Source organism: Centruroides vittatus, unplaced genomic scaffold (genome assembly GCF_030686945.1).
Source record: "Centruroides vittatus isolate TY-2023 unplaced genomic scaffold, ASM3068694v2 contig_2634, whole genome shotgun sequence".
In the NCBI taxonomy this organism is placed as follows: domain Eukaryota; kingdom Metazoa; phylum Arthropoda; class Arachnida; order Scorpiones; family Buthidae; genus Centruroides; species Centruroides vittatus.
Genome location: NW_027121678.1, coordinates 121,042 through 345,113, shown reverse-complemented (window position 1 = coordinate 345,113; position 224,072 = coordinate 121,042). Strand labels below are relative to the sequence as shown.

Here is a 224,072-nt window from a genome sequence, read left to right as displayed (position 1 = left end):
ATTAAAAAATTGGGGTATTATTCTCTAAAAATCGACAGGAGAAGTGCCTCTATCCCTCCTGAGCCTGACAATCAATTTACACATAAGCTAATTAAGCCGCTATTTAGGGCCTCGCATTATGAGTCTATAGTTTAGGGCCTTACATTTTTACAGGTAAAGGAGAAGGGCCCGTTAGATCTTATATCTTAGGGATACAACGAGCATTTGCGTATAGGCTATACTTTGTAGCTAAATATACCATTAAAAATCACTAAATTATACAAAATTTAAACATTCTATATGCTTAAAATTACTCTTTTATAAACTCTAATTAATTAAACAATAAATTTTATTTTATTTTTTTTTAAAAAAGAAGCATTTGTCCATCAAATTTATACAAGAAAAATGATTATAAATTCAAATTAAAAGGTTGATGATTCATACCAGGAAAACACATTTAATATTTGGCAAATTCGAAAGGAAATTTTAAAACTTTGATGTCATAAATATGTATTAAATGAAACTATAAACAGTTGATAGCAATTATTTTTATAGAAAATATTGTTTTTATAATGTTTAATGACAATATTTACAGGTATAATAATAACGTAAAAGGTGTTGGGAAATAAAAAAGACTTCTATAAATAAATATCATATGTGAATTTTTAAATGCAATACTCAAAATTAAATTTCCTGGTTTTTTTTCTAGAGTTGTTTTTATAAAATTACTTGAGAAATGAGGAAATCCCATTAAATTTATACAATGTTAACCGGATATAAATATTAAAGTATCGCTTTATACACATATACTATACATAAAATAACAATTTACACCATAAATATTTATATTTGAGGGCTACATCTAGCGAAAAATACCGTATATTCGTATTATTTATTATAATTAAAGTATTCGAAACCTAAAATATATGAAATTTTTATGTTTAAAATTTAAGTTAAATTGATTTAAATTGGATTATTTAAATTACAGATACTCTTAAATTTCAATCACTGTTTATAACTGATGGAAGTATCATCATTATCAAATAAAAATGGGTCAATTCCCTATTAAGTATTCGATTAGAGTCTATATTCCATTAATGGTTAATAGACTAATAAACTTTTATTATTGCTCAGTGAGAATTACTGGACACAAATTCAAGGATACCAATTTCTGCTTTTAATACTTTCCAATAGAGCCATAACAGTAACACCACTCATCATAGCAGCCATCTTAGTTAAATCTAAGGCCTACCGATAGAAAATATTAAAATATTTTAATGTATTCTATACTATATTGAAGTATTTTCTCTATATTTATTATAAATTTAATAAAAATTTATCAGGCCTACGCTTAATTAATTAAATCTTCTTCTCTAGTTAAGTGTATAATATATATTTTTCAAGTGAGAAATGCAAGCTTTTTCCTCTCAAATTCTTTATAATATATTGATAAATTGTGATTATTTTCTGTCGTAAATCTTCAATAACAAGATAAAAATCCATAATTTTTAATAATTATGCCTTAATTTAAGGAAATAAAATGGTATCACACGTAACGAATTCGTCGAAATTACGTATTAATTAGCGTAAAATAAATGAAATCATTTATACATAGATTTAAAAATTAATTTAAAACTTAAAAAGAAAAATGTTCGAGTGGTGAACAGATCTTGGAGTAAAATAATGTTTGGAAGTGGACCAAGTGAAAAAAAGAACATATTTATGATGGTACAGGGCGAGGTACTTTAAGATATACCCCAACAGGGGATGTTATTCTGTTAATAATTGATACTCGTATCATCATTCATTCGTAATTGTTCTGTTCCACCGCTGACCACTGATTACAGCAACTGAGTCTCTTGAGTTTTCCAACTCAGGTGTGTGTGGACAGTGGACAGCAATAAAATGAAGTAATGTAGGTGAGAAAATGCATTTAGGTATCATCATTATAACACGAGATGGATTAAAAATATATGTATTTTTCTATAAATCTAAATTAAAAAATTGATTTTAAAATGAATAAAAATTAAAGAGGAAGAGGAAGATTTGTATGTATATATATATTTAATCGTTTTCTTGATATAAAAGGCTGTTGGGATAAACTTGGTAACAGAAAATAGAAGAAGCAACACACAGATACATACACACACATGGAGAAGAGATAAGAAGCATAGAAATAGAGGGGAATGGAGAAGTATCAATCTTTGAAGATGAATGAAATATTCTTCGCATTTAAAAATATAATTCTGAAGATATTATATTGATTGAATGGACATTTATGAAAAATAATAATAGAAATAATCTTTAATATGTTCCTTTTTGTATAGTTTATAAAAGAAAAGATGTACTATGTTACCATTTTAAAGAAAGTGGGTACTTTTTCCTCTCTCTTCAATTTCAGACCTTATAGTCTGGATTTTTATGACTGGACGAGTCCACTACAGGAGATCTGGCCACTGTAACCGTTAGAAGGGAGGGACACAGACCGTGGGATAAAAAAGAGCGAATAGAGGGATGTGGGGGAGAGGAGGACACGCTGGACCAAGTCTACTCTACCAACACCACATCATGAGTCAACTAGTTTCCCCACATCCAGCTCTGAACTAGGCTTGTCTCCAGGGACATGTCGATTGCTTCAGTTAGCAAGACAGCTTTTTCATATGGACTATTTCTTTACTGTGATTGCAATTTTTAGTAGGAATTGCATAAATAATAACAGGACATTAGTACAGGTAAGATATATTAATGTCGAACATCTCTTTATTGATCTAGAGTATTGATTGTATCGATTGCCGGTGATATAACATTATACTATTTTTTGAAACTACTGCAGTAGACTATTTTTAATTACGTTTTACAATATTAAAAAAATTGAACATTTAAGTATTAGTAGATAAAGGAATCTAATTTGAAAAATGTGTTTTTAAATGAATTGTTTTTTTTTTCCTTTTTTCCTTTGTATTTTCTTTATTTTATGTTCCATTGTTCAAGCAGAGAACAAAACAGCTCCTGTAAATGTCGCTTTCCTGTCAGTTAGCAACCTACTCGGGTAGTTTTTTCATTTAATCTCTCCTTTGCAATAAATTTTGAAATGACAAATAAAGGTATTCCGTTTGAATGACAGAGCGTAGGTCATAAGTCAAATTTCTATACACAGTGCATAGATAACAACACCATTCAACCCGTCCGCTCCTGCCTGCGGTGAAGCAACATGAAGTTAATGACAATCACCCCACTACTTTACCCCGTGTTGAAAGGATTGAAATCCCTTCTGTATGTCATTAAACACGCCGTGTAATCCGAGGGGTTGGGTTGTTCTGAAGAGGGTGATAAAGGGTTGCGAGCATTCAATAAATTGCTGCTCAGTCGGTGTAAAGTTGACACAATTTATACAACGGCATTAGGGGGAGCAAAGGGTAACAAGCTATCAACGACAGTTTTTTTTTCCTCCCTCTTGTCAGCTAAATCAATTGCCTGTGAAATGGGCCTCCCCGCAAAAGGGTTAACAGGGAAACCCCCCTCGTCGGTTGTGAATGGGGTGTATTTGATAAGCTTGGAAGTCAGACCTTTAGCATCATCTATTTTGGTCGACGTAGAGCCATTATTCGGAATTAAAAAATTGAATAATTTCCGGTAGAAGTCTGATCTACAACTGGAATAATTTTTAATACTTCAATATTTACGAATAGGAATATCGAAAAATATAAATTATTAAGGCGAATAAATTTGAAGGGATCGAGTCATAAACATGCAAACAACATTTTAAAATGGGTTCGCACGCAAAATTTCCAATCATCGGCACAAACGTTCCCTTCCTTCATATTAGATCTTTATTATTTTCATAAATCGACCAATGGAACGAATTAAATCATAAAATATTTTCCGTACTTCGTCAGGGACCAATAACAGGAATATTATTAAAGGAAAACTCCCAGCAAACAGCAACGTTTCATTTGCATGAAAATAGAATAGTAGACAAAACCAATCAGTAGGTACCAAGAGGTACCTAAATTCAATACATAAATTAAATGGCCAACCGACATTAAGGAAAAATAGACTATCGCGTGCAAATTTACAGAATAGAGTTGATTGTACTTTCTTTCTATTGTGTGAGGCGAACTAGAAAAATAAAATAGTCGTTTTTGGTTGACGGTGTCTATTGTCATAGAGACATTTAGATTATGCTTCCACCTCCATTATAATAAGCAGTTTAATTTTCGGCAAATGACTGTAATTTAACCGAAAATGTCCCTTTAAATTGTACCTCTTTTTATCATTATCACTTACGGGCCGAGCCAGTTGTAAATACTTTTAATATTTGTTCTTAATCTTCAAATATAAATACATAGATTAGCCACTAAGTCTCTTTAGCCGCTGATTGTGAAAGAACGCTTTTCGATAGATAAACAACAACATTCAAAAGAAAATTATGATGATACACATCAACTGCGACAGTTTCCAACTCTTCTATGTACAGTGAAGCGAGAACTATCCAATCCTATAGCCTAGAACGGAATGGTAATGATGCAGAACTTAAGGAAGGAAGACCTAATCCAAGTTGTATGTTTACATCACAAGTATCTTCATGTTTGAAACGGGACTACAAATAACTTTCTGCAACATTATTCATGTCCTATCACGTGACACTGTCCTAGAGTAGTATGCACATTATAAGCATTCTTAGTCAAAAAGATGCGATGTAAAGAAAGACAGGATGTTCGATTCGGTCATCCATCATAGTGGCCAGCTAGTCTCACAGAGGGTGTCTCCTGACTTTTTCTGATATATCACTGAACCGTCTAAATAGCAACACAATAGCGAGCCCGACAGTAGATGAAATTGTACACCTTCTTATACATAGATTTTTAGTCGACAGACCAAATTTCTTTCCGCACAAACAACGCAACAGAATATATAAATAGATTCTCCCATCGCTGATAACTACAATTGGATCATTAATGTTGTCTTCCGATAACAATCACTTTACTAAAGGTACAGTGTTTCAAATCGTAGATTGAGTTGTAATCCAGTGATTTAGTGAAAGACTTGGTGTTTGACAGTTTTAATCACATTTGTCACCATAGGGGGATGTCATTGTTTGATCCGGAAGAGCACCATTATTTCTTGTATTATTTTCCAACCTTTTATAGATATTACTTTCTTTTCTAATTTTAAATATATTCTATACAACGGCAGAGGATAAGAAAGAAAAACATCGAATAAATCGTTATTATTTCTAGGCCCTATTCTCTCCGCTGTCTAAAACTTATTTTAAATCGATAATATCGGTGATTAATTGAATAAAAAACTGTACATTAATATAAATTAAAGTAGAAAATCTACTAATAGAAAATAATAATAGTAATAATGACATATTTTCCTCCTGTGATAAAGTAAAATTCTCTTAACCACTTTTTACACTATTTCTAAGCCAACTGGTGATTATCATTAATAAGTAAGATTATACTTGGTTGTGTATGAGTCATACGTAGAGAACAAATCGAGGGAAGGTTTGGATGAGAGTGAAATCCCCACAGGTGCCTACTAGAGCGGCAGCTTGCGTTTGCCTCAACTACTGTATACAGTGGAGGCCTTGCAAGGGTGCTCCAAAGCATCACATCACCAAAAAGGATGCATTTTAAACTTAAAAATTTCACTTAAATATTCAATTTTTCTAATTTTAAAAGCGAATTTTAACATTTAAATTCAATATACAATTATTAAACATTTCAATTATTCAAATACAAAACGATTTTTTTTTCTTTTCTTTATTCGGAATTGAAAAAAAATGTATAATTATAATTATTATCGTTATAAATATTACATTTTTTATTTAAAGAACTCTCCGAATAAGATTTATAAACTAATTTATTTATATAAAGTACATTTTGAATGCGTTACTTGTATAAAAAGATTGAAAGGTTATCTTTAAAAATGTTTAATTAAAAAGGAAAAAGAGCATTTAGCATCCGAAACAAAGATAGTTTGCTTGATGAGCTCTGTGGATAAAGTACATTGTCCACTTTCCATGGCTCATTGACGAAAGAAGCTATCAACATGAACATAATATTTGTACAACGACCTTACTCTAACTATCCACTGACGACTCTGTGTCTATTTGTCTTGTACTTTAATGTTTTATATTTAGCGACTCAACTTCACGAAATATGATCAAACAACTCGGCAAAGAAATTATTTTTAATTTAGAAATTTAATTTGTAAACACTCCGATAAAAATATAAAATTTATTAAGTGCGAAATTTATTATTCATAAGCTAGAAAATTAGAAAAGAAATAGGAGTTTTACTATTCAATTAATACTTTTACAACGTAAGAGTTGTTAAGATTTTAATTTTAATGAGTTAGATATTATTTTAGAAGTGTTTAGAATAATTTAAACCTAAGAAAAATAGTGGAATTTTACTACGGCGTATGGAAAATGCCAATATTTAAGAAGAGTAGAAAGTGCATTCACTGCATAGTCGATGTGCTATGAGGGAAAGACAGCGTGCCCCTACCGATGTTGGAAGGAAACCATGTTCGGAAAAAAGACGTAAGTGATACCCATTTTTAAGGCGATATTCTTTAAACAAATTAATTTATTTTTCTTTTTTTTAAAAGTATCGGCAATCAATTTTATTTAAATTGAACCGAAACGAATTAAATTTTTCGAGAATTTAATGTTTTTTTAATCAGTTTATATAACGAATACTTTCTAAGTATACACCGTATTAATTAACCGAGCTCTTTATGGTATAATATATAAGATATAAATTTATCTTATGCACGTAAAATATATCCAAAAATATCATCTAATGCATTATTATTAAGGTTTAACATTCTACAAATAAATTTCGATACGTTAAGAGCAATTACGTAAGCAACGTTTACACATCTTCGCAATGCAGATACACGGAACAGTTTGGAAAATAGGCGGGACTTACGGTAACTGATTAAAACTTTGTTAACAGCCTACGTGCATGAGAAATTAACCTGTCCAGCCAGCAAATTGCAAGGAGAGTGTTTTTTGTGACGACTATCTCCCTTATCCAATAGGCTGCTCGGCGCAAACCGTATCGACATAAAATATGAAGCTGTGTTCTCTCATTAGCAACGACTCAGTCAATACCTCGTACAGCAAGGGGTGAGACTATTGTCTGACTACCGTTACTCCCATTTCAACCATATATCTATTAAGTTTTAGTAGACATACCTCTCTAGATTCCGACAATTTTCGAACATGGCGTCTTAGAAACTAAAAGAACATTGGTACTCCGCTCGCTTACCTGTTTAAAATATGGCCGCCTCCGCTCGGAAAACGTATTTTAGATAGACTTTGGGATTCGTAAAATCGTCACGACTCGATTGTCGTGTTTTAAGTTGTTGGGTCAGTTCCACCGTTCCGAAAACTATAACGTTCTGGTAGGCAAAGAACAAAATTTACATCGCGCGCATAAAAAAAATTCAATCAATATCGATTGGAAAGAGGGAGAGGGAGCGAGACACACACACACTCACACACACACACACACACACACACACAGCTCTTTTTTTCCCATCTATTCTAACAGCATCTCTGGCATTCCTGAACAGGGGATAGTTCAAATGGGCGCCATGTTTTTACTGAATTTTCCTTTACATCTTTTTATTTACGTAAAGTAAATCCGCTTCCAAATATGCATCTAAAATCCTACGCAGTTAATTGTATCTTATGATAATAGATAGAAAAATGTAAGAATTTATTTTATTTTCTTAATAAAAAATAATATATTTAAAAACTCTTTTCTTTTTAAATTACTAAGGCATTTATTATATATTCTAACACACGTACACACCAGTACATATATAAAGAGGAATGTAATAATTTCTATTCGGATTTAAATTTATAAATATTATTAAAATTTTATTGATTTTTTAAAAATATATATAAAAATAAATTATCGGTAACTAAACACTCGAAACTTCTATATATATATATATAGAATTATTGTAGACAGACAGGTGTACAAGTTTCATAACTCTGTTATAGTCAATCTAGACCGCAGCTGGAAACATACAGAACTGATAATTTCGTGTTGTAACAATTATATAGAATATTAACATACAAATATAAACATAGGAAATATCTATAGAAACATCGGTAACCGAGAGCAATTTATTTAATAATAAAATTGAAACGTTCTCGGAATTAAAACGATTTAATAATTTCGAATTGTTCGAGAAAGAAGAGAACGAAATTAAGCACAACAGCTTTAATAAAGGCACCTGTTATAATGCAATCTCGTAAAAACCAAGACCAAATGTAATTAGACAAAAATATTATTATATTAAATGTGGCCAGAAAAATAGATAATTATATTTTATCTGGTTTGGATTATAAAAATGGGTTAACAGACTCACGTAATTACTCTTCTATACTTTAATTGTCATGTCGAATAATTAGTAACAGACGTGGTTTACTCTTTAATATATTTATAAATGCTCCCTCTCTTGTAATCATCTTCTGTTCTAATGGAATATTTTCTTTTGTTGATTGTTTTTAATGATAGATTATAAAATTAATTAAATTTTATATATAAAAATTCCAGTTTCCTCCAGGTTTTTACGGATTTAAAACCGGTTTATTTATCGTTATTATTATTATTATTATTATTATTTTATTTAAATATTAACCTATTAATGAGATTTATACCCGTGATTTATTGTTGTATAAACACGTGATAGTTACGTAAAATAGAAAAGGGAATACGTCGATCAAATTGCCATGATTGCTGATATTTATCATATCCATTTTTAGATTGTCATTGATGGAAGGACTAATTTCATTGACTCTTACGTAAAAACCATAACTCTAATTGATCTAATGGTACTTTTAAATAGCTCTTCTATAATAAAAACACGTTGAATAATATATATAAATATAAACTTTTATCGTTAGAAAAGATTTTAAAAATTTTATAAAATCTCAACTCACATCTTTTATCCATAACGTTTAATAGAGTTATTGTTAATTTACGTAATATGTCGATGAAATATTATAGAGACAATATAAGTTTTTAAAACTTTAATTCTTCAAACGGTTATCGTTATTTACATTCTTAGATTCTTCTTTTTTTTCATTTTATTTTATTTTTTTTATTTTTATTTAAGTTGTTTAATAAATGATTAAGCTTTGTTAACGTTTTTCTAAAAGTGCTTATACAACTTAACGTCGTATTTATTATTTATTTCTTTTATTTGAAGAAAAGTAGAAAAACTTTTATCTATTATGTATCATATCTATTAAATTCGCTAAAATTTTTAAAACCGTCACTTACTAATGCCCTGGAAACAGTACTTGACTGCCTTATGATTCACTCTTAATTTTTAACCTAAACTCCTTTTTTTTTTAATTGAGTGACGGGGGAAAAAATAAATAAAAAATTCTTATTAAGAATTACAAGTAAAAATTAAATTTTTACATAAATTTCTATCAACTTATTAAAATTTTATTACCTTACTTGTTTATTGTCAAGATATTTAATTATGTTTTTTAAAACTTTTATCAATTTTTTAACGTGTATTAACGCATTAGTCTCATAAATTTATAAATTTTAAGTATTATTTAACGATTTTTATACTTATCTCTCTCTTCCTTCTCTTCTCCCTCCCTCTTCTCCATCTTCCACTTTAAAAATATAATTACAGATTTATTTATTAAAACCTATTTACTCTTTCTTATTTAAACATTAAAATTATAAATGAATTATTGTTTTAAATTATAAATATTCCGAACTTTATAAGTTTCTGACTTTATTATTATTATTATATTTTTTAGAAGCTTATATATTATTTTTCCAATCGATTCTATAAAATATTCAATTTTATTACCATATTTTTTTGATTATTTTTAAAATTTATAAATTAATTATACACTATTTTAATATAATTTTTAAATAAATATTTTCAGGTAATTTTGTATTTTAATATTTAAAATTATCATCACTTTTCTCCCTCATAAAACCTTAATTTTATATACTTATATTTAAGTAGAAATTATTTATAAATTAGTAACTTAAACACATTTATTATAATATATATATATATATATATAATTAAATGCAAAAATATAAGGAATTTTGTTTATATTAAATTATAATTAAGCTAAAATTATAATTAGGATTAAAATATTAAATAAAAATTGTATAAAGAATTAAATATATTTAAATGTAAGCAAAAATAGAATTATTTTTTATTAATTCTAAAACATTTAATTACAATAAAATTGTTTTATAATTAATAAAAAGTAAATAAATAAATACGAAACCTGTCGAAAGATTTTTTCATTTTAAAATTAAATAATACATTTTTTTTTTAATTTATAAAAAAAACAACTGCATTTTTAGCGATAATAATCTACTAACATTATCATAATCAAAGCATTTTTGCGAATAATAAAATACATTTAAGCAGAAATTAATTAATGTAGATAAGGCTAATCAGTGACTAGATTAATATCTGTTCATACAAAAATTATTTTAATTATAATTAAATTAAATATCTTACTTATAAAATCGTCCGAGCTCTTTGTAAAAACGTTTATTTAATTAATTAAATTCATTAAAAAAACAAAAAAAAATTGATAAGGCTTTCCTTTAAGCAAAATTTAGATTATAGAAAGCAAAATAGTAAATAAATATAAGCTATTTTAAAATTAATTTTTGAATATTTTACTTATAAAACTGCGCTCTTTTTCCTTTTTTTTTTAAAGAAAAAATAAATGTTTTTATTAATTCAAAAACTTATATAAATAACCATTGGTTTCTATTAAGCGCCGAAGATTAGGAAAGTTGTTTTTTTAATATATTTTTTAAAAATAATTTAATAAAGCAATTATTATTGTAATATATTTTTAAATTGTTTTCGAGCGTGGATGGCTGCGGGCCAGGCAAATGGACATCGCAAATCAATCACTCGGCCGTTGGCTACTAGCCAGTGCCCTCTATCGGATAAAACTTCCTGATTTTAAAATTCTATTGGGAAAGAACTCCCACACATCTAATTTTCGTTTTTATAAAAATGTTATAAATGAATTCGGACGGATAAAATGTAAATTAAAATAATCAATCGGCGTTTTATCGTCACAGGGGTAAAAAAAAAAAAAATCGTAACGTTCGTCGAATTACAAATAATTGCAAGAAAAGTTCTCAAATAGTAAAAATATTACATAATTTACGATACCGATTATTAATTTAGATTAATTTCTTTAAAATATTATAAGATTAACAACCATTAACATCGATTATACTTAAATATAACAATTTTAAAAACAAAAAACATTTGTAATTACAGTATATTAAATTTAAATTTTTTTATGACACGCATAAAAACGTTATAAATATATTATTTAATTTTATAAATTTCGAAAAAATAAATAATAATAATAATCCATAATTTATATTTAAAAAAAAAAACAGAAAAATAAACGAGAATCGACAGCCGAAACAAAACAGTAGGAGGCGCTCGACTTTTGAATATTTAAATATTTAAAAATTATTTGTCAGTTCGAATCTTATCGCCTGTGACGTCACTTCCTGTTTTCAGAACGAGACGAACCTTGGTCAGTGTCTTGTACGATCGACCACACCATACAACGTCCTTGAGCTGGCTGACCTTGAAGCTCTTGACCGACTGACCAAGAGCCTCTGTTGTGACCGACAGTCCAATGACCTGAAGGAGATTTTCTAGCTCAGGATTTGAACTGGATAAAGAAAGACAATAATACTATTTTCCTCCGTCGACATTTTTGGCGGGAAGGGTTCGAAATGAGCGCGATTCTTAAAGCGCATCCCAAATGCACTTATAATAATAATAATAATAATTCAAAATATTCAATTTAAAAATACATTATGATAATATCCTCATTAAAATATTAAACTTTAATCAGTTTTTTTTTCCGCTGATTTAAATACATTTTTAAATTTTAAACTTTAAAAAAAAGTAATTTTTAACTTTTTTACTCGAATTTAAAAGTTTTCTTCCATTTAATTATTAATCCGAGCTTAGTTTTTAGAAACTAATTTTAAATTTTAAATTAAAACAAAATTTCTGAGAATATTATTATTATTATTATTATTATTATTATTATTATTTTAAACTGGGAATTTCTGTATACACCGCTTGGTTAATGCCGTTTCGGGAAGATTATTCGATTGAGGAGCCATTACGGAACAACTAAATAAATTTAAATTGTGAGAATCATAAAGAAAAAAAAATAAATAGTAGTCGATAGTCGTACAAGCGAACCACAAGGGATACCACGCGACTGGGTGCTTTGTATATAGAAATCAGACTTACCGATCTGAATGTGGAGGGGAAAAAACTAACAAAGGGTTAGCGAGTCAGAATACCTGATGGGAAGGAGCGATTGTATCCAAGTCAAAGGATTATTCTGCGCGAGGAAGGGGTAAAGTTGAACATAAGGTCATTGTGTTGTTAGAATGTAATGGCACACGACAGACTGTCAACACTACCATTGTGAAACAGTTACGTAATATTCAACGGGGAATTTTTTTTCCTACCTCCATAAAAAACATACGACTTTAGATTCCTCCCCGATTGGATAACTTCTGTCCGAACTTTATCTTTTCCTATTTAGTTTGTGAAAAACTTTCTTCTCCGTGTGTGTCTATCGCTTTGCATTTTCAATAGGTAGTGTACTGTACAGTACGTACTGGTATTATTAGGTAGGAAGAATTACGAATCTTTGATGACAATTAAATGGAATTTCTTTGAAAATGTGGTTTAATCTGCGATAAACTTTTGAAATTTTACAGTCGGGTATACAATGTATAGCTCAACAATTACTATTAATCACTGAAGGATTAACGTTTCGAAATCCCAACTTGTATAGGAAATTGCCAGTAGCGCAAAGTTCGAAATAGAATAAGGAAGAGAACGAGTTATTAAAACAGACCGATATATTAATTTTCAGCTTGTTCTATTCAAAACTGTATCACTTTGTTTTTTTGCTGTTTTCAATCCGAGTATGGACTTAACGCTTTAGTCGCCGCTTGTGCCGGAATAACAAAAGATGGTGTTTGCTTGAAGCTAGGTACAGTTATTAAAACATGTTTAATTGTGACGTTCAGATTTAATCGGAAATTGTGAATGGTTTTAATGAAAGTCGTCTGAATGAAGTAGAGACTTAGAACAACGTCTTCGCTCTTGTTGACTCCAAATATCGCATTATTAAGTTTGGAAGGAGGTAACAAAAGAACTGGCTTTGAATTCTCAACAAAGCGGCTTTGCTCTTATCCCCATCGCTTGATTGTTAATTGTTTCTTTAAAAACAAGCATTACACGAACTAAATAAGCTTCTATTATGCGTATTTCTCATTAAATAAGTTTTATCTCTGCATTATCGAGGATTTACATCTAAATGTTTCCAAATAATCGCTTTCTATAGAAAACTGTTGGTTTTTAACGTTCCTCGCGAATTTATTCCGGTTAAAAAAGTAATAATAAGTAAATAAATGCATAAAAACATTCGATGGGAAGGTAAATTATTTTTAAAAAAACACACACACACACACACATTTAAATTAATATTACTCTTTATTGTAATTTAAATAAGAGAAATATGAATAGAAAAGATTGTGTCGAGTTGATACGCCTAATTGTAGTTTTGTTATTCATTACGATACAAAGTTGACTTCCTGTCTTTCATTCCAGAGTAACCTTTTGTCACAGTTCCACGCTGAAACATTCAGGACAGCTAGCGGGCGGTATCAATTTTCTTCATCCTACAGAAACTGTTAATGAACCTACCTACTCATACACTATCATTTTCATTTCGTTCCACTTTATGGAGATTCGCAGAGTAGACATAAGAACCGGCCTTACGGATACTAAGTCATGTTTGGACACTAATTATCTCTTAAGCTACTTCGATAACCGAAAAGATAAACTAGTTGAAAATAGTCAGGATGACCGCCATGATTCCTTATTCCTAACGGTAAAAAATATATATATATATATTTTTAAAGTAAACTCGATTTTTTAAAAGGAGAATTAAAAGCGCATAAACCTATGAGAAAATAGCTTCTTTTATAATCGAATGAATATTTTTTTAAAAATGTTGAAAATTTATTATTATTTTTTTCTTTTTTTTTTAAAAAAAAGGAAGTAAACTCGCTGCTTAAATTGAAAATTTTCTTGAAAATTTATTTATTATATTATATTATTTTTAAAGAACTTAGGAATTTGTGTTGAATTTTTCTCAGTTTATTTATTTTTTAATTGCCACATTCGACGAATCGCCGACTAATTTCTATATTAAATAAATTATTATTAATTTAAAGAAGAATTTCCTACACTTTTCTCTTCGTATTCTACAATAACTTTGTTCCAGTTTAAATAGCTTAAAAATTAATAATATTCAATTTGAAAAAAAAAAGAAATTCGCTGTTTATTTACGTTTCTTTCAGTTTGAAATGACGTCGAATTTTCGTTTCATTTTAAATTTTCTTTTGATTGCCCTATTTATATTTCGTCCAATTTTAAATAAAATAAAATTTTATTCCGAATTTTTATTCTTTTTTTATTTATTTATTTATTTATTTTCCCTTCCTCTCCCCCTCTTGTCGCGATCGAAATATCTTGTGATGAAATTATCATACGTGGATATTTAACTTTAAATTTTCTCTTTTGTTATTTGAATATACCCTTTTGATATTCATTCACCTTTAATTGTAATTTCATTGTAACCTTTGTCTTCCTTTATTTTTTTTTACGTAAAAAAAGAAGAAAATATGCACGTAAATCCTTCTTCGTTTCGTGTTTATACCTTCAATTTCAACTTTAATCTTCTATTTTCTTCCAGAATGATCCCTTTAATTATCTTTCAGATTTGTTTACTTACGATTACAGTTTTAACTATTCATTACTTATAAAAGCCACTATCCTGTAGGTAAACATTTCATTTCATTCTCGTACATTCATTCGGCCTATCTAACCAAATCGAAAACGAAAAGATTTTAAATTTACGTGTGTAAGTTACATTATAAACGGTTTCGGGTATAAACTAATTGTAAAATTTATTTAAATTACATCTTTATGAAATTTCATTATTTCGAAACGTAAATCTCGTGTACGGTTCTATATTTTTTGCTTCTAAATCACTCATTTTAAACTTAGAAAATACCGTTTTATATATATATTTAAATGAATAAACATTAAATTAATTCCCCCCCCCCCATTCGATAAGCGATGATCTTAAAGCGAAATTTTTAATAATAAAAATCGAAGGCAAGAACGTGTCACTCAATTGTTTAAATTACTAGGAAAACAGTTTCGATTTTGTACTATATTTTTGGACAGATTAATAATATTAAATATAAGGCCAGTCTATGAGAAGTTATGGGTCATAAATGTGGAAATTATATCTGCCCGTACGTTTACAGAAATTCAAAAATCTATCATGTCTTTGCCGCAAAGTCTGGTCTATTATATAAAGAGAATTAAATATATATTTTAAAATAAAACACAGCAACACATCAGTTAAAGAATGAGAATGTAAGCAAATTTCTAACAGAAGAAAGACAATAGCCTACTGTTTCGGATTTTTTTTTTTTTTTTACATTATTTTAATTTTAATCATATTTATCTACATTATTCCTTTAGTTTCAATTTCTCATTTAATTTAGAATTTAATATGATTTATTTATATATATATATATAGTCTATATGCATCTTATTTTTTTTATAATAATAAAAATAAAAATAAAATAATTGTATTTATAAAATTTAAAATTACAAAAACTTAAATTTTTTAAAAATAAAACAATGATTATTTTTAGAAAAGGGAAGAGAAAAGCTATTGTTATTACATTCTCCATCATGTTTTTCCAATCTCAAATTGTTACCGATATGATTTTCTTTATTGTATGTATAGAAAGGGGGGAAGTCAGTAGTTATCCACTTCTGTTTTGTATCAACAGTTTAATAGATAGATAGCGGCATTCAAATATTCCCTTAGAAGTTTGTTCGAAAGATATTTATATTGCTTAGAAAACTTTATAAATGCTTCTTTCCGCAATCCGCATCGGTAGCAGCCAATTTACAGTGACCCGGCAGCAGACACGAGAGAATGTGGACAGTCCAGCAGAATTCTGAGTGACCAAGCCAGCAGTAATGATTTATGGACTGAGTTTTCCCGGCCAGTTGATTTGACTGGACACCATCGATCATGGTCGAGTCTAACGTTCAATGTTTCCTTGTACTTGATTACTTTGTTCATTCCTCTGCCGATCCGTAATCTCGGTGCCCGGCAAGATACTAATAATACATTTACTGGATCGCTAGACTGATGATATTGGCTCTTTATCCACATACTGAAGGTATAAATATCTATATAAAAAAAAAAAAAGAAAAAAATTTATATATATATATATATATATGTAGTGTATGAATCTTCTATGTCGCTCACTTTTCTCCTTAGTTTACAATTTAACTTTTATAATTATTTAATCCTCCAAGCTGACCTACAAAACTAACTCCTACTAGTTGTAGATGGAACAGATTAGAACTTGTTGAATATCATCACACAGTTCTATTATTTATACACAATTTATAAAGAATTATTCCATGTAAATAACACATTCAGTCTGTAAGCATCACAGAATACATTTTAAATTTTATAATATTATTCTACTATCTTAATTAATAAATTATAGTTTATTAAATAAGCAGGCCTACTACACACATCTTATTATTTTGTAGGAATGCTTCCAACAGAGCTATTTTAAACATTGTTTTTTCCTTTATCTTTTTCTTTATTTTCTTCAGATCTCAATGAGTAATATTTTTCATTTAGCCTACCTGAAAATTTAATGATGCTCCTTCATATCCATAATATCTTCTGAGTTTGACTTACTCTATTTATAATTCAAGATTTAATATATTCTAAATTTTATATAATTATATCAAATTTTCCCTTTTTAAAAATTAAAATAAAAAACCATTTCCTTCATTTAAAAATATATATAAAAAAAAAGAAGGAAACAAACAATGCCTTAAATTATTTCAATTTAATTTAACACTATAGATTTATTTAGTTATTTTAAATCATAAAAATAACTTTTGACAGGAAATGTTCATTTTATTCTGTAAAACTTAATGTTATTTAATATAAATCATTTATAAAAAGATTATTTAAAGATTTTATTTAAGAAATTAATCATTTTATTTTACAAATTTAAATATAATTATCTGTAAATCAATAATTTATTGTCTACATTTATGACTTTTGTTGTTGTTGTTGTTGTTGTTGTTGTTGTTTTATAACAATAACAAAAGAGTCATAAATTGTTATTATTTAGAGGAAGAAAGTCTTTAGAAAAGTAAAAGTTATTTTAATATTTTACAAGAGTTATTTACTTTTAATTTTTTTAAATAAATTATAAGAAAAATAACTACATTAATATGTTTTCTTTAAGTTTCGTGTAACTCTAAGCCATTTCTCACTTAAAAAAAACTCTATTTTTAGATATTTTCATAATAAATTCAAGCTTAAAAACACAATATCAACTTGTATGGGCCTATATTTAAAAATAAATGTAAAATTAATTAATTTAATAGATTTTCCTAACTAATATAGAATATCCACTTACATCATTCATGAGAAATTAAATAAATAAATAAAAAAAAATGATGATTGTATTCAATAAAAAATATAATTTACTTCTTAATATTCTTTAGAATATTTAGAATGAATTATATTTATGTAAAATATAAGAAAATATTTAAAAGATAATAATTAAACATTTTCTATTGATCCATGTGATAAATTACATATTTAAATATTATAATTTCTATATTAATTATATTAATATTGTAAGTATATACATAAGTAAAATGTAATTATATTCGTGTACATATATTTAAATCAAAGATTTAAACGAATTTAATAATTTTCTAAAGGAATTGAAGCGTTTTAAAGTAACTGTATTGTAGTATTACGTACAGTTCTTTCACGTAGGCGATCAATACTTTACACAGACCTTTGCAATAGGTTGAAATTTTCTTCCTCTTTGGAGAGAAGGCGGAGACCACTTCTTCCTATTGGTGAAAGGAAAGTAGAAAATTTGCATATGTAACCAGGACTTCTCGAGTCAGAATGCATAAGAAGCTGGACAGACACTGCAGCCGCTTTAAAATTTCTTTAAACTTTCACGTCCTTTATTTACTATCGTAAGTTAGGAAATGTCTTTATATTTTTCTCTTAATCATCATTAATTAAAGTCAGCAAATTTCTTTTTTAAAAATCAAATTATATAATTAAATTATTAAATAAAAAAAGAAAAGGAGGAGGAACCTCGAGGGAAAATTTATCTATTTATTTATTATTTTCTCAGGGAAAAAACACAGAGTGGGGGGTGGGTTATAATTCCCTTTTAAATGATTTAATTTTGTAAGCTACTAAATTTATTATTTATTTCAAAATTACCATAGATTTTTCCATAAACTTACCGTAATTAATGTTTTCTAAATTTAGAATAGGTTAAAGGGGGAGAAAAGGGGGTTTATCCCTTTTTTTTTCGTTATTAGAAGACAAAAGAGACGTTTCTTAAGCATAAAATTCTGTAAATAATCTTTATAAATATTTTGTGGTTCTCTCAATTGTTTACTTAAAATTGGCTGTGTGACTAAAGATAAACAGTAATAAGACTTGGTGTTAGATAAATTTAAATAATATTACGACGTTTAGACGTATAATTCTTTTTCTCTTCTGTCGAGAAAGAATTATAGAAAAATTTAAACAAGACAAAAAAGAAAAGAATATATATTTAAGAGGAGAAAGTATTTTTATTCGAGGAAAGGTAACATAAGGTGGTTTTCCTTGGGACAGACTATTCCCGAAGCTAAGCACCACCTGTGTATACCAGCGGTGAGTGGGGCAGAATTCATTCATTTAAGTCTTAGGGGAGAGAATATAACAAAAGTTGGACACAATAAGGGATAACAAAACGACCAAAATAATTCATTGGTTGACTACTGTAGGTGAGGTTTATGTGTCTGTAACAAGCTGTTGAATCTTTCTTCACAACTCGAATCTTTTTAGACAAATCCCCAAATTTTTCGCCTTTATATTGATGTGTTTTCGTGTTAAACTTTAAGAAAAATTTCTCTTATTTTTAATATTATTCCAATGAAAAATACACTTTTACGAGTTATTATTATTATTTTTTTCGAAGCATTTAATGAAGTTATAAGGGATATAAAGTGATCAATTCTGCCATCTGGTGTCCTTTGTCATTATTTCGTGTTCTGTCAAACAACTGGAAAACTAAGTTCACTCCTTGATTTCTTAATATAATAAATAACTTAATGACGATATTAATGGCAAAAATGAAATTTATCCAATTTCTCGGCACGTATCCTATAGGACCCAACGTTTTAGAACCGAGCCGAGATAATTGTTGTACACATATTTTAAATTATTCGTTTGTTATACATATGTATTTTTAACAATTCCAGTTTTTAATTTTATGAATGAATAATTTTATCTTTTGGTGATACGTTCTTGCAGAAGTGTTTAATAATTCATCTCAATGCTTATTTAATGAGACTATGAAGTATTCATTTTAAAAATGTTATATATTTATTAATGCAAGACGCTTTAAATTATTTTATGACCGTTTTCTTATTACGTAGCTAGATATGCAGCATTTAATAAGGATAAATAAACCATAGGCCATGTGTAGAAATAAATTCAGAATTTATCTACGAAATTTAAACAGTGTACATGCTAATTTCCTCGCTTAATTATAATACTTACCAATTATTATTATTAAGAGATGTCGATACTTCGATGGGCTTTATGAGTATATATATATTTTCATTCTAGACTCTAATCTAGAATTAGATTTTCTAGATTAAACTTATTTTTTTTTTGGAGGGGGAACACAATGGCATTATTTCTCTATAACCATTGGAGCGGATACAATATAGTTTAGAGAGAGAAATAAATGTTTAGTGTTTGAAAGCAGCTTTAAACAGAATTTTCTAAAATAAGTAAAGAGTGAAATTGCGATTTCTATTCTAGTAAATACTCGGTTTTAAAGGAAAAAATCTTCCTCTTTATCTGGCAGAAAATATCCCAAGTTTTAGACAAGTCGGTGGAACAGGTCATTATACTTCGCATGCTCCAACTTGGTCTTGTTAGCGTTTTGGTGTCAGAACTACACAGAACTCCATAGAAGCTGATTTTTAGTACTCTAATGATCTGTGGACGCCATCATTAACATCAGCTTCGTCCAACCGAACACATAAGCTAACTGCCACCGCACCTTTTTTTCCCCGACAATAAAAGCCCCGTTTTACACTAAGAATAATTTCTGACACATTTAATATATTTTGTCTGACAGTCTAACTAATTGTAGTCACCCCCGGGTCGTCGGGGGTCGAGTTGTCAGCACGAAAACAGATGACCGCCGTGCAATCCCGTCTGTGAAACTGGCTGCCACAAACAGGTAAGTCTGTGCCACAAATAGCTACGTATTCAACAGTCAGATGCAGGTGTGCCCGACTTCTGTTTGTCTCCCGGTTCCCCCTCCGAACCTTTTGACTTTCAGTAGAAGGAATTGTCCTAAAGACGACCATTCTAACCTGTGAAAGTCTCATAATATCTACTGATTCATAACACATTTTGTCACTTAGACACGGTAGGGTCAGCTAGGTGATAGATCTACTTAGAAAACACACTGTGAATACCAAACTGACTGAGATAAACAATCGTCCTCTAAACAATAGGCCAAACTTACTGGAAGCTTTCACAATCGAAATGTTAGATATTTAGTCAAAAAATAATAATAATCCACGTTTTCTTTTTTAGACCACCAACATAGTAAGTTAGCTTAATTATGGCTCGATATGAATTATGTAACACAGTAATGTATTATGGTTTGAAAACATCATTCTTTGTACCGAACATTTTAATTGTTCTTAAATTAAAATTTCCAAATTTCTACCCGGGTGTATTAACTTAATAATATTTTTAATCCTCCAATTATGTAATTTCGTAAACACGAAAAATTACGGCCGAATTTTCGGGCTTTAAATTTGTTGGATTAGGGCGAAGGGGATTACGATTTAATTCCTGAAAGATTCGGGGGAGGGGGAGGATATTTTCGATAAATTAAAAGTAAATTTGCGAAGAATCAATTAACGCAAACCAATCTCCATTCTTTTCCGTTTAGTCCGGCTTTAAAAGTATTTCTTTTTAGAAAAGAGTTCCGATTGAAGTCACAGTCGCGAGTCTTCAGTAAAATTGCTGTTTGAAAATCGATTGTTTCAAGATAGGTTTTGATGTGATTTTTCGATCAGTCTAGAAGATGGGGAAAAGAGCCCAAATGTTCGTGTTGTCCGGGGTCGTTTGCAAGACTGAGCAATCACGTGATATCTCCTAGCTCATTACAGTTCTAAAGGGGAATAAGATAGGTCACTGACCTAAAACTACGTATCCAATTTCGGCGGATTTAAAAAGAAATAAATATATATAAAAAAATAGGAACCGTGGGAAAATTCACATCACAATTTTGGATACTCGTAATCAACCAAACGTTACTTAAACCGAGTTAGATGATGCGATAGACGAAATCTATCTACATCTATAGGGCTTACAAATTGAGATTCACTGAAGTTTGCAAACTCGTTTTCTAACCCCTAAGACACGTACATTTTTTAAAACACCGTGTTATATTTCTTTATAAACATTTTAGTTTACGTCTAAGCGAGAATTATTGCTATTATTATTATTATTTTTTTTTCTTTCATTAATTCGGGCGTTAACCATTTAGCACGTCATTAGAGGGTCTAGTTACACCCGGCGGCGTAACGCAATAGTTACAGACTTTATTATCTATATTACTACAATAAAAGCGAGTATGGCTCCGAGTACAACGCATTGACACTCTTAACTAATGCTATTTTGTTCTTGGGAATTGAATATTGTCAGACTCGTCCCTCGAGTCGGTCGGGCGAGCAGTCATCTTTCACAGTTTGCCTCATTTTTCTTCGCAATGTGTCGTACTGACATCCATACATTTTGACCATTCCTGAGCAATATTTATAACGTATTTCACTCGTCCAGACAGCAGCCAGTATTCTGCCTAACGTTATCATTTCTCTCCCAGCCATTAACGTGTGTTAGCGAGATACTGCTCGCATTAGTGGCGCCATCTATTATCCAATTAGGGTAACATTACTTATTATATCATTTTTCAAAATTACGTCCTTTAAACTCGAAGAGGGGGGAATCAAAGGGAAAAAAATCTATTATTATTATTCTTTTATTAAAAATTTTGTAGAAGAGAGTTAATTCCACGCATGCTCAAAAAAAATTTAAATTTTATATTTTAATTAATTGATATTTTAAGTAAAAAAAGATTATATTTGTGTTCCTCTTTTCCTTTCTTTTTGCTATTTATTAATAAAATATATATATATTAATATATTTGCTAAATATTTTTAAGGATGATTGATGATTAACGCATCGTTTAATAAATTTCAAATATATTTATTTTATGATCACAACACGATTTCGAAGCTAAAAAAGCCATCTTTTTAAGCAAAAAAAAAATATCCTTCGATTTTTCCCCCTTTTTTTTAAATAAAGAAAAAAAAATATTTTAATTATTATTTAGGAAGTCGAAAAATGTTTAATCGAAAAATTCGTATATAAAAATTAGTTTTGGGGTGGTGTTTTTCTCTTGGAAAGTCTGTAATAAATAATCGGTTAATATTCAATTATTATTAATTTATCTCGCCATGTTTTGGATAATTTTTTTTTTTGTTTTTAGAGGAAGGAAAAGGGGAGAAAAAAAGAATATTATTATTATTATTTTTTTTTAATACGATGCTCAACAAATTTCTTAATTTTTCTAAGTTAATTTCGTTCAAGAAACCATAAATCTTCGAACCAATAACGAAATCCGTCATCCTTCATCTTTACTGGACTCGACTAGGAAGAGAGAGAAGAGAAAAAATATTATATATATATATATATATATATATTCATTCATTCTTTACAATAATTAAAAATATCAAGCAGCAAGAACCTTACTGAAACAAGTGGGGGGGGAAAAAAATCCTCTCCTAAGTTCCCCAGAATGTGAATGACCCTCTCCGTTACTATAGTAACTTCTGCTGCTCCCTGTCAAGCCGGAGGGGTGATGCCGGTCACGTGACTTTAAAAAAAGCAGTCACGTGAACCCAGAAAAATCGGGATCCCGAGATGGACTCTCTTCTTTTTTTTGGGAGTATTTTTTTTTATACGTATATATATATATTCGGTTGTTTTCTTGCTTCAAAAATTGACCCGAACGAATTATTTAGATAATAATATTTTATCCAAAATATCGATTTTAGATTTTTTTAAAATAGATTTTTTTTCCCTCTCCTGTTCTTCTTCTCTTCTTCTTCCTTCCCTCTTCCCAAAAAAAAAAACAATTAAATTTAATCACTCTTCTGATTACAAAAGCGAAATGCTTATGTATATATTAACTATATATATATACACACATAACACAGGGCACCTGTTTTAATCCATCAACATGTGGTTCATTAAATACGTAATAATATTTAATTATCTCGTTATAGGGAGGACAAATAATTGAAAGCAGTTAAGAGAGCGAACTAAAATTATTTTATTTAAAAATATCTCGAAAAATATATATAATGATATGACTGTTATACAGTGGAGTGAAGTGGATTATCGCTCTTTATCGATTAAGATTTATAATTTGTGCACTCTTCTACATAATTTCCTTCCTTATATATATAATATAGAAAAGCAATTAGAGTAAACCTTATTTTAGAATTAAATAATTAATGATGTGATTAACTCGAAATGTTCTAAATTTAAGGAGAGAAATTTTTTGAAAGTGGGCTTATTAAATATAAGATAAAATAGTGTGTATATATATAGGGAGAGTATATATATATATATATATATAAAGATAGTGGAGAAGTGTCCAGGACACATAACACCATCTCTAGAATTCCCTGGCTAGCAATATAATGGGTATTTTATTTTGAAAACTAAATGATACGTCTCCTATCACAGTCATAGTTTGTCGCTCTTTTTTCTTCTTTATCGATCGACTTTTCAGGAGATTATTAGAAGTCCTGGCAAACTATTTTTCAAGACAAAGTGAAAAATTGGCTAAAAGCACTTGTACTTTCAAGAACAATCCAACAATATCCCCTTTTTCTCTCTCAAATAGACGACTGAAGGGTAGTTATCCGAATATCAAGCTTCTTTTCGTCAACTTGTTTATGGAATTGATATTCTTTGTAGTAAAAACAATGAATTTCAACTTAGAATTTTTTAATTCTGTAATTGTTTTTTTTTTTCGCCCGTTGCGACTACAAAAATGAGTATTTGAGTTAGTTTTAAATGAATATCGGACGTTATAAAAGAGGCTAAAATGTTTAACACGACGTAGTGCAACTGGTTCAATAATACTTTATTCGTTCAGTACTAATTACAAGAGGTGCGATGGTACAAAAAATTATTCAGAGGAGATTCCCTTAACTCAATACTTGACGTTGTTATGCACTAGTTTACTAATTAAGGAAGAAAATCATTATGGTTCCTGTAATCTGCCTACCAACAGAAAAAGTATTACATGCCGGCGTTTTATAATTGCAAGTTTTTTTTATTCTATCCTCTCCGACGGAACAGGATAGAAGAGGGGGAAAAACTTGCTTCCTGTAGTTTTAATTATCTCTGCTTGCGATTTAATCAGAGGATGTGGCTGCATATTTTTCACCAACAAACTCTCTTTGATTGCTAACAAGAGAAGCTTTACCCCCCGTTCTTTTTTCGCCCCCATTCATATTAAATTGAACGCTTGAAAGAACCTGTCGATTTGTCCAATAATCAAATGTTTTTGAAAATTTTCTACTAACTTAAGAATTCGTGTTCTTTATCAAAAGGTAGGATTAAACGTTATTTAAATTTTCTTAATGTTTTTCTAACCAGCTTTTATCTTTACCGTCTGAAAAGAGGGCGACATTTTTTTCTTCCCCGGGTACTAATTCCTGCAGAAAAATTAATGAAATGATGGAGTCGTAATTAAAAAATTTATAAGGGTAAAAATTTAAATTATAAAAGAACCAGTAAAGATGTTAGACAACTAATTTTATAACACGCTACGAGCTTTTATTTCCAGATCTTATCAAATATTTCCGAAAGGTAGAAAAACGTCATCCGCTTTCTTAGAAAGAGGACAGTTTGTTCTTGTTGGATGTATTATTTTAATAAAATGTCAACTCTTCTGGAAGCATTTGGGTTAGACTAACTTATGCATGTTTTATGGCTCCATTTTCTTCATTGGGGCAATTTTGTGCGTTGCCCTGTATTACTAGCCATACATTTCACCAATCAATTGGTCCCCGGTTATTGGAATTCTTCCCCCGGTTATTGGAATTACTCCCTTCTGTTTTTCAGCGTCATTTTGCCAAGCTGAGATGCACTAACTTCCGAATGCTGTCGTATTTAGTGTTGTGAGCAGCTGGCCAACAACCACTCTTAATTCCTAACATCCAAAGGCAATAAACGCAGTGGAAGAAAAATCGTAACAGAAACACCAAGATTCCAAAATACTATATACATATATCACTTTCTTTCCAATCTCTTTTCTGCCCGTTTTACTAGCATTTTCGCATGTACTTTGCCGACAACTTAAATATTAATGATATAAATTCTCCTCCTATGTCCATCTGTAATAATAATAATGACGATAATAATAATAATAATAAAAAGAAAATAAAAATCGAAAAATTAATCCATTAATCTTACTTTAAATTTAGTTTAAAATAAAAACATTTACTGAAAATTTCAAGTAATTTCTATGGTTATCTTTACCGGGAAGATGGATAAAAGATCGGTTACCATGACAACAACATCCAGACCAAATTGCATTTTCTTCTTCCAAAGACGAAAAAGAACGGAAATAGCCACTCAGCTGAAACCAACCGAATTTTAAATTCTCGCCACATGATTAAGAACTTTGATTGGGTTAGGCCCGATGACGTCACCGGATTTTTGGTAACCTTCGATTTCTCGATCTAATAGTTCGAATGATGGGAAAGCAATTTAATTTCACCATGAAGCTAATTGGTAAATTACGTATAATAAAATACAGGATAGCATTTATTATTATTGTTTTTTTTTTCCTTCTAAGTAAATCGAGATAAAATTCGGGGGGGGGAAGAAATACTTTTCTTCCAAAATAAGATAATTTATTATTCTCGACTTTTTCCCTATTCAATGTCAGACTCCCGCCGTTCTTCTCTCTCTGTCGTATATCTCTCTTCGTTATCGGTCGCACCCAGACTCATACCTGAAGGACCAGTCCTACATGACATCCGAATGTAGGAATTTTGTCGGAAACAAATGTCGGTAGTATCTTACGCATCCCAACTGATTGTATTGAGAAAATGCGAGCCCAGTCTTGACAAGGAACGAGGTACCCGCAGCAGAGAGGATGCGGCATACAGACAACATCAAAGTCGTTGTAAAGTAGCGACATTAATTCTCATTTTAGAGTCCTGTAGGAAAACTCCAAGCCTAATGTCGTTCCATTAAGGAGCAGGGTGACAGCGAGTCACCGAGATGGCGACAGTATAGAAGGTTAGAAGTTCTCCTCCACCGTAATGGGAATCAAGTTGGTGAGCATTTATAGTAACGGCCCCTCTCTAGCCATTCATCCACCTTTGAGTACGGGGTAAGGTTTATGCAGGTCACAAGTCGCGACACACCACGAGGTGCATTAAATCGTAATTCTGTCGTTGAAGCTTTCAGCGCTATTCTGTAAACATAACTTTGTTTTTTTTTTTTTTTTCTCTTCCCTTATTCCCCCCTTTTTAAAATATGGCCAAGTATCTTCTCTTGGAAATGTTCAGTCGATAACTAATATAACGAAGTATGGAGAAAAGAATAGACCACCTTTTCTCGTTATTATATTCACTTGGGACATTTCATCTTCGGTTATCTATATAAGAGTATTGGAATTTTTCTTTTTATTTTACTGCTTTAACTCCAAGTTTGTCTCGTATATCTTACGTTGTTTCCATATTTAACAATTTCCAATATGTTCATCTCCTTTATCTATAAAGAACTAACCGGGTTTTAAGAGTTTATAATCACTAAATTCTCCTCCATATTAAGCTGTTAAATACTTCTACACAATACCTATTTACTAAATTAATAAATAAAACAATAAAATAAGGACATTTTTACTGTCTTTTTACTTAAAACACGTATCAAAAGAATGATTTCTTTTTTACAGCTCAAATTTTTCTTTACGGATCGGCGAGAAATTTTAATTATTTAAATTAAAAAATACTATATATAAATCTTTATTTATATTAAGAAAATCAAAAATTAATTTTAAAAAAGCAAATATAAAAAATGAAAACAACAATGAAGATTCTTGTTTAATCGTTTCATTACAAGTTTACTTATCCTAATTGTTTATTTATTTTATCACAAAGTAAAAGGAAAAGGCCATCAGGCTATCGTTCGCTCACACCCGCCATATAACAATATAATTACAATAAATTTTTTATGTGTTTAACTACCGAAAATCTAGATGAAAAAGAAAAAAAAATTACATTTTGATTTGTTTGAATTATTGTGTTTACTCTCGTAGTTATTGCTATTGTGTAATTATCTCACCCCACTTCTATACTTCAATATATATTTTATTTTCTTTCTTACAGACATTTTTCGCCATTTTCTTCAACAATTCTTTTTTTTTTTTATATCCGCTTTTAATTTTTAATTCGTAAAATGTCATTAATACGTTACGTGACTTTTTGTTTACATTTTTATAGTGATAATAACTTATTTGTTTTAATCGTATTAAGCAATTATACTCCATGTTTAAGAATTTTTCTCGATATTTTAAGATTTTAATAACGATTTGGCATTTTAAAAACCTTACTTCAATAAAAAAAAAGAGTGCAATTACGTGAATAAACTCCATCTTTTCTAATAAAGGATGCGCTGGAGAAACTCATCCAATCGAAGAAAGGAGGAGAAATCAGGTTCCTCTTCTATAGGACTAAACTTTATTATTATTATTATTATATTATTATTTCTCTCTCTCTCTCTCCTTTTTTTCCCCTGTCCGGAGATACCCGAATAGTTCCGATAACGAAAAACTAAAAGAATTCGTATCTTAAAAAATTCCACCATTTTAATAATCTCGGGTCAAGATCTTTATAATTATAAATAGAAGGCGAATGACATTCCTAGAAAGTCGTTGATAGAAATATTCTCATAGAGAGAAGAAAAGACTTTTCAAAAAGGTGTTTTCCGTACCCAAACTAAGCGAAGAGAGAATAAATTAACGTCGGCGAGTCCCTGCAGATCAAAGACTCGTTGGTATTTGTCGTGAAGCTGGGCCTCTATCTTTGAAATCCCATTTGCTGAACATCCCTTAGCGAGACGACAGCGACATACTTTGTCATTATACCTGCAGCAGATCGGAATGTCTAGTGCTTTATTAAATTACCTCTTTTACTTCCAGCAACGTGTAAAATAGGAGAAAGGGGCTCGACTTCCGACGACTCGACTCTCGTTTGACAATCTCGATCTTTCTCCGCTTGATATACGTCATAATGAAGCAGCGACTACTGTCTAATATCTATTAACCCTCAACCATTTACAGATCCATTTTCCACTGTTTATGTCTTCCCTTAATTGAAATGTAGGAGAATTTCTTATTACACCTTAACTATTCGCCTCCTAATAATGTAAGTTATGAAAACTTGATTAATTGTCAAATACAGTAATTAACACCGCCTTTTACTTAAAGCCGGCCTTAACTCGTGACGTCATCGATTTTAACTATTACCAAACTTAATTATACGATTTAAAAAGTTATTAATAATGTTTTATTAATTAAATTTTAAACAGGATAAATTTTTTTTTTCTTCCGTCGCTCCCGTCTGCCGCCGACTCTAACGTTTTTAAATGTCTATGCAATTAAAATATCAAATAATGCGCTTGCGCACTGCTAATTACTGACGTCAATGGTATCGTAGCAACAGGCTGCATTTAACAAAAGTTCTTAATCTCGAAACAAAATGATTAATTTTATAATTATTTTATGCAGAAAAATTTTAAAGTTAAAATTCATATATTAGTAATTTTTTTTTTATTAGTTTATTACAATTATTTTCTTTTAGCGATTAAAATGGAAAAGTATCATTATTATTATTTTAATTGGGTGGCGCTTTTAATATAACTTATTAAAAATATTTTTCAAATATCTCATTTTTTTATTATTATAAAAATTTTATATATATATTAGTTTTAAAATATTTTAATTATTTTTTTTTTAACTTATGATTAATTTTAATTTTAAAACTTGAAATTTAATAAGATTTAATTTGAAAATTTGATGCAATCATAGATATCATTACTAGATTTCGAATTATATAAAGAAAAATAATATATATATATATAAATGGATTCTTTAATATTTATTCTCAATTAAATTTAATGTTAACAAAACAAAAAAATTATTCCGTAGAAAAATACGTTAAGAAAATTAAACGTGTGAAATTTTTATAAATTTATTCTTCACCGTTAGATGTCGGTAGTAGACAGAATGGACTTCTCCATGTTGTGTGGAGGGAAACGTCAATTTATTAGATGTTTTGACAAAATATTTCATTATCCGAGGTAAGCTGTGGTGTATAAAGAAGTGTTTTTAATTATATAATAACGAGGCGCGTGAAAATTTAACCTTGTAAAGCTTGTTACGCTGCAAAACATGACGTTGCTCTGCAGTGAATGATACACACACGTTTCAATGTGCTTCAAAAACGTCATTTGATCTTTCTTCCAGGCTTAATTATTTCATTATAATGGATCATGTTTAATTAAAAAATGTGTATTTTTAACATCAATAATTTTCAAGTAAATTAATAAAATTTTTTTTTTCTTTTTTAATAACTACTTCAAATACATTTCAGCAATTAAAACAGTTGCAAATTTAAAATAATTTAATTAATTTATCATTTAAGTAAATCCAAGATTTACATACTGTTTGACCTTTAATGAATGATTTTTCGGTGGCGTGTTATCCTATGGTCAAAAAGGGCAATTTCCTGGGACCCCTACTGAATGGGCTCCAAACCAATCTTTTATAAACTCATTACTGTAGTAAGAATGTTGAAATTTCAATTTGGGTCATATCTGGACACCCTAGATTGTTGCTGCATGGCACACTGCACAGTGCAGAACTTTAACTGCCAGAGATCACATTAAAAATCAAATGAAGTTACCAGTGGATTCCCCAAAAATTCCTGCGAAGAAAAATAGGTTAATGTTACCTATGGTAGCGAATGTGGCGGCTCGTCTCTGAAACAGTTGGGACGCACATCCTAACCTAACCTAACCTATTCTAATAAATTACCTCTATTCTAATAATTATGGTAATTTATTAGAATAGGTTAGGTTAGAACTTGCGTCCCCACTGTTTCAGAGACGAGCCGCCATGTTTGCTACCATAGGTAACGTTAACCGAAAAATATTTGAAGTCAATGCTTTATGTGGGGGCCCCCTAATTCGAATTTGCCCGGGCACTCGTGAAGAAATAATGCACTGCTGTGTTTAATCTTGGTTTAATATGTGTAATAATATCTTTGGAATGTAAAATTAATTCGTTTTTTAATGTAAAAGATAAAATTTTGAAGGAAAAAAATTTATTAAACAACAAAATCTGTATAATAGTATAGCAATCTTCATAAGAAGTAAATTATATGTTTTGGTTTAACAGATTTGTAGTGTTTCCATCTTTTTAGATTTGCAAATCCTTTACTTAAAATCTTAAATTAATATTATTAAAAATATTTGTGATTCAAATAGCTGGAAAAAGTATATGCTTCTCTATTACGTTTCTTAGTATTATACATTTTAAATATGCAAGTAAATAACCTCGTATTAAATTTGTACATGTACAAAAATCAATGGAGAAATCTTTATGTTAATGCGAATATTAATAGTTAATTTGAAGTTTGATTCAATTAATGGAAAAATGGGAAAATTATTTAACACATTTTAAAATTTTATACAGTATTGACTTAATTTATGTCTATTTCAAAACAAAAACATATTTTTTTTTAATTGGAAATTTACTTTTCAACTATAGTGACTTATCTTCCATTTTAATAAACACATTTTGTCAAACTTATTCTAAGTTTATTAATTTAACTAAAACATTTGAGCTTAACAATGTATTCCATTTTATAAATATATATTACATTTTATTTTACATGAGTACATAAATTTACTTATTATGTGTAATAATTTGTATTTTAAATATTTTCCATCATATAGGATATACAGTATTTGATGATTATAAAGAAGAATGGATCTATCCTGATTGCAGCTATTATTAACAATGTAATGTTTTTAAAACTCATCTGAAAGTTCAAGCATTTATGTAATATTTGTAATAAATCAATGGATCTCGTGTTCTTATAAATTAGATCTATGAGATATATTTGTTAAATGAACAAAATATGAGTCTTCACTCGTTTTTTCAGATCTTATGTTTTAAAATATTACAGATCTTTTTAGATGATGATAAAAATTATTTAAAAATTTTAAAAATTCAATATTTTCTATATTATTATTTTAATTGATGCATTTTTCATTAAATTTTGTTAGTTTTTTATTTTTCTATCTTATCAATAATATAGAATATGTTTAGAAATCTTTGCCTTATTTGATCAAATATATAAACTTTAAAAATTTAATATTTTTTATGAATAAAAAATATTCAAATATTCTCATTGTATTTATTTGTTTTTAATAAGTAAGTAAGTTACGGACGATATTGACACAGAAACTGCATAACAACTTTCAGTCGTTCTCAAAGTGCAAAAAGTTTGATCAAATTAGGTCAATTCTAATCTGTTTACTTTAAGATTTAATACAGTTTTAAAATATAGAATATACAATGATCATAAATTGAATATAATACTTGATAATTATACTTTAAAAGACAGTTATTGAATATGATAATTCCGGTTTAGCAAACAAACCGTAATTGCTGCTTTAAAAGAAATCAATTATTTTCTATATTGAGCGTAAATTTCAATGACTCTATATTTACTTAAAAGAAGAATCATTAATTTATTCTTTAATACATGTTTTTAGAATATTTTATTAGTTTATTTTTATTATCATGAATTTATTTTCTCCTTTAAAATCATAATAGACCTATATCCTACTATTATTTTATAGTATTATATATATACCAATATTATAAATATGTTATGTTGGGTTTGTTTACTTACTTTTTAATTAAAAAATTTCAAAAAAATACATAAAAAATTATTATGCAAATTTGTATTCAGATTCAATTTTATATATTTATAAATTCTAATTTATCAGCTAAATTAATATAAAGCATTTAAATATATTTTAGTAAAAAGATTAAAGTGATCCGCTGGATTTCGGTAATGTAAATTGTTTCTTATTCGTTTGTTTTTTAAATAAAGACAGTTAGGCTAACATATACGAATACTGTTTTAAGTGTCAAATTCATTTAAAAAATATCTTTTCCTTCCTGGATATTTACATTAATACAGAATTAATAATTTAAGGAAGTAAGGTGCCATCTGTTGTCAAAACGAGATATTATTAATTTAAAGAATTAAATATAATAAGCAATTTTGTTAATATAAAATAGTATCTAAATAAATATTTATAGTTTATTATTAAAAATTTTGCGATATTGAAGTTTAAATTTCTAATCATTTATAAACACTCGAATGCTAAAATATATAAATTCCAAGAAATTTTCATCGCTTTAATTGTAAATTTATAAAATTAATTTTAATTAAATCGTTTAATATAACTGTTTCTCCTCCATTCTAATACATTAACAACTTTTAACCTTTTATAATTTTAATTTGATACAGAATAAATTTAAAATAAGAAATAAAATATCAATTTTATATTTAATTTTGTTGTTTTGTTGAATTTTTACTTTGCAAATTGATTTTAAAATATTTAAATGAAATTCGTACTTCATTTTTTCCGGTTAAATTTTGATATTTCAGTTAATATAAAAATCAAAATAATAATAATAATAATGAACTTGCACGAAATAACAAAATTTTATTAAAGATATTTTAAAGTTATTATTTAATTTCCAATATAAATAAAATTTTTAAGTTAAAAATTAATAAGATGAAACCATTACAATGGTTGTCAAATTAAATATATTATACTGTAACAAATAAACATTGTTTTTAATAATTAATAAAGTATATTTATATGTATCATATTTTAAATTGAAATTTTAATCAACAAATTTAATGTTGTATCAAATTTTTTAGATGTTTTAAATGTTAAAAAGAGCATGAAATATGATAAAAGTTTCGCAAATTAATTATAAAAAAGCGTGTTGTCAATTTATGCTAAATATTTTATTTCCTTAACTTAAAATGATACACTTTAAAATTTTATTTCGATATAAGTTTCCGTCTTCCTTTAGTATATTATTGATTTTAAAAATATTAAATTATTAAAATATTAATTTAAAATATTCCATTAATTTATTATAGAATAAAATCTGCCTTACAAAATATATAAATAATAATAAAATAAGAAATAAAATATTGAAAAATACCTGACATATTCTAATAATTCAAATAATCGTAGCGAGGTTGAGGCCGAAGTTTTAAAACGCGAAAAACGTGTACGTCGGACGTTCGTGCGGCGCTTTCCCGTAAGCCTAGAAGTTTGACAGTGGCGTTTGGAAAGTCGGCGGAATCATGCTTCGACATTCCAAACGCCACTGTGAAACTTCTAGGCTTACGGGAAAGCGCCACCGAACGTCCGACGTACACATTTTCGCATTTAAAACTTCAACCCCAACCTCGCTAGTAATTAATAAAGTTTTGAGACTTAGTAAAGATTGTTTAGAAGTTTTTTTTTTGTGTCGAAAATGTATCGGATATTATAAATGTAAATACTGTGTCTTTTCGTAGTTTTATCATATCTAATTAATTTTAATTAACTAAAACCTAATGAAATTTATAGAAAACAATTTATCGAGGTTTTTTAAACTTCTATATCACAACTTCTGAAATGATGGATGAATTTGTGCTGTTCAATGAATAAAACATGATTTCTTTGAAATTACAATGGGGATAAGACATAAATATACCACTTACTTTTAATAATTAAATTTTTATATCAAACAGAACAATATAATCTGACTTCATATAATAGAGGAGTTTTATTGATTAGTACCAGAATATCAAAAATCCAGAAAAATTTGAGAGGAGGGAGAAATGAGTTTTAATGCTAATAATTACAGTAGTATCTCTTGATTTAAATCAACCTTGTACGAATTTTTTAATAACTTCCATAATTTATAAAAATGACATTATACATATTTATAATGTTAATTTAAGTTAATAAATTGCTTTATTGTTTGTCTAATTATAAAATATTTTATTACTTAGTCACAAAGTATTCGCAGATATTAACAATCTATTTGTGCTGTTTTCTATAAAAATGTGAATTATATTGATTTATGGAATTCAATTATCTAATGTTAAAACAATTAGAACATGACGTGCAGTAATTAAAATAATGTAAAAGGCAAAAATTGTTATTTATAGCTTTATGATGATTTTCAATAAAAATCATATATAAAGAAAAATGCTCTTACAAAAATTGGCTACTTACTGTTGTATAATTACATTTCATTCACAGATTATTCTAATAATACTCGTTTAACTATTCGAATAGTCTTTTAATGAACACGAAGTAGTTTTTTTTAAATTTAAATATCTGTAATATTTTATTAATGTTCTTCAAAATTAATGTATGCAAGTTATATAATGTTAAAAATTTTTCATATATATAATTCCATATTTATTAATTAATGTTTATTTTTATATCTTATTTGTATATACATAATTTTAAATTTAGATATAAGAATAATATAATATATACAGGAAAATTTTTCACTTTCTATAGAAATCCTTACATGTAAAGCTTTTATCCCATGAAATAAGATAGTATTTTTCATTTCTAAAATTAAAATAAATGATTTCAGTCAGTGGCATAGCTAGGATTCACCGGGCCTGGTGCGGAACCAGATTTGTGGGCCCCCGAAAAAATTTTTCGGGTCTTTTTTTCGTGATTTTGGGGCCACGTGGACCTATTGTTTTCTGGGAGCCCGGTGCGGACAGCACCTACTGCACTCCCTAGCTACGCCACCGATTTCAGTTGATAACAACTCAAAGATTATTTATACAGATGAATTTATTTAGTCTTAAAATATTGTAATATTTTGCAGTTCAAACTGCGATTGAATTTATTAGTTTCCCAAATCAAATGAATCTATTGTGTAATTTTCTTGTAATGAATTTACAAGCAATCACGAACACTATATGATATTACAGTAATTATAAACTTTTTAGTTAAACTGATTCTTTATTGAATTAGTATATTAGCACAAGCAATAATTCATTTTATTCTTTTAATAATATACAGTGATATGTTTTTTAAATATTTTCTCAAATGGTTTATAAATAACAAAGTTTTGCGAAAGATTTTTTTTTCCTATAATTATCATTCTAAGAATGAAAGTCACATTCTTTTATTTTAATTTTATATAATGATTTATATAAGACATTTAACAATAAATCAGTCTGTGATGATTCAATTTATCATTTTCTAAGACTTTTAAATCTAAAAGTAAAGCATAAATAGTAGTAACAATTTCAGCATTATGTTGACAATCAATATTTGAATTATTTATAATCCTGTAGCAAATTTTTTCTTTTAATTTAATTTTATGATTACTCGTATGTCTTCTAACTTCCAAAAACAGATATTTATTCAATAATTTTTGTGGCTAGGTCTCATCATACTAAACTTTGAAAACTAATATAATCAAATATTCATTTTCTTTTCTTATTTATTTAATAAAAAATAAAACAATTTTATTTTAGAATTGAAATGACTAGCCGTATTAAACCAAATAAATTGTTAAGTTCTAATAGTACTAATAGGTTCTTGCTAATTTGAAAATATTTGGAACTGTATTCTAAAATTTTGTACGTACTCCGAATAGGACATTTTCAAGTAGTTAATCCTGGAATCGAGTTGAGACACTTAATTTAGGAAGTTCCTGTAAGAACTAAATAGTTATAGGAAACTCAGTAAATTACATGTCAATGCGGTTTCAGGATTGAGTATTTGAAATTTGAATAGTCAATCCCTGACTCATTTATGAAATAAAGATGTTCGACAAGGCAAGTATTGTTTTGGACTAATTAATTTGTGTAGGAAACTCAGCAGGCTATTTTCATTTAAATTTATGAATGACAATTTTTTCAAAAAAATTAAAGTATGATCTTTTAACATGTAAATTGACTGTATGAAAATTTCTAATTTTTATTCTTTCTTATTTGAAGTATATATTTTTACCAAGAAATAACACCAACCATCAAGCTACCTAAATACCATAAGAACTAATATTAAGATGCTGTAAGATGCAGTTTTTGAGTTAATGACATAAGCAATAATGAATAGAATAAGTTTCCTAGAAGAAATGATTTTGATATGGTTTTCTGTAAATCTATTAAATAAATATATTAAGCGACTTCTTCTAGTAACTCTGTAGTGCGTAACACAGAGACACAGACTAAAACCTTTCACAGTGTTGTATACGATAGAGAACCAACTAACGTTTTCGGCCCCCACGAGCCGTTCTGGGGGATGACTTTTATTCCACCTGAAAGAGGCCTCGGGTGCGATGGCCGAAAAACGTTAGTTGCGTTCTCTATCGCAACAACAATCGCTGTGAAAAGAATGTCTTCACGTAGCATTGAATGCTCCTCACACTACATTATATCTCGTAGTGTGTTAATATATCGCGAATTGAGGATTATACTAATTAATCAAACCCATCGATTCTTATATATATTTTTAATAGTTAAATAAAGTTAAAATAATGATTTTATTTTTTGTTTTTTCTAAATATTATTATAAAGTGACAGTTTTTAACATAGTATATGCGAAGAACCCACATATAGAATGTTAAATTAAACAAATCACACTAATGCAAATATGAGTCGATACCACAGTATATCACCGCGTGTGTTATGGCGATGAATAAACCACAAAATACACACTCCGAGATTCACATTTCCATACAAATGAGCTAACATATATACTAAAAGTATAAATGAAATGAGCTTATCACTATATCGACCACATCTATGGATGATATAGTGGTTAATATAAGCTTCATCGTATAATTTTAAGTTTCTTAATAAGAATGTCAGAAATGAAATATTTTTAGTACCAGTTTTCCTCTATCTCAATTAGTGTTGCCACCCTTACAAAATCACTGACCCGGACAGCAGGTCAGGTTTGTTCTAACAGAAGTTCCTGATGCATACGCAATGCCATTTTACAATGCAAAGAATAACGTGCATGCTGGTTCTAAATCAGTTACAGTTAGGGACTAGGGATTTGCATAGAAGTAACATACAAGCAAAAAAAACAAAACGTTGAGAGGCAGGTTGTGTCAGCATAAACAGAGTAACATGGTGGAATGACAGATGAGTTTCAGTGAGCGTGAGGTCTTTTGTTGTTCAAATGGTGTAAATTTAGAAAAATATTTGCAAGAGCTTTGTTTCATCGTAATTTCACAATTTCTACAAAATTCCCAGACAAAATTAATAGTTCACTCGGACAGTGAGCCAATTCCTGGACTGTCCGGGTGAAAACCGGACGTGTGGTAACACTAATCCCAATCATAAAATAACTAATACTATTCAGCAACAAAAATTGCAATAAAGCATTTACTGTTATATAGGGTTAATTTTCTAGTTAAAAAGATTAATATATTATAGTGTGATGTTCGTTGCAAAATGTACGTAGGTCGACAAATGAAAGACAACAATAACTAAGCAACAGTATAGTCAAACCAAGTGTTTTATTTCGCGTATATGAACAGGTTCTTTTAGATTCCAACTCTGCAGTAATTTCATATAACAAGGCATCAAACAATAATCCAGTGTACAACGACAAATGTATCGTTTGCAACAAATATACAGTGATCGAAAAACGTATAACTACATTACTATATGATGCTAACTTAAAACAAAAAGAAAAAAGGTGGTAGAGAAAAGAAAGATAAAATAGAATAAGGAAATGAAAATACCCAAGGGATTCTGCTGGACTTCACGATTCTTTGGGTGGGGATACCACGTTGAACTTTTTTCTGAAAAAGTCTGTCATCATTGTCTTTGCTGAGTTCCTCCTGGCACCTCGTTACTACAGCTTCTTTTTTTTTATTGTAACCACGATAAAATTCCAGTTCTCAAACTCTCGAATTCTCCAGTCGTTGCCATTCATGATCTGCAACACTGCATTTGATGTCTGTCCTCCACAAGGTCTGGACCCAAGAATGTCTTTCCTTTTGTCTAACCAGCCTCAGGGCCTCCTTTCTTTCATTGTTTTCCATGATTCCAAGAATCTGTCATCTCACCCAAGGGAAAAGAGTTTAGAAAGGAAAGTTCTGGAAGGAAGAAGAAACAAAGAACAAAGGAGGACTAAAACTATACCTAAATTAATATATACATTAATATGGCATACAGTCACAACAGTACAGTCCAGATGAAATAAAATCCTTTGTAAATACCAATTAAGAATATAGGTTATTTAGTAAATTTTTTAATTACCAATAACACCCAACTTTCCAAAATATGGAACAATGTATCTTTATTGTCTACTGGATATTTAATGTGAAATTTTGATAAACAAGAAAGTTCCCGTTTCTTTTCTAGCACAGGTTGCAGGATAAAAGGTTCAATAACCCCTTTTTTTAGTAAGTTGTAAGCTTCATATTATTATAAATTACTATAATAATAATTTTTCTTTTTGATTAATTCTGGTATATTATTCTTCTATTTAATTGTCTAAATGTAAGTCTTATTTGTATTTAGGAAAATATATTTTTATATTTCATAATTTTTATAACCTATTTTTAAATTCAAAATTTTAATTGTAAGGAATTCTTGCTTTAGCTTTAAAACATTAAAGGAAAAAAAAACTAGACTTTGAGTTTAAGTTATATAAAAAAATCAGTTAAAAGAAGATGCTACTTAATTGATGATTGATTTCTTTTATAAACTTCTGATTAAAAGACTTTAAAAGTGAACATTCTGAAACATGGAATATTTAAGTTTAGAAATTATTATTCATAATTATACAGGATGATTGAAAAAGTCATGCATGTATGTTAGGAATCAATATTATTTTGTGAGGTTAATGTATGAAAATACAGAAGGTAATAAAAAAAGTTTATAATCTGATCTTTAAGTAAAGCAAAATCAAATCACGTTATTGCAATATATGTTTGAAATGGCCTCCTTGTCATGAGTGCAGGCACAAGCTCTTTTTACTATGTTTGATGCTACCTTGTGAAGCATCTGAAAACATGCCGGCATTTGCTATTATAATGTTCCTCTATCTCATCTATTGTGTCTGGATTATATTCATACACAGTTCTTTTGAGACATCCCCAGAGGAAAAAATCTGGGGTGACAAATCTGGCAATCATGGGGCCATAATCCTTCAGAAATAAGGTGATCACTAAAGTTCTCACAAAAACTGCAGAATCTGGGTATTTCCGATAAAACTTGTCTGCAACATATTTGTAAGAGTGACTGGTAAAATAATGCTCAACAATGAAATGTATTGTTCCTGGGCTTTGTTTATTGCAGTATAGCTTTGTTTTGTGGGAAAGTTTATTTTATAACTTTTACACAAAACAACACATTGACGAACTCTTCAATGAACAAATCTAAACTGCAGCCAATTTTATAACTTTCACACAAAAATCAGAGTTTCTATTAATAGTCAGCAGTCACCAGTTTCATCTTATGGCAAGAGACATAATGAAAAGAATTTACATGAACTAATGTTTTGATGTGCATGATTTTTTTGATCACCCTGTACAATATATTGCTACACAAAATTTGAAAACAAAATTATATCATTAAGGACTGAGTAAGTTGTAAAGAAAACCCTTTTTTTTTTTTTTTTTTGTTCAGAATTTTGTTATTAAGTTATATGTTGAATTAATAAAAAATAAAACAAAACAGATGATATCTCAGTATTACCATAAATAATTCTTTTGAATTGACTTTTATCTTTATATATATATTACAAAAACTAGTTTTCAGATACAGCATTATGAATTTACTGATTGTGTAAGTTGGTATTCATTTGATGTTTTTGACAATTTTAAGTTTTTATTTAGGTTTAGTTGTCATTTGTGATTGTTGTGTAATATTTTCTTAGAATAAATTACAAATTAAAAACAAACAAATTATTCAAATTTTATAAATTTTCAAATATTTTGTTCGACAATATAAAAGTCATTTAAAAAATTAGAAAGAATGAATATTAAAAGATTGACAATATTAGAAAATACGGAAATTTTCCTCTTACTGAGACAGTTATTATTAGATTTTTTCATTATTTTCATTTGAATTATCAAATTACATTTTCGAGATTGAGGAAGATGGATGGATAATGGTGGGAATTTATAGGTCTACAATTTTTTCAAATTGCAGCCCAATTATTATGTTCTACAAATTACATCATTTCTTTGACGGTGTGCCAAGAAAGCAAATAAACAAAGAGGTGAATTCAAGTGAACTCAAATTATATTACAATAAATTTTTTCATCAATGATTAAATTGCCAAAAATTTATCCCTATGAATTATAAACAGGAAATTATAGTATATTTTAAAGTTTCTGCTATTTTCAATAGGCTGGAACGAATTATTACGTGACTGTTACAATTGCTTTAAATAGTATGAATTTGAATACTATGGCATTTTCACAGAATGCATTAGGTTGAGGAGGGCACAGATCCACACCTCCTTGAGAAGAAAATCGGTTGAGTCAGTCACCGATTACATCCATGAGTAGAGTCGTCGTCGTCATGCCGGAGAATTGATACTGGACAGCAAAGGAGTCCAATGGTCGTCACGAGTTCCTTTTACTTAAGTATATACAAGGGAATATAATTACATCAACCGTGGAATGAATGTTTGGAGTGCGCAGTGAGGTGAAAGTCCGAACAGGAGTATGTCAAACCGCCACAAAGTACTTGTACTAATTGCAATCTGCTTTTATATTAGAACTGAAAACAGCATTTAAAGGTTGTTTCTTTGAAAATGAGAAATCTTTTATAACTAAAGTAACAGAACAGTTATTATTGACTTGCTAGCAACAACTCAATTCTTTGTTTGTGTGGAGGAAGTGTTATTGGTGGGAAAATCTTACAAAGTTCCTTTACTGTATTTGTGAAATGAAGTAATTTGAACGAAAACTAAAAATGATTAAAATTGTCGAATTTACACTAGCTCAGGTTCTTACAATGATTACTTGCCACTAGTGTAAAAAAGAATTAAAAAGTACATGTGCTTGTGCTAGCAACATTGTATCTCAAAATGAAATTGTGTACTCCTAATTTTTATTACATTTTTAATTTCTCATCTCATACTCTGTAAAATGATAAGGTTTAATCAAAATTTTCCAATTCAAATTTTGAGAATGAACTGAATTCAATAAGCCACATAGAAGAAGCTTTACTAGTGTTCTGTCTCAATAAATATGTTAAATGATGACCTCAGAGCGAGAATGATTCACATCAGTAAATTGTAGTTTTCAGATAATTAACAAAAACTTTTACCCAATATTTGTCATATTTTCTTCTTTTTGCACCTGGGATATAACAACAAATTTGACTTGGATCTGTATTGCATTAGTTAAAGCAATTGCTTTTAAGCAAACTCCACATGCTAAGGCTATAACACCAGAAATTGGACTCTTGTTCTGAGGTTGCCAAATATGATAAACATCTGGATAATTTTAATGGTAAACATTTTGAGGCGAGAAAGCATTCATCTGTAACTTTTAATCTAGCATTTAAAATTAAGACAAAATAGTAATTTATAAGTTAATTGATAAAATTCCTAAAATTTAATTTACAGAGGGAACAACAGATTTTTGTAGAACATTCCCTCTGTCTGTCTATCCTTTGTCAATCTTGAGAACAGAGTTAGATACATGAAAATCATGACTGTGTTTTAAGTGGTTTGTTTATGTTTATAAACTATTTATAAAGTACTTAAATCCTTTCGAGACACAGAAGCATAGACACACTTACTTTAAGTATTTTATTTCAGAATTTATTGGCCCATGCGATCTCCGCTCTTACACGAGTCATGGACGTCTGTTCCTGCCTGCCCTCTGGTGGTGCCAGCTCTGTAACATGTTTTTTTTTCTTTTTGAAATAATAAAACACATAAACTTAAAACTTAAGTACATACATATTTAGAAATTAAGTCAAACAGGCGCTTTAATGATTCTTCCTGATCTAGTTCTTCGTGTTGTAGTTTGAAATTCCTTTTCTTTTGAGATTCCTACTTCTTTCTTTTCCTCAGTTTGTTCCTTTTCATTTTCTTGTTTTTTTTTCACCTTTCTCTTGAGGTGCTTTTCTGGGGCTGTGATTCGGTTTCAGATGCACTCTGTTTCTTTGGTACTGTTGTCAATGTGGGTCTTCTATTAAGCATGATCTGGGTTCATTTAGAGGTTTTACAACAGTTGCCGGGGACCATTCTTTTCCTGTATGTACTAAAACACGCGCCGACGGTCTCAACGGATTGAGGGGAACGCTACCTCTGTCGTAATACATTGACATCCTGGCCTGGTTCTGCTCCAGTTGTTGTTGGATATCCTCTCTAGAAAATAGGCATTGGCGATAATGGGATGATTTGCATGGAAGTGTTGAGCTTATGTTCTTTCCAATGTATAGCTGGCCTGGAGGTGGCAATGAGTTCCTAGGAGTGTTTCTTCAATTTTGCAAAGCCAAATACTGGTCTGCTTCTGCTGTCTTTTTAAGTATGTTTTTTATCATTTGCACATGCCATTCTATGTGGCCATTAATCTGGGGGTATTGAGGACTAGATGTATACAATGCCTGATACTCCATATGTCACAGAAGTGATTAAAAGCTACTGACAAGAATGGAGGACCACCATTATCAGTCATCAATACCTCTGGACTTCCAAATTGCAAAAAGATTTCTTTGAATTTGCGAATAACTTTGGAAGCATCAGTTGATGGCATTTTATAAACTTCTGGATAGGCACTGTATCTATCCACAATTAGCAAATATGGACTGTTGGCCAAATAGAAAATATCCACTGTTGAGTCTTGCTATGGGTATGTAGGAATTCTGTGGGGTATCAGAGGGTCTTTGGTCTGAGCTGACCTTTGACATTGTCTACAAGATTTTACTACGTCTATGTCACGATTTATTCCTGGCCAGTATAACTTATTCCTTGCTCTACTAAGTGAAGCATTGATTCCTTAAATGTGCAGCATGAATTTGCTGTAGAACCCTGGTTCTTTATTTCTCCGAAATTATTATTGCAGGTTCTTTACATATAATATCCTTCCATAGATATAGGTCTTCTTTAAAATCGTAGTAGCGTTTGATGTTTGATGGTATAGACTTTTTATATACTGGCCATCCTTCTGATATGTGTTTCTTTAGAGTCTGCAGACTTTTATCTTGTCTTGTGTTTTCAGCTAATTCTATGAGTTTGGTATCCCACAACTGGCTTACAATCTGTATATATAGTAAAATTTCGGGCAGCTAGGTAATTATGAAATTTTGTAATGCCAAAGATTATAGCTAATACTTCTCTCTCGAATTGTGAGTAATTTCTTTCTGCTGGGTGAAGTGTCCTCGATGCAAAGTATATAGGAGCTTCGGATCCATCTGGTAATATGTGTGAAAGGACTGCTCCCACTCCATATGGTGAAGCATCACAGGATAATACTACTGGTTTATTTAAATTATAATGGATTAATAATGTTTCTGGTGTTAACATCTTTTTTATTTTCACGAATGCTTTGCTGTGTTCTTTTTTCCAGATCCATTGCTTGTTTTTATCAAGGAGTCTATATAAGGGTTCAGCTTTGGTTGCTTTATCTTTCAAAAATCTATCATAGAAGTTTACAAATCCCAAAAATGCTTGTAATTCTTGTTTGTTTTTCGGTTCCGGAACCTGTTGGATCGCCGCAATTTTCTCCGGTGTGGGCCGAACGCCCTGAGCATCTATCAAATATCCTAAAAATTTAAGTTGGTTAGTCTTGAATAGGCATTTGTTTTCGTTTAGTTTTAGTCCAGCTTCTGAAATCCGGTTAAGAATTTTCCTCAACTTTTGATGTAGGTCTTCTTCATTGAGTCCCATGACAAGTATATCATCTATCATCACAATTGTCCCTGGAATACCTCCTACGATCTTTTCCATCTCTCTCTGGCAAATAGCTGGACAACTACTCACTCCAAATGGTAACCTTTTCATTCTGTATAACCCCTTGCATGTGTTGATAGTCAGAATCTCAGACGACTCCTGGTCCACAGGAAATTGGAAGTACGCTTCCTTGAAATCAAGCTTGGCAAATACCTTTCCACCAGATAGTGAAGCAAGTATATCGTTAATGGCCGGCAATGGGTATACATCTACTTTTATTGCCTCTCTGTTTACAGTGCAGCGGTAATCTCCACATAAACGTACACTTCCATCTGGTTTTGCAACGGGTACCACAGGAGTGGCCCACTTAGAAGTTCTAACTGGTTCTATAACTCCTAACTGATGAAGTCGATTCAACTCCTGTTCTACCTTTGTTCTCAATGCAAAAGGAACCTGTCTTGCCCGCATAAAAATAGGCTTAGCTTCTTTATTTATCGCTAAACTGACTGCCTCGCCTCTAAATAGACCCATTTCTGAATTATTGAATAAATGCTGGAATTCTTGTATCAGATCTTCTGCATCATGTTGGTGATAAAGTCCCTCTATTCTGATTCCTAATGGTTCAAACCAATTTCTTCCAATAAGTCCTGGTCCATTTCCTTTAATTACTAACAATGGCAGATTCCTAATTTTTCCTTTAAATTGTACCCTCACCATTGTAGTCCCCACTACCTCCAGATTCTGATCAGTCCATGTCTGTAATTTGACTTCTTCTGGCTCTAACTTGTCTCGCTGGATTTTGATTTCTTTTAAGGTCCGTTCGCTCACTACAGTGTACCCAGACCCTGAATCAATTTCCATCAGGATTGGTATATTTTCAATCTTGAGTAAGATTTTTAAGGGTGGTATCTTACTTCCCTGTATTTTGAATAGAGATGTATATTCCTCGACCTGGTTAGACATCAAATTTTTATGTTCCTCAATTCGGTGTACTTTGGCTCTCTGGCTGGATATCTCTTTCCGTGGTGCCCCAATTTGGTTTCTTCCCTGGTTTGCAAATTTTCTTTGTCCACTCTTTTGTTTCGTGATACACGCCTTTTCTATGTGTCCCTTGTTTCTGCAGAAGTTACAGATTACCTGAGCAAATCGGCAATTATTCGGGTTATGACTTCCGGTGCATCGAAAACAGCGTAATATGGCCGGCTGATTCTTTCTCTTGTAGTCCGCCTTTAAGTTATACACTTGGGTGTTGTTTCCGTCTGACCCAAGCTGGCTAACATCGTTAGACGCTGCCTCTGCTGCCAATGCTGCATCCAAAATGGCCTTATAAGTAGTGTCCGTTTTCGCCAATAACACGTGTTGTATTCCTTTATCCCTTAAACCTGCCACTAGCCTATCTCTTAACATACGCTCTAGTGAGGCGCCGAAGTTGCAATTCATTGCAATTTTCCGTAGTTCCGCGACATAGTCGTTGATACTCTCTCCCGGTTTTTGCGACCTCTGGTTAAATTTGAACGATTCGACGATTTCACTAGGTTTCGGGTTAAAATGGCTATCAAGAGCAGTAAGTACTTCATTGAAGTTAACTTGTGTCGTTTCTTTCGGCGCTATGAGTGTGACTACAAGTTCATATAAAGTTTCACCGCATACAGTAAAAAATAAAGCACACTTATCTTGGTCATTTTCAATCTGGTTTGCCTTCAAGCAAAAATTAAAGCGGTCCTTGTAAGTTTTCCACTGGCTGTCCATCTTGAATGGTTCGAAACGAACTCCACTGGTTGATGTTCCTGGGAACGACATTTCTGGCTTTTTATATCGAATTGTAATTTCTGCTGGCAAGTCTGTATATTATTCCTCGTCGCCAATTTTATATCGAGTTTGTTTTCAACACTGTTTCACATAAAACACATAGTTAATTAACAATTAACTTTATTCACTCTCGGATACAACTGACTGGGGTGACGACTGCACAAGAACTCAGCTCCCCGACCATGAAAGTATGTAGGAATTTTCACCCCTGACCTGACACTCAGATCAAGTTACACCCGACCGTTACAACACTGACGATAGGTATTCTTTCTCGTGTGAAGGTATAGGCTTTGACCTTAGTCCATTTTATCTTTGGAGAATTGGTCCACTGCTTCAAATACGTCCAAGAGATAACATTAGTGTCCGCTCCAGTATCTAATTTGATTTTAGTGAGATTCCCATTTATTTCAATGACTTCCTCCCAGTGTTCATGCGTGACTTCATTTAGCACAACAATTCTATCCAATAGATAATCTTCCTCATCTGAGATGACGGTGGAATTAGGATTATCAATTTCATTTATTTTCTTCGCCTTACAATGCTGAAGAAAAATGGTTTTTCTTTTTGCATTTAGAACAAAATTTGCCAAAAGCTGGACAGTTTCCATACTCGTGTATAGTTACGCATTTGTGGCATTTTTTATTCTTGACACTATTTTTATTCGTCATATACATATTCGATTTGCAGCCAGGAGGATGCTGTGGAAGACAGAAAGTCTCCTTAGTATATTAATATAACGATTATTTTAAACTAGAAGCAATATATCTATAATTTATTTAAAAAGCGAGATGAATACCTTAACTCCTCTGGAACCTTTTTCCATGGATACGTCAAATCCAGAAAATTGGAGTTTATGGAAGCAGGAATTTGATATTTATACAATGGCTATAGATTTACCTGCAAAAAGTATTCCGCAGCAGAGAGCTATCCTGCTCCGTATTATCGGAGAGAAAGGCTTAGAAATATACAATAATTTCCATTTAGAGGAAAATGCCACAAATCTGACAGTGGATGAAAACTTACTTGTTAGCTAAATTCATGGACCATTTCCAGCCATATAAGAACACTATCTATAGTAGATATGTATTTTTCTCGCTTGTACAGAAGCCAGCACAGTAACAGCCATAACAGACTGGATATGGAAAGCTTAAGAACTGGATGTCATTGTTAACTATATATGAACTTCTGGTTTAGACCAGAAGTCATGCATATTTCACTTCAAAATTTTCTCAAGTATAGAGTTATATGGATGACTGGCATTACTTGGTTGTCAGGAGAAGTATGATGTATACAGGGTAAGACACCACTAAAATTCAGACTGTGTGAAAAGCTTAGAGGCCAGAGACCCCAATTAACTATATACAAACTTTTGGTCTAGACTGGAAGTCACAAGATAATTTTTAAATTAAAAGATGATTAAAAATTGCAGCCCAGCATTGCCACAATAAATAATTGCTCATTTTATTTATTTTTACCAATTTTAACTTTTATTGTATTTTGCATGAATTTATTACATATGACCTGCTGCCAATGCATTGTTACTTTTGGTGTCTTACAATTCATTTATGGGAATTTTATATGTACTAAGATTTTAGAGAAGTTTTTAATATAAGAAACATTCATTGTGAGTACCATTTATGAGTAATTACTTGAAATACTATAATAATTATGAATTAATTATTAAAAAATGATATTACAGTACTAGTATTTAATTACATAATGCTCAATTCAGCTGTAGCTAAATAATCACAGCGTGGATGGCCAAGCTGGATAACACAGAGATTGAAGATAAAGCATTTACTGTATAGTTAAGCACATCAGTGTGTCCCATATTTTTCAGTTGTAATTTTTGTGGTACTGTACATGTGATAATGTTTTAATACAAAATTTTCAGAAAAGCTAAGCCAGTAAAATGGCTGCAATTACCACGATGTATTATTATATTTTATGAAAATGTTTGCAATTGCATTTTTATGATTAGTAATATGGTACTGAAATAAAAAGTACAAAATAATTATAATTATTTTGTACTTAACACAAAAATACACACCTTCCACTTTCCTTATGTTATACAAAAGTTCCAGCTTACAGATTTGATGGCACTGTTTTGCTCTAACACAGTTCAAGAATTGGGGATATCCCCCATACAACATGGTTTTGCTCTAACATGGTTCTAGAATTGGAAACAACATTCCCATACAAAATGCCATAATTTTTAAATTCAAACACTGTCGGCACTGTTGTCTCATATTTGCCTATGAATTTTAGAATATTGAAATTTTCGATGATGTTTTATGCCTTTTGCCTGGTTTTCTTTAATGAGAACTGATTGTATAATTTTTCTTCTTCCTTGTCTTAGCTTCCTGTTCTAGCTTTTCTGTAAACCAGATGTTGTCATTGGTGATAGTGTACTAAATGAACCTGAAAGATTATTGCTGTGTTTTATTTTTATAGATTAAATTAAAAGTTACTACAATGTACAGTACATAAAAATACTAAATTTCAAAGATTTCTTGGGCAAATGCAAGTGAATGAAAATATCAGATTTTATGAAAAAAGTAGAAAAAAGTCAAGATGTTGCTGATACTTCAGATTAAGGTCTACGGGAAAGCTCAGATAATAACGATATTTTGTAAAAAGAAAACGTTCTTGTTTAATAGTGTTTAGCAGTGAAGAAAAAATGAATATTATAATTGCAATGCTTTTGATTGTGATTGTTAGTTAATTATTGATTGCTTTAATAAACATATTTCTCTTAATTACAAAAAATAATAGTATTGTTTTGCTAAATTTTGGAACCTAACACTATGTTTTGTACTAGTCCTTTGTTTCATATAGCTTGGATTTGCATAACACAGTACTTTTTTGGAACTAACTACTGTGTTATTTATATAGGGGATATCTGTATATAAAAAGAAAACCATGACATGGCTGATTGGATTGGATAATACAGAGGGCCAGATAATTGTGAATTACTGTATTGATAAATTATTTAAATTAATCAAACTGCTATAGAATTTGTTTGTTGTACATATTGTATTTTATACTGAACTATAATATCGTCTAAAATAAAATTACACGAAAAAGCTTCAAAATAAATAAAATAAACTTACAAAAATGTTTTCATTTAGCTGAGAATTTGTTTTTAATATCACATTATTATATTATGTACTAGATATTCCTCATAATTACCTTATCTCAATTGCCATAAAATTTTTTAATTACATATTTTTAAATGAGAGATTCAATTAATTTTTACAATTATTTTTAATTTTATAAGTTTTAAATATATAATTATATATGTAAAAAATGCTGTAGTGTGTCTTTTTTCTTCATCTTCAATTAGCTTGTGTAAGTGAAATTTTTTATTATTACATTTTGGCAGATGTCATTTCTACTCTTAAAAGCTCATATTGATGTTTGGATTATCTAAATATTGAGGATTTTCTTAAACCCTGGCTTGGAAGCATTGCAGAGAGTATGAGACATCATTCACCTTTAGTAGTTTAGAAATGTGCTTATATCATTTTTGTTTTCTCTCTTCTTGTCCTTGATACATCACTCACCACACAAACCATGGTTAGGATGGTAAGGCACCATTGACCAGCTAGTGATATCATTTGCTTAGTTTAGGTACAATTTCTCAAGAATTGGTGGAGCAATGTTGAGTTTAGGAAAATTCTCGTTGTATTTCTCTTTCTAAGATTAATTAGTTTATTAATTAATTGTAAAATAAATGGCTAAATAGAATTAATTTTAGAGAAATGCAATTATTTTCAGTTATTATTATTTAACTGATTTCATGTTTTTAAAAATTTTAGGTTTTGTGAGTGAAATTTCTTATATAGTAGAGTCCTGGAAACTCAACTTTCAATAACTTGACATTCTGTAAAACTCATCATGTTGTCCAAATATATTATATATATATATATATATATATATATATATATATAAATAATTTAATTTTTATCTCTATAAACTTAACTCTAGGATCAAATAAGTTATCAGTCTTCACTGAAACAGCTTCTTAATAGCATCGATTTCATCTGTTAAGCAGCCATCATCAAGAAATAAGTATGAAAGTACATAAAAAAAATACTAAATTTTCTGTTTAAGCAATAATAACTAAAATTTTGCTGATAAAAGTCCAGCAAATTCAGTTTTATATGGACTGAGCAGGTGATGAGTTATTGAAAATGTTGAGTTTTACAGTACAGTCACAATGCTAGTTTAATTAGAGAAAATTTTCGTAAATGTATTATATATGCAGCAAGTTCATATACATATATCAATTATGTACCAATAGTAACTATTTCTATTTGTCATTAAATTTTAATGAAAAAAAAATATTGTCTATTCAGTGGCTGCTTTTGAGTTAGTGACATTAGCATGATGGCATTTTGCAATGGCACCTTGAAAAAAGGTTTATATTCTTTGTTAACTGCTTGTTATGAGTTTGTAATTTCATATGAAGCAAACATTTATAGAACAAATAAAATATAAATTTAAAATGAAATAAAATAAAAAATGTATATGAAAAAATAATAGAAACTATAATATTAATTGTATATTTGGATTAACATTACTAAAAATAAATTTATTACAAGGTTTGAAGAGTTTGTTTGTATTCTCTGGTGTTGAGCTAACGATGTATAATAATTAATATGGTTTATGATTATTTGATTATTTGTGGCCAGTTTATTAATAGTTCTAGAGTAAAAAATACTCAGCATGATAGATTGTGAATAGCTATGTTAATACTTAGGGCTTGTAGCCTATTAGTTTTGTCTACATTTTAAGGGGTTGCAAATGTATGTCATTGCTTACAATGGCAAGGGAGAGGGTTTGAGGCATTGTCTGTGAAGCCTAGCCAACTGAAATTGTTCTTTGAGCTGCAATTACAGATAAAGAGAGAAATCTCTCAATCTACCAGATTTCGTAGAAAAATCTACTAACTTGACAACACTGGATATGTTGTGCTCTATATTTACCATTTTTTGTCAGAAACCATGTGCACTGGCAACCTTAAGATACTGTGCAGAAAAGTTGGTTCCTACAAGTAACATTCCTCTGGTGTAGTGTTACCACCCGTCCGGTTTTCGCCTGGACAGTCCGGAATTGACTCACTGTCCTGGTAAACTGTTAATTTTGTCTGGGAATTTTGTAGAAATTGTGAAATTATGATGAAACAAAGTTCTTGCAAATATTGTTATAAATTTACACCATTTGAACAACGAAAGACCTCACACTCACTGAAACTCATCTGCCATTTTGCCATGTTACTCTGTTTATGATGACGTGTGACGCGCAACCTGCCTCTCAACACTTTTTTAATTTTTTTATTTGCTTGTATGTTACTCTTACGCAAGACCCTAGTTCCTAACTGTAACTGATTTAGAACTTGCATGCATGTTACTCTTCACATTGTAAAATGACATTGTGCATGCGTCAGGAACTTCTGTTCGAACAAACCTGACCTGCTGTCCGGGTCAGTGATTTTGTAAAGGTGGCAACACTACTCTGGTGCAATAATTATATTTAAACCAGGAGGTTCAATATGGAGGGTCCAAAATTGGCAAAAAATTAATTAGTTCATATACAGTTTTTGAGATTAAATATGTTTCTACACTTTTCTACAAAACTTTCTTTTGTTCTATAAAATAAAACTCGTAGACTGCATACCTTACCAGCAAAACACACTCAACACCTTTTAAATGTGCAGCCATAATTATTAAATTCTAACGTTTGCATTGAATGCAAATGTTTTAAGCGTTCGATTTTTCCGTTTTTCGGTTTATTCTTGATAAAGGTCATTTAATATGACCGAAAATGTTAGAATTTAATAATTCTGGCTGCACATTTAAAAGGTGTTGAGTGTGTTTTCTCTATAAAATAAAGTTAAATTATTTAATATAGATATTTTTTCTTGCTTTAATTAAATCATTCTAAGTTAGATATACAGTATATGAACAGAATTTTATAAATAGTCTGATAGCACATTTGTTTAAAAATTAGGTAAAAAGTTAATGCATAATAATTAAAAATAATTTTTAATGGAAAAATATATAATATTAAAAGATAAACTGTGATGAAAATTTATACTTGGCATAAAATTTAAAAAAATTATCATACTTTTCTCCGGAAGAAAATTTCATTATAAATAATAGTATTTTTTATACAATATTTTAAAACTTGGCAAACTTATATTGATACTGTGTAATGCATCCAAATTCCTTCTTTAATGTTTAAAGAAAAATACTAAAAAAACAATGTTGAAATATATGATTATGCATAGTATACTTTCAAATGATAAATTCAAGGAAGTTATTTTTTAATGGAAATATTTTTTAAGCTCTTAAGTTGATTTAATCTAATAAACATAAAACAGAGTCAATTTATTTCCTGATGAATATTTACAGACATTTTTTTGATGCATATAACTACTTTTGTGTTTAACTTTCATGAATGAATAATCAGCTATAAATAATCTGACAAAGATTGAAGTTATAAAACTTGTGGAATGAAAAAGCTACCTGAAGCAATTTGTAGCATGATATCTGCATTAAAACTCATTAAGATAAATGATTATGATGGTCAAGTGGAACAAGTTCAGAAAGAATTGTGAAGGTTGTAACAAAAGATAGGTGATGGATGAATGAAGACTTCAAATGATATTTAAGTAATGTGCATATATAATGAGAATGATTAATTTTTTTTTTTTTTTTTAGTTTGAAATTTTTTAATCAGTTTAAATCTAAACTTAATGATTGATTATAATAATTGATGTAAATATTTTAACTTTACTTTTATTATGTAAAATTATATCATAATGTGTTAAATATAATATTTATAATTTCAAATATACATATTAAGAATATCTGTTGAATTTTATTATTATAAATAAAATGATATATCAAAACTTTTGATATATTACTATAAATTTTGATCTTTTTTTAAAAATTCGATAAATTAGTGTGTGTTATAAATGAGTCCTTTTACAGTTTAATAATAATAATGAAAGATAAAAAAGTTAAAACGAGTTTTTTAAAATGATAATGCAGGATATATGATGCATTTTATGAAATGAATATTTGAGTTAATACTTTATAGATAAAATTTGGAAATTTTGTGTAATTTTTAATTTTATATTGATTAGTATAATAACTACTGAGAAATGCAATGCTAGATAGTAAAACAGTCCATGATTTGTATAATAGTTCAGAATTAAATAGAGGAACTAAGGCTTTTATAAAAGGAGTTAGCATAAAATATTAATTTTAAACTATGAAAATCAGTATTAGTTTATTAGTTAAATCTGGTATAAATTTGAGCATTTAATTGTTTCATAACTTCAAAAGAAGTTCTTAAAAGACTTCATTAATAAATAGTATATTTCAAGTTATAAGTTTAATAATAATAAATTGTGTAATAGTTAAAAATAGTACTTACTTGTAATTGCTTTTTAAGAAATGTATTATTGCTAATGATTTTGATATGTATATACAGGGCCGCCCCGTGCCCCACGCTTAAGAGGATGCAGCATAATAATGTTTTATAATTAAAACGTAACTACTTGTATTTCAACGTAAAACTTCATTTTAAAATATAATTGTAAGGTACACTGGAAAAATCTCATGAATCTTGATTTCTTGACACAACTTTGCTACTAATTAATTTTATGATCTACAAAAAGAATAACTGTTTAATGTATAAATTCAAATATATTTGTTTTTATTAGTATTTGTTATTATTATTATTAAAATTAATCAAAATAATAATAAAGAAAAAAATAGTTTTTATAATATAAATTGTAAGTTGGCAGTATGTAACCTACCAACAAAACTAGGCACCAAGTCAGTTTGGTGTAGTTATCATAGCATAGGACATTTATACACTTGAGCATATTGTAAGCTAATAAATCTTTTAATTGAACAAATTTATGCTGCTTAATGGTACTTTTTTTTTAATTTATAAAGATTGTGATAAGAATACAAATTATTTAAGTGGTAACCAGAAAAGAAAATGTGCCGAAAATAAAAAATATTTAGAAAGTCGTCAAAAAGATAGTCTTTTAAAATATTTTAAAACTGATAACGAAGAAAACGATCTGGCTATAGATAGCACTAGTGTACAAAATAAAGAAGAATTACAAATTACATACAAAGAATTACCTTCATTACTGAATGAAGATGGAGCTATAAATGATGATGAAGGCCAAGAAGATTTTTTCTTAGCGCAAACGAGGAAACTAAAGAATTATCCAACCATATTGGAAGACGATCCTGGAACATGGCCATCACACCCCTCTGAGAAAATCAGATTATTATTAATTAATTAAAAACATTGTTCAAGTAATGAATTACGATTTTCCCATAGATGAACTAGGTAGAAAATTTAATGTATCTTATTATACAAAAGTACTGTACAATTTAAACAGAGAAAAATATTGCAGAAACTGGCTTCTCTATTCAAAAGTAAAAGATAAGGCATTTTGTTTTAACTGCTATTTATGTCCTAACTAATTGTCAACATCATCTATCGCATTAATAAATTTTTTAAAATCTAAAATGGAAGCAAATAATATTTGTGAAAAAATTATTTCAAACAAGTTAAAAACCTCAAGAATAAGAATACTATTTGATTATGAAGGAGAAAGAGCAGATGAATGTGTAAATGATCCAGAATGAAACTTCTACAGAAGTTATTTCTTAACAATAAATAGATCGAGCCATATCTTCATTACAAGAAAGATTTGAACAAATTGAAAATCTTAATAATATTTTCAGTTTTCTTTACAATATTCCACTATTATGAACAATGGAAGACGACCAACTTAAAAAGTTTTGCATGGATTTAGATTTAAAATTAAGGCATGATAACCGTTATCTAAATGGAGCCGGTTTATACGACAAAATTAAATTTTTTGTTCGATCTATAATTGTGAAAATGCAACACCAGTACAGTGCTTGAATATGCTGAGAAATATGCACGACTCTCTTCCAAATCTGGCCATTTGTTTAAGAATATTATCATCAATTCCGATTTCAACAGCATCAGCAGAACAAAGTTTTTCTAAATTAAAACTGATTAAAAATTATTTACGGACAACAATGTCACAGGAACGATTAACAAATCTGACACTTTTATCTACTGAGCACGAAATATGTGAAAAATTAAATGCGATGATTTAATAAAAGGTTTTGCTGAAATAAAAGCCCGCAAAATTAATATTACGTAAAATAGTGCGAAAGGTTCATTTAAAAAATTAAGATAAAAATAAATAAAAACAAACATACAATCTTAAAAAAAAATATTTTTTTTTACACTTTTTGTTCTATAATTTCCGCAATTTTGTTTAAATAAATTTTTGAATGGTTAACGTTAATTATTTTACTTACTAGGTTTTTTTACTAATACTTTAATTTATTTTTAGAAAGGGCCCCACAAAAGCTAGGGGCGGCACTGTATATATACATATATAAATTTATAGTCCTATATAGTTAATAATAAATATTAAATGCAATGCATCTTAAATATGATAACTTTAGTTTAATAATCAAGAGACAACTCTGTACAATGATTACTTCTAATTAAATAAATTCAAAAGCACCATATAGTGATTTTTTTTTTTAAGTAATTATTTATAATTGTATAATTTGTAGTCAAGTGACTCACTTTTAATTAAAATAATTACACGGTTGTCTATGTAGTTATTTACAATTGTGTAATATTTTAATAATTTTTATTAATTTTAAAGAAAGAAAACATTGCAGAATTTTTATGAAATAATAATAAAACACGAAATAAATTATTAACATAAATTAAGCAAAGTTTATATTATAATTTGTAAATTTATTTTATAGTAGCAAAAATATTAAAGCTAATGAATAATTAATAAATTTCTTTTTTTTATTATTGAATACAACTAATGACGTCAATAAATATTGTTTTTGAAATACAGGTACACCACCAAATTTCTGACACTTTTTGTTCGAAAGCCTTGCCTGATTAACCATTTTACTGGACCAACTGTGGTCACATGTAATAATTCATCAACACTCCTCTAACCCACTAATTGTACTCTTTCCATGTATCTATAGTATGGACTGCTAGAAATTTAAATTAAATAAATATTAATATTAAATGTATATAGCATTTGACACCATAACTGACACTTTCATCTCTCAGAAGACTAGATTCTCCTAGAAGTCATATCTAGGGTTAAATTTTAGCAAAATAAACTTAGAATATCATAAAATTGCAGTATCATCATCAATAAATGCAATGTAAGAAATATAAATAAGTGAGCCCTACACACAGTGCTATCTACAAGTGCCCAGTAAACTAATCTGGTGGCTGCAGGAATTTCAAGTTCTCTCTCATAATTTCATATAACGTTTAAAGGAGGTGCTGGACCCTCAGTTGCCAGAATTTCAGTGGTGTACCTGTAATAGTTCAATGAATTATGTATATTATAAATCAATAAATTAAAATTGGAGTTATTCCTATGTATATTTAGGGGGAAAAAAAACCATTATAATTCATTATTATTAAATTCTTTAGTAGATATATAAAAATTTTTTAAATTGTTAATTATCAATCCTCGAAGTCTGATAATTATTCACAGTACTATGTTCCTGTAATTTTTTTATGTTGTGTGTGGGATCACAATATTACCATCTTTATCTACCTTTAATTTTTTTATTATTTCTCTACATTGTTATTTTATTAGATAATAAATTTATTGACATAATATAATTAAAAGTAAACAATATAATTATGTATATATATAGTTTACTTTTAATTAATCAAATATTAAAAAAGCAGTAATAAAGTTTTCTTACAACTTCAACATTTAGTTTTATATTTATTTTATAATATATCTTATTTGTTAATGTATTGTTTTATGTATGATTAAAAAAAAGTATATTTAGAACAATTAAATGAATACATTCAAATTACAATATACCTATTTTCTTCATCAATATTAATCTGTTTAATTTTTAATTTTTGTTTTAATTGAAATTAATTATTAAAATTACTATATAATTATATTCAATCATTTAAATAATTAAGCATAATTAGATTATTTATATATTTTTATTAATAAAATAAGCTCAGTGGCTCAAGTTACACATTATCGTCATTACTTTAGATTAACATAAATTTTTATAATTTAAAGAATAGCATTTTTAACAATTAAGTTCAATCATTTTAATCAATATATTTAGTTTCAAATATTCATGGTTTCATTTCTGTTCCTTCTTAACAAATGTATGAGTTGACACAACAAAAATATTTCATCTGGAGAATTAATTTCTTAAAATAATATTTACATTAATTAAGTATGTTTATTCGTCATACGTTGACTAAAAATTAAAAATTTCAAAATATATTTATTGCCAAACAAAAGAATTAAAAACAAATAAGTATATGTTTGAAAGTATTTCAAAAATTAAATAATACCAAGTTTAATTATACAAAGCTTACTAAAAAGAAAATTTTTATATTTGTTTTCTTAAAGACAAAAAAGAACATTTTGTTTTCAGTAACTTTATTTTTAAATTCTCATATTTAATCAAAAAAAGAAAATGTATTTAGGATATGAATTTATTTAATACTTACAGCTATTATTCAAGAGTGGTTATTACTTCTAGCTTTAAGATTGAGGGGCAGTTACTATTATAGCAGTGATTCTCAAAGTGGGGGTTGCTGAAAAATTGATTCTAGATCAATTTTTTTCAAATATTTTATAAATTTACTATGGATTCATGTTTAGAAATAATAGAAATAAAAACTATATAAAATAATTTCTACTTAAATAAATTGCACATATAAATAATAAAAAAATATAAATATTTAAATACGAGCCTAACCCCCTCCCTCCGGGATGTTTTTCGACACATACTCATTCTTCGGGGGTCCTTTGAAATTTTTAAGTGCAGAAGGGGGTCGCGGTCCAAAAAGTTTGAGAAACACTGTATTATAGGATAGTTTTTAGTATCTAACTAAAATCTTTCATATATATATATATATATATATATATATATAATTATATTATTGTCCCTCAACCTTAAAGTTAGATGTAATGACTACTCTCGAATAATAGCTGTTTGTACTATTAAGGATTTACGAAAACGATATACAATTAATAAATATTGTAAACTATGGTAGTTAGGTATCATATTTATTTAACACGCAAACTTTAACAGAAAATGAATTACAATATATAAAATGTACTGTACAATATACAGTATGTGTATTTTTTAATTATTTTCTTATTTCTGGTATATGTATATAGAAAGTAATATTCATTATAAAGAAATGGCAACAGGTATCTTTTAAGTTTAATTTGCTTTAAAAATCAAACTTTCGGAAATAAATATATAAATATTTTATTAATTAACAATGGATATAAAACCGGTACAGTATATATACAAAAGAAATAAATAATATCCGCTCTCAAATAGTAACTGCAGAGAAAACATGCAGTTTTAAAATAGTAGCCGTGGCTATTATTTAGATAAAACCAGTACCCAAATTTCATTCTTGTATTCAACATTTGAAAAATATGTTAATTGCTAACAAATAAATTATTAGATTTTAACTTAGAGTAGCCATTATTAGAAATGAAAAATTATAATTAATTTTTTTTTTAATCTAAATAATTTTAAATAGAAAGTATATTAAAAACTAAATTTGTAACAACAGTTTAGAAAAAAGACTAATATATTATATCCTAATTTTAATTGTTTCAATTAAAATCAATACAGAATTCTGTTTATTCCAATTAAAGTAGTTAAATCAAACTGTAAATGAAGTTAGATAAAATATCCTTTTTAGCAGTAAAACAACAACTTTTTTCTTAGAATCTCGCCAACTAAATTGCCTCGGTCTGTTTTACTTTTACAACAAAATTGTTGATTATAGTGGTCGAGTATTACAGTTTAATTTGTAAGCTTCTAAGGATGAAATGTTTACTGTCTCAAAAAACATATAAGTAAATAAACATTTAATCTAACTTCTTTATTTTACGACCGTGTGTTTTGTTAAATGTAACTATTTACAATTTTTTGTAGTTTTTTATTTATAATTTTTTTCTGAATTTATAATCATCACTAACAAGATTCCAATTATGATAATTTATAATTATTTAGATAATTTTAAATAATTGTATACATAATTACAGAGAAACAAATATATATTTTAAAAATACTTCAGTTTTAACAGAATTTTTTTGTTTTATTTTAAAAAATGCATATATTAATTCTACAAATTTTAATATTCAGTTTATCAAAAATTTACATTGCAATTATTTTTAATATTCTAATTTTCATGTAAAAAATGTTTGGATAATATTCAGTATGACTTGTGTAATATTAATATTTGTTTTTATAAAATTGCAATTTATCTTGTAATGTTTATAAATTACCGTCGCCTCACAATAGAGTAATTTCTATATAATACCTTCATTGTATTTCATATAAAGAAAGCTTGTCTGGTTTATTCAGTCTTCAATGTCATTGTGAACAAGTGAGTAGAACATGTGACGTGACACTTTACTCCTTATAAGTTAAAAATTGTATTCTTTTAGTTGCATTTAGTACTCCAGAAAACAATCAGTTATTGGTGTCATCCATCTTTCCCTTGTAGTGCATCTGCATTTTTAGCATGAATAATGTATGTTCAGAAGAGTGTCCTCGGACTGTATCTGTCGGTTTTAAACAGATAATTGCCTTTAAAATTGATGACTGTGTCCGACAGTCGGGAGTTCGGTACGGAGAAGCAACTTTAGATAAAGTAAGATGAGTTATTGTCTCTGAAGTTTGATGATACACTTGCAAGTTGATATGTTGTATCTTATCTGCTGTATAAAATCGCCTTTTTTCCTCTATATTTTTTAATAAGAGCTTATGCTTCAAATATTAACGCATTAATAAGTCCAATAAAGAAATGGTAATTTAAAATCAATTTCCATCCCGTGTAATTTCGAATTAACGTAAAAATTTATTTAGTCGACTATTTAATTCGTAAAATTAAGCTAAAGTAAATTAACGGGTTAAGTTTTTTTTAAATATAATATATTTGTATACTTTAAAAATAATATAATACTTCTACACTCTCAAAAGGGTAATAAATAAATGCAGAGTATTACGGTATAGCTATTTTGGTAAATATTAATCGAAAATATCTGGGAAAGAATGATTAAAAATTGATGAATCGTCTTAATGGTTCTTTAATCTACTCTGTGAAAGAATAATAAATGCACTTGTACGAAGAAATAAATCAGTTGGCTATATCCTTCCAACGATTATAATTCAGTAATTAATATTTCATACAGATCTACAATAAAATAATTGTCTATCGAATTACGGATATTTTCAGCCTAGCTGTTTTTTTTTTCAATTTAATTGCACTTTAAAACAACTACCGACGAGAAATTAAAAATGCAATATAAATTTCTTCCGTTATTCCTATCAGAAATAATAATAAACCAGTTCAAAAATTTCGTAGCGTAGATTACCATAGAATTTTGGCTTTACAAAAACCTAAAAATATCTAGTTAGAATTATAATGGTTTAGTCATTGGCTGAAACTAGATATTAATTACTGTGTATGCCAAATTTTAATTTAATTGGCTTAATCGATGTTAGGAGGAAGACTCGAATTCGTATCTACCTATTGTACATCCCCTGTACTTTTAGGGATGTAGCATCTACCGAGGAGAAAACGTAAACTCTTAGATATTGTACTACGTGTGTCTGTCGCCTTCAAATCCTTTTCCTGTACTTATTTAACTTTTTTCCCTTCATTTCTTTATTTATAACGGTAAGGGGGACACGGGCTTCTTGTACTGTACCATTCCCTAGTTACGCTACTGTTAAATACGATAATAGCAGAATTAAAATATACATAATTTTTCACACAAATATATATTTAGAAAATAGTATTTGTTTAAGTGGATCCAGTAATTTCTGATAACAAAAAATTTAATTAAATAAGCGAAAATTAACTAGTATAATGAGTTAGAATAAATGTTGTACTTCAAGGTTATTGCTACATCCTTATCCATTTATTTCGTTTCAATATGTATATTAAAATTCTCACTTTCATAAGAAAATGGAAAAAAAGAGAAGTGAGACGACATTAGAGGTATTTTTGATTAAAATAAAATATAAAAATATTATCCTCAATTGTGCCTTTAGGAAACAAATACCGATCATCATGTAGTACACATTACTACTAAACATAGGTGAAATTTAGCTTATTAAAATTAGCTCTTCCCGAGCAATAATTTTAACCGGGACATCTCTCTCGTTTTTTTTTTCATTTTATTTTATTATTTTTCTTTTTACAAAGTGAAGTGCAATTAAAGTTTCATTAAATTTGCAGAGAGAAAAAAGGAAATTTCGACTAATTTGATCTCAATTATAGAATGTAAGCCTAGACCGTCACATTAAAAGTTTCGAAAGGAGGGGGAAAAAAAATAATTGATCCTAGTTGCATTATGTAACTTATTTACGTAATCCATTCAAAATAATTACATCGCCTGATTTATGGGAATATATTTTAATGTTTTTTTTTTAAATAGAATATTTATAAGCAAATTTGTGTTAAAAAAAAATTAGTAGATGTTAATTAAATTTAAGAATGGTTCCGAAATTTGTGGTATACGTCGAATAGTAAATAATTTATGCGACCCCCCCTTTTTTACGTGCTGGTAGTTTTAGAGAAGTAACATCGAACGGTCGTATTGACAGTTTTTAATGAATACGTGTAAATTGGTGCCTGACAAGATTTATATCCGTGTCATAAAACGTTACTTTTTTAATGCTCTAGGAACTTAAATCGTGTAGACAACACTTAAATGGACCCTCCCCCTCCCTCATTAAAAATGGCTTTTACGATTTCAAATGACGTATGATGTGTGTAGAATTATTTACTTAAATTTTTATTATAGAAAATAATTTCGAAATAAATTTCTGTTTCTTTGATCAAAGATGGAATTCGTCTCAATCGTAACCAGCTTAATTTAACTACGAAATGAATTCTTTTGGTAAAATTTAAAGCTTAAAATGAATTAATTTTTAATAATTTTCAAAAGTTTAGAGACACGATAATATATAAAAATCTTAACAAAAAAAAAAAGGGTGACGAGTGACTTACGTCCGTTCTGAAGAAATTGTCATCAGCTGACGTTTCATCACGTGATCTATACGTCATACTATCACGCCGTCCGTCAAGAAAGCGGATGAAAACGTCCCCCTTTCCAAGAAATACGTTTCTATTCGTGTTCTGAGGTCAATACAGGCACCAAATAAGATATTAACTACTTTAAAATGGAAGCGGTATCATTATATACTATTATATCTATTGTATTAATTTAAGAAACCATTATATTGTGAGTATGTAAAAAAATCCTATCGACTATTATGTATACACCATTGCTAAGTTCATAGTATGAGAATAAAGTTTTATTCGGAGGGACGAAAGTACCACACTCGAAAATAAGCAATTAATCACGTGACTCTTAATAGTTTTTCTATTTGATTACGATGCGCTCGACTGTTGGACCTCTGGCGAGAAAAGTTGCCATTTTATAAAAATTCCGAGTTAATAAAATATCAATTAAATAAAATTAGATCCGGTTTTAACAACAAATTTAGTTTCAAATTAAATTTTGCTTAATGGATTAGGAAAAATCTTCGTTTATCTTTTAATTTTTTCGTCCGTATAATCTACTGATAATACTTTACTTCAAATAAGATCATTAATATTAACGAGCGATCTCGTTATAAACCGCTCATTTTAAAGCGTAATTATATATATATAAAAAAAAATAATTATTGAGAAATCCTCAATTTAATAATCAGTTTATCAATTAATTTAATGTAAAACTAAACATTTTATTATATTTTATATCATTTAAAAGCTAGGAGATTGATATGCATTAGAAGATTCGTCGCTACTTTTGGTATACTTTCTAATAAGCTGAATAATGTTTACGAGTTAAAAGTATTCAATAACACATTATTCGCGATAGTTTCTTTAAGGAAATTATTATATAATTTTTTTTATTAGTTTAAATAATTTAAATAATATAAAAATCTGGTAGCGATTCAGACTAATAGTCTATAATCGCTATCACATTAATTTTAATCATAATAATCGTTCAATATGTACTAAATATTAATATTTAATGTATATATATATATATTTAAAATTTTTACATACGTCTTTATAATTCTCTGCTTCATTTATTAAAGAAATAAAGATTGGATTCTAGTTGAAAACTCCAACGACAGATGTCGCTAATGAACAAACTAAAGGCGGTCGCCATTTCGCAATTAGAACAAAATGTGAAATTTAGAAGATTAGAAAAGATAAATGTATTTTTGTATAGAGGTATGTTGAAACGATACATTCCATTGAAATTAATGTCTTGTGATAACTTGCCGAATTTTTATCGTATTTTTTTTATTAAAGCGCCTGTAAAACATGTTTCACTGCACAGCACCATGTGCTTTACAGTGAAGCATACTTTAATAAATTAGTTTTTAGATTAGATTTGATTATTATGTATTCAAAATGCATTTTGAATACATAATATTTTAATTTTTAGTAATTTTAATTAAAGGTCTTTATTATATACAATAATAATGAAAACTATTGTAAAATTTATTGTATAAATATATTAATTTTCAAAATATATATTACTAGAAATACTTAGACTTATTTTACTTACCGTTTAATATGTCGAGAGATTTGTTTTATGTTAATCTTTTGAATATGTTAAATTATACATTGAGTATAATATTTCGTCTTTATTGGCAGATAAAAATAACTTTTTTTTAATCAAATATTAAATATATTAAAGGATTTCTTCAGTTTTCCTTTTGCGGTTTAATTACTGCAATTCACAATATCAATAAATCAGTTTTTTTGGAAAATTATACTCTAAGAATAATAGTTTCTTTTAATGGTGAAATCACTTCTATATATCTATAACTGGTTAATGTCATCTAAGTAAGAACATTCATATTAAACAGCAATTCATTGAACATATAGAGTAATTATATATATATATATATATATATATATATATACATACACACACACTATACTTGCATTAAAGAATTATTTACTTAAACAACAAATCCATATATTTTCTTCCAGAAATTCTAAATTAAAAATTAATTTATTATAATTATTAAAGATTATCACTAGATGGTAGCTTAACCACCTACCTCTAGACATACTGGTATTACTTTTATATTAATTATTAACTTTGCCTTATTATAGTTCAATAATTTGGCAAGATCATCTGGATTTATTTTACTTAATTTATATTATTAATTTGAATATTGAAATATAAAATCAAATTTTTAAAATTATTTATTTTGATTTATAATTAATTACATTATCAATCTTTAAACATTGTGTTTGATATTATTATATCAGTTAAATAAAATTAATTTATTTAAAGTAATTAAAAAAATTATATATCTTTAGTTATTTTAATAATTTAACATATTCATTTCAAAATTGACATACCAAATCTTTCCAATAAGTTTTTATTGATCATAAAAAATCGAATCTGAAATTTTTGTCAAAGCTTTGATAATCAGTATCATTTTAACTCTCATTTATTATATCTAAGTAATGCAGTTATAAACATATGTTTATTCAATGTAAAAATGAAAATAAATATTTCATTCAATAATGTACATTTATCGTAACTTATCTTAGCTGATGAAAGTCCACTGTGTGTAACTCTGTGTAAATATTTATGTCGACATTTTAATTACTGAAAAGTATATATACGATCACTTATCATTTCTTCCTCTCTAATTTTAAATATATACTATACTACATATTTTCATGGATAAGCTCCGAGTTTAATTTTAGAAAGACAAAGTAACTTTAATGTAAGGTGTTACCAACAAAACTAAGTCCTGTAACATTTCTTTTGAAAAAATAACCCATTTATTTTTGAAAAATTATGTATTGATAAAAATTACATCATTAATCATTAGATGAATCAAAATATTCATTTCCTTTTCTATTACTGTTTTCTAATATTTCAACAATATTCTTATATACGTCAATAAACCCGATAACCTAAGCAAATACACCCACAACTGCCGTAAATAATCGGGTTACTTTGACCCGATCATTTACGGCAGTTGTGGGTGTATAATATTTTTATTTTTATTTTCCGATCATCCAGATTCTTCAGATTTATTGGATCCAATTTATGTTGATCTATTGTAAGTTTAATGGCAGATTTCTTCTGAGGTTGTTGTAAGCCATTTTGGCTACTAAACAAGTTTTGAAACTTCTTACAATTGACTATTTTTCACATTGAGTTGTAGAAATGAAATTCAAAATGGTTTCTCAATTTGTTATCTATACCTATAAGTGAGGATGGTTGTTTGCTATACACTACTACGTTGTTCGACAAATTGTTACTAAACTTGACAATTATGTTCAAATTTTTCTAACTTAGATCATGTACATCCCACCCCAAATTATCAATTGGATTTCTATATATCTATTAATTTCTGTCTACATTTGATTTACTGGCTTTACATGTAGTGCCATCTAAAAAATTTAACAAAATAATTAACTAAATATAATTCTTACAAAAAAGAATATAATTTTATATTCACTGAATTACTGGGGCAATGATATAGTGCGAAATAGATGTGGTATTATGTCATTACTGCGACAGGTAGCACATAGCACTTACTTGCATGGAGTGTTTTTCCCCTGTACGTCATACTTTTCCTGTTTGCAATAGAATCGTGCTGGTTATGTATCTCCGTTCGGGGGAAAATTTTTAAATTGAAATAACGTGACTTGTGGTACAAATTGAAAGTTTATATATAATTAATCTGGTTCTCTTTCTCTTAATGATGTGGTCTTATGCCATATCTTTTTTTGTATATTTTATTTGTATATATATATTTCCCATTTCCCTTTATTCCTCTACTCTTTGTTTCCTTGTCCCTCTTCTTCTGGAAACTTCTCTCAGCGGGTGGCGACAAACTGGTTATAAGACAAAAGAAACGGATAGCCTGGAAGGGCTAAAAGGGAGATAGACTGGACACTTTTGGCTGAGACATCAAGCTGTAAGAACGTGTTTGGTGAGGTTTCCAAAATTTTCGCACCAACGGGAGAACGAAAGAGGCAGCAAGCCGAACGTAACAGAATCTAAAGAGGAACTCTAGTAATCTAATACAAAAGCCCTTCTGGAAGTTTATCAAAAGAAACACAAAGAAAGGAGAAAATTCGAACTCTACAGTCGTCGAATTTCGTATCGTCCAAGAAGGCCTGAGTTATAGCCACCACCACGAGTTCGCTAGCTAAGTTTGGGTACCTGTTCTTGTCTGGTTCTATCCTATTATCTACACCTTCTTTTTCCCTCTCTAGTATAAGTAGTTTTAAGTAATTAGTTATAAGTTTCTTTTTTCGCGTTCCTTTTGTAACGCGTCGTGTACCTCAATTCTTTTGTCGCGAGATCTTAGAATAACGATTCTGCCCGAGTGTCAAAAATTTATGACCTTTGTCCAAGGAGTGTTGGAATACAAATGATAATCCTGTATAAATTAACAAACGTGGGTGAAAAATAAAATAAAGAAGTTTAATTTTCTCCTTTCTCCTCGTTGGACTCTTTTTCACCACGTGCGTTTTACAATAATGATTTCCATGTCTGGTCTTGACTTTCATCTTTCTAACTTTGCTCTCGAGATTAAAGGACAAAGATGAATAGATGGACAACAGCAACAGTGAGAATTTATAAGTACAACTTTTTGAAATTGCATCCCAATAAGTACCTTCTGGTAACCGAGTGGATAAAACCACCGAACCCCAGTAGTTGGTTGTGGGTTTGCGCATGGTCAATGCACTAGCCATGTGGAGTATCTGGTTTTCTTGGTTTTCTTTACATTATTAACACTTAATTGGGGTCGACTTTACATAAAAGTCTTTCCGAGATGCATCCTCCTTGGCAGATCATTTGTGTTGTGTTGCAGTAACCAAATAAACCAAACTAATTCTAATGAGTGGTTATTTATTGTGACATCATCACAATGCAGTGCTGCAACTTTTCATCACAATTAGTGGTGTCTTGCTCCTGTATGTCCTACTTTTCTTGTTAGCAATAGAGCTGTATCGATCATCTATCTAACTTTGTTTGGGGGGAAATTTTGAATTAAAGTATTCCATTCCAAATGGGAAGTTCCTTTATAGTTAATCTGGGCCTCCTGCCTAAGCTTTCCACATCTGGTCTAACTTTCATCTATTTAACTTCTTTCTAGAGTTTAGGAAGGACAGACAGACAAACAAATGGGGACGACAGTCAGAATTTATAGGTGTACAATTTTTTCAAATTGCAACCTAATAATTTTTCTAAATGCAATATTTATGAGAACATACTTCTCACATAGTTTATACAATCTGTTGCCAAAATTTAAACTTTTTATTATCATATAAAAGGAATTATTCTAGCATTTCTACAAGATTTTTGTATTTAAACAAGTTTTATATGAAGTTTTTTAGACATATTAAGGTTAGCAAATTCAGTCACATGAGGGCAATCACAACCTGTCTAACACGAATCACTTTTCAAATATTAATACTAGACCAGTATTAATTAGTAGTCTTTGACCATCCTCCCTTCCAGCAGGAGGTCAACTACTACTATTGGTTGAATTACTTTAACCTCTTTCCACAACAGCCTCTTCTTTCTATTGGACCAGCAGTATGATTGCAATCAAATAGGAAAATTACATAATGTAAGGTTGCTGGCAAGCACAAAATATGAATTAAGTGGTTTTTGAGGGTACCGAGTTTAAATATTTGGTTCGTTTTTTTACGAAATTTGATTCGTTGGCAGATTATCATTTGTTATTTGACTGTGAATGGAACAGTTCATTAGTGCTAACATAGAAAAAAAATATGATATCTTAAATTTTTTAAGATATCATATTTTCAGTTGCTATCTACTTGACCAATGAAATTGTGGTTTTATATGGTTTTTGTTTTAATGTACGTTATATTATAGTATTTGATTCATATAACTACGAAGGTTACCTTATGCAAGGGTTTGTCATATTAAGTGACCAATATAAGACATTTTAAAAATTCTTTATTTCTCTACTGTACACAATTTAAAGAATTTTTAAAATGTATTAGATTGGTGTGATAAACTTTTACATAGTATAATCTTTATAAATATAAATCAAAATCTATAATATAATATAACAGAAGGGTTAGAAGTACAAAATACTATAATAATCTTAATCTTTACTGTTATTAATTTTTTCCCAAGCAATGCTGGACTCGTATGCTAATTTTCTATATTCTTTCATTGTGAATTCTTTGGATTTATAATCTGTCATTTGGAAAGGACATCCACATTTTCTGGCCTTTACTTTGGAGAAAGTTGTCATCTCTGAATTTGTGGCATTAAAAATAAATCCAGTATTCTAGAATAAGTCAATGGTTTATTTTTTGGAGAGGGCTTATTTATGATAATATCTAATATAAAGAAACACTGAAATAATGAGTTAAATTCAAAATAATAATAAAATATAGAGTAAAAATGCAAACAAGAATAAATCTTAGATACACAATATTTTTTCTGAAGTACAGAAATTACAATAAATAGTTAATAATAATCAAGTTATATAAACATAGAAAAAATGTAAGCCGTCTTATTAGTGAAATTTTTTTCAGAAGTAGATCATAATTTTTAATAATTAATAATAATGTTTTATCAATAGTTATGGAAGAGAGATTCTGTTTTCTTTGTTTTCTTACAAGTTAAAAAAAAATTATGAAAGGATATTTTGAAAAATATTATTGTAAAAGATACTGAAAACATCTTTTAAACAAACTTAAGTTTCTTTATATATTAAATGTTTTTTTGAAAGATCAAAAAGTAGCTTTTACTTATTTTCAATAAGAAATGACTATGACATAATGGATATGACTGCAGATTCATTAATATTTTATCTTGGTATATATTATAGCCTATATTTCTTTTTGATTATAAAATTATTGAACAAACGAGATAAAAGAATCCTACATATCAATAGTATTCAATAATTATTTTGCTAAATTGTTAATATTAAAATAAGATCTTAAATATGTCAGTAATTGTCAGTAAAGTTGAATATTATCAGATTATCAGAGATATAAAGATTAAATAAAAACAATTTTTATCTTTTCAGAGAAAATTTTTAAACATAACACTTATAAAATGTTACGTTTAAAAATAACATTAAATAATTTATAAATATTACAAGTTTGCGTCAGCAATCTGAAAAATATTTACATATTTATAGTAGTACATTAGTTTTTATAGATATTAATAACTGAAAAAAACAAGCAGCTACTTTTACTGTTAAGTGGTTCCTTTAAGAAATAACTATATACAGTCAAACCTGTTTTTATGCGGGGGATAGGGACCGCATTAAAAAAAACGCATTAAAAAAAATCTCACGAAACTTCACGAATGGCTGTAAATAATAGTTTTCGCAACACAATTAAAAAAATAATTTTTTTATGCGGTCAACAGGGACCGCATAAAAAAAGTCTCACATAGAAAATAACTCAAAACCGTACGAAATAGAATTTATTGACAACAGATGTCAGCACTCGACTGCATCGTCTGGTCTATCGTCTGTTTTACATATTTTTGTCCAGGTGGTGTTTTGTTGACTTAAAAAGTAAATTATTTCATTTTTCGCATATTCATGCAATAATATTACTATAATAAGTGCATTTATGCTATAATAAGTTTATTTAGCTATAATAAATCAACGTGAGACACGACGAATCGCACGAGACTAGTCGCCAACTATACCGCACAAATTAAAAATTCGCATTAAAAAAATCGCACAAATAAAAATCGCACATAAAAAGAGCGCATAAAAACAGGTTTGACTGTATATGTATTTTAATTTTAAAGTTTTATATACCACATATAAAATTTAAAATTACAGTTGCAAAGAAAATTTATTAGTGCTTTTATTAGCTTCTTTTGTAATTGTGTATAAATGAAAGTAAATGTAATTAAACTTTGACAATTTCCTATCAGTTATTGTATCCTAAATACAAGATATTTAAATTTCTTTAATACCTAGGATTTGAAATACAAAAGAAATTCATGTAAAAATTTTAACAATATTTAATAATCTAATTCCTTAGTACAGGTATGTGCCACTTAACAATGGAGATATGTTCTGAGAAATACATTGTTAAGCAAACAAAAGTTCTTATGTTGGTAAGCAAACAAAAGTTGGAACGTTGATTAGCAAAAAAATTGCTAACCAACATTTCGACCGACCTCAGTGCACCCGAAGAAGGCCTTTCAAAATGGCCGAAAACGTTTGCGCTTATTAGTTTAATTGCTAGAAACAGCGTGTGTAAGGTTTTTTGTGTCATTAATAACATTACTGTAGCAATCTTTAAAAAATCTTGCCAGTATTATAGAACCAATTGTGTGAAAACCAATAATACAATAAGAAATTGCATCACATTCTTTTCTCTTTACAAATGATGACATAATATGATTATGGTTCCAATGATGGCTTACTTGAGTGTTTCTTCTTTTCTGCAGTCTCAGAAATCCAATATTGATGGCATCATAATTTTCTTCAGTGATTGATTATAAATTTTAAAAAAATGATTGTAAGTAAATAGTTACTGGATATTGGTTTAGAATAGTTTAATATTTCCCGGTTATGTTCCTCCTTTCTTACGACTGACCGTGATTTTATTTACAAATTTGTAATAAATAAAAAATTAATTTAATCTGAAAATTTAGTCCAAAAACAATGAAACTCAATTCTGATTTATTTAATATCTTTGATAGGCTACTCTACATTTTTTAGTTTTTACTGTTATAAAATCTATAGACCAATTGATATTTATAATATATAAACGAATAGGTGGTAATAATAGTAATACTTAATATACTACAGTATAATCATTTAATATAATATACAAATATATTTTTAAAAGAATTTTTATAGCTTGACACATTATCAAATAAAGCAATTTATAGCAATTTTATAGTATTGAACTTTACATTTTATATTATTAGTGAGAATTTTTAATTAAAAATTTTATGTTAAGAGTAGAAAATAATGAAAAACTATATATCTGTAAATTTTGCTTGAGTTAATTGTTTTCATTATTTCAATATTTCAATATTTAGCAAATAATAATAGTAAGTGTAATAAATAAACTCAGATTTTTATAATAAAACCCAAACTAAACTTAATTTAAATTTACAATTGTCAATAAAGTATTGTTCCTCCCACATTTTTGGGCAGCCAAGCCCGTTATCGAGCAGTTCTCCCGACGGATTTCAACTATGGAGATGCAAGTGTACCTTCTAACCCAAACAAAAAATGTGGAAAGGAAAAAGTCAATCTTTATCAGTTTGTAAATTTTCATTAATTTTGTGTAACCAATACTACAGTAATTAATTTCAATCAATTAATGTATTGCACATTGATGCACTTCCTGAAATAAATCCTGCCAGCACTATAGATTCTAATCATTTTTGCTTGTTGACCCTTTTCAAAAATTATATTTAATTTACCAACCTCTTTCTATACTGATACAAAATAAGAATAAATTATAAATAGGATGAAATAAAAACTGAAATAAGATTCAATGATATGTCAATAATTATTATGTATTATTATTTTTACGTTTTGAAATATTAATATAATAAAAATAAACTTGTTAAAATAAATTACTAAGGCTCCGAATGAGCCTTAGTAATTTATCAATCCTTGAGATAAATTGATTGGCCCTCTCAGTAGTTGTTAGCAAACAGGTTGGGAACCATTGGAGCTTACTAATTTAGTAAGAGGTTTTAGTAATTTTATTAGTATGGTAAATGATAGTATTATTTAAATATTTAGTAAAAGCTAATATTTAATGATTTGTTTTGCTCTGTCTGCATATAGGTAGTGATTTTGCTGTTGCTGTCCCATGTGGGATGGAATGGACCTTCTGTTACGCTTTTTTCTTGTTCTTGGGAAAAATCAAAATTTGTCCAACATATAATTATGAAGGTTTGTAATACTCCTACTTTAAAATTGTAATTTAAAAGTTTTTAAAAATTATTTATCATCAAAAAATTACATATTTTCAGAAATTTCTACCCATTCTGGATAGATATCGTGTAACTCTGCCATTAGAATGCCCTTTCCATCCCCAACGTGATATATTTTGGTGGCCCCAAAGAGATTCTAGTGAAATGGAAGAATGGACATGTCCTGCATGTGGTCAGAAATTTCATTGTGAACAACTTTTTGCAGGTCATTGGGACAAAACACATGGGAGATCAACAAGTCCAGTAAGAATTGTTATACATAAGTCTGCATGTAGCTATTAATTTTGTGTTTAAGTAGCATAATTATATAGTATTTTGTTCAAGACTTCCAATAGCTTAATATTTAAGCTATTGAAATTAAAACATTACATATCAGTATTCACTTTCAGTTTAAAAAAATATAATTAAATGAAATAATGAATTTTTTTTATAGCAGATATGATTATAAATTATAAAATTTTTAATTAATATTGTCAATTATATTTAATAATACAGAGTATTTGTTTTAAAGGCAGAAGACGCTGTGTGCCTTGCAAATTTCTGTGACATTATGCGATGTGATGTACTGAGCGTCTTGTATAACAGAAATAAAAAGTTATTAGGCCATAGTATAGATGAAAATATGGAAAATAAATTGAAAAAAGAAAACAAATCCTTCCAGTCATCAGAATCCTGTGATGAACAAAAACTTAAAAATTTACAGAACAAATGTAAGGTAAAGAAGCAAATTTTAATTTAGATTTTATGTAATTCTGGCAATTTCTATTTTTAATATTTTTCACTTGCAAAACTTTGCTTCCATACAATATATTTTAAAATGTCAATATGTTCTAAGAAAGTAAACTAAATTCATACATAATTCGTATGTAGCTTTTCCTCCCCCCCTGCTGAGATTGTTAAATTTTAAATAGCTTGAATATCTAGTTTACAAAATAGACAAATTATGAAATACTGTATTAAGGATATTAAGTTTGTGCTTCTAAACAAAAATTTTTTTTTTTTTTGTAACTTTAAAGCATGAATGATGCAATAAAATTTTCTCCATCTAGTAATATATACAGTAATACTTTATTGTCAAATGATATACTTTGCAACTTATAGAAAACAGAATGTGAAAATGCATCTAATATTTGAAGCATTTTATTTAATTGTATGTATTAAATAAAATATCCGTGATCTAAATATATAAAATTAGTTGTCCTGACTGAGTGACTGATTGACTGATTCATCATTGCTCAGAGCAAACCACTGAACTTAAAGTGATGAAATTTGGTACACAGTTAGGGTACGTCGTGAAAATGCACACTAAGAAGGGATTTTTCGAAATTTCCCCGCAGGTGAGAGGGAGAGAATTAAGGCTTAACCTGAAGAATGGCTTCTACTGTACTATTTTAGATGGGATTTTTTGTTTTTAACTACGTTTAGTCTTCATTGAGTACTTAGGTGTATAAATTGATAACATTTCAGACATTGTTATAAATATTTTTATATATTTCGATTTTTTAACCAAATGTTTGAACCGTTTTAAATTCAAATTTGTTATTGCATATCAGTTCGATTATAGAACGATTGTAAACGTTCCAGAATATTGATCAAATTGAAAACAGTTTGTTTGATTCTCAGCAATTCTTATCATTCTCATCATTCTCAGTGGTAGGTGTTATATAACAATTACTATGGTTGTTGAAATACTGAATATAAATAGTGTTTGCTTGCAAAATCTGCACGGGTAACAGCTAGTGTATATATATACACTAGCTGTTACCCGTGCAGATTACCTGTTTATATATATATATATCCACGGTGCTTGGGCCATGTGGAACCTTTACCACTTTGACAACCATTTTCTGTTCCTCTGTTTACAACAGTTTCTCTCCTGTATGTATGTATGTATATTTATTATATAGCAAAACAGTTCAAAGAGAAATGGAGACACTAAAAATTGAGATTAAGAAAAAATTTTTCTTAAGCATAAGCTTGTTTAACTCATCATAAAAAATTTTATAAACCATATACTTCTCTTGTAAACCTTGTCACCGGTGCTGCCAATATTTGTACGCTAACGTTTACGGCCCTTCACTAGGTCCTTCTTCAAGCGAAAAATTTATTTGATTTTCTTTTTTGACCGTTAAATCGAAGAATATCCACTTTTTGGATAAAATTCGAATTGTCCGATTCCGTATCTATGGAAATCGCGTATCAATAATATTCCAAATTTTACGCAAAATGATCATGCGCTTATTTTTGTGACGTAAACTATCAAAACGCCATTCAATCACATCTTTTCCATGTCAGTTCCTTGCAACGGCCTCTTTAATCATTTTGCCTCCGTAGGTTCGAATCAGTGTCCTGAATTAGCACCTGCCATGCCAAAGATAATTTAATCTCGTCATTTGAATTGATCGGTTGGGTGTACGAGAAGGCTTTACATATCTCCACTTGCTCTAGCCATCGAAGGCGGTCTGTGTGTCGTGCGGCGATGAGGAGTTTAGCGCTCGCAAAGTCTGCTGTTATTTCTTGATCTGAAGCGTAAACGGCGAGCGCAGTGTTGTTTCTGTTATTTTTAATATCCTGCTGATGTTCTTTCCACCTAATTTCAACGGATCTTTTTGTGGCGCCAATGTACATTAATTCTCTGTTAAATCTATGGTCCTTTAAAGGGACTGCGTACACCCCTGGGAGTTTTTTCTTGTTCGGCCTATCCTTATCGTTCCGGAGGATTTGAAAAATTGATGGGCATCGTCTGTATGCGATGCGTATTTCTTGCTTCTTCGCAATTCTTCTATATAAGGATGCCAACTGGGGGTTGAATGTTACCGGTACCATTCGTTGTGTCGACTGTCCTGAGGTGTCATTAGTTGGTGGCGTCCGACGCGTACCATCTTGATACTGCTTCTCTAGCTTCCGTATTAATCGATGATATCCGTGTCTCTTTGCTACTTCTCGTATGTACTTTATTTCCTGTTCAAGCGCTTCCCGTGTCGAGCAGTGCGTGTGCGCTCTTTTGAGCAGAGTGCTGAACGCCGTCATTTTGTATTGGCGCGGGTCACAGGAATCCGCTGGTATGTATATCGGGAAATTATCTGTTTTGCGGTAAACGAAAGTATTTATGCCATTCTCCTTTAGCTCGATGCTCAGGTCCAGGAAATGTACCGCTGTCTCGCTATGTTGTTCCAGCTCAACATTGAGGTCATAACGGTTGTCGTTAAACTGTTCTACGAATACATTGATGTCTATGTCCGTTCTCCATAGTACCATGATGTCATCCACGTATCTTGTATATAATCTTATGTTGTTACTGTATGGTGGAATTATCTTCTCTTCCAGTTGCCGAATTACAAGCTCACAAAGGTCGCCTGAGACCGCACTGCCCATGGGTACGCCTCTTCCCTGCTTGTAAGTGATTCCTCCGAATTGGAAAATCAAGCAGTAACATATTAAGTGCGCCAATTCCAAAATCTGATTGTGCATCCTCTCGTCGTTGACGTATTGGAATAAAAAGTCTCTAAGCGTGCAAAAACATGGCGGCAGTTCAATGGATGGGTACAGGGATCGGAAATCCATGACGGAGACCCGATTCAGGCGTTCCGTGCTTCTAAGAGTTTCTAACAATTCCTCAGAACCGGATATGGAGAATTGGTATCCTTGTAAGTGCGGCTCTAAAATCTTATGTATTGCAGTCTCCAGCTTACGAGTGGGGGCGACTGCCTTATCCACTACTGGTCTGAGTTTGCGTCCCTGTTTGTGGGTTTTTGCAAAAGCAAAGAGTTTTGGTGTATCGGGAGCCTCCACTATAATATCTTTCATACCAAGTCTTGCTGCCAGTTTCGTTTTCGAGAAGCGTTTAACCCTGTTCTGGAGCTTTTCAATCTCGTCGCTCCTTTGAACTATACATCTAGTATCGTTAATGTACTCTAGTAGCCCTGTTTCGTACGTTTCCTTCTTCATCACCACAAACTCTTTGGTCTTATCGGCTCTGACCAATACAATGTCGTTATCCCGGAACCATTTAATTGCCTTAGATAGGTCGTTCCTGAAACGAAATTCTTGCGTGGAGGCTTTGCCGTTCGTAATCCTGCATGCGGCCACCCATCTGTAATACTCTTTCTGAATTTCATCCATGCCTATAATAACATTTTCAATATCTGGAATACAAGCCTTAACCGCTTCTTTCTTGCGGGGTGTGGGTGCGTACTTCGGGCCAAGCTTTAGTATCCGTTGGACACTTGTAGGAAGCTCCAAATCATCCCATATCGTATAACTGCAATTATGTTGGGTCCTGTTCGGTACTTGGTGCCGTAAGATCTAGTTCATTTTCTTCCTGTATCGTGCAGTTAGGGCGCATCCGAGCCTTTCTTGGATAACCGTTGGATAACACAACGAATGGTACCGGTAACATTCAACCCCCAGTTGGCATCCTTATATAGAAGAATTGCGAAGAAGCAAGAAATACGCATCGCATACAGACGATGCCCATCAATTTTTCAAATCCTCCGGAACGATAAGGATAGGCCGAACAAGAAAAAACTCCCAGGGGTGTACGCAGTCCCTTTAAAGGACCATAGATTTAACAGAGAATTAATGTACATTGGCGCCACAAAAAGATCCGTTGAAATTAGGTGGAAAGAACATCAGCAGGATATTAGAAATAACAGAAACAACACTGCGCTCGCCGTTTACGCTTCAGATCAAGAAATAACAGCAGACTTCGCGAGCGCTAAACTTCTCATTGCCACACGACACACAGACCGCCTTCGATGGCTAGAGCAAGTGGAGATATGTAAAACCTTCTTGTACACCCAACCGATCAATTCAAACGACGAGATTAAATTATCTTTGGCATGGCAAATGCTAATTCAGGACACTGATTCGAACCTACGGAGGCAAAATGATTAAAGAGGTCGTTGCAAGGAACTGACATGGAAAAGATGCGATTGGATAGCGTTTTGATAGTTTACGTCACGAAAATAAGCGCATGATCATTTTGCGTAAAATTTGGAATATTATTGATACGCGATTTCCATAGATACGGAATCGAACAATTCGAATTTTATCCAAAAAGTGGATATTCTTCGATTTAACGGTCAAAAAAGAAAATCAAATAAATTTTTCACTTGAAGAAGGACCTAGTGAAGGGCCGAAAACGTTAGCGTACGAATATTGGCAGCACCGGTGACAAGGTTTACAAGAGAAGTATATGGTTTTCACCCCGGTGTGTATAGATGAACTGAATTGCATAAAAAATTTTTGGTTTTAGTCTTAATTTTTCACATTAACTGGAAGATAGTGAAATGAAAACTTCGAAATTGAATATTCAAATTCTATAGAATATCTTATTATTTGGCTCTGTAAATGTCACACAATAAGAACAATATTAGGCTTTTAAATATTTTATTATTATTGTTATTTTTGTTTTGTTCCCATTAGTGTCAGAAAGTAGACAAAGCTTCTCTGTCTATTTTTAATAGGTATATAAATATATATAGTATTTGACTTTTTATATACTGTATAGACAAATATTAAGAGTAATTGTTAACATCTCAATAATATGAAAGCATTGGAAACTTATATTTTTTATGTAAAATGTATTTGAGGATTAATACTTTTATAATTATAGGGCATAATCCGACAGTGCATTATCGGTTTGTTAACAACTCTTTCTCTGAAAGATTTCCAAGATATAGAAGGTAAAAATATTTATAATTTTATATTATATTTATGTTTCGTACATTAATTTATATTTGTTTCATATAATAGTACGTTTTACAAAATTAAATTGATATTAAGAAAATTTATTTAAATTTGGAATTTTAATTAAATTATTACATAACAATTAAATTTTCACACAGTTTGTATTTTGAAATATATGTTAATATTCCTTAATCTATATTTAAAATATATCAATTTTAAAAAGTTTAGAATGTTATTTAAATTGAAATTTTATCATCTAAATACTGTAATAAAATAAAATTAATGATTTAAACAAGGAATAATATGCTAGATAAAAATCTGAAAGTCTAAAAGTGTCATTATTGCAATTCCTTATTATAATTCTAATTATTGTTAAAAGAATAGTTTGAAAACTGAGGCTCAGATGATTAGAGTTCAGTGGCATATTGAACATAACTGGCGCCTCCCTCCAGAAACACATATGGTTTGTCTTGGAGACCATTTGGTCGCCTCTCTGCGAAGGCACCTGGTACATGATACACCCCCTTGCCCCCCTTGCCATGCCACTGTTAGAGTTCTACTGTTTAGTCAGTTAAGAAAGTTAAATAAACAAGTTTTGTTAATATTATAACTAATACTCTCTAGTAATGATAATTTAACAGCTAATATGTAAATTTAAGATGTACAAAATGTACATAATGAAAACCATAATATTTTCAAAAGTTTTTCTTAATTTAATAAAAATTAATACATTTCAGATGACTTAACAAATGCTATATGTTCCTACCTGACTTGCGAACTTTATTGGGAAGATTTTCAAGAAGACGTAAGATATATTTCTTGAAATAAATCATATTTTAGTGTAGCGTAAAGTTTTAAGTTATAGTACATATATTTAATCAGTATCAATTTATATTTATGCAGTGTTCTACAGTCTTAAAAAAAATTCTAGAATTAGTAAGCAAATAAAAAAAATTTTCTCAGCAAGTTTTTAAGCAATTTTAATAGTTTCTTTTATTATAGTGCTTTTTTTAAAATTTCGAAATTAAATTTTATAGTCTGTTAATTTAAAAATATTTTAAAATAATTTGTTGTTTGTTATTTCAGGTACGCCATGTTCCAATACTTTTCTGTATAATTATTGGAATAATTGTGATTGGAGGATTCTGTTTATGCTATTATATGGTTTGGGTGTTGTTTGAGTAAGTTAACAGAATAGGTTTTCTAAGTAAATTTGTTATTTAACTTTATGTAAATTTTAAGGAGATTAAACTTTTAACAAAAGATTCAATTTTATTTTCTCCCCAACTTATACGATTTTTAAGTTTTGCTTATTTTTTTTCATTAACATATAAAACCTTTATAGTTAAAATGTTCTTTTAGATTCAAATTTAGTTTTTCTGTACATAGTAATAAAATTAAACAGTCAAATTTTGGTGCAGCGAGTATTGATATAACAATGAATATATCCATAATGATAAGAAATGTATTCCCCGTGCAGTGTGTATTAGCTTTACATGCAACTTTTCCTGATTTGAACAATATCTTCTAATGTGATAAATCTGTGTCTCGCAATACATTTTTTTCTATATTATATCTGTAAAATACACAATATTTTCCTTTCTCTACAACAATAAAATTAAAATTCAGTTTACTGCATTATCAATTTACCACTTTGATTTTAGAATTAAAATGTGCTATATTAATACAGCAATTCTGCCATGGACATTACCTCCGCTTACAAGTTAGTAGTCGTCGGTATTGATGAGCAGGGTTGCTAGATTTACACGAGGGGTTTTTTGGTAGTTTAGCATCTAAAGTTTTTGTTTAGTGCTTACAATTAATTAACATTTTTTGCTATTTTAGGCTGAAATGAGCTTTTGAGCATAATTTTTTGATAACTTTTAAGGAAACAAGTTTTAACTTTTTCTAGACAGTTTTGCACTTTTTTGGGTTTGATCTATCCTTTCCAGTTTTTTCAAGAAATTATAAATTATAGTAAACCCGTAAGTTACAGTAAAACCTTGAAATTAACTAGAAACTGATCTTACTAGGTAAAAGTATTTGTAACAAAACATTTTTTTGTTTTAGAATTAGTGTAATTTGCAACACTAAGACATCTCTGTACACTTTTGAAGAGAGCTTTATTGAATTTTAAATGAGTTTATTATATTCTAAAATATAATTCTAAAATATAATTATTTTTAGTTTTACTTATTTAAACTAGGAAGACTTTTTTTGCCTAGGATTCAGGTTCTGATTGATTTTGATGTTTAACTTATACTGTAGAAATAATATGCAAAATCACTTAAATCTTCTCCTAGAAGAGCTTAATAATGCTAAGGCTTTCTGTTCTAACATTATCTAACTTTGTAGAAATGATGTCGACAATGTTAAATGAGGAAGGGGGGAGACTTTTTTAAAAATTTTCACTATAACAATATATCTGTTTACAACAATATTTTTTCTTGTTGCTGTAGAGGGATTTGACTGTATTACATTGAAATGATTAAGTTGTTATCCAAGTATTTTTTTTTTTGTCCTTTTTCATGCAAATATTATTTTGTTTAATCAGTCAAGAATAATTTCAAGGGGATGGTGAACTCCCCTAAAGAAACCAAAAAAGTGTTTATGAGATATCAAATAATCAATAAAAAGCATTTAAGTAGCTATACTTCTAATGAAGATGATGTACTAGTCACTATGGTTCAGCTCAGTTCTTTAATGGAGCACTTTATCAAGTGAAAATCAAGATCCAAATAGAAACAATGCTTTTTTCTTTTTCCTTAAATGGTTCTTCATATAATCTGAATATCTGTATGTTACTAATTTATTGCAATTATGAATTGAAGTGTATGGAACAATGGCTGCTCCCATTGGTATACAGTAGGATGGATTATGTAAAGATTTTATTTTTGTTCTAGTAATTTTCTGCAGATTATACACGTGAAAATGCAATAGTTAGTTCAAGTCTTTCTATAATAGAGAATAAATATTACAGTAATTTTCTCAGTGAGAAATACCATAAAATTTTTTTAGTTATTTCCTGTTTTATATTAAAATATTTTTTATTACATGAAATGAGTGATTATCTTTTTTTTTTTTTTTTTCTAGATCTCCTCATCACCCAAATGTATGCTGTAATGGTTTGCATGTAAACAATCTCATTTATAACAATCATTCGGGAACTTACGTTCCTTACAGTAATTACCATAGAATTACAGGAAAGGGAATGGACGGAAAGAAGAAACTACCATAAAGTAATTTGTGCTTTCAAATGAATTACGTCCCTAATGTTACAAAAAGAGAATTGTCTCATTGAATCATGGTACAACTAAGAAGTTTTAAAATTACTTTAGTTGTATTTATTTCTAATTTTTCATTTAAAATTAGTCTTTTTTTGTTTTTTTTGTTGTTTTTTTTTATTTACTTTAACAGTGCAAATTTGATAAAATTCTATTTAATTATCAAATATTTATTTCAAACACAGAAATATTTCCCATTTTATGTTTTAAATTATACTTCATTTAAAGAGAAATACTTTTATCTTACCATGTAAACTTTTTCTACTAGAATTTCCATTTTATACTGAAATGAGAAGTCGACACTGTCAAATTAACTAATTGCCCTTTTGCCTTAAACACTTTTTTTACTCAGCAAGCTTTAATAGAACAAAATTATAAATTTGTACTGTATATATATATATATATATATAAAATTGTACTCTAGATATATTATACAGATGGATTCAAAATTGAAAAAATGTTGAATGTATTTACTTGTTATATAACATAATATTTGAAGTTTCATTCTTTTCTAACCATTTAAAACGACTAATATTAAATCAAAGATTATAATTAAGTTGAAAGAGACATTTGATCAATTTATAGAACAATTTTATTTAATTTAAAACAAATAATTTTGAATTATGGCACTTGTAATAGATGTATTTTATATGGTACAGTACATGTAGTTTTATTTCTTATATATGTGTGGTATATGTGATTTACGAAATTTTTATATATGTATTTTTATCTTGTTTGTCGTTTATGAATAACGTTAACGTTATGGCTGTATGTTATACGTATTGTTTGTTTGATTCATAAATTATTACAACTTTTTATTGTTTTAAAATTAAAATATACAATACTAACTGTATATGTTAAAATTAAGGAAAGATAATTTAGAACACGAGTAAGAGATTTAAAATTTTTTGTTTAATTATCATATGTAGAATGTTTATGTTGTTGTTATAATAGTTATATTTATTTTTTTTTCTAAATGCTATTAACATATTTCCAGAATTGGTAAATTTTTTTACGATAAATTTACTGAAAAAAATGTTTAAATTTAGTCATAAGGTACTATTCATTAATTGTGCGTACAGTTTTTGAGTCATTTCTGACTTCTTCTCTGTCTGTCGTGTACAATGATGTACTTTTGGAAAAATCCTTCCTCTTTAGTTACATATACAATAGTTCACGAATCCCCAATGTTGAAGGAATGATTCAGTTCAGCAAATATTTTCTGACTGATAGTTTATTCGCATGACTAGTAAGTAGGTTTATATGAATAAATTTGTATGTCACTAAAATACCACCAAAAAAAGTCTATATAGACAATGTCTTGACTCTTTCCCTCGCATTATGCACAATGATGCACTTTTTGTGATTCTCCTCCCCTTTAAACTGTACACATAATTAATGGACAGTTCCTGGTAAGATTAACAGTTTTAAATAATAAAAAGTTTTCAGGACAATAGGATTTAGATTATATATAATTATGTATAATAGATTACATTTAATTGGTAAGCATTACAAATACTCAGATTGTAGTTTGACGTAAAGAATACAAAAATAGTTGTATAAATCATGAGCTTATTTAAAAGTAGTAATCTACGGTTTGAAAATACGAGGCACGTTCAACAGAAAACTGTAAAAATGCCTTTAAAAGTCGGGAGGATGAGCAATAGCATAGTAATTCTGACACACGAAACTTCAAAGTCAGAGGCAACAGTAACTGCAACTGGCAACATGGTTGATGTGCAAGAACATCAACCAAGGCAACAGATCAATAAAATGGCAGCACCTCTCCAGCAGTGTAGTCCTGTCTGATTTTTGACAAAAACCAATTGACATACATTGGTACGTGCAGGTACAATAAAGAGACAAGTACACGAGTACAAAGGAACTGGCACCACAAAAGAAAAAGGAAAAAATAATAAGGAAATTTTCCAAAAAGTTTTTCTTAATTAAAATTTATTGTTTTATTTATATTTGTTGCATCATCTATTTCTAGACTACTAATGAATTGGCAGTCACATAAGATGGAAATTTTATTGATTTCACTTCAAAACTTGGTTTTTTGTTCAATTCAGCTTTCCCATGATTAAATTCCGAGTTTGTCACTGGGTGTACGAGTAGAGTTCTAAAGTTCCAAAACAGCCACGGTTCTGTGGAAGATTCTCCGTGACATTCACTGCTCTCCCTGCCATTGCTTACTGTACCTGCATGTGCCAATGGATGTTTATTTGATTTTTTGTCAAAAAACTGGACAACACTGCACTGTTCTTGCTTTGTGCACTGTTGGAGCAGTGTCACTATTTTATCAGTTGTTATTTTATCTTGTGCATCAACGTGTTGCCTCTGACATGGAAGTTTCTGTTATCAAAATTACTATGCTATTGCTCATCCTCTCAACTTTTAAAGGCACTTTCTTGGTTTTCTATTGAACATATCTTGTATTTAACAACCATTTGTTTAGTTTTTTTTTATTAGTTTTAGACAATTTATATTCTGTGTGCTGTTTTAAATATAAACGTTTAATTAAATTTTAAATAATCTCAAATATTTATTTTTATTTATTAAGACAATTAGTTATGTTTTTTTTTTAGTTTTAACTACATAAATGGATTTGCTTTATACTAAATCTTCCTTCCTCCCATCTCACCGAATCTTCCAAATGTAAAAAAAAATTCTTTAGAAGTATATATCTTCTGATAATAGATGAAAAGTAAAATTAAAAATATAAATATCATTTCAAAATGGTCCTTGGTTTAATGTTTAAGATGAATACTGAATAAAGACAGATAAAAACTTTAATCTATACATTTTAAACCTGAATAATTTTATTTTGTATTGAAAGAATGGTACCATAAAGATACTTAGATTTTGAGATTTGAGAATTAAATTAATATGGCATAGTTATTTTATTTCAGGATATAAATACAGTATATCTAAACAATTTAATGCATTTAGTGTTGTTATGAATTTAACCACATAAAAATAAAATATAAAGTAATATTTTACTTTTATGTGGTTAAATTTTCATTAAAAAGCTCACAAGATTCAATAACACGTATTCAATTGTAAATAGATAATTTTGAAAAATGTATTTTGATGTTGCACATAATCTGTTTAATCTACATTAAACTATGCATAAATTTAATTAAAATTTGGGTCTAGATCCAAATTAAACCTAATAGTTATTCTAGGTGCACCATTAAAATGGACGTGCATTTCTCAGCTTATTTTAATAATTTGTTTCCAAGTGTATTTATAAAATAAATAAGTAAAGTAAACATCAAAAATTTTGCTAATTTTTATCTGAAAGAAAAGCTTTATTTATTAATATATGAAATAGAATGTAAGCAAGTACTAATACTGTAGTATTTGGATAAAAATAATCTGTTATAAATGAATAAAATTGTATTACAAATATACAGGAAAGACACTTTAAATATTGTCTTAATATTTAATTTTTAACCAGATTGATTTTGATTAAGGAGTTGAAGAAATAAAAATGCTTGCCCTAGAATGTTGTATAATGCATCATTTCCCAATGTAATCATTGAGGCAGTGGTGCACCCAGGGGGTGGACCAAGGGACCCTGGCACTCCCAAAGTAAAAGGAAAAGAAATGCTAATAAATTTTCTAATTTTCCTAATTAAAATTCAATTTTTTATATATATTGTGTCGTGTGTTCTAGTTCTATATTACTTATGAATTAGTGGTTACTTAAGGCGGAAATTTTATTGAATTCGCGTTAAAAAGTTTTTTTTATCTGTTCAACTTAGATCCCCAAGATTAAATCTTGAGTGCACCACTGTTTTCAGGTATTAGAATGGTCAGTAGGTCACGCACCACCTTATGGTATACCATGAGGTGATTCGTGATTTGATCACTTGCAATCAGAAAGTATAAACTTTGGTAATATTCCACGAGATATGTTTATAACACTATTGTGTAGCGTTATGTCCTTTGTGTGCAGTTCTCAGACATGTTAATCAGATCAATTTTGTTATTTGTCCTGCTAAGAATCCACTCCAGAAGTTTGTCTCCATTGTTTGGAACAACCCTGTATATTTTCAAATTTACTGTGGGAACAGTAATGTATATAAATACTAAAACAATCAGCTGAGATGAATTTTTTTTGTTTATCGTCATTTAATTAGGATGGCAAAAATTTTGGGGTATTATTTGGGTTATTATACAGTGCATATTAAATAAAAAAATAATGGATTGAGAGACTATAGTGTCTAAAACTGTGTTTAAAGGAGGAAGTAAATTTATTTTAGTTAGAATAAATCGGAAAAGTAACAATAGAAAAATGAACTGAATTATATGAAGTTTTCTTTTCTTAATTATTCTAGATATATTCATTTTAATTTAAGAATGTAACAAAATATAAAACTAATGGAAATCAAAATTAATATAAGCCGAACTTAAATTTATATAAACTTTTTACGTTATTTAGCGATCAAAAAATTCCGAAAATAGAAAAGACGGCTTGTTATCGGCACTTTAAAACATTAGAATAGGACATTAATAAATAAATACGATAAGTTACGTAGTTCAATTGCTCTCCGTTTATCAATTTGAGCGTCCGATCATTACATTCGCCACTCTCGATCTTAAACTGTGGACCATTATGAAATTTGAAATATTTTTAATAAACCGAGTTGTATTAAAAACAAAATTTTAAATATATAATCAGAAAATATAAACTTTGATAAGATTCCTTTCTTGTCGGAATTAAAATTATCCCAATATTTTGTATCGATTAAAATCGATTTCTTGTAAGAAAAAGGACGAAATCATTTTTCTCCGACTGTTACATAAAAACGGCTGCTCACATAATGTCTCGTAAGCCAAAAAGCTTTCAAACGGAAACTTTCAATTTTATGATTTATAAATTGACGCATTCAATATTGTACAAATGAAAAATGAAAACTGTGATATATTAAAAATATTTAAATATATATTCATAATTTTATTTACAATTTGAAATTATTATTATTATTATTATTATTTAATTGTTGTTAAATTTAGTAATTTTTTTTTTTTTTAAATGGAAAGAAAGAATTATGAATTATCTTCCTTTTTTTCCTATTTAATTTCCATTCCGTTGTCGTTAAAATGCAAAGGAAGAGACGAGAAAATCGAACAACCTTTGTGCGTATTTTATAAATGTCATACCTTGTGTGTTCAAGTAGAATTTAATAAGATTGAATTCTGTTGAATATGAAAAATGTCACTTTTTACAATTTAAATTGATATTTTCATTACAAATTTTGAATTCAATGTTTGATAAAATATCTTATGAACTTGTATTACTGTAATACGATTATTTCTACTTGATACACTATGCATATATTGTATTTCACTTTTGCACTTCTCTTTTTTAAAATTTAAATGTTATATTCTAAATATGAATGTAAATGTTCAATTATTATATTAAAAAAAATAATTAACGCACTAAATTAGTTTTTTTTTTTTAATAGCTCTTCAACCTGCATTTCAGACCATTTCAAAGTTAAAAAACAAAATGTAAATATGATGTTTTAAACTTGTTTTTATTCTTTGGCATTTCTGGATCCGTATATCTCATTAATAAGCCAAATGAGTCTTTGCAAATGGCTTCTTAGATGAAGTATTATTTCTGCATGTCTTTTATTATACAGGATATCCCGTAAGTTGTGCACCGTAAGCAGAAAAGCTGTTCAAATATGTTTGTTGTGATTGCGGTCCCGATTGCAAACATGTTTATACAAATGATGCAATCATGACACACACATTGCATGTTATCAGGGGTCACATGTCTGTGTGATTCTATCCTTCAGATGAGTAAATGACATGATCTATTCATAAATGAGGTCCTTCAAGTGACTCAAAAGTTAAAAATCCAGCATTGTGGGGTTGAGACTACACGGTGGCCATTCAAAATCCTTATCGACCATCCATTGCCTAAGGAATGGGCCAGCTCGATGGGTGAGGCAGCGAGAGCGACGGCAACGTAAGAAAAATGTCGAAAAGGAGGAAACAAATATTGTCTACGGCGGCGTACGACTTAGGGGACATCTCGTGTAATCTAACGAAGACTCGTCTAAAATAAAGACCGCAATTGCATTTATGATATATGTAACAATAACTCTTATTCTTATTTGATTATTATTGTTTATCTACAGATTATATAATTAATTTTCAACTCATTGGGTTATTTATAACAAATTTATTATATACATAGTGATGATAGTGCATTATCAGTGACAGCTCAGCTCACTGATCTGTAGATTGTGTGTGTCACTGATGGGAGTGAGTCTACACCGGATTAAATTTCATGATGATGCTTATCTACAATGGAATGAATTCTGATAGAATGGTGGTCTGAAGTTGACAAAGATCTTTGTTTGTTATTGATTGAGCAGAAGTCTTAATTGAATTAAAGTATAATGGATACTGGCATCTATATTTCTAATGGAAAAAATAAATTGCCAAAAAATATTATTTTTTTTATTCAACTCTTAAATTCCCTGATTTTTCCAGGTTTTTTTTTCCCTGAGTTTTCTGACATTTTAATGCATTAAAAGCAAAATTATATTACATTTAATGTAACTCCTGAAAAGATATCTTTGACATTTGAAATGCAATTCTGAGTTATAACACCAAAAAGTAAATCTTTACAAAAAGAAAAATAACAAACATTACACTAATCACATATTTATATTTCATACATACATAACTTTGTTCTCTATTTTAGTTAAATTTATTAAAAGTTTTTCCTGCATTCTTCAAAGATTTTTCTGAAGTACATAAGTAACATAATACTAATAGCCATAATTGTTCACGTGCATGCATTTGAACATTTTCTAAGTCATATCTGTACTTGTTCAGTGTACAGTTGATGATTGCATTTGGATGAGAACACAAAATGTGCAAGTATGTAAGTATGTTCCATCAGAGCTGTGAAATGATATATCAAAAGCAGTAAATCAACATGAAATTTTGCATCAGACTTGGAAAAAATGTTACTTAAATATTTACCGTATATCTTGGAAGATAAGACGATAGTCGAATCTTAAAAAATGGCCCCCAAAATCCGAGGTCGTCTTATAGGACAGATATATGCTAAAACTATAAAACTTTGACGAAAATTTATACCTCGTCTTATCTGCCGAGATATATGGTAATTTACTTAAAGAAGCATATGACGACGATACCGTGAAACATACTGTACAAAAAGTATACAAACGAGACAAGCACTTTAAACAAGGCTGTGAATCAACAGAGAATAATCTCCATCCAGGTAGGTTAGCTTTAGCAAGAAATGAAAAAAATGATTTCCAAGTTTGTGAAGAGATCAAGGGAGACTGAAAACAATCAATAGATGCTCTGGCTGACATTTTGGAAGTTCTTACGACTTTAAAATGCATCTCATCTGTTCTCGCATTGTTTGTTCCTAGGAAGTTAACAGATAAGCAATGTGAAGAGTATGCACTGATCAATAGCAAACTGCTCAACACAACTGATAAAGACTCGGAGCGATTACTGTTGATGAAACCTGGTGTTTCTTTCATGTCTGCAGAACAAATAAACCTTGATTTGAACATCTGCCTCCATCAAGTCAGAAAAAAGTTTTTTTTGACAGGTTTGAAGGATTGTCAAAATAAAGGCAATAGGTATGAGGTTGTTTCTGACAGTAGACATGTTTACAAAAAGTCCTACATTGACATTTTTGATCACCTCTGTGATGCAGTAAGATGAAAAGGCACCGTATTTGGCAAAACAACAGATATCTGTGCTTCCAAAGCCTCCTTACTCACCTGATCTCACTCCTGCAGATTTTCATGTCATCACCAAATGTAAACTTTACAGATTTCAAATCAGCAGAAGAGATGAAAGAGATTGGATTGTTGGAATAAGACAACACAACACTTAGGTGACATGATAATTGGGTGCCTTTTAAAAGAACTATCTATTGGAAACAGGCCTATCCAGATTTTAAATATGTGAAGAAAACTTGGAAAACTCAATGTGACCGGCCTATTGGCGAGGTGCAAACCCACAAATAACTACCAATATTCGGTGGTTTTAGCCACTCGGCCACCGGTGGGTCGGTGCGTTAAAGTGCCGCGACAATCGTACCAAAGAAACTAATGCAGAATGATATAAGACCATTTTGATAAGTGATAAGAACATTGGAAAAGCTGTAAAGGTGTTTATTTTGAAGACAGTCTTCTATAAATATTTCTATCATTAGAATAATGAAAGTTATATTAAGATTTTGATCTGTTGTTGACTACCATCTATTCACTGTGTAGCAGGAAACAATGGAAACCTATAAAGACAGTGAATAAACAAAAAAAGTTTTAGGATTTTGAAGAATACATTTATAATTGTTAATATACTTTCTTACAAAAGCACATTTGAATGAGAATTAATTATGCTTTTTTAATTCATTAATATATTTTATTACTATATCTATCTTGTTGTTCCTGTTTAGTCTTCATCAATAAACAAAAAGTGGATTAATAAAAAATAGTTAATGCAACATTAAAAATTTTTTAAAATTTTAATGCTTCTTTTAGCAGTTTTTTATAGTAGTCCTTTACCTCAAAAATTAGCATAATTCATAAATACATACAAATGTGAAAATACAGTGAAACCTGTGTAAACTGAACTGGGATGGTGACATTTTTTTATGTAACAAAAATAATGTAAGTTTAATAATATAATGGACGACCAAAATTGATTAATAATTGGGTTAGAGGAATCGCAGAACCAGTTGAGTACCGTTGAGCGCTTTTGCAGAGATTTGTAATGGTATATAGAGGTTTGGTTAAAAGCCTGCATGGCGCATTTATGGTCGGATTGCCAAGAGTTGCTGGTAAAGATGGCAAAATTTTCGTGCTTTTTTAGATTCTTCCCCATGGGCACTAAGAGGGCCATTTTTGCAAGCCCACTACGGTTTGGATTTACCTTATTTGGCACTGTAGATAGGGTACGCGACAACTGGTGATATACAAAAATTTTTGGTATATATATCGGTAAAATATAAATACGAATCGCAAGTCATCCGAATTTAGGGATTTTTTTTTCTTTTTAATAAACGGAGGACGAAAAATTCAAAAAACATACGACATCGATTGTGAAAGAGCATTCAACATCTACGTTGATGTAACGATGTAGCCGAATTATTTTTTTTTGTGCGATTATACCTTTTTGGGCTGCAATTCGAAAAAATTGTAGACCAACTCGAGATACGACACACGACCCCTTCTATCTCTCCACCCCTTAGACGACGATTATTTATTGGCCGAGTGTATATTATTATTAGATTTGCGACAGAGAGGACATTTGGTTTTGACTAAAAAGTTACTTGAAAACATTCCAGGTAATGGGAATTCCTTGTTATAAATTGTTTCGTTTTATACGTGAATGACGTAAACTTTTATTTCCCGATTAGACGGAGCTAACACCTGACTTGTATCTATGCGCTGCCACTTGACAGTTTCGACGGGAGATCTGTCCGAAGCCGAATGTACCAAGATTTTTTTCTCTTTAAAAGGTATGTTTTGTTTTTGAGGATAGATTATAAGTGTAATAATTTAGAAGTTTGATTTTATATTTTAACATTTTGTTTGTGACTTATGTTTATTGCGGTAAGCTCTTTTCTCCCCACACTAAGAGGGCCTTTTTCCACGCGCCAGGCTCGCCATATCCTCTAAAAAGTCCTCTCGAGAAGCATCCCTCTTGTTGCGTTGCCGTAAACCATCAATACAATTAAAGAAAAGAAAAAAGAACCATCAGGGATGCCTCGGCCATCGCGATACCCCCGATGCTAAAACAGTAAAATGAATTGGTTTAAATGCCACTAATTCCGGTACAGATGAAACGGTCTAATAGAACAAAGTGAAAAAAGTACAGTACAAATGTTTAAGTTGAATTAATACATACGCGTGTTTGTCATTTTCCGAATTAGCCCGAACACGGTATATCTCTATCGAAGTTGCACAATTGCCCGTAACCGTTTGACGTACAGTACAGTGCATTGCAATTTTTAATGCAATCCGGCTTGGGAAAGTTTCCCTCTGTTTTTATTGCGGGTGTTGCGTTAAACCAGCTACCTATTAGCCGTATACGAACATTCGATACATAACGGAAGTGACGTTATTTCGATTCAAAAATTTTCTCCCTCAAGGTTAACGTTAGTTAGATGACCGGCGTAAGTCTATTGTTAAAGGAAAAGTATAACGTATAGGGGCGAGACACCACTAATTGGTGGTGGCTCGCCCCTATACGTTATACTTTTCAGTCGAATAAATTAAAAATTGTGACGATATCACAATAAATAATCGACTATTCTTTGTTCACTTATTGTGATCTAACAATTGCTACCCGAAAAAAAATAGAAGAAGCGGAAATTCGACGATATTAAATCACTCCTCCATAAGATTGTCTACTGATTATCTGGTTACAGTAAAACTCGTGGGCGCGTTAAAGATTTCGGAATCGTAATTCAGCTAATTTCGAAGGAGAAAACAAAGAACACGAGATAATAATAATATAAATATAGATTTGATTTGGAAACAGACATGGACGAAAATCGGAACGATTTCTATTCACGTAAATTTAACAGCCAAGATAACGGTGGACAAATCTCGACTCCTCTACACAGAGCAGCCTCCGAAGGAAAGGAAGATGCGATCTACCAATTGTTAAATAGTGGCATTAATATAAATGCTCGAGATGCCATCGGCAGGACCGCATTAATGGTCGCTATCGAAAGAGGTTATCGAAATATAACTAAGACGTTACTGGAAGCGGGTACCGATGCCGATCTGCGAGATAACAATCGCGATAATGCGTTGCTTCTATCGGTAAAAATCGGACAATACGGATTAGCAGATATTATTCTCGATTATACTCGAGATATTAATTTAGCCGGCCAGGACGGTAAAACGGCTCTCCATTTGTTAACCGAAAAGAAACAGATAAGAGTGGCAGAAAAATTAATTTCCAAGGGTGCGGACGTAGATGCCGTCGATTCAAAGAGGAGGACATCTTTAATGTTGGCAAGCAAAAACAACGACTTTGAATTTGTGGTTTTGTTAGTGAAAAATAATGCCGATCCGTCTAAAAAGGATCTGCAAAATTTATCGGCTAAAGAACTGACAGACGACGGACGAATTCGTAATTTATTAGAAAATGCTTCGCCGTCGATGAATGATATTCAAAAATCGGACGAGCAAAATTTTCGAGGAAATTCGATACGAAATAAGTCGCTTCCTTTTCAAAATACATTCGCTTCTTCTCCCGAGATACCTCTTAGAAATAAATCCGCTGTCGAATTTCCTTTAGATTCAATAAGTGAACCTCGATTGCCGAAAAAAAGGTACACATTTGGAATTAACACGGACGAAACGGATCAAAAGATCGAAGTCGAAAGTTTCGATCCAACCATTCCTCGAGAGTCGGCGCTTCCCAAAAGTACAAGCGACGTATTTAAACAATATTCGTTATCGTTATCAAATGCCAATTTAAATGATCGATCAGAAATAGATGTGACGATTTCTTCGACGTTGCCGAAATACGAATCTCCCGATTACTTCTTCGAATTCGATGCAAGGCGCCCACAGAATGAAGAAATCGATAACGAAATACCGAAATCTTCACGCGTTGATCTCCATCGATCATCGTTTTCGTCCGTAGAGAACGAAGACGACAGTTTTAGAAGCAGTTTAGCGAAGGATTTGCCTCCAAAACAGAATTATAAATCTGTAAAATTCGATTGGGATCAGGTATACGATGCGGAGGACGATTACGGCACGGTTAAATTATTAAAAGATAGTAAATTCGTAACGACGATCGAAAGCGTTTCTGGAGGATTAGATTCTCTGATCGACGATGGTAACATCAGCGAAAGCGATATGATAGGGTTCCAGATGTATTTTAAACCAGAGGAAGAATTAAAAGTAGACAGCAACAAGCTTCTCGAATTTGTAGAAGCTCTTAAAATAACCCAATTCTCCCAGAAGCAATTGACGATGATTCGGGAATGGCTTAAAGTAAAAAAGCAAAATGTAGTAAAATATACGAACGAGTGCGAAATGCACCTAAAACACTTAAGAAAATTAATGGCGGAAAGAAAATATTTAAAAACGAATATAAAGAAGTTACTATCGATTTCCGAGCATTTAAAGGACGAACTGAATCACTATCCGACGAAACAACAAGTGCGAGAATACAAATCGTCGATCGATTCGATACGGATCAAACTTAAAGATTTAAATATCGATCACGCCAACTCGATAAACAAAGTTCAAATGGTAAAAGAAGCCATCGATAAAGAATTTCGTAAATATTTCGATTTAGAAAAATAGTTTTTCACACCAAGCAGACACGATGATCGGCGAGAATAACGCATTGGAGAAATTAGTCGATACTTTTATGGAAGATGCTCAAAATGCTCACAAGCACCTTCTGAGGAAATTGGGTTCGTCGTTAAAAACCATCGATAAGCTTAACTCGTTAATCGAAAAAGCAAAATTCTTATTAGAAGAGAAATTCAAACACGTTAACGAATTATATTCTTTACTTTCCGATCAGCACGGTTTAGCGAAGAGCATCAAATGTAGTCTGGAAGCCATGACGAAACACAAAGAAAAACTCGATGCCGTTCTAAACGTCTTGCAATCGAAATCGAAGAGTTTTGCCCATCTTATTTCGGAATTGGAAGACGATTTGAAGCAAATCTTCCGAAATTTCGGCAACGTTAAAGGAAATTTAGAAATAAAAGTCAAATTGGAAAGTGAAAATAATGCAAATTTTTCGGAGCTGAAGAGACTCTTGAAGTTACTAGATGCGGACAAGCAAGATGTGGTCAAAGTCGGGAAACAGTTGGGCAAATTAAAGAGGTTGACGGAAGCGGAGATAGAGAAAGACAAAAACGAAACTTTGAAGGAAATAAACGATCAAAGTTACCAAGAAGAAGAGAACAGATCTGTTTGGGAGAAGAAAATCAAGAGCGTGTTCGAATTCATCGCCGAATTGCGTGCAATGGTTGCAGAAAATAAAGAAGAAGAAGAAACTGATATTTCGCAATTAAAACACGCATTCGACGAGACGTGCAACTTTAAGGAAGAAGAAAGAGTGAGAGAAACGTTGAAATTATCTAAAGCATTTGTCTGCAGCGACGAAACAACGGGAAAAGTTTGCACCGTGAGTGGATTCAACGAAATGCAAGAAATCACTTATTTGCAACGGGATGACGACGTGTTTGGGGAGACCAATTTGGCAACCAAACAAACTTTTAAATCTTCTTACGCAATTGCATCTCAAAACGTAGAAAATATTCCAGAGAATGCGGAGCAGCGGCTGAAAGGCATTTTTTATCGTCAAGGTGGAAAAAAATCCATAAAGAAATAGAAATTCTGTTTAAATATTGCTAATAAATCAAAGTTTCGCACAATGGATGACGACGATTACTTATTAAATTCAAATTTAAATTATTCGTTTAGGATTCCATTACTGATGTACAGTACGTGTTTATAGTTTTGTACGGTTTCAAAATTATTCTATGTCCATGATATTAAAAATCATAAATTACTTTTGTGTTTATTACTTGCGCTTACACAAAAAGTTGCCAAGAATACATTTAGAATTAGGGGAGTCGTGCAGTACCGACCACCTTAATATTTTTAACCGTAATAATATCACAAATAGCAATTTTATGGAAACATTAATTCGAGTTACTTCAGAATCTCCATTAACTATTGAAACTTAATCGACACGCTTCCATCCGGAGGTACTACCGAGCGATCCTCTTCTTCGTACGCAGCTTTAAGACCTCCTACTTCAACACCTATTTCCATTTTTTCCATCCGTAGTCATCCCCAATTGTGTTGTTCCTAATTTAATGATCGGGATGCAATTAATGCAAAGTGTTTTTAAGAAATGCCCTAATGGGTGTTATTGCTATTGTACACTTTTTGCTCTTGGATCGTACGCTGCTACAAGAGGTAAGAAACGAGCCATTATTTATTGTGACATCGTCACCATGCCGTGCTGCAATTTTTAATTTAATTTAAAATATACGCTCTCCACCTCAAATCAGTAGTAGTGGCTTGCACCTGTACATCATACTTTTCCTTTAACAGTAAAGTCATGCCGGTCATCTAACACTGCTCGGAGGAAATTTTTGAATCGAAATAACGTGTCTTCCGGTGCAAACTGGAAGTTCGTTTCTAGTTAATCGGAGCCTCTTCCCCTAAGGTTTCGTATCTGATCCTGTATTTCATATATGTAACTTTGTTCTCGAGATTAAGGAAAGACACACAGACGACTGTGGGAATAGTGCAGCCAAAAATTACTTTTTTGGCTGCAATTTGAATTTAATTTAATTGTCTAACTTTTTAACGCTATTAATGTGAGTGGATTTTATTGAGCTTGAGGTTTCTGTTGTCAAAGGCTGAAATCTATCAAATCCAAAATTGATTTTGTTCATTAATAGTGCAATTTCCACGTGCGGGTGGTTTTGTCGAAGAGTATATTAAAGCTCGACGACGTACGGCAGTCGTGGGTGTGTTATTGCATTGTGTCGGGTTTAGTAAGCTGTTTATATTGATAGTAAATTATCGGCAGTTGGTACAAGTGTATGTTATACTGCCGGATGATCATTTCCCCGTCGGCTTGATAAGTTGTACCACTAAAAACAAAAACCAATCTATGCATATTCTTTAATTTAGCCTATATGCTTACTTCATTTGGATCTTGATTATGTGACTGCAATTACAGATATGTTTTAGCAGGAAAATTAAACAATAAATAAAGTTGATCTTTCCATTCTATTTGTTGATATTGTCTACTGTTAAACAAGTATATTTATAGAGAATTTAATAAATTTTTATAAAAATAATTAAATTTAGTTTATATGCATAACTTCCCTCGTGTAGGAACCATCTTTATACATTTTCTTTTCTCTTGATCTAATTTTAATTTATAAAAATGTTTACTCTTGAGTTCCTATTTGCAATTTGTGTAATGCAGAAATGCGTGTGAATATATTCTTATTTTAACGAGTATCTCCAAATTTCTTCTCTAATTTAGCATTTCGAAGCTAAATGAATTTATCCTTGTACTGTATTGTACGAACCATTGACATAGCTTTTATTTTGAAACCCATTTAGTTAATCTTTAATTATACGTCAGAGTAATCTCTAAATGAAAAGATGCTCTATTTGAAGTTATAAAAGGAATTCCGTGGCTCGAACTCGAAGGAACGTGCAGTAAACTGTATGTTCCTTAGTTCCTTTGCACTGTATAGATTTTATGCCAAGGGCACGAAAGCTATACTGCAACCTTGGACCCAATACGGCGGCTCCGTAGGGAACGTCGGCATCTCGACCTCGTGTTTGCAGTGCTCCCGCCAACCATTTCCGACGACTCGCTTTCTTCCCTCCCTCGATCCGTTATCGGCAGCAACCCGAATGCATATAGGTAGCAAGAAATCTAGCAAAAGAGTGCAACTTTTTTCAGCTGTACCCTCCTTTAATTATTAGCAAATATACATTGTTGTTTAAACAAAACTGTCCTGAAAAAATACAAAAATTTGTGTGTATTATGTTATTGTCTAATTTGATTGCTATAAACAAATCATATACTATTTGGTAGATACTAGTATAGACAAACCGGACAGTCTATAAAAATTGTTAGGTATGTAAGTTAATTCATTGAAATCGAGGAATGGATTATTTACCGATGTTTATTTACAAAACACAGAAATTTTAAATACTTGTCTGAATTAAGAATTTTCTGACTTACATTATAGAATCATACCATAATAAATGCGTAGAAAAAGATCTGTCGTGCTCAAAAATAGGATTTGATAAGCTTAAGCTTCTACACGGCAAACCCATTATCAGATTATCTTTCTGAAGATACAATGCTCGACGGAGCATCCGAATACAGTTAAATATTTTTGACGAGTTTTATTAATAACAACATTTCAAATTTTTAAAGTACAATAACATAAACATAGTTTCCGAGAAATACATTTTATATATAACGAGTGAACATTACTGATTTAAAGTTTCTTCGTGTATTGGTTTAAGGCACCTCTGTCGAAGATGTCATTAAAATTTATCGTTAACACTGCTGAAATTTTAATAATTAAGTCAAACATGCCAGATAAATAAAAGTCTTTGTTCTTATAAAAAATTTACTGTCAGATAACAAAATTACAAACATTACTGGTGGATAACAAAGGTTTTTGTTTTGAATTGTTATTTACATAGTATATTTCAGGCCTCGGAGTCGCTCACTTTTCTCACTTTTTTGGTCATTTTCACGTGCTTAATTAAGATGTGGGACAAACCAAAAATAATTTTAAAGCCAAACGAATTGCCGAATTATCGGACTATCGGAATAGAATTTTTTAGAAGAAAATACGCGGCCCCGAGCAGACTCAAAATTGCAACTGCTCGCTCAGTGTCGTTAGGTTATAGGAAACAAAAATTTATTTAACGTATTTAAAAAAACCTTTTATGCACTTAAAAAATCCCTCTCGTTACAAATTCAGAAGCCAGTGTTGAGTAAAGTTATGTACTCGTGCCATATTTTCATTATTCGCCAAAATCTACCTTATCCGAATTGCATTTCCTTCTACAGAGTTTAAAAATAAGTATTCTAAGCATCCCTGCGGTTTTGGCTGTTTTCTAAGAAAATCACTAAAGTCCTTTTGCAGGGGAAAACACATTACGCAGAGGGATTAATCTCTCAAGCTGACAACACTGCTGCCGCTTCTAAGTTCAAAATATATAATTATTAAAATTAACACGAGATAGTAGCGTAACCTCCTACCACTAAAAAAGATTTCGTTTCTGACCGTTTAGTCATCCTGGTTATAGCCCAATAATTTGGCAGATTATTTGGTTTTAATTAACAATCGGGTTATGGAGTTGTCGTTTACAAAAATATTTTTTTACTTGATTTATCTTTAAATAATTTCATAAACTTGAGTTTAATAAAATTACTTTAATGATTTCATAGCATATTGTTAACGTTAAATCACGTCTACATCTTCCCATAAATGTATGTTTAAATTGACCATATAATTAAATTATTCCATATAGTAAGTGTTATTTTCATAAAATGTGTGATTTACTTTGCTTGTGAAATATCCATTTTTTAATCTTCTCTTATGCATTCATTGAGAGACTAAAAAAGTAAACGAAAATGTAAATTCATATTTACATATAAAATATACCAAATATCAATAAATTAAAATATTCGAAGTGTTGTAAAAAGTACAACACGTAATTGCTTGTGAGAAAGATTTATTATTTTATTTTGAAATCAATATTTACACATCTCGAAGCATTAAAAAATAAACAGTTTCTGATAATGATAAATATTCGAGAATAGCCAAATTAGTGAAATCAGCATCGAAACTCCCGTTCCCATGAAGAGAGGATCAATTTTATGCCGGGCACTTTCTCCTGATAGAGCATCAGTGTTGGAAAGAATGCTTAATTCACTTTTGATTGTTAAGGAGGGACTGAACATGTATGACCAAAGCCCACACCTTGTACCTATTACAAAGGACGACTGAAGTTAGCTTCCTCGGTGCATAGAAATTATCAAGAACGATTGAAAAATGAAAAGAAGTTAAAAGAATAAGAGAAACGGAAAAAAAGAGCACAAAAATGTTTTGAAGAACAACAAAAGAAAACTGTTCGTAACATGAAGATTATGGAACTGCAACCGAGTTTAAACCAGAAAGATGTAGAAGAAAATGAAATACATGCGACCGTCCAAGTTTTGTTAGAAGCAGCAAACAAAAAAACTGGAGAAGGCTATTAACAGCAAGAACATGAATGAAGTACAAGCAGCACGTGTGATGCTTATTAGTGTTAAGTGTTCAAAAGCAAGAGGAAGCGAAAAAGAAGGAAGCTGATAACGTGCAGAATAATCTTAATAAAAGAACATCATCTTTCATGACTGATTATTTACAGAAGCCAAAGACTTTTCAAGTATTCATGGTTTACTTGAAATACAGAAGCCACTGGTTATGGGGAGACAGAAAAAAAAAAAAAAAAAACGCGATATAACCGAGTAATAAAAATTCTGGGCTTTTACTGAACAGATTATACATGCTATGGAATCGCTATTCTTTCATCAGCAAGTGTTTCTGATATAAAATAAGCTTAGTTTTTCAATCCTGAATTTTATTTGCAGGTCATCTCGAATTAATTGACGTTTACGTAAACATCGAAACCATGAACGCCCATTTAGCATTATTGTTTCTTTAACAATGACATTGAAAGACAAATACTGTCGATATAAAAACAAAACATCGATTGCGATTTTATTATACAGTACTATATAAGTCGCTTATTAGAAATTCGTGTAGTTTATATTTTTCAATAAAAATTATAAATGCTGTAATTGAAAATTTAAAAAAATAAACATTGAATATATAATAGAACATCAAAACTTATAAAATTAGAGTAAAATTCTCTAAAAAGTAAAATAAAGTTACTACTGTATAAAAATTTTAAAGTTTTCGTTCAGAATTAAAGAGATCTTTTCCTTACACGTTATGCGTGAATTCGAAATTTCACACCTTTATGTGAATTGACGCAATACCGTTAATTCACATAAAGGTATGAAATTCGAATTCACAGAAACTTGTAAATGAGGAGACTGTACTTAAAACTAATAAATAAACAACTTTTATATCAAAAGGAAACAAACGACAATCGATCTATCCACCTGTTCTGCATATTTAGCTCTTTCTCGTATTTCGTTGCAAATAGAAATTCAGTGGCAATTGGTAATTTAAAATTAATTGACTCAAATGCTTTTAAAATTTGGGGGACCAAAAAAACGCGATATAACGAGTGGCTACTATATTACAGTATATACAGAAATTTTTAAAATGTGTTTAACCGTAACAGAATAAAAAGAAAATAACAATTTTTACCGCTATTTTGCTGAGTTTTCCTTCTGTGTTTTCACTTTGTTTTGTCACTATTGCACTCACTTTTTATTCACTTTTTTCTGTATTTCAACTCACTTTTCTCACTTTTTCAAAGGGGAAATAGCACTCCTAGGCCTGTACATTTGATTTTCTTGTTTAAATAGGGAGGTCCTAACTAAAGGTTACTGAAAGTTTATTTTTTAAGATTGTTAAAGTCACTCATAAGTTAGAATTCTTAAAAAAAAACAAGGATCAGATTACATTGTTTTATTTATTGTTAACAGTTAGATATTTATCTTTTTACAACTATAAGCTCACTTAAGGTTTTAAAAAATGATTGTTGAATTACAAAGCTATCTTTTTCTGAATTGTTTAATTTGGGTTTATTTATAAGTGTAGAATTCATAAAAGAATATATGAGATTTAAATAAATTTATTTTTCTTTTTAACTTTAATATAACTTATGATTGTACATAAGTAAGAAATAATTAAAGTAAATGTAATCAAGTATGACTAGAGTAATATTTATTTAGATTTAACACACACACACACTGCTTTATAATGAATTAAGCTATCTTTTAATAAAATAAGAGAATATAGAAATGAATTTAAACTTTTATATCAATATTTCAAAAATCTTTTGACGATCTCAAGATGATAAGTGATGATGTAGTATTTTAATAAGATATTGTTTAACTGAATCATCATACACAATGCATATTGTTGTGGCACAGTTGGCAGTTAATGTGTTAAGATCTTTTAAATGAAAATTTAAACATAAAAATGTGAAGAGTTTACCTTATTATTCTGAAGTATATAAATCGCCATCGTCGTCGTCAGTTTATTTAGAATTCAAGATCTTTTCGTTAAATTTTGTGTGATTAAAATATTAGTAAACTTTTTAAAAATTTTATGCTACGAATCTTATTATTTCACAGAAATTTTAATTGCTTAACAATATAAATGCTATCATCATAAAGCAGTGAATATGTTGAAATAAAATAATATTAAAATTATCTAAAATCAGATTACTACATTCGGCGTTCCTATTTTTGTATAAAAAAGTATAATAATAAAATTATTTTCGTTTCTTGATATAAAAAATATTTTGTACAAGTTTTTGATAGCGACGATTAATTTAAATTTGTTCTCGAAGAGTGCGCGGTCATGGGTAGCTCCTCGTCTTCCGAGCTAATATCCGCGGCAATTCTGTAAAGTCTGTTTTTTTTATCGGAACGTTTCCTGTTGCAAAGAGGTACGACGGATTGACAGGAACAAGTACACGAGCACCAAAGCAAGACAATATTTACAATAAGACTGATAATTGTAAATGCAGCCAAACTTCCAATTATAATAATTAAATATCTGAGAAAAAAATCATTTTAATTCTATTATAATCTTTCCTATATTAAAGGATCACTTTAATTGCCTTATATTAAAAATCAAAATGATTACCTTTGGTTTTGATTATTTTCAATTAATTTTTGATTTCTGAAGATGTTCTTTATTATGCATTGATCTATTAAAAAACAGCAAAATAAATAAAATATTTTCTAAATTCAAAAATCAAATGGAAGGAGTATTCCAGAAATAATGACATTGCCTCTCTAACAAATGAATTATTTTCAGCAATGCATAAAATCTAGTATAACTTCAATCAATTACTTTTTTTATTTAAATTGAGAAAAAACTCTAAAGGAAATAATTTACAATCTCAGTAATCGGAAAAAGTTGCACGTTTTCAATTTACTAATTTTGGATAATATAGCTATTGAATTGTAATCTGCGCAATGTTTATATGATGAATCTGCTCAGCATATAAACATTGTTACAATTCTATGCTGTCAAGATAAAATATCGTCTTGACGGCATAGACAGGGTCACATGTTTGGCTTTAAATTCTCTTTTTCAAAGTTATTTTAATAATACTATATTTTAAAATATATTTATGTATTAATTTGTGATGAATTTTTTAAAAATTCATAACAAATATCTTAACTTTTTCTAAAAATTTCTAATAAGAAAGCTTTTAGAACAGTTTCAATGAGACAGCAAGTTTCTATACAATTTTTAAATTTCAAATTCATAATGATGAAAGTTTGTAGTAATTCAGAAATGATGCGGTCTCAGTATTTTTGAATTGTTCCTTGTATCAAGTACCTGTAAAGAATATTCAATACCATAAAAAATTACATTCGTTATGGTTAGTATGTATTATGATATACAGACTCGACATGAAAGATTTTTTGAATTTGATATACAATTCAGTACAGTCAAACCTGTTTTTATGCGGTGGATAGGGACCGCATAAAAAAATCGCACGAAACTTCATGAATGGCTGTAAAAAATAGTTTTCGCAACACAATTAAAAAAATATTTTTTTTTATGCGGTCAACAGGGACCGCATAAAAAAAGTCTCACGTAGAAAATAACTCAAAACCGTACAAAATAGAATTTATTGACAACAGATGTCAGCACTTGACTGCATCGTCTGGTCTATCGTCTGTTTTACATATTTTTGTCCAGGTGGTGTTTTGTTGACTTAAAAAGTAAATTATTTCATTTTTCGCATATTCGTGCAATAATATTACTATAATAAGTGCATTTATGCTATAATAAGTTTATTTAGCTATAATAAGTCAACGTGAGACACGACGAATCGCACGAGACTAGTCGCCAACTATACCGCACAAATAAAAAATCGCACAAAAAAAGACCGCATAAAAACAGGTTTGACTGTAATGTAAAAAGTTTATTTCTCTGGATAAAAAGGTCCAGAATTATTTAAGGTGAGAAAAATATTCATTATAAATTCACAGTACCAAATAAAAAGAATATGGCAAAAATATTTTATATTCATTTGATAAGTATGATAATGATAAATGCATGTTATATAGTCTTTCCATTCATTAAAAGAAAAAGATTATTCAGTAATTTTATTTCTTATTATGACTGACTTTCCAATTCCAGTCGAACCTCAGTTTTCAAACATAATTCATTCCTAAAAGTTGTTCTAAAACTGAAATAAATTTTCCCATAAGAAACAATATAAAATGGATTAATCCATTCCTGACTCCCAAAATAAAGCCCTTTTTTACCATTTTAGCTGTATTTCACGAATAAAAATGCCTACAAATGTAATGTTATATTTTAACATACCAACCGAATAAAGATTAAAGTTACAAGTAAGAAAGAAAATTTCATTCATCCTAACCTTTAAATGTGAATTCTTGGATGCCATTTATATTATGTGAGTGTTTATTAATTAATTTGATTTAAATTCAAGTGCAGCACATACCAAAAAACAGTTTTAGTATTTTTCCCGCATGTGCATTGAAATTAATTTAAATAGCAACGTCTTTGATGATTTGTGTTGTGATGTTTAATTATGTGAGATGATCTCAATGCCACTAACTTCTGAATTGGTAGTTAGATGGGCCATTGACTTTCTTTAACACAGAAAGTATAGGGAGTTGACCATTTGTCTCTCTCCAATCTGTGGCTGGCTCTTGCCGAGTAGCTTGTTCCGCAACCGGTGCAGTTATGAGTTCAAAATTCTGTTCGTGAGCCGATTTACTTGAAAGTTGTGAGCCATTTGAAACCCGAGGTTCGACTGTAGTTTCTTCGTTACCAGTTTCAAATATTAATATAAAAAATCTTTATATATTCATGCTTGTAATGCATCTGACAGATTTATTACTTAACTGATAATGATTCTCTTTTTGAACTCCAGCATATTGTGCAGATACATTGCCAATTATACTACCTAGACCTCCATCAAATCTTTGTTTCCAGAGCTATTAAGTTAGATATAATGATACCAGTAACTCATAGCACCAACTGGGAACAATAGTTCTTATCCAGATATTACTTTCACCTCAGCACGGTTTTCTTTTATATACAGTGGAACCTTATTCAACAAGCATAATTCGTTCTAGAACCTTACTCGTAATGCAAAACACTCGTCAAGCGAAATAGTTTTTCCCATAGAAATTAATGTAAAATATGATAATGCATTTCATGCTGGAAAAAATATTCAAATACCGTATTTACTTGCGTATAAGATGAGGTTTTTTTCACTGCTTCAAAAACCTAGGTCGTTCGACATGCGCAAGCAAAGGATCCTTAGCGTTTTTGCAATAATTTTTGCAAACTGTGTATAGTTCACGCTGCCATTATAGCAGAGTGCTATCGAGGTCAAAGTGAATGTCGCTTTTAAAGAGATGATCCAAAAATAGCTGGTCACTTAGCAATGATTATAAATGTTATAGTTATTTATATAACTATAACATTTATTTATATTATATTATATTATATTTATATTTATATTATGTTATAGTTATTTTATATTTGTTAAATTGGTATTTTTAATGAATATTTGTACATTCTGAATCATTAAAAATAAACTTTTTCTGTCACATGCATTATAATCTTTTGGTTTTGCTACATGAGTATCAAGTGCGTGGAAAAGCAATCTTCAAAAGTTGATAGCAGTCATTCAGGAAATACTGCATTTTAAATTCGCTTGACGGATCAGAGGACGATACTTTGTGGAATAAGAGGAGAATTGTAATGAAGCTTCAGAGGGTGAGTCCGAATAGATAAAAGGTGATAGCGTCAAGAAAACATGGTTGTTTGTGTTAATATGAGCGTTTGATGATAATTTATTTGTGATTAAACAAAATAAAATTAGAATTGTATTAATAAATTTAATTTTCTCTATTTTGATCTTTAAAGTCGCACCTCGTCCTATATGCGAAATTGTCTTATATGCGAGTAAATACGGTATTTTACATATAACATTTATTCAAAGAAAATTATACAATACACATTGTTAAGGAGCGTGAATCATCATCTTTTCTCCAATAACCACCACCTTATAAGTTGCTGAGAGAATTTTAATTAAGAAAACTAACGTTTTCGATCTATTCCATAGATCATCTTCAGGTTCGAACTGACGAACAAAAATAATTCCAAAGAATGGAACACAAATATTTAAATTCAAAAAACCGTCAACGGAGCAACTAATTAAAATTAGAATTAAAGCGCAAAAAGTACATAAATATAAACTAACAAACATAAAACAATACCAAGGTTATTAGTACACGCTAACATCATTTAACAGATAATAAAATATTAAAGTCCTCCAAATATGAAACACATCGCAAGTCATGAGCCATTTGTCAGTCTCTTAATAGCAAACTTCCAAGCTGACGGTAATCTCTCAGCGTCCCTGGCGTTAATGCATCTGTTGTCGAGTCTACTCTTATATATTTCAATTTTTTCCGCCATCTTTGCTAAAGTTGGAGAATATATTTGCTTGACGATTTCCGCTTCTTCCCATCCAACGACGGATCCTTCGGCCTGGGCCATCTGGGCCAGAACAGTTGCGTTAGAACTTTTCCTTACATCATATTTATGCTCTTTAATTCTTACGCCTAGGTTTCTCGTTGTAACCCCTATATACTCCTGTTTTAGACCTAATTGCTGGTTTTCATAAGGGATCCTATAGACCCCAGCTTTATCTTCTTTCTTAATCTCCTCTTTATCAGTTCTCAGTTCAGATAGCTGACATTAAAAAATCAACATTGATCTTAAAACGAGCCCCGAACCTCTACAAAATTCTGAGAACTGATAAAGAGGAGATTAAGAAAGAAGATAAAGCTGGGGTCTATAGGATCCCTTATGAAAACCAGCAATTAGGTCTAAAACAGGAGTATATAGGGGTTACAACGAGAAACCTAGGCGTAAGAATTAAAGAGCATAAATATGATGTAAGGAAAAGTTCTAACGCAACTGTTCTGGCCCAGATGGCCCAGGCCGAAGGATCCGTCGTTGGATGGGAAGAAGCGGAAATCGTCAAGCAAATATATTCTCCAACTTTAGCAAAGATGGCAGAAAAAATTGAAATATATAAGAGTAGACTCGACAACAGATGCATTAACGCCAGGGACGCTGAGGGATTACCGTCAGCTTGGAAGTTTGCTATTAAGAGACTGACAAATGGCTCATGACTTGCGATGTGTTTCATATTTGGAGGACTTTAATATTTTATTATCTGTTAAATGATGTTAGCGTGTACTAATAACCTTGGTATTGTTTTATGTTTGTTAGTTTATATTTATGTACTTTTTGCGCTTTAATTCTAATTTTAATTAGTTGCTCCGTTGACGGTTTTTTGAATTTAAATATTTGTGTTCCATTCTTTGGAATTATTTTTGTTCGTCAGTTCGAACCTGAAGATGATCTATGGAATAGATCGAAAACGTTAGTTTTCTTAATTAAAATTCTCTCAGCAACTTATAAGGTGGTGGTTATTGGAGTGTATATATTTTTGCTGAGTACGTTTATGTTCAACATCATCTTTTCTTTTAGCACGGAATGAACCAACCTGGAATGCAAATTCAATTTGCAGAAAACAAAAAAATCACAGATAATAGCATGCGCACAATCCGGGACTTCCCTCTCCTCATCGCTTGTTATGCAAAACTTTGCTCGTTAAGCGAGTCATTTTTAAAAAATTTGATTTGCTCATTATGTAAGGTTCCACTGTAGTAATAATTTTTATTTTCATCGGAAGAGCTTAACTGGAATCATGTGTAAAACTATGAAATAAGTAAACTTTTTATAATTACTTTGTGACAAACTCGAATTCCAGATACTTCTGCATTTTCCTGTGATCTTATCACAATCGCAGGATTCTTCACAAAAACATTGTTCAGAACAATCTTGACCATAAAATGTATATGGGCATTCTGAAATATTTCATAAAATTTAGAAATTAAAACTGTTTATTTGTACTTAAAACAAAGTAAATTTTTCTTTTGTTTATGATTTAATAATAAATTAATAATATACTTTATTTCATTTAGAAATTGATTAATAAATTTAAATATAATTGATATGTTGTAACAATGTGTAACTTATAATATAGTAAAATAATGAAATATAATGCGTTAAAAAATAGCTATTCTAAATGTTTAGTGGTAAAATCTATTGATATAAATATGTGGGCATGGGTTATAAAAGGAAGAATTAGAGAGAATTTTATTCTCATTATTTTTTCATTCCATACTGAAAGTTATTCAAGTGCATATTGTATTTTTAAGATTCTTAGAAAAATTTTTAAACCTTACTAACAATTTTGTATATTATTAAAGTTGTTAATTTTTCAGTTATATTTTTTAATATAATTTTTGTAAACATTTATGAATCCTAAAGCACTAAATAAAATTGACTTTTCCAAGCAGGTGGTAAAGTATATTTAAATTTTAAGGTCTGTTTTCTTAATTATTTACACTAAATGTTAATTTTAAAATTATTATTATAAATAAAACTTTTAAACATTGAAATATGGAATAATCACCAGAAAAATGTTTTAATTTTGACTTTGCTATGTGACTTTATATCGAAGGAACACAAAGATGTTAAAGTTTTTGTATTGTCTTCTATTGGTAAATACTTTTTTTTAAAATTATTAATGAGATTTTACTCTACCTTGTTCACAAAATTTCCCTCTAAAACCTGGCTTACAAATACAGTTTCCATTAATTGGGTTACAAGTACTGTTGTTAAAACACATACAATGCTGTTGACAGTTTTCTCCAAATCTTCTTTCGGGACATTCTAATTATAATAGAGAAAATTCTTTATTTAAATAAACATTAAGAGAATAATAAAATAAAATAATACATACTTTCATTACAACTTTCACCCATCCAACCACTGTAACATTTGCAACCATTTTCTGTGCAGTTTCCTTGACGAGAACAGTTTTGTTCACAAAATAAATGATTGCATTTTGGTGGTTGCCAACGTCCATTGCAATAACATTTTCCTTTTATGCATTTTCCATTGTTATTGCAATCGATAGGATCGCAATAAGGTTCGTGAATACAAACAATAGTACTAACTTCACGAGAGCAAAGAGAGAAATTATCTGGACTGATTAGAAAAGAAAAAATAAAATTATTAAGGCAACTTAATAACAAATAATTTATTGATTCTATAAAAATTTAATAAAATCTTATACACATACACACACACACAATCATTACTTTTACATAGAATAAGAATAAAAAAGATCCTTCAAGCAATCTTTATGGAATTATTTGATGATGCAAATTCAGTCATTGGCCACCTAATCAAGGACCTACTAATGAAAACTACTATAATTAAATATTTCCTGGCAGACTAAAAATCAAGCAATAAAATATAATCTCATAAATGTTTATCATACTTCCAAATGATAATAAATCACTCGCGTTCCATTTATCAAAAAATTCCAGTGTACGTACGGATACTGCAAGATTCTATCATTGGCACCTTAAAAATTTTGGAAATTTTTAGGATTAATTTATGCCATAAATGACGAATAGGCAAATAGGCACCGTGGAATTTTGACCAAACGAGCGGCTTTTTATTACGACATGTAAAAATAATGTATAAAAAATTCATTGACTTGAAAACAGTTGACAAATTAAGTAAATATGAAAAATATGCTATTAGAGTTGCTTGCTCAACTTCTTGGTTCACACTGCATTCTAATTATGACCTATGTGCACCCATTCAGACTTAACATTAAAATATTTTTACAAAATTTCAGCTCCTTTAACAATAAATGCTATACTATACAAGTATTAATAAACCATTTTTATGATTTTTTTTTATTTTTACTGAAAGTTAAGAACGTGATTTTAACACTATTTCTATTTTTTCGTCAAATTTATCACGAAGACGACATTCTTTTTCTTTATCCTAGTGCTTTTCAAGCCCATAACATTTTTGAGTATCTTGATTCCATTTCAGTTATAGAAATTTTCAATTTACGGCTAACTTTCTTTTTATAGTATACATTCCTCACTCCAAACAGGATTGCATTTTTAACTTGTTTTTTCATTTTCTTTCTTGCTATAAAAAATGATCTTCTAATTTTGTTATGCTTTATGGCGATTTTAATATGACAAATGTATCTTGGTATACCATGTTCCCATGCTACACATTTACTGAATCTCTGTACACTAATATTGTGATAAAAATTGAAAATTTCACTTAAAAAGAAAATTCTCCAAAAAATATTAAACAAAGATGTGCTTTGTTCTTTCACAAAGGCATTAGACACTTCCCCTGGTGAATGAACATTTCAAACTCCATGAAAAGACAGTAATTGGTTGGAGAGAGGTCTGGAGAATATGCTGCATGAGTGAGGACTTCGTGCCCTTTGTCCGAGATGTGTTGTACCATTTGCCTTGCTGTATGCAGTTTTGTGTTGTTATGTAAAAGAAACGGTCTATTACCGACAATTCATAATGGCAACATGGACAATTATTTCTAGAGACTTGTCAAAATACAATTGTATGTATGTTGCGTGTTTCTGTTTAAAACAATTATTATACATATCTACATATATTTTGGTTTCCTAACAAATGTCGGGATACACTCAAACCTGTTTTTGTGCGGTCTTTTTTTTGTACGATTTTTTTTTGTGTGGTATATGAATTTCAATCAAATTGATGTACCACACAAAAAATTGCACAAATAAAAAATCACACAAAAAAGGTTCGAGTGTAATTATGTATTGCGGCTACGTCTGCAGAACTAATGTAAAATCTCCCTGCAAAGCACTGGCGAAGCAGGGTAGTAAATAAATTAGAGCATCTAAAACCAGTTGCACTACAAGTGTTTCTGGCACGAGGGAATGCTCTATTAAGTGTAGCAACAGTCTATTGCAATTCACTAAAGGAAGATTACTACACACGTCTGCTGATGCAATTGATCGATCTCACTGAAATAATACTCAGATATAATTGTGCCAATTGGAAGGAAGAAATAATGCATAGTCAATGATTCACTAAATACTCAGCATGATTTCCTGGTCTATAAGAGAGGTTTAAGAACCTGTAATAATGGTGCGGCATTGACATCAATCCAACTGGTGGATCTCTTCTGGTTGTTGTACAGGACCCATTTCTTATATGTAATGACACATGAAAGAAAAGATTCTTGGTGTAACATCTGAAGCAGCACAGATGAGAATCCAAATACTAGTGGACCTTCATTCTTTCTGTTTTTGATTTTACCTATCTTTGGCAGGTGACTGGAAACAGTCATACAAATTATGGATAGTTCCAGGTTATCTTCTGTACATTTTGCATGGGATCCACTTTCAAGACTGCTTTTTTGGACAGTGCTTTGAAGCAATGTCAAAAACAGCAAATGGCAGCTTTCTCCAGGCTCAGATCACCAATCTCAAACTTCTCAAACCATTGCTGTATAGTGTGAACTGTCACGTTTGCCTCACCAAAGACCTTGCAGATGCCTCAACTGCTTTTTATGTCAGAGTTTAAGTTTGAGCATCAGAATGTATCTGGATTTCCAGCATTGTGGAAACTTGCATTTGGTTACCACGATGATACATTCAGCATATTCGGAGTCTAATACAACATTTCACGTGGGACAACCTGATAGATTAAGTTCTAAAATTTTGTATCCATGATCTAAGATTAGTCAATATCATTATTCAACAAAGTAAATTAATGCAAGAATACTTACCAAATATCTGAAGGAAAATTTACTACTGTTCCATTTAAAACAAATGTAGATGAGCCACCACCATCTAAATTAATGGCATTTACAACTTTCAACTCTCTTAAAAACTCAGCCATCTCTGGTAGATTAATACTGTTTTATAAAAAACATGCTTAATAAATCATAAAATATATATATCAAGTAACCAAAAAAGTTTGGACAGTTTCTTAAGACAAAATTAAAACATCATAAAAATAAAACAAGGGTAATTTATTCTGAAAAATAAGCACCATCACAATAACTTTCCCCAATAAGAAACAAGTTTATAAATTTCCCTTTTATAAAATTCTTTGTCTTTAGAAGCAAAATCCTTATTCAACTTCTTTTCTAATTATTGGTTAACATATTATTATCAAATGACAAAAAAAGATGAAAATCAGATGATGAGAGGGATAGAATTTCCCAAGAAAGGCTATGGAGCTTTTCCTGAGTCATTCAGGAAGTACTCTTTAACCTTAAAATTCACCCAGCAGACTAATGAAATTCCAGAAAAACAAACGTTTTCAGTCTATGTCTAAGAATTGCTTCAGGTTACGATTTTTGAAGAAATGGAATGCCACAGGCTTCAATGTTTGAAAGTAGAACACACAGAACTCCTGAGAAAATCCAAATTTAATACAAAAGATTACAACATCTATGCTAGGGTGCATCATATTAGTCAAAGTGGTTTTATAACAATGTATCAAATAGGGCTTGCCATGTTTGTGAAATCTGCTTCTCTTTCTTAAAGTTTATACACTGTCTTTGCATGTCTGCTTTAAAAATCTCAAGTGCTTCCAGTACCTTAAATTAGTCCTTGTTTGCTGCTGTTCTAATCAATGTAGCTTGTTGTAAATTAGGTCTAGTTTAATCATCACCAGCATATATCGAGAGAACAATGGTTTGCTTCCCTCTATCTGTATCAGCTTTGTTCTCCATTATATGCTTTCTGAAGGACCTCTTGATAGAATCTATATAGATTAAGAGATGAACAATTCCAGACTTAGAGGTATCTTATTACCCCTGGCACTCTGCTGGAGTTGATTGGATCTTTCTCAATTCTAAGAAGCTTAAACATGTGGGGATTATGTCTGTCAGTTAATTGTGTACCTACATACAATTCAATTTCCTTATATAGTATGCATGCAACAATCATAAATCAAAATCTTATGTTGGGAAATAGATTCTTGTAGTGCTGCATTATCAATATGAGCACCTCTCAGTGCACTGTTGAGTTGTGTTGTTCTTGTTTTCTGCCTGTGGACTACCTAAAGATTAAGCCTTTAGAGTAGCCATGCATTGTAGTGATGTCTGCAACTCAGCTTTTTAGTCCCCCCATTCTACAATAATGAGTATAGGCTCTTTTCATAAGGGCTCTAAAGGCTGTTATTTTATAGTTAAAAGGATCGTTAAAGTCGACTGCTATATACAACATTGTGTGACTTTGTCGTATCATGAATTGAAATGGAGCCAGAAAGAAAGAAGCAATCCCTGCACCTGTTAGGCGTAGAAGAGGCAATCCTTGTACCTAATGGATATGGACAGGTGAACTTTGCACTTTCCATCACAAAAGAGGCATGCCGTATACCTGCCACCCATGGGAGACATGATCCTTCCATTTGCTGACACAGAGAAGCAATCCAAGAACAAAGCAATCAATGGCAATTGCTTTGTTCTTGGATTGCTACTCTGTGTCTTGTCTTTTGTTTGTTTTTTTGCCTATTTTCCATTAGGCACACACAATGCTATTTTTATTTTTGACTCCTACATCTAAATTCCATTAGGCATGCTCAGTTGCATCAGAGAGCATGGACATTGTTTTGATATACTGTAGTACTAAAATGACAGTTATGAACTCCAGTGGCGTGCCATGACATTTGATGATAGGGAAGCTGTTTCTGTAAGAAGCCAACTTACAGGGGCAATCAATTAATTGCACGTCAGGGTCCGTTCATATTCGTTTGTTCAATAAGTCAGTAAAAAGTGTATACTTCTTTAAATGTATTTTTAATAGATTATCTGATATACTTAATAAATAACAGAGGTAATTATATTAAACTTTCTTATTAGATTCAATAAATTCCCTATGCCCTCTAAATGCCAATTCTTGCTTTGAGAAAAAACATATAACATCTATTAATTTAGATATATCTATTAATCGTAATTATCTTGTTATAATTTTCAATATTTATTTTATATTGTCTACCAATGTTAAATTCTATTCTATTTTGATTTCCAAATTGCTTCAATTTTACGAAAGAATCGTCATTCGTCATAAATTTTATCGTCAAAATGTCGAAATTTTTTGTCGACGTATTTATATTTAATTTAGGCATTGGTTTTTTTAAAATAATGTTTTCTTTTTCATTATATGGTCTCGAACCAAAACTTTTTTAAAATAAATTTTTTAATCACTAGCCACGATATAAGGGCTAAAATTAAAATTATAAAAAAAAACTTACTTGGTAAAACAAAATGTGTGATGACTATACATACCTAGTACAAAAAATTCTTCAATTGTATGAATATACTTTTAAAGAAACTTATAATTAAATATAACTTTGTGAATAAACGTACATAAAAATAACAAAATATTCTTTACTTTTTAAATCTTAAAACAATCCACTTAGTGAAATAGCTCCCTACGAGTGGCTAATGAATGGAATCAGACGTCCTGGTAGGTGTGCGGCGCGTGCATGCATGCGGGTTGCCAAATCCCGAGGGTGCCCATACCGGTCAATGTCAAATGCCTCTTTTGTCGCATCACTAGTATATCTCAAAGGACACCACAGGGCTGTTGTAAATTTTAAACATTTCTCACCATAGCTGTAAAAATCTATATATGTTAAACTTAATAGTCATTTGTTTTCTAACTAATTCGTTTTAATACCAGGTGTACACAGAAATCAGTTCCCCACCGTACTGAGCTAGTGATTGGTTCGGTTAAGCTTTTGTTTAAGTAAAATTCTGACTCTTTCAGCAGGGTTTTATTAATGTTCCCTAATCTCTTAATTATTTAACTACTTCTTAGTAGAAATAAGTCAAAACCAGTTACTTTGTACTTGAATATCTGTAGTTTTGGGAAAACATTGGAAAGACAAATTTTTATGACAACGGATATATAAATCGTAAATTTAAGGAAAATAAATTCTAGAGCTTTTTTTGTACCTTGTACGTCTCATTCATTAAATTTGGTTGTAAATGATGCTGCCAAAGTAAAAGTTAATCCTTTAACATTATACAAGAATTGTACACATTTTTTCTGCATTTCCTTACAGATGGGACATACTATAATCGTAATATCACCAGTTTAACATTGAAATCTGTAAGTAATATAAGATGGGAGAGCAGAATAAACGCAGAATAAATATATAATGGATTTTTTTTTTAACTCCTGTCAACTATACAGAACTATCATAAAAACATGCCAGTAAACTCCTATCGGTTGGGTTAACTTATAAATCTAGTCTAGGGTCGGCAACCTTTTTTATAACATGGGCCAGAATAAATTTTACGTTTTTTCCGCGGGTCATAGTAGTTAATTGACGCCTTCTTGTGACTTGTAATTTTTTTAGTCTCCAAATATGAAATAAATAAATAAAAAGTTAATTACTACATTTATTTCTCTTATCATTTTCAAAAATTACAAAGAATTGGAAAAATAACTAATTAATAGTTATTTTTCCAATTTAATAATCCATTAAAGATCTCGCGGGCCGGATAGAAATTTTTCGCGAGCCGTAGCTGGCCCGCGGGTTGTCCGCCGTTGATCTAGTCTACTCATGATTCACATAATCAGGCGAGGGCGGCCGAATATCTAGCAGGCAGGCGGCTAACAACCTAGAACCAGTCCGGGATATAAAATTGGATGCTTTACGCATGTGTTGCTTCTACCAGCTAAACTGGGTGAGGTTGGTGCTCTGTAAATCGCATGTGCCAATGCCTATATAATCTGGCTGATTGAAAACTGACCCAGTTTCGACATTCCTTCCGTCACTGAATTATTCGAATATACAATAGCAATCTTATCGTTTTTTTTCACATGTAGTATAGAAATTTGTAAAAGATACATAATGCAGTTATAATAAAATATTAATTTTAATTACTTCAAAGTACGTTAAAATATGAAAATTTATATTTTATAAAATACAAGGGAAGGTCATTCAAGGGAAGGTCACTGTCATCACTAATTGGAAGGTGAAAGCGGCGCTTCCATTGCTTCCAATGACGGCATGCCACTGATGAACTCCTATTTTTACATTAAAATGGCCCCTTAATACATTTCTGGATTCTTCATTGTAATTAATGGAAACGGTAACGTTTTATCAAAATCGACCCATTAAATTTTGAGAATGAACTCAATTCTATAAGCCCATAAAAGGTGTGCTAGCAACCATGGAACACTGTATGACAAAGTTGGATGATTCATGCAATATTACTCATGCCTTATATCTCAAAAACGAAGTCATGGACCCCCATTTTTTATTACATTTTTGGATTTCTCATTGCAATTAATGGGAACTGACAAAGTTTAATCAAAATCGATCAAACAGATTTCGAGAACAAACAAAATTCTGTATGCCACATAGAAGAGGCTTCACTAATGCTCTGCCTCAATAAAGTACGGTTTATAATAGATCTTAGTGTCAAAGCCCTTACTATTGAAAGAAATGTGCACTGTCATCACTAATTTGGTCCACCTCCAGAACCAGTCCACATGTGTTGTTGTTTATAGCTTGGATGAACTCATTGATGTTAGGCTTATATGGAGAGCTAAGGAATACTATATAATTAACATTCAAACTAGTAACTTCATAAAACTGCAATAAGTTTTTGGTTACCTGATAAATTATACAGGATTCCCATATAAAACTGGGCTGCCTTAATCAACAAAGCAAGTTTCCATAATTTTTTGAAAACTTTAATAAAATGTTTGTCTAATTTATTCTAATATAAATATTACAATAATTTACATAAAGAGCAGGCTGGTTTTATGTGGGATACCCTGTATTTATTAAATTTTATAAGTAAAATCATATAATTAGTTCAAACAATTTTAATAAATATTATATTGGCAGATATTTATAATGCATATAAGTTTTTTTACAAAGATAATTATTAAATAATACATATATCAACTTTTAGGACTTACACTTAGACAATACATAAAACTGTCTTATCATTTTAAGAATTTTCTTAAATTTTGTAAGTTTTAGGACATAATTAGAAATATTTGGGCTAAAACTTGGAAATAATAGAACTAATTTAGCAATTTATTGCTTTTTTTATACATACAAAAAGTTATATTTTGTTTATTAAAATAACTTTTCTTCTCCATTAGAAAAATAATGAAAGAATTATGCCTTAAAAAGTAAGGATATTTTCCTATTTATAAAAACAGGAAAACTAAATTTAGTCTTATCAGATACAATATCAATAGCATTTGAAGAAATGTTTAACAAAATCATTCAAAATGTGTTAAATTTGCAGTTCAATTGATAACAATTCAGTGCTGACTAAAGTTTAATTTTTATAAATATTTATATGTCTGATAACTCAAATTGTTGAATTATAAAGAGATATGATCAGTGTCTATAGGAGCTTGATATTTTCTTTTATTTTTTGATGTAGTAACTATAACAGAATAACTCAAATATCACACTTTTTTGAGTGTAAAACATCAGAGAATAAAAGTTATAGTTTAAAGAATACTGCAGGATAGAATCTGAACCTGAAACAGATAGTTACACAATTCAAAACACATTAGTTTAGTCTTCTAATTTTGTTTGTTCTTTTAAAGTTAAAGAATTAAAAGTAGAAGGCGCACACAAAAATAAAATGATTTTTAAAGTGCAGGTAGATGGTTTGAATTGGTTGGAGTTGGAGGATTTTAGTATAAGGACCTTGCACTAAAGCAAGTTAATTATGCAGTAAAGAGATCATACTGTGCTAAAGTATTAATAGTTGGAGAGAACAATTTTTCTATAATACTGCATATTTTTAAAGTAATTTTAACTAAATATTCATACGTACCATATGTTTGCATTACTAATTTAAAAAATATTTTTCTTGATTTGTAATATAAAGTAAATATTCTTGTTAATTGTATATCTAAAATACATACCCATACAATCCTGTTTTTCCATCAATTTGTACAATAATAATTCTCCCTTTATCATCATGTCCTATAACTGTTCTAGCAGATAAGACATTAAAAAAATAATCTATGGAGCCTGAAATACAACAACATAAAATTATTAAGCTATTATATAGTGATATATATAAAATACTTGGATAAATATTTGTGACAATTTTAAGTTATCACACACAAAAAATAATAGTGACACCAAGAATCGACAAATCATTGTGAGATTTTTGTTATGAGTAGTTTATATTGGGAATAAGGGATCAAAGCTTCCCTATTTTAAATATAGGATGAGTCAAAAGTCCCTTGCACCCTTTTCATTTCAAAAGTTCTGAAGATATTTATATGAAGACAAATGTAAGAATGTGTGATATTAGATAATTGTGTATATTCACAAAAAGAATGAAATGAAATTAGAGAAAGTTTAAAAGTTACACAAGCTAAATTCAAAATAATAGGACAGAAATTAATAATAAAAGATATGAATATCTCTATCTCAGAATATACAATAAATGCTATATAAAATAATATCATACATGTTAATTTGTACTAAAGTAGATTCATATAAAATATGACTAATAGCAGTAAATATAAAAGGAAACGAAACATTATAATAATGTACAGTACCAAATTAAAGAATATAACAAAATCCTGCTCAATTCAATTTCTACAAAATTCTAACATAACATTTTTTAATTTTATTCTTAGAAAGTATACATTTACTGAGTATTTATCATTTCGTAATTAAGACTAGATACCAACCAAATGCCGAAACTCTATCGGGCTAGTTTAAGGCTAATTACTAAATGAGTTACGTACCAATTTGGCTCTAGAGGTAAGCATTAGGTGACATCTCTTATTAACATTAATAATTAATAAATTAATTAATTAAAATAATTTAGAACTGCTGGGAGAAAAAAAACGACCCGGAGCGGGACTCGAACCCACAACTCCTGCTTACCGTGCAGGTGCATTGCCACTTACGCTATCCGCACCTCCAGTCCAATCTCCCCTTCCAGCATATATAAACTAACGTTATAACCATCGACGGTTATTAATCATTAATGTTAATACAAGATGGCGCCCAACGCTTACCTCTAGAGCCAAATTGGTACGTAATTCATTTAGTAATTAGCCTTAAACTAGCCCGATAGAGTTTTGGCATTTGGTTGGTGTCTAGTCTTATAATATATCGAGTTTAGCGATGTTGTTTTCATAATTAAATTTAACAGAATTCTCTATTAGTTCTCTGAAATAGGATAATCTTTTTTCTATCTTAAAAATACATAGTTAAACTTATGTATTTATTTTTGTATTTAGCAATATCATTTGTATGAAACAAAATTGTATTAGAAAAGGCATGTAAGAGAAATCGTCTGGCACGTGACGTATCATATGATTTTTGTCTTTTTCAATCAGATTTTTTACATTTATTTGAATTAAAGCGTATTCGTTTAATTTCTTTAAACATCATTATTCAAAGTCTAAGACTTTGGCATGGATTAACATCTTTAAAGCTAAGTATGCTTACAGTATGGCATGCGGACTCAAAAAGGTTTGCCATCCCTGATCTAGGTTGTGTTATTTTTACATAATCTACCTATCTATCCTTTGTCTATTCAAGCTATCAGAGATGTACCCACACTCAGAAATTTCTAGTTACATCCCTGAGTATTGTATTTTGAAACAGACTCCATTTTCAGAAAGTAACTTTTAATAAACATATCAATTCTTTAGCTTTACATCATTTTTCTTATTTTGTGTTAATTTTAAACAGACTGAAATAAATAAATTTTAGTATTGCTTTTTTTACTTACCAGTTTCTTCTGTTTTCTCACATTCTAATCTTTTGCTATCGTTAATAAATGATTTGTTATTTCTTATTATCCAACCAGCTCCACTAACTAGTTGTAAAAATTCATTTGATTTGTTAATTTCTTCACCAGAAATATATCTACATCAAAAATTTGTAATTAAGTATAATTATAAGTCAACAAATTACTTAATCTATTATTATAAACTAGTAAATTTGTAAAGAAAAAAATTAATTTGAAAATTTTTTTTATAATTAATAATAATTAATTGGCTAGATCAGGCCTGGCCAACCCGCGGCCCGTCACGTTAAATTGTGTGGCCCGCTAAGCGATGATATATGTCTATTAAAACTTTTGTTTCTTGTTATGTGTATACCAAAACAATTAAATAAATGAAAATTTGCGCATGTCATTGTTACAATGCGCAAGTGCGAGTACAAACTCATGGTATAACAATAAAATCTTATTCATTTTGTATTTGTTTTACTTTTTTAAAAGCATGTTTGTCTAAATTGTGGCCCACCGTAATGTTACGCGTGATCAAAGTGGCCCGCAAAACAATTTCGGTTGGCCAGGCCTGGGCTAGATAGTTGAAGTGTCGGCTTTCTACTCCATGAGGCATAGATTTGAGTCTGGATCAGATCCTTAAAAATTTTCATAACGTTTCTGGATTGAATCATTATCTCCATCCTTTACTACCTGACTGTGGATCTAGCCAAGCACATGAACATGAAAACAGACTCTCTTAATGCCCACAGAGAAGAAAATATAAATGATCAACAATTAATGCATGTGTAATAATTTTTTGAAAATTCCTGAATTGTAAAGAAATATAACATATCTGTAAGAAATTAAAATCAAATTCCATTAGAATCTGGGCCTATTATTTGGTTTTATCCATACAAAGCCGAATATATTTACACAGGTTCAATCATTTTAGCAACAAAACTATAACACAATAAACGACTTCTTCTAATAACACCGTAGTGCGTAACAGAGACACAACAAAACTATATTTTTCATTTATATAACCACAGGAAACCCAAATTTTTACAATCCAGTACAGTATTTACTTTTTGAAAAATGTTTTCGGCTCCATATTTAGTTTCAAAGTACCCTAAACTAGCCAAAAAATGTTTGATTGTAAAGATTTTGGTTTTTTTGGTTACATTATCCAGTTTGGCATTGCATTAGTTTTTATTTATATAATGAACTATTTACTTAATTTGTTACATACCCCACAAAAATTGTGCCATTTCTTTTAATTCCAAAATGAGCATTTTGAATTCCGGTATGTTGTACTTTTCTTCCGTCACTGATGACATTACCTGTAAAGCATTATATGTTATAATTGGTATAATTATTGAATTTTCTATTAAATAAAAATATTTTATCTAATATATAACTAATAAATATAAATATACATACGATTCATAACTGATATAGTAAAAAATTTTAAATACCAGTATGGTTTTATATGGCTTTTTCATTACAAACAATCTATTTTTTAAATAATTTATATTTCAATTAAAAAAAAATACAGAAGTAAAAACGGAAGAAACTTAAGTGCTCTGTAAACTATCATTTAAAGAAACACAGTTTTGTATTTATATTTACTAAATGAACCAAAGTTTATCAAAGCACAAGTTTTCCAGGTTATTTACAAGTGTTTTGAAAGGACAAATTAAATATATATAAATAGTTATAGCTGGTCAGTAAAATATTGATAACTGACAAAACATAGTTCAAAAGAGATTATGTATTTGATAACAATAATGACTGATTGCCAGGGTGATCAGTCATTATTGCAGTCAGATAAGTATGTAAATGATTACAGTTGTAGTCCGATTGCACACCAGATAATTCCATTAGAGTACTTTAAAATCACTACCCCAGTATCCTATAAAGAAGTTCATAGGCTCATAATTTTCAGTATACCTGTTGTTTCGAGGTCTTTGAACTCAGACATACATGTACAGTTCAGTTAAACACATTATGCACAGCTGACAGAGTTTAAAAAATGGCTACATAATCAGGCTGAGGAAAGCAGGTTGGGCATTTTGCCAAATTACCTGCTATCTGGGCCATTCTGACCTGACTGTAAAGAAATGTTGGGGGCAGTGAATACATCAGGGCAAAAATACACGATGGGCAGGCTCTGGATGCCTCAGACAGATCACCAGGAGATGATCGTCTGTTTTTGAGCCGAGCCCAAACAGTTGCAATGGCAGCTTTGTTTACAATCCAGAGACAGATTTACGCCTTGCTACAGTACTCTGTATCTTCCGATACCATGGGCAGGCAACTGCAAGAGACAAATAGCAACCATTTAAGCATCCTGTCATATGCACCCTAACATTGTTGGCTTTGTTTGCCATGGTACTGTAACAAAAAAACAAAGCCTACTATAGACTAGTAGCTTATCTTTAGTAAGGAAGCCTGGAGTGAAGGACCACTGATGGGCACTTTAATCCTTCCTTTACTATTGAGTACCACCCTGTACCCACTTCTGGCATGCTGATCTAGGGAGCCATCTCATATGACTATTGGTCACTCCTAGTAGTGGGGCAAGGGAGATAGTATTTTCTGAATATACTACTGTGCCACCTGTGTCATCAGGCCTTTCATGAGCTGCAAATAGCCATTTTTCAGCAAGATAGTGCTGCTTGGCTGCATTATTCCTAGTTTCCTAGGAATGTCTTTTTCATGTTGCCATACTTTCTTTATGTGACCAATTTCTAGCTTTATGGCCATTGAGTATTTGTGAAACCAGTGTAGCGCTGCGTCATTATATGCATTTTTTCGTATGACTTTAGTATATGTCTATGTCCTTTGTGTAATATGTTTTGTTAGTCCATGCCTGAAATTGTAATTGTGTAAATGAAGAAATGTTAATAATTTCCGTTCTGGTAGAACCACCTTTTTGGGTGGCGTCATCTGCCGTGCAACGATTGGTTGTATGTGACCACGTGAAGGGTGTGACATAGTATGATGGCAGGATATATAAATTGGCATCCCACATGCAGATGAATCATCTTTTTTCTAACCAGGACTTGGATCAACGTACAGAGGATTGTTTGGAGTGGGGAGTGAAGTAGGAAGAAAGAGGGACACGACCCGGTTTGGACGACTGGTAGCAAACCACTCGAGAAGCAATTGGATCACATTGTAGTAAGTTATACATCATGATAAATTATCATTACCATTAGACTGAGTGTTTGGTGTGTATAACCAGATAAGACTAATATTATCGTTCTCTGAGCTCATCAGTGAACTACGTGGCCAAGACTGTTGAGAGTGGATTCTTGGATCCCTAGTAAAAAATGCATTTTGATACTAGGGAGATTCAGCAAGTGACCTTCATCTGTAAAATTATAGTGTAAAATTAATTTTTGTTAGATCACACGATTGGCTCCTCATAAAAAGGATCTATTAATTATCACGAGTGTTGTTAGTTGTATCTGGTAGTAAGTAGTGTAAGTTCTGATGCATTTGTCTATTATTAAAACTTTGTTAATTGTAAGTCAAGGCATAGTCCTCATGCATACATTTTACCCAACTTATTGTCTGGAGTACTTTCAATACTTCTTAGACACTTCTACTTCTTATACACCAGATGGGATGTCAGTTTTGGCCATCTACAAATGTGAAGGATCCAGAGTTGCAACATCTGTGGGAAAAATCTATCGCAGGTTCATTTACGGTCTTGTATTCTTTTATGCCTGACTGTATCACTGCATGTATCCAGACAAGAGGAGCTTGGACAAAGTATTAAAGTTAAATTGTACAATTGTTGCACTGTCAGTCTTTTGTTGGATTATTATTATTTGAAGAAATTATTAACATTTCTTCAAAATAATAATAATTCAACAAAAGACTGACAGTGCAACTGTTTTTGTTGTATTGCTTGTTATTATTAAGCTATATTAGTAAATGTGGCATATGCAGTGAATCATTAACCAATGAAATAAATTGATTTCTAAAAGTATTTGACTTATGAAACAGTTTTTTCTTAGAAAGCTTTGTGTCCTTTAAAGGTTTATAAAAACGTTGGTTTTATAGTGTTGGTCTTTAGTAAAAAACGGTTGTAAGGAGCACAACATAAAATTACATGTTATTAGTCAACATAGTGTTTTTTAAATAAAAAAGACAATGTTTTCTACTGAAATAAATGATTTAGAGTGTTTGTTGTGTGTAATTAATTATTTTGAGAAGCTATAAGAAATTTTGCATTAATGTAGTATATTATCTAAGATCAAACAATTGAATTTTACATACCCAAGCATGCTCCTGTATGTGTGTTGAAATATCCAGCATTTACAGCAACCAAGCATTTATTTTTCAATGCAGTATTTGCCACTGTTTCTCTCACATTATGTGAACAACCTCCTTCACGACTAGGTTCAAATACAGATAATGTGTGTACGGGATCATATACTATACTATAATGCCCATAGACAAAATCATTTTGATTCGATCTATTAAACTGTCTGTAGAATCGTTTTGTTTCAACTACTAATTCTTCAGAAAAACTTGTTTTATCTATCAAAAATTCTTCATGAGGTACAGCACCATGTTCAATGGGTTGACATTCTTTTATTTCTCGATAGGTTAAACGAGATCCATGTCTGAATTTATAAGGAGTCAGATGATCCTCTCTATTAAAAAAAATTAAATAATAAAATCAAATAAAAAAAAACTTTTTGAAAATATAAAAATTGAAATTAATTATATAAAACCTGAATTATTGAATTATCGATATCATATATAGATGAAGTTCTTTGGTGTTCAAACAATCCAGCTGTTTACAGTAAAGTTCTTTCATGACTAAAGTGACCGACGTCCCGGTTTTGAATAAAATGTCCTGGATTAGCCCGTTTTTATTTATAAGTAAACAGTTTATTATTAAAAATTTAAGAATTTAAAAAATTGCTTTGAAGAATTCTCCTTTAGCATTTATTATATATAGAATATTGCATCCTAGTAAATTACATGCTACTTATGTAGAGATGCAGCTAAGCAAAGTGTCATTACCTGAATCCTACACTAAGCACTAACTGTCCTGATTCCAGACCAATAAGGTTATTATATTAGTTGGTCTAGAATTAGACTTATTGACTAATAAGTATAAACATTTTTGGCATGTTTTCGTATATCATATAATTTCCTATTGTCAATTTTTAGTGTGTCCCAGGTTGAAGTTCAGAAAATCTGGTCACTATATTCATGACAGTGTGATGTTGATTGGAAGCAGCTCCATTGTGATGATGCCAAACAAATGAAGAATATTGCCTTACTAAACACTATTGGCCCAATAGTATTGAATAAGGAAATATTCTTTATTTGTTTGACATCATCACAATGGAGCTGCTTCTAACCAACATCAGTCACGAAAGAACTTTACTGTTAACAGTTAGATTGTTTGAACATCAAGATCAAAGAACTTCATCTAAAAATTGACAAAGCCCAATACTGCCACAAGAACACACCAGGACACAGAGCAAAGATGACCTTAGAGAAGTTGGCCAGTCTAGACCGGGAGGTTCTACCTTTGACAGTAGCTGGTTGACTTTGTTCATCCATAAATGCTTTAACAAACACTGCAGTTGAGATCATAAAGCATTCATTGTAACTTTTGAAGTGATAGAACAGCATGCAAATGTGTTCTTTCGAAAATTTCGTATTATCAGACATTACTGATGCATCTATCTCCAATGAAATATATGATAAAATGTCTTTTGGTTACACTACTTTATCCACATTAAATGTTCTAAACTTTTTTCTGGTTGTTTCTAGAAAAAAAAATCAAAATGTCTATAAATTTTACCTTTACAACCTGATATATAGACATTTACCATTAGAGGGCATGGGAATGATTTTGCTAACCTACCTCATTGGCTGATACTGATAATTCATACAAAGTGCCAGTTGGCAAGGCTATCTCTCCTTCCCCATTCTACTCATATCTCATGCCATTTCTTTACAATGTTGTATTTGTAAATATATTGTTCTTTTTGGTGGTGTGACTTCGTTGACTCTTCAATGAAATTTGTCAACATTGGGAGGCAAGATGCCCTTTCTAACTGCCAGTAGCTTCACCTTTTTTATATATACTCAAAAGGAAAAAAATAATAAGCAAATGCAGTAAAATCACATAAATGTACTTTAAAACTTGTTTATAAATAGCTTGTACGTGTACAAGGGAATGCTCTCTAGTTGCCAGATATCCTTTATTTTAGCAAAGCTGTCCTTGTCCTTTATTGAAATGAGAAAGGATGCAATCAGGGGCACTTGAAACATTTGTCCTCCCCTTTTTCATCTGGGTTGCCCTTTTCCTAATCCTGAAAGGGCCCAAAATTTTAACAACAGAAATTCACAACTTCTAGCTAGCCTATTCTGCAAATATAAAAGAAACTAATGAATTATATTTGTTTGTTATCCCACACAACTTCATACGTTGACCAAAACCATATTCCTTGTTTTTGAGGCCAAGTTAGTCCCAAACGTGTTCGGTGCCGATACAATGTCAAATCGTAAAGTTTGAAGCTTTTTGCATAATCTATCATGCTCTTTTTTTATAGCTTGTGTTCCCCTTTTTGATAGTATGTGGGCACTGTTGAATGCAATTAGTCCTTTATTTTTGTTTTTCAATGCCTGTGTTTTGTAATGATAGCAGTGGACTTTTGCACAGGCATACGCCTATCCTTAACATCAATCCATATCCTTTCCCACAGAAAAATATAATTTAGAATTTAAATATATTTATCAGTAAACCAAACTTTGCAACTCAAAATGAAAACTACATATTTTTTTTAGATTTTGCTTTTAAAAATTAGAATGTTTAGTTATTAAGTAAAAAAAATCTTTCAATTTTATTTTTTTTGAGTAGAACAAGGCAGAGTAAAGCATTAATCATTTTTAAGTCCTTTACTCGTCGTAAAAATCTGGAATGCCGGGTGCAAGTTACCACCGAGCCGCCATTGCACACATACATACGGTACGTGCCAAAACAAACAATACTGAAACTTGTGCGTTTTTGTCAATGTGACATAACTACAGCCATGCACATTCCCGGTAGTAAGAAGAAAGTCGTGTCGTGCAGTTGTCGGAAATGGGGTTTCTCAACGGAAGAAAAGGTATCCGTAGAGTATTATTTCCGCTCGTACGAAAGCAGTCACAAAGGAGAGACTAAGTTTGAAAATGTGGCAGAACAATTCCAAGATTTAATAAGATGGCAGCAAGTAACACAGTTACGTCTCTATTGTTATAAAATTTTTGCCATTTCGGTAGCATACCGTGTCGACGAGAGGAAAGTCCAGTCAACCAGTTCTGCGATACATTTGAGAATCTGCACAAATGCTAGAAACAGTCTGCTGCAAGACAGTGCACACTTCGAACACTTACATTACACGTATCACGGTAAATCAATGCGCTAATAGCGTGTACATTAGTTTCTTTCTAGAGAAAAAACTGTAATATTGTTTATCTTTTCATTTAGGTGCTGTATTATATTTTGTTGCATACCATACAAGCCATCAAACTAGAGATTAATCAAGTTTGTTTCTGGAGATGTACGCTTCTATAGCAATAGTAATCTTTTGATCCAAAGCATTTAACATTCCATCCTATATTTCTCTTATTATTGTTATATGAAAATAACTCCAGAATGTATTCAGATATTTTAATAAACTGCAGTGAATTAGAAATTAATGTACTTCTATGCATGTTATGTCATAATTCAAAATAATATTGTCGTCGTCGTCGTCGTCTGCCTAAGAATTAATAAGCATGTTTTTAGTCAACGAAAATTTGAGTTATTTCATGTTTTTGTGTTGAGATTTTTGTCTACACAAATGATCCTATTGTAAATATTGAAGTTCACCACGTGACAATAGTCATTCGTCTGCGACATGCAGCGGCAAATAAATAAATAAATAATAATTAAGTATTATTTTTACAGTTTTATGCGTGACAAAAGAATTATTACCTTGTAAATCTTTCTAAAGAAAAAATATTTGTTATTAACAAAAAATAAACATTGAATTTTAAAATATAATCGTTTTTCATATTGAAGAAATAACGAAACTCATCTCGGCGACGACGTCGTCATACCTAAATATCTAAGCTTTTTCTGTGTACACAACACGTCATTGAGTTAATATTTAAGCAAACGTTTAAAAGAATGCATTTTGTCCATTTTTATATTCTAAATTGAATAATTTATTAATATCATAAAATCATTGCAATCTTGAGCGACGTAAACAGGAAATGGTTTCGGCCTACGGGGTATGCCCGATAGGTTGCCAGCTTTCATTCGCCAACGCATTTAAAATGGATAAATTAAACAACTATTTCTTGTTATATTTTTTTTTCTTCTCTTAATATTTGTTTCGGGGATCCGATCTAAAAACCTTTAGTCACTTCAGCATCCAGCGGTCTTTTCTTTTAAAACCCATAACGGGCTGGCTAAAATGGCTTTAACCGCAAGCATTTAGCATTCGGTAGTCGATCGCTATCATTTCGTTCTTGGCCATATAAGTGAATTTCTGTAAATAATTAAACACTGCAATCATCTTATTTATACTGTTATCCCCAAGGTCCTAGAATATATTCTAGGACCTTGTGTTATCCCTACGCGACGCGACGCGGATGCGAACGTCGCGCCCAGCATTTCGAACTTTGAGATAAAAATGTTTATAAACTTTGGGACACGCAAAGGAAAAAAGGGGCATGGTCTTTTTGGGGGTCCCGATATTTACTAAATAAAATATATGAGACTCGAAACTGGTAAAACGCCAAATCAAGTACAGTAGTGTAATACACGACCCTATCCGCAAGTTTCCAGAACGTGTTTTTGAATGCTGTCACGGGGTCGTAGTTTCAGTTACGTTCATTTGTACACGATGAGAGAACGAGTAGCCAACCACACTTGTACAGTACATCTAGCTAGATAAATAACTTTGCCATCGTAAGACACACTAGTCCATGCAGAATTACTTGTAGATAGGGTTTGGGATGGCTCTACATTTGTCTTAAAGACACAAATGTTTTGTGATTATTTATTAATTAAAATTTCAGCCACGTGAAAAATAATTATGAGTCAAGACTGTATAATAAAGCATTTCTAGTAATCATAGACTTTACTTTTAATAAGGTATTCAAGACGGCCGGATGGCCGAGCGGTCAAGGTGGCAGCTTACCGCTCTGGGTGACCCGGAATCGAGTCCGAACGGGTCGAATAAGCCCCAGGAATTTTTGGGGGGTGGTCCGTTCGGATATGTAGGGCCCCGTCCCTTACCACCCGGTCGCCCCATTATGGGTTCGGCCAGGTCCACGATGGGGCTTCTAAAAGAGGCCGTCTTAGTGCCCGCAGGGCGGAAAGAGATAAATAAATAAGGTATTCAAGTATAGCTGGATATTCCAGAGGTGGCTATTCATTATTGCACGATTTTATAGTAGTAACTGATGAAAATAAATTAGAAAATACAAGTTTGTAAAAAACCGCAAAAATGAGGAGGGCCGTTGGACGATGGAGACGAACGGTGACACACTTAGATGTTCCGAGCGACGACACTACACACACCGTTGGCTTAATCCATAAGAAGCAGTCCGTAATTCCGAAAAGAACTCTCTCGACCTTGAAGTCCCAGTTTTTATACGTTTTTCTCGTGTACTATCCACCTTTCGGATTGGTCCGTCGTCCCTTTCCCCGTTTCCCGATTTTGTCTCCCCTTTGTTTTCAAGCACAAAACTAGACCATGTCGGGTCGCGGGAAAGGTCCGATTCGAGGTATCTATCTGACACCCTTTGTCGACTATGCTCCGAGATTGTTGATAGAACCACAACACCTGCACTCATAATTTAATCCGTTGTTTATAATTGATGTCATTTTGGAATTCTAACGATCACGCGATATTTTTCTATCTCTCCAATTTTTCCCCTTTTCTGAAATTGTTTTCCTGAGTTCAATTTTTTCCTTTGAATACTTGTGCCAAACTTATACCTCTTTATGAGCGCGTGTGTCAGAGTTCTACCTTTGGATTGAACATTAACAGGTCGTTTAACACGCGTTGACGCCGTCCCGAGACTCGTTGTTTACATTTTTCGTTACGTTGTTTTGATCAAGAGTTTTTTTTCTCTTTCTCTCTCTCCTATAATTTATCGTTATTTTTTCACAACAGAATTCTGCATTTTTTGCGATTTCGGATTTCGTCTGGGTCCTTACAATAGCGAGGTTGAAGCAGTAGTTTTAAACGCGTAAACGTGTACGTCGGACGTTCGGCGCCGCTTTCCTGTAAGCCCAGAAGTTTGACAATGGCGTTTGGAAAGTCAGTGGAATCATGCTCGACATTCCAAACGCCATTGTAAAACTTCTAGGCTTACAGGAATGCGGCGCCGAACGTCCGACGTACACGTTTACGCGTTTAAAACTTCTGCCTCAACCTCGCTATTATCTTAGCCTCTTCAGTAGTGCTGGGCGATTACCTAGAGTGAAAATCGATTATCAATCGATTACCACACCTTTAATAACAACAGTGTTTATTAAGTTAGTAAAACACTATTATTTTTAATAATACTTGTTAACAAAAAGACCACTCGCAGGTTTCACATTTTTATAGAACATTTATTAATTTGTAATTGCACATTTACGCAATATTACAAAACAAACTACTATATAATGAAAAAGAAAGTATATCATTAAACTCAAAGCTATATAAACTGGAACAAAGAAGAAGAAGAAGAAAGCTACTCGTAATAGCAAGTTTCTCAACTCTTTTTGGATGCAATGCGCATCGTTTCTTTGTAGTAATATTTCCAATTTTTGAAAAAAGACGTTCTGCAGGTACTGCAGGACGTTGCTGGAATACCTAAATATGTAACAGCCAGTTTCGCAAAGGTCTACTGCTTTGCAAATGTTTGCCGCATTATACTGCAACTATTTTGTGCGTTTCAATCCCAACAGTTGAACTGAACAGGTTTCTTCTAGGCACTTGCACAAATATTCAGCCGTATGACTTTCTTCTAAATGTGTAAGTCCAATTATTGCACTTTTACAAACATAAAAATTATACTTCATTACCTTAAATACGCGCCCAACACTATTCTTCAGTGATATGAGAGTGAAGATAATACGTTAGTCCGAGATGCATACGCAATATTTAACAGTTACTACATTAAAAAATTATACTTCATTAACCTGGATAGTGTGAAACGATCAACCTGATTATTATTTTCAATCACTTTAATCCTGTTAATCTACTCGACTTACCTGAAATACGCGGCCCATCAGCGCACTCGCTGCCAACGAGAAAAACGTTAACGCATGCAAATTAACACAGTAGGGGCCTAGTATTCATCCTGATTAATTTCCCAGAAATGTCGGGGAAAAAATACAGTAGAAATTATTCTAGAATTTTTTTTTAACAAACTGAATCAGACTTTAGGAAGCTGTAACTGAATTGAAGTCATCGTAGGCATTTTCGGCGCGACGGTCGCATCCGCGTAGGGAAAATCGACTAAATGATAGTCAATTTCGTTATAGACAGAATTTAAGGCTAACAAGTGACATCAGCCCGTTGCTGCGATGATTTGGGTTCGAATCTGGATCGGAACTTCATACGTTTTCGTGATAAACTGACCCGTCCTTCGTCCTGCCACCTCATTGCGGGCGTGATCGAACCCCCCCTTGACGGGAACGATTTAAAATGCCCTTCTAATTAAAAATGAAAAAGCCGCATATAAATAAAGGCCCATTTAATGTCAATAGATCCATATACAAAATTTACCAAAGCTGACTGAGATGATAATACTCGTACTACGAAATTCAAAGACTACGTTAACAAATTATCCATTAAAAAGAACTATCATTTGCTTTTTGAGAGTACTAATTAAAATTGATACTACTACCAGGCTTGCTATAATGGGAAATCTAGACAAGAATTGGAGAATGGCCCGATACTCTAACCCCAGTTGAATGTAAAGTTAGTAATATTGTTAAATCACGGGACATTAATATACTGGGAGAAGAAAATTATTGGAAATGACACCATAAGTTATGTTAAATGGCAGATTCTGAAGATTTTCCGGTAATATAAACTTATGTGGTGGCGAGACTTTTGGATCACCCCGCAAGTTTATTTAAATTGTACATTTATACCATTCGCCAGTACCGGGAAACAAAATAGTTGACGAAACACTTTACGCAAATCAACCAGGATAAGCTTTGTAAAATATCTCGCACAACACGGAGTGGAATCTTTTTGTGCAAGAAAAATGATGGTACTCTAATCTTCTGGATGCTTACACAACAATGTAGCAAGTATAATAATAAAGTACATAGTAAATATATGTACTTAGTGCGTTACCTTATATTTATTCTACTCCGGTACATATTATGCTTTATTTGGAATGAGCTAGGAGATTTTTGGATGACACTGTATATTTTGCAATGTATGTTCTATGATAATTCCATTTTATTAAATGATAAGCTATTATACATCGAACAAGATTGCTTGATTTCGTATCTTCGGGTTTTTGTTTTTAGCTTTAAAATTTAGAGAATTGAAGATCTTAGACTTGTAAAAATTGGGATGAAATGGAATCTTTTAAGACAGTATCCATGACTTTTCCCTGTAAACTTTAAAGTATAACAGATTATTAGAAATTAATTATATATATTGTAACAATTTAAACAGATTTTCTTGGTTTCTTTATATACACCAAGCTATTTAAAATAAGACTGAAGATAATGAAATGAACTGTGGTGCTTGTAATTAATATATCGATAGGACTTATTCATTTTTCTAATAAGTTATCGTTATGTATCATTATGAAGGTTTTATATGCTGTGTTTCTATAGAAAAAATTTCTTTTCTAAATTTACATTAATTAATTTAGACTAGTACTTTTAGACTGACTGTCCTGTGAAATGATGGAGATTGTAACAAGTCCCAAATACTTGGAAGAAATACTACAAAACGCTTCTCTACTGAATAAAATTTACTCAATTTTGATGATAATTTTAATCAATTAGAAGTTTAATTATGAAAAGACACACAAAAAAACTAGCTAATTTTATAATAATCTTTAATAAAATGCTATATTTAATATTTATATTAATATTATATGAGAACAAAATGTATATAATCAATATAATGATTTATATGTTTATATATCAATAAATACAAAACTACTAAGATTTTTAATTACAAATAATAATTATTATAATCTTAGAATCAATGTTATCAACTTCTACTTCGTTTAATTCTATTTTAAACATAATTAAATTGTTTATTAAAAGAAAAAAAAAAAAAATAGTTATTTACATTTTTCTTTTAATAAATAAAATGAACATTTTGAGCAATAGTGATGTTTTATTTATAGGAGAGAAATATACAATACATCTTTGACTTCAAACATTTACCAGTAAATGTAATAAAAACAATAGAAACATGTCTCTTAAATTAAAATTTTTATACTGTTCCCTATTGGTAAGACATTGATTAAATACAGTTTTTAAAAAAAAACTTATCGTGTAATTTTTGACGAAGAAAAATCAAATATTTTCGACTTAATAGTACCGTGGAAATTACGGCCGACCAAATAATACCGTAGGACTTTAAATATAACTAATACGTACGGGACTCCGAACAATCGTATTATTACTAGTATAACAAACTTTAAACGTGCCTAAATTTAGCCTCGATCCAAAAAATGACTATTATATTGTTTAATATTATGTTCTTACTAAAAAAAATTTTGCAACTTAATTTATAAATCCATGCAAATATTTTATGTATCGATTTATAAATTAATTTGTTAATACTCTTAGAATATTAAGATTTCTTCTAAAAGATACTTTCTTAAATATAAATAAAACTAAAAAGAAAGGTGTGAGGTACACTTGGATTTATAAAATAAACAGTAGTGAGGCCAAAATATACATCTATACATCACATGCTCAACACTTCATAGAAATAACTGGAAGTCTTCTGTTACTGAAGATAATGTCGGTTTTACATATTTTTTTTTTCTTATCAATTTTACTTGTAACAGTTTAAGAAAATTGTTAAGTATCAAAAAGATACTGTACAGAGTTTAATGAGTGCTCATGCTGAATGATAACAGCAAGTGTACTTCTTTTAATGCTGAAAATATAACAAGGTAATAACTTATGTTGTCGTTTATGAGATAAAGTTAAAAAAGTTTGTCGATGAATTATTTTATGGATAGAACATTGTGCTTAGATGATATTTTAAAAATGTTATGATTGAATCTCGTGAACGAAAATATTCACTGTGGCACATTTAATTTTAAATATTTTTAAAATTTAGAAAGTAAACCTTTTCCTTTTTATATTATATATATATATATATATATATATATATATATATATATATATTAGATCTTTTTTTCTTTCATATTAGCAAATAACTTGAAATTTTTTAAAATTATATCAAACAGTATCAAATTTTTCATTAATTACAATAAGATTTTTCAAGAATTATTTGGCATTATTGGGCACATTTGGTTTAAAATAAATAATAAATAATTAAATATCTACTTAATAAATTATCCTGTTGTGCCAATTATGTGATGTAAAATTATTAGTTAACAAATTGAATTTTAAGAGATTTTGGTTCATAATTTTTGTAACAAAATGATGATAATTTTAAGAAATAAATGTAATGTAAAGTATAAAGAAAAAATTCTTTAGATGGTGAAAAATAATATTGAAAAATTGTAATAACCAGACAGACAGACACATTTTAAAATTTCAAATTTTGTTTAGAATAATTATTTTTAGCTTATTTATTATTATTATTATTCCATAATCAAGATTTGAAATCTGTTATCTCAGAAAAGAGTTCAAAATAAAACTTGCTTTATATTTTTAAATTTTAACCATTTTATTTATCATTTAAAAAAAAAATCTTTTCAATGTAAGGCTTTTCAGACAGTTCATAAACGATCAAGATCATTTTTATTATATAAATTTGCCATTTATTTGCTCAATTCTTCATTAGACGTGTTTTGGTCGACAGCTTCGTCAATACAGCATTCTCTGGTTTTACGTTTTGGTTAATCCTAGAGAATGCCACACCGACGAGGGTGCCAACCAAATGGAAGAACTGAGCAAATAAATGTCAAACTTGCACAGTAAAACTGATTTTGCTCATTTGTGTTTGTTAATGGATATACTTTGTGATTCCAGTAAAGAAATAAATAACACTTAATTTATCTTGAATACATTCTAAAAATTTAATTCATATTAAACTTGTATAGGAGGAATATTTATAAAATTATCTTTGTCTATTTAATACTAGAACTACTAGACTGGCCATTTTGATTAGCTTCATTTTCAATTTTGTTATTAGGGTTTTAGCATTGTGTGTTTTACCAATGGGTTTGACTTTTTGTGCATTAGTATTTTAAAACCAATGTTGTATATTTTTTCCTCGGCTGGCTCAACAGGAGAGGCAACGAGATAACTGCCTTGAATGCAGAGTGAGAGAGACTGCTAAAATGTTTAAAAGAAGAAAAATAAAAATAATAAAACAGATATATTAAAGTTGTGTAAACGTATTTTAAAGTTTATAAATAATTCAAACAGGAGTACCAATGCGGGGTCATCAAAATCGTGGTACAGAGCCTGGATAGATCAGCCTCTTTTGCCTCTTTTCTCAACTACAGTTTTGTAAACAAATTTCTATATCAACAGATATATACATATATAAATAAATAAATATATATATATTTATTTATTTATATATGTATCTGTTGATAAATTAAAATTTATGGGGACACCTTTTTTTAGTGAAAGTTGTTATTTTAAATTACTGAATTTATTTCTCTGATTATCAATAATATTTTATTATAAAACATATTTTAAAAGTTTTCTATGTTCTGGCCTTTATTATTGTATCAATTATAAATAAAATATTAATTTTCTTCTACTATTTGAATCTTGTTATTTATAGAAATATTTATATTTGGCAGTGTAAAATAATATATAAGATTCTAAAACTAATATATATTACAATTTATCTAATTTCATTATTTTTAATGATGATGCTGATAATTATTGGACTAATAATTAAGTTGAAAAGAAATAAAAATTATAAATACATTTATAATTATGCCCATTATGTTACAATGATTTCACTGATATTGATTTATAATATTAAATGTGTGTAATGTGTGTATATATGATATTTATATATTTACAGTGTAGTAATAATCTAATGGTACTCTTGAATTCAATGAGGCACTTAGTATTAAGAGTAAGTAGTTAATAAATGTCTCACGGGAGTTGTTATTCTGCATTCATTGTTCATAAAAACCATATTCCTAATTTTTAATTCGTAGCTTAATTTCTATATAATTTTAATATGATAACAGCTTGAAAGAAATTTAGATTAAGTGACAGATATAATATTAACTGAATGATTTTATACATTTCGATTCACTTGTCTGTAATATTTGATTAAAGTTTATCATAGCACTGTATCTACATAACAATTTTTAATAATTAACATTTATCTTTTTCCACACACAATATATATTTATCATGATTTATACAGATCAAATAATAATTTTACAAGTAGAAAATTTATCTATGATGATTCATTTCTTATTTTCATACACATTTTAAAACCTAATTTTATATATTCATATGCTTAAAATTTTCAATTTATTCTATCAATTTACTAATATGTTTTTGTTTATGATTGACCTTCAACCAAGACTGAAAAGCCTAATATTGAAACACAAAAACCAAGTGAAACTAAAGTTAAAATAAATATTTATGAAAATAAAAAGTTGTCTCCTTAAACATCTAAAGAATGAAATTTTAAATATGTTTAAAATTTAAATGCAGAATAATGACTAGATATATTTCAAAATGATGATATTACACTAATTTGATTTTTATAAATATTACATTTATAAATGAACATGATATGCTTATTCTATAGAAAAAAAAAAAAGAAAACTATTCATAAAAATAAATGCTTATATATTATTCTTTGTTTTAAATTATATTCAGATATTCATTAACTTAAAACTGACTTTCATATGACAAATTCATCTGGTTATTACAAGTGCTTTTAAATAAAAATAAAAATAATAATAAATATAATTTTTAACATTAATAATAATAACTAGAATAACAAATTCATATGAAACTTTACAGTAAAGAAGATTTTTTTATAATTTATAAGGATTTAACAATATACTTCTGTTATGAAGTCTTCAATTCTACAATATGTATCTCAGATAGAGTTGACTGGATATGCTTTTATTAATGAAAAAAATCATGTCTTAGATGAATTTTTTTTTTCAGTCACTTGTCCAGCAAGTCAATGAAGATGAATATGATAAATATTTATAGAAATGTTAAACTTTTGTCAATGAGATGAGATGACACAAAAAAGGAATGTTGTCAGTCAATTAAACTGTAGCAGCTAATGAATATACTTGCAGTCTTAATTAAAAACAGAATATTTGTTTATTTCATCACCAGGCATCTGTGTAACATATATCGTATTCCTCTAACAATGGTAGATTTTGCTAAAATAAATTTAAAAAAACCTTTATAAGATTCTATGATATATATATTTTTTCATATTAATAAATTCTGAAATTCACATTTCAGAAAATATAAAACATTTTTAATGTAACTAAACATTAATTTTAAACCTTAGTTATTATTCATACAGTAGTTAGCGCATTTCAAAAATTTGTCAAAAGTAATAATTAATTTAAAAAAATTAATTTAAAGATATTATGTACTAACCTTCAATCCTTCAAATGTGTGTGCTGATAAACCTGTGCTATTCAGATTGAGTTTTCTTAAACCTTTCATTGCTAAAACAAAAGTAAAATAAATTCATTTCAAAACAATTTAAAGATTATAATAAATAAATATTAATCAAAAATAATAAAAAATGCTACTGGATAAATGATAAGAATCTAAATTGTCTATCAAATTTTTGAGAAAACAATTGTAAAAAAGTATAAAAATGAAACTTTATTTAACTATTCTTCAGTAGTTCATCTTTGTCACTGTTGCAATAATACTATTGTATAATGTTACACTAAAAAATATAGTTTTATTTTTCATACATGTTTATCATTATATTACAATTTTTCTTTATAAACTAAATTTATGATATAAACTTATTCTTTGCTTATGCTATCACATTTATTTTTTGCAATGTCAAATTTAAGTAAGGAATAAATTATAGATTAAAACAGAAAATTATACAAGATATCAGCATTTCTCTACTTGTTTTATTAAAGAAATTTGCAATAGGTAATATAAACATTACTTCAAAAAAATCAGGAGAATGTTAAGTCATTACGCAGTCTTCTTATATTAATTTATTGTTTGATTAATTTTAAAACAAAATTGAATTCCAATATGTTTCTCAGTAAATTCAATGTTCTAAAATTTAACAAGATAAGAGTTTATAAATGGATAAATTATATTAAATAAATCACACTGTACTTCTATTAAAATGATTTTGTTTACCTTCTTTTGATTATCTTATATATTAATATATTAATATTTCTAAAATAATGTTGTGTTTACCTGATAATGAAATTAAACCTTTATCTGTAACAGGTGTTTCACATAAATTCAGAACTTGAAGTTGGTGTAAATGTTCAGATATTAACTGTAATCCTGAATCACCAAACTAAAAATTCAAAATTAAATTAATAATTACAGTAAAATGTAATAAGGATAATAGTTTAACTTATAGAACACAATTTTTCATGTATATTTAAAGTGTTAAAAGTTTTTGATAATAATATCAAAAACTTTTATGTAGTATCCACAGATAATTTATCTCATTATATGGCTGAGGAATAGACTAAATTATTTTTAAATTTGTTAAATTAATCCTTTGAAATTATAGGTTTAAAACTGTTTTGGTCATAAATGTTTGCGTTTGTTTTTAACAATTCCTGCTAAAATCACAGGCAGAACAATGTAGTCATTGTGGTTAATGGCATTATATTTAAATAAATTTAACTGAGAAAAATAAAAATTTTCAATTATGAAATTTTCATTAGCAGAAATAATATGATATATACAGTGGGTGATCAGTTAACAAAAAACTGGATAACGAACACTTTCGCGAAAGATTTTTATGTTCGGACAATGAATACACGTTCGGATAACGAACACCTCACAAAACAAACACAAGAAGAAGCGAAGTAAAATAACGAATACCGATTGATCTTCCCTTGTCTTTGGGCAACAATTTGAAACTTTTCAGAGCACAGGAGATGTCAACATCGATGCTCAACCCAGAATATATTGATCGGATAGTATTTCTCTGAACTTTGAAACTCTCCTTTGTAATTCCTGACCTTTATTTCTCTGACAGAAAATTCTTTTATAGTATTTGCAAGACTGTCAAGCAGTACTCGTTAAGTTTTGTGTTGGTTTTTATTTTCAAAAGGTGAGAGTATAATAGCAAAAGTAGAGAGAGTGGGCAGATGTCGTCTGATGTTGCTGGGCACTATGGCTTATACAGGTATACAGTAGGCTGCAATTCAATCTTATCTAAGAAAGATACAGTATAATCAAGAAGACTCAAGCAGCTTAAGGAGTAACAAAAATCACATCTGAGAAATAAAGAACATTGAAGAGCTCATAATGGAACCTGAAGTGGATCTGACGACAGAAGAACACCAAGAAACTCGGCAAGATATGTTTTCTTCTGAAAAAGAGGATTAATGCTGATATCTGCTATTAAAGATCTTTTGAAGAAGTGGGAGGATGTCAGAACAATGGTCAATGGTCTTAGAATAGCATCCAAACCAAGGTGAGGTTAATAGGCTTGGAGATCTCTACAACTACAATGCTATTAATTGCTTCTGAAAAATCCTAGAGAGAAAAGCAATCGACATTGGACAGATTCTTTAACCCCCACAAACGGAAAAAATATCACTAATAAAAATGCAAGACTACGTATATATGTATTTTCCTTAAAGTTTAAAATGCCAGTAATTTTGCAAAACAATGTGTGCATTTACATTCATTTGATATTTTACTTGTGATTAAACGAAATAAAATTAGAATTGTATTAATAAATCTAATTTTCTTTATTTTGATCTTTAAAGTCACACCTCATCCTATATGCAAGTAAATATGGTAATTACCATCGGATGAAAATCTCGAAATTGTTTAAACTGTTAACCTTTTTTTCATAATATTTTATAAAAATATACAAGAAATGTTTTGTAATTACCAAATTTGATTATATATAAATATACAAGAAAATTAATATTTAAACATATTATTTAATAAAATTAATAATACAGTCAAACCTGTTTTTATGCGGTCTTTTTTTGTGCGATTTTTTAATGCAATTTTTTATTTGTGCGGTTTTTTTGTGCAAATTTTTATTTGTGCAGTATAGTTGGCGACTAGTCTCGTGCGTTTTGTCATGTCTCACGTTGACTTATTATAGCTAAATAAACTTATTATAGCATAAATAAACTTATTATAGTAATATTATTGCATGAATATGCGAAAAATGAAATAATTTATTTTTTAAGTCAACAAAACACAACCTGGACAAAAATATGTAAAACAGACGATAGACGAGCGATGCAGTCAAGTGCTGACATCTGTTGTCAATAAATTCTATTTTGTACGGTTTTGAGTTATTTTCTATGTGAGACTTTTTTTTATGTGGTCCCTATTGACCGCATAAAAAGAATATTTTTTTAATTGTGTTGCGAAAACTATTTTTTTATAGCCACTCGTGAAGTTTCGTGCGATTTTTTTTTAATGCGGTCCCTATCCACCGCATAAAAACAGGTTTGACTGTGTATTTGATCAAATTAACCATCTGATAATTAATGCAATAAGATAATAATCATCACATTAATATAATAATATATAATTTACTATCAGATATGACTATTATATGATATATTTAAGTGAAATTTAAAAATTTTCAGTAATTTCTAAAAAAATTATAAATTTCTATTAATTTACTCTATTTAAAATTAATTTTGATTCTTTTATTCAGTTTGTGAAGAAAAAAATAATAATTTTGATATTTACAGATATTTCAAGAATAAATATATTAGCACTAGAAATTACAAGTTCTAGTAATTGCTACTGTATTTAATTAATTGAAAATACTGTATAAAATACCTGAGTTGACCATAAATTCAGACATCTTAATGAAGGTAATTTAATTAATTGTTCAGCACAGGCACTAGTCACTTGAGTAAATGCTAATGAAAGACATTCAAGATTTCCAAAAGAACCACAACTTAGAAATTTGGCTACATCTGCATCCTAAAATACAAAATTCTTGAATTATTTAATTTGTCAAAAAATTTATAATACTATTTTAAGCAACACCATTGCTTAAAATGAGTAAAATAACTTACAAAGAGTCCTTTTAATGTGCTGAAAACAAATTGTAATTCTATTATTTCAGTAATATTTATTGCCATCTGTTTAATATTACTACTCATTTACATTTGCGTGCTATGCATGTACAAAAAATTCAAACAGTGAATTTACCATTATCACTGCTTATAGCCATACTTTTTACTTAGCAGCACATAAATATGAACATTTCTCTACAAATTCTAATGTGTATAGAATAATTTTCTTAACTATACAAATTCCTAGAGTTCATATCATGTTCACATTAATAAGCAAAAGACATGTTTATAAGCTTTGTAACAATAGCATTCTTTCCTTCTGTATCAAAAGAAATTTACATTTTCAAAGTTTCATGTGTATACATTACCACAAAAGACCAAAATTAGAAAATGTCGACACACACAAAATACATCGGTGAAAGACTGAATATTTGGTTGTATTATTATACACTCGAACAATCGCCGGTGTATGTCGACAAGCACAGATAAGCTTTGGTGGAGGTCAAAACAAAAAGTGGCATCTGTTTTTGTTATACTGTTGAACACTGCTGTTTGTCAGTCTTGAGCAAGGTTTGTTGGTGCATGCAATGTTAGGTTAGATTAGATTAGGAAGGTAAGATTTCTCCGAGAGAAGTAGCTGCAACTAATTCGAGAAGTGGAAGGGAAGGCTATACTTGCTCTAATTGCAAAAAGAAGTGTTCCACGACTAAATGCAGTTGTAAAAGCAAAGGAGTCTTGTGCAATTCAAAGTGTCATAACAGTTTAAGTTGTTGCAATAAATAAGATTGTATGATGTTAATCTCATAATTTATGTGTAAGTTTATTATTGGTATTATTTTTCTTTTCTGATTAAGAATATACTGTACTGTTTGTCTTAGTTTCAACAGCTTATTTACATGTGCTGTTACTTAAGCTTTCTCCTATTTTGACATATATCATATATTAAAAAGTTGCATTTTTGACTTAACGCAAGAAAAATATTTTTATTCAACATTCACCACCAGTGCATGCCGAATGTCGACATTTGCCAGTGTAAGTGAGAAATAATGATATTTAGCAAATATTTCGTACATACACGAAACAACTGTGTGAATACTGACATTCACCAGAGAATCTCGACATTTGCCAGATATCGGTCTTTCACAGTAACATATATATTTCAAAAAAATGAATGAAAATATTAGACAGATGAAATAAATATTACTACTATATCAGAATTTGCAATAAGATATTACAATTATATGCTATTATGCATTAATATGATCTTTGTTAGTGTTCAGATACAGGCTGCCCCCATTTTATGCCAATGATGTGAAGAGGATGTAGCATAAACAAAATCAGTGCAAAATAAATTCATTTTATTATAGAATAAATAGGAAAGCATTTCAAGCATCCACAAATTAATACATATTTTAATCGAAAAAAATTATACATCTTTAGTATCAAAACTTTTACTGATATAAAAATAATAATAATAATAATACAGAAATTGTAACTTAGCTATCTATAACTGAAAATAGCAATGCAATTTTTATGCCAACACCGTACTACCTTATACAGAATCTATACACACAACTTCAGTTCTGCAATGATGGCTCTGGTTGAGGGCTGTTTGTTTGATGACTGAGGATCATGCACTTTCATAAAACACAAATCTAAAATTGTTTGCCTTCTCTTTCTTTTTCTCTCCACAAAAATTTAGTAATAAGATGCTAAGACTTCATTTAAATTCCTCCTTACAGTCAGTTTACTGCCAGTCAAGGTTCATTTAGCAACACTCTTCAATAAATGAGTTGGCATTAGCAAGAAATCATTTAAGGATGTCAGCAATTATTATCTTCTAAAGTTATAAATTCATGTAATTTTTGACTAGATTCACTAATTTCTTTTTTTAAAATTTTATTATTACACATTAACATCACTTTATTATTCACATGATATTCACCATTTTAAACACTTTAGAATAACAACAAACCGATACTGCAGAGTCACTATTAATAGTATTGACAGAAAGTAGCTACTAGCACTACCATCAAGTGTTAAAAAATATTTGTATTTAGCATTTGCAAAAATAATCTACACATTATCTCAAAAACTTTTTCCATATTTTTGGGAAAGTTTAAAACTAGCATTATTGTCAATTGGCCTAAATCAAACTAGCATAAATGAGGACAGCCTCATTTATGCTAGTTTGTATAACTAGCATAAATGATATAACAGCATGTAAATATTGCATCTACAGTAAGTAGATATCAGTAGTGTTTGTTTATAATCTTTTACCCAGTTACATATTAGAATTTTAAGATTTTTTAACTATGGTTTTTTATAAGTATGAAGGAAGGCTCAAAAGTATCTGGCCTAAATAGATTGAAGCATATTAATTTATCATCAATGTCCTTAATTTAATCTAATATTTTCATCTACTAGTACGTATTTTCTATTATCAGGACTTATTAGACTGGTTTTAAGGATTCTGCAACACAGTTTCACAGATCAGAAATGTATTTTATTTCATATACCTGTATTTCTTTCTCCATGTTTCCTGTTCTTTGCATTCTCTGATTCACCAGAATTTCGGCTATATATATTATTAAAAAATTCATTAAATTAATATGCCTCAATGTTCTTAATTTATTCTAATATTATGATCTGTGAAACTGTGTTGCAGAATCCTTAAAACTAGTCTAATAAGTCCTGATAATAGAAAATATGTACTAGTAGACGAAAATAATATTAGATTGATGATAAAGATTATTATTATTTCTTGAATTTTTATCATTTTTTTAGTGTATTCTCTCTATTTATGAATGCTTTTTATGTCTTTTTAAAAAACAAAATATCTCGAAACTAGCTTGGTAATAGTTCTAATTTTTGAACTGAATAGTGTGAAATGGCAGAGTTCACTACTACTTTATTGTAAGAATTTTTCTTCTTAAATCAGGTCTCAACATTGAAATGAGACAGTAGTCACTTGAAATCAGATCTACACTCTAAGGAAGTATCATTCTATCAATCTCTTTTTGCTAAAGGATCATAATATAAAATCATAGTTTCATCTCAATTTACAATAGATTAAAAACCACTTTCCTCACCACAACAATTCTGAACATTTTCATATAATGTTGCATTGCAGACTATTTTAACTGATATCAAATAATTTCTGATTACATTCAAAAGAATTTAATGTCACAAAATAATGATTCACATTTTCTTAATCCATAATTAACAAGTTCTGATGTATTTGGGCATGTATAACTATGTGAGATCAGTAACTTTTGGACCTTCCCTTGTACACAAAAATACTTAAATAAAGTACATAAAAGTTATTATTTGAATTTTCTACTTTAATTTTGTCAAGAATATTTCTAAATGTATAATATCAACAATAGTAGCATTACACATAGTCTAATAAAACATTTTTACTTACAGTTGATTTTGGAAGAAAACTTAATTTTTTTGGACCTCCTTTTTGTTGCTGTATTTTAAATAGATAATGTTTTAACATTAAATTTGTTAAAGCCATATTAAGATGTAACATTAAATTTAATTACCAATTCTTTCAGATGCCTTTGACGCTGAGAAAGAGCTCTATAATGTTCTTTTCCACTTGCTGTACTTTGAAGTGTTATTATAATTTGTAACTGCAAGTCCTTATCTTCAATTACCTCTAATTCTAACATGGCACATAGAGCTTGCTGACAAGTTTCATCATCTCTTAAAGCCCGTAATAAAAAGCTGCAAAACGGTTCCACCGACGCTTCTAACGATTTTATCATTGATTGTAGAAAACATTTCTTTCGACAACAACAAGATAACAGCATTTTCAACTGAAATGACAAATTATTATTATTTTATATAAAATACATTAATTTTCTTTAAAATTCTAAATTAAATATTCTTGTTTCCCTTAAATTTTACAGCTTAACTTTGAATAACTTTCAAATTTTTAAAGAAGTATAACGTTTTATTCGAATCCTTTTCTATTTTACAGAGCATGCAATATATTTCACAAAATATATATAAATTTATTTCATTTCTATAAAACAAGTTTCATCGATTTTATATCAACTTTTAAATCTCTCTGATGCAAATTTCTTCCAAAATTAAATTATTTTTGTTTTGATTGCAAAAAGTTAATAGAATATTCTTTAAAAATGCAAGAGTTTTTATTGAAATAAAATATAGTAATTATATAGGCATACCTCACTTTAAGGCACTTCATTAATATGAAATAATTGAATTATATTCTTGTGTATTATTTTTGGCACTCAAAGAAATCTTCAGAATTTTTTTTTTTTTACTTAAGTGTGAAATAGTACTTATCTAAATATTTACACTATCATTTATGTTTCTAGATTCATTGGCAAGTGAAAAAAGACTGTGATGCACTTTACTATAAAGAAAATATCACATCAGTGATCTGGAATCTGACTCACCATATTAGTGAGGTAAGCATATATATACCAAAATGTAAGACAAAAACTTGAATTTTTTATGAAATTTACAATTAAAGCAACTTTCATACCAATTTTATAATAAATGAATTATTAATTAATATAAAATATTTTAAGGCCCTCTGTCCTAAATTAAGTCTTAACAAAATATAAACAAAACTTTTAATTTAGACTTAGATTTTTGATAACATTATAAAGTATGTTAACTAATTGCAAATCCTTAACGACGATAATAATGATTAAAAAAATTTTTTTATAAATACAACACAGTACAATAAGTATAAATTTTATTCTTTTAATGTAATTTTTTTTTATTAATTTAATTTTTGAAATTTTTGAATTAATTATAATATATATGAAAATTACCATAAGACTCCATAAATCACCATCGTCGTCACAAGCAATACCACCTGGAGCATAAATATCTATCCAACCTTCTTTTTCATCTCTGATACCTAATACCATTGAATGAACATCACAGCGATTATCTGTACAAATGTTCTGAATTACTGGCTTAAATTTCCTAAAAATTATTAAAAAAAGATTATTGTCATATTTTTCAAATGTACAGTACAGTATATTTATTATTTTAAAATTTAATTTATGAAGAAAGACATTACTGAAAACTTTAAATATTTCCATTACTGTTATACTCATTGAAAGAATATTGAATAAACAGTAAATATTAGAACGTGTCTTCATTACCATAAGCAACAGTTTAGTTTAGTTTAGTTTATACCTTATAAAAAATTTCTAACCAGATTATTAAACTTGAATAAGTGTGGATTAACAAAAACTTTCACCTTTATACTGGAATAATTTTTATTTTAACATACACAAAATGTTTCTCAGATCTATTAATGAGCTCTCATCAGTTAGTTCTATTGTTCAGCTTTAGATTTATAAAAATTTCTCCAGTGTAAAGGTAAAAAGTTTTTGGTTATTATAGTGTGAGTTGGACAAGAATGAATAGATTAAGTGCAGATTATTATATCATATTATATTTGAGCAAATTAAGTTTCGTGATGATGAGGATCATTCTTTAAAAAAAAACACTTAATAAACCCCAAACAAACAAAATATTGACGACTTAAGAAATGTTCAAATCTAACAAATAAAACGATTACCAATACATATTTAAAAGCTAAAAAAAATCAAATACGTTAAGAAAAGAATATGTTATATTTATTGAGTCCTTATATTTGTCCAAAAATTTTTTGGAAAATTCAAATACAATAAATAATTGGTAATTATAGTTGTGATGTCGTCACAATGCCAGGCTGCAATTTTTAATCATATTTTTAATTTATTTAATTTAAAATATATGCTCTTCACCTCAAATTAGTACTGTAGTGTATTGCCTTTGTACTGTACATCATACTTTTCTGTTAGATGACTGGCATGACTCCATTGCTATCTAACTCCTTTCAGGGAAAAATTTTTTAATTAAAAATTAATGTGACTTCCAGTTTGCTTCAGAAGTTAATATATAGTTAATTGGAGCCTCATGCCCCTAAGCTTTCCATATCTGGTCTTGAATTTCATTTATCTAACACTGTTCTTGAGATTAAGACAGACGAACAGCTGGATGACAGTAAGAATTTATAGGTCTACAATTTTTTCAAATTGCAGCCCAAAAATGACATGACTACTTCAGAATACCATTTGTTACTCTGATTACTCTGAAACCAATATCTGTTTGCAAACTACAAACTGGTGAAAATTCCACTAAGTTAAATTATATCAACAATTTTTTAAGTAAACATTATTATTATGTTGGGTTAAGTTAGATATACTCGGTTAACACCGGTGGCTAAGTACTATGCCGGACCAAAGTCAAGGCATAGTAACCAAAACAGAAATTAAAGAAGTGTATCAGTGTGTGTGTCTGTATTCAGGAATTTTCTCACAATATGACATGTATTCAATATAGTGGCTTTCTGCAGTGTGATGTATGTGTTTCTATTCAATTCCAATGTGCCCAGGCTTTTGTGTAGTGTGTGTGGTATGACACCTGTAGAGGAGAGAACAACAGGTACAATAAGCACCCTATCCATCCTCCACAGATGCCTTATTTCCTGGGCGAGTTCTGTGTACTTGCTAATTTTTTCAGTGCATGCGTTTTGTATATTGTGAGTGTTTGGAATGGATATGTCTATAATGTATGTGATTTTATTGTGTTTGTCAATGAGTGTGATGTCTGGTCTGTTGTGGTAAATTGTTTTATCTGTGATTATGGCTCTGTCGTAGTACATTTTGTGTGTGTTGTTTTCCAATACTGTCTGTGGAATGTATTTGTAGTATGGTTCGTGGATGTCTACTAATTTGTGTTTCTTTGCAAGCTCTTGGTGTATTATATTTGCTACTTGATTATGTCTGTGTAAATAATCTGTCTGTGCCAAGAGCTTGCAACCAGAGGTGATGTGTTGTATAGTTTCTGGCATGACGTGACATTTTCTGCATGTGTCATTTGTGAGTGTTGCATCTTTGAGTATGTGTTTTCTGTAGTTTTTAGTATTTATGACCTGATCCTGTATGGCAATCATGAATCCTTCCGTCTCCCCAAAGAGGCATCCCCGAGCTAACCAGCTGTTTGACGCAGTTTTGTCAACAAAATCATGGGCCAGATCATAAGGATGCCTGCCATGGAGTGCCTTTCGAGCCCACGACTGCTTAATGGTGTCTATGCTTTTTATATGTTATGTTGTGTCCATATGATGTGAGTGTAAGTTTAATGGTGTGTTATTCGAGTCTGCTAGAGTTACTGCTTTATGTAATTGTGATGTTTCTTGTTTTTTGTAGAAAAACTCTCGCAATGACTGTATTTGTTTGTAGTGAAGGTTAACTATGTCAATCAGGCCACGTCCGCCATCTTTACGTGGAAGGGTTAATCTTTCTGTGGCAGATTTAGGATGATGTTGTTTATGCTTAGTAAGTGTAGTTCTTGTTTTCCTTTGGAGTTGCTCGAGATCTGTGTGAGTCCAATGTATAACTCCAAAAGAATATGTGAGTACTGGGATGACATATGTGTTTATTGCTTTAACTGTGTGTTTTGCATTTAACTGTGTTCTGAGAATAGCATTTAACCTACTTTGGTATTCTTTAATTAATCTTTGCTTTATTTGTGCATGTTCTGTTAGTTTGGCCTGTTGGAATCCTAAATACTTGTAGAACTCGCCCTCTTCCATGGATTCAATAATGTCTCCATTTCCAAGTGCAAAATCTTCTTTCTTCAGGATTCCTTTTTCTATGTGAAGTGTTTTGCATTTATCTAGGCCAAATTCCATTTGTATGTCCTTGGTGTATGAATGTGTGATTTGTAGGAGTTGATGAAGTTGTTTTTGTGTGGATGCATAAAGTTTTATGTCATCCATGTACATGAGATGTGACAGTGTAAACTGTGTTGTTTTTTTCGTGTCTGATATTGTAACCATATTGCGTGTTGTTTAACATGTTGGATAATGGGTTCAGGGCTAAGCAGAACCAGAGAGGACTCAAGGAATATCCTTGAAAAATTCCTCGCCTAATAAAAATTTGGTTTGTTTGTATGGAAGCTGTTACTAACCCTGAGATGTAGTGTTGTTCTCCAGTGCTGCATAGTGTTTTGAAAGAATGCAATGAGTGATGGATGTATTTTGTACATGTGTAGGATATGTAGCAGCCAACTGTGTGGAACACTATCGAATGCTTTTCTGTAGTCTATATATGCCATGTGTATGTTTCTGTGTTGTCTGTGTGCTTGCCGTAGAATGACTGAATCTATGAGTAACTGTTCTTTGCATCCCCTGTGGTTTCTACGACAACCTTTTTGTTGTTCCGTAAGAATGTCGTGTTCTTCAACATGTTTGTATATTTTGTTTGGCAATACAGGATGTCAATAATTTGTAGAGTGTTGGAAGACATGTAATTGGTCTGTATTGTGTGGGGTCTGTGGTATTGTTGTTTTTAGGTTTCATGTAGGTGATGCCCTGAGTAAGAAAATTTGGCATGTCTTGTGGATTGATGATGATGTGTGTTAGGTGTTTAGCTAGTTCCTGGTGCAGTGATGTAAACTTTTTGTACCAGAAATTGTGAATGTTGTCTACACCAGGTGTCTTCCAGTTGTGTGTTCTGTTAACAGTGTATTGGAAATCATGTATGCTTATTTCAGCACAGGGCATAGTTGGTATGTTGTGTAAGTTTTTGTTCTCTCTCCTCAATCCAGCCTGCTTCAGCATTGTGCGTGACAGCACTGGACCAAAGAGAAGACCAATATGTTGTGAGTTCTTCTTCTGTTGGTGTGCCACTGTGCTAGTGTATCAGTGTTTGCTTTGTTATTAATTTGTCTGTAAAAGAGTTTTTCATTGTTTGTAAATAATTTATTTTGTTGTTTTCGTAGTGTACATGTTTTGTATCGTTTGAGTCTACGTGCTTTGGCAGCAAGTTTTTGTTTTAGTGTATCAATGTATTCTGTAATGTGTGTGTTGTGATGTTCATGTTTTGTGTGTGTTTTTATTTTCTTGAAAATGTTTTTGAGCTGTTTCCTTAATTTGGGTGTTATGTTGCTTTTAGTGTATTGTGTCAGCCTGCCTAATTGCTGTCTAATGTCATTTATTTGTATTTCTATTCTTCTCTGCCAGGCAGGCTTGTGATAGTATTGTGTTTTCTGTGTATTTGTCTGTGACTGTACTTTCAGTCCATGGTGTGTCACTACTGTGACTGCCCCAGCATAAACTAATGTATGAATGTCTGCGTGTGTAGAAATTGAATGAATGTAGTGTGGTAGTAAGTGAGTGTTTACATAATTTAGTGTTTTTCCTACTTCCTTTGACGTGTTGATTTTTGGTATTCGTGGTCGTTGTGTGGGATCTGTGCCTGTATATTTAGTGAGTGTTTCCTGAAATATAAGTGAGAGCGTATTAACTAAATCCATGTCTATGTTATCAGTGATGGATGAGGAAGTGTCTGTAGTATCATTAGTGGTAATTGTTGTATGTGTGTTATTATCAATGCTTGTTGCTGGATTATCCTGACAGGTTACATGATCTTCATTAATGTTAGATGTTTCTGTCTGTTGATGTATTTGATCAGCAACCTGTTGTTTGATAAGTTCAAGTGTTGTTTGTGGAATAAGGTTGTTGTGTATAATTGTTCTTTTTTGATCAACAACCCTTTGTTCGGTGACAGTGAGGTGAGGATACTGTTGTGTGAATCTATGGTGTAGTTGTTGTCTGTATGCTGCCATGTTTGTTTCGAGTTTTGTGATTGTGTAGTAAGTACGGATGATAAACTCGTTCATTTCTACTGTCCATTTCATCCGTTGGCGTGGTTTTCCAGCCTTTGTGGTCTGTGGATGCATTGCCACAGAAACACCAAGGCTGGGTTGGTTCCTCACATCTGTTGAGGGCATTGCAGTAGCCATGCTTGGGCCGGTGCTGCTTTCGCCACCGGTAACCAAGGGAGACTGTGGCCTATTTTTCGAACGTGAGCCTCTGCCTAACCCACGAACGCGGACCTTGTTAACCCGGGCGACGTCCGAGCCGGTATCACACTTTGATCTAGTTATTACCATAATAAATATCTCCACAGAATGTGGGTGTGGTCACTCTTAGCTTCATTTCTCCCCATAGACCTTACTGGCATGGGTGTCCCTACCAGGAGCTTGTGCTCCAGCCTGCATTGCCCTATGGATCAGTAAAATTACTGGGCTCTCCCACCACGACCAGGTGGTGACCACGGGAGAGTTATTATTATTATTATGTTGGGTTAAGCTAGATATACTCGGTTAACACCGGTGGCTAAGTACTATGCCGGACCAAAGTCAAGGCATAGTAACCAAAACAGAAATTAAAGAAGTGTATCAGTGTGTGTGTCTGTATTCAGGAATTTTCTCACAATATGACATGTATTCAATATAGTGGCCTTCTGTAGAGTGATATATGTGTTTCTATTCAATTCTAATGTGCCCAGGCTTTTGTGTAGTGTGTGTGGTATGACACCTGTAGAGGAGAGAACAACAGGTACAATAAGCACCCTATCCATCCTCCACAGATGCCTTATTTCCTGGGCGAGTTCTGTGTACTTGCTAATTTTTTCAGTGCATGCGTTTTGTATATTGTGAGTGTTTGGAATGGATATGTCTATAATGTATGTGATTTTATTGTGTTTGTCAATGAGTGTGATGTCTGGTCTGTTGTGGTAAATTGTTTTATCTGTGATTATGGCTCTGTCGTAGTACATTTTGTGCGTGTTGTTTTCCAATACTGTCTGTGGAATGTATTTGTAATATGGTTCGTGGATGTCTACTAATTTGTGTTTCCTTGCAAGCTCTTGGTGTATTATATTTGCTACTTGATTATGTCTGTGTAAATAATCTGTTTGTGCCAAGAGCTTGCAACCAGAGGTGATGTGTTGTATAGTTTCTGGCATGATGTGACATTTTCTGCATGTGTCATTTGTGAGTGTTGCATCTTTGAGTATGTGTTTTCTGTAGTTTTTAGTATTTATGACCTGATCCTGTATGGCAATCATGAATCCTTCCGTCTCCCCAAAGAGGCATCCCCGAGCTAACCAGCTGTTTGACGCAGTTTTGTCAACAAAATCCTGGGCCAGATCGTAAGGATGCCTGCCATGGAGTGCCTTTCGAGCCCACGATTGCTTAATGGTGTCTATGCTTTTTATATGTTGTGTTGTGTCCATATGATGTGAGTGTAAGTTTAATGGTGTGTTATTCGAGTCTGCTAGAGTTACTGCTTTATGTAATTGTGATGTTTCTTGTTTTTTGTAGAAAAACTCTCGCAGTGACTGTATTTGTTTGTAGTGAAGGTTAACTATGTCAATCAGGCCACGTCCGCCATCTTTACGTGGAAGGGTTAATCTTTCTGTGGCGGATTTAGGATGATGTTGTTTATGCTTAGTAAGTGTTGTTCTTGTTTTCCTTTGGAGTTGCTCCAGATCTGTGTGAGTCCAATGTATAACTCCAAAAGAATATGTGAGTACTGGGATGACATATGTGTTTATTGCTTTAACTGTGTGTTTTGCATTTAATTGTGTTCTGAGAATAGCATTTAACCTACTTTGGTATTCTTTAATTAATCTTTGCTTTATTTGTGTATGTTCTGTTAGTTTGGCCTGTTGGAATCCTAAATACTTGTAGAACTCACCCTCTTCCATGGATTCAATAATGTCTCCATTTCCAAGTGCAAAATCTTCTTTCTTCAGGATTCCTTTTTCTATGTGAACTGTTTTGCATTTATCTAGGCCAAATTCCATTTGTATGTCCTTGGTGTATGAATGTGTGATTTGTAGGAGTTGATGAAGTTGTTTTTGTGTGGATGCATAAAGTTTTATGTCATCCATGTACATGAGATGTGACAGTGTAAACTGTGTTGTTTTTTTGTGTCTAATATTGTAACCATATTGCGTGTTGTTTAACATGTTGGATAATGGGTTCAGGGCTAAGCAGAACCAGAGAGGACTCAAGGAATCTCCTTGAAAAATTCCTCGCCTAATAAAAATTTGGTTTGTTTGTATGGAAGTGTTACTAACCCTGAGATGTAGTGTTGTTCTCCAGTGCTGCATAGTGTTTTGAAAGAATGCAATGAGTGATGGATGTATTTTGTACATGTGTAGGATATGTAGCAGCCAACTGTGTGGAACACTATCGAATGCTTTTCTGTAGTCTATATATGCCATGTGTATGTTTCTGTGTTGTCTGTGTGCTTGCCGTAGAATGACTGAATCTATGAGTAACTGTTCTTTGCATCCCCTGTGGTTTCTACGACAACCTTTTTGTTGTTCTGTTAGAATGTCGTGTTCTTCAACATGTTTGTATATTTTGTTTGCAATACAGGATGTCAATAATTTGTAGAGTGTTGGAAGACATGTAATTGGTCTGTATTGTGTGGGGTCTGTGGTATTGTTGTTTTTAGGTTTCATGTAGGTGATGCCCTGAGTAAGAAAATTTGGCATGTCTTGTGGATTGATGATGATGTGTGTTAGATGTTTAGCTAGTTCCTGGTGCAGTGATGTGAACTTTTTGTACCAGAAATTGTGAATGTTGTCTACACCAGGTGTCTTCCAGTTGTGTGTTCTGTTAACAGTGTATTGGAAATCATGTATGTTTATTTCAACACAGGGCATAGTTGGTATGTTGTGCAAGTTTTTGTTCTCCTCCTCGATCCAGCCTGCTTCAGCATTGTGCGTGACAGCACTGGACCAAAGAGAAGACCAATATGTTGTGAGTTCTTCTTCTGTTGGTGTGCCACTGTGCTGTGTATCAGTGTTTGCTTTGTTATTAATTTGTCTGTAAAAGAGTTTTTCATTGTTTGTAAATAATTTATTTTGTTGTTTTCGTAGTGTACATGTTTTGTATCGTTTGAGTCTACGTGCTTTGGCAGCAAGTTTTTGTTTTAGTGTATCAATGTATTCTGTAATGCGTGTGTTGTGATGTTCATGTTTTGTGTGTGTTTTTATTTTCTTGAAAATGTTTTTGAGCTGTTTCCTTAATTTGGGTGTTATGTTGTTTTTAGTGTATTGTGTTAGCCTGCCTAATTGCTGTCTAATGTCATTTATTTGTGTTTCTATTCTTCTCTGCCAGGCAGGCTTGTGATAGTATTGTGTTTTCTGTGTATTTGTCTGTGATTGTACTTTCAGTCCATGGTGTGTCACTACTGTAACTGCCCCAGCATAAACTAATGTATGAATGTCTGCGAGTGTAGAAATTGAATGAATGTAGTGTGGTAGTAAGTGAGTGTTTACATAATTTAGTGTTTTTCCTACTTTCTTTGACGTGTTGATTTTTGGTATTCGTGGTCGTTGTGTGGGATCTGTACCTGTATATTTAGTGAGTGTTTCCTGAAATATAAGTGAGAGCGTATTAACTAAATCCATGTCTATGTTATCAGTGATGGATGAAGAAGTGTCTGTAGTATCATTAGTGGTAATTGTTGTATGTGTGTTATTATCAATGCTTGTTGCTGGATTATCCTGACAGGTTACATGATCTTCATTAATGTTAGATGTTTCTGTCTGTTGATGTATTTGATCAGCAACCTGTTGTTTGATAAGTTCAAGTGTTGTTTGTGGAATAAGGTTGTTGTGTATAATTGTTCTTTTTTGATCAACAACCCTTTGTTTGGTGACAGTGAGATGAGGATACTGTTGCGTGAATCTATGGTGTAGTTGTTGTCTGTATGCTGTCATGTTTGTTTCGAGTTTTGTGATGGTGTAATAATTACGGATGATAAACTCGTTCATTTCTACTGTCCATTTCATCCGTTGGCGTGGTTTTCCGGCCTTTGTGGTCTGTGGATGCATTGCCACAGAAACACCAAGGCTGGGTTGGTTCCTCACATCTGTTGAGGGCATTGCAGTAGCCATGCTTGGGCCGGTGCTGCTTTCGCCACCGGTAACCAAGGGAGACTGTGACCTATTTTTCGAACGTGAGCCTCTGCCTAACCCACGAACGCGGACCTTGTTAACCCGGGCGACGTCCGAGCCGGTATCACACTTTGATCTAGTTATTACCATGATGAATATCTCCACAGAATGTGGGCGTGGTCACTCTTAGCTTCATTTCTCCCCATAGACCTTACTGGCATGGGTGTCCCTACCAGGAGCTTATGCTCCAGCCTGCATTGCCCTATGGATCAGTAAAATTACTGGGCTCTCCCACCACGACCAGGTGGTGACCCTGGAGAGTTATTATTAGTTATTATTATTATTATTATTATTATTATTATTATTATTATTATTATTATTATTATTAAGTGCTTGTTTTGTATATTAATTTTTTTATAATAAAGTTTTATAATGTTTTCTTAAGATTTCTACAAAAAATATTTATAAAGCATAAAATCTTTAATAATGTTTATAAAAATCTTGATATTTTATAAAAGTAACTGCTTTGTAATTTTTTAATATTTAGATGATTATTATTATTATTTTTTTAAATGGAGATAACATCAGGTATATACAGAGTTATAAATAACTAGGACAAATTTAAACTAAAATATACAATATATACACATTTTTTATAACAATCTATATTATAATAATTAAAAAAAATAGTAAGAGTAATAAAGTCAAACTGAAATGTATGTAATTTAAATTACTGGCCAAACAGGAAGCTTCATTTCCCATTGTAGGACCCAAACCAGCTCTCAGTATTTCTTATAATACTTTTTATAAAGCTGTCAAAGAATGCAGTACCTCCAATCATTCTAAATAGTAGAGGTTAACTCCTGGTTTAAAGTAGAGCAAAACATTTTTGCTGAATCTGCTAAAAGAGCAAACTAAGGATCTTTTAACTTTTGACAGATATCATGTTCACATTTTGGTAAGTGTTGTGATTAGTTTTGATCTCTTTCTTAAACATCTGTGCTGACTGAAACTTTACTCCTCAGCTTTTTGCTGCTTTTATGTATCTCATTTGTGAGTGTAGAGATCTTTGATCAAGTAGATTTGTTCATTTGGATTCCACTTTGTTGAGCCCTAATGAGGTCCCTTGGCTTTCTTTCAGAAATCTACTGCTTTTTTTTAAAGTGATCAGATTTCTGAAGCAATTTCTCATGGGGTACACAATGGACCTTTTAGGTTGAGGTGCATTTAGCCTACTGACCCACTCTGTACAATAATAATGTCATTTAATTTGCATATTTTATGTCAATTAATTAATGTATATGTAAATTAAAATATATTTTTTTAAATCACATATTTTATTCATTTGATCAAAAAAATATTTGTTAATAGTTTACAACATGTCTATGAAAATACAGTCGACTCCGCATAAGTCGTAACCCGGATAACTCAACACTATCGGTTAAGTAGTCAGTTTCTGTGGTCCTGGCCTACTTACATAGGCATTAATGTTAAAAAACTGCAGTTTACTTGACATGGTTTAACTCATCACTACTGGATAAGTCGACATACTTTTGCTGTCCCATACTCCAATAAGTCGCACCCCCTCCTGAAAAAATGAATTCACTCCGTGTGGTGCAAACTCATTTTTTTTCAGGAGGGGGAAACGATTTATTTATTAATATATATATATATATATACATACATACATATGAATAAAAATGCCTTAACATTTTATGTATTTTTATGTATAAAATAACAACAGATAAACAAAAAGAAAATATACAACCTACATCAATGTCACATCAGAATCCAATTTTGCATTTTCTCATGCTAGAGGCATTAAGAATCCTTAGACATTACTTGCCAACAATTGACAATTGCAAAGATGATGTTTTCAAGGCATTCGTGATCGTTGAAAAAGAAAGTTGAGACAGTTAAGTGCTCAAAACACTAAACGAATTTTTCAGTTTTTCATCTATGGAGTAATTGTAAATGGAGGACACAATGTATTATAAGTCTATACTACTGTTTAATGCACTACTGTATTTTCCTAATTGTAGTTTTGTGGTTTTTTTCCAACTTCACTTTAGTCGTCACATCGGATAACTCAACACATTTCCACTTCCACTTGGGGTGTTGACTTATGCAGACTCGACTGTATAACTGATGAAAGGTCTTATAGTTCTTTAAAAATGTTTAATCTTAAAACAGCTGTTATGTTTTATGCTATTTTGTATCTGCTGTGATTATATTTAAAATGCTGAAATATATATATATATATATATATATATATATTATATATAATATAATTATGTGTAATTAATTTTCTACCATATGTGTTCAAGGAATTTGTGGAATTCATTACAAGAATGAAACATGTGTAAATGTAATCAAATCAATTAATAATAGCAAAAATATTTTGCAATAAGCTAACAATTTTTAAATAAATTAATCAGTATATTAAGTTAAATTCAGTGTATTGTATTAATTAATACAGTAATATCCTAATTAATTCTTAAAAGTTTTATCAGTACATTATAAATTTATATCTGTATTTTATAACATTTAATTGCTATTATTTATCTCAGTGATGCCCAAACTATGGCCTCCTGGTCAAATCTGGCTCACGAGCATATTTGACACATCATTTATAAATGATACAAATAGGCTTACTTAATATGTTTACTTTTTGTATTTATAGAATATACAAAATAATTTAATGAAGTATTATTGAAATATAATTAATAATATAAAATGTTATACTTACATTGTAAATGGCTGATGATTCAAGGCACTATAAAATAATAAAAATATATATCAATACTTTTTACATATGACTTTATTAACTGTTAGTAAATAAACTATTACTATCCATAAAATACTATGTAAAAAGTTTAACAAACTTTATTCTGAAAATGATGTATAAAATGAAAAATAATTTACATCAGTTTGAGAGAGAAACATTTTTATACAAAAATCTGAGATATTTGTTTGTAAAATTTTATAAATTTGTTAAATTTTCTAATAACTAAATATTCATTTGTTAATATAATATTCCACTTATTAAATGATGAAATTTGTTACACCAAAAATATTTTACAAATAAAAATAATGAATTTCTAAAATATATAGTATAAAGATCCAGAAATAAAATAGTTAATTGTAAAATAACATATTAATTTTTTAAAAGAAAAATGACAAGATTTATAGAAAAATCACTAAAATTTTCATCAAATGAAAGATTTTATAATGCATATAAAAGTTCCATTTTTTTAAAAATCATAAATGTCTTCAAATATAAAAATGATTTAAAAAAACTAATATTTAATTTTTTTAGAGGTTTTAATCATTTTAGAGATAAATTATTGTAAATCAAAATATTATAGTTAAGTTTATTAATTGGAAATTAATATTTATATTGCTTTTTAGATAGAAAAAAGCATTATTTATAATTGCTATACAGCTTATGTAACTATTCTAAAAATCTTTTTAAACGTACACTTATTTATGTTAGTGACTTTTAAAATACAGTAAATATTCATATTTAATTAACAAAATTAAAGAAATATCCATTAAATATTTTTAAAAATTATAGATTGTAAAGTTTAGGAATTTTTGTGCTCATATCAAAATTAACTGTGTGCTACATTGGTTAATAGATAACATAAATAAATTTTTCTCAACTAATACACTTTTGATAATATACATTAAAAAAGTTTTAAATTAAATAAACCTACGCGTACAGTCTCAAAGTTTTAAAAATTATTTCAATTTATTTTTTAGCTAAGTTTATTTTCTTATAATCTAAAAAATTTTTAGTGTAGATTAAAATAACATTTAAGTATTTTAAAAGAAACATATTTTGCGATTACCGAAGAAACGTTAAGCAAATAAACTTTAAAATATTTGATAACTCGGATAATTTTAGATACTCCAAAAATAAACTGCCATAAAATTTGTCATCAAGTATTCAATTATCAATAACAGAATTTTGAGATTAAAAAGTTTTGTTATATTAATATTATATACAATATTTTTAAAAATTTAGAATTTTATTTGTAAATTATTTTGATAAATAAATTTAACATAGAATTTTTTATATTAAGTAAATTAGTATTTCATAATTATTTCTGTTATGATTTATATTTTTAAAATATGTATAAATTTAAAATTTTACTATATAAATCGAATCTACAAAAATTAAAGCTTATTTTGAAAATTTTGTCATATGATCTAATTGATTTATAAACAATATACATTTAAGGTAATTAAATTAAAATAATTACTTACTCATCAGGAAAAGGAATTGACTGTATTAGCTGAGACAAACTTTTTCTCCAATCTTCAAAGGTCGATCTAAAAACATGTAAAATAGGAATTTAATGATATGTAGGGCTCGCATCAATTGAAGAGTTGAAAATCAAAAGTGCCAAAAAAAAAAAAAAAAAATCAAAATTAATGTAATTGTTGTGAAATGATGTACAAACCAAGCATAAAATTTTTAAAAATCTGTATGCCTAATTGTACATGAATAGTTCTCCAGAGATTGCAATAACTCTCAGTACCCAAGAATGAGCAGTGTTTTTCTCAATTTCCTACATAAAAAATAAACTTTTGGCACTTAGACACTTTTAACTTTTCAATTATAAAAGAATATCACCCAATCCTATTTCATTATGCAATGAGCACACGTAGATCAGAGTAATCTCGAAAATTAAATATGAAAATAGATGAGTTATGTAATTTGATATATCAGAACCGTTGATATTGTGAGCTTAAATTAACTCAAATTTGTCACACTGATATTATTTTTCAAGGTTAATAACAAAAAATAAAAAACTGGAATTTCTTTATTTGTACACCTTTGTTATACAATAACATTGATTTTTAATAAAATGCATGGAAAATATAATAAAATAATTAAAAACTAATATACGTATTATTAAAATATTCAGCTCCATCATTTAATGCAATTTCCCTCGAAAGATGTTTCTAAATTTTGGAAGTATAACAAAATTACTAGACGTTAAAATATAATTGCTATAGACACACTATAACATGAACAAAATAATGTATGGACAAAAAATAATTATTTTTAAAGAATAAATAATAAAAAACTTAACATTTTTAACAATATTGTTTTCAAACAAAATCTTCAAATCTCAATTTCATGATCTGCTTGAACTCTTGCAATTGAAACACTCTTTCAACTAAAAGATGTATTCAGTAATTCTTAAACCAGTTAAAATCACAAATCATTTGTTTTGTCATATTGATACAATCATGAACCAAAAATATTATTGTGTCATTAAAAAATTAATTTAAAGATACTCTTATGGTTTTCTTCCCATAAACTAATGAATTTAACATTTAGTAAGCACAGATTTTTTTAAATAAAAACACAATACTGGTAGCATTCTCAGAGTTTAAAAGCATTATTGGCATAAAACTAATTCCATTAGAAACATTAGTAATACCATGAAAATCCTTGAAAAAAATGCTTTAATGCAATATAATGATGACAATTCTCTACTAAACCCCTGAAAATATATGTTCAGAAAAAATATTTTTTTAAATTAATTTTATGAATAAAAATAATTACAAATTTTTAAATACGCACTAGAGCTTTTTGCATTCCTAAAAATGTACGCAAAATCATACAATATAGAGTTGCATGTTATAAAAGAAGTTCTGTTCCCAGAAAGCTAAAAGAAAAAATTGTAAAACCTCTTATTACAATAGGGAGTTTTGCTTTTCTTTTTTTTTTTTTTTTAATAGTTAAAATCTTACAATGCATAAAACCAGCTTAAACATTAAAACTGTAGATTAAACATAAAACAGAATAAAAATTAATTTTCATGAGTAATTTTTAGTATTAATGAAATGAATCTGGCAAAATGTATCACCACACAATAACACAAAATTTTTTGCTTGTTGGCTGAGAATATAAAAAATTCCGAATTTGGAATAAAAAAGGCAAGTTAAGGAAATCAAAGGATTTTCTATTTACAAAATGAGTTGTCTAAAACTCATGGGCTGCCTGTATGTGGAAATCTTAAAAATCATATAGTACAGTTAATAAAAGAAGAATTATCGGACTGAAAACTGATCTATTCAATTTTACTGGTCAAAATGAGTGATATTAAAAATTCAAAAAAATTAGTTAAGAGTATTTTTGTTAGATTCTTTTTCTTTAAACAATGAATGCTAGTTAATTATTCTAATTACTGCATCAATTAAATAACTATATTTTGTAAATTTTTACAATTAAATTAAAATACATAAAAGTTAGTTGCTAAAATTAGGCTTTTATAATTATAAAAACATCTTCAATAAGGTTTGGATTTGATTCTTTTTAGCAAATTCTCACGAAAGATGTTTTGATTTTGTTTATCACATCATTATGAATATGAATATAATACTTTATTTTGCCCAAAATATTTTTTATTTTAACATTTTCAAATGAACATTAACAATGTTATTAATATGTTTATAACAAAACACATTCTTTTATTATTTATTCAAAATATTATATAAAATTGCTTATCATTTACTGATTACAGAAAAATTATAGTTCATTAATGAATTATACACTTACATGGTAACAAATATAGCCACAAAACAGTCAAGTCTAGAATTCCATTCAGATGAACTATGATCAATTTTATTCATTGTTTGAAGGCTAAATAGAAAATTTAAAATTTTTAAATGTGAATATATATTTTAATTAGTTCTGAAGTGAAGTATATTTACTTTCTCTTCTCCTCAAATAAGGAATAAATAGCAGCCAGACAAATTGAAACTAGATTTGGTAAAACACGAGGATGTGGACACGTACTTGGTAATCCATGCATGCTACAAATTCAAATTTAATTATAAAATGTTATTAATAATGTTTTATTAAAATTTTAGAGTTTGATAAAATTAACAATAGATTTAAAAATTAATAATAAATTCATTTTAAAATCATATAAAATAAAATATTTACAATATATATAATAATGATAAGAAACAATATTAAGATATTTAAAAAAAAGATTCCTATTCTAATCACAAATTAATTTAATATATGCTATTATAAAAGTTTTTGCAATGATGTGTAGTAGTAAACATAGAACATTAGTTATTTGATGTTTAAATATAGAAACTTTCTTACAAATTTGCCTACAGTTACTATCTTTCATAATTAAATAAAAATATTTTAAACAAATAATAATAGATATATTTAGTAGTAAAAATAACAACATACATTCGGTAATGATTTGGTACATATTTTAAAACTGTCTATTGTGTTAATAGATTTTAAAAGAAAATTAATGCACAGTTGTTAAAAACATATATACTTTGCAATTAACTTTTGATAACATTACAGTTATCATTTTCAGTTGTTCACAATAGAGAGCAAAGTGAAATGTTTACTTTTGAATTCAAAGTATGTTCATTTTATTAATATTAAGTAGTATTCTGGAGTCAGTAATAATCAATGACAAAGATGGTTTATAAAATCTACTGATTGTATAGTTATAATTGATCTATGATTTTTATATACTTGCAAGTTATGAATGTTCTGTAAATTTTATTATATACTTCCTTAGTTAATAGCTATATTAATGATATATTATGCTCTTTATCAATTATTTTAATAGCTGACTTATCACAAAGTATAACTTTAAATTTTGTATTTCTTCAGATATATATATATACTCTCTACTCTCTAAAACACGAGGGTATTTGTAATTTTGAAGAAAGTTATCATTTGTATGTATTTCTTGAGCAAGTTTGGCTAATTTTATTTATATTTGTACTTTATCTGAGCATAAAATTTAATTTTTATGTGTTGTATTGTCTCAACAGTAATATGGTTTTGTCTGCATCTGTCATTGATAAATGTCATTTTTAGAATCATTTATAAAATTTTTTTTGTATTACTAACTTGGGATCAAGAATTCTAACTATGATTTAGTTTATTTGCATCATAAAAAATTTATTGACAATGACAAAGTATGGTTATATTTTTGCATTACACATGCTTTTTAGCTGATGTCATAACTGAAAAAATAAAACTGAAAAAATTCATTTTAAACTTCAACTGTTATAAAATTATGATTGTTTGATAATGTGAGTTTGAAAAATAATTTTAGATAAAAGGGAATTTCACTTTAATTTAAAAATAAATTGTATATGAAGTCAAGAATTCTACATTTATTAAAATAATTTATAAAAGGATCAGCGTAAGGCTCTCCAGAAAAATGGAGCCCCACTTAGGAGGGGCACTAATTTCTGGATCTATTTCTAGAGGGTATTTTCTATTTTTCTGGTAGCAAATCAAACACATCATAACAGTTATATTACAGAAATGAATATAAGCACATTATCATAAAAACGTTGTGAATTATGCGAATCTTTAACGTTTTCATAACCTTTTTTTGTAATTTTATTTCCTTTGACACCCCTCTGCCTTTCTTAACAATACTTCCCAACTTGTAAGTAAAAATTACAAATTCAAACTTATTTTCAAATTGTAATGATAAATGTCAGAAAATAACAAACATGGTTACTTTCTGACATAATCACTGTGAATATTGAGGCATTTGTCATATCTGTGGATGAGCTTTTCCATCCCCCTGTCACAGAATGTTGCTGCCAATGACTTAAAATGGGCCCTAATGTTGTTTTGAAGATTATCATTAGTCTCAAACCTCTGCCTGCTAGCCACATTTTCAGTTCAAGAAAGAGGTGGAAGTCTGAAAGGTGGACGTCTTCACAACCTTTAAACACCCAGCATATAGCCCCAATTTACACCGAGTGACTTCCACCTCTTTCTTGAACTGAAAATGTGGCTAGCAGGCAGAGGTTTGAGACTAATGATAATCTTCAAAACAACATTAAGGCCCATTTTAAGTCATTGGCAGCAACATTCTGTGACAGGGGAATGGAAAAGCTCATCCACAGATATGACAAATGCCTCAATCTTCACAGTGATTATGCTGAAAAGTAACCATGTTTGTACCTGACTTTTGGTAATAAATTCATTTTGTTATTTACACTTGTCTTTGTTTTATGGACCATCGAAGCTTGAGGGGGGAAACAGCCTATGTCATATGTATATATATCTATATTTTTTATATATTTCCATGCACACTGAAATCTTAAAATTTCAAAAAATTCAAATATTTTATATTGTATAAGGCATCAAAGTTTACCATAGGTGCCTATATAACATCAGTTTGTAGTTTGATTTGAAGAGCAATCTGCTTATCTGCATACCGAAATCATTTGTTTTTATCTTACTAATAACTCTTATTATAGTTTTTCCCAAACTACTTATAGTTATTTGATTATAAAAGTTAGAAAACTTTGGTTTATCTCATGAATTCTTATTTCACTTATCCTTATTATTATTCATTTATTTTTCTTAATTAATAGTAAAATAAACATTTTATCTCCATACATGTAACCAGTGGTGATATTCAGCGGGTTCGCATAGGTTCGCCTGAACCCGTTGTTAAAATTTTCAGTTTTCCAAACCTTGTTAAACACATGGAACATTTCTCAGTGGTTTTGTTTTTTTAAAAAAATATATTAAAATATACATATTATACTCTGTAATACTACTAAACTAGAGCCTTATACCCCGTTCGCACCGAGCATTTCAATCTATATTGTGAGCAAGGTCGGGGACTATGTCTTGGTGTGATCTCTCTCGACTGAAACGAGGTTTAATCGCGATCAATTCAAGAGAATTCTTGAAACTAGATCCAGTCATAAGAGAGATCCCACAATCTCACGTGCGCGAGATAATACAAGATGGCTGTGGAACATGTGTCGGGCTATGGACAGCAAAATAAAAAGGATATTGTATTTCGAGAGATGATGACATCTGTCTATTATCAGCAGTGCCATTTGGGGTAAAAAATTTCTCTGCCTTAAAAGAAAAAAAAAAGGTGTTACCTGGTCTTCGCCCAGAGCTCGTTACGTTTCAAATACGCCACTGATTATTAGATACATCACAAGAAAAGGTATTGTATTTATTTCTAGCCAAAACGTCCATTTCGTTTGTCGGTGATTGTCAGGGAAAAATTTTCTGCTAGCAAACCCTTTGTTAACTATTTCAAATATCACCACTGCATGTAATTACTGTTATTTAGAAAGAATTTTTGAAAATATAAAAACAAGACATTGTGAAGTAATTCAAAATACTAGGTTTGTGGCACAAAAGCAGAGTATTTGGCTACATATACATATGTTTAATGTTAACATTTTGTTAAATTTGTTAAACTAAAATTGTATTAAATTAAATATACTTTATTTTTTAACAAAATGAAGTATATTTAATTACTAATTATGGCTTTTTACAAATTGTTTCTTAATGTGGATATTTTCCTCTTACTTATTTTCATTAATATTACAAAAGTTTTTATTGATACATAAGTCTAAAAAAAATAATTTTTAATAATTCATTTACTTGAAATAAAATAGCAGAATAAAAAGTATGCTTAAAATGAAAATTTATATGAACTGGTTTATATATTCAGTTACTTCTATCTTCCTTGTTATATATAACTTTCATGCATGATATGATATATGTAAAACAACAAATTACCTATTGAGGAAATCCACAACAACTTTTTGACCATCATTTTGGCAACTTAAAGCTTGAATATAATCTTGAACAAATACTCGAGTCTTTGGATACTTTCCAAAGTCCTGTATCAATTTTTGATTTACATCAAGAAAGACAGGGAAATAATATTATTATTTTACTAAATAAAAATGACATGTATGCATGTATATCTATTTAAACATTAATAAATACATACCATGTTATGTTTTAAAATCCTCTGAACAACAGGAGTGAATAAATCTAACACTATACTGGATCGAGGATTTACTTGACAATACTATACAAAATTCAAAAATATTGTTTATTACATCTTAATAAGAATTAATAAAATAATAATTTAATTACAAAATAGAACATACTTTACATAAGAAATCACATATTTCTGAAGTGGGAGTTACACGTTCTAATAATGGTGAAATTACTGTAATAGTTTCTTCTGTCAAATATTTTGACATCCACATTTCATCCTAGATAAAAATAATTTAATACCTTACAAATTCATATATTTTATTAAAATTTAATAATATATTAAAGATGCTACTTATTTGCAGTAAATATATAAAATGAAGATTATACTTACTTTCTGTAAACATTTAGAAATAATTTCCAAAGGAGTTTGATAAATACATTCATCTTGCAATGGAGTTGTTAAAGATAATTCAACAAGATTCTGTAATGATATATAACTATTTTAAAAATGTCATATACAATATTTTAAAATGTTTGACCAATGTTTGGAAATGTCCAAGCCAAACAATCACCATAATGAATCAAACTATTTTTCAGATACCATTAATAATTAAATTCTAAGTAATTTGGTACTAGGGTAGGAATTAGATCCAATTTCTTATTAAATTTAATAATTATAATTAAATTAATATTTATAAAATAAATTATAATATTCTGGATAAAAAGAATTGGCTCGGAATGAGACTCAAACCCGCAACTCCCACTTACTGTTTGGATGTGTTGCCAGTTTGGAAAAAGTGTTCTACAATCTATTTTGATAAAAAAATCCAATCCCATAACCATAGGACTGATTGCCATAGCATTGATTTTTCTGAGTAACAGCATGTTCTATTAAAATACAAGCTTTGAGTTTGTTCAATAGAATACCATGAACATCAATTTAAACTAACCCTATATAAAGAAATCCAACAGATTCAAATTGGGAGATTGTGTAGATCATTTATTTCATCAATCCAATGATAGTGAGGATATATGATTAAAATGTTTCAAATATGGAAGTAAAAATATAGTAACACTTCATCCTGCATGAACTATATTTGACGGTATGTAGTTAATAGCATATCTTCTAGCAATACAGGTAGATACTCCTCAAAAAACTGCTACTACAATTGGCCGTTGGGTGTTAGTACTGAAAATATTCTAGGATCTTCTGTTAGTATATCTAATATTTCTTCTTTATAGGTGTTCCCATGTCTATTCATCCTAATATATAGATGCAAATGAAAATGAATATGAAGTTATCTTCTATAGACACTAATGCATAATAATAGTTTTTGCATGTCAAAAAATATCACTTAAACTTATTATTAAACTTCTTGGCAGTTTCCATTTGTTCAAACATAAATAAAATAAATATCAGCTAATTCGGTATTGGAAAGATGAAAACATTATATCATCCATACTATTCAGAAATTTGTACGTAACTTTTTCAAAACAAGTGACTAACAAAACTACTATAATTATACTTTACTTTAGTCTTATCTCATTATCCTCTCATCTCAGCTTTATCATAAGAATGAACAATCAACAATCAAATTTGTTCTATATAAAATATTCCAATTAAATATTTGCTTTTCAATGACAAAGTCTTAAAAAATGAATTCAAAAATATCTTTATTTATGTTTCATTTAAACTGTACTTTATTTTCATTTTGTTTTCTATATTAGTAAAAGTCTAATACAGAAATGATGTTTAATTTCCTAACTGTTATAACAGAAGGAAAGTATGGCAATCTGGCAAAAAATGACCCCCCCAAGATTTTTACATTTTTGGACTTAGGACACGTTGAAATGTCAAGAAACGCAAAAAAATTCAGGGGTAATTTCTGTATGTATGGATGCATGTTTGTGTGTTTGTGTTTGTGTGTGGGGGGCATGATTTTGTTCACCCTATTTGAAGCTTAATAACTTCTGTGCTCTTTGTCGAAAATGTCTGAAATTTTGCAGGGAGGTTTGTTTTTATCCCTCAACCTTTAACCACCAAAATCATTAAATTTTGGTGGTTAAAGATTGAGGGGTGGGGAGACGATGGAGATCATGTGTATCTTCATTAAGGTTGAACTTAATGACAATTTTACTCGTTATTAGCATTTACAATTTTTTTATAAAACTCATCCCTACCCTAAAATTAAGGTTTTTGCCATTTTATAATAGTTAAAATATAAATTTTTTTAATAAAAATATGATAACAGATTATACCACCAAAATTTTAAATGTTGCCAGGAAAGTTGAGCAACTCATTGCTAGTTTATTTCAATTATCCTGCTTAAAACAATCAAGTTTGAATCTTTATAATTAAATAAGAAATCTAAAGCCAGATTTCTTAAAGATATCTGATTAGACTGTTATATAATATACCATGCATGGATGTGAAATAGGGTTGCCATGTTCGGAAACTGGCTTTGCCTGCCAAGTGTGATGACCAGGAGAAGGTAAGTGAGAAGAACAAAATTTAAAATTTGATCAATTTAATGAACAACTAATCACATTTTAGCAATTTTTTGGACAACTTTAAAATCATATTTAGTATTCAATTTAATAACACTCGATATTTTATTTTTTTTTTTACATGAATTGCATTTGAAAACTTAACATACTATGTCGTCATTTATGAATCAGAACAAAAACTTTCATGATTATAATGAGAAAGTCATTTTATCATTTTAAGCAAACTTACTGAATATTAAAAATAATTTTATATAATATTTATTTAAATTAAAATATAATTTTGTTTATATTTTAAACTGTTTTTCTGACAGTTAAATATTTTTACCGATTGCTGGCCTTGATTTAAAATTATTGGTCAAGCTGGCGCAATGCCAGCCACCTTAGTATAAAGACATACATACCCAGTCAAGTTGCTAACTATCCTGTAGACAAAAAAAAAAAGGAACATTGTATGGACAACATACAATAGAGGACATAACAAACTACTTTGCTATAAATAGATATTTCTTGACTAACAGTATATTATAAACTAAACAGACAATAAATAGGGTTTTAAATGCATTGTTAAAATTATTTCTAACTGTTGCACACCATCCAAACTGAGTTCCTAAATTTTATCTCCTTATCCAACACTAATTAATAATAATATCTGTCTTTCTGTAACTCTGAGTGATAAAAGGAAAACTATTACTTTAGAATAAGAGAAAGTATTGGAATATTGTCTGCAGGTAATATTTCAGAAATAATGAAGTAAAATTAAACAAAAACAAAATTAAAATTGTACTCAAAAGAAGAATGGAATGACATTACAGTTCAGTGCAGGATAGTTGGCAATATTAATCCTTAGTCATCATGATAATTAACTTGCAAATTTATATAATTCAAATTAATAAACTTGAAAACAAAAATTAGAAGTCTGCATAGTGTAACTGGTAACATAGTTGCACAATAGGCAAAGTAGCAGCAGATTCAAGTCATACTTTGGGCTGTTATTTTCTCCCAAAATGTCCCAAATTATAAAATTAATTTTCAAAATTAACATTATTATTAATATTGGTACAAGAGAGTAGCCTAATCATATACTTTTAGACCAAATTACTTTGTTCTAAAGTCTAGCCAAAATATAATCCAAGGAAATCTGGTTTTAGATACAAAGATAGTATTAAAAAAAATAATAAATGAAACCAAATATAGGTTTCATTTATTTCTCGATACTGTTCCGAGACTCAAAAGGAAGTATCATTCAGATTGAATGTCTCAATTGTCTCAAACATTTGTATTCTTGTACAATATTAAAAACATGTAAATAATATAAAGTTGCATAGATCATACTTTCTAAGCATGCATCAGTACATGAATAAGAAAGTTACTCTTGTATCTTAGTTTATACTCTAAAAATGTACTACAGCATATAGAAGTTTTTCTAGCCCTGTGTTTTATGATATTTTTTTTCATTGTGTTCATTGTAGAACATGTTCAAAAAGTTTGGCTAAAAAATTTTAGAAATACCATATATTTGTAATTTGTATCTTACTCAAAAATTTTAAAATTTACAAATTTAGTAAATATTACAAATAATATAAAAATATATAAAGACTGCAAAGCATTTGCAAAACAGGACTACTTTATATATATATATATATATATATATATATATATACAGTAGAGAGTCGTTAATCCGAATCAAATGGAGACTGGGGTTGTTCGGATTAGTGATTTGTTCCGATTACCGATTATGTACAAAAAAATATATTAACCTGTCCGATGTTCAAATTTTTCTCTGTTGCGTGTCGCTCCATGTTGAATTTTCGACAATTTTAAGCCTAACGAAAATTTTTATAATAATAATTGAGGCTATTGTATCGTTAAAAATTATTTCTTTATTTTGTACAAACAAAATAAATATATTGAAGAATATAAAAACATGAAAATTATACTTTAGAAGTAAATCTAGTATCAAAAATGTTCGATTCAGTATGACACAGTCCAACTGAAAATCGTTCAGATAACCGGTGATTTGGATTACCGGGGTTCGGATTAACGACTCTCTACTGTAATATATATATTAATTAATAATCCTTATTAGATTATTTGAATTATTTAATTATCTGGAGCTGAGACACTTCTATTTCTAAAATATAGTTAATGGCTCAAATGTTAGTCTCTCATTTCATAAGGAGTAAATCTTTGTGGTTATCTGCTCTATTCAGGACTAAAGCATTGTCATTTAGGAACCTCTTGGCTTTCTTGATGTTTGCAGTGATATGATGTTTTTCTTAGAATGCATTAACAATGCTAACTTTCTCTGGAAATAATCCTTTGACATATCATTCTTCGACTTTGGTACAAGCTTGTGTTCAATCCTTAGAATGATTCTATTACAATTTAGAAGTATTTCTGGAACATAAGATGATCCAAATTTTGTTCGGCGATTCCATCCCGGCAAACAAGATCTTGATATGTTTCAATACATTTCTTGCAACACTGTTTGCACAAAATCCAGATTTTTTTGAATATAAGCCTCTGCCCAATCCACGAACAAGCATCTTGTTAACAGTGTAATGTTTGAGCTGGTATTAATGTAAGAATGTGTCAACTATTTTATTTTTTCTCTACAAAAGTGGATATGCTTATATACCTACAGCCAGGTGTTTATAAATCAGCTGCTTCTAACATAGAGAACAGAGCCATACACTCTGTATCAGAAGCTGCTTGTGAGTCACTATTTGCTTCATTTCTCCCCATAGACTTTATTGCTACGAATGTTCTACTGCCACCAACATTACTCTATGGTTCTTTGGAACAACTAGGTTTTTCACCTTTCAGAAGAAAATTTAGTTGTACTACATTCTAATGCTTTCATATAATGTAAGCATTGATGAAAAACAGTAATTTTTTATTATGTAGATTAAAAACTGTAAATCTAGTTATAATTTTCAAAAATATAATTATAGTTTTGATTTCATTGCGTACTTTGCATCAGAAATCTAATTAGTTCAAAACGTATTCCGATAAAAACTAGGCTACAATTTGTTATATTTCATTTTATGTTTCATTAATATTGAATGCGTGGTACTTAATTCTTTTATCTATAAATAATTTTCAGACAGACAATAATAATACAAAATAAACTATTATTCCAGAAGTATATTTTTATATACAATATAAAACAATATAATGCAACTTTATATATATAATCTGTAATTGTATTATATATTAATTATTCTTGCACAAAAATATTGCAGAAATTTCCCTAGAAATGTTATTTATTGACCTAATTTCATTTCCCTACAGATTTATATTTTATGAATCTAGTAATTTATAATGTCAAAACTTAAAAAATTGCATAACAGCAAAATTAACAGTGAATTAGAAATAAAATGACTATATGAAAAATAATTACAACATTCTTAAAATGATTTAGGATATAAAAGATATATTTATTTTTATGAAGATTGAATCTATATTGTCTTCCTTTTTTTAGAACATATAATTTATATATTATAGTAGTAATTACTTACTTTGAATCAGTAATTTATAATTAAATTAGTAACTGTTTAGATTTTAAAATGTTATTAAAAAATTAAATCAGCATATTGGAAACAGAAGAAAGCAATGAAATCTACAAACACATACTGTATAAATTAGTTGCTGTCTTTATTAAGACTATGTCCAACCATACAAGTTATTGGGCTGCAACTTTCAAATTGCAGATCTATACATTTCCCCTGTTGTCCATCTGTCTGTTCCTCCTTCATTAATTTCAAAAATAGAGTTAGACAGATAAAATCAAGATCAAATATGGAAAGACCCCAATTAATTATATATGAACTTCTGGTTTGGGCCAGAAGTCATGTGATTTCCATTCAAAATTTTTATCTTACTACACAAAATGATAAATTTGGTATAGAATTGATCCTTACAATAAACTGAGATCAATAATATATCACTCAACCCTCTAAGCTGTGCAATATTCGTGTGATCTCATATTTTAAAAATTTAACTAATTTCTATTCTGTTTCATTATTATTAAGAGTTTACGTTTATTCAATAATGTCCTGCAACTTAAAATAATTAAAAATATATTGCAAATAATTAAACAATCTTTAACAAGATATTTTTAAAAGTATTTATTATGAAATCAGTGCCTATTAAAACTAACTTATATTACTAAGTTAATTTTATTTTCACTAGGAAATTACATCACTTTACATATAAAAGTCAAAATATGCGATGTGTTAGGTTGTGACAATCACTTGTCATTTTTTTTTTTTTTTGTTGTATTATTCAATTATTGGACCCAAAGCCTTTTGTTTGTAAATTTCCTGAATGTTCCATTGCCCATTAGGCCTAGAGGGGCAATAAACCCAGTAGGGGAACAGGGGATATATAAGGAATAAAGGTTGATGGTAGAGCTCTCTTTCCTTCTTGGCACATTTGGAGAAGCAGGCGAAGGCAATCGACTATGACTGGATCTTATAATGGAAACATCAGAAGACAAGAAACAGGATTGGAATCAAGTCGACAGTTAGGAAAAGATGGCAAATGCACGACAAGCCTCCGAGGAACTCTACCCTGTATTTTAATTGTATATGATAAACTAATCTTGTAAACAATACCGCAAATCGGAAAAATAGATAATTGTGAAAAACCAAACAAGTGATTATAATGGGAACGAAGAGTCAGATTTTTATGTTAACTCAACTTCGTGTTTAGGAAATAAAACTTATAAGGTAAAGGGATCTATACCATTCAACATATGCACCAAATTTGACAATAATATTCTTTGACATAGAAAAAATACTGTGGAGTTGCCACCTCCAACTACTCCTAAAGGCCACAGAGCAATTTTTTGCAATTTTACAGTCTCATTATTGTAAATATTCAGGTCACTAAATGTACATTTTTGTTACTAAGACCATTATTTTTATCACCTCTCTCAACCCAACCTCACCAATACCCACCATCTCAATAGCCCAAGCAACACTGGTCACATATAGCTAGTTATATATAGAAACCATATGTGCAGTTTGTTTTTGAAAAACATACTTTTAATTAATAATTTAGAATATATTTTAATGACAGGTCAAAAAACGTAATTAATATTTTTAAGTAAAATATTCATTATAACACCAATAAAACAAAAATAACAGATAAAATACAGTACAGATTTTCAATTATTCAGAATACAAGAGAAAAATAAACTATTGATAATCCTAATTAGTAGAATTCCTAATTAAAGTGTGCTATATAAAACAAACAAGCTGTTAAAAGCATTGTATTCGACTACAATGCTTTTAACAGCTTGTTTACATAATGTGAATTGTGTAAACCAATTAAAACAATTTAATTGTAAATTTTTCTCTACCTGAAATTATTCACTGATAATTGGTGTAAAATGTTTTAAAATGTTCCCGTTTACATGGTCTAAAACAGTACACAGATTATTTATAACACAACAACAAATTTGAACTTTAATTTCTCCACTAGTGAGTAACACTCTGGCACTCCACAAGCGAGCGACACTCAGGCACCCGACAATTAATTAATAAAAGCCCAACACTGGTTCTTTACCAGCTACACCGCTACACACTCTGGTCAACACTGCTACCCACTCTGATCAGCACTGACCGGACACACCAAAGGGAAAGAACACGTGTTACAATTTTGTTGAATTGAATATCGAACTTAACAATTGGATTTAATATTCTTTAAACATACACTTATAATAGTTTGACTTAACATATTAAAACCTTTTGTGCACCAATCTATTATAAATTCATATTTAAAAACTGAAATCTCAGGATTAAATAGGCACAAATCCTGGAATTTCAAGACTGATAACACACATTGAAATAATGCATATATCTCTTTGAAATTTAAATTTATAAAACATAAATATAAAATTGTGAAATAATTTATATAATCATATAATTTTATTAATTTAATAAAAGAAATAATATTTTAATGACATAATTTATAACAACCTTACTCGAGTATGAATTTTTTAAAGTTTGTAATTTATAGTTAAGCAAACCTTCAAAGAATAAAACATCACCGTAAACAGCAAAATAATTGTTCAATGTTCTAGAATTTGATATTTCAGAATTCTTAAAAAGATGGTCTATAAAGGAAACTAAAAAGTGTTAAGTGTTTTAAACTATTCCGTTGTTTATGATGATGTTTTATTCTTTTAAACTAAATAATAACATAGCATCTATTTCTATGAAACCTTTGATAAACAGATAATAAATACATTTACATTTAATGAAAAGTAGATTTTAAACTAATTACAATTAAATTTAACATTAAAATTTTATTGAAATTAACCTTTAAATGTGACCTCAAACGTTAATTATATATAAATAAAAGATTATATACTTTTTATTCATCGTTTTTCAGGCATTATTTTCCAAAAAAGCTAATATTTTTCCAAAAGAAAAATTTTAGCTTCATTAGAAAGAATGGAACACATTTTGTTTTTATATTTTTCTTACTTTTTTTACTTGTCTTTTTCTATTAAGATAATAAAGATATTAGAGTTATGTAATCAGCAGAAATAATAAATGATATTGAAGATTCAAAAGCTATTCATTTAGATTAATTTGATAAATTTTTTTTCTTGTAATTCTTCATTTTTATTGATAAAAACTAAAGGCAATAACCTCGTCATCACTTACCAAAACCAAAGCTCTATGTTAACAGTTTTCAATAAAAATATATGAAATTCTACCTATAAAATAACTGAACTGTGTAATACTGAAGAGTGAATAATAAGGTGCACAAATCGAGATAAATGAAAAAATAGTCACAAGGATGCAACTAACTTGGCACTAAATTTTTTCAATTACAACTATACACTTCTACAGAAAAGTCTTAATTTAGTAACTGATAAACAGTATAACTAGTAGTGGCTTTATTTGTCTATAATTTGATTTTGTAATTCTATTGGTACTAACAGAAATTCATAATTCCAGAAATATACGCAATTGCTTTTCCAAGCATTTAAGGATAAACAATGTACCGAAAACAAATCTTCAAATAATTATCGCTTTTTTGCTTTTGTTCCATCGATTCTAAACCTGTCTTGCTTATCATATCATATTTTTTTCTCATATTATTTTAGAACAGAATGAAAGGAAACAGAACCCATTCTTTGGGGGCACAACATAAAGGCTGGTAGATGGGATGAGGATAATAATCATTGATCTCAGAAGCTTTTATTAAAAGTCAACTAATTATTCATATATATGAATATATAAGAATAATAAATAATTAATTGTAATATATACAGGGTGGGCCAGCGAAAACGAAACGGCAGAGTGTTCGTGTTCATCCAAGCAAAGCGCTCGGACAGGTCGATTTTACTCTCGAGGGAACATCTTTTGCAATAAAGTTTTTGCGATTCTGAATATTAACTAAACAAACATTTTTTTCGAAATAAATGCTTGTTTACTTAATACAAAATAAATGAGTTTTTAAAATTTTTTGTTGTCTGTTGTATTCAGAATCACAAAAACTTTATTGCAAAAGATGTCCCCTCGAGAATAAAATCGACCTGTCTGAGCGCTTTGCTTGGACGAACACGAACACTCTGCCGTTTCGTTTTCGTTGGCCCACCCTGTATATATATGCATCTTTGTTCAAAATTCAATTTTTTCCATCAATGTTTGAACAGTGCTCCCCTTGTAAATCTACCCACAAAGAACAGTCAAATAAGATTATATTAATCTGTTAAACAGCAAGAAAGATTATTATAATGATATTGCTAAAATTTGTTGATTTTCTTACTATTAATATATTGTAAATACATCATGAAATATTAATAAAAATCAATGTAATTATTTTTCTTAAAACTACAAGTTAAACCCTCATTTTTACATCTTTCTTTTATTTTCTTATTTTTTCCATTTTAAATTAATTTTTACAAATTTTCTATTCAATATTTTTGTAGTAATTATTTGGATAGGTTTTTTTTTCTTTTTTAAAGTTAAGAACAGTTGAATAGAATTTCTGCCAACACTTGTCAAATGCTAAAAATAGTAAACTGTCACAAAAGAATTTAACAAACACATTTTCTTTTTCTATTCAACACGACAATTGAAATTTTAATTTTCTGAGAAATAGATTTAATTTCTTTAACTTTTTTTTCCTAAGCTTGTTAAAATAAAGGTAATTCTTTATTTCTGTACTGAGTAGCATATTCACCAATTATTTGAACATATTAAATACTCTCATCAAAATTCATATTTATAAATCAAATAAATGTAGTATAGAATTGAAATCAAAATCTGTTCATATTATTATTATAAGTCTAATATTATACAGTGTAAAATATAAAAACTTTAAACAATTAAAAATAACATATCCTTAGAAACACACAAATAAGCATGTCCAACTGTTGTAGCCAACAACTGGATGTACTTATCCAGATCTTGACTATATCTTGTCTCATCTATTTTTTGAAGTAAATATCTACAAGCTTAACTGATCATTAAGGCCTTAAGTTGGATATGATAATTTATTTACCAATCTCATAGGAAAAGCAATAATCCTACTATATCCTTTACACAACTCTCTTTTATTGGTCAAGTATTTTTAATTCATTAAATGCTTTTAAGATTATTTAGATTTCATCTCAGAATCTCAAAATGTCAGTTAATGGAATCACTGGATTCTAGTTTTAATTTTTAACTAGCTTCCGATGGTTTGAAGATTAACTGATATTTTAAGATTCTCAGAGTAAGGACTAAGAACTCTGAAAGTACTTTATGAACTGAAGATTTTGTTAGCATTATTTGATCTAAAGATTCTTGAGTTTAGAAAAAGGTGTATTTTTTTATTTTGTACTGTTCTGAACTGTATAAGAATATCTTTCATATAAAACTTAAAATTATTATTTTGTTTATGATTAATTTTAAATAATCTATCTTTCATGAGAAACTAATATGTACATTTTAATGACAGATGAATATGTTTCTCATTAAAATTTTATTTTACTCTCATCAACTATAAAATATTTGAATCTGACATAAAAAATATGGAAAAATAATAGTTTAAATATAATATTAATAAAGGGAAAAAGGAAAGAAATAGTTTATCATCATCATAAGATTTAAAATTAAAAATAATTAGAAAATAAGTTTTAATTCTAAATCAATTAATGCTCTAAACTACTCAGGGAATTAAGAAAATCAAATATTTTTACTGGAAAATGAATTATTCATCTTATTTATTTATTTTGAACATTTAATTTTAAAAGTTCTTTAGTTATAATATTATACTAACTAAATATCAGGAAAAGTTTTGAAAAAAAAGAATAAAATTCTAAAAATAAAAGTCCATTAAATAAATGAATGATTTATGATAAAAATGGAAGGGAAATTTATCTAAATGTTTATATTGGTTTATTCAAAATAAAAAGAAAGAAAGAAAAAACAAACAACTTTATGGATTCGGTTTAATTCAAAATAAATTACTATTTTACTCAATAAAAAGTGTGTGGTTTAGTACTTGATTGCTTCTTGTTCTCTCTTTTGTTCCGTGGGAGTAAGCACAAAATTGCTATATAGAACTTATCACACAGAACACTACAGAGATAGTGTTTCTCTGTGATAAGCTAAGTTCTACATATCAATTTTATGCTTACTCCCAAAGAAAATTGCATGAAATAATCAATGCAATATTTCCATCTATTTACAAGATAAAATGACTAAATAATTTTATGAAATCTTTATAGTAAATTTTATAGCGTTACACATATTTTAATAAATAGCTTAATAATAAAGAAAAATTATAAAATTAAAATTAATTTTACAATTTAGAAGCTTTTCATCCATTTTCAAAATAGTTAACAAATTAAAATAATTTTAAATCACTATTTATATTATTAACTACATTAAAAGAATGGCAATCAAATTGGAAACTTACTTTTAATTCTCTTAATAATACTTCTGGTCGTTTAGAATTTAATAACTTTTGTGATTTGAAGATTGTTTTCTGAATAAAAAAAAAATAAATAAAATGTTTATTGTATTTTAAAGATTTATAGTTCAAAAACTAAAACAAAAATTTATTTCTTTTACCTTCCATATTAGAGATTGTAACCATTGGTCCCTAGAATATGCATTGCTAACCTGAAAAATGAATAATATAATTACATAAACTTAATTTCTCAATAATGATGTATTTTAATTTATGTAACAAAGAAAGATCTAATTAATATATACAATTATAAAGTAATATAATAAAAGAAACCAGTGGAGTCCGAAATTTTAAAAATACAGTAGCTCCTTGTTATATCACGTTTTGTTTGATCCTCAAATTTTAGAAGCATTCGAGTCAATAAATTTTAAATTACCAATTGCCATTGAATTTCTTTTTGCAAGGAAATACTGTATTTTCTTCCTACTATTGTCCTTGAAACCTACCACTGCAGGTGAAACAATAAACTCATCAAGATAATTGATCTGTCCACCTGTTTTGTTTATTATTTATATTTCCTTTTGATATTAAAAGTTGTTTATTTATTTGTTTTAAGCATGATCTCCTTTACAAGTTTCTGTGAATTCGAAATTTCACATAATCTTTATGTGAATTGACCAATTCCACCAATTAACATAAAGGTGTGAAATTTCGAATTTACCATGTGATAAGTAAGGAAAAGATTCCTTTATTTCCAAATAATGTTCTAAAATTTTTATATAGTAGTAACTTTATTTTGCTTTTTACAGTATTTCTCTTTAAATGTCATTGTTAAAGAAACAATGCTAAATGGGTGTTCGTGGTATCAATGCTTACGTAAACATCATTTAATAATATATAACCACGAATAAAATTCAGTATTGAAAAACTAAGTTTATTTTATATCAGAAACACTTTCTGATGAAAGAATAGAGGATAGAGATTCCATAGCACGTATAATCTGTTTAGTATAAGCCGAGAATTTTTAGTACCTGGTTATATCGCACTTTTCTTTGTCTCCCAACAAACGCGATATAACGAAGGGCTACTGTATACGAGAAAAATATTTGGAGCGATTTCTCTGTATATTGAAGTTTCGGTTTATTAACGTAATCATTTTATATTCTAAAATGACGGTGAACATGAATAAATACATATATTCTGGTAAAAATAATAACAAAATTAGTTAATGATTTCTACTGAGAAACTGCATGTCATTAACTAAATTAAAAAATAAATTTTTTATCTTTGCTCTTTTCATCATATCATTTTTTGCACTGTATTTATTCATAAAATATATATTTTATTCTAAACACATTGTCACAATATAGTGTATATATCTGTTTAAATAATGTAGTTAGAATAAAAACAAAAATCTATTTTTAAAAAATTAAATTTTCAATAATATTCTGCTTATTGCAAAAAGACTTTTAAACGCATCTTTCTATAAAGAATAATTATCATGTAAATATAACATTAAAATTTTTTAAATGTTTTAAAAATAATTAAATTGAATTACAGCAAGATTTTTTGAAAACAAGATGTCTTCAAAAAATTATATTCAAATTTAAAAATTGTGTACTTCAATCTTAATGTGGAATGTCTATTCTTTATTCCCTAAAAGTTTTCGATATCTGTATGAAGTTGATTTCTAAAAACTTTAAAAATTTTTAAAACTATTTTTATATTATGGTATTTCCATTATTTTAAAATAACAGATTTTGTAAAAAGTTTTTCCGACAATCATATTCACAATCTGATCTGAAATTAAATTCAATTCTAGAACGGAGTTTTGATGAAATTACTAATTGACAAATCCCGCCAAACCACGTTAATTGTGAATGTTACAAATAAATAATAGCTGATAAAATCACATTAAAAAAGTTAATTCTTCAGTTTCCAATAATCAGCTAGCACACAACTTAATTGGTCCTAGAAAAATCTTTACATTTTAAAATATAATTAATTTAAAACAATTATACATATACAATATTTTGTTAACAAAAATGATTAATCAGAAACAATAATTATATAATTAACATTAATCGTTCCATAAAATTAAAAATGCCATTAGACAAATTTTCCTTAATATAACTGATTAGAATATGTAAAATTTAGGTTAAATTTTTTATTGTTTATTTCTTTAAATAGACATAGATTTATACATTACAGTTTATGCAAAAAAAATAACTAAAAATACTGGATTTTTCCAATTTAAAAACACAGTATAATTGTCTATTACACAGCTATTTGTCAACCTTGTCTACTTCTAAATTAAATTATATCATTAATTAATCAACTAACATTCTATCATGGAAGTATAATGGAAGTATAAGTCAGACAAATTTTTAGTTTTTTTCATGGTGAATAATTTGTTTTGGTTAATTTATGCAGAATTAATATTTTGAATTTCATTTGTAGTAAGCATTATGGTAAATACTGAGATCAATAAACTGCACTTTTAGTTACTAAGACCATTGTTTTTATCACCATCTCCCAACTCAATCTCACAAATCACCATATCCTCAGAAGACCAAGCAACACCATGCATACATAACTAGTTTCATTTTAAAATAAAAAAGAATGGTTTATTTGATTTTCTTTAAAGAACATGACAGTGACATTCATCATTAAACTGATCACTCTTACTCTTCCAATTGATCCCAATTGAGAATAGAATTGTCCTAAATCATTTAATCTATGTAGCTTTTCTCCGGCAGACACCTGAACACTATGATGTAGTTACATTAAATACAAATTTATGTATATACAAAATTAATATAAGAACATTACAGAATCAAATAGCTATCATATTCTGTAAATACCTATCAATCCCAGCCAGAATTTCATGCAGGTTAAAATTTCTATAGGTCCTAAAACATGCTTCGTGCTGTTGCTATTTCTGAATTAATTATGCAACCAAATCTTTAAATTTCTTATTTGTAGAAAGATGAGGATAGTTTTCCAACAATCCAGTCATATTATTACATTCAACTCTTGAATATTTGTCAGTTGCAATCTTTGGTACTTTCCCATAACAATATTCACCCCCAGAGCATATTTATTAATACAATTTAATTTGGCCTTTTTGCAAACAGCATTGTTCTAGTTGATGTTTATAAGGCTATCATAAGACAATGAAACATGTCTCTTGAAGAATATTGAGTCATTTATTTTCTGTAACATTTACTTAAATATCTGTCACTAATAATTTTAGTGGCAGATATTTAAAAAAAATATGACATCAAAGTAAAGTTTAAAACATACTAAATAGATACTAATATATTTTAAAATTTATTCTGATATGATCCACGTATAGATAATAGTAGTGCTTGTACAAAGGTTTCTTCCTGGTTGTGTAAATGTAATATAAAGTTTTCCAGCATTTTATAGTAGTCTTTTTATGTTTTCCAAGGGAAGAAAGAGAAGACAGCTAGAAAGTTTTTAAAGCAACAAATATTAAAAAAGAAAAAAAAAAATCAGCATTTATCAAATCATCATAATCCAAGAGTTTATTTCATTTTCTTCCTGTAATTAGTTAAGAAATATATGTTCAAAATATTGAAGATTGAAACATTATATTTATTCCATTTATTAATTAGTATACCTTTTTTTCAGATACAATTTCTGACCTTCACAATCTAATCTGTACTATAGATGGAATTACTATCTAAAGATGCCATTACTAAATAAGTTCATATCACTTTCAACTTTAAACAAGAAATTTTTCCATCCATTAATGAAATAAAGCATTTATCAACTATATCTATATCTATACTAATATATAAAGAGGTAACTAAGTTTGGTTGTAACAGGTAATCTCCGAAACTACTCATCCGATTTCAAAAATTCTTTCACCAATATTTACAATGGACCTTCAGGGTGGACATAGGCTATATATTATTCCGTTAAACATTCATATAAATTAAAAGATAACATCTAGGATTAAGGCTTTTATGTCCAACAGAGGGCGCTAACTCCGATGACCTAAGTTTGCTTTTCTGTGAGGCATTATGCTTTTCTGTGAGGATGAACTAAAGCAGATCATCTTCTATCTATCTATATAAATAGAAATGTAATGTTCATCTGTTCCTACTGATTCCTTTGAAATTTTGACACAACGTTGCATTTGAATAAACACAAGTTTTTACATAATATACATGTCAAAATTCCCCACCCACCGGGGGAGATAGACGGGATTAAGGCCTACCATGAAGAACTCTGCTTCTATTATACTATTTTAGATGCGGTTTTTTGCGTTTTAATAGGGTACGTCAACAGAATATACATTAAAGAGGTATTTTTCGATATTCCCCCGCGGGGAGTGGGACAGGAATAAGACTTACCATGAAGAACTCGGCTTCTATTTATACTATTTTAGATGTGTTTTTTTTTTGTTTTTGATTGCGTTTTAATACGGTTCATCAAGAGAATGTACACTAAGAAGGGATTTTTTTTAAATTCCCTCCGCGGGGGAAGTTTTATACATTTATAATAGATACATTTTAAGCCACGACAACGCGTGGCCGGGTCTGCTAGTATTTTAATAAAATCTTTAAATGATAACTTTTGCTATATTAGTAAAATAAACTAAACAAAATCCATCAAATTCAGTTAATATACAAAGTTCCAAGTAGCATATGACACTTTGAAACTTTTCATATTAATGGCACTTTGTAATTGGATAAAAAGTACAAGAGGTAGAGTGCATTCTTAGTAGAATAGAAGACATATGTTTGGTCTTTCTTTTTTCTTTTTTGAAAAACATATTTTAAAATTTAAAGGGAGATCTTTTTTCATGTCTTTTAATGGATCACTGTTTGAAAGATAAGTAGCCTAAAGAAGAAAGTCAGTGTTATTGTGGTGTAGTTCTTGGGACTGAAAATAAATATTTAAAAAAAAAAATAAAATAACCGAATTTGTTTGTGATTTCCACTGTTCACTAGTTTGACACATGCAGTAATCAGACAATAGTCAACATTCAGGTATTACCAGCAGAGAGGCTTCCTACTAGTTCAAATTACTTTCAACTAAATTTGAACACGTTCCCACTAAACATGGCACGATATCAAGTTGAACACTAAGGGAACACAGTATTAAAGTTTGTTAATAGTGTATAAATATATAAATCAGTATCATAAAATTTTTCACCAAAAATACTGTATATTTCCCAATAAATTTCTCGGTTGCTTCAATTTTCTTATCAAGTTTAGTAGGCATTCGCCAACTCGATAACACTAATTATCAGCAACAACGGCAAGTTTGAATGACAAAATGGCAGAACACAATCAAAAATTACTTTAAAAGGATCAACTATTTGAGAACTCTAAAACAGAGTAACATAAAGTTGCTATCCTTTCATATTTTCCTCCTATTAACACATTGTAGGCTACTAGTGACATGCAAATATAGAAATGTCGTCGTTCCGAACGATTAAACGTCAGATTTGCCTACTTCCGACAATCCGACACTTTTCTGGTCCCGTAAACGTCGGATTACCAAGATTGTATTTTAATACTAATAAAACATTTCTAATATTTTAAAACCAAAACAAATTAGGATATGATAAACTTTGAAAATTTCATAATCAAACATGTATTAAGAAAACTTATTAACATAATATATTATATTATTTAGTACATAATTATAAAGAAAAATTGAAATTTGTGAAATATTAAGTGCTATATATTTTTATTTTAATATTCAAATGCTTTGGAATTCGTTCTATAAATTCACATAGTTGTGTAATGCAACATCAATCAAACTGCAGGTCGTTGACATTTAAGAGAGAGAATGCAAACCTCTCAGCATTGATTTTTTTTTTCTTTTTACGAATAAACGAAATATAATATTTCTGAATATAAATGTACTAACGTGGCTTTTAAATTATTTAAAGCGTTAAAAAAAGAAAAAATAATAATTTAATTTATTATACTTCACTTAAACGTATAAGTTACTAAATGTTAAAAGAAATCTCTGCTTCTCTTATTATTAAATAATTGAAACGTTGAGGTTTTATTTAAAAAATAATAATAAAATAAAATAATATTCCCCAGTAAAAATTGACAGTTTCTAAAAATAAACTTCGTGCACGTTAAAGTACTTTTCTTATTTTAACTGCATCTAAAAATAAAGCTAGTTTATTGAATCGTGATTTATAATAAAATTATCAATATACAATTCAGTACTAAGGCCGCAACCTTGCCTATTCCGACCTAAATTGAGAGTTCCTATAAAAGCACGTGTAACGATCCATTACGAAACGAAACGCGTCAAACACCACGTGATTGTTTTTCATTATTCACAGTTTTAAACAATAGAAATATACATATATCAACTGTAATTATAAATATTCAATAGCGTTATTTTTATATTTTAGAACGGTACCTGTAAAAGGAGAGATCCGTCAGAAATAATAACCCGTATGCAATATTTATGATTTATTTCCCATCTTGTAATAACGCAAATATCTTCGATTTGTGAATAACTTATCGACTCTTCTATAAAACCACTTGGCTAAAAAAAAAAAAAAATAATAATAATAATAGGAAATTATGTTATAAATATGTATAAATTTTTAAATTTATATGACAAAAACATACAATTTGTTTTTTTTAATTTAATTTAATAAAGTGATAGTCAAGAAAAATAATTTTTTGAGAGGTCGACAGACACTAAAAAATTATTATTAAATATACTGTAATGAAATAACTAATTTTTAACGTTAAATACGTAGCATTATTCTATATTTAATTTATAATATATCGTAGATTTACATTAACGACTTAATCAAATAATTATAAATTTAATTTGGTTTAATTAACTCGTCCATTCGAGAGAAAATCATAATAGTACATTATAATTTTAATAAATTAATTTACGGAAAATATACTCTAGCGATGTATAAAACGTGGCATATTTCCAAAAATTCTTAAGTCAACATTATACAGATGGTTAGGGAATTACGTATTAACGAGTTCTTGTATAAAAGCGCAAATATAAGAGAGATTTTTTTTTCTTCCACTATCGATAAACGGCGCCAAAAATTATGAGTGTTTGATATCAAGTACTTAATTCGGTTTCAAAATCGACTTTTTCTTTCTTTATTTCTTTCTTCTTTTAATAACGTCAAAGTCGAGTGCATGAAGAACGTGACGCTACAGTGACGTACACGGTGCCAGAAGGTTACCAGGTTACAAGACTGCTCCAATGTCTTTGCTGCATGTAAACAAGATACAGGTGCTAGGTCGATAACTGATTATTTGCATTCGATGAAAGCGAAAATGTTATTGTCGATTTTAACATTTACAATTATTATTATTATTATTATTATTATATTTTGAAGAATAATCAGATGTTGTTTAATGTATAATTACTCAAAGTTCATAACAGTAGACCTTAGATACACATATGTTATTCTTACAAATGTTATGTTTATACAACAATTTCCTGTTTAGTTTTACCGTTTAAACTGGTTAAAAATATATAAGCTTATCTTCTTCTATAAAGAAATTTATCCGATTTATCACTTGTATAATCTTGACTTCAATGTTTTGTGATGTTGAAAATTATCCTATTTTTTTATCATTTGCCAGGACTCAATACAGGAAAAATAATATTTTTTAATACTGTACACAGATTTAATGATAATTCGATAAAGAAAGTTCTCTATTTTTTTTTGGGGGGGGATAAAAATCAAATAAAATATACAAGTTTGATAAAATATTATGCACAGAATATATAACAATTCCACGATGGATTTCTGCATAAGCATGAATGATGGACATGAATAATTTATGCACTCAAAAAATTATTATTACAGCTTATTTTAGAAATTTTATTATGGATTATTAATAATAATAATAATAAAATATTTGAATGCTACATCCGACTGCATATACAGGTTGTAAAATAAAGAAATAATTTATAGACCTATAAAAACTGGAGATATAAAACTCTAATTTGAAATACATTGTTGATAATTTCGAATTTATACGAAAAATAAGCAACCGGTCGAATAAATCCTTAAAGTACTGGGGCAATTTTTATACTCTAAATTTATATTGTGCAATAAATGAAATTTCTTTTCAATAAAATGTCAAAAAATTTTCATATACGCTATGATAAATAAAAAAAGGAAATACTATTTCCGGTATTCTTATCAATACACAAAAAAAAGGGAAACTCGAAAATTACATTTTTTTCTGTGATAAAATTGGTAATAAATTGATCATTCATAATTGAAAATTTGTATTTTCCACCTCTGACATATTTTTATTTAAATGCTTTTTAATAACTAAAATAAAATAATTAATAGGTTAATTAATAAAATTATTTCTCTTCTATTTAAATATTTAATATAACAATTAAATGTATAAAATGATCTCGTTAAGAATATTTTTAAATACAAATTTTTTAATTCCCAATTGAGACTAAATAATAATTGAAGATATTGTGTAGATTTATATATATATATATTTTTTTTTTTAATTTTAAAAATATATTTTAAATAAATTGTTTAGGAATAAAGAAGCTATTTTGTGACTCAGTTGCTTCTAAACACTTTTCAAGGTCATATTAGATTTAGAATAGAGTGTAACTTTAAGTAGACCTTAAATAATGCTGTTAAGCAGATACCACATATTTGTTACAGAATTTCTTTTTTAAATTTAAGTGTTCAAATCAATAAAATCTTTAAAGTGTATATAAATTTTACATATATTTAGAAATGATCTTGCAAATAAAAAAAAAAAAATGTTTTTGATCGGCAAACAGAATAACAATTGATACTGTAAATGGATTTAATTGCTTGCATATTTATTAACTTTTGAAATATCCTCTCAAAATAAGATCTAATTATTATTATTTTTTAATTGTTTGCACGAGTAAAATAAATTTAATTACCGAAAAGACACAAAAACATATTGCCAAAGTTAACACAGTACACGAAACATAATCTCACAATATACATGTGCTATGAATTTATTTCTGGTGTGATGATAAAGCTAAAAATTTAGATGTATGTAGAAAACACGTGAAATAAATCATACTAAAAATCTGTATAACAATGTAAAAAAATTATTGATATATATAAAAAGTGCATAATATAAAATATACTTACTGTTTTAGAACAAATACCAGAAGCAGTGAGGAATAAATGATGCCTCTCCCATCTTCTTAAGTATTTCGAACTCAAAATTTTACTTAGAATTGTCCTAGTGTGATTCAAACGACAGATTTGAATATCACCTTCATGAATCAATTTGAATTTAGGACCAGTGGGACTACTCGGAAGAGATTTGTTAGGCGAACTGCAAGCCGAAATATAACTTCCAGTACATTCGCTGTTACCTTCGCTGGAAGAACTCGAATCTACCGAGTTATGTCTGGAATTCGTATCGGACGACATATTCAACGGATGAACGTTGTTGTGTCGAACTATACAACTTGGTCCCGCTTGATTCGGCGATAGAAGCACCTTATTATTAACTTGATGATCGATTTGCTCGTCGCATTTCGATGTTCTGTTATTATTATTGTTGTTGTTATTACGTTCAAAATATGCCATCTTTTTCCGAAACGGAAGTAGAATTGGAAGAATGGCAAAATTCATAGAAGTGATGCTGAGCCCGGAATTATCTTTCCGAACGGAGAAGATGATGAAGGATAAATATACAAACTCCAAGATGTTATCGATGTATGAATTTACTAAACGTCGATCCGGACAACTTTAAAATTGACATATTACACGACTCCACTCACCTCCCTATTGTTTTCGAGTGGATTCATAATTATTTTACCGTGTATTGTCGTTAATATGCACGGCCATGGTTTCGGAGCTCCGAAGACAACACACACTTCGCTTAGTATGCAACCAATAAAATGACTTGTAATTTCCTAAGCTTTCTTCGAAAGGCTTTGCATAACCAAATATTCTCTTCGGACTTATCAGCCGTCAGACTTCTGACATTCATAAGCGGAAGTGACGTCGTAGGTAAACAACCATAGCCATTACTTCCTTTAAAATATTTATTAATTATTACTAAATTTATAATATTATTTCTAAATTATTATTATTATTATTATATATAATAATAATTAGTATCACGTATGTATTATACTTACCAGATTTTTATCCGTAAATAATAATAATAATCGTATTAAATTCTTGTTTAAAATTTTTATAAAATTTTCTATAATTATTTTATACACGTTAATAAATTATTTATGGCTAAAGGTAAAAAATTAATTACGGATATTTTTAAGTATTTTCTTTAGTACTCTGTGACGTCAATCGAATAATGTGTGACGTGTTTTGTTTGTGGGAGAGGCATGTCTGTGGTTAGGTAACGTGTAGTTTGTCTTCGGTATTGAAAGTGGCTATATTTTATTCTATAAAATTTTTTTTGAATTGTAATCAATGTTTTCGCTTTGAAAAGATTAATGAGGTAATAAAATAAATCGTGACTATCAAAGAAACTATTGATTTACATCCGTGATGTCTCATGTTTTGCGACATTATCGCGAAACAAAGCCACACAATTGCTCTTATAAACGTATATAACCCTTTATAACAGTGAATCATCCTTAAAACAGTCTTCATTTGTCTGTTATTTCACTGTAACTGTTGTAATTATAAAAAAAAAAAAAACATAACATTTGCTATTTCCTTATGACTTCCAGAAAGCCAAACCATAATGGTTATCATTAATCGAGTCTTCTGTATATATCTTATCTTAAAAATTTTATAAATTTCCTGCTGCAAAGTCATTGAGTTCCTTTTGTGTAAATGAAAGTAAATTATCAAGTATTTTTCACCTACAAGTACTTAATATATTAACTTTTTCAGGTTAATATTACCTATGGTTCCAAAATGGCAGCTCATCTCTGATTCAAGGGAACAGAAGAAAGAAAACAGTGGGGATGCATGTTCTAACCTAATCTATTCTAATAATTTGGTTGGTAATAATTTTGGTAATTTATTAGAACAGGTTAAGTTAGGTGGTTAATGTTACCCTAGGTATCGAGATGGCGGCTCGTCTCCGATTCCAGAAAAACAGAAGCAGGGAACCAGTGGGGACGCACGTTCTAACCTAACCTAACCTATTTTAATAAATTATCATAATTATTAGAATAGGTTAGGTTAGGTTAGAACATGCATCCCCACTGTTTTCTTTCTTCTGTTCCCTTGAATCAGAGATGAGCTGCCATTTTGGAACCATAGGTAACATTAATCCTTTTGCATTAATGTAAGACAGAAATTCACTTCTGGAAATTTTTAAAATATTATTACTTTAACAAGAATTTTATGAAAAGAAAGTACAATAAACATATAAAATTTTCAACTGCTTTTGTAACAAAACACTTGAAATTTTTATATTTTTATTAGATTTTATATTCTTCAAAGTTAAAAAGTTTACTAAATGAATTTTATATGATATAAAAAGAAAATTATGACTTTTTTCTCTCTAAAATTTGGCAATTGCTCTGGACTCGCAGCCGGAACGATACTACTATTGTGTACGTCATTTTACAAGAATTGGAATCGTCGTCGTCGAATAAACATTTGAGATAATGATAATTCTGAAATTATACATTATGTATAACAGCAAAACAATTGTAATGTTAATGTTAAAGTTGTGATATGATTGATACAGAATTGCTAATCATTTACATTGCTAGCAAATCTTATAAGACAAATATGCATTTTTGTAACGATGGTATTGTAATAGTATTGTGATTTAATGTTGTAAACAAATTTCAAAGTTTATTCTTAGATTGTTGGATATATAAAATTGTGTTATTGATATATTTAAGATATATCTTTGACTACTTTTGAGGAGTTTCTGGTTTTTCTTTCCTGCTTGATGTGTTAAAAAGTATTCAGCAAGCACATAAATATTGCTAAATTTTCATACTCCCATTCAAAATAATTACATTAGAATATAATTTTATAAGTTTTAATGATTTTTTTAGTTGTTTATCTTAAGTCTTCATTAGAATACAGTGTATTTAGATTATATCACACATATTTAAGACTTGAATCATTTGAATATTTTTATAGTTAGCAATTAAATTAGCATTACGTCATATATAAATATAATTTTTAAACGTTTTTTTATCATTGTCGTCTTTTTTCGACGTTGGTGTTTAAATTAGTTAAAGTTGACATAAGTTTCTCTTCTTTCATGAAAATAAATTCCACTTTATGAGAGGCTATATTCATTGCAGACATTTAACTGTAATAGCTGATGGCATTATCCTTTTATAATTTGTAATGGTAAACTATAACTATGAAATAAAAAAACTAATAATCCAAATTTTGATTAAACCATTGCTAGAAATTGATTTTTGAATTAGAAATTAAAAATACACATTTTGTTTGTCATCAGTTTTCAATATAAGAAAGTATTTTTAAAAAGCTCATTTCAACTTAGTTTTTTTGTCTTTAGTTGAATAAACTTTAATGTAAATACAGAAATTTGTCTATTTTAATGTCTCACTAAATTTTTACTTAGTTACTACACTTTAATAAAAAATATTCTACTTGAAAATATTCTAGAAAAAAAAAAGAGAGAGAGAGAATTGGGTTAATATAACCCTTGGTGCCAAGATGGCGGCTCGTCTCTGATTCCGGTAAGGAAACAGTGGGACGCACGTTCTAACCTAACCTAAGCCTATTCTAATAATACCATAATTATTAGCAATCAAATTATTAGAATAGGTTAGGTTAGGTTAGAACGTGCGTCCCACTGTTTCCTTGCTGGAATCGGAGACGAGTTGCCATCTTGGCACCAAGGGTTACATTAACCGAGAATTGTTGTTTAAAGTTTTTAACTCTATACTTTAGTTTGCTTTTGAAATTTTTTTCATAACTTATGTGTCACTATATGTTAAAAAGAAACAATTTATTATTTTTAATAATAGATGATGAGTCAAGTAATATATATATACACATATATATAAAGAAAAAAAAAAGAACAAAAACATATTTAATAGTAAGTTGAGTGGAAATGATTTAATGAAACTGAATGAAATAAATGGATTGATTCATGCTCATCATTTATCATGATTTCAGTTCATAGTTATGGCATGATTATAACAATGACAAATAGGTACTATTTGTCATTGTTCCAGTTATAATATATAATTACACGGTACTTGATTAGAATTGAAAAACAAGTAACGTGAATCGGTTAAAAACCGATTAAGATGATGTTTCTATTACTGATCAGGAATATCGGATGTAAGGTTTTTTAAAAACATGTTATAACAGTTATATCTGTAATATTTATATTTTAAACTATATCCTTTAAATATTTAAAAATTATTTAATTTTTATGTAATGAAAAATAAATATTTATTCTGTAAATAAATAAATAAATAAACAACTTATCTAACGATTATTGTAGATAATATAAATTCAATTAGTTCATAAATGAACTTTAATATCTTTACTTTTGTGAATTAGTCACTTTTGATTTATGTAAGAAATGCATATTTTTTTTAACATTATAATTTGGAGGAAATTTAACTATAGTTGAAAATGATTTTTCAAATACAGTTTACTATATTTAATGTCAACTTAAAAATAATTTGATAATTAGAAATAGGTTTACAATTAAGATAGTTTTCATTAAATTTAATATTTATTTTTATATAAGTATACAAATATAATATAAGGAAATAAAAAAAGTTTATTAAATAATCTCCCATTTGTTTTATTAGGATTAATAAACCTTTATTAGACTTCAGTTTTATTTAACTTGAAATATATTCAGGAGTTAATGTGTTCCTGCCATCTGTGACAATATAAATGTAGATAAATTGTGACATTATGTACAGTATAGAATATAGATTCATATAGAGTTTAAGAATAATAATATAGTTCATTAATCATTTCTTCCATCCATTTAACTAATCAGTCTTTTCAAACAGATGGAATAGATTTGCTTGGAAAAACATGATAAAATACATAAAAATAAATTCTCTCTGCTATTAAATTTTTAATACCAGCAGATAATGTTATCTTGCTTGTGTCTTAGATCTGTAATATTTATTTTATATATTCTGTTTATATATGTATACATCATTTACATTGGTAAACTGCAATTAATTCTTTACACACAAAATGTATAAAGCTAGATTTGATATTCATACTACAGATTTGTTTAATTGATTTACATTTTCTTTTTCATTTTATCTTTTCTGGCAAAAGAGAAAACACCACACAAATAAAGCTCCTGTGAAAATGATGGAGGAGTTAATACAGTTGAAATCAAGGCTGTCAACATTAAGACGAGTTGGACAAAGTCAGATAAGGGGGAGGGGACAGGTTTAGCTTCAGTGGACATCGTTTCTTTCGTTAAATTTTAAACAGTTTATGCATTTTATAATATTTATTTCAAAATTTTTTGTATGTTTCATTTCTACTTATGGTGTCTAACATTCATAAAGTGATAAAAGTTTTAAGGGAGATCAAGTTTTGTAAGACATCCAAAGAGGGGAGGTGTTATGGAAACTTAGACAAGCTGGGACAAGAAGAAGGAAGTAAAAATTTCAAGAAAAATGCAGACATAATTTATGGATAACCTCTAAGGGTGTGTACTGACTTTAGGTAAATGTTACTTTGCCATCCCAATCGAAATTAAATAATGTTTTACAAAACACCTTTATACATTTTAAAACAAATACAGTTCAACCTTTCAATCTCGAATCTCATAGGAACAAGAAAAAAATTTGATATAGATTTGAGATGTATAGGTTCTTACACAGTAAGCAATAATAGGTTTGATTGGAGATATATACTGTATTAATAAAATATAATAGCAAGAACAGTCCATACCTGTATTAGGTATAAATAAGATATTTTTGACACGTCTTAGCAGCAACAGTTTGTTAATAGTTTCTGATACCTGACTTTTTCAGCCAATAAGATGCAAGCCAAACTCATAGCCAATCAGAGAAAAGCAGCATTAATTACAAATATGTACTATATTGGCAAGAGATGTTTCTCAACTACAATTTATGCTATCAAAATGTAGTTGTTGAGCTTTGAATTTGTAAATGACATTTAAGTCTATAATTTGAGATAGAGAGGTTTTGGGAGAAAATTATTTGAGATAAACATGGAAAATATATTGAATTTAGGTTGAAAATGCAGGAAAAAAGATAAATTTTTATATAAACATGTTTAAGATAGACTGGTTCAACTGTATTTATTGTATCAATTGTATTGCCTTTATTTTAAATTTGATATAGTAACTACAAATTCAAATGGTAGACAGTATATTTCACAATTTAAAATATGGAAGAAACCAAGTCATCTTAACTCTTCCTTCTTGTCTAATCACCAGCAAAAACAGTCCTTCCTTGCAGAGATGATCTTTTTATGCTGATGATTGAACAAGATGGAAGAGCGAAGACAACTTGGTTTCTTCCGTACTTTAAATTTGTGAAATATATCATCTGTCATTTTAATTTGTAATTATACATATATTTTAAAATGTTTTGGCTTATCACCAATGAATTTTTAAAACTTTTACATAATTTTGAAGAGATATAGTCTCAATAAAAAGATTGTCTGTGCAGGAAAAGACTATTTTTTGTTGGTGATTAGACAAGACAGAAGAGTGAAGACTACTTGATTTCTTCCATATTTTAAATTGATATAGTAATGTTATAAACAAAAAACGGAACATGGATCTATATACTCTTGTGTCAAAGTGTACCAGAGGAAGGTATGGTTGGGTCATTAGGTCACACAACTTGTTCTTAGGGATGGTGCAGCTCTGCTTTTCAATTCTTTAAAAGAGAAATGTAGACATAACTATAAATGAATACATATTTATTTGTTACCCACTGTCTGATAAATATAACATTAGTTTAAAAGCATTGCTATTTATTTGGGTTTCTTTATTTGGATAAGATATTTTATCCATTCAGATTTATACATTGAGTAGCATTTGTTGATACGTCAATCTGTTAAGGACTGTAATGACAGAAATCTGTAAAATTGAAAAGACGTTAAATTTTGTTTATTATTTATAATTCTATTTGTTGCCATAGCAACAATTTCAAATAATTAGAATAAGAATTCCGTTATCAGTTTTATTAAAGTAACCGTGCTATTGTTTAAATAATGAATGAAATAGACCGTCAAAAAGCAATTGTTGACAAGTGACTGGAAATCAGAAAAACCAAGACATTTTATAGCAAAAGAGCTACAAATTTCTCAAAGTACATTACAAACAAAAAAAAGTTATCATCTTTTGAATTTTACAGATTTTTATTGTTACAGTTCTCAATAAGTTGATGATCAGGATACTTTTATTTATGTATTTTTCAATTAGTTAAAAACTTTTTGCTAGTAATTGTATTACAGGAAGATTTTCCAGATCACTTTAAATTTGTTTTAACTATTTCCTATGGTTTCATCAATTAATATTTTAATTATTTATCATCTTTTAGATTGTATTTTAATTGTATATGAAAAAACTTTAATCATACATCTGCAATATACATTATCATATACAGTACATTAAAATCTGCTTTATTCAAGTTTACAAATTTACATTGAAAGTCTAATAAAGCAGAACTTTCTGCTGATTCCTACATATACGTTGGAATAATATAGTACCATACAAAGTTTCCATTATTATTTATTCTGTTTGAAATAATTTTAATTTTATCAAGAAATCTATATTACAATTTCTTCCCAATTAATCTATGCAAGTTAAAGCATTCCTTTAACTTACACTACTGTTGAAGGTGCATTGATTAATTCAGCAGTTCAAGTACAGTGGCTAGTTTATCCTTATTGTAGTTTTTAGATAATATTAAAACTGTTTCAAAGTATATTATTTAAATTGTATTATCTGACTTTTGTACACACACGAAACTAAAAATCAATTATAAGGTGGTCGTGGAGTGTTTAAAAATAAAGAAAAATCATGCATATAATATATTTTGTACATCTGATTTAAAAATTATAGATTTTATATTGACTGTAAATAGTTGAAAAAATTTTAGTTTAATTTAGAATATTTAATGATAAACCATAGCTTTCTGTGGGGAAGGATGTGTATTGATATATAAGGATAAGAGTATGCTCATGCAAAAATCCACTAATGCCATTACAAAATGCAAGCACTGAAAAATGAAAATAAAGGACAAATTTTACCCTTTCTTGTTTCAAAGGACAAGGACATTTAACCAAAATAAAGGATTGTCTTTTAAAATACAGGATGTTTGGCAACCCTAAGTGTGAGGTTTGGAATTTGCAATTCATATTCCTATTTCAGATTTTATTGAATGCAAATGTTATTGGCTGTTCCATCTTCCTCTTGAATAAAAATCATCTACTACCTTGAGTACTATAAATGCGGTATTATTGTGTTTTATTGATGTGAAGCATTAGTGAAGCCTCTTCTATGTGGCTTACAGAATTGCATTCGTTCTCAAAATTTGATCAATCAATTTTGATTAATCTTTGCCATTTTCCATTAATTATGATGAATTCAAAGATGTAATAAAATTTGGAGGTCTATGACTGTTTTTCGGATACAGTGGGGTCGAAGTAGCAGCGTCCATGCTTCTTGAGAGAATTAAGTGTGCCTAATGGAATTTAGGGGGCAAAAATTAAAAAGAAAAAAAAGCATTGTAAACACCTAACAGAAAATGGGTTCAAAAAATGAATAAAACACAAGAACAAAGCAATTGGCATGGATTACTTTGTTCTTGGATCTCCTTTCCATCTCAGCAAGTACAAGGATCATCTCTCTGTGCCCAGTCAGTGCAAGGATTACATCTTATATAGACGGCAGATATGATGATCACTTTATTTGTGGCAGCAAGTGTAAGGAATACCTCTTCATGGCTGGAAACAAGGATAGCCTCTTTCTAGCTTTATCACAATATGACAAAGTTGTGTGATGTCCTAGTTAAAAAATATGGAGTATCAACTTAAAAACTGATTAACATAACTTAGATTCAAGACTTTTATTTATTTATCACTATGAAGAATGATACTTCTCTTGTGATATTCAACTTCATAATGTAAACTGAAGATCATTGACACTAAAAACAAATTTTCAAGGAGTCCAACAGATCATTAAATGAAACGTTGTTTGGGATATTAATTTCCATTATCAGATTCCACTGTTACACAGATTAAATTTTTATATCTTAGTCTAAGTCTCCCATATACAGTTTGTCTTCCAGTTGTGAAAACTAGCTGTAATACAAATGCTATTTTACATTTCTTTATTATGATATTGAAGCAAATAAGTTGTCATAACCATTTGTCTGACTTGTTCTTATAATTTCATAACATCATTTATATAGTTTTGATAAAATTAAAGAAAATTTAAAGCTGTTCGGAACTCAATTTGATTAGTTTTTGTCAACTGTTTTTGTTTTGCAAAAAGACGTCCACTTGATTCCTATAAGCCATTATAAAAAAACAAATAATTAATAAAAAATAAATTCATTAGCTTATAACAACTCCAAAACTGATTCCTTCAATATTGTGTATCTTTTTTTAATAAGTTGTTATAGTAGAGGTGGTTTAAATGTTTCTTCTTTTAATTTACATCAATTGCTTACCATATTAACTTAAAAAGTTTAATTGTGATATGTTTGGAATATAAATAGATCAGGATTTTCTTTATAATAAATTATACTATAATGTTTTCATCATTTTTTACAGCTCTGGATTTTAAAGAAACTATCTGATGCGAGATGTGTTCGGGTGAAACAGTGAAAATTTGTTTTAACCTTTTGACTGATGATTCTTCTTTGTGTTTGGTAGATTACACCAGTTTAATAAGTCATTATTACAAAGAAGTTCTAGTAGACAATAATAATCCAAAAATGATAGTGTTTTATCCATGTTCCTAGCAGATAAAAATGCTCTACGTTAAATTATGAATTGTGTGTGCGCTAGGAATACAGATGTTTGAAATATGTTCAGATCCTAATTGCATTTGTTTTGTTGAATGTTCAACTTTGGAACTGATGATAATGAAGAGTTTAAAGAAGTTTAATATGAAAATGTTGTAATTTAAGGACTATAAATCCTGAAAATGAAGCATAAGGGTGCAACTATGCAGACACAAGTGAGCAAGAATATGCGGCGAGAAGAGACAAGACACGATAAATATCAAAATCTGTCAGATATGTGCGAGAACCAGAAATTCGCTCTCGCCAGCGTTATTTCTCGCTTCTCGCTTGTGCATGGTTTTCCTTTGCGAAAACTAAATCGCTCGCAACCTCTCGCTCGCTCTAAATTTGCGTCTGCATAGTCACACCCTAAGGCTTCATTTTCAGATTTTATAGTTCAAAAGTGCATTATATAAATGAGGTATTTAAATATTTTGGAATAGAGCAGTCTTATTTGATGGTAGTGAGTTGAGAGTTGGCAGTGATTGATTATAGAATGATCAAGTCATATTTAACAAAAATATTTAAAAAAGATCACTGTAAAGGTACCACACAACACTCTCCAGGGCTCAGGATTGAATCTGGGCAGAGATTTTTTGTGGATGATTTACCTGGATGTGTTGAGCCCTGTCTTGCCATTGGAATATCCCCATTATGGATCTGGTTGAATACATGATTGGTATGATTGAAAAGTTCCCTTAGTACCCACTTAGTGATAAAAGTGAAAAGAAAAAAATAGTTAAAATATAAGCATTAGAGTTGTAAAATATCAATATTTTTAGAAGAGTTCTTTAATCTTATACTTTTAATGACACACCTAAAGAGTGGAAACTAATGAAAAGATGTATGTTTTAGATCTGTGATTTGTTAAAGAAACACCAACTGTGGTATTAAACCAGTCTTAATTAATATATTTGAATTTTATATTATTGGCTTTTACAGTCACAGATTAAGTTAACACCAATGACCTAGAAACTTAAAGCCATATAACATCAAGGCCAACTGGAGGTAAATTTAAATGAAAGAAAAATTAGAACGTTGTGAGAAACCTATTATTTCTATTTTTAGAAAACCATTTTTTTAATATCAAATGTTTAGGATATATGCCAAGAATGAGGTTTCCAGATTTTAGTAAATGCAGGCAAGTATTGGTAGTTCAACAACAAAATTTTTTGTCGTATAAAAAAATATATATTAATTAATAATAAATTTTTTCACTTGAATATAATTTTAGTATAATTTATTTGAACAAAGCAGTAATATTAGTTATTTAATAATGTAATATTTAATGATGATGATTAAATATAAATATTTAATGTATTTTTAACATCATTAGATTTAATTTTTTTAATAGCTCTTCTAGCATATGACAAAGAAGCACAGGTAAAATGAAAATTGGGCTAATTTAGTTCTTCTGTTTTCAGTGTTCTGTCGTTATACTATGTGATTTTCATTTATTTACATCAGCAAACACTAATACTAATCTTCAGTCTGCAATCCATTTGAATAAAATGGACTGCAGACTGAATAGAAGCATACCTAAAAGAAATTAACTTTGCAAAAAGTCCAACTTAAGAACAGTAAAAAGTAATATGCAATGCAGGAAGGCTTTGAGGCATTGTTAATTGTCCCATTCTAGCTGGTTTGCCTGCTGTTTGGCTTTGCAGAGTGCTGTTAGTTTTAGTGTGTAGAGTTTCTTACATTGGTCATCCAACCATGGTGGCATAGGTTTTGTAGGACTACTAGTAGATGACTAGTGAATTTGCCCACTGCTGTGTAGAGCAATGTTTCTAAATCATTGTAATGCTTACAGTAGAGTCTCATTTTCCATTGGATAAATTCTGCTATACATTTCCAATTGGTATATGGTTTTTGTCAACAGGTAGTCCATGAGTAGTAGTGTGTTGTTGTTGATATTATCATCAGAATGAAGAGTGATTGCTGCCTAGAGTGTCTTCTATCACTTTCCATGTCATCTTATGTAGTAAGTATACTTGGAGAGCAAAGAAATACATCCAGTGCTGACTGTGGCTAACCCCAAAAGTATGTTATTTCATCATTATCAGTAAGCTGTTTGATTTCTAGTACCAGTTCTCTAGAGCTCTACTAGCTATGTTTGGCTTTATCTTGCTTAAACCCCATAAAGGGTGATGAGCATTGAAATCATCAGATATGATAAAAATGGATGGCAGCATGAGCTCCAGATTTTGTAAGTATTTGGTTTTCCATGAAGAACACAGACATTAATCAGAGTCCCTCATGTATTTTGTTGATCATGGAGGATATTGAGCTACAGCTGTTGTAGGCATTTAGATGGTAACATGCTACATTGCATAGTAGTCTTTGGCTACTATTAAGATGCCCCTGCTTGTTTGGTATGTCTTCTCATGTTGGGAGATTGTGAATTTTGGGAAGTGAAAGTCCTGTGTTGAAGCCAAATCTCGTATATTAGTAGAATGTCTGCTGTTTGTATGAGAGCATAACTGATTAATTAGTTCTTGTTCATGTCAAGTCATCTCACTTTCCATTGGATGAGTCTGAAGGTCAATGATTTAGTAATATTTTGCTGATTTCTGGGATTGTGTTTGATGTTATCTTGTAGAGAGAAGTTTGTGATATCCTTTGGTGGTGTGATGTTGCTTTCTGAGAGATAGTCCATTGCTTCCTGGGTGGTGCTGATTGCTGGTTCTCCTGACTTGTCAATTTGGAGTCAGATGTATGCTGTTGGTTGGCACATTGTGCGGTGCCAGATTCATTGAATCTAGCATGTTTGGCTGATCAGCTACTGGTTATCTTCAGTCATTGCGATGGCAGTTGGAACAAAGTGAGAGAAGACTGTAGGTCTGGTGCAGTGGTTAATATGGGCTTGCTTTCCCCTCATGTACACATGATGTAAAGCACCTAATTCTGCTATCAGATGGTTTTTTCCTGTATTGATTGAGTGATTTTTGAGACACTGATATCATCAACATATATAAACATCCCAAAGTCCAATGTATTAATAATAAACCAAATGACTCTTTGGTTTATTATTAATGTATTGTGTTATTATTTGTAATTATATTAATACATTAATATAATTACAAATAATAAATCAAGCAACTCTTTGCTTCCAGACATGCATCTGGAAGAAAAGAGCTGCTTGGAGGTCTGAGTTGTGTAACTGGACAGTGCATCACATGTAAGCGGAGGTTACACATCAACTCTTGTTCCAGGCCAATTCTTTTCATCCACACTGGAAAGGGAATGGGGCAAAATACTTGTCATTAACATTCCTCAAGTTTGCAATACTCTGAGATTTCAGTGATGTCTTGCCAGTCTGTTGACAGGTCCCTGAGAGGGTTTTTTTGGTCTCTTGTTTCCCATTTGTGGGGTCTAAATCCTTCTTTCCCTCAAGCAAAGAAAAGACACTGAAATGACTTTCCTCCACTTGTCTTCCAGGTAGGCACATCAAGTAGCTGTCTAGTAAACCAACTCTATCTGTTCATGAAGGAGAAGGCACAAAACAAAAGAATTTAAAAACAGAATAAATCCCCCACTGAGATATAACTGTATTTCCTCTGAACTCTATTGTTAAAGAAAAAGTACATCATACTGTTTCTTTAACAATAGAGTTGTGCCAGTCATCTATCTAACGCCTATCAGGGGAAAATTTTTAAATTGAAATAACATGACTTCTGGTTTGCATCAGAAGTTCATATATAGTTAATCAAGACCTCTTGCCTCTAAGGTTTCCATGTCTGGTCTCTTCTTTTGTATATCTATCTCTGTTCTCAAGATTAAAAGACAGACAGATGGACAACAGTGGAATTTATAGGTAACCTACAATTTTTTCAAATTGCAGCCCATTAATGTCAATGTTTTGATGTGTATGATGGACCCAGTAAGATGAGTGTTGAGATTGATTTGACAAGTTTGAGAGGATTGGTAGTATTTTGGATGCCATAACATAATGAGCAACCATCAGTGAGAACATCGAAATTGGTGGAGGAAGTTTAGCAAATTTTGTTGCGAAGTCCAAGAAAGAGTTTGCATAAAGTTTCATTGCAGATGTCTCAGTATGTCATACACAATTGTACATAAATTTTACTGAAGTGATTTTCATCTTATCCTTACAAAATGCAGCTCATACTCATCACCAAGTAACATGGAATTTTGCTATTAGGTTGCAATATGTCAAGAAGAATCAAACATATTGTGCTATAATCTCCAAGGATTGATGAACATTCACTAGCAGTAATTTGTTCTTTGCCATTGTTATTTATAAAGTTATTGTTTTGTTCAATGGTAACATGTTTAAAAAAATTACTCTGTATATACTGCAGTATAATCGAGTATGATTTTCTTCAATTATAAAATATAGTTTTCAGGAGAATGGTCAAACATATGGAAGACAATTATTATTACATAATCGATTGACAATATTATTTCAATTGTAAAATAATACAATAATACATATAAAGTAGACGTTCAGTTTAACGACTACCATAATTGGGGGAGAAGAGATGTCTAGTTTTGCCAAAAATCCATTAAATTGAATGTATTTTAAAAACATATATTAATAATAAACTTACAATGTATAGCATGAATTAAAATATTGTTATAAGATATATTGAGTAATTTATACTTACTGACTCGTGGACCCAATTTTTTAGCATACTCTATCTTCTGTGAATAAAAGATTATAAATTTTTCCTTTAGGATAGAAATTTTTTCCATTAAATCCGAAGTTCGTTAAACCAAAGTCTCCCGTATATGCTACGACGCAATGACTTTTAAGTAATAGTTTCCATTTTAGTATTTGGCTTACAAGTTAAATAAAAAAATAAAAAAAATGGTTACTTACTCTAATATACCAATTGATTTCTTTCAAATATTTTAACAAAATAATAATGTAAACTATTAAATACATAATTTTTTATGTCATTTAATGAAATAAAATGTTATTTAAATAATACTATTTTTAGATGATCTTCATTGAAATATTTGATGTCTTTTCACAGATGCTATGTAGCTATTGTAAAATTCATATTCACTTTAACGAATAAAATAAAAATAATTCTTTACACTTATTTAATAATTTCACTCAGTTTTGTTCTCTTGACATACTGTACATTTGGTTCTGTATATACAAATTTATTGTGGTGTTGATATGATGGCGCAACCACAAATTATAATTATCTTGTACATTTAAATAGAATTGAGATAAATATATTTCTGATGATTAAGAGCCAGACTAATCATAAATTATCTTAGAGAGATTAGATTAAATTGGAGGTGTGATGTGAATATAGGAAGATCATACTAATGTCTCTATAGATAATTTATAAAGATAACACAATTACTACGAGAGAATTATTACAAATAAAGTATATTTAGGATTGGTGATTTTCTTTTCGTCCCGATATTATTACAATACGAATCGAACTCCGACGACGTCAATAGTGTGAGATAAGTCCTCCGTAGAGTCAAAAATTTAGTGCTCAGATTCCTATAATTAGGATGTTAAATGAGCATATGAAATTATCAATTCTTTTATGGTATCTATCAACCAATAACTGGAAATAAAAGATCTTACCAGCAATAGATTCAAATTTTTAATGAAAATTCTTGCTCTATAAATATCTTGTAAGCTGAGATGGAGTTGAGAAAGTATTATTTCTTAAGAAGAAATAAAGATTCATTTCTAATAATACTTAGTATGCAATCAGTCGTGAAAAAAATTCTCTGGTATAATTCATAACAGCTAAATAAATGCACGCTTGGTTGAAAAAAACAGGCAGAAATGTAAACTGAATTGCTAAGAAATCATTGAAATCTGAAAATTATGTATGACATTTTTCTGATGATATAATGTATTGCATTCAATAAATATAAAATTGTTGCTTCAAACACAATTGAGTGTTACAAATGAAGTGTCTTCATTTGTAACAATTGTGTTTGAAGCAACAAAGTACAAAGCACAGTTTCAATTATAAAGAAAAAATATAAAATTCTTGAATTTATAAACTATCAATATTTAATTAATTTTGATTTATGTACAAAATAATTTTGTAATTTTTAAAATATTTTTTTAATTGGGTTAGTTAAAACACTTAATTTTCCTATCTTTAATGTTTCATCAAAAATTTAAGAGAAAATTGATTTCTAAACATATTAAATAAATGATGATTTCCATTTTTTATTACTAAGCAAGATTTACTACTTAGTAGTAAACATTGTTTTACTCATAAAATATTAAAATAACATGCTATATGTTAATGCAGTTCAACAAAATTCATAGTTAGATAAATAAAATTACTGCTAACTCGAGAATTAAAAGGTCAAATCAGAATGAGTGGATTTTAGTTTACTGATATTTATTAATATACAGTATAAATAAATTATAAACTGTTCTGCTGAAAGTTAACACATACAATATGTAAATTTCTGTTACAAATTCCATTTAATTTTGTATAATTTTAAAATTTCTCTTAATTCATCTGTATAAAGTAAACCGAAAGATTATCTGTTAACCGTTGGTGATAAGCGTTCACAGAATTTATCCACCAAATTTTAATGTATTTCTAGGGAATAATTACTATAGTACTCTCTATACAAATTTTTTTTTTTACACGTAAGCAGATCCACACGTGTTATGATTAATCCATATTTCAGAGAAATGATGCTTTGAATAACCAATTCAATGCATTTAAGCAGCAAGATGTACGGTTCTCAGAAAATTTAATATGTATTTATAATTCGAAGTGCCGTGGGATGGTGATTAAAGTGCCCTATTCAATGTGGTCTAGAGAGATTTAGCAGTCCAAATACAACCAAATTTAGTATAGTATAATTTCTGTAAATAGTACAAAAACTCTCCACTGTTGTATTTTTTGGCATTCCAAGCAATGAGAATAGTTTTATTTGTGGGGATACTTAAAAATGTGATTTATCAAGGACACGTAAATTTGGTAGCCTCAAAGGATGGTATCGTACTGTTTCGAGAGGATCAATACAAGGTCAACCGTCGAACACGTTCTTCGCCTTTAGAATGGATATCACGTTCAGTAGTATCGCCTGTATCAATAAGATCTCTACGTAGCATGAGGTATGTGCAAGCAAAATGTTTGTTGCTTGCAGAGTAAAAACTGCCATAGTGACGAGTTATGGTACTAAATTTTTAACAGAAATCTCTTCTGCATGACCTGAAATATCACTATACCAAATTTGTTGCATTTGGACTGCTAATTTAGGAGTGCTAAATATTCCTCTAGACAGCATTGAATGGGAGTACTTTAATTACAATCACCCAGTATATTGTTCAATCAGCCATGATGATTTATTTATCTTTGATGTCCTAGTTATAATAAATACAATTATAACATTACAATGAAATTTATTTCGGCCAGCTGATCAATATCAAACAAAAATACGTGAGTCTATGCATGAGGAAGTTGTACTTTTAGTAGGACCTATAACGTGTCAACATTTTTTAGACACTATTTATTCAGCTTTCAGTAAAATGACATCATTTTTTTCCTGGAGCCGAACAGTATGCAAGTGAGGTAAATGTATTTTGGGAATAAACAAGGCATCTGCCTTAAATTTGGAATTCCTGGATGAATATTCCAGTTAATGCTGCACACTCTTTAGTTTGAATGCAAAATTTAACTGCAAAGAAATGCTAAAGAAAAAATTCAGGATAGCAACTTTGTGTGTTGTACACCAAAAATATAATTTGTAAAATTTCGTACAAAATTGCAAAAAGTCTTCAGCGTGCCTCATTTTATTGTTACTCACAATCGGCATCTTTAACAGTGGTCAATTATAATCAAATTAGATGGCCGAGCAGTCAAGGTAGCAGCCTATCCCTCTGGGGGCCCCGTGATCGAAGAAGCCCGAGGAATTTTTCAGATGGTGGTCCATCTGAATATGTCGAGCCCCATCCCTCACCACCCGGCCACCCCATTGTGGACCTGGCCAAACCCATAATGGGTTTGGTAAAAGATGCCCCCTCGATCATCCAGCCGTCTCTGTTGCTGATTATCAGGTTTTGTTGTCTTATAGATAATTTTTTAAACTAAAAATTCTTGAAGTACAGTATCTAAATCATTCATCTTTTAAATCTATAATGGACAATTTTCCTTTTTTTTTTAAATCGAAGATCAAGCAAGAATAGACAAAGTTTGAAGGCTTGCACATAGATTTACCATGAATGTAAATGAAAGTATCAATGTAAGTTACTGTGAATGGATGAAAATCTGCAAGCATTTATAATTTGTTGTTAATATTTATTATCTAAATAAATTACTTCTTATATAATACAGCAATGGTTCCCAATCGGTGGGCATGGTAAAAATCCAGTATGCAGACCGGATTTATATTATGCTGCTCCTGAAGATCTGTCTAACGCTTTAAGCTCGGCCCTAGCCACATACAGTGTGCTACGAAGCCATTCTACGTGTACAGTGAGATGAATTAAAAAATTAAAACGACAAATGTAAATAGTATAACAAAAGGTACTTGTGCGTTTTTAATTATACTTCAGAAATTTCTACCAAGCAATTATCGTAGAGAAAATAGTACATTGTGCGGATACATAGCGTGTTCTGCGCACGTTTTCAACACGAATCTAGACAATCCTTGCCCAAATGGCCCGATGCTGTAACATCTAATTGTCAAATTCTGTCAAACAAACAATCTCTCTCTTTATTATAGGATAAGAACAAAGATTTTCTTGTTGTACATCGTATTTACATACACACATGATTAAATTACGCTTTTGATTACGTTTATCGGGTTTTGGAATGAAAGTATGGTGAAATGGAGTCACCTTGCTAAAGCATCTTTAAAATGGGTTGTATCGGACTTGTGTATGTCCTCAAAGTTTCTGCTTTCTACCTTAATTAGAAATGGATGAAATTTGAGGAAGTGGTACAAAGTTAACAGGTTTAGTAAATAATTAATAAAAAGAACTTAAGCGTGTGCTCGCGCGGCGAGAATCCCAATCCGAGTAAAAAGGCGTAGCGAACATAACTGGCACCCGGGCACGACACTTTATTGGCGCCCCCCCCTCCAGAAACACGTATAGTTTGTCTTGGAGACCATTTGGGTACCCCTCTGCGAGTGGCGTCCGGTGCATGATATACCCCCTTGCACCCCCTCGCTACACCACTGTTAAAAGATACACGGAAGATGCTGGTTTTTCATGACTATTTCAAAATTAAATAAAGAGTCAACAAACTTAGAAATAGTAAGACGAAGAAGATTTCAATATTTTGAATTTGAGTCAAAATAGCTCCTCTATCGACTCGTTGACCAATCGTAATATTTAATAATAAAATGTGTCACAGCCTTCTCACGATGACGGCCGGATGGCCGAGCGGTTCTAAAATGGTTGAGAACCGCTGCATTATATGAGTTCCGTAAAGTCCGCAACTTAAAATCAGCAATTTTTAGAAATTTTGCTAAACAAAAGTAAGCAAAATTAAATATAAATCTTAAATTATAGTCTATACAATTTGACGGCCGGATGGTCGAGCGGTCAAGGTGGCAGCCTACCGCTCTGGGGGACCCGGGTCGAATCCGAACAGGTCGAATAATCCCCAGGAATTTTTCGGGGGGTGGTCCGTTCGGATATGTCGGGCCCCGTCCCTCACCACCCGGTCTCCCCATTGTGGGCCTGGCCGAACCCATAATGGGCCTACTAAAAGAGGCCTTCTTAGTGCCCACAGGGCGAAAAGAGCTAAAAAAAAAAAAAAAAAGGAACCCTCAATTCTAGTTTGAGCGTGTTACACGCTACCGGCACTTAAAGGATGATTTTTAAAATAAAACACCAACCACGCCAGTAGTGCTGCAGTGGAACATATGCATCGAAATGTAACAGTAACGTCATTAATGATTCGTATCGTGACGTTTAATGACGCGAGGCGATCTCGGCGCCGCTAACTTCTGAATCGGTAGTCCTGTCGTTGATGGTCGGGCCGTCGACTTTCTTTAAGTCAGGCCCGAATTTCTAAATAGGCACAGCAGGCCGAGGCCTATAGCGGTAAAAGAATTAAATCCGACCCTAAACTTTAAATTTTTAAAGGCTGATTAATGACTATAATTATATACAGTAGACCCCCTATAACGCGGGTTCATATAACACGGTTTTCTATAACACGGCGAAAAAATTGCGATCGGGTTCGTATAACACGCTAAAAGAGACTCGTATAACACGGTAAAACGTCCTCGCTGACTCGTCTCGAGACAGGATTGGTCGATTCTGGACCAATAGTGGACGAGCAGTCGAACTACTTGCCGCTGTCCATAGCCAGGCGTATATAGGGAGAGTTTAGGCGGGAAAGTATTGATAAATTTTTATACAGTTCTTGTGAAAAAGACATTTACAGTATGATTCAACGGCCATAAAAATTATATTTCTATTAATGATGTCTCCAAAGTTCAGCGAATTCTTCGCAGAAAGAATAACTTATCAGGAAACGCATCCGCCGTTCGATAAGTCGCTCCGCGACGAAAACAAGCTTAGGCAATGGCGTCTTTTAACGGTGCACACTCGGTAAGTAATCCAACAATTTTTTGTTTATAGCATAATTTATATGGATTATTCCCAAAAAATTATACGTGATTTGGAAATTTTGAGTCAAATTATTCTAAAATCGATTAATTTTATGGAAGAAAACCTTTCAAACAGCCGTAGCCCCCTAAACTGCACACGTGCCGGGCTGTGATTGACTCATATATTTTTAAGGCTCGTACAACACGGATTCATATAACACGGAACGTATCTACCGTGTTATAGGGGGGTCTACTGTATATTTTTATATACTTTTCGTTATTTCAGAAACACTGTTATCATAAATTATTATTGTATTAGTGTTTGTATTCTGCATTATTAATAAAACTTTTAAATGACATTATTTAAGACTTGTTCAGAAGCAACTTATTTAAATCGGACCCCAATTTAAATTTGGTCCCGGGCCTGCTGGAGACTTAATTGAGACTGTAGTTTATCCAGTTGATCGAAAAACCTCAGGAATTTTTTTTCGGCATTGAAATTCCGGGTAATACGGATCTCGTTTCTCACCACCCGATTGATCTCATTGTGTGCCTGGTCCAATGGAAAAAGACCCACAATAATTTCTTTCACAGTTGATGGAAGGACTTATAAGTTACTGTGTGGCTTAGCTTGGTTTATAGAAAATAGCTGGATTTCATTCTCTCGATGGTATTGAGAAGGTGAATCCGGAGCAAAGGCGAATGCTGGAGCAAGTCTTACAGGGCGATTTTTAATTCGTGTAGCCTAAAAAGCATTATAAAAAGTTTCATCTCTTTAGTAATTACTTAAAACAAGTCTTAAACAATATATAACTGCTGTAACAAATTCTAACTGCAAAATAATTATAAAAGTACTTAGATGTAGACATTATTTTTATTGTTGACCGATTTAGACTGAGAATAAGGGCAATCTCATCTAGGTCCAATTTTTATCTGGAGTCTTTAGAAGCTCGTCACCGCAAAGTTTACGCTTTGAACAATACAATGAGTACTGTGTTCGAAAAAAACGATGGCTGAACAGTATTAACTGATGTAACAAATTCTAACTGCAAAATAATTATAAAAGTACTTAGATGTAGACATTATTTTTATTGTTGACCGATTTAGACTGAGAATAAGGGCAATCTCATCTAGGTCCAATTTTTATCTGGAGTCTTTAGAAGCTCGTCACCGCAAAGTTTACGCTTTGAACAATACAATGAGTACTGTGTTCGAAAAAAACGATGGCGATCTGTGTTAACTGGAATGAACCAAACTTCTTACGTTTGGTTTCTTGGTTCGACTGGAGCTAAGCAATGAAGCTTAAGAAGTTTCCTATTGAATGGTTCAATGAGGAACGATCTACTACCTAAAATTAGCCATAATTTTTGATCTTCTTTCGGATTTAGTTTAATCCTTCGTGGTGGACAATTAATCCATTCATCGTTTCGATTGAACACCGAACTGAAATTCAAACTTATTCAGGATTTGGACCTTTTTCCGGAGGTATTGAACATTTCTCTCTAGTTTTTCATCTTTTTCTCGAATCAGGAGATGGCAAAGCTTTCCAAGGGGGCAAAGCTTGAGACAAATAATTACATTAATAAATTTTTATTTAGTTATTTAATTTTTTGGGATCTTTTTCATAAGTACATAATAGAATACAGTATTGCTGTATGGTCGAGGATGCAAAGTTACATATCTCGATCACTTTATACGCAATTATAATTTGCAGAAGTTTTTCGATTTCAGTGAGAGTAAGTGCCCTGTTTGCCCCCTTTGCAAACTCCCGTGTCTCGAATCATACCCATCGTTTAATAAAGAAGCTTTCTACGCATTTAATTTGTTTTTTTTTTTTTTAAATGGCAAAAGGGCCCACTCTGCTTCCTGGCTCCCATACAAGCCGTGGACCGCCATGGTCGTGGAGAGTTTTCCGAGTTTTCTTCACGCGCCCAACACCTAAACGAGTGGCACCCCATTGACAGATGGCCCGCCAGTTGCGTTACCTCATTCCATGGCTTCGATCCATAAATTTTACACGCGTAAGGAAAAAGATATTATACATTTATATATACTTCAAATTACAATCCTAGTTATTATCCGCATTGATTTAAGGATTAAATCGATTTACTTATGCTCAAACATTTTTATCAGTGGTGCGCCCGACACTATAATTATACCTTATTTGATTTAATTATGATCTATGGCGTAATAGTAATTGCTAAAATAAAGTAGAACGTACAATAAGTCGGGTTTTAGATCCAAACACCTGTTAAATGTTTTTCAGCTGGCATATTTAATTGCGATCGATACCACAAAACGGATTTTCTTTTTTTTAAGAATTTTCCTGATGGAAATTGAATTTTGTTGTTGCGACTCTTCGTATCAAAATGATTGTGTAGATAATTCTTATTATCGGTATCCTCGGAGCATCTTTCGTTATCTGTATCAAGTCAAGCGTGATAGATGTGTAGACCACGTATTACGTCAGAATGTTTCCTGAATAATAATAGGGATTAACTCCGGTTGACAATAACCAGAACTTAAAACTTTAACAAAAGATGCGTTTTAAATGATAATTTATCTAATTTCATGATGATAATTAAGTTTTTTTTTTATTTTTTACTTTTTATGTGGATTAAACTTTGGCTTTTTCGCCGATATTTCCGGTTGACGCTATTTAATAACATTCTTTATTTAATCCTTAGATAAGTAATACAATAAAGCTTGTCAGCCATTTTTTACATTAATATCTTTCCGATATTGATCACGTTTCGTCCAAGATAAGATTTCTGCACCTGTTCTCGTCTTCTTAATTCCCTTTGATACAAAGCTTCTTCCAATGGGTTAATTACGTGACTTATAAAAATCCATTATATCTTTGTGTTATACGTGCAGCCATCTGGTGAGAAAATCGAAAACTAATCCGAGTCGAATTATTATTATTATTTTTTTTTCTATTTGTTTTTATTTTTTAAATTTTACATTTATTTATTTTAATAAGTATTAAACTCGATATTTAAATTTTTAAAATTATTTGGGAATAAACGATTATAATTAACTTTTGATATTTTATCGAAATTTAAAAAAAAAAAAAAAAAAAACGAACGTCTTGGTTTGTTAGTGTTGCCATCTCACGATAAGAATAGACATCGTTAAAAGAAAATAAAAATATATTAAGGAATATTTATAATTTTTTCGTTATTTTATTTTATTCTGAAATTAAACGTGTTTTTTAAACTGATTACATTTACGGAATATCGAATATTAAATGACGACGTTTAAGATATTAAATATTTAATAATATTTAATATCTTAAACGTCGTCATTTCGTGATTAAAATTTAAAAATTTAAACACTAATAATTGATTTAAACTTTAAAAAAATATAAAAATTACAATATTCGGTCTTAAAATATGCGATCAATTTATTTTCCTTCATTTTCATGGGAATGTAGCGAAGAAAAACAGTAAAAAATTTCTTTAAAAAAAAAAAAGAAAAAATTATTAAGTTTTTATTTATGACTTAGGATACGTGCGAAAAGGCGTTTTGCGTTAGAAAGTGGTTTGTTATTTTCTTTATTGTCCGCCGTCAAATGAACAAACCTAATTATCCGAGTTTCTTTATCCCCGATGGCTCGGTGAGCGCACATCGAGAGGCCAAACATGTAAACGAGCATCATCTACAAACCGCAACCGACTGTTCATCAAACTTTATAAAACTCATCGCTTGGGATTGCCTCTCTACATTCATTGTCTGGGCGAGCAAAATGCGAACGGCCGAGAGAAACTTTCAGGAAATCCCACTCCATAGCAGAGTGATAAAAAATTTAAAACTGTCTTGTACGGTAACTAAATTTGACCGAAGACTAACTAGAAGAGAATGCATACATAATATATAGAAAGGAACGAAGGAAATAAGATCCTTTGCCTTTCTCCCATGACACTTAATTACACAGTTCTGTCTTGAGTACAATTTTTGTTGTAAATAGCAATTTTCATGCAAAATACGGAGCGTAGTTGCAGTCGATGGTCCCGTGTGGCCGGCGACCTGTCACCTCTCTCTAGTTATAAGCGCATCCCTTTGGTCGTTGTCAGAACCACCAGAGAGCTCTATTTTTCCTTAATCCAATTAGCCGCTGGAAGCGTAGATTGGAGAAGTGGCGGGCGAACGTAGTCGAAGTCTCTTGTAATTAGCGTAGATCGTTGGTCACATGGATACCAGTGATTAAACCAATTTGATTTTATAGGCACAGCGAGACTCGACTTTGCTGGGGAGGGTCGGCTTAAGAAAACCTTTCCACCATACTTGTTTACACCCCCATGTAACGGCACTCATTTTTCACTTGAGCTTCTCCGACACAAAATATTCCAGATAATGGGTTATAGTGTTTAATTACACATTTAATTTTGCCGTTAACGCAAAAACTGTTTATATTGTTTTGTCTGTAATCGCATTATCTCCTCCTCTTCCCAGTTTTTACGACAACTTAACGACTCCTATTTCTCTATACTTTTTCTTTTAATCTTTTCTTAAAGATAAGTAATATTCTTGCCGAATACTTGATTACTTTAGTCCAAATTACCCCCTTTTTTTTCCCTAAAAACAACCGAAATAAATTTTAAAAGGTGTGTGTGGGGCTCGCTTTTAATCCGTCCTACTCTTACAGATTTGTATTCATTATACGATTCTCCATGTTTTTTTTTTTTCTCTCTTTCCTTTAATGTTCTCGATTCCAACGCTAAACTTCTCGATGAATAAATTAAAAAAAGTGACAAATTTAAAGTAAACACAGCGTTATTAACTTCACTATCGTTCCGTATAAAGTCGGCAATTTATATTATAAAAAAAAAAAATGTCTTCCAGTTATTTAGCCCATAGCTAAGAGAATTTATGCATACGTCCCCATTCGAAATATTATAAAAATAACACCAAAAAAAAAATAAATAAACGTTCCTACGCATATTATAAATCTCTATAACGTATTTAATTAAAAATTTATGAATTTACCACACACGAGAAACTGTTTTGAACTTTTAATCAAAGTTAAGCTCAATTAATAAAAAAGTAATTAAGAGTTTTTCTCCTAATTCATGACAAAATGATATTTTGAGCAGCTTAATTACATTTTGATAGAGGCCATTGATCTCTTATGCCATTATTTAAATCTGAAATCTAATTCCTTTAATGGTTTCTTTGACTACGGAATATAAAAAAAAGGGGCAGTCGAGTAGAGGGTTCGTGTGTGGAATGTGGATGGGATGTAGATTTTTCAGTCATTTTTGGCATAATTTATGAAGTCTCTCGAATCTTTCTGTAGCGCATCGGATATTCTGCTGAATGATAGGTCGATTTCCTTTCTTTTCCTATAGATAAACTGGTGCAATATTTGGAATAGGAAATGCGTGTAAATGTTCTTGTTTTTTCCGTAACAGTTCCTCAAATGTTACAAGCAGACAACCGTGAAAATTGATCTCGAATGATCCTTTACTAAATAATTATAATTAAGTTTCCTTTATCCGAACTGATTTAAAAAACGAGTAATTTGAAATGTTTAATTTTTTTTTTTTTTAAATAGATTTATAAATTATTGTCGTCACGTAAAGAAAGAGAGTTACTAATCAACAATAGGACACTTTTTTTTTTCCTCCCCAATTAATCCTATTATGTGTATATTCAATAAGTTATTTTTGAAGAACAAAAGAAGATTAATAAAAAGAAGAGTTAAAAATTACGTATGGCTCATAAGACGAGTTTAATTGCTTAAGAGAAACGATGTCGTACACGCTCGTAATATTCTAATAGTTACGAACACTCGATAAGTGTCTGGCTTGAAACAAGATTTGAATGAGTAATGACGTTGCTATCTTCGATATTTAGTAACAAACAGAGAATATTAAAATGTATCTATGGTCTGTTTTACTTCTATTAATGTAAAGCAATCGTATCGTAGTATAGTACTTTGTATACCTGTATACACAATGCCTGATTGTTGACTACTAGAGCACACGCCTAGGGGTATAGGGGGTTCTAAATTGGAAAAATGATTTTAATGTATATATATATATATTTTTATTGGTTGTGTGTCCTTAAAAAAAAAAAGTATACGAATCCCGCGCGTGAGATGAAAGGAGCGGCCATAGAAACACAAACAACAAACAATTAGAACCTCTTAATAAGAAACGTAACCTATTATATAATCTTTAATAACCGCTTACTGCTATCCAACGGCTTGGAATCGATAATCGGATCTCTCTGCATCGGCGGGTAAGTCGAAGATGGCCGATTAATCAAAATTATAGATAGCGTGTGACCAAGTGACAATTACCTCGAATGGAAAATGATAATCGTTCTCTTCCACTACACGATCAATTAATAATCAATGTCACTACAGCGTAAATAATTGAAGTAGTGAGTAAAAAAGTAAAGGAATGCCATCAGCAAACAATATTTTTATAATACTATTTCTTTTTTTTTTTTTATGACTCTATCAATTCGGCTCTTTATCTCGGATTTGAATCTATAAGAGGAAGGAGAGGGGAGGAAAACATTTTTCTATATAATAAAAGCAATCTTAACAATAGAGGGGTTGATTGTAAATTGTTAATCTTATTGACGGAAACGGCACGCGATTAAAAAACAGTCGATAAAATCAGCCAGGCACGTTTCTAGTTGATACACTTAAACAATACAAAAGAATACTTTCGTTTTCTTAATCGCCCCCCCCCCTCGATCGGTGTAATTTTTTTGATTTATTGCGAATTAAAGTTTACGAAATTAAGATAAAAATAAATAAATAAGAGAACGTCTGTGACGGAATCTAACAATCCCGAGAGGCAAAAGTTCGATAGAATAAGACCGGATACGGAAATCTTTAGGTGTTGTAAGTAGTTTTCTGGTGTTGAGAGTCGGTGGTGTTTTGAAAAATGAGGAGCGGTTCAGTTGGCTCGACTGATTGCAGCAAATGAGAACATATGCTGAGTGATTAAAACGCCTTGTAATTTCGATATCTCCATTAGTAAAAGCCAAAGCAAAAGGACGTTGATTTAATGCAGCGATTTTATAGTTTCACGCCTCAATATTTAATTGGAGCGTGACGTCAGCAGAAGGGAAGAAAAAAAAAAAAAACATTAAAGTGATAATGAAGAGAGTATGATTGGTGGTCAGATTAACGGCATTATTTTTCATTCGGCGTTAATTAATTATCGATGATTACCACATATACGTCTTAATGCCCGGGCTGGCATTGACACGGAATTAAGAATGACGTAGTTTTTGAAATAATTTTCGATTGGTCGAAATTAATTGATACTTTCCGGTAGCTATTTATTACGTCTCGGAATAAAAGTAACCACTTGTTAGTATCATAATTATTGTTATTTTTTTTTTACCTTTCCATCTAGCATACTGTCTGCCTGGGGGATACGGCGTGTGTGGTAGCTCCTGAATTCCAGTGACATCGTTCTTTCTATATTCACATTAATTTGCAACTTTTTAATCGAATGTCACATCTCGTAAGTAATGTCTTATTTCGAAATTGCCTTAGCGTTTTAATAAAGCAATAATGTCGTTTAATAAGACGTTACCCGATTTAACGAGGTGAGAATGGAGTGGATCTTCGTTACGTATCTCCAATTTTTATATAAATATAACTTAATTCGCATTCCGATACGAAGTGACAATCCGTCTTTACTCTTTTATCATTAATTTTAATACAAAATATATACGAAAATGTCGAAAATTTCACCTTAATTCCGAATTTTTATAAACGGCAATCGTAATTACAATTCGATATAATTCGTGTGGTAGACCCTATAATTTGAATTCCGCTGTCATACGATCCGGTGTCTTTTAACGTCGCTTTCGCCTTTTTCGGTTGGGGTCGACTTGAATAATGGCACGTGTACACCTTTAGAGGAGGAGACGAGATTTCGGAATTACATATATTCGCCCCTAATAACATAATAATAATAAGTTAGAAAACTTGATCTAAGTCAAAATGGGAGGAGTTTTACCTCCGGCTATCCGACTCCCTGTAAATAAGAATATATACATTATAGGTCTGCGAATTATACCATTTTAAGTGCTTCTAAACCCTCTCTAGTTATTATCTTCGACAATTATGGTCCAGTTAACCTCCTACTAACTAATTAATCTATTATCTTTCGATCTAGTCTCCCTCATTTAGTAAAGAGTTTAATGGTTGGTCGCTTAATAGCAGAAAAAAAGGGTAAAAAAATAAAAAAATACAGTAACAAATTTACATGTGTGGCTAGAAAAACATGGCAAATCTCAAAAGAGTTAATGCTTAAATTAGTAGTTGCAACTATTGATTTCTTCTTCTCTTTTTTTTCTGATTTAATTTACTAGATTTAATAGTGTCCTTAAGAAATGAAGTTTTTTAATTAAGTATATTCTTGTACAAAACTTAAGACTTGCGTTAAATAGGAGTTTTAAGAGAAATTCTTCTTCCTCTTCCTCTTCTCTCTTTTCATAAGAGAGAAGAGGAGGAGGAGGAGGAGAAGGATGATAAGAAGATAGCGATTTAAACTTAATTTGAAATTCAACTGATATAAATTTCGTTCTTATTAATGTAACAATAAATAAATTTTGTATTTATTATGCTTGAAATAAATGGAATAAATTGCTGGCTTATAGGAGGTATGCCATGAGAACGTGTTTCGTGATTGGTATAAATAACATAATATTGTACAGATATAATCTTGTTGAGTCGAATAAATGCTTCGGTCCATTTTTTTAATGTGTTTTATAAAATACGTTCACTAAAAAAAAAGAAGAGAATTCATATTTACTTGGCTACATTCCGAAGCATTCTTAAACATAATTGAACACTCCTTCTTGTCAGAAAGACTCGGTTAAGAAATACGACTTGTAAAATATTTATGTTGGCTTCTTGATAAGAATGATCACTATAAAGGCCATATATATATATATAAGAAAAGTTAGAAAAAAGTCAAGAAAAACAACAAGGCCCGAAGCTAGAACGTTTACTTACGTGATTAGTTTTAATATTTTCTCTATAATAAGCACCCTTGTTTGTAGTTTCTACTTGGTTGGATAAAATAAACGTGGACTTAATTGGATAAAACATTTCAGGCATTATAAATGACGTTTGTTATTGGTTATTTTTATGTATTATAAGCCTACAAACTGTTTAAATGCGAACGTTTTTAAGATAAAGAGTTGTATCAGAAATCAAATTTATCGATAATTATATTTACAAGCGAGATAGATTAATAAATATAATGAAAATTCCTCAAATTATTTCCGAGATTAATTGACGTTTCTATTCGAAATAGTTATTATATAGGAATGTTTGTCGAATGTAAATATTACACGTTTAATTTTCGATATCCCCCTTCAGTGAACGGGGTAAAGGCATTTATTTTCTTTTATTTTTAATGGATCTAAAAGAAATTATAGAGTTGGAGAGAAGTTGCACTTTAATTAATATGCCATTCTCAAATATATTCTTCATCAATTATTCAGACAAAAAAAAAAAGAAGAAGAAATATCCTTTAAAACACTTGGTTGTGTTAATGACTACTCATCATATACTTAACAGGGTCTCGAGCGTATTAAAATTTATAGATACTTTGGTATGACTTCTCCTGTGCATAGATAAAATACTAACACCACCGGCGTAAAAATATACGCCTCATTTCTTGTCGTCAACCCTCAGGGGCGTTAGTATTTTCCTCCATTTCTTACAGCCAATGTAGAATGCATCGTTCGAGAGGATGGATGTTGTTTTTACCAAAAAATTTCACTTTTTTACCATGAAGAATATTAAAGAGTGGCCCATTAACAGAGTTTTTAACATCATATTTATTCGACAAATAAATTTAATTATTAGATTTAATATTAAGAAATTCGTTAATTCCCGTCGCGTGTCTTTCACCCATACAACCCATGTTACATCGGCATGTATATATCTTTCTGGCAAGGGTCGGTCGGATTTAATTGTATTTTTAATGCCCATTTATTACCGTCCCAGCCAATTAGCCTTCCATAACAGCGGATCAACAGTAGAAACACGTTTATCGATTACATTGATGCCCTTTAATTTCACGTAGTACACCGAAAGGGGAGGATAAATGAAGATGAGGACTAGAGATATCGTCATTTGCAGTACTCATGTAAAAATGCTACCCGGACGTGACAGTATATAGATTTATTACCGCTGGACACGGAATGGCTCATCTGGGAAACCGAGGAATTGAGACCCTGCATTTTGAAAAGATCCCCGCCTGGTCACAGGTTTAATAAGTATGTATGTAGTAAATAGAGACGGAGTGGTTTGGTTTCATTCTCTTAAGAAGACGAACCTCTGCGTTGTAATTTCTGATTGTTGTGACAAAGTAATGTCGGAATATTTATTGCCTCCTAGATCACCTTTGCATAGCTCCCGGCATTTACATAGGAGCGTGACGACAATTTCAAATCTTTAACCCCGTTCAATTGCTTAGTAATTGCTCTTAGACCACTTGTATGCATCTGACCAATTTATATTTTACCCTTGAATACCGCCACCATTTTTTTTATTTTTTTTTATTTTCCACTAGAAATTTATTTTTACATATTAATCAGGAGCATACTTTAAAAAAATTTTTCTTTAAATAGCATAAAATTTGCAAATAAAATAATATTAAGAGCTATCTATCGATCATCGATATATTAGGCTCTTATTATCTAAACAATGAGACGGTGAACAATCACTCAACGTGGATTATATGTTAAAGTGTGTAACGATATTATAGAATGTAACGAGTTGACAATGGAGGGAGAAGGGTTTTTGCTCGTTAGGAGCCGTTTAAATGGACTCTAGACGATATTCGAGTGTCATTTTTAGATAATTTGCAGGAGTAATTGTCGAGTGTGTCTGGGTGACGTGCCGACACGGGCGTTGGTAAATACTTTAGAATTTAATTTAATTTGACAAGTAGGAGAAAAGTATTGAGTCGTTTTGACGTCTACGGAATATTAAAGAAATAACGAGCAAAAGTTGTTGGGGAAAATATTCCATTCATATTAAAATTGTCAGAAGAGGAGACGTGAGTCAATTTGTGTAAGTGTCGAGCGAATTTAAATACAGTTGGTGAGAAAGAAAGTGGACAGAGTAAATGTGGCCTCTATTATAAATACTTTGACGTGAATGTCCACATCGGAAATGCTCGCTTCGTATCTCGACGCGATGATGGAGTACATAGAGTCAGTGAGGGAGAGAGAAAAAACAGGTTCGCTGAAAGATTTATATGTCTGGGACATGTTCTGTCAGAAACCGTGGATGTGCTACAACTGATTCGACCAGAAAAATGAGGCGGAAAGCAAGCGAGACTACAGCCTTCAACCAATGCAATTACAAGTCGGACGGCTCGCAATGACTTGGAATGCAAACCAACTTCAAACAAACGGCCAACAGAGACGGAAGAGTGAAAAGAGAACGGGGGAAAGAAAAGGATGGGGAAAAAAACGCATCTCCCTCACCTCCCCGTTCTCGACTAGGGATGGGAAGGTAGCGCCTGCAAAGCGACTGATATGGTTCTTCCATCTGCATATAGCAGGAAGAGTCCCTGCGGTGTAAGCCGTACATCTTACCAGACTACAGCACGTGAAGGCCCCAATGTGGCCAAACGCTACATCCTAACGGACATCTAGCAAGAATTACACGCTATTGCTGGCACATGCAAAGTTAGACTGGCAGTGATGGATCGGTTGTTACCAAGGGAACTTTCGCTCACGTACTTTTTAAGCAAAACTGTTTATAAATGGAAGATGGAAACTATTGCATCCCCGAGAAAGATGGTGAAGTGGTTAGTCCCAGGAGGTGCACGCCAGGCATGTTATTACTGCCGTCCAGACACAACGCTGCCCTAGAGGCTTCCGACTGGGATGTTGGCTCCCCACTCACCGCCTGATAAATAAAGTATAGACGACAGCTACCAGCGGCGCTACAATCGCAATAAACACATCGTCAAAATGTGGCCACCGAGTGCAGGACCTTCGGACATCTTCACTTACTTGCATCTCATCGCCGGTATTCCATCATCTCTCTTCTCTCCTTCCGCATCTCTCTCCTCGTTTACCGAATGACGGAATATCAAATAATTGGTTAGACTTCGGCCAATACAAGAATGCACTCAACTTTCATTTATCCTGTCTTCTGGGCTTCTCCATCTCCCGCGAGATGCATGCAAAAAATTCCTGATACTAGCGATTTAATGCCCATCCAAATAGGAAATGTATATATCAAATTTAAATTATTTTTAGCAAACGTGATTGAGAATCAAAAATTTCTTAAATAAAATATTTCTATTCCGGTTTAATATCAAACGACAATAGTAATAACGGGGAGAAAAGACAACAAGCAAGAGCAATCATTCGATTAAAATGAATATTGAAAAACAATAATCATTTCCCCCCCCCTTCTTCTTCTTCTTATTAACTACAAAATAATTTGTATCTCGGCGAATAAACTCCAGTTTTATTTATTTGTTTATACACGGAGATAAATGATTTTTCCTTAGGAAAATAAGCCTTTTTCTTACGTAACTTGCTAGACATTCCTGTACGAAACAGGACCCAATTATTTATAGCTGGTTTTTAAATTGGAAGAAGAAGATGTGTGTGAGAGAGAGAAGAAGAAGTAGAAAGGGTAGAAAAAAATCGTTTTATTTGAAATTCTACTACATTTATTCTGTGTGACCGGGAATTTTACACATCAATGGGTACACATGAAGGAGATAAGACAACATCGTACACCGAACACTCTTGTTAAGACTACAAGACATAATTAGTGAGTAGCATGCTTGACATACATCACACACCAGAGGAGTAATGTAAACAAGAAAAACTTTAAAATATCGTTTAAGAGCATGGGAAAATACCTGTTGCCTGGTCAATAACTCTTATTGATATATTCAGAATCAACAGTCTGTAAATGTTTTTTTTTGTTTAGTCGATTGTTCTGTCAATTATTTTTTCTATTAAACTTTGTATTCTGTGTGTTAAATAACGTTTATAACAAAAAATCTATTTATAATTAGAGTTAGTTTTAGTGGGTGTGTTAATCAATGTTTAGTCGATTTATAGCCACTTCCTCCAGATATTTGTGTCAATTAGATAAATATTGGATGGCATCCATTACTTTCTTCTTTAATGTTTTATACAGTGATAAAATCAATTCTTACAAATACCTCGACTAATTTATATATATGAACGTGTTAACTCAAGTTTTTTGGGTGAATCACCCCCCAAATTCGTATTGTATCTTAGAACAGATCACAGGTGTTTAATGATATTACGTATGCCAGTCTATGAGAAATTACGGGTCGAATCTGGAAGTTATGTTTGTAGAAATTCAAAAATTCTGCCCCAGAAACTGAACAAGGTCTTCAATTGTTACCCCCTTTTACACGTGTTAAATTAATGAGAACGTGCTTCCATCTGGTGCTTAAAAGATTTATAATAATAATAATAATAATAATAATGGAAAAGAACTCATTAAAAATTAATTATTACAGTATTTAATTATTAGAAGATTATTCGTATACTTAAACGATTCGGGAGTAGTAAAATTAAGCGTGTTTAAATGGAAATAATATAGCAGCAAACGGGCAGAATTAACCCATAAATCGCTAAGCATTTAAGTTAGTTTGCTTAATTAAAGTCCAATTTATGGTGAAATATCTGCGAAAAATCATCACGCGGTCTATTATAATCGACGACCAAATAAATGCATGAAGTGAATATCACGCCATCGTTGATTGAAGAAGAATACCGTCACGCTCACCCCCTGTCCAATAAAGAGAAGTAAAAAAACAAGAACACCAAACCCGAGGCTAGTGTTAAAATGTACTTTTCACCCCTGGGCATAGTTAGTTAGTGAAGTTAAAAGCCAACGCATAGTTGAGGGTGCTTCTTCCTTTTTTTTTTCTTCTGTTCTAAGCTACTGGTCTTTGCATGGGGATACATCGTCAACGTGTGTGGTCCGTTAGCTCTGATGTTACGAAGAAGACGTGATCTGATCGGCACTTTGCAGACGTTGTAAATTCATCTTCCTAATAAGTGTCTTTTAGCTTAGTTACTACAAACTCTGATATCTAAACTTACAGCTGCCATTAATGAAGCAAATACACCTGTTCTCGACCAGGTAAATTAGTTATCTATAAGAAAACACAGAAAAAAATTCGGGCGGAACTTGAAATTTGACTTTTTACTCGATTTTTTTCAAGTGGAAAGCCTTCGAAACTGACCGAACAATTGGTCAATTCGTATTTTCCCTACGTATACGTGCAGCCGCAATCATGACCCTCGCTCTATTTTCACAACACAAGAGAAAAGGAGAGGGAGAGAGGGGGGAAAGTATCTTATATTCATTAACCTGTAACTTTTATCTAGCTATAACTTGAAAGACGGATAGCAATATCACGGAAAAGAGTGCAATAACTGACCCCGCAGATAGTTACTGAATACTCCCCTTCTAGTTCAGTAGCTACTGACAGTCACGTTAAGTTACGCCTCCAGTAACTCAGAAGTCACGGTTTATCTCCAAGTAATATCATTTTCGCTGTACAATTTTCTGTAGTAATAATACTTGGAAACTGTTACTAATAGATACTTTCTGGACAATAGATAGGTGCTACTAAAGCACGTTTATGCGTTAAGGAAGATCAAATTCCTTTTCTTTACCAAATTCTTTTTTTATTTTTTTAACTCTTCTAGTAACTACGTAACTTACACGCTGTAACATGACCTGTAAATGATCGAAATTCGTTGATTTCCTCATGATATATCTTTATTTTTTTTAAAAAAAAAACCTTAAAAATTCATATTTGTATTGCAAAAAATGTTAACTTCTCTTACATAATTTTTTTTAATTAATAACTATTTTAAAAAGTTAGAATTGTTGCCTACATTCCCTCCATTCTTTGTTTTCATCCCTAATAAGTCTCCAGATTGGTTTAGGAGATATTAAAGGGGCAAGGCCGTATCTCCCGAACCAACGCTCCGATTTTCGCGAAAATTTCTAGAAACGTTCCCCCCTAATACACCAACCTACCTGCAAAATTTTAAAAACTTTCGAAAAAAGGCACGGGAGTTATTAAGCTTCAAAGTTAGCGAAAAAAAAAATCGTGCCCCCCACACGCATACAGAAGAAAACCCCCCCAACATTTTTTCATTCCTCGACGTTTCAAAGTTCTAAAGTGTAAAAACTTGGGAGAGGATCATTTTTTGACCGATTGCCACCGTTTAAAACAGCCGGGAAAGTAATTTATACAGTAAAACACACATACACACACACACACACACCTCGATGTTACAGTGTACCTTATAAAGAAGCACGCATAAAGCTAACGACGTTGTACTAAATACTAAAATCTTAAATTAGTTAAGATATTTTTCTTTCGTCCGTCGTATTATTTCAACGTTTCTTGGGTGATCACCAAAACTTACAAAATAAATTATTAATTACAAACTTTAAGCTCAAACGATTCTGTCACGTCATAAATATCATTTATTATGAATAAAGTTTCCCGTAAAGTTATTTTTCCTTTTTACTACAAGTTATATCCCAACGAACGTTCGTCTCAGCGGATTATATATTAATACATTGGATTGACATATTAGCGACACGGTATTAGCTACGGTTCTATTTATTTCGAAGTGTATCAAAATAATCACAGAGACGTCGAGGAATTTTACTTGGAAGAAATCAAAAAGAAAAGAAAAAATCTTATATGTTTAGCAGAAAATTAGATACTTTAGACACTTAAGACACCTGTATTTGTTAGAAAGGGGATAATGAGCTGTCACAAAACACAATAAATTTGACGTCATTTATAATTCGTGGGAAAAAGTATGCTTAGATGATTGTATATTTATCATTTGTCAAAATATTTCCCCTTCTTCGGCTTTCGTGTAAAAATACTTTTCCTTTGTTTCTTTTTTTTTTTTATATTCTGTTTTCTTACGTCGAGAGGATCATTATAAAATATTTATGCTTATTTGGGATTTGTCTACGTGATCGAAACTGCTATCAACCGGAGATGACATCGTTGGTAAATGCTTCTTCCCTAATAACGTCAACTTAACCTTGTTTTTCTATTTTAACCCACTCGTAACTTTGTAATTTACTTCATCCCATTGTTAATTTTCATTCATTTTTGTTAATAATTACAATTACTGTGACGTTTTCTTTGTTTAACTAACCCTATAAGCCGTATATATATATATATATATATATATATATATATATATATATATATATTCTTAATTAAAAGTTTTATTATATATATGTAGCCTAACTTATCCCAGGTCTGGTCGAAAGTTTGGTGTGGGGTTCCTTTTTTCGAACAAATAAAACGTGTTATTAAACAGGAGTCTTAAAGTAACTTTATACAGGTAGGAACAGTGGCGCGTTATACCTACGTGGGGGCCAGGAGAATTTGAATTAGGGGGCCTCGTGTACAGTATTGATTTCCGACATTTTTCTTCACAGGAATGAATATTTGGGAGAAAATATTTTCTTATAAAAGTGACTTTCTGTTGATGGAGGCCACAGACAATTGCCCTTTTTGCCCGTAGAATATGGGTAGGAACCACTAAGTTTTCTCCTGTCTCGGGGAAAAATCCCTTTTATCTCGTTAGAATAAAATTAATTCAACGTAAAACGAGTCTTATTTTTACTCGGAATTTCAACACTTAACGTTTTTTTCTTTTTATTGTTTTATTCGAAGAGATAAAAGCATCTTTGAATATTATAAATGATGTTGAAATTAGCATTATATAATAGAGTAAGCGAGCAATTTTTGTTTCGATATTTTAAAATGTATACGTAACAATACTCTGAAAGGAAAATTACAAGGCATATAAGCAACTGTTGTCAAGAGAAAACGAGTTAGATTCCCGCATTTAAAAGTTGATATCTTGTTTGTAATCATGACACAGAAAAAGACATCATTGAAAACAGTGACATCAAAGAGACCGCATAATGTCGTGTCCCCAGGCTGATACTCCAGTTCGAAGTTCCCAACTTAACTTAGGAATATTGCCTGTCAGATGTAAATTATATCTTTTAAGACGGACAATAAAACTTTACATCTTCACGTTTTGTTAAAAACTACGAGACATAAGTTGTTTTTATTTTATTCTTTCTTTTATAATCGGCTTGACAGACGTGAAAATAATAAAATTCTATATTGTGTTGGAAATTATAGGCCTGTATTTATATAAATCCTAGGATAATTAGTCTATTATCATTGGTTTTAATCGTATATTAATTATACGGTAAAACCTGTCTAAAAC

The 224,072-nt window shown here is 30.0% G+C and overlaps 5 protein-coding genes and 1 long non-coding RNA gene across 11 annotated transcripts; 3 read left to right on the top strand and 3 right to left on the bottom strand.

The window, feature by feature from the left end:
- The first annotated feature begins 18,044 nt into the window (after positions 1–18,044).
- On the top strand, positions 18,045–81,920 carry LOC136971600 (uncharacterized). 4 transcript variants are annotated; one of them, XM_067266068.1, is made up of 10 exons: positions 18,045–18,210; positions 29,631–29,722; positions 31,382–31,447; positions 72,175–72,282; positions 72,363–72,566; positions 72,835–73,038; positions 77,941–78,010; positions 78,752–78,819; positions 79,101–79,195; positions 81,108–81,920. In XM_067266068.1, the coding sequence occupies exons 3-10, from the start codon at positions 31,397–31,399 to the stop codon at positions 81,250–81,252; spliced, it is 945 nt and encodes a 314-aa protein (XP_067122169.1). In that variant the 5' UTR covers positions 18,045–18,210; positions 29,631–29,722; positions 31,382–31,396; the 3' UTR covers positions 81,253–81,920. The 4 variants fall into 4 exon arrangements, with proteins under 4 accessions (XP_067122169.1, XP_067122170.1, XP_067122172.1 ...); XM_067266069.1 differs by lacking the exon at positions 18,045–18,210 and adding an exon at positions 18,243–18,260; XM_067266071.1 differs by lacking the exons at positions 18,045–18,210; positions 31,382–31,447.
- On the bottom strand, positions 22,848–23,288 carry LOC136971601 (uncharacterized). Its single transcript, XR_010880188.1, has 2 exons — positions 23,084–23,288; positions 22,848–22,981 (listed from the first exon to the last, which is right to left on the bottom strand). It is a non-coding gene; the product is annotated as an uncharacterized lncRNA (long non-coding RNA).
- Positions 81,921–91,685: 9,765 nt separating the features above from the next.
- On the top strand, positions 91,686–93,654 carry LOC136971617 (ankycorbin-like). Its single transcript, XM_067266095.1, has one exon. It carries the CDS (start codon positions 91,867–91,869, stop codon positions 93,652–93,654), a length of 1,788 nt encoding a protein of 595 aa, XP_067122196.1. The 5' UTR covers positions 91,686–91,866.
- Positions 93,655–93,676: 22 nt separating this feature from the next.
- Positions 93,677–94,699, top strand: LOC136971616 (golgin subfamily A member 6-like protein 22). The gene has a single exon (XM_067266093.1). The coding sequence runs from the start codon at positions 93,677–93,679 to the stop codon at positions 94,697–94,699; it is 1,023 nt and encodes a 340-aa protein (XP_067122194.1).
- Positions 94,700–100,787: 6,088 nt separating this feature from the next.
- On the bottom strand, positions 100,788–126,922 carry LOC136971599 (N-acetylglucosamine-1-phosphodiester alpha-N-acetylglucosaminidase-like). Of its 3 annotated transcripts, none has more exons than XM_067266065.1 (11): positions 126,766–126,921; positions 123,057–123,436; positions 120,016–120,106; positions 118,782–118,918; positions 116,944–117,052; positions 110,805–110,933; positions 107,950–108,197; positions 107,751–107,879; positions 106,889–107,008; positions 101,709–101,772; positions 100,788–101,618 (listed from the first exon to the last, which is right to left on the bottom strand). In XM_067266065.1, the coding sequence occupies exons 1-11, from the start codon at positions 126,843–126,845 to the stop codon at positions 101,387–101,389; spliced, it is 1,719 nt and encodes a 572-aa protein (XP_067122166.1). In that variant the 5' UTR covers positions 126,846–126,921; the 3' UTR covers positions 100,788–101,386. The 3 variants fall into 3 exon arrangements, with proteins under 3 accessions (XP_067122166.1, XP_067122167.1, XP_067122168.1); XM_067266066.1 differs by lacking the exon at positions 126,766–126,921 and adding an exon at positions 124,669–124,740; XM_067266067.1 differs by lacking the exon at positions 110,805–110,933 and having other exon boundaries at positions 126,766–126,922.
- An 8,320-nt stretch (positions 126,923–135,242) lies between these two features.
- Positions 135,243–187,263, bottom strand: LOC136971598 (C-Maf-inducing protein-like). Its single transcript, XM_067266064.1, has 19 exons — positions 186,403–187,263; positions 183,669–183,797; positions 177,404–177,454; positions 177,249–177,317; positions 165,202–165,291; positions 164,981–165,088; positions 164,818–164,898; positions 164,601–164,704; positions 160,751–160,852; positions 160,596–160,679; positions 158,288–158,353; positions 156,765–156,791; positions 145,022–145,178; positions 143,753–144,028; positions 143,629–143,676; positions 139,960–140,106; positions 137,374–137,479; positions 136,576–136,646; positions 135,243–136,349 (listed from the first exon to the last, which is right to left on the bottom strand). Exons 1-19 carry the CDS (start codon positions 186,892–186,894, stop codon positions 136,296–136,298), a joined length of 2,262 nt encoding a protein of 753 aa, XP_067122165.1. The 5' UTR covers positions 186,895–187,263; the 3' UTR covers positions 135,243–136,295.
- Between the last annotated feature and the right edge of the window lie 36,809 nt (positions 187,264–224,072).

Excerpts from the sequence above, each read along its gene's own strand:
- LOC136971616 (XM_067266093.1), top strand. The coding sequence starts at position 93,677 with ATGATCGGCGAGAATAACGCATTGGAGAAATTAGTCGATACTTTTATG.
- LOC136971599 (XM_067266065.1), bottom strand. The coding sequence starts at position 126,845 with ATGAAAAACGATTATATTTTAAAATTCAATGTTTATTTTTTGTTAATA. Across the intron at positions 118,919-120,015 it reads AATGGCACAATTTTTGTGGG|ATATATTTCTGGTGAAGAAA; the intron begins GTATGTAACAAA and ends TTTTTGATGTAG. Across the intron at positions 107,009-107,750 it reads AGGGAAATTTTGTGAACAAG|AATGCCCATATACATTTTAT; the intron begins GTAGAGTAAAAT and ends GAAATATTTCAG.
- LOC136971598 (XM_067266064.1), bottom strand. The coding sequence starts at position 186,894 with ATGAATTTTGCCATTCTTCCAATTCTACTTCCGTTTCGGAAAAAGATG. Across the intron at positions 165,292-177,248 it reads TATTATTAAGAGAATTAAAA|AATCTTGTTGAATTATCTTT; the intron begins GTAAGTTTCCAA and ends ATATCATTACAG. Across the intron at positions 156,792-158,287 it reads TCAATTCCTTTTCCTGATGA|TGCCTTGAATCATCAGCCAT; the intron begins GTAAGTAATTAT and ends ATTATTTTATAG.
- LOC136971617 (XM_067266095.1), top strand. The coding sequence starts at position 91,867 with ATGGACGAAAATCGGAACGATTTCTATTCACGTAAATTTAACAGCCAA.
- LOC136971600 (XM_067266068.1), top strand. The coding sequence starts at position 31,397 with ATGATTATAAAGAAGAATGGATCTATCCTGATTGCAGCTATTATTAAC. Across the intron at positions 72,283-72,362 it reads TCCAACATATAATTATGAAG|AAATTTCTACCCATTCTGGA; the intron begins GTTTGTAATACT and ends ACATATTTTCAG. Across the intron at positions 78,820-79,100 it reads GGGAAGATTTTCAAGAAGAC|GTACGCCATGTTCCAATACT; the intron begins GTAAGATATATT and ends TTGTTATTTCAG.